The sequence below is a fragment of the Stegodyphus dumicola genome, chromosome 1 (genome assembly GCF_044657685.1).
Source record: "Stegodyphus dumicola isolate Sdum_Otavi_A_Nest chromosome 1, ASM4465768v1".
Taxonomy (NCBI): domain Eukaryota; kingdom Metazoa; phylum Arthropoda; class Arachnida; order Araneae; family Eresidae; genus Stegodyphus; species Stegodyphus dumicola.
Window position 1 is genome coordinate 35,196,633 of NC_140768.1, and position 288,358 is coordinate 35,484,990.

General features: G+C 33.0%; 1 protein-coding gene across 1 annotated transcript; it reads left to right on the forward strand.

The window, feature by feature from the left end:
• The first annotated feature begins 45,932 nt into the window (after positions 1-45,932).
• Positions 45,933-232,400, forward strand: LOC118195941 (uncharacterized). Its single transcript, XM_085813888.1, has 8 exons — positions 45,933-47,159; positions 98,204-98,516; positions 123,399-123,553; positions 125,102-125,231; positions 125,710-125,879; positions 163,942-164,107; positions 205,244-205,327; positions 226,106-232,400. Exons 1-8 carry the CDS (start codon positions 46,968-46,970, stop codon positions 226,495-226,497), a joined length of 1,602 nt encoding a protein of 533 aa, XP_085670014.1. The 5' UTR covers positions 45,933-46,967; the 3' UTR covers positions 226,498-232,400.
• Positions 232,401-288,358: the final 55,958 nt, after the last annotated feature.

The window sequence follows — 288,358 nt, forward strand, 5'->3', positions numbered from 1 at the left end:
AAAGTCTTTAACTTTCCGAAAGAAAATGGAAATCGTGCTGCAGTAAAGATGTTTTGAGGTTGGTGAAAGGTAGAACAGATGGTGATTATTTATTTATGGATCAGAGTAACAGTGATGGTGAAGATGAAACAGATATGAATGATGTGCCTGATGATACACAACGAACATTTGATATTATCCGATAATGAAAAGTTTTTAAATTCAAAAAGTTGTAAAGTCATTAGGTTATTTCGAAGCAGGAGAGATGAAAATTCAGCAATGCCCTCGCCGGGACTCGAACCATGGACCTTTCGAACACGCGTCGAGCGTGCTGACCACTACACTACGAAAGTATGCTCAGAAGTTGGAAGAAATACCTTATCTACTCCCCCTTTTAAAGGGCGACTGGTGATTAGGGGACCTATTCGCCAAATCCTAATGGTCGAGAATCATCATCCACCACCTTTTAGTTCAGGCGCCACTGTAGAGTCATTAGGTTATTTCGAAGCAGGAGAGATGAAAAATGAGCAATGCTGTCACCGGGAAACGAACCACGGACCTCTCGAATACGCGACGAGCGTGCTGACCAATACACCACGAAGGCATGCTAAGAAGGCAGGAGATATACCTTATAAGGTGTGTCATTTCTTGTAAATAAACAGCATAAGTACGCGTAAGCAACTTTTGTAAGTTGCATTTTTACGCGTACTTATGCTGTTTATTACACAGTAGTTTGATTGTTTCTTTCCTTCGCTTTAATCTAGCATTTTTATATCCCGCATATAACGCTCATCCGTTACGTTCGATCATATTATTGGTGTTAAAAGTGCGGCTTATACGCTAGAATATACGGTAGTTATCTCAGCCTATTAATTATTTCATGTTTTACCCAGTCACACATATACGCATCATTGCACTTCATCTTTATGTAAAATTAAACACGTTACATTAAACGAATGTAAGCGGTTGAAGAATCCTTAACTAAGGACTTGAGAACTTTTACACTGCAGTAAAGCACATGATCTGATCTGTGATTTACTTCGATAGGGACGCTATTTCTAGAGCAGCAAAAAATCCACTTAAATCGGCAACATACTGTATTAGTGATATATCTCAGTGATATTACAATCGAACATGCTTAATTCACACTTGTATTTGGTAAAATGAAAGGTACCTCAGTTAATTGACTTTCTTTAGTTTCTTTAACCCACCAGCAACCGAACGGTAAAGTCGCTGAACACTGGTAGCTCGGTCCGAGGTTCGAATCCCGCGAACGGGTTGGCTGCATGGGCGTTTTTGTGGTTTTCCTCATGTGTAACGTGTATGTGAGCCAGTTTCCCTTAGAAAGAACTCCAGGAAGGCATCCCTTCCCTTAGGCAGATAGCCCTCGTGTACTTTGCCATAATTAAATACACCAGCATCTTTAGTTTCTTTGAAACATGTTCTAAGATTTTTATTCTTGTCGTTGATGATAATAAATGGATATCTTTTTATTGTAGCCATTCAAGATTCATCTATTGTTGACAGCATTTTTCCATTTTTGACCGATTAATTGTTTCTCATGAAGAATGCTGCAGCGCATTCTGCTCTCGGTGATATGTCGTGGAGAAGGTTTGGTTTGGTTTGGTTTATTAGATTACGGCAAAGCACTCGAGGGCTATCTGCCTTAAAGGAGGGATGCCTTCGTGGAGGACTTTTTAAGGGAAACTGGCTCGTATACACGTTACACATGGGGAAAACCACGAAAACACCCATGCAGCCAGCCCATTCGCGGGATTCGAACCTCGGACCGAACTACCAGTGTTCAGCGACGTTACCGCTCGGCCGCTGGTGGGCCTTTGTCGTGGAGAAGGAGCATGTACATTAAGTTTTTTCCCTTTTTAAGATTCAAATCATTATTACTCACTTGTTTACAGTTGATACTGAGCATGGCGCAAGAGTCCTTTGACTTAATTTTAGAAGATCTTCTTTTATTATTAAATTTCTTACCTTCGTAACATTCGAAATATTCCGTTTTTTCCTTGGCTATGTATTTTGAACAATTTTTCTCCTTGAAGCCAAACTTTGACGTTTTCTTCTGCCTTATTGACAATATTATCAATTGCTGCTTTAGATACAGAAACGTCAGGACCTTTCACAGCATTTTTTAATAACTAAATACGAATAATTTCCTTCGGAACGGGCCCACCAGCGGCCGAGCGGTAAAGTCGCTGAACACTGGTAGTTCGGTCCGAGGTTCGAATCCCGCAAACGGGCTGGCTGCATGGGCGTTTTCATGATTTTCCCCATGTGTAACGTGTATACGAGCCCGTTTTCCTTAGAAAGTCCTCCACGGAGGCATCCCTCCCCTTAGGCAGATAGCCCTAGTGTGCTTTGCCATAATTAAATAAACCAACACCAAATCCTTCGGAACGAGCAAAAACATAGCCTTCCATCCATTGCTTCTTTAAAAGCACCATTTTGCATGAAAACAAAATTTTCAATCAGCAGGCGATAATTTACATTTTCAGAAATATAGTTGCAGTTTAAAAAAATTTCCCAAGCAGGCGATTTTTTTATAGCAAAACAAAGTCACCTAAAAATGTAGGAACAACCTCTGTATTCAGTTTGTTTATTTATTTATTTTTTAATTTTGTATTTAAGCATGACATTTAATATAACAGGGCACAATCTTTCTTCTCAGAAATTATGCCAAATTCTCTATAAGCGCACATAATAGTTTTCACAAATATAAGTTTAAATTTAGCCTAATTTTACAGTTCATATTAATTTGCTTCACTTAACCTTTCAAGTATTTCGGCTGCATTTTATTTTAAGTTACTAATATCTAATGCAGTAAAAAAATTAAGTTATTCGTATCAGTAACAGAAATAAATCTTTGCAACAATATTCTTTTGTATTTTTATCCATAAAACGCAAGAAACCACTGGAAACATTATTCCCTGAATTACTAAAACTAAGCGTTTAAAAAACGTTTTGCAATTACTTCTTCCTTAAGTAATGATCATTTTCCCCCAATAGTAGGGAAATTTTAATAACTAAAAATTCTGAGGCGTTATTTAAATTTATTTTTTGCTCGAGTATTAAAACTAATGTTCCATATCTGTTGCAATAAATAAATTCAGGAAAATAAATGTGTTATAAAGCTTAGATGTTATTCTAACAAAATCTCTAAACGTAATGTATTGAAACTAATTTGCTTGCCTTGTAAAAATTAAACTTTAAAATTTATGACCAATCCACCTCTTCCATCTGAACTCCGCTGTGTGTTTATACCTAAAACAAACGCATGAAAATAAAATTTTAAGTTTAAAACAATAACAGTTTTCATTGCACTGTTAGCAATCTTTCTTTTAAATATTCCATTCGGACACATAAATTATCTTGAAAGATACAACTGAATAGCTTACATTTTATCAGCTTAAAAACAAAAGATCTTTAAATTTATCGTTGTCTTTTATGTGAATATTTTATGTTACGTTTCTTCGCCACATTGCAACAATAAAGATTTTAAATGCGGCAGAATTAATTCATCCAGAAAAAAGTAGAATAATACTACCGAGAATAACTATAACTTCATGTAAATTCATGTAAATGCCATTTCCGTTTCGAATTAAAAGTTCCATATATGAAACGATTCGTCCAATTTATACGGTACTTGTACCAGATCTAAACGTTTAACTGTACCTTGAATTGCTGCTAGAGCCGCGTCTAGGTTCTTTTCGCCTGAGGAAAAAGAGGTAATGTGCGCCTCTTGAAATCAAATTAACTGTAGGTGTACAATTTCACATTCAACAGAGGTAACCTATTTTTATTACATTTTAATGTAACTTTATATATTTAGAAAAATGACTCATATAATAATTTACAATTTTTAAATGAAAATGCTGAAAAATAGCTCTTTTATTAAATAGGATATAATACAGACACTTTATAAATAAGAGAATTACAAATAATAGCAAAATACCGTAATCATATTCAAATCTTTTTAATCCAAACTGGATATTACTCTCGAAACAGGATTTTGCATAACTACTCTAAATGTGTTGTTTTTTTCACTTTTCATTCGAGTCTGTTGCCATTCGGGGAAACGTAAGATAATATTCTTTCACAATTAATCTGCCTGCTATTAATTAACAAACTAAAGTATTTAAAAATCTTAAAACTATTATTATTTTTTTTTTACTTTTTAATTTGATGATTTAAATAGAAATGCATTTAACTCATGATATATCTAATTAAAAACATTTACCTAATTAAAAGCATTAATTTTTTTTTAGAATTACACTACTTATTTTTTCACTTATCAAATATACAGAAGATAAGTGAAGTTCCATTTTGATCTAAATACATATTCATCTAATATACTGTAGGGTTTATATTTATTTTAACTAATATTTATTTTAAGTTTAAACTATCTTTCCTGTCAAGCCTTACTTTCCCCTGGAACTGCCAATGCCAGAATATGTAAATTTGTGTAGAACGCGCAAGGATTCAAATTATCATCGGAAGTATTATGATTTAAATAGAGAGGAAACAAGTTCGGAGTGTGATATTCTTACTTCACGAGCGCGGAGGTAGTGAGCGAGAAATTGAAGAACCCCGCGTTTCGGCCTATGTGCTTGGCGGGAAGTAGTGTTAATCGTTCAAGTGAGCTTCAAGTCTGCTGAATTAGCAGCGGTATTGTAAAACGCGGTGAGTTAGTTATTTTAGAGAGCCTCGTAGTTAGAGTCTTGTCTTTAGTTTCTTTTCAGGTTATTATTTTTATTTGACCGCCGAGTTGGCGCCGTCTGTAAGCGTCAAGAGCACGCAATTGTAATTTATTACGTTGAATAAAAAGGGACTTAAACCCTTTACAAGACTCTGTGTTTTATCCTGTTTTCACAGTCACCTCTTGGTTGCGTGCAAGTTGGAGGCACGCAACGTTACAATACTATAAAATGTTTCGGTATTCCCAATGGACCATCTCTACGGATAATCTCTTCTGTTATGTCATATTTTTATTAGTAGTACTTAGTGTTCCGCCATAAGGCACTACACGGAAGGGAGGGATGCCTTCGTGGAGGACATTCTAAGAGAAACGTGCTTGGATTAACACGTTACACATGGAGAGAACCAGGATAACGCCCATGCAGCCAGCCCGTGAGTGAGTTTCGAACCTCAAACCGAACTTCCAGTGTTCAGGGACTTTACCGCTTGGCCACTGGTGGGAGATAAGTCATGTTAAACTTTGAAAAAGCCGTTTTTAACCCGAATGTTAAAATCTGAACACTTTCATATTCGATTTTTTTCCTCGTTACTGTCACATAAAAACAAACGATTTTGTACCTAGTTAGTTATGAAATGTGTAGCTCTAAAAACATCAATCATAATTCTACGATTATTCGTAAATTTTTAATTGGGCTTGTTAGAAGTTAACTTTATTTAAATTATATAAATTAAACGCTAGAAAATGAAAAGGAATATTATTATTATTGCTGTTGTTAAAGGGTTATGAATTATTAAAAAGTACGTTTTTTGATCAGTTTTTATCGCAAGTAAATATTTGTTTTTCACTGTAGCTGATATACTGATTTAAAAAGGAATGCATCACAAACATGTCCTGAGTTTAAGTAGATCATCAGAATTAAAGTTACTCTTTACCTTTTTAAAGCATTTTCTCCCTCTTTTCTTCATGCCTTCGTGGTGTAATAGCAGCACACTCGGCGCGTATTCCCAATGGCGAGATCCAGGTTCGAGTCGCGTCGAGGGCATTGCACATTTTCCTCGTCTTCTGCTTCAAAATAATCTAGTGACTCTATAGTGGCGCCCGAACTAAAAGTTGGTATATGATGATACTTCACCACTAGTTTTTGGTGATTAGATCCTCTAATCCTCAATTGCTTTTTAAGAGGGGGGAGTATATAAAGTATTTTCCCTCTCCTTTCTGCATGCCTTGGTGGTGTAACGTAGCACACTCTGCGCGTGATCGAGAGGTCCAGGTTCCAATTCCGACGAGGGCATTGCGCATTTTTCCGGTCTCCAGCATCAAATGCCTAATGACTCTACACATTGCACAAAACAGATGCTAAATTATCTTTCCACTACTTTTCCAATCTTAACCAGTTACAATCGTAGATTTTACAATATAAACTAAGATACAAAATGAATGGTCACATAGCGGAGTATATCAATATTATTACTAATTTTCTATGAGCGAATGTCTGAATTTCGTCAGCAAGGCTTAAATTGGCAGGATTTGGTTTGGTTTTATTAGATTAAGGCAAAGCACTCGAGGGCTATATGCCTCAAGGGAGGGATGCCTTCGTGGAGGACTTTCTAAGGGAAACTGGTTCGTATACACGTAAATTGGCAGGGTGTCCTGCCACACCGTATTATTCAGCAAATAGGAAATTATGAAATAAAAGCAAATTAAATTACGTCCAAAGGGACGGCGTTTTTTCAACGTTTTGCGTGTTACCTTTATTTATTAAATATCATGTTCTTTGCACTTAAACCATAAAATCCACTTCAATAGCAATGTCGCAAAATAATTTTAAAATGAGTCTATCTTTAGAGTTTCCGATACACAGTTCCGCGGCGCTGGAGATAAAAAGGTTTCCCCCCCCCCGTAGAGTGTTGCTATTGCTCGCTTTTAAATCGTTGAGTTTGTTAATCAAAAATTCGTTATAGTTTTACAAAATATGAAATCGATCATAAAACAAATTCCAAATTTCAAATTTGGCCTTCCACATGCCCATATTCGTTGGAGGATTACGTCATTCAAAATTCGATGGCTCTAGGTACCGTTGTTTTATCACAATGCAAGAAACATACATACATTTATGCAGATTTTCATTATTTAATTTCTTCAAATTTAATGCAGGACTCTAACAGTTGGTGGCAACAGTTTGAAAAGTGAAACGGACATTTATAGTGATTCAACGTCAAATTGTAAAACGAAAACAATAGTCCTTCAGAGACAAAGCTTCTTTGGACGAAAAACCTGAAACCTTTCATATTTTACATTACGCCTAAAGGGTCTTTTTACATTTACACACACTTTTACGTTTCGAGAGTATTTGAGCTAATTTCCCTTTAGGAAAAATATTTAAAAACAGCATATCTTTAGAATTTCCGATAGACAATCTCGAGCGTTTGAGATAAAAATGTTATTTTCCGTATAATGTTGCCGTTGCTAGCTTTGAAATCGTAGAGTTTGTTAATCAAAAATTCGTTAAACGTTTTACAAAATATGATGTATACAATAAAGCAAATTCCAAATTCAGGTTTCCTAGTGTTAATATTCCGATGGAATTATTACGTCATTCAAAATCTGATGAACCGTCGTTTTTTGACATTGCGAACAACATGCTTGCAGATTTTTCATTATTTAATTACTTTAAATATAAGACAGGGCTATAATATTTGGTGCCAACAATATGAAAAGCGATACAACGCTTTTAGTGATTCAACGCAAAATGCTGTTTTGAGACTAATATCCCTTCTGGGTTAACGCCCTTTAGAGCTAAAAAGACTTGTCATTTGTTTCAATGCTTGTTATTTTGATAGTCTTATATTTCCAGGTCTAAGCATTTCAAAGTTGCAACGAAAGAGCCACTGTTTCGTATTTGTTACATGCAGATTCCCAGTTAGACATTCATGCAAAAATTGTAAATGTAATCAATTAATTTAAGCACATTTCAATACATTATTTATTTTCATTCATTCACACATTTCAATACATTATTTATTTATTTTCTATTCGTTCACAGAACTTTTTTACTAACTTAACCGCGAAAAGGTTACTACGTTTTTACCTAACGGTAACCTTGTGAGAATTACACAGCAAAAGGTGATGCGGGTGTTTACAAAAACACCCGCAGCATACAGTTCTTCAGATGTTCCGAGCGTTAACGATGAAAATAAGGCACCATAATGTTGCACTGTGATTCTGCAGGTATATGCGTCGTTAAAACAATTGACCTTTCCATTTCTAACAGGTCCGGTACCATAGTGAGTTTCCTCAAATTGTGCATATTCTGCTTATGAATGGAAATGACAATTAGGCATGTGTTTTAGTAATCAGTGACATTTTGACGTTGCAAAACAAGCAGATAATTGGGAGTTATATCTTTTAAATTTATTTGAAAAATAAAATTTAATGAATGAAAGTTCAGCGACATGATTTTCGCCTTTGTAAAGAAAATTTCCAGTTTAGTTTCAGTGTTCATATAGTTCGCAACTTTTATTTTTTATTTTAAGTCAGTATCTTATTTTATCAGTGTCAGTATCTTATTTTATCAGTGTCAGTATCTTATTTTAGGTATTTTACTTCCTCTAAATTTTCCGTTTTTAAATCAATAAGTTTCATTTTTTGCTTCTTTATAAACTGATGTACACTTTTTCAAGCAGAACTTCTCAGCCTTTATCTTGCTATCAAAAATGAAATAGCTTATTTCTTAGCTAAAAATGCTTTACATTTACCCATAAACATCACAATATTAGCATTCCAAACAATTATTGTAATTCTTACAATGAATTACAATTCCTTTCATTGTAAGAAGCTTTTAGCTAAGTGAAATGAGGCATATATTTCATTTTGTAATGCTGAGAGCACTGTTTTGAGGCCGCTGGTTAGACTGTATACTATAGACAACTTTACAACAACAATAGCAACCAATTTTATCTCGTGGACTGTAACATAAATAAAAATCTAAATTGAAAATGATAAATTCCCGACCATACGGGATCAAAACATGTATGCTACGCTAGGAGTTCGAATCTTAACTAACTGAAATTGCTTTAACACAGAAACAATGCGCTGTACATAACTTTTATTGCCGCGTAGGAGGCAACAAGCACCAAAATGTTCTTTCACCGCTGAACACTGGTAGTTCGGTCCGAGGTTCGAATCCCGTGAACGGGCTGGCTGGATGGACGTTTTCGTGGTTTTCCCCATGTGTAACGTGTATAAGAGCCAGTTTCCCTTTGAAAGTCCTCCACGAAGGCAACCCTCCCCTTAGGCAGATTGCCCTAGTGTGTTTTGCCGTAATTAAATAAACCAAACCAAACCAAACCTTCTATTTACCCTAGACTGTGTTCCGAGGGTTTCCTCTTTATTAATTTTTAAGCATACCAGTTTTATTTTGTCAGAGTAAATTTGCAAGTTGCCTGTTTCGTTTCAATCTAAAATGAAAGCATTTTAATGAGTGTTCAAAAAAAGTACCTCAATATATGAAACATTTAATTTTTTTCGTCCTACGTCAGACTTACTTTTGCAAGCACCATGTTGTACATTTGTTCACGGGAATATTGTATTAAAAGGAAGAGTATTAAAAACGTTAATTATTTCGTTGATAGTGACCATTTAAATTGTAATGAGAAACTATTAATTTTTAACCTATCATTCCTTAAAATTGGTAAGTAAAATAGCTGGGAGTTGAGGGTTTTATAATAATGAACACTGTATACATAATTAATAACGTTGTAGAGACATTAGGTATTTTTGAAGCAAAAGATATGAAAATGAGCAATGCCCTCACCGGGACTCGAACCACAGACCTGTGGAATTCGCGTCGAGCTTGCTGACCACTGCACCACGAAGGTATGCTAAGAAGGCGGAGAAATACCTTATAACGTACAAATTTCCTTGACAGATATTTGGTATCTAAATATTTCTTAACACAAGCAGCTTTATGCATTCTGAATACAGAGGGTTACATAAATTAACATTTATGATCACATAGCAAATATTTCTAATTTTTATCACATGATATCTGGCGAAAGATCATATCACATTGTTATCCGGATACCATGTTTCTGACAAGATGTCACCTACGATTCGCAGTTAGTAATAACAATTCTTTATTACAAACATCAGAGATTAAGCAATTGCAGAAGTATTTGAGACATGCTGAAGATATATTAATTTATTTTAAAAAAGTATTTTGTTTTTCCTGGGGGCTAACATGTATTATTCTAACTTCCTTTTAATTGCAGTATTTCATCTTCTGAGTATGTTTGCATTACATGTTTTCTTGTCAACTCTTTCTAATCTTGAAAAAACAAAGCCAATACAAAACAGATTTTGAGGACACTAGCTTCAGAAAATTCTAAAATATCTTGAGTATTGTTTACTTATATTTTCATAAATTATTCCATAAGACAACCATTAATAATATTTTCCTGACTTTTATTTTTATCAAGCATTTCTGTCAAAATTTTGTAAAATTTCTTCTTTCACATCTTCAATTTATTTTTCCTCCGTAGCTTTTTCGTGACTTTTCGAGAAGATTTCCATATTTAGGCTGCAAATTTTCTGACTATGCAACTGTTAAAAATTATTTATTAAAAAGATTATGCACATTATTACTATAGCTCTAAAATTCCCTAGAATCTTTCTATTGAGACGATATTATGGCACTTTCGTTTTCTTTTCTTTCAAACTTTCTTTTTCCTTCATTTCTGCATCTCATTACTTATAAAAGCGATTAAATAATTTAGTTTCGATTTGGGAAAAAAGAGAATTAAATTTCTGTAAAATATATTTCGTGTTCGTTGCATGTAATGAACAATCGAACTATAATTCGAAGAATACGATATTTTAATGATGGACTGTTTTAACACTTTAGTATTAGAAGTTGGCTGTATTCTGTTAATTTTATAATCAAAATGTTTTAAAATCAGGATAATTTATTTCGTAAACATTCGATAATTTATTTTGTAGATTCCGCTTGCATTTCTGGTGATCATTAATCCATAATAATGCAACATTTTTCTGACTTCATTGATCGTTGACCATTAGCTCAATAAAAATACAACATCGCAATTCACTGACTGTTGGTGCCTGATTCTTGGTAGTATAAATTTGCCATTTTAATGTTTTTATAAAAGCAATTAATCTGATTTCCAGAGCTATGAATGTCAATAACAAATCAATGAGGTTAAAGTTTAAATTCCAAAACATAAATCAAAACATTTGCTTCTGACTATAAAAATACCATCTTACGTTCTTAACTTTCAGTACGGGAAAGGAATTTGTTAAAAACTTTTAATTCTCTCCTCACAGACATAAGTAAAACCCCTGATTCAGAAACTAACATTGTCAGGATTAGATTAATCAGTTAACTTATTAAACAGTTAAAATTATCTCCAGCGCGCGAAACTGTATATCAGAAATGAAATTTTAAATTAAATTAATTTACTACGTTGCTGTTGGATTGAATTTTCTGGTTTAAGTGCGAAAAGTATGATATTTAATAAATAAAGGTAACACACAAAATGTTAAAAAAACGAACCATTCGGCGTAATATAAAATCTGAAAGCATTAAGATTTTTTTTTAGTTGTTTTGTTTTTGTTTCACTTCTGGTTTGTGTCCTTCCGTTTATTTTGTTAGTCACTATTTTTTATTTAATTTTTGACTCTTCATTATTTATATATGTATATATGTATACATATTCAAAATAAAGTAATTAAAAGTAAATTAAAATGCCTAGGACTTGCGCTAGAGCTGCAAAGTAAAAAACTAGTAATTCATATTAATTTATAAAAAGGAAACTTTCCATATACCATCTTCAAGAAACACAAACTTAATAATAATTTTTTAGTCATTTTTCATTTTTGTGTGTGTGTGTTCCTTGTAAGATGGTATATGGAAAGTTTTCTTATTATAAATTATGTATACAAATATATATATATACAAAACCAGAACTTATATTACCATCATTTATATTTTGGAAAATATAAAAGTATGATGTTTAGTCTGAGGATTGAAGACTGCTTAGAATCACAGTAATACAACTACAATTATTTTTTGCCATTTTGTAAACGCAACGTATGTGACTTCACTGACAAAATAAAGTCTTCTTTTTTCTGCTGATTGGTATGATCACCAAAAGATACGTAAAGAGATAAAAAAAATTAGAAGTATTGTGATAGAAATAGCATAAATGACAATTAACAATATAGTAAACATAATATCGATATTCTGTGAGTCGATTTAACACGATTTAACGCTATGCGAAACAAACAAGCATCTGATTATCGATTGTACATTATTTTTCTCAGAATTTATACTTTAACTTGAATAATATAGGGGTGCGCAGAAACCTCTACATAAAGCCACGCGCAGGTAGTCTAAATTCTACTGAAAAAGCGCTTGTGTTGAGAGAGGAAAAATTGTGCGTTTATGTTTTGATACTGGAGCAACTGCTACAGTGCGGTAAAGTAGCATGTTCAGATGTTAAGGAAGGAGAAGTTCATAACTTAAAAATGCATTGTAAATTGATTTCTTTTTGTCAACATATTTCTATTGTAGTTCAGTATGAAAGTAGTCGTCTAATTAAAATGCAATTACAACAATGAACGTTTTAATCTTCAGAAATAGTGGCTCTGTAATAACTGATATTTAAAACACCTTATTTAATAGAAATCTTTGTGAATGCGTTTTTTATTTACTTTTATACCATATGCTTAATAAGTCGTGAAAGTTAATTAAAAGAGCCAAAATATTGCATGAATTGGGCATGATTTGGTCAATGCATTTACACGAATTTATATTCATAATATATATTCCTGGATGTATGATGTATGTTCTCGTCCATTTTCTGCGAGCTTTGAATTATTCTATGTAATGTTAGTACTTATTACCTCTTGTATACAAATATATTTTTCATACTGTAGAGATGGTGATAAAAGTTAAAAATTTCTTTATGATTTTCCCTGACTGGATTGCAAAAACTGACCGAAGAAATAGGATGAAGAAACTTTTTTATTGTTTTCTATGAATCGCAGAAAACTTCTGCTTATTTTTATGGTACTCTTCTGTACAATTTACACCAGGTATAAATCGTCTCGCAATTACGATACACTGTTTGTAAATTAAACAGTACAGAAATCCATCCAATTTTGTGTGAAGTGTATAGGAATACCTCGTAATTTCAGCCCAATAAATGTAACACTGTTCTTTATAAATAACCAAGAATCTAGGTCTTACTTTTTCTTCGTCAAGTGGGTTAGCATGTTCGAGGAAATTTCTTCAAATATTTCGCTTTCTTCCACCAATCAAAATAATATAAAAAAAACATGAGAATGAAAAAAAAAAATTATTATTATTTCATTTTGATAAGAGGAATACTGTGGTTGCCGAGTTAATGTCAGTATGTCAAAAAGCAACTTCAGATACCCTCCCCCCTCCCATTTTAAGTTTCGCTATCAAGGACGGCAATGCTCACAGGAAACGAAAACAAACCTGCATTACGGGGACGAAATTACCCCGCTGTGCCTCCAAGCTTTCTTCCCAGCACATTCCGACACCTGCCACACCCCAGCTGATACATGAATACTCAACTCAACGACTAAAACAAAGAACTAGGAACAAAATAGGCTTGTCACCCTCTTGTCGGCTTGGTCGGAGATCTTTAAATGCAGGCTTATTGCCACTTCAATCAATAAAAAGCGAAAAAAAAAAAGAGAGAGAAAGCCCAGACCCTCCCCTTCTCAGAATGCATCACTCTCCCATACATATGCAACGCACCAAACGCCATACATACTTCGATCATACATTTATGCATGAAAATGCGTAGTAAGTCACCGAGTTTAATGTTTACCTAGGTTCCATAACGCGGGTCTAATTGCCATCTTCTTCTTTGCGGCAGATGGTACTTTAATGGAATCTTATGGATAAATCACAAGGTCTTCCTTTTGTTGGTTTGATTATTTTGGATGTTATACCAGCCGCTTTTATAACGTAGCCCTGAGGATATGGAACATACTGTCGCCAATGCTCTTTTTTTTAAATCTTTTGTTAGTGGTAAGATTTTGTGGTGTGTCCTCTCTGTCTTGAAGGCTGGTAATTATGGCAATACTTGCTTTCTGAGATTTTGGGGGGTTATATATTAAGAACAAACTTCGCTAACGGAGCAAAATAGAGATTCAAAGAAGTCATTTCATTAAGTGATTAAAAGTATGTTCTTGTTAAGCGAATATAACGTATTGGTTGATGGAGAAGACGCACAGTTTTCCCGAAAACTTATATCTCAAATAATCTGATGGATCTTTCCTAAAAAATTATGTCTCAAATAATCTCAAATAATCAAATAATCTGAATCACCACATGACTTCGTTGGGCGGAATATTAAATTATATACATTTTTTTTTTTCTGCATTCATTTAAGCTCATTTCCTCGAATTTCATTAAAGCTATATTTCTCATTCAGTTAATTCAATTCTCACTCCGCGACGAGGCAAAAATGCGTGAACCCACAAAATATCTTTATTAAAAATTGAAAAATGTGAAACATAAATACAGTTAAAACAATTTAAAGAACAATTTCTGCAATTAAAATTATAGTTTCTACGCAAACACAAGCAATTCGGCAAAAGGAAGATTTGTCGGTGCACGAAACTGAAAGTTTACTTTTGCTCGATCTCGGCAAAAAGACACCGAAGGTGCAGAAACTGATTTCATTTGTTGTGGTCGCTACGCTGGCCCAATATATGAGATAATTTAATAACTTAAATGATAATTATAGAATGGATAAAGTATAATTTAATTCACAATAATGAAGAAGACTGAGCTCAGTGAGCCGAGTAACAGAGAGGGTATATATGTGATAAAAACAAACCTAGAAGTAAGCAGAATTTTTCATTGTGTAGAAGTGTTGATTCATAATGAATAGGAAATTGGAGGCAAAGGCAGATAAAATCTTAATTTTTTATTTCAGCAAACATGTTGTGACCACAAACAAGTTGGCACATTAATTGTGTATATACAGAAACGTTTCACATTTTAGATAAATTTGCAATAAAAAAGAAGGAGCAGGGAGACAACAGTTCAGCTCGGCCGAAGCTTAGAAAGCATGTTCGTTACATTCAGGATGAAATCTTAATTCAGACTGAGTTAGTTTTGGTTCTCAATACATTTTGATTGCATAGTTAATGTTGATGTAAAATTACTATTCGATGCTTGAGTTTTAGTTCCATTTGCATCATCAGAATTATGTAACAGTCATATGACATAGATTAATCTAGAAATGATGCAGGATGCAGTACAGAGAGAGGTTACTTTTTTTAGAATTGAGAAGGGAAATTTACGTTGCTAATTTAATCTTCTACATATTCTTTGTTTCACTTACATACATATATAGATATAACTATGTATATTGATATATTTTTGGTGCGGCCGATTGCCTTTAAAAAGGGAGGTGCACAGCTACATGCTATAGCAGTTCTATAAACAAAAGTTCAACGTCCTAAGTTCTACTCGCTTTTGAGTTATGTGAGATACATACATATATACGTACGTACGTACGCTCAGATACGCCACGAAAAAATCTCTTCTGAATCCATTTTAAATGAGTTTTATAATTCGTTTGAGGAAAAAGAGTCCTTTATTTTGTTCTTACGTACAGATGCCACTCAAAAACATCATTAAATTAAATTGCATTCGATAGAGGTCAGAATGGATATTTTCCCTGAAATATGGTACCTAGAATTTTTCTTGATTACAATACTTCTTTAACTTCGTATAAGGAAGCAATAATATGAAGTAATTCTTCAAGTGTAGAGAGATATGCAATGTAAAATTCGGCGTTTAAAAAAGCTATTTCGAGCCATTTCTAGCTGTCATTGCTTCCTCACTTGCCTTTTGCTTTTGTAAAATTCGGCATTTACAGAACCTATCTCGAGCCATATCTAGCTGTCATTGCATCCTTTCCCTCGGGTGTTGACTCAGGAGGACTCCTGAGAAGTACTGGCTAGGATCTGTACTTAGACAGTCTCAACCACGAGGATATAAAGTCAGTCATCACAGGCTGTGCCTGAGTTTACTCGGGACGGTGTAGGCTTGGCAGCGACCGTACTGGTACTGTCTCGTCTGCCACTGGGCCGTAGGGTGGTAACATTGTAGATAAATAAGTTGGTGGGACGGCACTTAATTCCGATTGGTAAAATAACCTTAGGACGGAAGTTGTCCCGTCAAAAGAATTGTCACTGCTTCCTCAGTTGCCTTTTGCTTTTGTAAAATTCGGCGTTTACGGAAACTATTTCGAGCCATTTCTGGCTGTCCTTGCTTCGTGCAATCCTGGATGCCGGTTTTGATGACCGTATAAGAATAGAATAGCAGATTTCAGATTTATGATCCATATTTCATCTCCTGTGATAAATATTCTAATAAAGAGAATTAGTAAATATTGTCTGATTATCCTCAGTGTATATTTCAATTTTACTTTATAAAAAAATTCTCGACATTTCTTTCGGAGACTTCTGTTGACCTCGCTGAGTTTCCAAAATTGAAATTCTGCTTAAAGAAATCCTGATGTTCTTTTTCAGAAGCTTCCGGATTTCGCAAAGTTATTGAAGGACGTACAGTAAGACCCCGCTTTACGCGGGGGATACGTTCCATCGAAGTAGAGCGTAATGCGAAACAGCGCTAAGCGAGGCTATCTTAACATGTAAATAATGGGGTTAGGGGAAGACGGATAAAAAATGGTTAGGCATTAAATTTAATAATGTTCTTTTTAATAAAAATAAAATCAAACATTTATTTCTTACAAAAATAAAAACAATATAAACGCATATACTTTTAAAAACAAATAAAATTCTCAGTCAGATCATTCAGTCTATTCTGGGTTTTCAATTTTCTGCCTTTTTGTTAAGAAGGCATTATGATAGATTGGCTTAATGGCATATTGCGTTCAATTTCGTCGTCAATCCATATAGACAGTCGTTTTTCCATTTCCTCTATAATGTTATTTCTAGAACGGGTAATTCTAGTTGCAGAGCTTGACGTAGTTGCAGTTGCCGATGACAGTATTTTTTCTTTATTCTTAAGAATTGTCCTTATCGTTGAAGTTGCCAAAATCAATGCAGCACTAATTTGAGATTGACGTTCACCAGAAGCTAATCTTCTAATCACTTGCATTTGAGTTTCCAGTGAAATGCTCTTTCTGGTTGCTTTCTTTTCTTGTTTTTTATTATCACCCATGATAAAAACTAAAGATCATAATATTTGTCACTGTATTAATCGTTATAGTATCATAAAATTTAAACTTACAATAATGTCAACAAATGTTTCAAATGATAAAAATGCGTTCACCAAGCAAAAAACACAACTACACTGTTTCGGATATGTTATTTGGAAACCTAGCGCTGCGCACAATTTCGGAAAATCCCCGGGTTGAAATAAAAGAGCGCTAAACCGAAACAGCGCTAAACGAAACAGCATTAAGCGGGGTCTTACTGTATATTGAATGCTACGTGCAATCGTTATTCGCAATAACGTACAATCGAAAGTATTTTACTTTCCATTGTGTCGATTGAGTATTTTTTAAGGTTAGTATGAAGTTTTAGGATATAATCCATCATCGAAAATCTTTTAATATTTTTAAACTACACTCATATTGTGTATTACCCTAGAATTCAAGACCTCGACATCATTGCATAGAAGTCAAAATAAAACCTTTTGGAATGTTGTATTGCAGCAAAGAAAACATTTTAATTGAGTAATAAAAGTACTTACCCGATCGCAGACGAAATTTAGTTCAAAGCAACTCATGCATGTAGTAGGATCAACTTGATCATTACTATGAAACTATAGTTATATTTAACTCGATTTAATGGGCAAAACATTATTAAAAGTAGTCGATTTGATTTCAAGCAAAACACTTATTGTAATCGAAGTATTGAAAACTATAAATGTTTCTGTTAAAACTTGCTAATTGCAGTAAGATACAGTCTTTTCTTCTAAATATGTGAGTTTACCACCTAAAGGAAAAATTTCACTTTGTAAATAATTTAATTGAAACAAGTAAAAGCTTTTACAATCAAAATATTCAAGATACTTTTTATTATACAAAGAAAACGAAAACAACTACACTGATTTCGCAGTTTTTTCCGTAGAAACAATATTATTCCGAAATGCTCAAGAATTTGCATTCTGCTTTAAGCTGGAAAGACGTTTCTTCCTTAGATGGCATTTTTAATGTATTTCGTAAAGTTCAGAATTGATTTGGGAATTCAAAATATCATAAAAATATTCTTTTCTGTATTTATGCAGACCGAAAGAAAGAAGTACAGGAGGCACCAAAACATCGCTAGGGGCAAAACTGGTATCGCCCCACTGCACTGAAATATGATACTCTACCATTTTATTTCTTAATCAAAATTTCAAACAAAACTTCATATGTTAAATTTTTTAAAAGTTATGAGTGGCCGAAATTTGAATAGGAATTTATAAGGTATTTCTCCCACTTCCCTAGCGTGCCTTCGTGGTGTAACGGTAGCAAGCTGGGTCGATATTCCAGAGGACCGTGGTTCGATTCCCGGCGAAGGCGGTTGCATATTTTTCATCTTTTCTGCTTTCAATTAACCTAATGACTCTACAAGTGACGCCCTAACTAAAAGGGTTGTGGATGATGATTCTCCGCACCCAGAATTTGGCGACTAGGTCCCCTAAAACCCTAGTCGCCCTTTAAAAAGGGGAGTATGTAAGGTATTTCTCCCACTTCCCTAGCGTGCCTTCGTGGTGTAACGGTAGCACACTGGACCGGTATTTCAGAGGTCCGTGGTTCGATTTCCGGTGAAGGCGGTTGCATATTTTTCATCTTTTCTGCTTTCAATTAACTTAACGACTCTACAAATTTTATAGCGAAATACGTTTAAATATTAATATCCCTAAATATCGTGCTTCCTTAAAGTATCCGTTCGTAGCAAAACATTCTACATTACAATAATCAAATTCTCAAGCCATTTTGAAACTTTAATGTATTGAATTCCAAATGTTTAGTTTTTAAAAAAATAAGTCTTTTTTAAACGAAAACTCAATGGATTTAACGCATGCAAGCTAACTTTGAGCACTGTATATGAAAGTAACTTTTTTAAAAATGATCTATACTAGCTGATATGTTTATATTCGATGTTTCAGATAATGAAATAAAATTTTATGTAATATTTCATATCAAATATCTACTTTAAAAGCGAAAAGTATTTCCTTAAGGAAGTTCTTGGCGAAAAGTAATTATCTAATGTAAAAGGAAGATTATATCTGTTACTGTATACCGTTTTTCAGCTACACATTGTAGAAGCTATATAGATTTTTAATTCCACTCTCGAAACATATTTTCAAGAAACGGTTTGTATAGAAACCTAACTAAGAGATCAAAACATTTCGCTTCTCTCGAAGAGAATGCTATTTAACACTCTCGAAACAAGGGTGCTTATATTCAAATTACTGAAAATAAAGTATTTTAGCGTTATTTATAATATCAAAATTTACCTCAAAACATAAACCTGCACAAGTTGTATATCAAGTGCAGCTTTTACCTATCAAAATTGCTATCTATATGTCTATCTACTTTTTATCTATTTAGCTATCTTTATATATATGTGTATGTGTGTGAATATATAATAATATAATAAAAAATAAGCTTAGCAATACTGATGGCGTACCATATTGATTCCGTAATGAATAGCAAGAACTTTAAGTAGACTTGCGTAGAATAGTAGATTACGTAGATTGTGTAGAATGTTCATCCATAATGATAAGAAACCTGAAGCTGAGGTAGATTAAATCTTCACTTTTATTTCAGTAAACATGTTGCGGCTAAAAACAACTTGGCACTCTGCTTGTGCCTATTTCCAAACGTTTACATTTCGAACAGTTTCGAAGTTAGAAGAGAGCAGCAGGCAGCAGTCCATCTAGGCCGAAGTGTAGAGAGCAAGTGCATTTGTGTTCAGGATGAAATCTTATTTCGGAATGAGTTAGTTTCGGTTCTCAGTGCATTTGATTGGATAGTCAATACTGCTGCGAAGTTATTGGTTGTTTGATTTTAGTTCCAATTACATCACCAGCGTTATGTAAGAGTCATATGACATAGATTGGTCTCAAAATGGCTCTATTCTAAAAATAGTAATCGCAGAAAGCGATTACTATTTTTTATTTTTAGAATAGAGAGGCGATATACTAAATTAATATATATATATATATATATATCATTTGATTGGATAGTCAATACATAGATATATATATATATATATCAAGCAAGATAGTAATTACAATTTTGAAAAACTAATTTTGGTCTAGAAAACATCTTGCGCAATATGCTGCAAAATAAGTAAAATATAAAAAAATGTAGTAAGCTCGCCTAAAAGTTACCAAGAGCTGCTGCTCCAAAAAGTTCAACACGTTTTAAAAAATTAATACATATGAAAATCAAACCAGTAAACATGTAAAACATTAAAAAAACAGAATCAGATAAAAAGATAAGCGGAAAATGGTAAATTAGCCCAACTCGACTTCCAAACTGGCTTTTCAAGGGAAATTTAATTTATTTGAACGTCGAATCAAGTTAACCCCATTACGCGTTTCTCCGAAACAGACAATTGAAACTTTTCCGCTACAAATTTTTTTTTTTTTTTTTAATTTAGACAAAGTGTATTGGAAATTTTAATAGTCTCAATTCTCTGTTCCAATTTCCCGACGCGTCCGCACAAAATGACACATTAAGGTGTTAAAATATGTTAAACTATACCTAAACATCTTAAATCTAGACTAAAAGCAAAATTAAAATCAAAAATAAAATCAAATATATATGTGTGTGTGTGTGTGTGTGTGTGTGTGTGTCTGTACGTATATATACGCTTTGAAAATTACTAATTTGTATTGCGTGCCTATCTTTTGGAAGGCAATGTACATATGATAGTTCCTACGGGTACTTCCACGTATTTGATTCCCAATCTGAACAAAATTTATAAACGCATTGTCTTAAAAAGTATGAATCCATACTTTCAGCTTCTGACCAATACCGATTCAAGAAACAACTCTTTACTTCAAAGCTGCTGGTCAGGTTGGTTTAATTTATTGCGGCCGCTCTGCACCACAAGAAATGTGCGGTAATATATATATATATAAATAATCGTAAAATAATTATTTTGTAATTATATATATATTTATATCATTACAAAACAATTCTTTTACAACGAGCAGTTATTAGCGCTTATACTATTTTAATAGATGTGCAAATTCAGGAAAAAGAACTAACGTCACAAAGACAAGAGTTAAAGTTTTCCTCCTTAAAATTTACTGTAATTTAGACTAGCATCCTAACTACTTTTAAATGCTTTGGTTTTAACATTTTAAAATTCTTTGTTGCATTAATACGGTTATTTGAAATTTAATAATTATGAATCTCAATTTCCGGTTTTTGTGAAATATTAGTTCTAAATTTCTTACTTTATGTCTTTAATGATATTGTTACGTTATTTTTCCCTTCACGTTTTTACGTTACGGGGTTCGTGTGGATTTGGAGTGAATAACGACGGCACTTGATGAAGTATCGAAACACACGTTATTTAGCCAATATTAATCAGGACAGCTCCAAAGTCACGTTTAAAGTCGTCGAACTATTTTAACCAAGCTGAAACGTTCAGCGACACAGCTTTCAGGTTATTAAGCTATCACGGTGGAGGCAGCTTCTCTGCTCCCGACTCTGCTTGGTCGTTCTGGGAACTCCATGTACTCTCGAGACTCTCCGAGGTACAACTCGCAATACACTCGACCACACACAGAGCACACTCCTGACTCTTCGGCTCAATCGTTCCCGGAGCTTAATCCACTCTCTCGACGACGCACTAACCACGATACACTAAGAGACTCTTCGATCCTCTCGACGACCCACTTGGCACTCGCTGCCCGGCTGTCAACTCGAGCAACTCCGCACGGACTAACTCGAGACACACACAATAACTGACTGTGGACCAGCAGGGTTTATATAGCTTTCGGCTGGTGTTCGGGAACATTCTGGGCTAAACCGGTAAGAATTCGTTCCAATAGGTTCTCCATTTTTCCGTGGCGTATCGCCAATTTTGTCACCAAATGGGTGATTTCTCGCCAAATGTGGCACTCCTGCCCTTCTCAGCTATTTTATGGCAACTCTAAACCTGCTTTGCGGGAAAGCTATCTCACCGCGCCTGGACATTTCGTAAGAATATTTATATATATAGCAGCTGAACATGCTACATATATTCATAGCATGCACTAATAATTATTTTCAAAAGAAAATTAGGAGTTGAAATATTGCATCATCTTTTTCTTTTGATAGTAAAACTTGATGTTGTTTTTCATATTATGTTCAGGATGTCATATTATGATTTTTGCAGTGAAATATCTAGCTCTAATTTCCAATGATATTAGCATACCGATGATATAGGTATCTTTTACATATTTCTTCAAATGCCTTTATTGAACTGTCTTTCCATTTTCCACATCAAAATCTTCTTGAAAATAAGTTTAGTAGGGTATTTTGAAAGATTAACTTTCACATTCTCTGTGCAAGTTCAAGATTTGAAGCATATCATTATCTGCGATCATAGAATGTCAGAGTTATCGTTACCCACGTTAATAACGATTGTGGCCTAAATTTCCTTCTTGATATCATTCATGGTCTAAAATGTCATATGACATAGATTGGTCTCAAAATGGCAGATTGAACTGGTCTCAAAACAGATTGGTCTCAAAATGGCTCTATTCTAAAAATAATAATCGCAACGATTACTATTTTTAGAATAGAGAGGCGATATACTAAATTAATATATATATTTAAGTCCAAATTACTTATATAATCATAATTTTTTAAGATTTAGTTCAGTATAAATACCTTCCTTGAGCTTGTTTTTCTATTGAAGATGAAACGTAGAGGAGCTTTTAACAAGAGTATTTAAATTAATTGACCCTTTTTATTAGTGACTTCTCAAACAGGTTTATAAAACTCAGTTTTATATGGTGGAAAAGTGGTAAAGGAATATCTCCTTTCCTAAAAAGTTCTTGAATGTTTTTGGTGTTCTGTCTCTTAGTTTGATATCAATGTTTTCCTCCAGAATCCTAATGATTCTTGAACTCAAGGAACGCAATATAACCATCTTAGTGGTCGAAAAGCTTATTTTATGTTTTTAAACTGATCAGATCACTTATTTATAATCATTATATTGCTATGAAAAGTCTAGCTGCGGTAAGATAGCCTCCCCGCAAAGCGGGTTTAGGGTTTCCAGAAAATGGCAAGGGAAGGTAGGGTTGCCATGTTTAGCTAGAAATCTCCCATTTGTCGACAAAATAGGCGATATGTCATAGGCGATATGTCATAGACGAATGGAGAACCTTCTAGAACGAATTCTTGCCGGTTTGGGCCCCAATGTTCTCGAAGGCAGATTAAAAGTTTTATAAATCCTGCTCGCACGCGGAGTCAGTCAGTCAGTGACTGAGAGTCTAATGAGTTAGTCAGTGTCTCGTAGTCTAGCGAATTGATCGTCAGTCTATCGAACCGATCGCGAGTTAATGCCTCGTCGAGTATTATCTCGAGTGTGTTGAGTTCGGTGAACGACCGAACCGAGTCGAGAGCTGTGCTCTAGTGCTTATCGTCGAGTGCATCACGAGTTGTAGCGTGGAGAGTCTCGAGTGTATGTAGAGTTCTAAGAACGACTGAACCGAGTCGGGTGCTGTACTCTGGTGCTCTGTCGTATAACTGTCTCCACTATTATAGCCTGATATCCTGGAAGCTGTGCCGCTGATTGTTTCAGCGTGCTTCTCGTAATTTTCGACGACTGTAAACGTGTTTTGAGAAATGTGTACTGGCTAATAAACTGTCCTTTCATTCTTCAGCATGTTTTCGTTAATGAATCCAAAACCACGAACACGTGATAAAAGCAACAATATATGAGTGAAAGTTGATTTCAGTTCTTTATAATAATCTGATGATAGATACCTCATTAAATGTTTAGTACGTGCTTAGCGTGTTAAATGATATTATTTGATTTCATTACGCAAAAGAATTACTCGAAGACCTCTTTTAGCGTTGTCGAGCGAAATTTAAAACAACCTATTCGACATTTCGTAATAAAGTTAGTAATAAGTTCTTAATCCACCGCATATAAATTCAATTTTGTTCATCAGTATTTCATTGTAATTTATTGAAATATATATTGTGCTACTAATACGCAAGTACTAACATACCTAGTATGAATTTTAATAAATAATTTACAAAATAAATTTTGAGTAAAATCATATATCAGGGCAGAATTTTTAATGTCATTTTAGAACTCTTTATTCAGAATGATATTAAGAAGTAAGATCTTGATAAACGTATTGTCATCACAGACCTTGGCGATTAACACTTAACAGTCTATGCTAGCATATTGTTACGAACTTTGTATATAGACAGATAATCTTATTGAAATTATATGTGAAATAATTGCATTTTACTGTACAATGTAACATGAAAATCTACTGAAAGGATGCTCTGGCGTAAATATAGGAATACAGGGAAAAGTCTATTTAACACAGCAAATGACTATCTGCCTAATTTGGTAACATATCGTCAAGCTGGCAACGGGTTGGTGACTAATCTTTGTCGCCAAATTTAGGGAGAAATAGCAAACAGTTGCCAAACTTGGCGACCTTTTGGCGACATTTTGATCCGATCCTTATATCACAGTCATAAGTAGTGTAACTGAATAACTGTAATTGATTTCATGTGTAATTGTAACTGTATTTGGCCCTTATATGCCTTCCAGTAATTTTGAGAAGCAGAAAATACTAGAAATATCTCGGTGGTAGGATGAAAGCTATACAAAACCGGAAAGAATATCACGTCTGAATTGTTGTTGTGAGTTGTTAGTTCAGCGTGCGTCAGAGCATTGAGACATCTCAGAACTAGCTTCGCTCTTTAGATGAGCTTTAGATAGCGTTGTGTTTAACATTCATAGTAGTTAGTATGCAGTGTAACTACTGATTTCATTCATTCATATTATGAAGTATTGTACGATTATTTTTGTGGAAAGTTCTAGATCTCTGAAGTTTTTCTTTTGACAAAATAAATTTTACCACCTTTTGTCGGAACTGTGTGCATTCAATCACTAACGAGGCCGTACGCACGCAAGAATATGTATACTTACTTTGCCATAAACGTTATTCATATTTAAGATATTAGTGATTACTCATTCTTCTTTCATTTTTCAGGAATCATGTACAATATTCAATTTGTACATAGATTTCTAATTAGCCTTTCTTACTGAATTTCCATACAGAACCCATGCAGAATTGCAAAATAAGCATTTACTTAACTCGAAAAAAAAAATCTTCATCTTGCGCACTATTAATTAAATAACCTTCAAAATCTGAAAATTCAAGTTAATAAGAATGATATCTAATAAAAATTATGTTTTTCAGGTGTTTAGATACGTTAAGAAATGTATTCTAAGTTTAGTATTATGTTATTCCTTAGGTTTTTTTGTCAAATGAATAATTGAATAATTTGAAAAGGAAATGAGTTTTTAAAATGTGTTAGTAAGAGATAGCATCTCGTATTTATCTCCTACTTTTTTTGCAACTACTGTCTGGCTTTTGTCCAAATATTCTGTTATGATATATTAAAAAGCAAAATATGACCTAACATGATTTTTTGTTTTCTGCACTCATTCCTTGACTGTTTAATAACTGACTAGTGTTATTTTTTGTAGTTTATTCATGTCTCAGAAAATGCTAACCTAAGAGAAGCGTTGCTGTAAAAAAACGCTGCATTGCACTTTTTATCCATGATTGATTTGCATTTCTTTACCCTGTTCAGTCTTTTCAAATAGACGAAAGAAAGTGTTTTTATAAATGTATGTCAAATGCTAAATAAACCTTTAGTGACAGAATGGCAAATTTTATTTACGTTTATTATAACTTTCAATAAGCCAGTAATGCTGTATAAAATTAGCTAAACTGAGAAAACATATAATTACGAGATATATTGTAAGCATTCATTTTATTTGAAATATCTTTAACTTATCTTTTTATCTTATTTTTATCTTTTTATCTTTTTCTGACTATATTATTATAATCTTGATATTTTTATAAAAAATTTCTCAAAAAATTCTCATTATTTTATTTTAATGCTCGTACTTTTAGTTTCCTAAAACTGCTTTTGTTTTATCTCTCCAGTGATTATAAGCAGAGATATGGCCATTCTTGTTCTGCATCATGAAACGGAAGTTGCGCTTTAAAAAGACACAGACTATTCTAAATACCTTTAAACTAAGAATTTTATTATTTGAACATTTTTTCTGATACTTAAAATATGATTTCAAAACTTTCTGTTACTTTCTGTTTATTATTAAGTACTCAGAAACAAGATTAGCTTCGAAATTTCAGTTTCACATTTGGCAACATCTTCCTTTCTTTGTTTATGTTTTCAATGCATTAAACCTATTTTTTGAATTTTTTTTCATCTTTTGTATCACGAAAAACTATAATTAAAATTATTACCACATTTAATTTATGAAACTTTTCAGCAATATTCTTTACAGTATTGTGCATTAAATGGAGTAAAAGCTTAGATTTATAAAAATATTTAAAATTTTTGCAGACAATTTTGTTAATGAAAAGAGAGAAACTTCTCAAATAATTCTCATTATTTTATTTTAAAGCTCGTACTTTTAGTTTCCTAAAACTGCTTTTGTTTTATCTCTACAGTGATTATAAGCAGAGATATGGCCATTCTTGTTCTGCATCATGAAACGGAAGTTGCGCTTTAAAAAGACACAGACTATTCTAAATACCTTTAAACTAAGAATTTTATTATTTGAACATTTTTTCTGATACTTAAAATATGATTTCAAAACTTTCTGTTACTTTCTGTTTATTATTAAGTACTCAGAAACAAGATTAGCTTCGAAATTTCAGTTTCACATTTGGCAACATCTTCCTTTCTTTGTTTATGTTTTCAATGCATTAAACCTATTTTTTGAATTTTTTTTCATCTTTTGTATCACGAAAAACTATAATTAAAATTATTACCACATTTAATTTATGAAACGTTTCGACAATATTCTTTACAGTATTGTGCATTAAATGGAGTAAAAGCTTAGATTTATAAAAATATTAAAAATTTTTGCAGACAATTTTGTTAACGGAAAGAGAGAAATTTCTCAAAAAATTGCTTAAACATGTTTTGAAATATGTATATTTAATAGACATTTTATTTTTTCATTGAGATTTTAGTCGATTTAATTCCTTATATCTTAAAAGGTTTAGAGGATAAAAAAGTAAATTTTTTTAAAACACTGAAAGTTTTTAAATTTTATATTACGCCCCAAAGGGCCTTTTTTTGTGATGGTGTGTGTGTGAGTGTTATTTTTACTTTGTGCGTTACCTTTAGTTATTAAATATCATGTACCTCTCAAACCATAAAATTCAGTTCAACAGCAATATCACAAAATAACTTAAAAAGAGCATTTCTTTAGAATTTCCGATATACAGTCTAGTTCACTGGCAATTATAAATATTTTTTTCGTACAGTGTCTCGTGCGCTGGAGATAAAAATGTTTTTTCTGCACAGAGCTTTTGCTCGCTTTGAAATCCTTGAGTTTGTTAATCAAAAATTCGTTAAAGTTTTACAAAATATGAAATAGATAACAAAACAAATTCCAAATTTGGGCTTCCAGATGCCCATATTCGGGTGGAAACGTACGTTATTCAAAATTTGTTGGCTCTAGGTATCGTTCTTTTATCACAATGCGAGAAACATGCATACATTTATGAAGATTCTTCATTATTTAATTTCTTTAAATATAATGCAGGGCTGTAATATTCGGTGTCAACAGTTTGAAAAGTGAGCTGACTTTTAAAGTTTTCAAGTACCAAAACGAAATCTGAAACTTTCTGGGCTATAAATACTTAGAAACTATTTGTATACATTGAACACATTTAAGTAAACTGGCTGGATTCTATATTATGTATGTGTGCGTGTTTGTATATATATAAAACTCAAAATAAATTAAAATAAATAACGCGTTTAAAATTTAAAATTCATCCCATCTTCAAATCGAAATAAACATATGTAAAATGAATTGCATATGAGATAAAATTTAAACTTATTAAATTTGTTTAGCATTATTACAAAAATTGGTGTTGATTTTAGTTCTCATTTGGATTACATTTTGAAATTTCTCTTTCTTACCCTTTATATATATATAAAGAGTAAGAAAGAGAAAGAATATATATATATATATATATATATATATATATATAAAGAGAGAGAATAATAATTTATTTACTAAAGAAATACTAATTATATTATCTCCTGATATAAATTTAATAGAATGTATCAAAATGAAGTAACCCAGAAGTAAGAAATTTAATTCCGAAAATTTTTTTAAAGGTACTTAAATTTGAATCATGGAAAGTAATTCCGGAAAAAATTTTTAAAGGTACTTGAATTTAAATCATGAAAAATACAAATTCAAACTTTGATAACGAAAATTATAAACCAACTAATTATCTTCATTGATCGGAAATTAGTTGACTTTTCAAGGGGAATAAACCAACCTCCGTTCAATGAACAATAATTAATAAATGCGAAGGTGTTTCGTCTTTTACTCAAGTAAGACGATGATGCAAACTAGCAAATTTAATAAAGGCCAAAACTGTAGTTTGGTTAAGTTATTGTATTTTAGAAAACTCGAGATATTATAGACAAATTAAGTAGAGTAGTATAAATAATTCATTTTGAATTAAGCATTTCCGTTAAGTCAACGGATTTTTTTATAAATCTTCAGTTAATAGCCAAATTAAATAGTAAAAATCATATTAAACTTGAGTAAAGTGTCCCTCCCCCGAAGAATAAGGAGAAAGAATAAATAATAAAATAATAATAAGAATAAATAAATAAAAGGAAATGTGAAGTAAAATTTAGATAGTAATGAAAAATTTAAATTTGTAATTAATTAATTAAACTGGAATTGGTAAATTGGAATTTGTTTAATTAATAAATAGTAAATTTAAACCATTAAAACAAGAGAATCATTTTTAATTCCATATAAATATCCGACTTTTCAAGAGGAATTATGATCTTTCCATACAACCACCAACAATTGATGAGGATCACGTTTCGTTATTTCGCCTTTCTGAACTAAATTCCTAAACCGATTAAAAATTTTCTAATCAATTTTATAAAATCTGAAATTTAAATTTTAAATAAATACAGCAATTTGAAATAATTCTCCGAAGCAATGATAGATAATTAATTAGAAAATTTAATTTCAAAAATAAATAAAAATAATTACAGTATTTATACAGGAAAATACTTAAAAATAGGAATAAGTTAAAATTATACTAAAAAAGTGAAATAAAAATTAAGAAGCAAATAAAATGAAAAAATATACAAATAAAAGTCTAATAAATAGTGAGTGCCTACAAAATAACATACCAAAATTAATTGTAAATTTTACTTACATTTTACCCTAACCAAAAGTCGTTTCAAAATTGCCCTTTCACGGCAACGTGCTTGAAGCCGCTAAGAGTTGTCATGATTAGAGTTCGGGAGAGTTTGTTTCACTGTTATGTTACTAGGTTCTTCTGTATTGGTGTGACATTTTGTATTTTTCATCTATACGGTAAATCAAATTTTTAATCTTTCCAGATATATGTAATGTACATATATATATATCGTTCCAGTTCATTTCAAGAGCTTAGAACTTTAACGCTCCGGCAATAAAAGCTAGAATGAAAATCTTTAACAATGATTCAAAGAGGTTACCGCAAATTAGTCCAGATGTCGAGAACACATAAGGTAATGTACACTCATGTCCATAAATTAAGGATAATTCGGAGTCACGCGGAAATCGAACTCTAAAATAAATATATCACCTGTAAAATCACTACACACATCTTCAAGAATCATATGCAAATTTCAGGAAGTAACCAGATGACACTGGTGGTACGTCACAATGACGAGAGTGTAAGAAAGTGATATATAAGAATACAGGCAAAGAAGTAAAATTGTTCGCAGGCGCTTTATAAGCGTTTCAGTGCAATAACCGAATAGTTATGACACAAAGGACGCATTTGACGATTTTTTGGGTGGTAGAATTATCGGCTGTCTGGAATGTGGGCGTACCCAACTGGAAGTATCAGACGAACTTGGAATTGCCCACAGTGTCCTCTCCAGGCTTTCGCAACGATTCCAAGATGATGGTAATGTGAGTAGACGTTACATCACAGGTCGGCCTAGAGCTAGAATGAAAAATTGTGAACGCCGAATGAGGACCGGTATTTGGCAGTACTGCCAAAAGAAACAGGCGGAGTATAGCTTCGGACCTGTCTCGTCATCTCTCTTCAGCCACCGGTACGACAATTTCAAGGCAGATCGTGTACAGACGCTTAGGGCAGATTGGTCTATATGCTCGTAGACTTGTCCGATGCGTTCCACTTACTGCAACTCACTGTCGCCTGCGGTTAGCCTGGAGTAGAGAGGGTGCATTGTGGACACCGCAACAATGGACTTGTGTGATGTTTTCCGACGAGCCCAGGTTTAGCTTGCAGTCTGATTCTCGCCGGACTTTCATATGGAGAGCTCCAGGTACCCGTTAACACCAAGAAAACATCACTGAACGACACCGTTACGGTGGTGCAGGAGTGCTCGTTTGGGGTGGAATTATTCTGGGTTTCAGAACTGACCTGCATGTTCAAATTGGAACCATGACAAGCCAAATCTATCGAGACGTCATTCTGGAACAACATGTACGTTTGTTTCGGGGTGCCATTGGCGCACAATTTGTGTTTATGGATGACAACGCACGTCCTCACCGTGCAAACATCGTAAGGGAATGCCTTCAATCGGAGGATATCACCCATATGGACTGGCCAGCATTCTCATCGGACTTGAATCCAGTAGAGCACGTGTGGGACATGCTTGGCCGGCGAGTTTCAGTCCGTCAACCTCCTCCTACATGTCTACCGGAACTTCGGAGAGCACTGCTTTTTGAGTGGTGTAATATCCCCCAAGAACAGATCGATAATTTGATACTCAACATGCCTAGGCGTTGTACGGACTGTATTGCATCGTCTGGGAGACATACAATGTATTAACAAACATACCAACCATGTAATATTGTTTTTTTGTAAAGAGTTTTTTTTTTTTTTTTTTTTAATTTGCTCCAGGGAGAAAAAATCGCTAATTTGTTTTTTATAATATTAAACATATAGCATCTTTGTTTGCTCTTTACCTTTTGTTTAAAAAATAAGCTTTACAAATAAGTTAAATTTGTTTTGTTTCTAACTCTTCCTTTGCCTGATTTTGCATTATCCTTAATTTATGGACATGAGTGTAGAAGAACAGATCTATTTGATTCTGGAGTGGGTGCAGAATTTCGGCATATTATTTGTTTTAAATCTATGTTTACCGAATATTAAACTTCATTTTGACTCGAAAGGCTTTCATTTAAAATATTATCTACATTATCGAGAAAGAAGTGCATTTAGTGCAAAAAAACCATCAGAAAGTTGTGTGAACGGAAATTTTGGATTTGTAATTCTGCTAAGGGAAAACAAAATAAGGCAAAAACAAGTAGATGGGAAAATACAATTTAGTTGTCTGAAAATTAAAATATAATTTGAAAACATTTTGCACAGATTCTAATTTCAGATATTGGTTGAAAATACACACTTTCCTCATCTGACATTTGCGTTGAGATGCAAAAAATTATATGTACTCTTAAAAATGCAATGCTCGCCAGCGATAGAGCGGTAAAGTCGCTGAACACTGGTAGTTCGGTTCCCCGAGTTTCGAATCTGGGCGAACGGATTAGCTGCATAGTTGCTTTCGTGGTTTCTCCCTTTTGTAACATGGACATGAGCCAGTTTCTCTTAAAACGTCCGCCACGAAGGCATCCCTTCCCTTAGGTAAATCGTCCTCTTGCGCTTGGCCATAATTAAATCAAAAGATCAAATTTAAAATTACAATTAACGCTTTTATTTATACATTGATAATTTAAACTATTTCTACATTATCTTTACCTGTAAGAATAATAAGAGTTTCTAAGAAATCTTTTGGATAACGGTAAATTTACATTAGATGTCACATTACAATCACTTCTGCAAAATTAAGATACCTTTATACATAACGTATGTATATTTCTCGCATTGTGATAAAACAACGCTACATAGAGCCATCGAATTTTGCAATGACGTAATCCTCCTACGAATATGGGCATGTGGAAGACCAAATTTGAAATTTGTTTAATTATCGATTTCATATTTTGTAAAACCTTAACGAATTTTTGAGTAACTAACTCAACGATTTAAAAGCGAGCAATGGGCAATATTGTACAGAAAAAAACATTTTTATCTCTAGCGCGCGAGACTGTGTATCGGAAATTCTAAAGATACGCTCATTTTAAAATTATTTTGCGACATTGCTATTGAACTGAATTTTATGGTTTAAGGGCAAAGAATATGACATTTAATAAATAAAGGTAACACACAAAACGTTATTAAACGGTCCTTTGGACGTAATTTAAAATCTGAAACCTTTCAGATTTTTTTATTACTTCATTTAAAAAAAATTGTATTTAGATCATTTCCTTTATCTTTCTCGTAGAATACTTTGAATATGAGATACTCATATCAGCTTCTTGTATGCTATGTAACACCCTCCTTCCTAGGAAAATGTGTCCTCAAGTCGGAGGATCGCCTTTTTCCTGAAGCTATTTTACCATCGAATCATTACAATATGTTATTTTATTTGTAAATAAAATAAATATATCCTGGACATATATCCTGGACAAGTGGTCAGCTTGTCACAGTAGAATTGCTTCTACAAAATTAAGATACCTTTATACATTAACGCAATTCACAGTTCTGGTACATGGATATAAGCTAGAATAAAGTGACGTCAGTTTTCATTCTTGAGTGGTCTTTAGTTTCATTATTTCAATTCAAAAATTATATTTATGAGGAAGCGTTAATTTCAAATTAAAAAAAAATTGCTTCACTGAGTGGAAGGTCCCCCCCCCCCACATAGAGATAGCCGGCGACATTAAGCTATATTCGAAACCTGCTCATGTACCGCTGTAGGCGACGGAAGTTGCCAGATTCAGAAGATCCATTTTTTATTTTCTTTTGCTTAATCTGAACACGCAAGTCTCTCTGCTATAAAAACGATGCATTCTAAAATCCGCGTCCAACACCTCTCAAGACATCTGCTCGCATTTTATAAAGGAACCATTAGTTACGTTTTAAAACCTTCTCTTCATTTTTATTTAGCTCACTTGCTAATGTTCAGTGGTTTCGAGCCATTATTTTTAAGATCGTCTGGACGACTATGGCTGTGTATTTAACTTCTTTATTTTTTCAAATCTTTTTTTTTCCTCAACATTCGTTTTATCTGATAAACAATAAGCTATCATTGTTTTCCGGTGGCGGTATGCTATAAACAGAAGATTATAATATAACAGATAAGTTCATCGCCATTTTGCAAATATTTTTTTGCAAATATTACACACAGACGCCACGAAAAATTCTCTTTAGAATTCATTTTAAATGAGTTTTATAATTTTTTTTTTGGAGAAAAAAAGTTTTTTATCCTATCATTACGTACAGATGTCACGCAAAAACATCTTTAAATTGCATTCGATAGCGGTGAAAATGGATATTTTCTTTGAAATATGATACCTGAAATTTTTCGCAATTACAATACTTCCTTTTTACTACGTACAAAGAAGTAAAAAGCAACTGAAATTAGCATTAAGCGCAGTCCCGCAAATCACACCACAATGCTTAATAAACGCGTTATTAGACACGCTTAATAAACACAAATCATACCACAACGCTTCGTTGGAATTCTTTTTAAGATTGTATATACAAAATAAACACCCAAGCAAAAAAAAGCATTCCTAATAAAATTTAATAATTTTAACTTCCATTAATTTTTTCACAGTAGAAATTCTCTATAATTTTTTCGAATCGGTTTTCTGAATCTCTTGAAAACACTTGTATACTGCAGAGGAATTCAGACCAGTTTCTTTTTCGAAATACATCGAGGTAATTCGTGAATAATACACCACTTTTTAGAGCTGTATATACCACTTTATGGGAGAAGAAACGTATTAGAAGAAGAATAAAAGGTGGGAAATGTATATATGTATGTCTAATAGAATAAGTCAACTGTTAAAGAAGATCTGAAATTAGATCACTTAATTCCGTTTATTTTGTGTTCCTATTTGTTCTTATTTTTAATAAATAAGTTGTAATGAATAGAGCTTGGGAGTATTTTGTCCAATATCTCAAATTTGTCAACGCCTGTATGAAGTAGGCCAAACCTTTTCTTTACCTGACAAGACAAAATTATGAGATTTAGAACAAATACATATTCATACGCCCGTTATAGTAACATCATGAACAAAAAAATGCATTATCCTCGAAGTTACTAAAACTGAAATTACTTTCTATAGCAGCAAAACCCTTTTAAATGCTGCTTTTATGAAGTCGATGATTGTCTGAATAAATGCGAAATTTCCTGAAGTTTTAATTGAATACTAAACTAATCTTTGACTCAATTATCATTTCAACATAAAACTTATCGTTACATACGGAACGGTACCATTTATTTAAAACCTTGTGAACATCAGTAAAAATGTCACAGAAACAAACCCGGTTCGTTAATCTTCCGAACATATCATATAAATATCGGTCGTTTAATCTTACGAGAGTTTAACCAGATTAAGACATCTTTATACATCACCGCGATTAATGGAATGAAGTGCCATTTTACTAAATTAAAGAATTTTTAAATTTAGTCATTTAACATTTATAAACGCTACTGCTCAAAATACAGAAATGAATTCTTTGGATCAAATTTTTTTTTTTTTTTTTTTTTTTTATCGGTGATGAGTGTGTATGATTTCGGGGCTTTTCACAATATTGTTGAATGTATGAATTTAGATTGGATTTAGATTGGAGTGAAAGGGTAAAATAAGCGTAACTGAGTGACATATGGAAAGAATATTGATTACGAGATTGTATAAATTTCCGATTTGTGAAACGAATATGAAACTGGCAGAGTGAAAGAACTGTATAGATGGTTTTGGGTGGATGGGAGAGTTCTGTAGGGCGAATGTAAGTATCGAATTGCAAGGTCTGTACAAAAGGATTTGTGTTTTGCGAAGCGTAAATTGAGCATGTGATGGTGTTTTGAGAGTTACGTATATGTGGTAAGTGCGGGAATGATTTTATACGATTAGAGTTTGTTACAGTAGAATTATAATTATCCGAATCAGTTGGGACTGGACCCCATTCGGATAGTTGGATTTTTTCCCAAGAAAGTGTCTAGATACACTTTAATTAATTACTGTATGTTGAAAATGGGATAAAAAGACTATTTTTAAAGAAAAAGAGGTTTTAATTATATAAAATGAAAAAGCAATACTTTTACATACATGTTATACACTGAAGTGAAAAGTCATGGGATACCTCCTAATATTTTGTCGGTCCTCGTTTTGCCCGGCGAAGTGCAGCAACTCGACTTGGCATGGACTCAACAAGTCTCCTGCAGGATTATTGAGCCATGCTGCGTCTATAGACGTCCATAATTGTGAAAGTGTTGACGGTGCAGGGTTTTGGACACGAACTGACTTCTCGTTGATGTCCCATAAATGTTCGATGGGATTCATGTCGGGCGATCTAGGTGGCCAGATCATTCGCTGGAATTGTCCAGAATGTTCTTCTAACCAATCGCGAACAATTGTGGCCCGGTGACATGGCGCATTGTCATCCATAAAAATCCCATCTTTGTTTGAGTACGTGAAGTTCATGAATGGCTGTAAGTGATCTCCATTTCCAGTCAATGATCGGTTCAGTTGCACCAGAGGTCCGAGTCCATGTCATGTAAAAACAGCCCAGACCATTATGGAATCACCACCAGCTTGAACAGTGGTTTGTTGACAACTTGAGTCCATGCCTTCGTAGGGTTTACGCCAGACTCGAACCCTACCATCAGCTCTTACCAACTGAAATCGTGACTCATCTGACCAAGCCACGGTTTTCCATTCGTTTAGGGACCAACCGATATGCTCGCGAGCGCACGAGAGTCGATGCAGGCGTTGTCGTGCTGTCAGTAAAGGCACTCGAGTCGGTCTTCTGCTGGCATAGCCCAAGGAAGAAAAATTTCGCCGCATGACCTATCGGACACGTCCCTCGTACGTCCCACATTGATTTCTGAGGTTATTTGACGCAGTGTTGCTTGTCTGTGAACATTAACAACTCTACGCAGACGTCGCTGGTCTCGGTCGTTAAGTGCAGGTGGTCGGTCACTGCGCTGTCCATGGTGGGATGTTATGGCTGAAATTAGATACTCTCGGCACACTCTTGACACTGTGGATCTCAGTATGTTGAATTCCCTAACGATATCCGAAATGGAATGACCCATGCGTCTAGCTCCAACTACCATTCCGCGTTCAAAGTCTGTTAATTCTCGTCGTGCGGCCATAATCACGTCAAAGCCTCTTCACATGAATAACTTGAACACAAATGAAAGCCCTGCCAAAGCACTTCGCATTTATACATTTTCTACGCGATGCTACTGCCATCTGTATATTTGCATATTGCTATCCCATGACTTTTGTCACTTCAGTGTAAAGCGTACTGTACAGTACTTATAAGTGTTGAAAATCATTGCTTGCTGAATATCGCGGTCAAAGTAAGCTCTTTGACTGTATTCATCCACTTTAAGGCAGCCAAGTCGAGCGTCTGCTTGACAATGAGAAGTTGCATATCGTCACACTCGGGCTGACGCTCCATCAACTTCAGCACAATTTCAATGGCGGAAAACGCTTCACTAATGGTCTCGTGTCTGCTTCAACTTCGACATTAAGGTCATCTTTTTCCTATACACTTTCTTCTCTCAGACTTTCAATAAGTTCATCATTTAGAATTTGAAACTTGGGGTCCGACGAATCACACACTATCCAATCTGCTGTATCCTCAGCACTAAGAACATCCAGGAATTTTCAAAACAATGTTTCTTAATTCCTCAAGTGACACGTCATCCTCATCTTGTCCTGTCTCTTTCCTTTCCTTTTCTTGAGCTTCTTTTCCTTTTCTCTTCTCTACTTCAATTGATTCTGAAAAATTCTGAAAGCGATTCGGATAATTAGTCGGAGTTCGGATAATAAGAGTTGTAAATAATGTAAACTTATAATGTATCGGGCTCTATTCACTTAAGCGCAGTTTCACTAGCTGATGGTCTCGAGTCTGCTTCAACTTCGACAATAAGGTCATCATCTTCCTCGACACTTTCAATAAGCTCATCATTTAGAATTTGAAACCCAGGGCCTGATGAATCACACACCATCCATTCTGCTGTATTCTCAGCCCTAACATCTGAACATACAGTAATTTCCAAAAGAACGTTTCTTTTAACTCCTCAAGTGACACTTCATTCTCATCTTCTCCTGTCTCTTTCTTTTTCTTGAGCTTCTTTTTTCTTTTTCTCTTTTTCCTTCTCTTCTTCAATCGATTCTAAAAAATTCTGAAAGCGATTCGATAATCGGATAGTCGAAGTTCGGATAGTAATTGGAGTGTACTGTATTGCTAAAAGTGCTGTGACAGATTGAGAGATTTTTTGTAGAGAAGTGTGTATGGAGTTATGCTTGAAGAATGTTGCGTGAATAATGAATATGAATAAGAAAAGTGTGTGAATTGTGAAGAATAATGTAAAGTTGAGTGGGGAGGATGTGACTGTGGACTTTGGTGAAAGTAAATTTTAATTAAATAAATGAAGGTAATGATGAAAGCAAATTAAAATTTTAATTAAAATAATCAAAAATATCAGCAAAAGAGTTGGGAAGGAGGAGTCTAAGGGAGATGGTTGTTTAGTTTGTTTGAGAAAGGGACACATAAATGTGTGTTTAGAATAGTTGAAAGCAGAAGTGCCGAATCATTGTTAGAAATTATTAAATACAGGGTGGGACAGCGTTCGTAGTAGGATATTAAAAACACACCATAAGGCAGTAACTGTAACTTATTTATTACGTCTTATGTCAATTAATAGTTAAAGGTATGTCATTTACTAATGTGTAAGTCATTGTCCATTGCGTGGATTACTTTTTGAAAATGATGCCTGTCAAATGATGCACAACACATTCATCTAGGCGACGTTGGAAGCTTGCCATAACTCGGTGTAACGTATTCCCTGAAACATTGCAGACGGCAGTTCTGATGCGATCCTTCAACTGAGGAATGGTGGCCCAACGTGTTCGGAAAACTTCTTGCTTCAGGCGGCCCCAAAGGAAAACGTCTGCACATGAAAAATCAGGTGAGCGAGGCGGCCAGAAAATGTCACCAAAACGAGAAATTACTCTACCTGGAAATTTCTGTCTCAATGGTCCATCCATCTGGAACTTTCCCATGACGACCCAAGCTGAAATGTTGCCGAAATAGACGCTGGGTAGCAATAACAGATTAACTTAACACTCAACAACAGATTAACTTAGTTATTCTTGATAACTTTCAACAGCAAAAGCACGATGCTGTGCACTCCACCGATCCATTTCACTGTCACACTCAAAATAGCAGCTCATTAGTACACGAATGCGGCACGAGTTGGCGTGCATTCATGCAGTACGTCATTGTATTACGCAAGTCAAATTACGCTATGAACGCTGCCGCACCCTGTAGCATGTCTTACTAGGATTAATTAATGCCGTTTGCTGGAAAGTCTATAGCTGTCTCGAATCCGAACAATATGCACCAAAGGTTAGTAGTTCTGAAATGACTTGGGGGAACTATTAAAAGAAATCTCCATGATACTCGTCACGCAACAGGACACTTCGATTCGTATCTGGAATCAAATATCTGCATGTTAATGCATATATTTTTAAATGAAATGTCAGCAGTATATTTAAAAATTAGAGGACTCAAGGTAAGTTTCGTTTATCATTATTTGGCTTATTAATAAGCCGAGTTCTTTGATTTTTCAAATTCTGCTTTCTGCTTCCTTGCACAACGCACTCAACTAAATCAGCGAAATTTAACTAAAGATAAACTGAAATGCTCCATTATTGGTAGTCCACGAGACCCTAGTCTACAACTAGCGTCTCGAAGACTTTTGTTGACCAAAGCGAAATGTGTTAAAATGTTACAATTGAATTCGGCTGCAGAAAAATTAGCTTTGGACAGTCAAGGCATTATCAAAGAAGCTATGTTGACTTTTCTAAATGATGAAACTTCGTTGTATCCCAATTTATAGTGATAGGATGCGAGAGAACTACAATGAATATAAAAAATTCCGTTACCGTTTGTACCGTTTGTTTACTATAGAAAGAGTTCGAAAAGATTTTTGCAGTAGGAAATACGCCTGCTTCGTACTAATGAACTATCATTTTAGACACATATTGAATCATCTGGACGGAACGACTGGGAGTTTTCATGCATTTTACGGATCTATAGGCAAGAGCTTGGTCAAGTGTGAGCACCTCCCAGAAGTTCATTTTCAACCATTTGAGGGAAATTCGCCAGCCATCGGAAAGAATGATGTTGTAAATCTCAATGAAAATCAAAAATATCTGTAGGATGTAAGCCAGGCTGTTTCTTTAGGTAAATGCTCCACGAATCGAGTGATGCAAAATCTTGGAAAATTTTCAAATGCACGATGGCTCATGGAGAAAATAGATCTTCGAGTTAACACAAGCAACATTAATCCATCTGTAACCTTGAAGGATATAGTCTCTTTTATCATGAGAATATATGTTCCAATGTGGTTTTACATTAAATTCAATTCAACCATTAAGGATGCTTTCCATTAACCTACGGCGTACTTTTTTCCCTGTCGATATTTCTGTGATAATTTGAATGTTATCGTGGATGGTTACATTCAGTGAAACGATTACTCAGCATACCCAGCAAATCTGATCGTAAGAAATGCTTTCAGATGATAGGAATGTATTTGAGTGTTAAGTGTGTGAAGAGATTGTTCTGCAAGGTCACGGTCAAGGAAGCACATATTTCACGATAATTAGTTTATAAGGTATTTCTCCCACTTTCCTAGCGTGCCTTCGTGGTGTAGTGGTTCTGCAGCTGGACCGGTATTCCAGAGGTCCGTGGTTCGATTTCCGGCGAAAATGGTTGCTATTTTTCATCTCTCCTGCTTCCAAAATTACACTTAATGTCTCTACAAGTTAACAACAAACGCTCTGAAAAGAATTAACATTTGAAAGACATGAAAATGCCTTATTTTTAATTAATATCCAAATGTACGCGTTCTGGGTGTATGAATGTGCCATATACTAATTCAGGGAATTGATTTCTCAATATGTGTTATTTCTTATGCTCAGGATCTGGTAAGATTAGGTTGGCTGATTAAGGCAAAGCAACTCGAGGGCTATGTGGCTATGAAGAAGGAATCCTTCATGAAGGACTTTTTTAGGAAAATTGACTCATATCCATAGGGAAAATCGCGAAATTCAATGCATCCATCCTGTTACCTGGGATTCGATGCCAGTTCGAACTACCAGTCTTCAGCCAGTTTGCTGCTAGGCCATAAGAGTTGGTTCTTGTGAGATTTATTTTAAGAAACCAGTTCATTTATCTTTTGTAGTCATTATTTTCGTTTTGGGATGTGGCAACGATAATAAACCGTTACATAAGTTTTTTAAAGCTTTTGAGTTATACTAAGAGATGCTATGGACCTCAGACGTGATTTTGATGGGACAATAAGTACCAAGAAAATAGCCGATCTTCTTCCATTTTTGTGTGAAGTATATTTATATTATATATAGATACAGCCTCCTTTATACAGGAAGTTTAAATATTAAAGAACCTTCATATGTCAATGTAGTATTGTTAATTACCTACGATGAGAAGAATGAATGCACGTAATACATTATGTATAAATTGTGTATCTTCTAAGTTTTATATGAAAAAATGTTCCCCACAAAATTTTTAAACATCTTCTACTCAAAACTTATTATGGAACCATATTCATTAAAAGAGTGCATAGTATTTGTGAGATTATTTTTATCTTGTGGAATTATTGGCATCAAGAGACATCAGCCAGTATCTTCTTTCTATGAAAAGGACTTTACAACAAAATTTTACTTTTCAAGAAAAATTGAGGACTTTTATGATTGTAGTTTAATATTTAGTATTATTCTTCCATATATTATTGTCTTATAGTTCTTAATTTAGTTACAGATTATATGTTTATTTATAAATCATAGGTTCCATTGTAAAATTATATAATTAAAAAAAATTAATAATTATATGAGAAAGATCCTGACTTATGATAGGGCATAGTTAAAGCCTGTAAGCTATGTCCTTGATGTTTTTCTTCATGTCTTTCCACATACTTCTTGCTTCACTAATGTAGTAATGCTTTGCTCGCCCGGCCTCTTGTTTTTGAGGGGGGGGGAATATAAAATATAAAAAATAGGACGGCTTTGTTCTATGTGAACAAGCAACCTCTAATTAACTTTCCGCAATTTCAGGATCTTCCCATTTCCGCAATTTCAGGACCAGTACTTTCGAGAACATTCGAGCCTATTGCGTAACCGCTTCTATAAATAGAGAACTCGCGCCACTGTGTGTGCGAGACCGCTTCTGCCTCTACTGCTGTTAGGATCTATAGTGCTGCTCTCATCTCCCTCCCTTTGTTAGAATACTATGACGCAGTGAATTTAATCTTATTTAGTATAGAATGATAATATGCCTTTTGAATTGAATAAAGATATGCAGCTATAAATTTAACTTCTTCTGTGTCATCATTTCTGCCAAGCTTCATTCATGTGCGCGACTGCCAAAATATTACATATATATATATATATTATTGGACGTTATCTTCTACAGCGCATTCGAGCAGCCACAACATGCATGCAGTCTTACCTCATATTGTTAACGTTGTCTGACCCTGTGTATAGTAATTAGCTGGCGTATGCACATAAGAGGAACACAATATATATTTTTTTTAAATGTCTTCTGTGATTCTGTAAATTGGAATAGCACAATTTTGATATATGTATGGGACTGCGCAGCAGACGTCCGATCGTGTGCCTCTGTTACCTAAGTATCATTGTTAACTAAGCCTACAGTAGGCCCAGGAACACAGACTGGACCATGGATAGGTGGAAGATAGCTGCCTGATCGGATGAATCGTGGTTTCTCATTCAAGTCGATAGTCGGGTCAGGGTCATAAGGATGAATTCTATTTAATGTCCTGCCACCTAACTCACCGGATCCTAACCCGATAGAGCATATTTGGAATGTCATGGAGAAACAGCTCAGAGCTGAAACACTCGCATCCATGTCCCGATATTTCGACTTTGCGTGACCGCTGCCTGGACATTTGGTAGAATATAACTCCAGTTTTCTACCAAGAACTTGTGGTATCCATGCCAAGGCGAGTTGTAATATTTTTTCAGGCCAAAGGTCGTGCAACAAGTTACTGGGTAGGTGATCATAATGTTTTGGCTTTTTATTATAAACAAAGAATGTTTGTACAGAATCGAGAAGCTTAAAAAGAGGTTATGCGCAGAAGAAAATGTTACGAGGCCTTCAGATAAATTCGCCGAGGGAATTATTCTTGGCGCAAACTCAAAAAAAAATGCGCCAATATAAATTTTTAAATTTCTCACCAAAAATTACAAAATTTAATATCCAGGCATAATTTGTGTCGTAGAATCGAAATATGGAAAAACATTGGCATGCCATTTAAGATAAAGTTCGTTTCTGACTATATACAAACCTCTTTGTCATTAGCTAATAAGGAGAAAGAGGGGGGAAGGAAATTCTTTCTGTTATGCCTCGCGAGACGTGTGCGTCAGAATAAGAAGATTGCAATGTGCCTGTTGCGTGTATAATTAATAATATTTTATCTCATATTTTCAACAGTCAGCAGTCCAGTATACGAAGAATTGAATGAAAATCTATTGCCAAAACCACATTTCTAAAAGAAGGAAACTGTTCAAAATGATGCGATTTCGTCAAAAAAGATAAAATTAAAAAAAAATCTGATTCGAATTTTGAAAAAATCGCTTCGAGGTGCACTGGCTGTTGTCTAGATGCACCTATGCACCAAATGTCCTAGCCTTGGATCTATTAGTTTACGCGCAGCACGAACGAAAGACATACACAGACAGACAGACTCTTTCTTTCATTATATGTAGAGATTCCTGGATAGGACAAAACAGTTACGGAATTGAATTATAGTCCTTGTGACGTGAGGAGCCTGCCAGCGACGGTTTCTCTAGCCGAGATTTCAAGAGCATTCTCAGGTCTTGTTCCTGATGGAAATCTACAGACTAATTTAGCCATGCCTCCCTAATTTTTCAGTAGTAGCTTGCATCCTCTGACTCATTATTTCTGGAACGATATCAGACGAAAAACAAGCTCACTAGTTTATCAGCCCTCCTGAAATCGAGAGGCTTTGACTACAGACACACTAAAATCTCTCCAATACAATTACTATAGAACACTAAAATCTCCTGACACTGGTCGTGAAGTTATGTCTCTTGTATTATCAACTGGAACGAATTATTGCGTCTGCTATGTCAGACTGTGTCATCTGGCATTTCATGAAAGATTGGAAACAGTGACTTGCGGGGACCGCAGACACGATTTTCTCATCTCTATGTGGTCCGCTTCAATATCATTATTTTCTAAGAAAGGGTGCTAAACTGGCTATTTGATTTTTGTGTTTTACTGCTTTCATTTGTGTGAACTTACGGAACAAGTTTGTTTACTTTTGGTTCCACTCGGGAAAAAGACCCTGAAATAGGTGCATCAACTGATGGAATGCACTATTCTGCTAACAGTTCCAAATGTAAAAAAATGGCGGCCTCATTAAACTTATCTTAAACTTTTAAATTGTTGATAAATCTGCAATTATTAATTACGGATTAACTAAAGGTATACAAATTTTAACCTCAAGTTAAGAACAACGTAATCCAATCACTCTTAAAGCCAAAAATGCACAAAGTGTGGGTATAAATATATAAGTAGAGACTGATAGATAAGTAGTATAGTTATAGATATAAATATTTTTGGAGCACAAACTGCATGTTATATCACTTCCATGTACAAAATTTCAACGTTCTAAGACTGCTCGTTTTTGAGTTATGCGAGATGCATAGGTAAGTACAGACGTCACAAAAGCATCTCTTCTGAATCCGTTTTAAATCCATTTTACAATACGTTTCAGAAAAAAAGAGTCCTTTATTTTGTCCGTCTTACGAAAAAACATTTTCAGGTGGATTCGAGAGTGGTGAAATTGGACATTTTCGTTGAAAAATGATTAACCAATTTTTTTTTCGAAATTACAATATTTCCTCTACTTGGTACATGAAAGTAAAAATTTAAAAAATGGACATCAGTCAATAATGCTAGTCTCGAATGAGTTACATTTAGTCTCTTTTTCTTCATCAAAATTAGATGCAGTTATTTTCATTTATTTAAAACTCAATTCTTCTCAGTTATTCTGCTACTATGTGCACTTTCGGGAAACAATTTTTTTAATGCTGCCGCTTTATTAAACTGTTACTTAAATTAAAATAAAATGCAATAATCAATACAAATGAATGCTCTGAAAAATTAAAATTCAGGTACTTGAGGAATCTATCATATAATGATGATTTATTTCGTTTAGAAGAGTGGTTTTTTTTTTAACTTTTGTCAAGAGGCATAAAATTAATATATATATATATATATATATATATAAATCTGAAAGATTTCAGATTTTACATAACGCCGCGTTTTTTTAGCATTTTGTGTGCTACCTTTATTTATTAAACATCATATTCTTCACACTTAAACCCTAAAATTCAGTTCAACAGCAGTATCGCAAAATAATTTTAAAATGAGCATATCTTTAGAATTTCCGATACACAGTCTCGCGCGCTGGAGATATTTTTTTTCCGTGCAGTATTGCCATTCCTCGCTTTGAAATCGTCGAGTTTCTTAATCAAAAATGTTTTAATGTCTGGCAAATTATGAAATAGATAATAAAACAAATTCAAAATTCAAAATTAAGGCTTCAAGATGCACATATTCGCTGGAGGATTACGTTATTCAAAATTTGATGGCTCTAAGTACCGTTGTTTGATCACAATGCGAGAAACATATATATATTTATGTATATATTTCGTTATTTAATTTCTTTAAATATAATTCAGACCTGTAATATTTGGTGGCAACAGTTTGAAACGTGAATAATCGTAGAAAGTGAATCGACGCAAAAGGCCAATTAATAGCCCTTTTGGGCTGGATAATAGATTGCTATAAATACGAAAGTGATAAATGTATATTTACAGGTTGCAGTTTGTGTATATTTACAGGCTGCAGTTTTGAAATTTACCTTTTTCAGCTGATATTTTCTAATTTGGAAGCAATTTTTCGTTAACGAGACAATTTCCCAAACAAAATTTTCTTAGCATGTTGTAAACAACAAGAAATAAAGGAGCACTTTTAATAGCACAGAAAACATGAATTAACTGATAGTAACACTAAGTGCATAATGTAGTAATTCCTGCAATTAGTTCAGTACATTTTAAAGAAAAAGAGACTTTATAATTTTAGAGAAAATGTTTCGTGACTTTATGTTCCTTTAATTTGTACTTCGTTTTTATCTTCTAAAATTAGGTTATTTTTAAACTTTGTGTTTTAGCTTAAATCTTTTCAAGTATTTACTGTATCATATTCCTGTATTAATGAAATTTATTTCATAAAGTTCTGTGATGCAATTGATCAACCACAAGTTTTATCTGTTAGAATTTCTAAGCACATTACTTTCCTATTAAAAACCGCGAAATCACTATATTCAAAATACTTCATTCTGACTTGCATTTAAGCAGCGGTGTTTTTTTCTTTCTTGCTTTGTCTTTTTTTTTTTTGCCACCGCGACGTAACGCTTAAATCAAACCACCCTATTTTGTGGATAGAAAAAAAAACCATAATAAACAAACAAAAACAGAAAGATGAAGGGAAGAGGGAAAAAAAAAAAAAAAGACTGGCTACTGCAATCGATACACGATAGACAGAGACGGACCAACTAGATCTTCCCGCCACGCCCCTGTTAGATTCGTGGTTCGGGAGCTGGCGCCCCCTAACGGCCAGGAATCACCGGCACCTGTTGAGCAAGGTGTTGCTACAGGCTGCGTTGAGGAGATAGGCAGATAGAGAAAGAGTGTGGGGATAGAGATGCGGGGGAAAAATAGAAAGAAGGAATGAAGAGAAACAGTTCAGTTTGGGATGTGCCCCTGAGACTCACGCTCTTCAGTAAGAAGTTTAATGAAGGATTGAGAAGCACGTGTTCTGGTCCAGCTGCTGTGTTTGTTTGCGTTTTAATGATTCTCTCCGAAATACTGATGAAGTATTTTCAGTAATTTCTATGAAATTATTATCTTCATTTTTATGATGAATGAACATTTATATCTATGATTTCTGGAAACTGTTTTGTGTCCTAATATATAAGAATCTTTGCTGTTTTGAGAATTGCTATTTGCCAAAGATGTTGCAGATTTTCTGATGTCCTATAAAAGAAGTGCTGTGTTTAAAGAAAACGAAACAAAAATGGATATTTATTAGGAAAGTTATGAATATAAGGCAGCACTTTTTTCCTCTCCTTTTTCAAGAAGATAAAGCTGAGTTTTCATTTAAAAAGGAACACTATCGCATTTTAGAACATTTCAGACCCTTGTTTAAAACAAAGGGGAGAAATACTCTTATACTTAAATTACAATATTGAACACTATGGATTTTTTGTTTCTACCAGTTTTCAAAAAGGTGTCTCTTTGAATTGCAACAAACTTCTACTTAAATTTTGGGAGATGATAACCAGATTTCACTGCTGAACGTCTATGCTGAACCATAGCATATGCATTCATTAATCAGTACTTTATACAAGTGCCTCGAAATTATACAAAACTATAAATTGCTTATAAACTATATAAACTATAAACTGGTTATTTATCTTTAGAGGATGATTATACAATGAGCAAAGAGAATCAAAATATATAGGAATTTAATAAGAAATATTTTATAAAATCAAACAAAATATTACATATTTATCAACCAATCAATGAGCTTTCTTTGAGCGAAAATCAAAAGAACACAATAGTGATAAAGGGAAATTGAATTAATTACTTTGGAAAGTGTTAAAAATGTTACAATAGACTATTAGTATTAGAACTTGAGTTTACCTAGAGCTTAGTTATGGAAACTTGCGTGTTGATACCTGCAGAGTTTAGTCTTGTTTTGACAACGTCTCCAACCACAAAGAAGCCATACACTGGAGCATCAGTTTGGAGCAATCAACGTATTTCAAGAGGCTCAAGATTTTTGCCTTTCCAAGGCACTGTTAGGTTGGACAAGCTAGAGATCTATTCGAACCTCGACGACAATGATGTAAGTACGATTTTTTAAAAAAGATTTATTATTATTTCAAGACAACTTTGGATGTTCTTTAAATACCTGAGCATATTTCAAGTATCGCCATAGGAAGATATGTTTCTTACAATTTAAGATTAGCAGATCGTCGTTTAATTTTTATTTCTATCCACTGGTATATTTTGTTAAAAAGGTAGCATTGAATGTATTAATGAATTTCTTTTTTGCTTTCATTTATGTCTGTTGAGTTAATTCAGGTACAGATCGCATACACTGCGCTTTGAAAAATGAATTAACTATCATACATTAAAAATTTATCATACATTTAAATTAAACTAAATTAATTGTAAAATATTGAACTTAAATTTTAATTCTGTAACTGCGATGATCTTATGAGTCATTTGTAAGAATTATGGAAATGATTAATGTCTCCACTGTTTTTCCACCATGCTTTTTAACAAAAATGTAAATTATTATTAAAATATAGGTATATTTTTAATTTACATATTTACTGAGATCAAATTCTGCACGTCCCAATTTATCAGACGATGTTCAGTGTTACAAAGTTTGCTAAATGTTCGCATTTAAATTAGTTTGAATTTTATTTAATTATAGACTCTTAAGTAATGGAGTTTTACAAAATAATAAATTATTATTTAGGAAAAATGCATGCTAGTTTGTGCCAAGAGAACTTAATACAGAGAAAAGTTTTAATTTTTAAAGAAATTACACTTTTCTTTTTTGCTTCTGTCAGAGAAAAATTATTTTTTACATTTTATTTTTCATTATGTTTTGGACAGTCTTGTATATTATAAAATTACCACTTCTTGAAATCTGTTTCTTCACAGACTGATTGATACAAATTTTATATTTAATCATTAAATTTCAGTCTTTCCGTTCCCCAGTGGAATTTTCTTTAATTTTTCAAATTATGTTACCTATTTTGGGTTTTCTCTGTCTGAGTTACGTTCGGTTGCATTATCAAGTTTCACGCATAGTTAGCACTGATTGATGCTAATTATCAAATTAACTATTTCAAATTTGTTATGCTGATATCTATTTAAAAGGTGAAATAATGAATATCCCACTTCAATTAATTGTGAAGTGTATATCTATTTTGAGCTGTTCTTATTTATGCTAATAGCATAAAAGTGTGAACAGCATAATGTATAAATATATACATATGAATTCTTTCTATGTTTGATGTTAGTCTACATCTAAATTCGTTATACAGAAATATATATAAAAAAAACTTACGATTGATTGATTTTTAAGCTTCATTTCATTTGACAAGCCAGAATAAAATGTGACAATATAAAATAATAAACACTTATGCTGATAATTACGTAACTTCTAAGTTTAAATTTTTAAATCTGTTATAAACTTAAAAAGATTTAGTAGTCCAAGCAATAAATTTTGCTTTCTACAAATAAGGAAATGTGTTTATTTCGATTCAGAACTCAATTTAATTAATTTCAATATTATTGATTCAGCTCATTTTTATTTCATTGTAGCGTTTTCTATTGTTTTTAATGAAGGATAAGCTATTTTAGTAATTACGATTTATTTTATAATTCTGTTTATAAGTTTCTAAATGATTACCCTAAATTCCAAAACGTTTAAAACAGAATACAAATTTTAAAAATCATAACTGAACATTTGATACTTTTTTAATTTAATTTAATTTTAAGGCGTTAAAAATGTGATTTTCAGATTTGAGATATGCTCTATAAAACATAAAATATTTAGGTATTTTAACGTGGCAAGGCCACATAGTCGTGGTTTAAAAGAGATATTTTACTGATTAGAGATTCGCGATAATTTCATTCTTTCTAGAATTATTAAAACTGAAAATTAATTTAAAACTATAAAACTACAGAGAAAGTACTTCGGTATTATACTTTATAATCTATGCCTCAAATGTCCTGAAAGTAGTTGCTTGAACCTTCTCAAATGTTCTTCTTTATCAAATGTCCTGAAAGTTGTTGTCCTGAAAGTTGTTGCTTGAAATACATAGTCAAGAAAAAGAGATTCAAAACAGTTTAAGTTTCTAGCAAAATTTTATATAAAAGTTTGAAATTTGCATATTTTGGAAAATATTACCAATTTAGCACAAAATTAAAGTCAGGCTGTACCATATTTGTTTTATATTAAGCGATGTTCCTTTCTAAAACGTAATGAAATCTCTCCCTGCATTAAAATTAACGTTTTACAATCTTCAAAAATTTGTTCCTTGAAATACAAATATATAAAAATTGTTAAAACTAATGAGTTTGCGTACCTCAAATGAGAAACATTACTTACATTAATTCCTAAAGATATACTACATTAGATGTACATAAAACTGTGTATCATAGCAAAATTTTATATTCATTTGCATAAATCTCGCTAATTCTTCAGATGATACATGATTTACCATGAATAGCTTTCTGCTAAAAAAAAGTAACGGATTTATATTCTTAACAAGTATATACCACTTGTACTCTTCCCATATATCCATGTTAATTTTGTCCAAAATATATTGATAGAAACTATCTGGGAAGAACTACATGTTGATATGAACTATCAAAATAACTATACACCGATATGAACTATCGAATAGAAAACTATACTCCAATTAAACAGACAGAAAATCCAAATGAACGAAATCATTTGGTCGGCCTAAACATTACGTTGTGTACATAATTCGGTTTTAAAGAATTGAAAAGTTTCAATAATATCGATATAATCTTAACGAATCATCGTAAAATCTGCTCTTTGGAGGATTTCGAGTGATTATCGTAATTTAGTTTTTTGTAAGTGTTGAGATAAAAAAAGCGTTACATCCAATCAGTATTTCTCAAGAGAGAGTTAAACGGATTATTGGAAAAGATGGATAAATCCTTCTTTTCCAATAATTATTTGGTTTATTGAAAGGTTTAATTTTTGCATAAATATCTGAGTTTTCACTCGTAAATTCGCAAGCAGTGAAAATACAATTATATTTATTGATAAAGAAGTAAGAAATATAGATTAAAATCTTCCAAGTTAAAAGTCTTCTCTTGTTAAAAATAAATAAAATCTTCTCTTTATAAAAGTACACGCTTTTGTACTATTTCCAGTTTTTTTCATTCATTACTGTTCAACCTTTCATTTAATACTAGGATTAATACATCACGTCCAATACGGGCATCTATATTTGAAACACAGTTTATGTCTAACACCTGTTAACAGGTTACTAGACATAAACTGTGTTTCAAATATAGATACCCGTGGTGTATTGGTTGTGGTGTGGGTAACAGAGACTAATACTCTGAGTACTGTTAACAGTACTCAGAGTATTAGTCTGACTATTAGAGTAAAATCAGTGATTTTTTTAAAGAAAGTACATTTTTTTATAATCAGTATTCTCCTAAATTTTATAAATAGGAATTTTTATTTGGAAATTAATTTATGAAAATATTAAAAATTAAATTTTTTAATCATTATTTTCTGTCTGCTACTAACTCTTAAATGTATTACTAAAATAACATTAAACAGAATGTAATTTTATTCCAGAAATTAACTTCAAAGTAATTCCTGGAGCAGATTTAGACAAGTTAATTCTCAAATAACAAAATACTTCTTAGCTTTAGTATTTATAAAACATATAAGTATTTATAAAATGAATATGTACATAAGAGCGCATGCAGTTTTAGGTTTTGTTATTTCTGTTTCATTTAAACAATTTTAAATCAACTCAAACTGACAATTTAGATTTTCTATGCTTTTCCGGAAATGATCTTTCACTCCTTTCAAGGGGCCCACCAGCGGCCGAGCGGTAATGACGCTGAACACTGGTAGTTCGGTCTGAGGTTCGAATCCCGCGAACGGGCTGGCTGCATGGGCGTTTTCGTGGTTTTCCCCATGAGTAATGTGTATACGAGCTAGTTTCCCTTAGAAAGTCCTCGACGAAGGCATCCCTCCCTTTAGGCAGATAGCCCTCGTGTGCTTTGCCATAATTGAATAATCTAATCTAATCTAATCTAATCTAATCACTCCTTTCAAACTCGCCAACAGCTGAGCGAAAAAAACGCAGAACATTAAGAGTTCGACTTGTATTCAAATCTAAGCAAATGGGCTGGCTGCATGGGATTTTGCGTGGTTTTACTCATTGCTTAAAGTGAATAGAGTCAGATTTCCTTATAAAGTCTTACCACGACAGCACCCCTCCTTTTAGGGATATTTCACATGATTTACCGTAATCCAAGTAATACAATGCAGTCTTTAAAAGGACCATCTCTTCTAATTATGAAAAAAATATATTGTGTTTTTCTATTGTTTATAATATTATATAACTATATTACCCCGCTTTCCAGTATCAACGTTTTTGAGGTTTTCAAATCAGATAAACGCTTCTGATCTGAAACTATTTTCATATAACTGTAGGTCATTGCAACAAAAGTAAGAATCCAATCACAGATGATTATGAAAAATGTTCTTTTTAGGAAGTTATCCATTAAAGCATTCTTTTCTTTAAGCAAATAGCCGTTGAGTGATTTGTCATAAAAAAAAAGTAATATAACTGACTAGAAAAAATCCGGAAACATTCAGATTTTATATTACGCCCAAAGGGGTGTTTTGTTAACGTTTTGTGTGTTATCTTTATTTATTAAATGTCACGTTCTTCGCACTTAAACCATAAAAGTAAATTCAACAGCAATACCGCAAAATAATTTTAAAATGAGCATATCTTTAGAATTTCCGATACAGAGACTCAAGCGTCGGAGATAAAAATGTTTTTTCTGTACAACGTTGCCACTGCTCGCTTTGAAATCTTGGGTTTGTTAATAAAAAATTCGTTAACGTTTTGAAAAATAAGAAGTCGATAATAAAACAAATTCCAGATTTGGGCTTACAGATGCCCATATCCGTGGGGAGAACTACGTTATTCAAAATTGGGTGTCTGTAGGTACCATTGTTTTTTCACAGTGCTGGAAATATACATAAATTTATGCAGATTCTTTATTATTTAAAAATGTAATGCAGTGTTCTAATATTTGGTGGCAACAATTTGAAAAGTGAACCGACATTTATAGTGATTTGACGCAAAAGGCCAACGTTCTGGTCGACCTTCTGAAGTTGATGATAACAAAATTAATGCCAAAATTGAATCGAATCGTCGAATGATTGTGCGAGAGATTGCAAAAAGGTTAAATGTATCACACACAATAACTGAAAATCGCATAAGATGTCTTGGACTCCTTAAAGAGCTTGAATCCCGCATAAATCGAAAGAAAATCACTTAAGAATCAATATTTTCTGTACCGTTTTTTAAAACGAACTGAACCGAAACGGTTAGGAAAAAATTATCTTTTACAGCGGCATTAATCCAAAAAGATCATGATTCAAGCTTGATGAATCAGCACAAATCATATCGAAAGCTAAATTGCATCAGAAAGGATCATGCTGTCCATTTGGTGAGAGTGGTGTGTATCTGTGAGGATGCTGTGTATTTTGAGCTGTTCCCAAGCAGCCAAACGATCAGCTCAGAAGTTTGCTGCCAACAACTTTTGAAACTGGAGGGAGCATTCAAACAGAAAAGGCTAGAATTTCAAAATCGTAAAAGGAATCGAGTTCCACCACCATAACGGAGGCCTCACACACATTTAGCACCATGTACGAAATCATTAGAGCTTGGTAGAGAAGTGATGTCTCATCCTCCATATAGCCCCGACTTTGCACGATGACATTATCATTTATTTCGAAGTTCACAAAATTTCTTACATGGTAAAAAGGATGACCTCAAATCGCATTTGGTTGAGTTTTTGCTGGTAAAACCCGGAAGTTCAGCTGTGAGAGCGGAATCATGAAATTACCAGACAAATGGCAAAAGCCCGTACATTTTTTTTTTTTTTTTTTTTTTTTTACTGTAATTACTTTCTTCTTAACCCGATATGTAATCACTAATTAGAAATGCTAAAAATAGTAAATAAAATTTATTAAACTAAACTACGAATCTCTGTTAAATCCTTAACGACTAAGTATATGATTTCTGAACATATTAGACAATGAATTACAAACTCTACAAAACTGGCTGATAGATTTGTTTAAATCAGCAATTCTGAATAACCATCTAGATGAATAAATATTCTCAGAAGATGGAGTTTCTTAGAGGATGGAGCCAGAAAAAACGTCCACGAAAATGGAGGTTCTCACGTACTTTTATTCCTTTGTAAGACGTAAAGGAAATAATGCAATCGCAAAAACATTGGGGTATCATAAAACAGCAGAAATCTCTATTTCGACCTTACCGGACACCATTTGCATGATTTTTGTTTACGTTACATCTATACGACTCTTTTTTCCAAAGCGGATAATAAAATGGATTTAAAGTAGATTCGCAATGTTTTTTTTTTTTTTTCGTGATGTTTGTGCGTACGTATGTATATATTTAGCATAACTGAAAAACAATTAGCCGCAGAAACTGAGATTGTGCAAATGGGCTACCGTAACATCTAGTTGTGCACCTCCCTCTTTTATTGCAATTGGCTCAGTAGAAGTGGATTAAACCATCCTAGGCAAATTCTCAAATTGTATTACATGAAAACCATTAAACTTTTAAAAAAGGAAGCAAAATTATTCCATATTACTCTCTAAAAAGTTTTAATTTCTTTAGAGTGACATAAAAAATCTTATAGAGCTGAATGACGTTTCTTTCCGCATGTCCGGACACACCAGCAGTAAAACGGGAAAATCGCTAAACACTGGCAGTTCCGACCTTTGTTCGAATCCAGGCGAAGGGGCTGGCTGTATGGGCGTTTTCGTACTTTAACCCCATGTGTAACGTGAATACGAGCCAATTTCCTTTAGAAAGTCTTCCACGAAGTTATTCCTTCCCTTAGGCAGATAGCCCTATTGCACTTTATAATACTAAACTAAATCAAAACCTTTCCGCATGGCGTTTTGAAAAATTAAAGATTAAACAAAAATCAAATAAACCATAAAATGAAAATTGCAATTGAAAATACAAAATAGAAAAATTACATAAAATATTTACACGTGGTGTCCAAAAAATATGCGATTACCCTAAGCTTTATAGTGTCGTACAAGTAAATGAATATTTTTTAAAAATAAATTACCCTTAAAAATATAAATTACAGTGGCATGGAAAATCTAGTCAATTTACATTGAAAATACACCAATCAGTTTAATATTAGAATTTAAACTTACGAAGTATTTTTAATATTTTACATGTAATAAATCTGCTAGTTCTCATAAATATATAAAAACAATATATATTCATACCCACCCTTCATTCGATCCCCCACTTCACCTCTTACTCGCTCTTAATTTTCCCAATCTTTCGTCGAAGTCATATACTTCCACGTACAAAGAAGTGTTTTAGATGAGAAAAATATTTATATTCGGGTAGGTCAAATTTTTAAAAAATAATTTTGACTTTTAATACGAATAAATTTGACTTTTAATACGATCTCTCGGTTGTTATATTTGGGAAAGTTTTATATATGTTATGAAAAAAATAAAATTAGAAGAAGTTTGACCCCAGTAAAATGAAAATATCCCAGTCAATTTTCATTTTTGATGATTTTTGATTTTTACATATCCCAGTCAATTTTCAGTTTTTGATGTCATTTTCAACTTGCTTTGAGAGATCGGTTAATTAAGTTAGAATAAGTTTAAATGAAGTGCAACAAAAAAAAATGTATATAATTTAATAAGAAGTCATGTGGTGCAAGGAAGTCATGTGATGTCCAAATGATATTTTTTAACATGTTTTTCATTTCTTCAACTCGTCAGCAATCGTTCGTGTATTATTGAACAGCAGTGCTGTTCAACAATACACAGATTCATATTATCTGAGAAACTATGGCTGTTGATAGCCCAGAGGATTAGAATCTGCGTATTTTTGCGCAGGTTCCACTGATAGTAAACTGTCCATGGTCCAGAGAGGGTGAAAATATCTGTGATTATTTAAACAAGCTGATGAGAATGTCATTTGTGCTTCTATAGTAATAAATCCATGTTCGTTTTGTTTTTAAATAAATATTACCCGTCTTTTGAAATTTAACCGACCATTACAAACATCTGCTTTGAAAACCGTACTTTTATCGCAGAAACTCATGCTACGGTTGAAGTTATAAATGATTAGATTATAAAATATTTTCTCCCTCCTTTCTGTATGCCTTCGCGGTGTAACAGTAACACATTCGGCGCGTAATTCGAGAGGTCTAAGCTCGAGTCCCGGTGAGGGCATTGCTTATTTTTCCCGTTTCCTGCTTCCCCCCTCCCCCCAAAAGAAATCCTAATGACTCTACTCTGGCCCCCCAAACTAAAAGGTGATGGATGATGATTCTTCACCACCAGGATTTGGCGATTGCGTCCCCTAATCCCCAGTCGCCCTTTAAAGGGGGGAGTATATAAGGTATTCTCTCCCTCCTTTCTGCATTTCTTCGTGGGTGTAACAGTTAGAACACTTGGCGCATATTTGAGAGGTCCAGGTTCGAGTCCGGCTAGGGCATTGCTCATTTCGTTTCCTGCTTCCAAAAAAAAAAAAAAAAAAAAAAAAAAAAAAAAAAAAAAATCATAATGACTCTACAAGATATTTGTCATAACGTCAAGAAACATTAATATTAGACTGTATGAAAAGTACTTGTTTATCATTTGTTTACATCACATATAAATATTCCTATATTGCATTTACTAATACTACGGGATTTACTTCATCAAATTAATTAACTTTCCAACTCCCGAACCAAAAAATATTTCCTTGCCATAATTTAAATTTTTATAAATGTTAAACGATGCCATTTTTTTTACTTTCAAATGACAGCTTTAAGTTATTAATTTACTAACATGAAAAATAAAGGTTGTAAATATGTTTGCTCTGAAATAATCCCATAGTAAGCCGAGCTGCTTAGTTTAACTTAATACAAATGTACATTTGTTGATTCGAAAACCATTAAATATCGGGTTATTTAATTATTTCAGGTGACAAAAGTCGTTAAAAGTATCTATCAACTTAAACACTTCAGTTGTTGATTTATGAACTTAACCAGTTCATTATCTCGTAGAAATGCTTAAAAGCAAACAGGAAACTTCTAAACAGCATTTTACTGGGTTATTTTCAGTCGGAATTTGACCTATGATAAAATTATCATTCATTTAATACCCAATTACCCTCTTTCGTGATTTATGGTAGCAAAAACATTTAGAATGGAACAAACTAATTATAAAGAACTAGTTTTCAGACGCTTGGGAAATTCTTGATTATATTTGTAATCACTAATAGTTTGCATATTAGCAATTTGAACCCACTTCTGTTTACAATATTGGTGATTTATTTCAAAAAGAATATTCTAAGTGCATTTATTTTACAAAGGCCTTGGAAAATCAACACGTTTAACTCTTTGCAAAAATCTGACTCGTTTAACTACCCATAAGCCATTTAAATTTTACTTTTCTTAATAGTTATGTAACCTTGGCCATGCGATTGAAAATAAATCACGTTCCAATGATTGCGTAACCCTAATCGGTATTTCCATTGCACTGTTTTGAAATCAGTCTGGGAGAAAGGACAAATTCTGTTTACAAGTTTAGCTTTGCCAATAAAGTAAAAGAAGAATATATTAAATTAATGTAAATGCTTTCTTGTTGCACTAATATTTAACTGAGCAGAGTGTCTATTCATGATTGAAAATTTATCATTAGATTTATGAACAAATTTTGCTTGATCGTACTGTTAGGAATTACGTGAATTTCAATAAGTTCAAGACGTACATAAAACATTTCAAGTGTCTGAAATGATTTGAAGTTACCCAAGTCTCTTTGCTGTGAGGAAATTTTATTTCTTTTGTGATAAAACCAAATAATCATTTTTAGATGCAAAATTTTCGTCAAGTCCTGAATTTTGATTATGTCGACGTAACCCATCAAAATTTCACTGTTAGACATGTTCATGAATATTCACGAGTTGAAAGTTGTAGAGACATTAGGTATTTTTAATAGCAGGATAGATGAAAAGTGAGCAGCGTCTTCACCGGAACTCGAACCAAGGGCCTTGAGGGTGCTGACCCCCTACACTACGAAGTCATGCTAAGAAGGCGGGAGAAATACCTTATATACCCCCCTTTTAAAGGGTGACTGGAGTTTTAGGGGACTCAATTGCCAAATCCTGGTTTTGAAGCATCATTATTCACCACCTTTTAGTTCGGGCGCCACTGTAGAGACATCAGGTACTTTTAGTAGCAGGAGAGATAAAAAATGCGCAACGCCTTCGCCGGGAGTCGAACCACGGGCCTCTCGAATGCGCGTCGAGCGTGCTGAACAGTACACTAGGAAGGCATGCTAAGGAGGCGAGAGAAATACCTTATAAAGTTTTATATAAATCATCTTACAGACGATTCATTGTATCTCTGTGGCTCAAATATCGAACCGCATATTTGTCGTACTTACTTTCTTAAATTAGAAACACGGGATCTCTATAAAACTCCCTCAAAAACGGTGAATAAAAGTAAACAATAAAAGAAGAAATATTAATCTACAACTGCAAAATATGGATTAAAAGAAGAATCTGAAATTGTTGAGATTTTAACGGTTTCCTAAATGGGTTCCTTAAGGTATTTTTAGGCTCTCGTTGACCACATGTACTCACTTCTGCTAACTCATTATTTTTTGTCTTTTTAACTTTAATTATTAAGTATCATTTTATTTGCACATACGTCATATACCATTCAACAGCAAAATTATAAGAATTTTTAAAGAAGCATAGTAGCATATGTTTAGAGATCCCGATGCAATATTAAGTGTTTGCATTCATTTTTCTATTTTTTTCAGTCTTCTCTCAGTTCGTCATATCACTGTTCAATTTTCAATTTTCTTAGTAAGATGGCCTGCAAAACGCTTTTTTTTTTTTTTTTTTGTGGGTGTGTGTATGTCTTTTTATTATTACCACTATAACAAAAGAAACGTATTAACGTTAAATTTATTCATTAAATATCACTTTCTTTTCACTTATGCCATATGAAATGCAACTCACCGGCAAAGCCACAAAATATTTATAAACAGAATATGTTTAGAATTTCCGATATATAGTCCCAAGTCTTGTAATTATGAAATTCTCTTCGAAGATAGAAGCGTCAGACCACTTGCAGCTCACACCTTCATGGGAGGAGACGACAATTTTTTCACTTAAGCTCCTGAATCGGTAGCTGTTTATACTTACAATGCATCTGCTTTTGATTCAAGATCTTCTGTAGCTTGAATATTATTCTTAGTGAATTATAAAACTAATGCTGTGAGATTTTTCGCATTGTGATGATATAGTAGTGTTGTAAATCGGTTGCTTAGGTTGTTGTTGAGTCGCTGTAGAGTATTGCGTTGAACAGTTCTATTAAAATTGTCTTGTATAGTTGTATTGTATTGTGTTGTATTTAGCACTATTGATTGAGGTTGTTTAGTTGTATTTGAATTTGTCATTGGAACTATTGCTGTAGTGTATCTTCTCATATTGTTGTGAATGATTTGTCTTGGCTCCTCCTTGAAAGCTATGATCGCTCGTTTTGCAAACTTGTCCGATTGGATTGTCTTGCTCCTTTTGGTACTTCTCCTCTTCCCCTTTTCTCCGTTTTCTCATCTGAGATTTTCTCCACGTCCGGATTTCTCTATATCAAGTGCCCTTGGGCTTTAATTCTGGAACCTGCAACATTGCTCTTCGCAATAGCTCGGTCAATTATAGAGTCTAAGCCGATATATAGTTTCACGTGCTGTAAATGTCATTCCGTACATTGTTGCCACTGCTCACTTTCATATCGTACAGTTGGTTAACCAAACATCCATTAAATTTTACAAAATATTAAATATAAATTTTAAGATTCAAAATTTGGGCTTCCAGGAGCATAAGTTTTGGTGGAAGACTACGTTATTCAAAATTTGATAACTCTAAGTACCATAATTTTTTTCACAAACGGAGGAAATTACATACATACATACATGAAGATTCTTCATTATTTAATTTCTTTAAATATAATACAAGACGATAATATTTCGTGGCAACCATTTCAAAAGTGATACAAAGCTTTTAGTCATTTAACACAAAATGACATTTCGAGACATTCGAGCCCTTTTGGGCTAACGCCCCTGTGGGTTAAAAATTAAAATTAAGAAGGTGAAATCTGAGGTGAAAGCCACTTACTTCACCTGTTTCTTCACCTGTTTCACCACACACCTTTACGTTGAATTTGTAGAAGATATTTATAGGAATGTATTGGTTCCGATGGCCATAGGCCCACCAGTGGTCGAACGGTAAAGTCGCTGAACACTAGTAGTTCGAACGTAGCAACGTGTATACGAGCCAGTTTTCCTTAAAACGTCCTCTGCGAAGGCATCCCTTCCTTTACGCAGCTTCCCTCGAGGCTTTGCCGTAACCACATAAAACCAAAACCAATGGTCATATTTACTGTGATTAGAAGACAAAATAAAGCAGCGCGTAGTTGCATTAATTTCTATTGTTATGCGTAGGTATTTACATTCAAGTGTAATACAATAAAATAGGAGCGAAACAGTCAAATGCGTATAAATGGGAAGAATGCGTACTAGATATACATACAGAGATGTAGTGAAAGATATTTTATCCTTTGAAACTTTAAAGATTTCGCTAATATTTAGAAAACTCAAAAATTGCACACGTAAATGGGTCTACGATGTATTTACTCGGAATTGTACAAACCGCATTCGGGTATTTTTGCATCACCATAACCACAACTTATGTAGGAAAACAAAATTCGAAAATAGCTCTGTGGTGTTTTCTCAAACGAATCGTCTGAAACAGGTGACTAGAACTTGGACTAATTAAACGGTTTCCGTGCCCCCATATGCCTGTAATCAGATGTTATTGTCTTTCTTTATTAATTCCTCAAACTGGTTAAGTGTTTACAAACTTATGTAAATATTGTTGACAACCTGCTATCTGGTTTTGTCTTTTGAATGAATTGAGGAAAGACGGGGATAAGAATATTTCTTGCTATTTCAACGCAATCAGGTAAAAACGCTTAGTTATTTAAGAAAAAAACTACCGCTTTTGCAATGTGCTATCCTTGTGGGCTGTTGTAATTTGGGTGAAGAGCATAATGTAAATAGGTTGGTAATTTTACTTGCTCGAAGAACACATGGTTAAAATTCTGTGTATTGGATGATTGCTACAGGAATTATACAAGTTCTGTCTTATTTTGATATAATTCACCATTGTTATTATGCTAACTATTCTAAAAACAAAAAGCTTTTAGACTACTTAATCACACTGCTTTAGATTTATCAAAAATCGTTTATTTTTCTTCAAGTTCTAAACTATTTATTTTCTCTTTAGAAGTAAAGTGTTTTAAAACTCGTAAATACATTTTACGAAATAAAACGATTATTATATTTGCAAACTTTTTCCTTAATCTAAGCACAAATAAAACTATAATTAAGTTACTATAACTTAATTAATTATTAATTAATTAGTTAATTAGTTAATTACTACTTAATTAATTAGTTAATATAACTTATTATAAACGAATTATATAATAAATTATAATAGCACAAAAATTTTTAAAAAAGTCTGAAAGCTTTCACATTTTATATTACGCCCAAAGAAACGTTTATTTAACGTACCGTTTGTTACCTTTATTTAATAAATACCATGTTCTTCAGACTGTACAAAATTCAATTCAATAACAGTATCACGAAATACTTACAGCAAACCTTAAAGAATATCTGATCGACAGTCTCGCAAACAAGAAATAAAAATGTTTTTTCCGTACAGTGTTGCCACCGCTGGCTCTGAAATCGTTGAGTTTGTTACACAAAACTTCGTTAGAATTTTACAAAATATGAAATAGATAATAAACCAAATTCAAAATTCGGTCGTCCAGGTTCCCATGCTCGCGTGGAGGACTACGTTATTCAAAATTTGATGGCTCTAGGTACCATCGTTTTTTCAGAATGCGAAAAACATACATACATTCATGTTGATTCTTCATTGTTTAATTTCTTTAAATATAATACAATGCGATAATATTTGATGGAAAAAAATTAAAACGTGATTCGCTGTTTATAGTGGCACGCCACCAAATGCAGTTTTGATACTAATAGCCCTTTTGGGCTAATAAATTTCTTTAATTTAAAGAATTAAACAAATTCCTCCTCTCTTCCATAATAGTTAATTAAAAAATTCATGTACAACGAACTGAAGCAGAAAACATTTTAATTTCATAAATGGGTTTAATTTAATATTACAATGAAAATCATATCTGTACAAACTGGTGAATCTTTACATTATGGTAACTTGGCGATAATTTGGCGACAGCAACCTGCTAGTTTTGTTTTGGACGCCATTTTGTTTTCACGAAGTAAAGGCATGTTTTTTTTTTTTTTTTTTTTTTTTTTTTTTCCCACTCAAGATTTTTTGCAACAATCTGCTAGCCGAATTACTCTTATACTAGAACTTTTATGAACAAAAATGCTTTATCATGACGAAGATTAGGTGCGAAATTGGGAGAAAGTGCAGAATCGCAAACTGCTTGCTGCGTTTTTAAGAATTGCACATACACAGTATCCATGTGCACGTCGACCTATTTTCACTTAAAAATTCAAAGAAAACTGACAAAAATCCAATTTTTCTTACTCTTGTAAAAAGCGCGAAACAAATAAGTGGGCGATTCTGCACTTTAGCAGCGAAATTGTTTCTAAGTACTTATTAGCTAAAATCACAATCGGAATTTTCCGGAAAATGTCACATTACATGTCTCATGATCTCTCATTTCTCTGAGACAAAATAATCTGTGATTCGAACTGCGTACTTCTCAGATTATTGCTAAAGTCCTAGCTAGTAACCTTTATCGCCTTACCAAAATGTCGCCAAACTACCTGTTACCATATTCTAAAGCTTAGCCGACAAACTTTAAGAGGAAATATAGAAGTTAATGTAAACTTACAGCATTATGTATTTGAATAGATTAGTTAGAGCACTGAAACTATAAAAGTAAGAAAATAACTCAAAAAAATGTGCATCTGCATGACAAAATGAATGCTATAATTGCTGATCATTAAATAAAATGAAAGGGTTGTACGTTACGGGAAAAAGAATAAAACTGTTAATTGAAGAATAATCAAATGCCACTGAAAAGTCCATATTACTGCACCATTCATAAAGAATGTGAAAAACCATTTAACACTGGTAGTTCGATCAGATTCATTTTCCATCAGTCACGCTCGGGCAAGATGTGCGCATGGTCGTCTCCATGCGCAACGTAAATAGGAGTAAGCCCCTTATAGAACATCCTCCATATTCCTCTGAAATCTCTTTTTGAAATCTGTTTCTTTCGTGTTCAATTAAGCAAACCAAGCCACACCTCCATATCCCAAAAGCTTAATATGGAAAAATATTCTGCTGATTTCAGAATTAGTAAATATCAATGAAACATTCGATTTTTGGCTTTGAACTGTAGTTAAAATTTAAAAGTTAAAAACATTTTGATAAAGAAAAAATATGAGTTCCTTTTTTCAAGAGCATTTAGTATCAAAAAAATATTAAATCTTTAATATGTGCATGGCTGTTAAGTGGTTACCTAAAACGCTTCATTTTGCTTACAATATATTATAGGAATGCTTCGAAATGAAGCAAAACTTAAGATAAAATATCTTAAGATAAAACTTAAGATAAAGCCTATTATTATAAAATGAAAAATAAATCATGAGCTTCATATTGGATTAAAAACGCCCTAAGTTCATTACAAAAGAAAAAAAAGGAAGCTGGTAACTAACTAGCTTTACAAATATTATCCAAAATGTGCAGATGGTACAGAGAATATCTTAAATAATGTTTCTGAAACCAGTTGCTCACATGAGAGTCTTTGTATGTTAATAAGAAAAACTGGCGGCATAGACCACCTGCCTTCGGAGGCATTATATCTCTTTTATAAATTTATGTCCCGGACATGAAGTTTTTACACATTTACGTGTAGGGTATATGCTTCATGAAAAGATGCCTTGTTAGTGCTACCCGAAGGAAAAAACACGCAAGGGTGAAAGGTGTAATTCTTTCCTTAGAATCGTATAAGAGTCGTGATCTACAATTGCATGTTGTCCTTGTTTTACGGACAATGCAGCATGTTTCCTAACGCTTAAGTTTCGAGTCATTAGAAATTAAGAGCGAAATGCGTGAAAAGGGTTAAACATCAGAACTTAAGTTTCTCACATCTGAACACATTTCGTGATTTAAAAATAGAAGGAATAGCAAGATGTTTAATTAAACTAATTAACAGACATAACTTACAGAATATTGAATCTGTTTAGACAAGCAGATGTGTTTGTTCAAAGATAGCTTCTCCTTGTTCAAATTTGATGAAAATTTTTCAATAAAACAAGACCTTTGTACAAATCCAAATACCATTGGGATCAATATCAAAATAAATTAAATAAAAATTAAAATACTATTAAAAAATCTGAAAGCTTTTAGATTTTATATTACGCCCAAAGGGGTGTTCTTTAAAGTTCTGTGTGTCAGCTGTATTTATTAAATATCATGTTCTTCGCACTTAAACCATAAAATTAAATTCAACAGCAATAACACAAAATATTTAAAACAGCGTATCTTTAGCATTTCCGATACACAGTCTCGCGCGCTGGAGATAAAAATGATTTTTTTTTTTGGTATAGTTTTGCCATTGCTCGCTTTGAAATCGTTGAATTTCTTAATCAAAAACTCATAAATGCTTTACATATTATGAAATACATAATAAAACAAATTCTAAATTCCGAATCTGGGATTCCAGATGTTCATATTCGAGTGGAGACATACATTATTCAGAATTTGATGGCGCTAGGTACCGTTGTTTTATCACAAAGCGAGAAAAGTGCATACATGTATGCAGATTCTTCATTATTTAATTTCTTTAAATATAATACAAGGCGATAAAATTTGGTGGCAACAATTTAAAAAGAGATTCGCTGTTTATAGTGAACCAACGCAAAATGGCAAAACGAAATTTATAGCCCTTCTGGGCTAACGCCCTTTCGGGCTGACAATGGATTTAAGGTTAAAACTAGCGAAATTAATTTGAGTGATTATGAAACGGATATCCTGTCTTGTTGCACTTTACAACAACAGCATAGTAATGATTTTATTGAGAACACTTTATTTAATTTCACTTTACAACATTTATTACTTTTAACAGGTAGAAAATTATCAGATAAATATTGAAATTTCTTTTTCTGTGTAACAGTTTGGATTTACGAGCGTTACTTGGTCTTTATCAGTAGCCTGAGACTTAAGTCATTAGGTTTTTTTTTAAAGCAGGATACATGAAAAATGAGCAACGCCTTCGCCGGGACTTGAAACTCTCACATACGCGCCGAGTGTGCTGACCATTACACCACAAAGGTATGCTATGAAGACGGAGAAATATCTTATAAAGTGTATTCAGATTTTATTGAAAGGGAATATAAATTCTATAGATATCAGTGTGTCTTGGGAATTTTTCAGTGTTTCCTATTAGTTTAGGAATCATGAGACTATCAACTTGTCTGATGTCTCAAACCGATGTCAGATGTTTAGGATCAAAGTGAGATCACCGTAAGGGTGCTACCAATATTTGATTGTAGCAGAATCATGCCAACATCGACTTTCTTTGTATTACAAGCCAATATCAGCTTGCCTAGAGATCATTTCTAGAATCCGCTTGTTTCGGGGCAAAAGACGATCACTTGCCTATGGGTGATGCTCCAAATTCTATGAAATACACAATAATCAATCAATCGACAGTAATCCTCAACGATGTTTACTCTTAAATGAAGCCATCAATGGCTATTCATAAATGATTTGATTTTACTTTCTTTTCACATTAATTCGAGAATCAGCAATCCTGAATGCTGCCGGTAAAATGTTCCTGCCTGCTTTCGATGCATTAAATAAACTTAATTAATTTACTTTATTTATGAATTAAGCAATTCTGTAGACACAAAACCTCACTATTAATCAAAACTTACTTTCAGATTTCCAGTAATGCATGTTAATACAAGAAAATTATAATGTGAATTTCCTAAAGGAAACATGAAAGGAATTATAAGCACGTGTTTATCTTCGCATCCAGTTCAACAATCGCCAAAGGCTTCAAATGTTAAGGATTTACCTTAAATTCATCACCGCTCTTTAAGCAACCATCATTAAAATATGCTGCTATCGTATTTCTTATTTATCTATGGCATCTCTTCGTCACCAAGAGAAAGTCATACGTAGCAATTAGAACTAATGAGCGTTAGGAAGCAAGATTCCCCAAAGGAGAAGTCGTGTGATTTATAAGTAATAAAGCTGCTGGACTAATATTTCACAGTTAACCTTATTCTACGTTGAATTTTATCCCGCCTTGTTAAGAGTCCGGTTCGAGTGCAAAATGAAAACATCAAAAAATAGACCTTACGCTTGACAGTGGCACGGTTGAGAAAATCAATTCTATAACGCAGCTGACCTTAGGTGCGAAATAGGTTTGTTAGTGATAAATGGCAAAGCCATTTCCAAATCATGTGAGATAAATATTAATGAGTGCCTGACTTATAAAAGAATGGGACAGTTGTTAATCATGAGTAAGTAACATGCTTCACCATCAACGTGTAATTAATATTAGGAACTATATGATTCTAAGCAAATGCAAAGACGTTTTCATGACGAAATTCAAAACAGTTTACAGAACCCCACAATCATCGTGTAACGCTTAACTTTTGCAATGAGTATTAATCAACATGGAACAAAAATGCGAAGAAAACTAAAAATATTTTGCATTTTACTTTCTGTCATACTTTCGTCTAGTGTTTTACTATAACATTGGATCTCTCATATTCACATTCACTTTCTTTGTAATAATATACAAATAGATATACAGGGTGTTTTTAAAGTCCCGGACCCATTTTGATGTTTAATAACTCATAAAATAATGAAGATATAAACAAACTTATGGCATTTATTGATGGAATAACTTATACTATATTTTCCTCTTCAGGTTTGAATATCTTTACTTTTGTAAATATCGTCTGCGCGTGTGGTTAATTTCAGATAACTTCATTTTCTAGTCTAAATATCTTTACTTTTCTAAATATCGTCTGCTTATTAATTGCATTTTTCTCTCTTTTGTCTTTGGCATCTTTCTGGCACTGTTAATCGCCATAATGTGCGCATGTGGGTATCTGAAAACCCCCATGAATACCGTGAGGCATAAAGGGTTTCCCCAAAGGTTAATGTAAGGTGTTGCACGACCGAGTCATTGGGCCTTTCTTTTTTACAGAAAAGACGGTCTCATCAGTCGTATACTGAGAAATGTTAAAAAACTTCGTATTTCCACAACTAGAAGAGCTTCAGCCACATGTCTTTTTGCAACAAGATGGTGCACCACCTCATTGGGGTACCATCGTTCGTAGTTCTTTGAATGCCCGTTTTACAGGAAGATGGATTGGGCGAGGAGGTCCAATTCCTTGGCCATCCAGATCACCTAATATAACGTCGCTGGACTTTTTCCTTTGGGGATTTGTAAAGGACAACTTTTACAGGAGGAGAGTATCGAACATTGATGACCTAAAAGCCAGAATTACAACAGCAATAGCCTCTGTGGATGCCGACGTGCTTACCGGTACCTGGCGTGAAATTGAATATCTACTTGATATTTTCCGTGCGACGAAAGGGGCACACGTGGAAGTTCATTGACAAGAGTCATGAAACTTTTTGAGTCTATCTAACCATTTATGTTATTAATTTTAATCTATCTTTATAATTTTATGAGTTATTAAACATCAAAATGGGTCCGGGACTTTATAAACACCCTGTATTTTAAATAAAATTGTATTTATAGAACATATTCTAGCTAAGGAAAATTAAATAAGTTCACATTAAATATTCACTGTGTTCATATGAAACGAAAGACATTACTTATCTGTTGTGACAAAAATTACTTTTACTAACTGTAAAAATAATAAAATGTGTAGAGATATAAAAAATAAAAATATTTCTCAGATAAGAGAGTCCTAGTCAACGAATTTTAATTAGCTGGATAATGAAAAAAAAATATTCAACTAAAAGTCAAAAAAAGAAATTTTTATGATTCAACGGATAGTCATTCTGATTCCATCTAAAAACATTTAATTAATTGTCAATTAATTAAATGGTACATTGGTCACTTATGACAGTTTTGTTATTATTGATATTATAATTTCGTTTCTCTTTTTCGTTTTTATGCGAAAACGTTCTCGAAATACAAGCTATGCTGTTGCTTATGAATACCAATTAATTCGTCCATAGAAACCATTGCTTAAGTATTAAATATCTCATGAATAATGTTGATTCCATTGAAAATAATAAAACTGTTATCATGAAGCATTCTGTATCTTGGAATGATGACCCACATACTGTTACAGCCTGAGAGGTATATTAAAAATGGACATGCCTGTCAATCATTTCATCGATTTCCAATGCCATTTATTTATTTATTTATTTACGTTTTTAAACATTTGTTTGAAATATCTACGATATTTAGATACGGAATATGGAAGTTAAGAGTCTCATGGATAAACGTCTCGGAAAAAGTCAAATAAGGAAGTTTTTCTTGTTGGCCTTTTCTTGTTTGTACCTCTTTTCCAACAGAAATTTTTTCACATTACAGTGACGTGTATATGCCTTATCTTATCTATATTTCTGTTTCGTACTGAACCCATATGAATATGACTGTATAACAGAGCATCACATTTAAATAAAATTGAGAGTTTTAAAGCGTGCTCCTTTGTATAATCTTCACATTTATTTACAAACCACGTTAACAGGAAACGCTCATATGATGTTACGAATTTTGTACATATGTAAATAGTTTTAATGAAATTAGATGTTGAATTATAGTATTTATTAGTATAATTTAACACGCAATTAATGCTTGAAAGAGACGATGCTTTGCCGGAAAAATAAATTACAGGGGTAAGTCTATTTCACATTGAGTCAATGCCTATCTCGCTGAATTGGCGAGATATTACTAAACTGGCGACGGTTTAACGATTAATTTTCGTCGCTAAATTTGGCGAGAAATCACCCAAAGCCTTCAAACGTCGGAAAGTGCATCAGTTTCCCACTTGTTTAGTTCAGCGTGAGTTCGGAGCACTGAGATATCTCCGGGCGAGCTTTGCGCTTTAGATGCACTCTGCATTCACTGCATTGTGTTTAACGTTCTTAGTAGTGTAAAGTGCAGTTACTAGTTGTACTCTATGATACTGACAAAAGCTGTGCGAGTATTTTTGTGAAACATTACAGAACTGTAAAGTGTTTCTTTTGGTAAAATAAATTTTAACAAGCTATCGTTGGTTCTTGTGCATTCAATCTAATCCAAACCCCTACACACGCAACAACATATACCAATCGTTGAGAAATATACCAAACTGGCATGTGTTAATCATAAAAGCACAACGTGAATCCGAGATAAACATTTCCTAAAAATTACTAATAATAGTTTTAGCAAAGAATATGTTGAAATATTTTATTAATTTATCTTCCATCGTTAGTTATGAGCTTTTTAAAAATGCATTCTTGAAATTTGAGCTTAACTTTAGTGTATTCTGAAGCTCATGGACGGTATAAAAATCATAATATTTTTAATTTCCTACATTTCCTTTCTTTTTTGGCATGAATAACAAAAAAAAAAAAAAAAACTATTTTTTGAGCTTAAAAAAAGTTATGCATGTTTTTATCTCACAAGCGAGTTGCCGCACCTTATATGAACTCAGGTATTTCGTAACTTTCCTAAGCAAAAACTTTTATTTTTTCTCTGTGCTTAAAGCAACAAATTCTTGCTCCTAAACTGGGACAATAACTTTCCTTTTCTTTTGTTGTTTTAAAGAAAAGTCTCCTTATTCAACTTTTTTTTTTCTTTAAGAGGTATGAGTGAAAAAGCTGGTCTGGAAGAATTTTCTAATATTTAGTATTTCATTTTAATATTTATTTATGGCTGAAAATTAATTAAAACGTTTGAAAGCGTTACCAATGTTAAATAATTTTATATTATGTATATATATATTTATATATATATGTGTGTATGTATATTTTTATGTGGCATCCGTTTGGGCGTAATATAAAATCTGAAAACTTTCAGATTTCCTTTACTACCCTGTATTATATTTAAAGAAATTAAATGATGAAAAATCTGCATAAATGTATGCATGTATGTTTCTTGCACTGTAATAAGACAACTATAGCTATAGAGTCATCAAATTTTGAATAACATAATCCTCCACCGAATATAGGCATCTGGAAGCCCTAATTATGAATTTGGAATTTATTTTATTATCTATTTCATATTTTGCGATATTGCTGTTGAATTGAATTTTGTGGTTTAAGTGCGAAGAACATGATATTTAATAAATAAAGGTAACAACACGCAAAACGTTAAAAAAAAACCGCTTCTTTGGACTTAATGTAAAAATCTGAAAGCTTTCAGACATTTTTTGGGGAAAGATCCTCCAAATAACAATTATTTGAATTAATATAATATTCATTATGCTTCTATAAGTTAAATCGAAAATATTTTACAACATACAAAATCCACTGTGAATATTTGGCTTAGATCCCTTTTCAGTTTTATTTACTCAGCAAATCTTGAGATTTCTTGACTAATTAAACAAAAACTACAAACAAAATTAGACAAAAAAGCAAACTTATTTTGGAGTAAATTTTGAACAAAACTCTATGGGTTTCCAGGCAGATAAGAGACAGGTTCATCTTCTTCAGAAGTAAAAAATTAGCTACTGATCATCTTGGAAATGGTACAGTTTTTTATAAAATTTAGGCATAAATAAGTCTTTTTGCTTAATTTTGAGATTTACCTTGGCGTTTTCTTTTCAAATTTAAACTATAAAAAAGTTTTCTGTATATTAGTTTCTTTTTTTCGATGATTAATGTTTTTAACATTGAATAAGACATAACTTTATTAACGTTTAACGCATTCCGTAATTATTACTTGCTTGTATCGGTGCAAATTTGTAAATGTGCGGAAAGTTTTTATTTAAATTATAAAACCATGATGAAAATTTTGCAAATTTGATTTAATACTCTACATAAAACGTTAGATTTTACATCTACAGAATCTTTCCACCTATAGTATTAAAATGTTTCTTCATAATATTTTACATTATTTTTTCATAAATTTTATTACTAGAAGTACATGATTAGGATTAATATTTGTAGAAATAAAAACATTAACTATCTTTTCAAATACCGTGTATGCGCAAGTTATATACCTGAGTGATGTAAGCTATTATACAACTATTAGCTTAGAAATAATGCATTTGTGTCATATTATAAAAGCCATAAATAACTCAAATTGCATACTTGTTTTAATATGGTTTTCATGTGATCTAAAAGTAAGACATTCTTAAGGCATTAAACAAATAACGTGCCAGTGCCAATAATAATAATCTGTGCCAATAAATAATAATTATAATGGGTGTAACTCCAAATATCAACACAGCCATCTAAGTCAAGAAGGAACAAAAAATACTCTTTTAAAAACAAGTTAACTATCACATTGACCTACCTTGGAAGTTTATCGAAAACTCCGCACGAGTATTGTTTACCTGGAAAACGGTAATTCATCATGTCTTTGGCTCGAAGGTTATTAATTAGTAATAACCAGACACCTGGTAGTTTAATTGGACCAAGTCATTAACATGGCACATATTATCGTGCAAATCGTGAGCATTACTAATACACTAAAGAGAGTTTTCGGGACGAAAAAACATGAAAGTTTGTATTTAAATTAATGGTACATGAAAAAAGGTATATTTACTTACGGTAAAGAATCCTAACAAGAAAATAAAAAATGCACTTGGGAGTTTTAATGATTAATTTATTTTACATAAGTTCAAGAATTTTTTGTATTTATTTTATAAGTCATGCTTTTAAAAAATAACACGCATCATTAAAATCTGAATAATATTGTTTCTTTATTCTATATAATTTCAAGAATGTTTTTACGTTTTATTGTGCTTTTAAAAAGTAACATAAATCAATAAAATTTAAGCAACATGTTTTCTATAGTCTACAAATACGGACACACATATATTCTATACATAATTATGTAAGAGACAAACACAATATAATTGTTGAATATTTAGTTATAGATCTGTTTTGCTCATTGTTGATTTAAAATAATAATATTTGCGTATATTTTGCATGATTTTTCATTCTATAATTTGATTTTTGGATGAGGTTTTTATTTGATAGCTTAAAATGCTCATAACGATACGCAAAAACATACACACATATGTATATAAAATCAGTTATAGACAAAATCTAGAAATTTAGAAGAATCTAGAACTAAATCCACAAAGGCATGAAATCCAAAACCAGTAAAAACCCAAAACCTCCCAATAAAAAGGGAAAAAAATCAATTAAGTGTTTCCAAACCTGGAAAATTCCCCAAATAACAGAAATCTATAAAATCCATCAAATGGAAAGATGAATACATTCAAAACTTGATTCAACGTTATCAAGAGGAGATAGATCGGATTCAATTGAATCTCTGTTCCCATGAAAACCACTGCGTTTCTGTTCATCCAAAATTAGCTGATGAACCACCTTAAATTATTTAATTATAATAGTTCATCCGAAAATTCTGAACGCCTCCTCGACGCAGTAGCCCTTCTTTCAGATAAAACAGAAATATACAAAAACCGATTTAAATGAAACAAATTCAATTCTTAATAAAGTAAAAGTAAAATATACACTAAATTTTGTAATGCTGTGATATATATATAGAGAGAGAGATAAACTTCTCTAAAGCATCTAAAGTTAAAAGTAAATTGGAGTCAAACCATCCTTATAGAATCAAAAAGTCGTTTAAAAATATTTTAAAATGATCACGTGAATAATCTACGAGATATATACAATGATTATGCTTGAATAATGTGTAGAGTTATGAGAATGTTTCGAATCAGGAAGCTTCAGAAATCTTTAATGCCCTCGCTCGGATTCGAACTCTAGACCTTACAAATACGCACCAAGCGTACTTTTAATTACACCACAAAGGCTTGCAAAAAGGAGGTTGAAAATACCTCATAAATTATGAGAATTTTTACATCATTTTTGCGTAATTTTACACGTGATTTGACTCTCACATTTAAAAGATTTTTGCATTAAGGTTTGATATTTAACATCTGTGTAATTTATACGTGATGGTTTAAATTTTATTGCTGTGTGAATTTTACGTGATGTCACAGGAAAGCATTGGGAAACAACAAAAGCGTTTTATATTTTAGCGTAAACTGTTAAAGAGGAAAATTATTTTGGGCAAATTTACATTTACCTTTCAAAAATCCAAAATTTCATCAGCAGATTCTGGTGAAATTTCAAAATTCTGATGTAATTTCAAAAATCAAAAATTACATCAGAATTGTAAATCCTTATGGGAAAATGTTTTTTTTTCACTTTCATTACAAACCGTTCTTAGTTACAGTTATTTTTTCCTAGTAGAATTAATTGATGTAGTCATGTAACTAAAAATGGTGCAGTTATTTGCAATACATCATCTGTACCGTAAGACCTGAATAGAATAAAAATATGTGGCTTGAAATTTTATTCATTGCTGAAACAGATATGTCAATGTTCTCAGCTAATTATATATATATATATGTGTGATGTACCAGCTTTTGTCAGGAATAAATAGATTGTTGAAGAATCATCAATGTAGTCGTAGCTTAAATTATCAGACGATAGTTTTAAAAAACAAGGATCCATTTATTATATTTCAGGAGAAAATAGCAATTACAAAAATCTGATCTCCGAAGTAAATAAAAAAGAACTACTAATAATATTTTGTATGAAGGTTTACTCCATCATGACATTTAAGAAAAAGCCCCGATATTCTTTTACGAGTCCTTTTATAGCCTCTGGAAAGGCGGAGCTTCCAAGAAATGACGTCAGCCTCATCAGCCAATCCAGTTCGCTTGAAATATTTCCAGAACATTCTAAAACTGTACGCGTAGAAAAGGCGGGAAAAACAACTTGACTACGGGGCTGTGGATTTAATTCCACGTACTTTCAAATAAGAGAACGTCGCCATTAAAAATGAAAAGAACATGCAGTTAGAAATTTAAGTGTATTCTTGACTATTTTATTATTACATTATATATATTATACATTATATATATATTTATTATTACATTATATATATATATATATATTCTGTCTTCTTTTAATTATCGCTATGGCTGGCTTATCAGAAATAAAATTTTATAAATTTTATGAATTTGCTGTTCGCAATTTTATATCAGCCACATATTAAAATAGTATAACTTTGCTTCACAAATAAACTACGGAAACTTAAGTATTGATGGCATTAACATATTAGAAAGTCAAGCGCATTTTCTCTGTTAACCGAAACATCAATGCATTCAGATTACTTCTCTCTTTCTAAGTGTATTTCATTTATTTTTACTTTCTTTTCTCTTATTTATGTCTTAGCACATGGAAGAAATGCTTTCCTTTTCTCAAAAACGTCCACTGTGAAAGAACTGGAAGCTGTTACCAGATCATGTATCTTTAACATTTCATTTTTCTTCGAAAACACAATAATGTATTACTAGCGGATAGAATTGAGTAACTTAAAAAGCAATACTGACGTCTTAACTCGCTTTTAAGGAACCTGAAAGGACCGTGATATTTGCTCTTTATAACCGAATGTTCGTAAAAAGCGAGTTCATGAAAAAAATTATAAAAAAATCACACATAATTGCTATATTATGTATACTTTATTTATTTTTTATTTCTGTACAGTACAAAAGAAGTTAATTAATTTATTTTGAGCTGCATCAATGCCTCTTTCTTGCGCTATTGTTCATCGGAAAAGACTCATGACGGAAAACATCGTCATTTGCACCCCTGGCTTCGAAAAACGTTTTCTGCGCACTCAAAAACCATTGAGTAGGTTGAGGAGGTTCACATCGAACTTCTTCACATTCGTCGTCACCATCGTTGTTTTCTTTATTTTTTTCATCTGCTTGAGCTTAACTACGATGTCCTCAGAAGTAGGTATTTTGGAAATGATAGCATTGGCGTCAACAGATACTTCTTCTTCCTCAGTGATTTGTCCCTCTTGTGAAATGTCCTATCCAGCCCTACGGAAGCTATTGGTCATGCACAATGACGTAAAATTTTCTCGTGCATCGTTCATTAAACGTATCGCTTCGAGTACGTTTACATTAGCATTTGAGGTTGTTTCTATTTTTACTCTTCTATGGAGAAGCATCAAAATCAACTGCTTACGAAAGTTTGATTTAAAACGTCTGATGTTCCCTTGGTCCATAGACTGGCATAACACTTGTAGAATTCAGTGGTAAAAATTCAATCCTTATCACTCCTCAAGACGAAAACGCCGCCATCACGAGTTCGCAGGATTTTTGACTCTACACCAACTTTCGGTTGACTTTAGAATGTTAAAGAATTTTTTCCAAGAAAGGATTAGCTGAGCTAGAGAGATGGAAATCAATAGAAATCTTATGAATTACAAAAATATTGCTCGCTATAACCGAGATTTGCTCGTTAAAAGCGCGAGTTATGCTTTCATAGACGTAACTTTGTACCAACAAAATATTTTCGATTTCCTTGATAAATCTGAGTTCTCATTAAATCAGGACACGTTATAAGCGAATTGTATTGTGCTTAAAGAAGTTATAAAGACAAAAATGTTAGTATTACGATATTTACTTTTCGTGTGCTCTCTTTCAGCTGATTCATTATTAAAGGGAAACATAATATTCTTCTTTTTTTTCTTTTATATCATAATCGATCGACAAAAATCATCAGTCTATTGACAGTTCTTTAATCTGAAAAATTTTTTAATTTAATTATTCTTTCACAGTTATAAAATTTAACTCTAACTGGAAGTCAACTTCGCGTTATATTTTCATCGGCTATAAAATAAGTAAATATTGGTAGTTTCGGTGTTATATTTGATTCTATTTAACGGAGCTGGCTGCATGGAATGTTTCGAAATCAGCCGTTACCATTGCAAGCATAAGTATTATTGCTACCCTATATTAATATTATCTTCATATTCTTCTTTGTATAACATTGCTATACATATTTATGCGCTCTAATTGCTTTTAAGAATTTCTTTATAATTGCTCTGCAGAGAAATTTGAAAATCATTGCTTTGAAGGCATTTCCTTTCCAGACGGACTCTAATGAATTATTCAAAGTTAATTCTTTTAAATTAGCGTTCTAATTACTCAAGTAGTTATTATTCAGATATTATGTTTCCAGTCTTTTACTCTAAATTCTTCATAATAAGGAGCAAGTTTCCTAACACAGAGCATTTTAAATTTGTCTGTTCGACAGCGTTTTTGCTTGTTAGTATAACCTTTGATCAAGGCGATCTGATACTAAGAAAGATAATTCATTTGTGTATCCAGTTTATTTTAATACAAATTTGCAAATTATACTTGAAGTTTAATATTAAAGCTCAAAATACTTGGGCCTATTATTGCACTACCTCATTTTTCTTCATAATCATAATTAGGAATATAAACTTATAATGTTAAGGTTTTCGTATTTTAACATGAATACAAAAATGCATTAACACGAAAACATTTGACGTTACTAGCACGAATGAGGCGCAGTAACGAGAATTATAAGTCTTAAAAATAAAATGAAATGTTTCATTTTCAAAACGTTGCGGATCAAATATGCTTTTTGGAAGTATATTTAATCACAGAAAAAACAAGTAAGGTCAGTGCGACCATCTGCCGCCACATTAAAAAACATCTTCCGCCCTATTCAATCTTCTATAAGTTCCATATCCCAAATGACCCTCACACACACAAAACTTCTTTGTCACCCTTAGGGCAGAAATGTGGATTAAACAAAAGAGAAACTTACATCACATGTCCGTGAAAGGACTTAAAAGTAGCAGTGATACCATGTCAGAGTTGTTCCGCAGCCGGCGGGGCATCATTCATTAGAGATGGTGTCCTCTGTTCTCCAAAGCAGGTGTGAGATTTTTATACACCAAACCTTATTTCATCTGGGAAGGGAGGGAGTTCCACAATGGAAACACAAACTGCAGAGAATTTGTCTTATTCGCAAGATGGGCTGGGCCTGTGCAAGTGGGAAAATCATTTTTCTTCAAGTGTTGTTGGAGCTCTTCAGCTGCTCTTTTAGAACGCTAAAAAATGTTTTATTTAAAAGTAATAAATTGACCTGAATCCTGTAGTTATCTCTCTTCCTATTTGCTTATAATCATTTTATTAGAGAGTATTGCTATTCTAAAATTCGTTTAAGAACTTTCCTGCACGACGCTGTATCATTCAACGTAGGCGTTCCTTAGTTTCCGATGAATTGTGATGTCATTTTTCCCTTTTATTTTTTGTTCAAAGGATTTAGGGATTATGAATAATTGCAGTATTGTTAATTATAAGCAGTAGTGGTGCTGGTGCAGTGAACAATTATTTTAAGCAGAAAGTATTCAGCTGTGAATCTTTTTGTCAACGAGAAATATCAAAATATTACTAACAAGCATGCTGGTTCATTCTGTTATACGATCTATATTATTAAAAATCTGTGTGAGTCTTTCCGTTTGTTTGTGTGTATGTTTGTGACAGCATCTCCTTCGGAACTGCGGGAATCTGAGTTTCCAGAAAGGTACCCTTGGATTCCAAAAATTCGTGGGAGTTTGCGAGTTATGTGAGATACATACCTGTCATATTTCTGGGAAGCGTAGAAGAAGAATCAGCTTGCAGTCGTCGTAGCTGAGAGTGACGGGTTATATATGAAGATAACAAAACGTGAACTTGAAGAATTTCCAGTCTTTATTTCCCCGCATATAAAAATCATCTCCATAGATGTTTATCCTATCATAATTGAAATGCGAGACATCTATATCGTATTTCATCGATAATGAAATACGATGAATTTCTGTGTACATTGATTCTTAAAAATAAGACTCAGGCAGTTTATAAGAGAAAGTGAAGCGAGGAGATACAAGTAGGAAAAGAGCGGTATTTATACAAATTACATGCAGAAAGTACTCTAAGCTATGATTGGTTAATTTGAAGTTGTTATATAATCATCGAAGATTCTCGGATTTGGAAGAACAGATGAATTTAGGGGGAGAGCACCAAATTTAGAATGTTAATTTTGAGGTCTCCAATTGTTTTTAGTCCAAAGGGATTTGAGTCCCGACGGACTATTACTTTCGTTTTGGCATTTTGCGTCGGACTCCTATAAATGTCGGTTCACTTTTCAAACTGTTGCCACAAAATGTTAGAGTCTTGCATTATATTTGAAAAAATTAAATAAGGAAAAATCTGCATAAATGTATGTATATTTCTCGTATTGTGATATAACAACGGTACATAGAGTCATCGAATTTTGAATAACGTAATCCTCCAACGAATATGAGCATGTGGAAGACCCAATTTGAAATTTGAAATTTGTTTTATGATCGATTTCCTATTTTTTAAAACTTTGACGAATTTTTGATTAACAAACTCAAGGATTTCAAAGCGAGCAATGGCAACGTTGTGCAGAAAAAACATTTTTATCTCCAGCGCGTGAGTCTCTGTATCGGAAATTCTAAAGATATGCTCGTTTTAAAACTATTTTGCGATATTGCTGTTGCACTGGATCTTATGGTTTAAGTGCGAGGAACATGATATTTAATAAAGAAAGGTAACACACAAAATGTTAAAAAACGCCCCTTTGGACGTGATTTAAAATCTGAAACATTTCAGTTTTTTTTTTTTTTTTTTTTTTTTAAAGCAGCCGTCGTATTTTGTTATATATTACATATCATACATTATGTAAAACTTAAATAATTAATTTACATACATACATATATGTACAGTCATTGGCCATACCATGTTGAAAGTACCGGTTCTCGTCCGGTCGTCGAAGTCATGCAGCATCGGGCGGGGTCAGTCCTTGGGAGGGTGGCTGGCTACATGTGCGTACATCCGTACAAAGACGTCACGAAAAACTCCTTTCTGAATTTCTTTTAAATTGATTTTAACATCCGTTTGGGAAAAAAAGAGTCTTTTTATTTTGACCGCACGTACAGATGCGACGCGAAAAAAAGAAAGAAAAAAAAAAAAAAAGGTCCAAATGGATTTCGCTGAAATATGATATCGGAAATTTTTCGATATTACAATACTCCATGTACGAAGCAAAACCAACTTTAAAAAATAAAACTTCAAAAATTATCATCCTTTAGTAAAGTGGTACATTATATGCATACAGTTTAACTTATTGTATAAATATTCTCTTTTTAATATTTCTAAATTCAGGTTTTATGATAAATTTTTATTTATATTTCATTTTATTTATTTTATCATTATTACTCATTTTTTAATACTTTAGCAGAATTTTTATACATTCTATGAAATTTTGGACTTCCCCTCCCCCGTAAGAAAATTCATCTAATAATTCACTACAGGCTGAAACACCCCTTTCTTTAATTTTAATTTAAATTTTTTCTACTACTAAATGATTTTTATAAGCACATAAATATTGCGCAATTATTTCTCCATATTTTTTTTTATTTAAAATTAATTTAACATTAAGATCGAAGTCATTTCGACATCAATTTCTGTACAACTTCGACTTTCTCCTTTTATTCAGTCAAGTTTGACGAATTTTCTCTTTCTTCTATCACGTTCTTATATCATTACTTAATTGCAAAACTAAACGCTTTACATCCTCGGCAGTTTCTGATTTCTTTATCAATTTAGAGAATAGCAACACGCGCTCGTTCGCCAAAACGGAACACAATCATCCTTTTATCGCGATGTAATATGCGATATATGAAGCCATTTAGCAGATCACAAAGGATTCGCTACAATGGTATGCACGCTCTACCGACTATGAAATAGGGCTTTTTGTCCGTCGTCCAAGCATGTCCGTGACAAGGATCGCTGGTTCAAGGGCCACACAATGTCTGACACGCGACTAGCCATAGCCGGATGACCGTCGCTCAAGCGCCCGTGACGGTCGTTTCTGCCACTGAAATATCATTACTCGAAAATGAGATTAATATCTAAAGAAATGAACTGCTTAAGGTGAGAAGTTACACACGGGGGGGGGGGCAAAAACAAGAGAGATTATACCTTAGCTATTGTGTGCTGTTCGGAAATTATATGCAAACTGAGATAATGTGGCTTGGAATGATTATATGAAGCCAATTAAAATTTGGCAGCTATATCCTTGGAAAAAAAAAATGTATAAAATTTGTGTTCGAATGTGCTGTTAATTGGAAAAACATAAGCTGTTAATTATAAATGTATTAAATTGTTGTCCAATTATGCTTATTATAACTATAAGATTTCCATTCAATATTGTTCAAAAATGTATCACTAAAATTGATAATTGTTCCGTAATAACAGAAAAATGACTGGGAATTTTAAACAGATATTTTTTTCAAAGTGTCTCTAAAATATATACAATAAACTCAAACTCGACAAATTTGTGTAGTTTTGCAAAGAAAAAAATTACACAGTTTAAATACTGAACCACATAGTTATAGTTATAACATCTGGAAAGACCAATGGGCGCTATGAATAAAAATCGCTATACCTATTTCTTGCATTGTGTTGTTATTCAATTATTACGTACTTAGGAAGTGATAATAAATGAATGATTTTCAGGCACACCATAAGGTAATGTAAAGGCTAACTAGTACTGAAATCTTGCAAACAGGTAACGGTTAATTTCTGCGCGAATTTAAGACCGCAGACGTTACCCGTAGAAAATTTAGATCTTAAATTTAGATTTTATGTCCATCAACGGTTAACGTTTAAGAGATAGATTATCTATAAATTCAGAGACCGAAATAAGATTGTGAGGAATGTTTCTCCCTCTTTACAGCGTGCATGTATGGTGTAACTGGAAGTACATCCGGGTAGCAAACGACAGTCCCAGAGCGAGAAGGCGCTGATGATTTTTCATGGTTCCTGCTCCGATAAACTCCTAAGCGATTCTGTAAGATTACGGCTCTTTTAGTGTAATCTTTCCACTTTTTCCTTTCACAATTACAAGGTTTTGCGCTTATTGCCACCACCTTAACTGTCTGTTGTGATGCCAGCAAAAGAACATCCTAAACGTCGAAGAATTGCATTTCTGGTGTTAAATGCTTTCTTTCCTCAATGTTTCTTTTTTGTTTTGTGAAAACATAAGAACTGTGATAGTCGTGAGAACTGTAACAGCTCATGCTTCTGTTCTCTATGAACTAGAACCGAAAAAGGAATTCATTCTATGGCAACGTTCGCCATCTTATTGCAGGAGAAAAGGAATGTTGCACCAAAACACCAAGAATGCAGTATCTTAAAGTAATGCAAAAATGATGTTTGATGCCCAAAGTGAAATATTTCAATAAGTGATTCCTCATCATCACACTGCTAGCGGAAATGCATCCTGTGTTTTTTGAAATGCTGTCAATATCTGCTTAGAAAGCAGCGGAATTTCTGAACAAGCGAAGAATTAAAAAAAAAAAAAAAAAAAAAAAAAAACTCTCAGAGACCACTCAACAGATTAGAAAGTCTTTGAACTTCTCAGCGCTGATTGAAAAACGTTTTGCTGGTAGTATCAAGGATCTTCTGTATTTTACGATAGGAGATTAAATAAACATGGAAAAATTATCTAGAAAGAGGCTAAACTTGTACATTCCTTTAATGTTTTGTCACAAGTAAAACATATTGCTCATTGTTTCAGATCTAACAGTCGTATATTTTAAAATGAGAACGTTCAAGTAAGATACATCAAGTAATGCTCCTTAAAAATCACTAAACGGATTTCTTTGAATATATTCAAAGAATATTTCCATTTTGAATTATTATTATATAATTTATCCTAAATCTTATTAAAATTCATTCTACAGTTTTATAATAATGATTAAATAAATATTATACATATAATTAAAATTTTACTAAGATTATCAGAAGTCATTCTACAGTTTCATAATAAAGATTAAAGAAATTTTATACATATAATTAAAATTTTTAAAATTTTGTTAAGATTATCATTAAATAAGTACTAGATATAACCACATTTCAGCTTGTGAAAGTAAGAAATTCTTTAATGCACTTTTAGTAGTCATTAAACCTATAAGTTTAGATAGATTGTATCGAAAAAGTAAACGTTGTTGAATCAAATTTTTACAGTTGTAAATGCCGTTATAGTATGTAATTGTATCTGAATATACTTTTGATATTATTGTATTTAAATCAAAAAAAAAAAAAAGAAAATCCCTTTATATACGTTATGTACTTTACATACTTTATGTACTTTACACGTAAGCTTACTAAAAAAAATTCATAAATTTCGTTATGTTAGTCCTTTCGGTTATGAGTGTGGTCGTTACGTTAGAACTGAATTTGCCGTGCGATTGACAGAAATGTCTAAGACATTTTCTCTTGGCTTCAAACAAGTTGCAGTAGCCTGAAAATCTCACTGCTGCTTTCTGTAATTGACAGCAATAGTCTCAAAAGATCTTTTCCTCACAATTTAAATTTGCTGACCACTACATAAATGGCTAACATGCCAAACTAAAATCAAGGAATTTTCAGAAAACTTTATTCCGACTCTCAGCTTAATTTTCTTCTATACGTAATTTTTTGCAACTTTATGTTCTTTTGGTTTTTCTCCATTGTACGCGCAAATACATTTTATGAAGACTATCATAGTGGAAAACAAAGAATCAGTTAAATTTTAGAATCATACGGTAGGTTGTGAAATAAATAAAAGAAATTAAAAGAAGATATTAAAGATTTACAAATTGAAATCATTAACATCTTCTTTCTTAACGCTTTCTGTTAAAGACAGGAGATGGCAAAGATTAAGAAGTACCTCATTTTTCTTCTGTTAAAATTCCATGCTAGAAAAATAAAGATTCATTCTTTCACGCTTACAAGCAATAAGCTTAAGTATTTTTAACTTCTAAGCAAAGTGTGACTAGTTCAGAGCGCTTCTTATCTTTTAAATGCTGAAATATAAATATGAGTAATATATTTATTTGAAGACAATTCAGCTTTTTTCATAGTAGTGGAATATATGCATTTAAAAAGAAACAACATCTTCAGTTTGGTGGCGTCCTTTATTTCAGTGTTCCGGCTTTCCATCACATTTGTATTCGTATGCGCCACATTTTTTGAAAATATACCTCTCACTCGCCAATCAATGAAAGCAGCGGAAAAAGTACTCTTACGCAAAACATACGTGCTGGGAACAGAATAAAGAATCTTCAATCACTTTTCCCACCTTATAAAAACTAAATACCTGAAATTTGTAACTAATTACCTTTGTTGTAAACCGTTAAACCGCAGTCACAGCGATGATGATCCCAAATGATCCGTTATAAAGAATGTAAACGGTTACTATTGAATACATTTTATGTCCAGTCAGCCATCCATGGCAAATCTAAGAGAAGTAACGTGTTACCACGCCGTTTACCTTCAAATAACTTAACGCCATGATAACCGTGAGAACAAACTGTTGCACCGTGGGATGCTGTCCCACTTTTGGGTTATTATTTAAAGGGCTACGTTTACATGACTCTTATAGTAACGGCATTGGTTAAACGGTTTGTATATGTGAGTTAAAGAGTATGATGAAAATATTAATTAGTTTCCCAGAGTATTTACCCAAATGAAGATGTTCGTTGGAAAAATTCCTATCAACGAGATTCTTATTAACGGTTGAATAGATTTCATTTGGATGATTTCGTGTGAAGTCAAACTGACGTTTATTTCCTGTTATAAAAATGCTTTAAAACCTAAGCGGATATTAGCACGTGTTGATGCGTAGATTTCAGAAGAGGATGTTAAAAAAAACGGTTATAAATTCCATTTCGTATAACGGACTACAATCAAAATTTAGCTTCACTAATTCTATAAGGACTTAAGCGGAAGTTAACATGTTTGATGAGAAGATCTCACAAACGGAAGTTAAAAAAAGTTTGTAAATTCTTTGCGTTTAACGGTCAAATTTAGTTTGGCTGATGTGATGAAATTTTGAAATCCTCCAATAGCGAAGATTAATAGAAACTCACTCTGAATCAAAAAACCAATAACAAATTTCTTATTCTTCTTATTATTGAAAAGTTCTTTTTTGAAAGAATAAACATAAAAGGTGGCTTTTGATTAAAAGAGTAACATTATTAAGTGTTCTTTAGGCTACATTAAATGAACTATTGCATGTAATTAGCACTATTACATTGCATGTAATTAACCTTATCACATATATTTTTACATTATTGCATTGCATGTAATTAAGATTATTACATAAAATATTTCATTGTATGTAAGTAACATTATTATAGATATTGATTATTATTTATTGCATAAGAAAAACTTGCATAATAGTTCGTTAGCTTAAAATTTAATTAACTTTGCTGAGGAACTTCCATAAGAGTTCTTTAGCTTAAAATTCAACTAACTATACTGATGATGTTCTCCAAGTATTCTGAAGAACAAGAAGACTTAGGAGTGGAAAATTAAGGACTTACATTTACTCATAAGTCTTTTAAAAGGACTTACATTTCAAATGTAAAACACCATGAACATTGCAAAAACTGATAATGGGTAATAGAAGTCGACATTTTTAGATTATCTGATCACTGCAGATGAGTCATTAGATTTTTTGAAGCAGGAGACGGGAAAAGTGTGCAGTCCCCTCGCCGGGACTCGAACTCTGGACCCCTCGAATACGCGTTGAGTGTACTTCCAATTACACCACGAAGGTATGCGGAAAAGAAGGAGAAAATACCTCATAAACCCGGCTTTCAAAGGGTGACTGGGGATTAAGGGAACCAGTTGCCAAATTCTGGTGGTAACGAATTATCATCCACCACCTTTTAATTCGGGCGCCACTCGTTTTTTTTTTTTTTTTTTCCTGGGGGGGGGGGCAGGTGACTTGAAAAATGTGCAGTGCTCTCACCGGGACTTGCCCCCTGGACCTCTCGAATACGCGTTGAGTATGCTTCCACCTACACGATGAAGGCATGCAGAAACGTATACTTCTATGCAGCCCGTACATCGAAAATGTAAGCCGCTCTGTCTTATACTTGAGTTGGACAATTTAAGTAATAGATTTGAGATAAAACAATTTAGCATCCTTGCCTTTAGAAATTTCTCTATAGAAGAATGAATGAATATTCATTTGTCTTCACCCTCTCCCCCGCGTTTAATATAATTATTAATATTACTTTTTAAAAATTCTACTAAAAAAGAACTAAGACGTTCATTTAACACTTTTTATGGATCTCAAGATCTTGCATTAAATATCACCTGTGTAAAAATAACTTTTCCCTCTGTAATTACATAAGAGGCATTCATATACTATATAACCCAAAGATACAAGATTTCAGATATATCATTTTTTGTCACTGTACTACAAGAATAGTATTTTCTAGATTATTCTTCCAGTGATGATCATTTGCTTTCTTCGCTATTATTTTAACAGCTTAGTCCATCTATCAATAAACACATAACTTCAAGATTTCATATGATTCCATTAAATGCTTGCATATATACGTAGTTACAAAATCCCGATTAAAAGTTTTACAAAACTCGTTATTCAGTAGTTTCATAGCGCATGTGAATTTTTCAGTAAATATGAAATGTATAATATACTAAATCGTAATATTTTAAATTCGTATATAAAACAGAAGTTAGTACCAAGTGTAAACTTAGGCATGAAAAAAAAAATGGAGTTCAGTTCAGGAGAGATTTTACCTATTTTATATACTTGAATTATAAATTTTAAAAAAATGTACGCCTAAGGCTAAAAGTCAGAGATTTCCCGATCTGAATTTTTGCAGTCATGAAATTACTTTTAATCTTTGGAAGATTTCAAGTATTAGTTTTAAGAATTAATCCATTGTCTCTCAGTCATCCATGGTTTTGATTATTAAATTTTACTAGACATTTCTGAATTTCAGATCTATAGACATTGCGTTGTTCATAAAATGTTGTACACTAGCTGCCACTTTTGAGAATTGCATACTTCGACTCCTTGATAGATTTTTGATCTGCAAGTGCAAGAAAAGCGTTCAATTTCAGGCGCAGAAACGCAGATGCAAATTATTGCATTTAGAAACGTTAAATCATAAATGTATAACAACTGTATAGAAATCTTTGTACTTACATCCTCTGTCTTCAATCTGGAAACATTCTTTTAACTGAAGCATTATAATAACCAATGTCATGTATGCATGTATAAACCGTATTTTCCCAGCAAGAATACATAGCATAACTAACGCCCTTGGAATCCGTATCTTTAGTATAACATACATCTTCAGTATTTGTTATATACCCACAGTATGTCACATGCATGTAGTTATTTATATAATTGGCGCTTGCCCCACTCGTAACGGTGTTTATTTGTATTAGTGTTTAGTATTTATCTCTAGAGTTATATTATGTGATGCCTAGTGACGTACTACCTGTTAATATAAGTGCCTACCCTGCAATATCCATGCCTCAAATGTGTCATGTTTAGATACCATCTGTCTACATTCAGCAAATACTATTCCTTTGTATTTCTTAGCATTTAGCCCTTGTTTGGCATTATAAGCTTTTAAACATTTCTAAAAGAATTCCCGATGCGGTGCTTTTGGAGAATCAGGAATTGCTTGTCCTAGACAAGTGAAGGCTCCAGACAATACCCGAATAGTCTACGCAAACTGCCCGGATGTCTGAACCGCTTTCACCTGCCACCTGTAGTTTTATGTGGATTAACGTTTCGCCAGACTAGTAGGCCAATCCAATTCTAGAACCAGGTCCATTGGTTCAACCCCTGTCCTAGCACCTTGGAGTGGATTGACACCTGCCGCCATAAGGTGACGCTGGTCGTCAATTTGCTATGGGTCAGTCGCTCGGGCTGCCCGTCGCTCAAGAACATTACCCAGCGTATCCAGGAACTATAACTACAAGAGCTATAAGTTCTAGAACATGCCAAACCCACGGGCCGACCAATAAGTTATCTTAACCAACAAGTGAAGGCTCCAGACAATACCCGAATAGTCTACGCAAACTGCCCGGATGTCTGAACCGCTTTCACCTGCCACCTGTAGTTTTATGTGGATTAACGTTTCGCCAGACTAGTAGGCCAATCTAATTCTAGAACCAGGTCCATTGGTTCAACCCCTGTCCTAGCACCTTGGAGTGGATTGACACCTGCCGCCATAAGGTGACGCTGGTCGTCAATTTGCTATGGGTCAGTCGCTCGGGCTGCCCGTCGCTCAAGAACATTACCCAGCGTATCCAGGAACTATAACTACAAGAGCTATAAGTTCTAGAACATGCCAAACCCACGGGCCGACCAATAAGTTATCTTAACCAACAAGTGAAGGCTCCAGACAATACCCGAATAGTCTACGCAAACTGCCCGGATGTCTGAACCGCTTTCACCTGCCACCTGTAGTTTTATGTGGATTAACGTTTCGCCAGACTAGTAGGCCAATCCAATTCTAGAACCAGGCCCATTGGTTCAACCCCTGTCCTAGCACCTTGGAGTGGATTGACACCTGCCGCCATAAGGTGACGCTGGTCGTCGATTTGCTATGGGTCAGTCGCTCGGGCTGCCCGTCGCTCAAGAACATTACCCAGCGTATCCAGGAACTATAACTACAAGAGCTATAAGTTCTAGAACATGCCAAACCCACGGGCCGACCAATAAGTTATCTTCCCTGGGCATCCAGAACCACTAGGCTCATAATTGTATATCCCCGTGGCCGAGGCTCTGTAGGTACAGATCCTAACCAGTAGCTTCGCAGAGCTCTCTACGTCGACGCCACAAAGAAACCTGTAGAAAAAAACTATAGTAAAATGCATAAACTTATAAAAAGCTGCATAAGCACAATCGATAATGCTTGCATTTGAAATTATAACACGCAGTGGAATTTTTGGAATAAAATCATGTCATTTTTATCCAATTCACATCAGTTTAAGGAAGCAAAACAGTTCAGGATAAAGTTTGGTTAGGTTTGTATTATCATAAAACGTTCTCTGAGTGTTCCTCGTAAATATATTGACTACACAAACTTCAAACTAATAAGGCAACTTTTGCAACTATTCAGCGTTATTTCTCTTTATAATTTAGTTTGCATAAAAGCTGAATTTTTGTCGTACAAATTTTATTGTGCGTGAATTTCCGAAACTGTGTTATTCCTTGACACTGGCATGCTTTAAGCAGTTGTTTATCTTTTGATGAATACCAATTTTTTTTATGCTTTTACTTGTCAAACTTCACCGAGGTTAACTTTGTAGCTGTTCTTTCAACATCACTCCGATCTGCACCGCATCAATGATTGTCAGGACGTTTACATATTTCACCCAGAGTGCTGAGCGTTTTTGCATATTGCAATTTCTTTTCGCAGGACGACTTCAAGGAATACAATTGACTTTTTTGTTTGCAAGAGTTATGGATAGTTCCGGTCTGTCAGGCACCAACAAATTTATCAGGAATGTAAAACACAGTTGTCTTCTTTATTCTATTAAAAAATGAAGTCCGTCACGTTATCACTCCATAAAATGTTTCTGGTCTTCTTCCTCTGGAGATGACCTCGACTACAACGGATGTGAATACCACGTGACATAACTTACCACTAGGTCTCTGCCCAATTAAATTCACCCCAAAATCTCGGATCAGTTTGTGAGATAACATTACCTGTAAGCCAAGCCTAATCAGAGTTTCTGGAAAGACGATGAATCTCAATTTTGGTAATTTATGTCACGCTGAAGTGAACACGCGGACGGTGGGCAACAAAAGATCTAAACACTTAATGCGTTAATGGTGATCATCCTAACTCTATCCTTACTATCGCACTAACCCTTGTTATTCTTTAACCTCTGGTCAATCATGCGGTAAGGAGGGGGACAAAGAGGAAATGGAATGGGGGATGTAATGTCGTGTGCGTGTCGAACGCCCGATCTGACATTTACCATGCTTTTTGCTTAGTATGTATCGTTTGTTTTGTTATGTTTTGTGTTGTCTACCTTCAATTAGTACCCCATGGCAATGTTGACTGTGTGCCTATTGCATTTAAAATGATTATATCTGGAGTATATAGATGAAGTTCCCAGATAATTTTATCTTCCTTTTTAATAATTTTATGAGAGGGCATTGATTTGAACTTTCGATCATAGGGAGCAAATAATAAATGTTTAAGGTACATATCAGTTGCAAAGACATGTCGCAGCGACATGTAGGCTTAAATATTTACTTCGAAAATTATTAAAAAGTACGTAAAATACTAAAAATTAAGAGAAAGATAAGCCGCCGTGTCTGTATTGTGATTAGGTAAGCCGACTGTGATGCCAAAGGGCCCGAGTAGAGATACATTCTAATCCCGGAGGTTCTAATCCCGGAGAAGGCATGGTTGTAACTGTGAGTTCCTTCATAGCAAGCAAAGGTGGCCAAACTACTATTAGGTGCCTCCATAATAAAGTGATCACCACTTCTTGCCTTAGTTGTGGCCAAGCCGAAATCGGCTTAGGACCCGCCATTGGGGAGGGGCCAGATAATTTACGCAACTTAAATAAGAGTTAAGCTGATGCACGTGATCTGAATTAATCTCCTAGCTCAAAATAAGAAAACGTCACTTGAAATAATATTTAAAGTGAATTTGCTTTTTAGCTAATCCTGTAGAGACATTAGGTTATTTTGAAGCAAGAGAGATGAAAAATGAGCAATGCCCTCGCCGAGACTCGACCCAAGGACCTCTCGAATATGCGTCGAGCATGCTGACCACTGCACCAGGAAGAAATGCTAAGAAGGCGGGAGCAATACCTTATAATCCCAAATGCCTTTAATAAATTGACTTAGATTCATTATTATAAGACATGCAAAGCAGGTAAGTTGTAGGTTAAAGTGTTTGGTTGCAAGTTATAACGCTCACTATCCACCAGAAAATATCTACGTCCTTTCTTCAGCTATTTCGGTAGAGATACATTTCAATATAAAGACTTTTCAGACATCCTGCAAGCCTTATTTAAATTCCTTAATTAAAATACCACTCATGAACTATATCAAAATTTCAGTTTCAACTTATTCCACAGGAATTTTTTATAACTGCGTGCTCCGTACCAAGCATTCCTTCTCATCTGCAAACATGGATGAGCAGGAATGTTTGGTGCATCGCACTTACTTCTTTGAAGTGACTTGCACTTCCTTAGCCTACAGCTAACGCACATTTACGTAAGAAAGCATTGTTCGCCTATTTATAGTTTGCCAATATTTAATTTTATCTGAAAATATTTCACTGACACAAATTTCTGCATCATGTAAAAATAAACATAGGAGGCAATGTTGCTGGTAATTCGTATCTTTGTCTAAAAAAGTTAAAATGGTACTAATAATTCAAATTTAAAAAAAAAAATTAACTGCTACAATCGGTTGTTGAACGATCTTGTAAATCGATCACGTACGAATAACTGAAAATTCAAACTGAAATATAATTTCTGTGATTGTCTTTTATTTACTTCATATGTGCTTCAATCGTTTCTTTTAAATGAAGATAATGTTTTCAAAAGCATTCTTCAAATGAAGATAATGTTTTCAAAAACATTCTTTAAATGAATATAATATTTTCAAAAGCATTCTTTAAATGAAGATATTTTAAAAAGCATTCCCATTGCTCTTAAGCGTTGAAACAGCTTAAAGTTGTCAGATATTGTTCAAATAACTCATGATTTCTGTAACAATAAAGTTCCTGGATTCTGATATCAAATAAACATTATGCACAACACGCTTTTCTTGCAAATACACCTCACTTCAATTGGGCATCTGCGACGATACCACTGCGTTCTCCCAACACGTAAAAAGATGTAGATGACAGTACAACCCCTGTCTTCGCCTAAGCCAACTACACACGCGACGGTCATCAGTGTGGAACCATTTTTCCGGTTCAGATGGCGCAAGAGACCCCAAGAGTCAATCTCCCATCTTATCTTTACCACCTTATTTCAGATACTGATCGCTCTTAACTATACCAGATTTGAACAAAGGGGAGCCCCAGCCCTAATGACTGGCATTAAACTCTCCATCCATCCTCTCCCTTATTTTACATTTTCTTTTTCCACGTGATTTCGTCTTTTGTTTCTTTGAAGAAACACCTCTGTTAAAAAGAATATGTTTCTTTGGACGCGGTTGACAGCGTCTTTGTTATTTCTAGCTTATCGGAAGTGATCTGAGGCTAGCGTAATGAAGAGTAAGTTTTTGTGGAAGAAGAATTAAGAATGTAATTATCCTTGCAGGTCGACCCGCAGATCCTTTGTTTGAGAATTATTACTGTTATGAGAGGCATAAGTATGTTTAATGTGTAATTGCGGATAATTTCGGCTAGACTTTATGTTTTATGGTTATTGACGAGGAGTGTGGAAGAAAGAAAAGTAAAATGAGTGTTAAGTAGGGGAATGTCTACCATTTTAATGAATTTCAGGATTCACTTTAAGTTTCTGATTTCAAATTTATGTAGCACAATACGCTTTTGTGCACACATTCCCTTTAAAGACATTTTCAGATATGGCGTGATATATTTAAACTGTTATTAATGCATTTGTTCATAATGATATTTTAAAACGAAAGAAATCAGGAAATGTTTTTCCATTAATTAAAACTAAAGGTGGGACGAATGCTAAATTTTTCGAATCCGAATCCAACTTGAAATCCTAAGCGATTCTCGAATCTTTCGGATCCATGCTATTAGAGTAACGAGAAGAAGAGGATAAAAAATTAATAATAATACAAATTCCTAACTAAGGCAAAATTTGAAAGCGATTTTCAAATGAAAATTGCGTTTAAAGAAACATTAATTCATTTCAGAAATGAAAAAACGTTTACGTGATTTTTAAAAATACTTCTACATTTAAGAATGCGAAAGGTTATAAGTTCTTATAATTTTTGACTTTTACATTGCCAGTGCAAATGCATATTCTTTAAATCTGTGTTCTTTTACGGTAGCTTTGAAATAAATACTGTTTTATTTTTAGTCCAAATCGACTTAGAAAGGCTATTACTCTCGAAACGGCATTTGCGTCGAATCACTTTAAATGTCCGAATTACTTTTCAAATTGTTGCCGCCAAATATTATCGCACTGTATTATATTTATACAAACTAAATAATAAAGAATCTACATGAATGTTCTATGTTTCGCGCATTGTGAAAAAGCAGTGCTACTTAGTGTAATCAAATTTTGAATAACGTAGTCCTCCACCCGAACGTGAGGCACATGGAAGCCCGAATTTAGAATTTTGAGTTTGGTTCATTGTCTGTTCCATATTTTGTAAACTTTTAACCAATTTTTGGTTTAAAAACTTAACAATTTCAAAGCGAGTAGTGGCAACATTGTGGGGAATAAAACATTTTTATCTTCAGCGCGCGAGACTGTCTATCGGAAATTCTAAAATTAAGCTTGTTTTAAATATATTTAGCATAATGTGGCGTTAGCCCAAACGCTCTAAAAACGCGTATGTCTCTTTAAATGAAAAAAACGCCCGTTTGGACGTAATCAGAAAGCTTTCAGATTTTTTATTTATTTATTCGTTTCAGCTTTTTATCTGATTATTCTCTACAGAATTTAACTTTTTATTATTTTTGGAGAAATATTAATTTGAGAATTTAGTTTTTGCAAATTTACTTTTATATTAAAGAAGATTTGAAAGATATATAGTAAAATACGCATTTAGTTCAAACTCTTGAATTTTATGTTTCAGCTTCTCAGTATGATTTTAAAAATATAAATGAATAACAGTTCTAATTTACCAAGTATCTAAGGAGAGAGGATGTGCATTTTAAGAGTTAACACACATAAAGGCTAGAATTCTCTCCAGAAAAGTAAGTTCTCCAGGCCTTCACTATACAGTATTAATGATCAAGATCATCTGATTTTGCAACAATCGCGGTCTCTTTTTACTTCCTTGTACGAAGTAAAAAGGGAGTATTGTAATCGCGAAGTTTCAGGCAGCATATTTCAACGAAAATATCCATTTTGACCGCTATCGAATGCAATTTAACGATGGTTTTGTGTGATATCTGTACGTAAGGACAGAATAAAAGACTCGTTTCCTCAAAAAAAAAAAAAAAAAAAAAAAAAAAAAAAAAAAATTTATAAAACTGCTTTAAAATTAATTCTGAAGTGAATTTTTCGTGGCGTCTGTACGAACGTATGTACGTACGTATCTCGCATAACTCAAAAACGAGTAGCCTCAGAACGTTGAAATTTTGTATATAGGACTGCTATAACATGTAGATGTGCATCTCGTATTTTGGTTGCAATCGGCCGCACCAAACGTATATAAATACTATACTATATTTATATATATATATAGTCCCTCTGTTACTCGGCATAGTGATCTCAGTTTCTTTACTCTTATACGCTTGTAAATTGTACATTTTTTGCTTTAAAAATTATTGAATTATGTTGTTCTTATCTTCCGGTTAAGGTTTTTATGCCTTTTATAATTCTGGAAGCAATATTTGTACAATTATCAACAAATTAAAAGCTGTTTAAGTGCGGTTAAGTTTTAAATAACATGGCGGACATATTTGTTTACATTTGAAACAGCAGAATTGTAGATTTGTTGCCAATCTAGAGAGACTAAGCTTCGCAACAACAAAAAGAACGCCTTCATTTATTATTGCGAATTAAATCATGCTTAATCTTTTCTGGAATTTTTTCGAGGAAATAAGAGTTTAAGATTTACTTCATAATTTTTAATACAGATATTTTGAGTTTTTATGTATTTTTGCCTTGTCGCGAAGTGATAACTGAATTAATTGAATGAGAAATACTAAATCGTCTGTGAAAAACTGTTTCTTTTCTGTTTTGTTTGCTTAATTTCTTTCATACATCGTTCTAGCTTTATTATAGTATTTGAATAGAACATGTGGCAACGATAAGATAATTCTTCAAATGATATAAATTTTGTGCATTCAGAGTGTCGTTATAGTAAACAAATATAGTGAATTTTAAAGAGTGCATTTGTGGTTTATGCGCTGTCGGCGAAGTAGATTTAATTCAATCCAATCAATTTAAACGAAATTCAAGAAAAAAATGCGTATAATTTAATATTCCGTACAAGGAAGTCATGTGCTGTACATATCAGACTTTTTTTTCTTGTTTCTTCTTGGACGTTAGTAAAACTAATCTTTCCAAAATTTTGAGTTAATCGTTAGACGATATGAGAAGTAGAATTCGAAATACTCGACTGAAGAAAAAAAATCGAAGTTCCAAATTGTCGAATCACAAATCTTTTTAAAGATTCGGAGAATTTCGAGGTTTCGAATGTCCGAGGTTCTATCGTGTTGAAAACCGCTAAATGTTTTAAAGTTCAAAAACTAGAAAATATCTGCTCTATCTTAGATGCCTGGAGAACACCAGGATCCACCCTGGGCTGTACAGCCAATGAAGAAGAAAAAAGGTACATCCGAATTTATGTAAATAATGTAATCAACAAGAATAATAATTGGTTAACCTAAATGCCATATCTTGAGATAAAAGTAAATAAGTGTACATCATTTAATGTAAGCTAGAGAGGGTTAAGTAAGCTAGATTTTATAAATGATTTTTTATGTATTAGGCATCAATGTAAGGCAAATATCATTTTCATGTGAGCATTTTGAAGAAAAATAAATGTTTCTTCCATCGGGAACAACAACATATTAAGCAAGCAAGTGTTTATTTTCCAGACCTTTATAAAAGAACATGCTTCCTTTATAAAATAGGCATTGTAGTCTTATTTACTTTAAACACTCGATCATCGTGACAGCATTCAAGATCTTTTCATCGGTAAATAGAATCCAAGCCTCGGGAAATGTAATTGCATTATTAAGAAAAAATACGACTTCAAATAAAAAGCAAATAAGAAAAGGTGATATTGAACAGCAACCTCAAAAGAAAACTAGCGGGCCAGTGTCTAGGTCGTGAGTTCTGAAATGCCACAAAAGTAGCTCAGGCTGTTCTCAACCACCTTGTTTCCCCCTTTCTTTTCAGGAGATTTGAAATGTTATTTCCTACAAAGCCATAAAGTGGAATTCTTGTTTCATGAAAGAGGATATTTAGAGATACATATGAAAACTATGTACAGGTTACTATCCCTTTGCTTTTGATAAAGAGCGAATAATGTACGTAAACGATGCTTAAAGGTTTTAAATTATTTTCCATCTTAATCCGTCACATTAACTGAATAACATTTTTGTAGGTAACCAAACACTTTAGAATTGCATTAATTAATCCAAGGTTTCTTAAACTTTTTTCAGTCGCGACCCCTTTTTATCACTGAAATTTTTTTGCGAACGCCAGGACCCCATAAAATTTACAAACAGTTTGTGGGACTCCATAAGTTGTGCGCAAATCCGAGACGCGCGTGAGCGAAACTGTCCATTTTTACTTCCTTGTACGAAGTAAAAAGAGAGTATTTTAATCGCGAAAAGTTTCAGGCAGCATATTTCAACGAAAATATCCATTTTGACCGCTATCGAAAGCAATTTAACGATGTTTTTGCGTGATATCTGTACGTAAGAACAGAATAAAAGACTCTTATCCTCCAAAAAAAATTATAAAACTGCTTTAAAATGAATTCTGAAGAGAATTTTTCCTGGCGTCTGTACGAACGTATGTACGTACGTACGTATCTCGCTTAACTCAAAAACGAGTAGCCTCAGAACGTTGAAATTTTGTATATAGGACTATTATAACATGTAGATGTGCACCTCGTATTTTGGTTGCAATGGGTTGCGCCAAACGTATATAAATATATTTATATATATATCCACTCTGTTACCCGGCTCAGTGATCTCAGTTTCTTCACTCTGATATGTTTGTAAATTGTACATTTTTTGCTTTAAAAATGATTGAATTATGTTGTTTTTATCTTCCGATTAAGGTTCTTATGCCTTTAGTAAATCATGCAATATTTTTAGAATTATCAACAATTTTAAAGTTGTTTAATTCCCGCTAAGCCTTTTTAATGGCGGCCATTGATTGTTTACATTTGAAACAGCAGACTAGTGGATTTGTTGCCAATCTAGAGAAACTTAGCTTTGCAACAATAAAGATAACGCCTTCATTTATTATTGCCAATAAATCATGCTTAATCCTTTCTGGAATTTTTTCGAGGAAATAAGTGTTTCAGATTTACTTCGTAATTTTTAATATAGATATTTTGAGTTTTATGTATTTTTGCCTTCTCGCGAAGTGAGAACTGAATTAATTAAATGAGAAATACTCAATCGTCTGTGAAAACTGTTTCTTTTTTGTTTTGTTTGCTTAATTTCTTTTATACATCGTAGCTTTATTATAGTATTTGAATAGAACATGTGGCAACGATTAGATAATTCTATTCTTTAAATGGTGTACATTTTGTGCATTCTGAGTTATAATATGAACGAAATATAATACTGTTAAGTGAACCTAGCGTCAGAGTGTCGCTGTGGTAAGCAGATAGAGTGAATTTTTAAGAATGCATTTATTCTATTGTGGTTTATGCACTGTCGGCGAAATAGATTTAATTCATTCCAATAAGTTTAAATGAAAATCAAGAAAAAATGAGTATAATTTAATATTTCGTACAAGGAAATCATGTGGTGTACACATCAGATTTTTTTACTTGTACTGTAATATACTATTACAGTTTTAGGTCATTAACATTATTTTCTAATTTTAAGACATAGTACAATGTGAAAATTTTAAATAAGTAACACACGAAGTGACAGCATCACGTGCAAAGCAAGTAAAATGAACGTTTATATCATAAAAAGAATGCGTCAAAACGTTTTCGTTTCTTTCTTTGTTTGCATTGTCTTGTCGTTATCTATTTTCAGATAAATTATGTAAAAATATTCGTTAATTCTAAAATTATTATAATAAGTTAAAGAAATATTAAAACTGCTAAACTTTTTGCCACCCCCTGTTGCAGGTCACACGACCCCCTTGAGGGTCGCAACCCACAGTTTAAGAAACCCTGAATTAATCCATGAATTCGGAATTTTCTTTCCAGTCATTTCTTTGATAATATAAGGAAGGATAGATCATTTAAGGCTGCGTTAAAACTTGCCCAAAATCTCTTTAAGGAGGTCTTATTATTTCTATAAAATATTCTAAAGACACTTTTATATTCTTGTACAAGGCCTTCCATGCTTCTTGAGTTGTGGATATTGCTTTAATTCTTGACTTTACTGATCAACCTTTTCAACCAACTTCTCTGATAATCGTCTGTTATTTAATCAAACTGATTACAGTCGATTAGATATACGATTTTTAGTTAAGACTTCTATGTATGCCTAAATACCAGTAAAAATCATCGATTACAGTATCATTGCTACTTCTTTATCAAAGACTGTGCAAAAATGATCCATCAGCTAGAAATTTTGCTAATTTCTCTCAAGTCGCGTAATCCTATCAAACACAAACTTGAATTTTGCTGACTGGCTGCAAATAACAATTAATAATTGGCAACTGAAAGCAAAATTCGCTTTCTCCTTTGTGATAAAAAGTATTTTCTCCCTCCTTTCTGTATGCCTTCGTGGTGTAACGGTAGCACACTCGGCGCGTATTTGAGAAGTTCCGGGTTCGAGTCCCGGTGAGGGCACTGCTCATTTTTCATGTACTCCTGCTTCAAAATAGTTTACAATGGCGCCCGAAATAAAAGGTGGTGGATAATGATTCTTCACCACCAGGATTTGGCCACTGGGGCCCCTAATCTCAAATCGCCCTTTAAAAGGAGGCGTATATAAGGTATTTTCTCGCTTCTTTCTGCATGCCTTCGTGATGTAGTGGTAGCACACTTGGCGTGTATTAGGGAAGACCGTGTTCGAGTCCCCGCGAGGCATTGCTCATTTTTCATGTACTCTTGCTTCAAAATAACCTAATGATTCTACAGTGTGTAACGAGAATATAAGCCTGTTTTCCTTAGAGAGTCTTCCATGAAGCTATTACATTTAAACAGACAGTAAGTGGCGAGCTTTATCATTACAAAAAACATATTTAACATACAATAATTATAAATAACATATTTTACTTAATTCTTCAAATATATATACTCAGACAAAGTTAGAACTATAATTAACGACTATTACGATGGATTTCTGTTACGTATATTCGTACAGTATTTAACCGATGTATTACTACTGATAGAGAAAGAAGTCACGTTTTCGACGATTTAAAATACGGGCGTTAAATTTGAGGGAAATAAGTCTTTCCGAAATATCAGAAAGAATCGAGAAAAATACATTGAATGTTTTATTTTTTTTAGCTGCACACATGCATTAGCATTTTTAAGAACTCGTGAATGCCATATTGAAAAACATTCATATTTCATATATTAAGTTCCGTTGCGAGACGTATGAATCATCTTGCTAAAATCAATTAACGGTTGTATAGATGTTGCTAAATATAAGAAAAATGAAAAAAAAAAAAAAAAAAACTTTTACTTTTATTAACAGAGTGCCACAGATAACAGAATTAAAATGCAATTGTAAACAGAACTTTTTGTTACAATTATTATGGATAAGAGGATTTGTTTTCAAAAATATGTACAAATTTATTAATCGAAAAGTATCATAACAACATCTATTGCACATATACAACAGATTTCTTTATGAGCAAAAAAGGAAAACAAACACGAACTTGGCATTAGTAGGAAAGATACTTATAACAAAAGAAACAAAAAGTGTGCATGGGAAGTTACGTAATCGTTGCTGCTAAATAAAACCTAGCTTCAAATTTAATAAAAAAGATAAATAAATAGTTTATTAGATTAGGTTTAATGGTTTTTGTACTCGAGCTATCTCACTTTCTCTAAACTGATAAGGAATGCCTGAAGCATGCTTGTTTCTTTTTTTTGGCTTGATGATATTTCTTTCCCAAGTGAAGTCTTGACCTGCTGCCCATTATGATTGATAGCATGGACATTTACCACGAAAGAAAAATAACTCTTCAAATAGATAACTAGTGGATGGAATATTTTGCGATGGTTGTTTTAGTTTGTCTTATCTTTGCAAAAGACACTTTTTATATATAAAAATTCGTTTTTTTTTTAGGTGAGACACCGGTTTGGCTGCTACGATGAAATCCAAGAAGTAGATTGCCGAAGAATTCGACACTGTAACTGGATTCGCTTCCTAAGATGCTCATCAACCCTCAGCAATGATGTCAATCTGTTAGGTACCCTAGTCAAAGGGGAACCCGTTTTTGAAACCATAAGAACCGTTCCGTCGAACACAGAACTTGTCGTTTATCTGGAACTTGGGGATGACCCAGACGATTCATCTCTAAGGTCACAAGTAACGTTGATGGCTTGTCGAAGTCTCACAGCCGCGCATTATAGGCATGCAATGGGTCTCATCTTGGAAGGTAAGTTGATAAAACTGCAATATGCAAAGTTTTTACAACTATATCTACAAGAAACAAGATTTCACTTCTAATCTTCACATTTTAATTATCATCTTATTGGACTATTTTAACTGAAAATGTCAGTTTTGTACTTCATATACTTTCTTGATTTTTCTTGTATAATAATAGCAGAATAGAATACCATTATTCAAAACAAATATATGGTCAAAAATACCTTAATGATACTTGCATGTCAACAACACTGCAGTCATGTTTTAACATTTTAAATATGCAAATTTTATCTATAAGCTATACTGTGTTAAAATTTGTAGTCGTATTGCCTTTAATTTACCGAATAACAATTATTAAGTTATTCTATTTGAATAGAACTAGTGTTTTATTTATTTTTTTGTTTTCATGTTAAGAGTGTTATAAAGAAGTTTATCAATTTAAGCAAGGCATGATGCATATTTATGAATGTCGTGTATGTAAATGACAGAAAACAATTTCTTTCCATTCTTTCCACCCCAATTATTAATGTTTTCCTAATATTGGATGCAAAAATATAAATCTACATTCTTTGAATTATTGATCTTTATCGTATTTTGATGCTCTTTTGATAGCCTTCTCCCCTTCTTCATCTTGCATTGCAATTGCATGATTGCATGCATGTACGTTGAATTTCTTTCTGGACCCAAAAGAGCCATTTAGTATAAGATACTCCGTAAAGTGTGTTCTTAAATTTGAATCTAATAGTCTCCCAAATCTCTCATGGGACCTCTTTCTCTGTACCACTGAAAAGGTATTACGGCTCCTAAGGATTTTATTTTCGTATTCTTGCTTGATTAAGCTCTGGCAGCAGAGGGACCTTTGCAACTGATTAGTGTAAGAATATTGAGCCCTTTATTATCCCTTTCGCATCTTTGACAAGATGTGTCCAAGACATGGGGAACATCTGGAGGATATTCCGAAGGATTCTACTTTCAATCAGATTTAACGTTAAATCTGAGCTTTGACCGACACTGGAATGCAGAATACTCTAGTGCCCCCTCGGTGCATCTCCCAAATGGAAAACAAGGCTTTTTTTAAAAATGGAAGGTTTTAGACTGTAGATACAGAGTACATTCCGCCTGCTGAAGGCCACGTTGCTTTTTTATTTTCTTGAGAGCACTTTATCTGCGGCGTTGTGTTGTTTACAACATCAGGATTTTCAGGCCGACAGTAGGTTTTTGAGCCAATGTGCACCCTTGTACCCTGTGTAGCCTTTTCGGCTAACTTAGTTAATTTTAGTTAATCCATAAATGATGGCTGGTTCTGTAAGCACAAGACTTGCCTTATGTTAAACGTTATCTGAGTCAAATAAAAACGTCCTTCACGCCCTTCCCATGTCTCTTTGGTAGTTTCCGAGAGATGAATCTCTTATGTCTTAGTAGAGTTCTCATAGTGTATGTTACCAAAGAGCTTGGGACTCTATTGGGTAATCCAAAAAGTAAACATAGAAAATTCATATGTTAGTGAATTAGCAATAGCAGACGAGTTAGCTAGGAAATGAATAAAATAGCATTTTCAAAGGAAGTATATTACGCAGTTATGCCCGTCAGATGTTACATCATTTATCAAAACACAGAAGTTCTAATTAATTGCAGATTAGGGTAACCACTGTTCCTTAGTATTGCCAGCTAAGACATATGAACAATAAAATCAAAATTTATACAAATAATTTATACAATTTATAAAAAAATACTGTTTGATTATTTCTGTAGAGAAGTCTGATGCTGTGTAGAAATGACTGCCAGTACATGACTTCACAAAGCTCTATAATCAAAATTGCTGGTTTCTAAGTCGAGTTATACAATTATCATTCATGTTGGAAAGGTTGACTTCTCGCTATATGTTTCTCCTGTAAGCAACTCTTCCTGAGTTCAACAATCCTGTTCATCATAAACAAAGCAAATTATAGTACTTGCCATTTTCCAGGTTAGCATTTTGCAACACGTTAGCAAAACGTTATTCTCAGAAAATGTATGGAAAAGCAGAGTTTATCGGTAAGGTTAGGTAAGTCGTACCCCCTAAGAAAAATAGGTATAAATCGTATGATCTATGAAACTATACAAAATTTTGTGTGGTAATAATGTCCTGTGTTATCGTTGCTGATATTTACAACAATTAAATTCTATACAGTCTACACTCTTGGTAAAAATTGATAAAATTTTAATCACGAATGTAATACGATATAGACAACCAGTATTCTAAATCCTACTACCTATAGCTTACGTCGTACTGCGTTCAAAATTAGAGAATTTTAATAAAACTTTCTTTCAATTAATTTATTTATGCAATTACTTACAACAATGATCACAAAGGTTTTTTTTTTTTTTTTTTTTCTTTTTCTTGTCAATTCCCAGTGCATAAGTTGTATGCCCATTCATTTCATATTAGGCATTGAATCATATTCTCTTAGCAATGTTCCTCACAAATATTACAGGGACCCGAATACGATGTAAAACAATATGGTTGACTAAGGTTAAATTCGTTAGGATTAAGATGCAAATTTGGCGTGATATCACGCCTAATATTTAACAGTACGACTTAAACGATGGTACGACTCGTGCAACTTTAGCCTATATTCAGGATTATGTGCTGTAGGATCAGCAATGTCTAGTGGATGTAAGTGTAATTCAAAATATTTCTGGAGTAAAATTGTTAAGAAGAAAGAAACACGCCTCCGCAATTTTATGCCTTTTTATGTTGGTTGCATTACTGCAAGCTGAAATGCACTTTTTAAAGCATTTAGTCACTTTGGGTTGTTGTTATTGTCGTGCCCATATTATATGAAAGAATGGTTGCCCAGGCCTACTCCAAAGAGAGGTTGCACTTCTACTTTCTATCCCCAATTTTGAGGGAAAGCACCTCGGGGAAAGATCGAGGATCTCCCACCCCTCTCCCCTTCCACCAAACTACACGAGAGGACTTTGGAGGTCACCGCATATTTAGAGGGCTCCCATACCGCACAGACACTATACATTTACAAACAGCTATCTCTTCTCCGGGATTCGCCCACCAGCGGCCGAGCGTTAAAGTCGCTGAACAGTGGTAGTTCGGTCCGAGGTTCGAATCCTGCGAACGGGCTGGCTGCATGGACGTTTTCGTGGTTTTCACCATGTGTAACGTGTATACGAGCCAGTTTCCCTTAGAAAGTCCTCCACGAAGGCTTCCCTTCCCTTAGGCAGATAGCCCTCGTGTGCTTTGCCATAATTAAATACACCTACACATACACCTTCTCCGGGATTCGAATCCGGGCCCTTCAATACCGCAGCACGCTACCCTTACTACTGGGTAATCAGTCATTTTCGGTCACTATATTTTATCAAAAGAGCTTGCGCCTTCTGATACAGTTTATTCCCATTGCTAAAATCATAGTGACTTTTGTCATTGTGACCGATTACATTATTTTTTTTTACCTGAATACGCTTTCGAATTCTTTTTTTTTCGCTTAATTTGATTAAGATATTTGATTTTCGTATTTATATTATTTGTTATTTTGATGAACATTATTTAGGTAGATTAAAAATCAGAAGTTTTAAATTTCAAACCCTTGAGGTAAAGCGTCTTGAATTAAGCATTGTGGCTAACTTTCCAGCATCGTTGCTTCTCTTGCGACACTTAAAGTGGCACCTCTAAGATGCTTCCCCTTGCAAAAATGTCAAATAGGATTTCATTTTGTGCCATTCATTCATACAGGTTCTTTGATTAAAGCGTTCGATTTCCATGCAAATCGAACAAGAAGGATCCCGCGGTGTTGGGATTAACATACAGGAAGAAGCATTATCTTACGTAATTATGCAGTCTATTACGTGACCCTCCTGAGAACATACCGCAATCAAAAATTGCAGTACTTTGGTAACAACAACCATATACGGAGTTTTTAGATCTTCGTCAGTAGCAAAACGTCAGGTGTCATTTACAAATAGTCCGGGAAAGCCGGACTCGTCTCAATTTTCGCATCATCTCGCTTGGCTTGTTATTTTACTCTATCATTACTGTGCTGCCCATCTCTGAGGTTTCTGAAGGGAATATTATATGTGTATGAACATATGATATTTAAAAGTAAAAAACAAGGAAAAGGTTTCTGAAAGGAAGACATTCTTGATTATGCGTCCAATGTCTTCAGGTCACTCAACTGCTGAGTTCCTAAGACCCACCTTAGCCTGAGGCTGAAGCTCTTTGGAAAGAACTTTTTATAGCAACCGCTTCTTTTACCAAGCAGAGAATACAGTGTTTCATAAAACCCACCTAGGTTGGCCTTTCCATATTGGGGTTGCTTCTTAAAAAAGATACCTGTCGCCATGGAAGATCTTGTCGCCAACTAAATTAGTGTGCGTGACTAACTGAAAAACTAAATAACTGAAAGCTGCACAGTAAAATATATTAGAATAAATGATTGCAACAAATGTTTCTCTCTAAAACTATGAGCACATAGATTATTAAAATGAGCATTATGATATTGTTTTCCACTTAAAACATTGGTTATGAACTTATATTATGATAAACTGGTTGTTCCGTAAACTGTAAATGAAACTAGGTACTATGAAAGAAACTTACAGTAGGAGTAATAGGATGGCTTGGTTTATTAAAATGCTATTTGCAATCTTCTTGTCATTCCTTAAATTAAAAATACCATTTAATAAAATTTCATGTATTGTATATTTATAGTTATATCATGTCACTCAGAACATTTTGCTGAATAAACAGTTATCGCTATACTTAAATTGCTTACTAAGAAGACGTGAGAAACGAAGCTAGTTAATATTTAATATTAAGAACGCCGAATGCAAGAAGCTTGCTTCTTTTGAGTTACACATGTCAACTTAGAAATTCCGGGCAAAAAATAAATATATTTATAAGGAATTAATGACAGAAAGAAACGTGAAGGAATAATGTTAATGGCAGGAAGAAGTGACTGGATGAACACGTGCCATGTATTTACAGTAAAAATACATAAAAAATCGAAGTTTCGATCAGTTGGTTTAGTTTTATGTAATAACGGCAAAGCACTCGAGGGCTATCTGCCTATGAGTAGGGATGCTTTCGTGGAGGAAAGGAGAAAGAGGAACTGGCTCGTATACACATTACACATGTGGCAAACCACGAAAAGGCTCATGCAGCCAACCCGGCATTCGAGCTCCAGACCGAATTACCAGTATTCAGCGGCTTTACCGCTTGCCCGTTGGTGAGCCCTTTAGATTAGTTGGTTTAAAAAATATCTATAGAAGGTTCCTAATTTGAAAAGTCCATCAAAGCCCGCAGTGAACTGTGTAAAACTGTGCAACAGATATGAATTGCATTATGATGAATATTGCATTATAATAATTATTACAATCGCATTATGATGATGTATATTCTGTACAGTTAGTGCAAAAACTAATGCGTATCATGGTCAGGGTATTTAGATTTTTATTCTAAGCTTCGATACAGATGATTACATCTCGTTCGAAGTAAATCGAATTTCGTTCGATTTACTTCGATACAGATGATATACCTCGAATGAAACACACAGTACCACAGAAACAACAATGACGACAATGATTAATTGTTAGAATGAATGAAATTTTCATGATCGTATAACTCAAGAATCGGGTAATCTGTACTATGTTCTCCTTTTAAAGTTTATCTGGAAAACACAAGAAAAAAATAACTGAATTTTCTGGTACATTGTACGAGAAGAATACACAAACCCAGTAAGAATTTTGCGAACTTAAACCTTTTAATATTAAATAAAAGAAGCATTTAAAAAAAAAAAATCAATGAAAGAAATTAACAACAAAGCGCCCAAAAGGCGATAAGCGACTTCAGCTAGCAAGCCCAACATCCGAAATGTCGATCTCGTCCTTTTCATGAATCTTGCAAGTCAAGAATAAAAATGCAACCTTTCTGTCAAAGCGGCAACTTGGTGCTGCCAAACCATGATGAAAAGCGGTCTTTACCGTGCTGTGGCTATGGCACAAGGGGGCTAATTATGAAATCCTCAAACCGTAAGAACGCGTTCGACATATTCCAAACTGTATGGGAGTGCAAAGAATCAAACGTTTTATTTTTTATGGTTTTCTTCTTCGAGCTTTCGGTGTTTGATGTGTACGTTCTTTCATAATGGTACCTCCCATCAAGAAAGCATTTTCAATGTCAATTTTTTTTTTTTTTTCCTTTTGTTTTGTGTTTTCAATCAGGGATTAGCTAGTTATCAATGTTTTCGTGCTTTAGGTCTCTCATTCTTAACAAGCATGTTACAGCCTTATTTAGCAAATTTATTTTCATAAATATTTTGCGTTTTTTTTTTTTTTATTTTTATTTTTAAAAATTATTGTTTATTTAATAACACCGCGTTGAAATATAGCAAAATAATTTTGTTATTATATATACATTTTCTGTATCTTTTAAAAAGTAAAATAAGTAAAAAAAACATGTAAATAATTTTCCTTTATATTGCGCTAGCATTTTAAACATTAGTAATAGAAGTAAAATAATTTTGAACTAGAAATTAGGCAAAATTATCATTCTTCACCCGGAAGATTATTCTGGCTTGCTTTTGTAAATGTCCATAGCAAATTGATGTCCGGTATACTTAAAAAGAAATTCAGAATTTTAAAAGATCCTGAAGAGCTTAATTTATTTTTTCTTGTGATTTAGAAAAACTGACTAGCTGATCAATAAATTTAAAAACTGGTCGAAGTATTTGTATTTTTTCGTGGTTTTTATTGGAATAGATCTTTTTATATTTTTCATATTAAGTGGGTAAATTTAATTTGTATTTACTGATATAGCCTTGCAATATACCGATATTTTTATTATCACACATTAAGCACAGTCTTGAGCTCATTAGATCTCCACGAAACCACTCTTCTCGTAGGAGGCCCACCAGCGGCCGAGCGGTAAAATCGTTAAACACTGGTAATCCTGCCCTGGGTTTGAGTCCAGGCCAGCGAGCTGGCTGCATGGGCATTTTCGTGGTCTTCCCTATGTGTAACGTATATACAAGCCAGTTTACCTTAGAAAGCCCTCCACGAAGGCACACCTGTCCTTAGTCAAATAGCGCTAGTGTTTTTGCCATAATACACTGAATTAAACCAAATTCTTCTCCTAGGCAAGTAGTTCTTTGACATAACGAACTCATCAACTTGCTTCTATCACCCTGATAATCTCTCAAAATTTTTCCTTTATTTGATTAAATAGATAAATGATAATTCTTAAAGTATTTTATATCAGTAAATAATTATTTTTCGCAACATTATAAAGAGTATCTCAGACACACACAACAGAATATGTATATATCGTAGCATACCAGTATTTATTTCAAATATTCACACCACTATTCATACACAAAAAACGAAAAATTCATTTTATTTAGATGAGCATAATTTTAAGTCTTAATTGCTATTAAATCAACTTTATCAATATGATTATTAAAACCTGAGATTTGTCTTACTGGTTTCTACCTTTAAAAGTTTACTTTGAATTAAAAAATGTAAAAATCTAGAGCTGAATTTAAAATTATTACATGCAACTGGTTTTTTATCCAATTATTCAAACATTTAAGTTGCCAGCAATAGCAACCAATTACCATTCGTCAAAAGCTTAATGCAACCTTTTCAGAATTTAGAGAATGCCAAAGTAACTATCATCTATTTTTATCTATCTGTATTCTAATAGAGGCATGCATTTTACTATAAAAATTAAAAAAATATTTAAAATATAAAAATAATTTTAATATAATAAAAATATTTAAAATATAAAAATAATTTTTTTAATCTAAAAGTTTTAATATTTAGAGAGTATATTATTTATTTAATTTAAGTTGAGAAATTATAAAAGTACCTCATATTGTAAAAGTTGCACATTACAAGTGGAACTTTCATTAAGAAATGAAAATATAGATCTTTTTTACATATAGTTTGAAACATTTGTATCGCAAAAATTATTTATTTTGTTTAAAACCATCAATTTTATTTAAATAATTTTCAAAAATTTATTTTATTAGATTTCTAATTCCAAATCAAAAGCTCAAATAGTTATAAGAATCGCGCCCTTTATTTCTTGAACTTCGCTGAGTTTATAATTTTCTCGACTCTAAACAAAGATAGAATTTTGTTTATTATTAAAATGTGTGTTAAAGTGTTCATGTTTTCTATATCTTAATAACATTGCTATTTCTGCTAAAAGCATAAATTAGAACTATATTTACTCTCGGGGCAAATTTCTTACCTGTTGCAATTCACTGATTATTGTCCTTCTGGGCACAATAGCCCTTCTGGGCAAACTGCCCCTTTGGGCTAGTAACCGTACAAAGTCCTCTAAGAAGGCATCCCTCTTAGACAGATAGCCTCAGTACACTTTTCTGCATACAAATAAACTAACCATGTTCTGACTGCTATATGTTGCCAGATTTATTTCAAAGCTTAAAATACAAAATACTTTGCAATATATTATTTTTATTTTATTTTATTACTTAAACTATTTTAATTAAGAACTATTTTAATTGTGCTTGTATCACACTGGAAGTATGCCGCTATAAATATGAAGAAAATTCGGCATTCTTAGCCATTGTTAAAATCCATGATCCTTTCTAGAAATATTATTATAATTATTTTATTTATATAGGTTTTTATATTCATTTCCATGTTTAATTTTTTTTACTTCCTTGTACGAAGTAAAAAGGAAGTATTGTAATCGCGAAACGTTTCACGCAGCATATTTGAACGAAAATATCCATTTTGACCGCTTTCGAATGCAATTTAACGATGAATTTGCGTGATATCTGTACGTAAGAACAGAATAAAAGACTCTTTTCCTCCAAAAAAATTGTAAAACTGCTTTAGAATGAATTCTGAAGAGAATTTTTTTGTGGCGTCTGTACGAGCGTGTGTACGTACGTACGAACGTACGTATCTCGCATAACTCAAAAACGGGTAGCCTCAGAACTTTGATATTTTGTATATAGGACTGCTATAAGATGTAAATGGTATCGTATTTTGGTTGCAATCGGCTGCACCAAAAGCATATATATATATATATATATATATATATATCCACTCTGTTACTCGGCTCAGTGATCTCAGTTTCTTTACTCTTATACGTTTGTAAATTGTACATTTTTTGCTTTAAAAATGATTGAATTATGTTGTTCTTATCTTCCGGTTGAGGTTTTTATGCATTTCCTAAATCTGAATGCAGTAGTTTTAGAATTATCAACAATTTTTAAGCTGTTTAAGTGTGCGAAGCCTAATATTTTTTTTGATGACGGCCATTGCTTGTTTACATTTGAAACAGCAGTGTAGTGGATTTGTTGCCAATCTAGAGAAACTTAGCTTCGCAACAACAAAGATAACGCCTTCATTTATTATTGCGAATTAAATCATGCTTAATCCTTTCTGGAATTTTTTCGAGGAAATAAGTGTTTAAGATTTACTTCGTCATTTTTAATATAGATATTTTGAGTTTTTATGTATTTTTGCCTTGTCGCGAAGTGAGAACTGAATTAATTGAATGAGAAATACTAAATCGTCTGTGAGAAACTGTGTCTTTTTTGTTCTGTTTGCTTAATTTCTTTTATACATCGTTCTAGCTTTATTTATAGTATTTGAATAGAACATGTGGTAACGATTAGATAATTCTTTAAATGATATAAATTGTGTGCATTCTGAGTTATAATATGAACGAAATATAATACTGTTAAGTGAACCTAGCGCCAGAATGTCGCTATGGTAAAGAAATAAAGTGAATTTTAAGAAATACATTTATTCTATTGTGGTTTATGCGTTGTCGGCGAAGTAAGTTTAATTCAATCCAATAAGTTTAAACGAAATGCAAGAAAAAATGCGTATCATTTAATATTCCGTAGAAAGAAGTCATGTGGTGTACACATCAGATTTTTTTAACTTTGTTGAAAAAGAACTCAAATTCGTAATAATGATTATTGTATTTATGCATATGCTACCTTTAAAACTATTATCTATAAAATAAGCGAGCCATTTACATATCTAAAATTTCTAATTGGTTGGACTGTTGGTATTTATTTGCTTGAATATATCTAGACAATGATTAATACTGACACATTGTTACAAATTAGTGGTGTTTAGAGCAAGACTTTAAACTACTCTGCATTATTTTTCTATGGTTTAATCAATTAATTAAAGCCTAGTTATCGTAAAAAACCATCAACTTGTAATTAATACTGTAGTAGAATGTTGATACATAATAGCATTTTTCTCTTTCTTGTTTCTGAAAAGCTTGTGAATAGTATTAAAAGGGCTGAGGGAGAAAAATGAAATAAAGTATATAATTTATCTTTGATTAAAATAGTTCTTTTTTATATTTGTAAAAGAACTTGAAAGCTCGTTAGACTCTTGCATGTCACGAAAGATATTCTTTATAAAATACTAAGCTAACCGAATTAAAATAAATTCAAATTATCTACAGGTCTGCAAAGCTTAATTACCATAAATTCATTTCCTTCTGACAAATAAAAAGAAAACGCGCAATCAAACTGTGAATGACGCTGAGTTTCAACGTGATTCGTATGTATTCTACTGCAGACAGCTATAGCCTGTAAATAATACAGCGATCTACTACACCATGTCTTCCAGTTTGTAATTTGGGAAACAGGTTGGCGAATTTAATAAGCTACCACACCTTTCTGCATTTCGATCACCTCAATAATGTTGCCACGAAAAAGAAAAGAAATTCTTCTGTGATATATTATGAAGGCTGATTATCATATCTGAAGTTCGCATAAGTTTCATTCCTATAATTTGACAATGACTGATTTCATAAGTTCATGGTCTTCAAAATTGTTAGAGGTATACATACTATGTCTATAAACTTCTAAGTTTGGTTTCTTTTTATTTATCCCAGCGAGCCAAAAGTTAACTGGTGACAATGGTTACAACAGCATTTCAAGTTATTTTCGTTAACACTGTTAAAAGAAGTTTAAATGGAATTTTTGTTTGACTCTTCTCAGCTTGCTAAAATGGATTCAGAGACTTAACGGGAAGCAATAAAGCTTTCTTTGCACAATGCAACTATTGTCAAACAGTTTATTGCAACGATACGTGTAACTGTTTTTAACGTCCTCGTTACAGGCAAGATTTGTCGCCTACCTATTATTTTTAGTCATCCTGTCCAAAAACTCAATTTAAAGAGCACATTTTGAAAGCATTCTAGGAATTCAGAAAAACATAATGAGGACTAAAATAGCATTTCTTGGGACTTCCGTAAACAAGAAGCCCGTATGTGGCAGAATGTGTGATGGACTTTTGTTTCCTTCAAATCTTGATATTTTAGGAATTAATTATTAACGTAAATGTTGCAGATATATTGCATAATATGTGAAGGACTGACATCTTTGTTTCCTTCAAATCTTGATCTTTTAGGAATTAATTATTCTTAACTTAAATTTTGTAGATATGTTGTTAAATGCTTATTTACTCACCCAGAATACTGCATTTTTCTACAAGAAAATTTCATAGTATTTGCATTAGATGAATCTTATTATTTGTTATCATTTAAGTAAAGTATCTCCTTAATATAACTTTTCACAACTATTCTTCAGAGCATATTTTTGTTGTTATGGAAAAATATTATGCTGTGTTTTTTATTTCCAGGAACGATCATTACAAAACATATTTAATAATTGAATGAATTGCTATTTTTATGAAATTAAATTTTCAATTATATTTGGTATTTTATCTCCTTATCCTTTTAAGTTGTAGCACCTCCCTCTACGCATAATATTATCTTTGCTGCTGAGAAGTTTAGTTTCTGTAGATTGGCAACAATAAAAACGTAAAAAAAAAAAAAGAAGTTCGCTTTGATATTGTAACCCTAACGCCTTCTTTTATTATTCGGAATTAAGTATTATCATTAAGTATTATCCATTTTGGAATTATCATTAAGTTATTAAATTATCCCATGTATTGACAGAGCATAATGTCCACAACAAAGCAAAGCCTTTAAAGTCCCTGAATGAATTCTGTTTCAAAATTTTGCTACATATGCTGAGTCAGCTGCAGGATGGTTGACGAGCCTAAGAACTGTGTAGGAATTTAAGTTAGGTAAAAAAAAAAAAAAAAAAAAAAAAAAAATATTTGCTTAGCGTAGATTTTGACTAAAACTTTGTTAATTTCGAGGGAGATCAGAAACACAAGCAAAAGTAAATCCAGATCGAATTTCAATAGAACCTTTCATTTGTGCGCATGTAACATGGATGGACGTACGGGTAATGTGCTGCATTGTGGCTTGTGTTATAAATAATACAAGAAGTACAGAGTGTCCCTGTATCAACCCAAATTAGCTAGTCTTTTTGTTCAATTTGAACATACTTTTATTTGGAATACTCAGAGATTCAGCGTAACTCTGTAGTATACACAGAGGATAGGAAAAGATAGTTTGGTTTTGTTTGTGTAATTACTACAAAGCCTCGAGGGCTATCTGCGTAACTAAGGGAGGGGTGCCTTCATGGAGTACTTTCTACGGGAACTGTCTGTCTACAAGAAGAACAGCTTCCGCCACACTGTCTGGCGGGGGCGGTCGCTATAGTAACAGGGCTAGTATATTTCAAATAGGGGCAAACCAAAAGTTGCTTTATTTATTTATTTTTTTCGACTGTTGGCTGAGTGGAAAAGAAGTTATCTTTCCTCTTCAAGACATCCCTACGGAAAATGGGCCAAGGCTCGTTTCTATGGCAACAGACAACTGCAAACTAACTGGGGAGAGCTTTTCTTACGATAAACAGACTGTACACGTTACACATGGGGAAAACCACGAAAACACCCATGAAGCCAGACCATTCCGCGGGATTCGAACCTCGGACCTTAACCACGATTAAAACAGTGTTCAGCGACTTTACCGCTTGGCCTCTGGTGGGCCTAGAAAAATATGACAGCTTGCGAAGATATTTCAATAGAAGCAAGGTTTAGTGTCGATATACTATGTATTTACAGATATGGCAACGTGGAAATGATCACACTTCGAGAAGAGTCATTGGGTGGATGTTAGTATCAGATAACTATGATTTCTATTAGTTTCACGTTGTGCTTTCTCTTAACTATTTTTACGTATACTAACTAGTCACCGTCACCATTAAGTAAGCTTTTACACGTTCTTAATTAATTGCATCGAAAACTTTTTAGCTCAACCTGCATAAGTTTCAAACATATTTACGTTAATGATAATAATATGTACTCGCATTAGAGTACATGGTGCATGATCGCTTAGGAAATATGAAGAATTCAAAACTAAGCGTTCTTTGCCTAGCATTTTATAAGATAAGGTGAGTAACTCTAAACATTAACGGGAAAAAAAATTTCTGCAAATGTAGCATCTGCTTTTTTCAGCTTCTAAAGCTGGATTCTCAACCCAGGGAGAAATTCTTCCCTCCAGTTTCACTGGGGGAAAGCGGTTAGCATTTTATTTACCTATTAAAGATTTAGTTTTATTTTATAGATATAAAAAAATACTACTTTTATTCAAGTTTTTTTATTTATTAGCATTTCCTGTACTTTCCTTGTTTAATTATAAAGCACAATAAAATATTATGTAAATTTAGATAAATTTATATTTAATGTATTAGATAAATTTGTATTTATTTATCACTATTTAATATTTTATTTATTTATTTATTTTTGAATTTTGATAAGGAGGGGATAATCATCCAGCAATGGTGAAAGCGTGAATCAAAAAAGGACGAAAACCACTGTTCTAGAGTATTCTGTAACTGTTGAGGGTTTTTCTAATCAAAGAAAATTTACTTTACTTTAGTTTATTTGTCGGTCTCTTTTTTTAAATTTAGTCATGAGTTTTTACAGCAACGAAAAGTCACAACAGAAAGGTCTGTCAACAGAAAGTCAATAGGCAAGAGTGGACAGTCGCAAGCTTTTTCATTTGTGCTTCGTGCAAAAAAAAAAAAAAAAAAAAAAAAAAAAAGATATTAAAGGGGGAGTGGTATATCAAACAAATATTAAAGCGATCCATTCCATTAGCTGTCAAGTAAATCTCGAAGAGTTATACGCTTCTTCGCAGTGTAGTAGTTTCGATAAATTCTAGATGTTAATTCTAGATGAACATAGATTCTAGATGTTAATTGTAGATTCTATTTAGATGTAATTATGTTACGAATTTTGTAAATACATAAATTTTATCAACCTATCATCGGAGCTGTTTGCATTCAATTGATTACGAACCCGTACGAAAGCTACGATTTCTATATTAAAGCAACTCAAATCATCTGCTTAATGTTTACAAGAGTTTGCAGAGATATTAGGTTATTTGGAAGCAGGAAAGATGAAAAATAAGCAACGCCTTCGCCGGGAATCGAACCACGGACCTCTGGAATGCGCGCCCAGCGTGCTGATCGCTACACTACGAAGGCAAGCTAAGAAGGCAGGAGAAATACCTTATCGCTTTAAATTTTGATTCACGTGCTTAATAAAAGAGGGAGGAAAAAAGCGAATGTGTTCTACAAGATTATTGTATTTCGCACAGTACAGCATTTTGATCAAATCCAAATCTATTTGGTCAAAACATGCGTATAAATACTCATAAAGGTCTAATGAATACATCACACTTATCATCACATAAAACATTCTTCTGTGTTAAAAAGTTTCGCTAATTATTAGGCTACCTTTTAACCTTAAATCTAGTAATTAAAGAAAGAGGAAGTAAATTACGTGGCAGTCTTTTCCTTTGGAAAGATCGATTGCTGTCCACAGGTGCACGCTAAGACGTCATAAACACCACCTCAAACCCCTTTGTCGGTGACGTAAAATGTTTGTGACATCATAACTGCGCGTTACAACGCAGTTAATTATGCTTCATTTATCTTTCTAATAATCACGTGGGTAAGGGTACAAATAAACAGGTTTCTGTGATCATGAATTTTGATCTCTCTCTGTCTTGCAGTAAAACAATTGCATCAGACGAGGAAATATTTCTTAGATTATATACCAATTATAAAATGCACAGATTCATATGCTTTATGCATATATGGTTTAAGACTACGGTCCTTGCTCGGCTATCCTGCATTTCGTTTACTTGTTCAAGAAATAAAGTGTTTTCTACCGGTGTCTAACCGGTTGGTTGCGTGACTTACGCTTTTAGTTAGCAGTTTTCGGATCTTCATCTAAAGCGAACTGTGATGAATTTGCTGTTGCCAAAAAAAAAAAAAAAAAAAAAAAGAAAAACTGCAGTTTCACGCTCATTACTTTTTTTCTGGTCAGTATTTTTTTCACATTACATTTTGGCTGGCGCCACCGGAGTTGACATACCAGAAGATTGTCTTAGAGATTGCAGGTTTCTGTGATCATGAATTTTGATCTCTCTCTGTCTTGCAGTAAAACAATTGCATCAGACGAGGAAATATTTCTTAGATTATATACCAATTATAAAATGCACAGATTCATATGCTTTATGCATATATGGTTTAAGACTACGGTCCTTGCTCGGCTATCCTGCATTTCGTTTACTTGTTCAAGAAATAAAGTGTTTTCTACCGGTGTCTAACCGGTTGGTTGCGTGACTTACGCTTTTAGTTAGCAGTTTTCGGATCTTCATCTAAAGCGAACTGTGATGAATTTGCTGTTGCCAAAAAAAAAAAAAAAAGAAAAACTGCAGTTTCACGCTCATTACTTTTTTTCTGGTCAGTATTTTTTTCACATTACATTTTGGCTGGCGCCACCGGAGTTGACATACCAGAAGAGTGTCTTAGAGATTGCTTTTCGTTGGTCATCAGTTATTGATGGCGAGATTTCTCTAATTCGGATTGGCAATGTGATTCTTTAAACTACAGGTTTTCAGATATGTTTTTACCATTTCTCCGTTGACTTCTACCCCTCCCCAAAGAGAAAAGGGGAAAATAATATTGTGAAAGGTTCCCGGAAGATTTCAGAAATCTATTCCTTTTCCAAAATAGCCTGGGGTTATAATTCGCAGCACGGACTTTGGCAGTAACTTATCATCGACTCACAATGCCAAATCTAAAAAAGATATTTAGAGGAAAGAGCAAACAGATATTTAATACATTAATCTTCTTAAGCGGTTACATCAAGACTTTTCCTACTTAAGGTTCGAGCTGTTATTGTTTTTGAGCGTACTTGGCAGCTATCGCCACTTCATCTCAAAGAGGACAGCCTCATTTTTAATATCTTCCTCCTGTAAAATTTGTGCAACTGAAAAATACTCGCTAAAAGAGGTGATCGTAACATTACAACCTAATAATTATATATTTTTATAGATGTATCAGTTTCATCATTTAATTATTACGTACTGTTCCAGTGCTAGTACTGTGCTAATCTACTTTGTTTTCTTTTCTGAACCTGCTTGAGATAACGTATATAATATAAATATACGCTTGCATTGTATGTGCATTAATGAGTATTTATAAACTGCTAAATATACTCAATAATAAAAGAAATTCATTTCTGAATTATTTTGAAACCATTTCATTTTATTATAAACACATATTTTTCGAAATTAAAACAAATAATAACTAATAATAAAATATCTAGTTTTTTACTTTTTTGTACGAAGGTGGTGTTGGTGTATTTAATTATGGCAAAGCACACGAGGGCTATCTGCCTAAGGGGAGGGATGCCTTTCGTGGAGGACTTTCTAAGGGAAACTGGCTCGTATACACGTTACACATGGGGAAAACCACGAAAACGCCCATGCAGCCAGCCCGTTCGCGGGATTCGAACCTCGGACCGAACTACCAGTGTTCAGCGACTTTACCGCTCGGCCGGCTTTTTGTACGAAGGAAAGGAAGTGTTGTATTCGCAAAAAATTTTGGGTATTATATTTCAACAGAAAAATTCATTTTGACTGTTCCCGAATCTATTCGGATTATATTTTTTGTGTGACCTCTGTATGTAGGACGGATTAAAGGACTGCTTTTACCAAAACAGGTTGTAAATGGATTTAAAGTGGATTCAAAAGGGAATTTTTTCGTGACGTCTGTACATACGTCTGTATATATCTCGCCTAACTCAAAAACGATTAGCCGTAGAACGTTGAAACTTTGTCTATGGGACAGCTATAACGTCTTGCTGTGCACTTCCCTTTTTCATTGCAATAAGCAGAACCAAACGTGTATATACAGGATGTCCAGAAATAAATAACCCTAGTTCAAAGCTGCCTACAGGCGAAACCAGCGAAAACAAATTAGTTAAAATATCGCAACCACGGGCATTGTATAATAAATTACGCACTTAGCCATACCTTTAAAATAATTTTAAAATTTTACAAATTTTATTGCAGAAAAACATGATGGCCATCATGTGCCATCATCTGAAATTGCAAGATGGCGTATTTCACAGTTTACTGAAGTGTGTGCTGGGAAATGTTGAGAACGAGGCGTGAAATGATGGCTTTGAGATAACGTAAATTTCTTGGACTGTCACGATTGTTTAAATGTTTCAAATGCCCCAAAAGCCGAAAACGAAATGAACTGAAGTCTGGAGATCGGAAAGCCATACTTACGAAAGTGTCGGCTGATGATGCGTTCTCCTTTAAAATAACATTTATGAACATTCATACCACATCTTGCAGTGCGGGAAAGTGCTCCGTATGTCATAACGATTGTGCGTACAAGGCACTGACATGCTTGCAGAGCCGGAAACATTTCGTTATCTAACAATACAATGGATCTTTCGTTAAATAACAGCGATGGATCTGGCAGGTCCTACGTCTTAGGGCTCTTGAAGCTGGCGGTAGCGTCCTGGGTTTGCTGGGCAGCCCGAGCAACTGGTAGGTACCAAATAGACGACTAGCGTCCCAGTATGGCGGCTGATGTCAGTCTTCTCCAAGGTGCGGGGACAGGGGTTGAATCCTTGAGCCTTGTTCTTTGAGGGTGGATTGACCGCGTAGTGCCGGCACCTAGCTGATGAAACTTCAAATCCACATGAAACAGCAATGGATATCTCTTCCCCGTGATCGAAAACGTCATTGGCCCTCTAGAACTTTACTTACGTAAGGTAGATAGTATCTGTATTCTGCCTTTCCTTGCTTTATTGTCTAATAATATGCTTATGATGGCCCAGTTAAAACATGAATTAGCCATACCTTCTGCTGTTCGTAACCTATTCATTACTCAAGACGAATAAAAAGTGTCATTTGAATCGATATGTCGCTCAAACCATGTCTAGTAACGATCTCAAGGACTGTATTCAATTCGAAAATTACTATTTAAAGCAGTGATAGCATACTAACATTGATTAGAGGCCGAAGAATTTTATAGTTTGCTACCAGAGACTGTATTTAGTTTTATATAGCTGTTTCCTGCAATATGATATTAAAATTATGTGCTGTATATGCAAATATGATACTCACATTCTAGCGTAGCTCCTTAGAAGACGACACCACGTCGTCTGACTCTGACAACCATGCGTATAACAGTTCTCCAATTTGACAAGCAACGACGTTTTCCCGTTTACGTTCTTTTATTGTATTCAATGTTCCAGCAGATTTTATAGACAAATCGTAATATAATTTACAATAAATTCATTTTAAAAATATAGACTTAAGGGATTTGCCTGCAGTGGAGAAAACTGAAACGAATTGCTGAAGGAGTACCGTAACTGCCCTTGAAATCTCTTGTTTTGAATCTATTCTGAAAGAATTCGCCTCGAAATTTCCACCATTTGGTGTCCACATGAGACTGGAAAGCTATGGAAAGCTGCCTGCTTGAATTATACACAGACAAAACTGCAAAGATTTGCGCTTTATATGATCTAAGAAGATCCAGTACAGATAGCCTGTTTTACAGATAGCCAGGCAGTTCTATCGCTTAGCTACAATTACGAGTTAAGCCCTAAACCAGAGGCCAGGTGGGTACAGAGATTCCCGTTCTGAAGTTGCAGATGAACAGAGTACATTTTCTTTGAAATACAAAGAAGAATGAGTCAGATATGAATACCTAAATCACATTCGCTTACCAATACTTTTAGTACAATAAAATAATCGGATGCACTCATAGAAAATATCCGAATCAGCTGCTGTGTTCCACGACTCAGCTTCAGCGTTCCTTCTTTAGTTCCTGTTGGAGAGAAGGTTTTCCGTTCAAACTCTTAATCTGAGATCAGGTCTTTAACACTGTGCTAGATTAAAATGGCATTCTGATGTTGGAGAGAGCTCCTGTTTGTTGCTACGTTTGCCCAGAATGCTTTCCATAAGACACAGCTTTCGTCTGGATTTTATACGAAATCGCAACATTTTACGTTACGCATAAAGAAACTACTAAAAAACTCTGTAATCAACCTGCTCAAACTCCCGAAACCATGCAGTGGGCAATCTACCAGCTTACAGTAGCTTCAAAATAAGAGACATACTTTGTCGAGTATCTCTCATATACAGCTTTCATTTCAGCTGCAAAATCAACTAAACATCGGTACTTAATTAGCTTCGGTGTTATGATTATTAGCATATTTCAGTACGAACTGGATAGTGTGAGTCAAGTCTCAGCCAAAGTTGACGCTTTTACAAACATCCAGAAATCTATGGAGTTTGGAATTTTAAAAAAATTACGTTACCAATTACAGTTCATCTTACAAATTATATGTCGATATAATTTTAATATTGATACGTATACAATTATTTTACTCAACTTGAAAGCGAAGAAATCTTTTATTAATTTATAAATATTTCTGAAACGTCTTATACTTTTGCAAACATAAAATAATTTAACTTGGAGTTTAAGAAAACTGAAATCAAATTATTCAAATAGTTCTTTTAGTTTATCTAGTTTCATTGTTCTTTTACTAAGTTTCTTTCAAATGAGCCTGCGTTTTACTTACTCTCTATATGTCTGAGCTTTCATGTATTCAGATTTTTTAATTCCTGTCTTCAAGAAGTGAAAAGAACAATGTGTATTATAACATTAGTTTTTGTAAGCTGCACACTGTAATCCTCTTATTGAGGTTTGTCTTATTTAATGCGCATCTTATAAGTCTTTAATAAAATGAAATAATCTCTAGTTAAAGTACTCTGCTTAATTCAAAGCATCATATTTCCAAAGGTTCTAAGTTAAGATTTCAATACTTTAACGAGCTTAAGTAACGACAGGAACACACCCACTTAACTAGTTAATCCATCAAAATATCTCCACACTAATCGCTACACATCTCTGATGAGCAAACAACAATATAAGCAAAAATTTCAGTACTTTCATGCACTTGTATTCATTCAGCATTTGCTGAAAGCCGCCCCCACTTGCTTACCCATTCATTATGCAAATCAATATCAATTAGAGACCTGCTGTTATTTAAGAACCCACTTGTATGTGGGTCTCGAACACCTCCCAAGAAAAGTGTTGCATTTTATCTCAATTAGTTAAAAATTATTAGTGAGTAGCTCTATCGTTTACTTTTGTCATTCAAATGAAATTATTTCATTTTTAGTAAGGAGATTTTCCTCTTCCGAGAATCAGTAGAACAAAGGAATATATTCGGTAAGATATTCTGTCTAGACACCAATATTTGTCTAGACACATTTCGGTTATTTAAGGTCAAGGGAGTAGGCCTTTTTTAATCTTCTTAAGCGATGTCATAATCGCTTTTGTGCAGGGTGTTTCGTCTGATATACCCAGTATCCGATTCTTCAATTTCTGTAGCAGATGCCCGAGAGATTGTAATTGTTGTCTGATGGTAACAAAAGTCGAGGGAATTTTCACCTAATTTTATAATTGTACCTCTTTTCCTCAACCTACTAATTAGCCTAATTCTAGGAGAGAGATCTCGCCCATCTGTGGGACATGCAGGTCGTCTTGAGTAAACTTCATAATAATGGTGTGAGTCAGCAGCAATTCTACATATTACATTTTGAAACATCTTTAGTATGAATTAATATACCGCCTAAGCATCTACACTAAAATCACATTTATGAAAGGCAATAATTAATTTACTGGCTCACGTGCAAGAAATTTTGAAACTAACTTTCAGCATTTTGATACTAAATTAAATCAAATTTCATTAATAGCACATATCTACAAAGAAAGGCACATTAGCATTCGTTAAAATTTAAAATTAATGAAGATATTGTCTCCCTCTCGTGTATAATTCCTTAATTCCTCTCGTTTCCTTTTCTATAAATATATCTCATTTAAATTTATATCAAAGTTTCTCATATATCTGCTTTCCTATTAATATCCTCAGCCTGCATTCGTTTTACCAAAAAATAATGCCCTTCTGAGGAAGTTAAATAAAGAAGATTTATTCATTGGACATTAAGGCCTTGAACTTAAGCTTCATGTTACGTAGTTAATTCCACTATATCTGTATCCCTATAATGCTTTCAGTTTTAATATGATTATACAAATAATCAGACTGCAGTCATCTGAAACTTCTAGCTTGTGCGTTTCCCTGAGATTCAGTATATAGAAAGTAACTATATCCGTTAATACGTTTTCATCAAACCTTCCAATCTGCAGTCATCGTTTGGTTTCTGAAATCCTGCGAATATATATTTAAAGAAACTACCTCAGCAAAGTCTGGTAGTAGATTTATTGAATCATACAAGCTGTAAGCCCTTCAGCCTTTTAAGCTGTAAGGGCCACAAGCTATAAGGGCATACAGGCTGTAAGGGCATACAAGCTGTAAGGGCCACAAGCTGTAAGGACATACAGGCTGTAAGGGCCACAAGCTGTAAGGACATACAGGCTGTAAGGGCTAATCTGGACATCAATATATGTCTGGGGGGAGGGATACTATCGTTAAGTTCTTAAATAATTTCTTCAAACAGATCACCTTAATCCAAAAAAGAGTTTTCAAAGTAAGCTATTAGTTATTAAGACATTTTATCCACGTGCTGTTATAGTGCACCACGTAGCGCATTCTGAAGACAAAAGGAAGATCCTGAGTTGAATCAACAGTTAATTTTTCAATTTTCTCGATTCAGAACATTCTGAAAGTCTCCATAATGGAGCTGAAATAAGTGTCGTAGGCGACAAATTGTTACCACATGGATTTAGTTGGTTGGATCATTGTTTATGTTAGATGGTAGGAATGTGAAACAGTGAAGGCATGCTTTTAATGTGCTTTTGTGGTTTAGTAGTAAGTAAATCCATTTAACAGCTAACAGTTCCGTGATTCAATTACGGACTAGGCAACTTTGATTTTTCATGCTTCCTGCACTAGGAGAAAAACGCATTACTCTCTACAACAAATGCCAGAAATCTTCAGAGAAATTGCCCACTAACTTTTATAGTAATACTTAAACAACTAATTAAGTATTTTTCTACCCTTAATATAAAGCCTAAGCAATATAAAGAAAACGAAATGAGGCAATAGATTTGATTTTGCGTGCTTTACAACTACCATCGTGGAAAATATTTTTGATATTTTCATAATGTTGTGTGTTATTTAAATTAGCTTCACTAAATATGTTTTTGAAAAATATCCCGATTAAGGTGATACAGGAGTAAAATATGCAAAACAGGGTATGCGTAAAGGGAAAGATACAAGATAGTAAAACTAAATTCCTGGAAACGCATATTCAAGGCAGTTAAAACTTAGAAAAGGAGCTATTTTAATCCCAAGTAGTTTATATCATATTTTCAGCAGTTAATAAAGGAAGCATAGAAACATATTTACTGACTTCCTTTATCAAATGCTTGAACTGATACATTGAATATTTCTCTAAAGACCTTAAAATTGAAAAATTTAGATTTTAAAATGTTACCGTCTTAATTAAAATTCACGAACTAAGATAAAGCTAAGGTTAAAAAAAAATACTTGTGTAACTTTAATCACCAAAAATACGTTTTATACCGTCGTTTACATCATTTAAAAATATGTCATCATTTTGAAGAAATTAGGAAATCTTGTATTTTTTAGAAAAGAGAACAGAGTTTCATCCGTAAGATGTTAATGTGCATGATAAACTCTCTTCGCAGGATTATAGTTATAAACAAATTTGACATCATAATTTCCTGCGACGACGCGTTAATGAGAGCTAGTCGGAAATTATCTTATTTATCCTCGTAGCTATTACGCAGTTTTGTTTGTTAGAACACCTCGAGAGACTTTGATAACAGATGACCTTGCTAAGTTCTCCCAGCAATTAATTTCCAAGCCAAATGCATCAATATAATTGCCTCTATTGATCTCGATTTGGATATCCGAGACAACAAATATCGTGTCTTCCCCCTTTCTTGCGTATACTATTAACTCTCCATTGGCTCTTGGTGTACATCCAGCTTATTATCAAGCCGAAATCATTTCCGCCGGGCAATATTTTGCCTCAGAGCACGACATCCAGACATAACTAAATTAATATCAAAGAACGCTTGGAAGTAATAGCAACAGCCTTCGGCAAGCACTGAAGAAACAAGATTTGTTTTTGCTTTCTAAATTAAAAAAAAAAATAAAAACAAGGTCGTTTGTGTCCATTAGTGTTGTTATTGGAAATAAGAGATGCGTTTATGCAAATATGTTGATGAGCGCTTGACTTGGAACGGTTGTTATTACTAGGAAGTGACAAAGATTTTTTAAGTTTCATCGCACTATTTTCAGAAAAAGATGCGGTAAATAAAAACATGCAAGACAAGTATTAAAATAATTTTTAAACTTAAGTTATTATGTTTTGTATACTAACAATAAACCATTTTTTTTAATCAGAAGACATGCACAACGTGCAAAAAAGGCAAGATTTTACTTCCTGGGCACTGTTGCTTCACCTTAAAATTTTATTTAACTAGGAAGATTTTAAAACTCAAACTAAATATTATATAATTTTAACTGTAAAATATTTATATTGAATACTTCTGCTGAATCTCATGAAATAATTATATTTTTAGCTCATCTATAAAGTTCTTTACAGCCTTATCCATGTATAATGTTCTATTGACGTCCTGTTGAAGTCTCATTGATGTCCTACTGATGATAATTCTTCTATCTCATTCTTAGTTAATTTTAATTATCACACACGTTATATTTGACATTTTTTGTACGGTTTCGTTCTGAATCGTTTAAGATGTATTTTCCCCTTTCTATTAAATGTCTTTGAGTCAAAATAACATTTCATGTTTTTATTTTTGGAAATCGATAAAGAGGAGAAGAAATGAAATTGATATATAACACAAAATATTTGCGTATTTAATTTCAATTATTATTTAGAAAAACTTTTTGCAAGAGAAATTGCTTAGTTATTTTCCTTACAATTTTTGTAGTATTTAAACCGCTACAATAGTTTCATTAGCTCTTAATTATAATAATTTATTACACTTATGTTCTTTCTTCTGATTTCATCGCATTTTTCAGAACACGGATTTTATTTTTAAACTGACCTTTCATTTTGAAAGACGTTTTTCCTGTAAAACAGGGCGTTTATATTAGATGCCTTCGATATATTTGCTTGATGTCTTAAAGGTGCTCCACAAAAACAGTAATTAAATTGTTTAATTACTATACCTTAAGGTAAAATGAAATAATACATTACTTTTGAGCCTAAAATTAAAATATCTGTGGCGAATTACATTTACATGCAAGTTATATTATATATGCCTATATATATATTTAATTTTAGAATGTGAATATGATATGAAACTCATTTCCAGAAGGCATTGTAAGGTTAAAAAAACATCATCCTATTTATAATAACATTTTTAATATCGTAAGTATCCTCTTTAGTGAAAAAATAGTAACTCCCTTGAATATTAAGGCAAATTACATTTCTTAAATAAATCATAACATAAATTAGTTACAAATACTTTGTTTCACTCGTTATTTCTAAACTAAGCTATCCAAATCAGGCTGATCGTTCAACATTTTTTTTGTGTTATAGTTGATAATTATAAAACCTTGTTTTGGGAAATAATTACGAAGATTGGAAAGTAAGTAAAATATATTTTACGTATTAATTATTTAGATACTCCTCTGGATTTATCCCGGTCTCTTTTGACGTCACGAGTTCCAGTAATGACTCTAGATGTACCACAACCAACAAGGACGTTGATGACGCCACCTTCTGAACCTGAAGAAAGGAGATCTGTTTCCAGCGATGGCTTGTCTCCCAGTGATGAAGTAAGTAGTCTATTACTAATCTTTGATTATTTAACAGAATTCATTATAAAGAATGAAATTCTGTGGCATTTTACAGCTCGACGTGTTGTAAAATACCCTTCTGTGTGAGCTCACTTCTTAAGGTATTGTTGCGTTTTTTTCTTCAGTTGTTACGTTATTTTCTTCGTTCACGATCGTACGGATTTCGTATGGATTTTAAATGAATAACGACGACAGCACTTGATGGAGTATCGAAACACACAATATTAATCAGGACAGCTCCAAAGTCACTTTTGACAGTCGTCGAAGATTTACTTTACACTCGCTGGGACTATCAGCGGCACAGCCTTCAGGTTATCAGGCTATTACGGTGGAGACAGCTTCGCTGCAAAGCACCCGAGTACAGCTCCCGTCTCTGCTTGGTCATTCTCAGAGCTCCACGTACTCTCGAGACTCCCCACGCTACAACTCGTGATGCACTCGACGACACACAGAGCACAGCTCCCGACTCTTCGGTTCAGTCGTTCCCGGAGCTTAACACACTCTCCCGACGATGCACTAACCGCGAAACTCTAAGCGACTCTTCGATGCACTCGACGACCCACTCGGCACTCGCTGGCCGGCTGTCAACTCGATCATCTCCGCACGGAGTAACTAGATGAGAAACACTATCTCGCACTCTAGACGAGGCACACACTGACTGCGGACCAGCAGGGTTTATATAGATAGCTTTTGGCTTGTGTTCGAGAACATTCTGGGATAAACCGGTAAGAATTCGTTCTAGAAGGTTCTCCATCCGTCCATGGTATGTCGCCAAGTGGGCGATTTCTCGCCAAATGTGGCAACCCTGCCTTCGCTTGCCATTTGATGGCAACCCTAAAACTGCTTTGCGGGGAAGCTACCTTCTCGCGCCTGAACATTTTGTAACAGCATAAAATTTCGATTTGCTTCTTTAAAGACACTTTTACAACTGATTCGATTTTTAAGAATTCTGTTTTTATTTTAAATGCTACATTGAGATGTTTTTAACAACTTAATTTCAAAAGTGTAATTAAAATTAAAATTATGTTTTGATTGATAAAATCATCAAATTGTAATTCAGCGGCTTATCATTAAAAGTCCTAATCAAATACTCAAACCAGTACTTTTTTTTTAACAAAACAATTTTACAGAATTGTTTGGAATATTTCAATACATGTTATTTCAGATGCAGTATGACAGCTCAAAATATCATAACAATTTACAAAGTTTATTACACATAGATGTTCTTAAAGATTTTAAAAATCATAAACCTCTATTTTACTTTAGGCGTGGGTATACTATTTTCCTTTTAGTTAACATCTTCTTTATTTTATACACCTATCCTTTCATCTCTAATGATAGAGCTGTTTAATTAACGGTACGTCATATGCGTCATAAATGATTCCTTTTGCCTCCCATAATTCATTTCTCTTGATGATTAATGTGTCATTAAGAGTTAGTAATAAATGTTTTGTTTATAAGCGTTTATTCATTTTATTTAAAGCTACTATTATTTATTTATTTTAAAATACTGTTTTTTCCCTTTAGTCATTAAACTGTGAAATCCGTCCAACTATTGTAAAGAAAGGTCGAGAAAGGACATTACTACCTTGTGAAGTTTGTGGCAAAGCTTTCGACAGACCATCACTTTTGAGAAGGCATATGAGAACACACACAGGTAATTACAAAAATGTACATCTAATTTATTAATGATTCAATACATCATTTTTTGATTACAACAAAAAATTCCACCGAAGGGTTAAAAGAGAATGCAGAAAGAAATTACTGTAAAGCAGGTGTCATTCTTACCACTGGTAATCAATGTAAAATACCTACCTGAAGGAGAACATTTTAATCCTTTAAGAGAAAAATAAATAAATACATATTGTTCTGAAAAAGTATTAAATGATTATGTAATCTTCCAATTACTGCTATACAGGTACAAAAATGTTTCGATGATTTAGAATTTATATAAAATACGAGTACTATTTCAATTGGAATGTTAGTTATTTAGATAGAAGCCAAAGAATAATGCATTGATGAATAATTATTATTACTTTAGATTGCCAGTGTTGATAAGACAAACTGTTGATTACTATTTTAATTGTTGGCAATAAAATTGTTATTGATACTTAAAAGGGTTGTTTCCATTTAAGGTGAGAAACCTCACGTTTGTGATGTTTGTGGTAAAGGTTTTAGTACATCTAGTTCTCTAAATACTCACAGAAGGATACATTCCGGCGAAAAACCACATCAGTGCCATGTTTGTGGTAAAAGATTCACGGCCAGCTCAAACCTCTACTACCACAGAATGACGCACAGCAAGGTAGGTCCATTTTTATTCACGCTTGCTTTTTAAATACTTTTCTTTAAAAGTTGATCAAATCTTATTTATGTGATATTTAAAAAATTAGCATGGTTATCTTCCCACAAATATCTAGAACTTGCATTTCAAATTTTCAGTTGTTACAGCTAAGTAGAACTATCAACAATGAAATTTTCGTCAATCGTTGAATATTCAAGAACATTTTAACCAGTTGAAGGTACGGAACATCATTTAGGCAGAGATAAAGATCTCACAAAATGAATAATTGAAATGTCATTAAAATTTTCTAACACAAACTTGAACTACTGGGAAGAAAGAAATAATTTTTAACCTGGAAAAGCATACATTCCTTATTCAAGAACATGGTTAAATAGAAACTGCTATGATCGAAATAAGCTAAAATATTTTTACAAAGATAATTGACTTGTTGATTTGCTATGTTGAAACGAATTCTGGAATTTTTTAGCGTATATCAAAGTAATTTTAATTGTTTGACTTTGTAACAGTTAAAAATAGTTAGCGTCTTAAAAGCGGTTGTTTATTCATAATATTGTTGCGAAATGCCCAGTTGCGGTAAGATAGCTTCCCCGCAAAGCGGCGTTAAGGTTGCAAGATTTGGCACGAAATAGCCCATTTGGCGACAAGCCATAGACGGAGTAAGAACATTTCAGAACGCATTCTTAGCGGTTTTCCTCTCGAATGTTCTCGGAAGTACGATAAAGCTATTTAAATCCTGCCTGCGGAGAAAGCAGTGTCTTGAATCCAGTAATATGAGTGACTTGAGTTCAGAGATTAGCTTGAGAGCGATCGACCCAGTCGGCAGCTGTACTTTAGTACTTTGCCGTCAAGCTGTCTTTACCGTTATAGCCTGAAGGCTGTGTTGCAGATTTATTTAGCGTGTTTATCGTAGTCTTTCGACGACTGTAAAAGTGTCTTTGGAACTGCCCTTTACACTGGCGAATAAATTGCGTTTTAAGTCTTCATCAAGTGACTCCATCGATTTAAGTCTTCGTCGATAGCGTTTTAAGTCTTCATCGATTACTCCAAACCCACGAACCAGCAGAATGCAACAATGAAAAAGTATTCTGAACACTGCGTATCATAAATTCTTATTTTCGTCCATTCCTATCATTATATATTTATACAACAAAAACATCAGTGTCTTCAGAAAAGAACTTACAGTCTTCAAATGTTTTCTTTAAATTACTCAAAACAGCTCAAATTTTCTACTTATTACTTCCCAATTATAATACTTTAATTGTGTCTATTGCTTAGAATCATATTTTATTACAATATCTATCCCTAACGTAAAGCATTCTGATTGTTAACTCTAAATAATGACGTACTGAGTAGTGAATAAAATAGTGAGTAAACCAAGAACGGAGTAAAATGCGTACTGAGTAAAATAAAAAATGATGTTTTCTCATCACAAATGATGATTAAATTCAGCAATCATTATAAATACTATTCGTAATTACACGAAATCTTTTTATAAAAATTATTCGTCCTCTTAGAAACTTTGTTATAGTTATCAAAATTTAAATAAAAAAGTACCCTTTCTTGATAAATCAACATGTTATTTGATTATCTATCAAATAACATGTTATTAAATAACGTTATGTTATTTGACAATATCTATCCCTAAAAAAGGCATTCTGATTTTTTACTCTAAATAATGATGATGTATTGAGTTGAGTAGTGAATAAAATGGTGAGTAAAACAAGAAGTTAGTAAAATAAAAACTGATGTTTTTTCATCACAAATGATGATTAAATTAAATAGTCATTATAAATACTATTCGTAATTACAAGAAATCTTTTTGTAAAAATTATTCGTCTTCTTAGAAACTTTATTATAGTTATCAAAATTTAAAAAAAAAAATACCCGTTCTTGATAAATCAACATGTTATTTGATTCTTGAAAATGGCTATTTAACATACATTTTAATGTAAGCTGGGTTGTCTAATAAGGTGTTTATTCTGACCTGAAATGAAGATAAAGAATTGAAAAACAATAACAAAACAATGCAGTTTTCGCCAGATCATTTCTGAGAACCAATCCACCTTTAGGTAATTGCTTTAAATAAACTGGAGCTCACTTTTTTTTTCCCTACGCTCATACTTGCAAAACACAAATGAAAAAGTGATCTATTGATAAATACGTCCTCTGCAGCCCTTCTGCTGGCAGAATAGCTTGCGGTTATAAGTTGACCTAACCAGTTTCAAAAGCTCATATGCTAATTAGTTCAGCAGATGCAGCTTAGATATTAAGTTTATCATAAGTCACTTTAGCTGTTTCCCGCTAGGTTATTAATCAGGGATTTCTTTTGTATTAAACAAGATGTTCTTTCTTTTCTTTTGTTTACTTGAATATCAATGCGATCGGTTATGTAATTAACATAAAAGTGATATTTATCCTTTAAACGTAGCAAAATAAGTGTTATGAACTTTCATAAACTGTTTCATAACTTAAAAATTTTTCGTAATAAGGTTTCATATTAACACCTTCGCTACTGAGCGATATTTTCAAAAACGGTTCCACCACGCCAATAAATTTTGAATAATTAATTAAAAAATACAAATACAGCACATGTACTTATGGGAAAGATATTGAATTCAGGTAATTTTTAATTGCTTTATTAATTACTAGCGGAATTACCCAATGTCGGTCAAGTTAGCTTGAGAGTAATGCAGCTAATAACAGAGGGAACGATACCGCTGTAATCGATGATACGATGCAAAACATACGATTCATAGTCATACATTTTTTACCCTGATGCGATATGGAACTCTCATAAAAAATTTCAATAGCAAAATAAACTAATTCTCTCTCATTATATCAGCAACAATGGCAATGGCATGCAGTTTTTAATGGTTTTCGTCTTTCGAATCAAATGGTCGTAAAAGCTCAAGTTCCATCCAATATTTTACCTATATTCAATTTTAGTCCATTAAATGTAGACTAAAAATTGATCATTATTCATCAGATATCAATAATACGAACAAACAATTACACAAACACAATATATATATATATATATATGTAAAGTAGAATCTTTACATATATATATTATAAAACGTACAAATTTTTGATTAACAAACTCTGCGATTTGAAAGCGAGCAGTGGTAACAATTTTCTAAATGAAGCATTTTTATCTGCAACGCGCTAGACTGTTGCCATTTGGAAAAATAAGCGCGAAATCAGAGATTTTAATTAATATCTTGGCTGATTAAAGTCGTGCGAAGATGAGAACAATCAAAATAACTTCTCAAGAATTTTTATAATGGGGAATAATGTATTTAATGTTTGACTATTTTTATTCCATTATAAAACTTAGAAATTTTTTATTAACAAATTCTACAATTTGAAAGCGAGTAACGGCAACACTTCTCGAAATAAAGCAGATTTTTATCTCCAGCGTGCGAGACTGTTGCCACTCAAGAAAAGGATGTCGAAAATTAGCGTTTTCAAAGTTTTTAATTAATATCTCTGATTTTAATGCTTTTTTGTGGGGGGGAAGTGGACGTCGATCTTTAGCAGGACCCAGAAAATAATTGTAGAAAGTTTGGTGACGATAGCTATAGTAGTGACTGAATTAATCGCAAACAAAGCAGATATTCCTTATATATACAAATACGAGTTACATCACAGACGATTTCTGCGATAAAATATTTTATTACAGTGGCAACTACGAGTATACTCGTCACGAGTATATTCGTAGTTGGCGGTTGCTTGTAACAAAAATTGGTTATTTTTACAACAATTATTATAAGAAAGATTATTATAAATTGCTTGATTATTTTCACAGTTATTTACTTTATAATCACTTATATTACGTTTATATTAATTGCAACAAATTTCTTGAATTGCACCATTTTTTCCCCTAATCCTCAAAAGCAGATATCATCAAGAACTTGGAAATACTACGAGTTTCAGCGTATAAGGCGTAGGCAAAACAAAAACGTTCTACGAATTAACTCGTAGCAGCTGCCCTAAACATAAACTTCGATCTACAAGATAACCCGTGGTGTGCAACGAACGTGTTAATTCCATGTGAATTACAGTGTGTGAATTATCATTACAGTGTGTGAATTTTGAATTACAGTTTGTGAATTATGATTACTATGTGAATTATGATTTTCGCCTTCTGTTAGAGAAATACAGTGAATATTGCATTATCCGTCAGTCTAGAGACAGTTGTTGTGAAGGATAATACAAATTTTTTCTACCAAATGGGTAGTCGAAAGAAAATTTCTATTTTTAGTAAGTGCATTCTATAGAACAAAAATAAGATTATAATTGGAAACTGATTTTTCACACTTCTTTTGGTGAATTCATCCTTTTCATCAAACTATCTCAGTAGCAAACATATAATAAAAATACTATCTAAAAATAATAGATAATTGATTTTTCACTGAAATGTACATTTTTAACATAGTCTGAAATGAAATTTTGTAAGTTTTATAGCGTCTTTTAAATATGTACGGCAATTAAAAGGTGTTATTTTTCTACTTTCGATCGCGAATAACCTGCATAAATGCAGTACTTTAACCCATTACTCCAAATATTCTTGCATCTAATGAATAATTCCTAGGCTTTTCTGTTGCAATATAACAGAGTATTAAAGTCTTAGCATTAATCATGCAATCCAATTCAAGGCTATTGCAAAATGTTGTGATATTGTTAACACAGCAGGTTGTTACGGGAAAGTAAGCATACAAAAAAATTATGACTTCAAATTTGAAGCTGTAACACATAACTAAATTTTAAATTATCATATTTTTTAAGTTAATCTTAAATCAGATTAAGTTAATCTTAATAAGATTAAGGTAATCTTAGGTCGGCTCGCACATTCCAATAAAATGATATTATAAGGTTTTTTTCTCCCTCCATCCAGCATGCCTTCGTGGTGTAACTATAGCACACGCGGCGCGTATTCGAGAGGACCAGGTTCGAATCCCAGCGAAGACATCACTTATTTTTCATATTTCCTGCTTCAAAATAACCTAATGCCTCTACAGTGGCCCCCGAACTAAAGTGTAGAACAAAAATGGCCTCCAGGATTTGCCGATTGGGTCCTGCTGTCAGATAATTCAGGCTAAAGCTATACGAGTTATTCAATGCGAGTTATTAAATCAAAAATATTTCAAAAAATATAATAGGTAATAACTAAATTTTTATTTTGACCACAGCTCACAATTAAAATTTAGTTACAGTATAAACTGAAAAGCGGTTAACTAGTATACAGTTAAAATAGATGGTCTGAAATTGCTAACAATTTCATTGAAATTGCCCAATCTAATTGACTTCAGAAATTCAATCGCAACGTTCATTTGCCAAACGGCTAAGAGCTCACGATGAGAAATAGTGCATGGACATAACTGCTTGGTTGTTTCATTAAGGTAAGTCTCACGAAGGCTATCATCCTAAGGCATCCATGAATTTCGTGGAAGAATGGTCTCACGAAGGCTATCATCATAAGTAAAGGGTTGCTTTCGTGGAGGGATTTCTAATGGAAATCATCTCGCCATTTAGAATGACGAACACATCAAGAAATCCACGAAAAGTCCAATGCAGCCAGCCTGCTTGTCGAGCTTTCAACGCACGTTAGTGTTCAGATTTTTTATCCATTCGAACGCTGTTCACAAGAGAAGCATCAAAGCAAACAGTATTCCACTAAAGAAGGAACTAATTTTAATTATGATAAAACTCGGTGCTATGTGATATATATACGCAAGTAAATGCAATTTGCATAAAACGTTTTGGGATGCACGAACTTAATAGGACTGGAAACAAAATGAATAACAGGAAAGTGGAAGCACTAAAAAAGTTACGTTATTATTATAAATTAACATTATTATGCCAAATGCACTGCTAACGGACGGACAAAGGTTAAGCGTAAGCAACGAAATATTAAAGTTAGAAGTTTTCTAAGCATTATAAATTAAAAAAGCAGTTAAATGTTCTCTGTGTTACCATTGCAATTAGATGAAAAAGGCTTCCTTTTCTTCTCCTAAATTGTTTTAACTCTAGAATTACTCACTACCGGTACATTACCTTGAATGTTTATAATTTATTACTTCATTTTAATTCCTTCAGATTTATTTCTAATTCTCTTATCAGCATACTATCAATAGCATTGCACATGCTGCAATATTTCGTTCTTCTTAAAAACACCACATTCTGCAGAAGTAGGCAAAGGTTAGTGCAGCTGTTATCTTGTCCATGAATATCCTGAAAGTATGGTTACCAGAGTCCTAAGGAGGTTGGACTTTTACTTTCACCCCAGTTTTGAGGGACAGCACCTCGGGGGGTGTCCGAGGGTCTCCCATCCCTCTCCTCTACCACGAACCTACACGAGAGGGCTTTCGGCTCGCCATATACAGGGTGGGGTAGCGTTCATAGCGTAATTTGACTTGCGTAGTACAATGACGTACTGCATGAATGCGCGCCAGCTCATGCCGCATTCGTGTACTAATGAGTTGCCATTTCGAGTACGACAGTGCTATGGATCGGTAGAGTGCACAGCATCGTGCTTTTGCTGTTGAAAGTTACTTCAATAATAACCACTCTGTTATTGCTACCCACCGTCTATTTCGGCAACATTTCAACTTGGGACGTCATGGGAATGTTCCAGATGGTCGGACCATTGCGCCAGACATTTTTAGGTAGAGTAATTTCCCGTTTTGGTGACATTTCTTGGCCGCCTCGCTCACCTGATCTTTCATGTGCAGACTTTTTCCTTTGGGGCTACCTGAAGCAAGAAGTTTTCCGAACATGTTGTGCCAACCACTCCTGAACTGAAGGATCACATCAGAACTGCCGTCGGCAATGTCCCAGGGAGTACGTTACGCCGAGTTATGGCAAGCATCCAATGCCGCCTAGATGAATGTGTTGTGCAGAAGGGGCATCATATTCAAAAAGCAATCCATGCAATGACAATGACTTACACATTAGTAAATGGCACACCTTTAACTATTAATTGACATAATAAATAAATTACAGTTACTGCCTTATGGTGTGTTTTTAATATCCTACTATGAACGCTGCCGCACCCTTTATTTAAGAGTGCCTCCATGTAGCAAAGACACGATGCATTGATAGGGTGATCAGTGAATAAGGCCTGATTTCAAAATTAAATATCTCTACAACAAAGATCGATAGAATAAATGCACCTTGTTCATCTGCCCATCAGTTTTATTAAGCTTATGAAAAGCTATCTTAAAAACAGGACTTTTCAGGTAAAAATTAATGACTCCTTCTCCTCAAGAAAAAGAATTAAATCAGGGCTTATTCGCTGATCACCCTGTACAAACATACAAGCCTTCTCCGGGATTCGAACCGGGGCCCTTCGATACCGCAATAAGCTCCCCTAACCGCTAGACCGTCTGGGCAGCGGCGGAGGTTATTGTTAGCATGGATTACATAGGCCTTGCTGGCAATAACATCTACCCACAGGATTTCTTGTTTTCTACAATTAATGCGCTCCTAGAAAGCGACAAAGTAAAGAAATGGATAAAACAAAATATAATCTCGCAAATTAAAAAAAAAAAAAAAGAAACATTGCTCTAAAAGATGTGAGCTTTGGTTGAAAAACTACAGTTTTGATATTAGAGCAACCAATAGCTATCAGAAAATGAAGGTCGGTCTAAACTGTTGTCTTGCATTAATAACCTATTTTATGTTTCTTCAAATATTTTATCCGAAAGACTTCAGAAACTTTAAAACTTTTTTTACCACTTAAAGTATCTGCGATATAGATATCAGAGCACATCGATCATTATCCGTCTGGCAAAACATTCGACTTAATATCATACTTTCAGTGCATTGACTTCATCCAAAGACGAGGACATCTTTAATTGTAAACATCTACAGAAAAACTGCAAGAACCAGTTTCGAAGATACAATGTTACTAGTTTTTTAGCTGCTAGTTATTCTCTAACTCATGTGTGATATTCCACGAGCACGACTTAATCATGCATCACCGCGATTGACATGATTTTTTGTCGTGTTCTGACCACATCTCTGTTTGAACCTTTGAGTCAACTCCTCCATGAATAACCGGAATATTAATGAGACATAATTTACGATGATCCCGAGAGAAGGATTAAAAGGAGATCCTGATATATTGTCAATTTCAATCCTGAAACTATAGAATATGGTTGGGTTTTAAATGAATGGGGTTTTCTGCACCAGGAAATAGATTTAAGTTTTCTTAATAATTAATGAGTGTTTCATTGAATTATCGCTGAATTTTCGAAAGATTTATTGAAGCGGTTCAGAGTATTAGAAACATATCATCGTCAATAACACGGAATAAGGTTACGGCGTGTATTGGATGTTGCAGTTTCATTGCGTGCTTTAGCCATATCAGTGATAATGAATTCGATATTTCAGTGCTATTTTTCCCCGCTTTTGAACTCATATCATGATGATCTATCTTGAAATCTAGTTTATTTATCTTCGCTTGAAGTAATACTTGTACTTCCCCAATTAAGGAAACCAGCTGTTTAAGAATGTATATATTCTCTTTTACTGTTATTACTTTTCTTTAGTTTAAATTGATTTTCAACTCATGTTAGGCTGTCTGATATTATTTTTTTAGACGAAAATGTAATAGAATCCCGTTTATCGAAATGAAATAAATCTAGGTTATTTCTCATAACATGTCTTTTATGCTAACCGTTATGAACTAATTTTGGAGCCTAAAAAAAGGATATTTCCAATCTGAAAGTTTCAGATTAGGGTTTAACATCACACACACGCCTTAAAATTTAAAAAAAAAAATGCTATTAATTTTTAATTAAAAATACGAAATGTAAAGTGTGTAAAAGATCATGCAAATATTTCGTTTCTATTCTTAATTGAAAAATATATATCGCAAAATTTTAGAACTTAATCTTTACTTTCGATTAAAATTAAAAATCAGTTTAAAAATTTTCAACTTCAAAAGCTCCAGAATTTTTTCCTTTGTATTTCTTTTTATAATTTAAAATGATAAACAAAACCAAATATCGGAATATTAAAGGAATATGAAAAAACTATATTTATATAATTTTTTTCAACAAAATTTGAAATATTTATACAGCAAAATTAGCATTAAATATATTACAATAAAATTTCAATTTGGAGAAATGTATTCGACACAATCGGATATCTTGATGAATGTTTTAAAAATTTCGTTAATTTCTCTTTTCTAATTTTAAATATTTTAGAAAAATTAGTTCTCAGTTAAAATTACTAAAAATTTTAAAATTACTAAAAATTTAATCAAGTAATTTTAAAATCAAATAATTTAAAAATTACTAAAAAATTTCATCCTCAGTTGATTTTTTGTTTGAAATTAAATAATGAAGAATCTGCTTAAATGTATGTCTGTTCCTGGTTCTGTGAAAAAACAACGGTACCTAGAGCCATCAAATTTTGAATAATGTAGCCCTCTATCCTAATATGGGCATCTGGAAGCTCAAACTTGGAAATTAGAATTTGTTTTATTACCTATTTCATATTTCGTAAAACTTTAGCGAATTTTTGATTGAAAATCTCAACGATTTCAAAGCGAGCAATGGCAACTCCGTGTGGAATAAAACATTTTTGTCTCCAGCGCGCCAGACTAAACATATGCTCTTTTTAGATATTTTTAGTTCAAAGGCGCGGTATCCCCAATTCTTTCGAAACGTGTATGTATGTGTAAATGAAAAAAATGTCCCTTTGGGCTTAATGTAAAATTTGAAAGCTTTTCGGATTCTTTTTTTATTATTATTCTGGCTCTGGAAAAGATTTAAAAGATTTTTCTAATTGAGAAGTTCTCCCAATAATTGAATTTATATATATATATTATCATATTCCAATTCAATTCCTTACTTTCTGATCCATCACCTAAACTGCTACCATGGGTGTAGGTATAACCTATCAAGAAATATTTAACCATACAATCGTTTTGAATGTACTCTATGTACCACAGCAGTAAATATAAATAATGTAATTAAAAAAAGAAAATTTGAATGTTTTCAGATTTTAAATTACGTCCAAAGAGGCGTTTTTTAACATTTTGTGCGTTACCTTTATTTATTAAATATCATGTTCTTCGGTCTTTAACCACAAAATTCAGTTCGAGAGCAATATCGCAAAATTATTTTAAACTGAGCATATCTTTAGAATTTCCGATACAAAGTCTCACGCGCTGGAGATCGTTGTTTTATCACAATGCGAGAAACATGCATACATTTGTACTGATTCTTCATTACTTAATTTCTTCAAATATAATACAGGGCGATAATATTTGGTGGGAATAGTTTGAAAAGTGAAACTGACATTCAGAATGATTCGACGCAAAATCTCAAAACGAAAACAATAGTCCCTTTGGACTATTAATAGCATTATTAATGCGAACAATGTCATTATAAATACATATAATGCAATTAATTGTTACAAAAAATTATACACAAAAAGGACTTTCTTTGGAAACCTGGAATATTGCACAACCTTTTCAACATCCTGCAGAGAAACCAAAAGGCCATTGAAAGTCATTAGAATAAAATCATGAATAAATAAACTATTATATATGTCAATCTGTATTAGCTGAAGCACTAAAGAACTAACAATTGAGGACTTTATATCAAGAAAATGAAGATCATGAATATCAGGCAAATAATAGATGTCCATCAGTTAATTTTTGACATCATTTAACAAACTGGCAGATAGATTAAAACCTGGCTGACATATACAGCCATTGTGAATAATTATTTAGCAGTTAATGCATTCTTATCACGTGGGACACCAGTCTTATGCTGCTGCACTGGAACGAATGAGTTATATCTAACAGACATGCGCCATTTCCCTAACGAAATCGACACGCAGGAATAATTATTCTGTTCCATCATTTCTTCGATGCATCTTTTTCCTCATCACCCAACCTTTCAAACGTGAGTTCTGTGTCGAAACCGCCGACTTTTCGTACCTCATGACCCACCGTGTGACCTCATTATGTTGCAATTAGTGCCTGATTTTGATTCCGTCGCTTCTTATTATTGTTTTATTTACTTTTTGATCTTTCCTCTCGCGCGCAACCACCTCCTATTTCCGGTATTTAATGACTCGGAAGAGTGTCTTTTTGGTAGCAGCAGATGCTGCTTCTTCAATGAAAGGGTTCTAGGTAGCTAGCTACACCCTATGCAGAACTCCCCTTGGAGCTTTACGAATTAGCATTTGTAGATCTCGCAAATAGATTTGGTGGCGTTTGTATGAGAGGAAGTGTAGGATATGAAAGTGAAATTCTTGGTAATTTTTCAAAATTTGCGACTAGTTTTTAACGGAATGTTAGCAGGGCTTTTACATTTTTTCTTAAGTAATAAGTGTAACCCATATACAAAACGCAATTATTCCCTTTTTCGATGGTTAATTATCTTTTCTTTCGATGGCTTTCCTTCTATAAACAGAATGCACAAATTCTAATGCCTAATCGGTTCTTTTATTCTTCTGTAGGCGCTTAAACATTCTTTACTTTACAGTATTATTTGTTAAACAATTAGGTATTTTAATTTTCACAAACATTCGATATTGGTAATTTTTTTTAACCCAAAGGGGCGTTAACCCAGAAAGACTATTAATTTCGTTTAGGCATTTTGCGTCGATTCACTATAAACTGAGAATCACTTTTGAAATTGTCGCCACCAAATATTAGAGCCCTGTATTATATTTAAAGAAATTCAATAACTAAGAATCTACATAAATGTTTGTATATGTTCTCGCATCGTGATAAAACAACGGTACCATGGGCCATTCAGTTTTGAATACCGTACGTCTCCTCCCGAATATGGAATCTGGACGTTCAAACTTTGAATTTGTTTTATTATCTATTTCATATCTTGTAAAGCATCTGTGAGTTTTTGATTACGAAACTCAACGATTTTAGAGCGAACAATGGCAACACTGTACGAGGGAGAAAATTATCTCCAGCGCGCGAAACTGTGTATCGGGAATTCTAAAAATATGCTGTTTTAAATATTTTGCGATATTGCTGTTGGATTCAATTGAATTGATTTTTTTTATTATTATTTTCAGATTTTATATTACTGAAATAGAGTATATTACTAAAATATATATATTTTATCACTGAATTATATAGACACTGAAAACTTTCACATTTTATATTACGTTCAAAGAGGCTTTTATTTAATGTTTTGAATGTTACCTTTATTTATTAAAAATCATGTTCTTGGAACAAACCATAAAATTAAGTTCAACAACAACATTATTTAAAAGATTTAAAGTATTTAAAAGAGGTTATCTTTAGAATTACCGATGCACAGTCTCACGCCCTGGAGATAAAAATGTTTTTATCTTCGTACAGTGTTGCCATTGCTCGCTTTGAAATCGTGGAGTTTCTCAATCAAAAACACATAAATGTTTTAGAAAATATGGATTAGGTAATAAAACAAATTCCAAATCTGGGCTTCCAGATGAGCATATGCGGGTGGAGACGTACGCTATTCAAAATTCGATGGCTCTAGGTACCGTTGTTTTATAACAATGCGAGAAACACACATATATTTACGCAGTTTCTTCATTGTACAGGGCGATAATATTTGGTGGCAACAATTTGAAAAGTGAACCGACATTTAAAGTTTTCAACGCAAAATGCCAAAAGGAAATTAATAGTTCTTCTGGCTAACGCCTTGGGGCTAAAAAAATTCCAATTTTATTTATGATATAAGATACTGCTTTTCAAAACATAAGCTTAAAATATAAATCATCTTTTTCAAAGAGTTAGCTATAGTTTTTGATTAGATGGTACTCTAATAATAAGAGCCAAATATAACACAGACCATGAAAATATGCACTCGCATCAGCATCTCTTAAACACCAATTTAAATTTTACGAGCCCTTAACTTTGCGCAGGCCTCTCTTATCAATAAAATCTCGAACTTTATGGCATAGGCTCACTTATTTATGCTTTTTTAGGGGACCTCATTAACAATCAGGAATTCGCTTTTCCCCTCAGAGTACCTCATTGCTGAAGATACCGTCCATGCAGGTGTAGCACTTTCATTTGGTTACATTGTAATTCTAACTGCTCGACCCGCACCAATTTGCGAAAGAGGTTGGGCACGACTGGGATCACTGATGTTAAAATACTACCAATCCCAGGCCGTAATGCTCCAGCGCGTATCAAATAAATTATCTGCAAAACCAACATTAACGTCGATTTGAAGCGGCGCCTCTGTTAAAGCCAGATTGCCTCTTAAGTGTGGGCGTCGACTGCAGTTCCCGTAAGTAAATAGGTGAAAGCGAGATTGTGACAATTATTATTTTATTCTTCCAGTCTGCTATGGGGAATGGGTCCCTTTTCAACGATTCAAATGGCGTAACTGGGTATTGGGTTGGTAGTTTGTAATCGCAAATGATGTTTTGTAAGTTCATGAGATCATGTTTGCCTGTAAGAGGAATCATTAAGAACTTGTCTTACCTTATAGCAAAGCGATTATTCGGTATAATGGTAAGATGATAATAATTTGAAATGAGACTTCTTCATAATCTTATTTTCATTTATTTATGTAATCGTATAATTTAGTTGGAAATCTAAGGAAACTGCTTCCGTAGACTGATATCATAGACTCAAAATAGTTTTCCTATTAAAATTCGCTGCTGAAAGCAATCATTCGATTCCGCGATAAGTAATATTAGTAAATTTCTGTCTAAGTGTATCATATAAGCCATATAGATGAATATTTGTAAATTAATGTTTCAGCTGAAACAATTTAAAAATTTGACTTTACATCGATGAGGTTTAAATTTTATATTTCACTCTCAGAATAATATAGAGATGAAAGATTAACTCCATTTATTCTTAAAATATAATTTTTTTACTTAAGAAAATGTATTAACTATTGTAAAAAACGACAGTAATTATTGGGCGATATCTGAACATTCATCCAGAATGCCTGGACGAGGAAAAGAGTTGGATTTAGTGATTTAATTAGCTAGCTAAATTGCCAAGTTAATAAATACTGCATTAAATAAGTATTTTATGAAGACTTTTGTTAAAAATAATAATTTTTATTGAGCATTCCTCTAAATCATCTTATCAGTAGCCTATTTACATTGGATTTTAAAATAAATAAAAATAATAATTTTTATTGAGCATTAAATTGAGTATTTATTGAGCATAAATTGAGTACTTTTATTGAGCAATAAAAATAATAATTTTTATTGAGCATTCCTCTAAATCATCTTATCAGTAGCCTATTTACATTGGATTTTCAGTTCCTTGAAAATCAAATAATTTCATTTCGTTGCTTCAGGACCCATTAATGGTGGAGTTGTTAAAATTGAGAGGTAGTGGTAGTTCATTTTATTTGAGGTGATTTTACAGGTTGACTACATGGAAGTTTCACAAATTTTTAATGTGTAACGTAAATAAGGTCAGTTCCCTTATAAGGTCTTCCATGAAAGTATTCCTCCTTTAAGGCAAATAATCCAGTGAGCTTTGCTCTAATTTTAACGTTGTTTCAGGAGATCCAAATTGAAAAATGCAATGTGTTCGAAGATGGGCTTCCAAGTAATAAGTTTTTATATAGTATAACGTAGACTCCTATTAGAACTGAAGAAATAAGGCAACAAAAATTTTGGCATCATCTGAAAGAAGTAAAGGAAGTTAAAGTTACCAAAGCAGTTTCGTTTTCATTCTTTGTGCATTTCTTTAAATCTACTGATTTTATTTGCTGTGCCATTTACCCGTTTTTCAAATTATGTTATTCCCTTACAGTCCCTTTTTTGGAAGGGGTGCCGTTTTTGGTGTTTATGCTATGACACAATAGTGTAGACGACTGTGTCACCTAATGGGTATTTTTCTCTGCAAATGTTTCCTTCTCTGAAAGATGGGGAATCGGCAGGTGCACCATACTTGTTGAGTGTTGTCCATTAATCAGCAAACTGATGCAGCAATCCTTCAAAGTCTAAAAACCAAGTTGATAAGAATGTGTCCCAAAGTGGTATGTTTCTCCAAATATTCTTGTGATTATGCTTTCTTCCAGTGTGGAAAACATCTGCTATACCTCCGAAATTACTTTTCATTCCTCTTCCAAGCGAAAAGCTGAAGAGATCTTTGAATTCGGTCGTTGGTTAGGGAGATTTTTATTATTATCTGTTTCCTGGACTAAAATTTTGTGTGTGGATTGAAGCGGTAGACCCATATTTCGTCTTCAGTCAGTAACTGTGGCACAACTCTGGATGACCTGTATCACTTGGATGTTTGATATTGTTTCATTGATTCTAGCCGGAAGTAAGATTCCTGAGAATCCAATTAGATCCATAAATATATTTATTGCGGCCTGAATATATGGTGCTGAAGGCTCTCGCCAAAGACAAACGCAATCTTGCACTCCTTCCCACGATGAATTTCGTGGGCTTGTGCTGATATTACTGTGTTGCCAACTGTGTGTCTGTGGCCAATGTTACTATGGTGTCAAATGAGATAAATCACAACAACACAACACATTTATTGCGGCCATAAGATGATCTCCAAGACTAATTTATATACCATCCAACTATGTTTGTCTATATATCCATACACTAGCAATCCTAGCCCTCTGCGATAAATATATTTAAACCTGTTAGCAGCTGTTTGATTAACCAAGATGATAAGAAGGAAGACAGATAACCTGCACTGGGTTGTCTGTATGTAAAAAACCTGGTTATGGATTTATGGAATTTTGTGGGATTGTGCAAGTTGCTATCGGAAGGATCCCGAGTTCCAAGCGGCTCCAGATCACTTTCAAGATTTCAAGCTGAGTAAAAAGATAAAAATATTCTAAAAATGTTTTGGTTCTGGTGAGGAAGTGGTCAAAATTCCAGGTGAAGTGTCCCAAATCGTAATTTAACCAATAATTACCAATAAATTTTAGGAACGGGTAACAAATGGCAGAAAATTGTTCTAGTTATATATCTCATGCAGTCATATTAATTCGTTGATATTTAAAAATAGAAGCAAACTGTAATAAAATGGCAGAAAATTGTTCTAGTTGTATATCTCATGCAGTCATATTAATTCCTTGCTGTTTACAAAAAGAGAAGCAAAGTATAATATCCTGTTGTGTGTTAATTACAATAAAGATAAAAGAACTGTTATATATTAATTAGTAATAAAAGTCAACCACCTGATCACATGTAATTCCATCATAACTACACAGATAAGGCCCACTGCACGAAAAACCGCCTTCCTGTTGCGTAGATATGAGATGAAGATGGTACTTCTTAAATATTACAATACTATTATTACAGTCTAATGCGTATAGAAATTCTTTTCTGAAAATCTAATTAAAAAAATTATAAACTTTGTTAATATGCAGGCCTGCAGGCCGAGCTGCAAATGGAGTAAAATGATAAAACGTTTTTACTTATTGTTCTTATCGTGTAATATCTTACTCATTTTATATGTAACGTGTATGGAATAAATTATATTCTGAACTATTCGGACAGCTAAATAACCAAATTTAAAAAAATAATATTTAATTTGACTCTCTTACTTTAAGTATTACAAATAATTGTATTGTTTCTGTTGGGAAATACATTAATATAATGATATGTAAAAAGTATACAGCATATTTTATCGTTCGAATGATTCCATCTTGAAAATAAATAGGTTTCAGCCACTGATACTTCATTTGCATTTTCCTTCTGTGTGTTTGTTATCTTTTCCTCAGCTGGGAACAAAAAAATAATAATAATAATAATAATTTGAACTGTTTATTTACAGCAGCGCAAATTTTTAAAGAAAATTTCACGTTCATAATAATAGAGCATTTTCAATAAGAGTAGTTGTTGATATCTGTAGGAGGAAACCAGAAGTAAAAAAATTCCACCATCTGCCTAGCAGCCAATTTACCGATTGTTTTGCCTCCGGGTTCCATCCTAGATCAATGAAGCGCGGGAAAGCTGGAAAACTCCAAATGACCAGCAAGCGGCAGGTGGATATGTCCACCGACTGACTACCGGTGTTGCAGACCTTCCTTCCTACCTACCATGAAACCAGGCCCAATTTTTTTTTTTTTTTTTTTTTTTTTTTGGTAGCATTACATGCATCTTCCCTTCCAGAAACTGGTAGTTAAAATGTTGAAAAGCACCTTCATACTGTAATTTCCGCTGGGGGAATACGAAAAAAAGAAATTCAGCTGCCCTCTTGCCACAGTCTTTCTTGCCTCAGGGATGGATATGCAGGTGGTTCTGTGACGAGAACACTTCAGAAGATAGGTTTGTCCAAAAAATCCGTTGATGCTTTCATATTTTGCAAAACGCAGGCACGCGCACTTTTTCCACTAAAAAGGTTTAACGACCTGCTGATAAGGATTAGTATAGGTATGCTTAAGCAGCTTTGCAACCATCTGCGTGGTTCTCTCTACTGCACCTTTGCAGTTACCCGGCCAATTACGAGCAGAACATGCGTCATGTGATTTGTTTTGTTAATTAGGGAATGCATTTTCAAAACATTTACATGATTTAGGAATTATAATAATGAAATTCAAACTTTTAGACACTTTTTCTCTCGGTTTAGACTGTTTGAATCTAGAATTTGTAAAACTGAATTCTTTGGCTTTGGTTCCAATTGATAAAGAAATAAAATAGAAGCACCTTCTCTTCAGGAATGAGTTATTCTGCGAAATAAATTTCAAAATTTTTCTCATTGTTAAAAATTCATTCCTTATTTTTTATTTATATAAACACCAAATAAAAGCTGAATTTTCTTGCTAAATAAATTTATGACTGATTTATTATTAGAACGTAATATTCAAATTTAATAGGCTAGGAAGGTATTAAAATTACCTAAGCTACTGCGATCGTCAAATGACTTATGTTACCTTTGGGTTTGAATTACTAAAAATAACTTTAATTTAGCATTTTTTAGCACTCTGATTTAGCACTTTGATTTTGATCTCGGTGGCAGAATTTGTTTATGTAGATATTCTATGGTTGTTATTTTGATCAAAGTTAGTACTAGTCGATTTATTTCAAAATGCTTCTCACTCCTGCCATGTAATTTTGTCTGGGAAGCAGCATTTAGATAATTAATTATCTTGAGTAATTATTGTCTAATCAAAATTTTATGATTAAATTCATTAAGTATATAAGTCATATTGATTTATTCCAGTTGCAAAACATATTAACAATTCATTCATTATCGGTCTCTAAAATGCATTCCTTGGCTATTGCATTCGCAAAGCTAGGTTAGGTTTTGCCATGCTAAAGCACTCATAAGAAATCTGTCTTATCTTGAAGAGTTCTGTGCAGATATATTTAAAGGAAACTGTTTTATATATTCAGATTAAATACGAATGAAATATCAAACTTTAAGCCGGCAGTTCGTTTAAAAGTACAGAATTAGTTTTAGAGGAAGGTAAGCTGAATCAATGACGTTATCCATTTTGCCAGCAGTTTCCTTGGTTTCTTTTAAGTTTTTAAGATTGCAAACGCTTCCTTATTGGCAATCTAGGAAATGAAAGGGCTGATTGGTTGGCAAAACAAGCTACACATCTTCAAGTTATTACTCCAATGATACTTCCCAAGTCATTTTACAAGAACAAAAGTAGGGATGATACAATACTCGAACTATACAGGAATTCTACTACTGCTTCTTTGACTAAACTATATTTTCCTTCCATTCTTCATAGACTGAATAATAAACACTTTTTTTGCAATTTTGAAGTTACTCAATTTCTAACTGGACATGGTAAATTCAATTCATATCTGAAGAGATTTAGATTATCTAGTACAAACTTGTGTTCATGCAGTTTCGGGGGAGGGCAAAATGTCGAACATTTGTTGTTCTATTGTTCAAAGCTCAAATAAGGACAAAAGGAACTCATTTCTATGTTAAACTCTGTGAATATTACATTTCCTCCCCCTCTTCACGTATTTGTCCAACATAAAATGGCTTTCTCTTTCTTCTGTAAATTTATCTCTTACGTGTCATCTGTGAGTTTGTAAGTTTATTTTATTTTATGTTGTGTTGTGATATTTGTTGTTTTTTTTACTTACCTATGTAAGCCTTGTGTAATATTATGTGGTGCACAAGGATTTAAAATTTTCAATTAAAAAAAAAATCTGATCCGGTCAATGAACATTAATTCTTAAACTACTGAAATATGTTAATTTTTTTTAATTTAAAATTAAAAAAATACTATTAGAAAGTATTTAAATTAAAAAAAAAGTTCATTGTAACGAAAACTATTTCTTTCGCGTTTCACCGAGTAGCAGCTTTCCAAAAACAAAAATACCTGACATCGCAACGGTTGATAAGTATTACAGAAGGCAAAACGCCTTCCTAATGAGGCTGTACAGGGTTTTACCACCAACACAAAATCATCTACAGCAGCTATGTGAGTTTTGCACCTGCATCAACAGAAGCCATTGAAACAAAACACGCTGAAACTTGGTAAGCACACCCAAAAGCGAACAGACAAGCACAATTCTTGTTCGTCCACCGCCCGTGGTAGACAATTGTTTCTTCTTGAAATAAATCAAGAGGAAAAAGAAACTGGCGGAATTCCTTAGAATCACTACGCACGTAATAATATTTTGATAAAGGGAAGGAGGACATCCCAATAACATTATATATATATCTTATATCTTCTTTGGACACTTCGTTATTTTTGGGTAGATTCATAGGTCAAGTACTTTTGGCAGTAAGTCTAAGCAGAAGTTTTCAACAAGTAGCTAAGTCTCCAATGGAATAACAGATATTATAGTTATTTATAGAAAACTTTCTTATTAAAATATTTCTTGAATGTTTCAACGCACCTGCATTTGTTAAGTGAGGATGTCTCTTCTAGCACTGCTACGTCAAATATCCAGGTCTCTTAAGAATTATAAACGCACATAAATAACGCATGGATGCTATCAGCTCATTTTGTTTAAACTATTTACATTAATACATAATTGTGAAATGACAGTGTCTTACAGAAAGCAGGTCCGTCAATATACTATATATATATATATGCGTATATAGTAATAAATATTATCACAAATACCTGGATATACCAGCTTTAACACTGTATTTTCTTAACATAATTTATGAGCATTTATCATTAACTGTTATTTAATTTATATTTTTGCTACCATGTTTATTTAATTGTATTTCTGTTACCATGAGATGAAAAGACCGGTTTCCGCGAAGCTGAGATTCCTATGTTACATAAGGTATTAGCTGCGTTACCGAAAATTAACAAAATTTAACATATTCAAGGTTTGAGAGTTAATTGATAATAAAGGTCAAGATACTTGTAAAGTATAGAACAACTTTATTTATAGTAAAATTTAGTATATCCGGCTGTGCTGTGATACGTGTTTTGGGCTGTAAAAAATATGGTAATCTCAATCGATAACAAATGGCAGTCAATTAATTACTTCGAAATTAATCGTATCGAAATCGATTACTTTCCAATTCAATTGGTTGATTCGATGATCTGCTGGCGCTATATTTACTATAAATCATCTTTTCGATTTCTTACAATAAGTCACTCTGGGCCTATTTTATGCATGTATTATTTATTTTTTGTATTTTTAATGCTCCAGTACCAAATAAACTTCTTTCTTTAGGAGCATAAATTGTAATTATTTTAATTCGAATACAAGACTTAAGAAAAATAATTCTACCTTCGGCTAAAAAAGTGCAATTTTTTTATAACTTAGGTCAATATGGAAATAATGCATTTAATTAAGTCGTATATTAATTTACTTATTTTTAAATTGATTGCTTAAAATCTTAATTTTACTGTGCTCTGCCAGTTCCCAAATAGTTAAGACCACGGAATCCTGGTAGTTCTATCCAAGTTCAAGTCCAGGCTAACGGGCACCCTGGGTTTTTTTCGTGGCTTTCCTTATGTGTAACGTGAATACAAGCCAGTTTCCCAAAATAATGTGAGCCTACCAATGGCCAAGTGGTGAAACCAATGAATGCTGGTACTTCCGACCGTACGACTGTATATGATACATCTTTCTGTTCGAAAATTCTCCATGAAGGCATTTTTACCGTGGCCTAAGGGTAGGAATGCCTTCATGGAGGATTTTCTTACGTAAACTAAGCCAAAACCAACCCAAGAATAAAATCCTACACGAAATCATCGATTTCCTTAGATCGGTATCTGTCGTGGTACAAATAACCTAACTCAATTTAATTATACGCACATTTTTAATTTCAAAATGGCCTAGTTGTAGAAAAATGGAAAGTCATATTCTAATAAAATATGCATAAATTAAGTCGTAAACTTCAAATGTATGTATATTAACGAAAAGATTTGATTTTTTGGTTTATAAGTCAATCTAATAATAAAAAGAAGACATAAATATAAAAAACAAATCACTGAAAACGCTAAAACTTTACTAAAATTTCTTTTAATTTCGGTTTAAATAAATTTTTTGTGAGCTGAATTATTAATAAATTTATTTGTATTTTAGTATGAAATTTACTATTTTAATCTGACGTAAACAATTTATTTCGTGTAAGTAATCAATGAAACCGCTATAAATTTACGAAAATTAATTTTAATTTAGTTTTAAATTAATGTTCTTGTTTGCTAAATTATTAATAAATTTATTTACATTGCATTTTATTATAATTTTAAAGGATTTTTTTTAATTTACTCTCTTTTAAACTGGCGTGAACAATTCATTTCCTTTTCAATTCATTCAATTTTAAATAAATTCAAATACACAGAATATAGAATTCAAAATGAGACATCCGATTATACAGATTACTATGCTAATGGAAAATAAAACTTTCCTCACAATAAGAAATAAACTACACTACATTTAGATGAAGTAAAAAAAAAAATAGTTTGAACTTTCCAGTGTCCCAGAAAAGCATATGATCTGATTCCACTTCAAAGTATTTCGACGTAATTTCTTTTATTTCACATGTCAAAATATGTTTTTTACTATCAAAGCGTAAATTATCGTAAGAATGCTAAAATTCTAGTTAATGAATTTTGAATAAAATGCCATTTTAGACTCTATACAAAACTGTGATGCATAAAGCAGTTTAATTTATGTGACTATTTTTACTTCCTTGTACGAAGTAAAAAGGAAGTATTGTGATTGCGAAAAGTTTCAGGCAGCATATTTCAACGAAAATATCCATTTTGACCGCTATCGAATGCAATTTAACGATGTTTTTGCGAGATATCTGTACGTAAGGACAGAATAAAAGACTCTTTTCTTACAAAAAAATTATAAAACTGCTTTAAAATTAATTCCGAAGAGAAATTTTCGTGGCGTCTGTACAAACGTACGTACGTACGTACGTATCTCGCATAACTCAAAAACGAGTAGCCTCAGAACATTGAAATTTTGGATATAGGACTGCTATAACATGTAGATGTGCACCTCGTATTTTGGTTGCAATCGGCCGCACCAAACGTATACAAATATATTTATATATATATATCCACTCTATTACCCGACTCAGTGATCTCAGTTTCTTTACTCTTATATGTTTGTAAATTGTACATTTTTTTCTTTAAAAATGATTGAATTATATTGTTTTTATCTTCCGATTAAGGATTTTATGCCGTTAGTAAATCTGTGTGCAATATATTTAGAATTATAAGCAATTTTAAAGTTGTTTAATTGCCGCTAAGCCTGTATTTAATGGCGGCCATTGATGTTTACATTTGAAACAGGAGACTAGTGGATTTGTTGCCAATCTAGAAAAATTTAGCTTCGCAACAACAAAGATAACGCATTCATTTATTATTGCCAATTAAATCATGCTTAATTCTTTCTGGAATTTTTTCGAGGAAATAAGTGTTTGAGATTTACTTCGTAATTTTTAATATAGATATTTTGAGTTTTTATGTATTCTGCCTTCTCGCGAAGTAAGAACTGAATTAATTAAATGAGAAATACTCAATCGTCTGTGAAAAACTGTTTTTTTTTTTTTTTTTTGTTTTGTTTTAGTTGCTTAATTTCTTTTAGACATAGTAATAGCTTTATTATAGTATTTGAATAGAACATGTGGCAACGATTAGATAATTCTATTCTTTAAATAGTATAAATTTTGTGCATTCTGAGTTATAATATGAACGAAATATAATACTGTTAAGTGAACCTAGCGTCACAGTGTCGCTGTGGTAAACAAAGTGAATTTTAAAGAATGCATTTATTCTATTGTGGTTTATGCACTGTCGGCGAAATAGATTTAATTCAATCCAATAAGTTTAAATGAAAATCAAGAAAAAATGCGTATAATTTAATATTTCGTACAAGGAAATCACGTGGTGTACACATCAGATTTTTTATACAGAATTTCAAATGAAGTAACATATTAACGTAAGTTTCGAAGAATTTCAATTCGAAAGCGTAGCAATTTAAACAAAATATTTTACCGTTAAAAATGGAGTTACCGTAACATAATCTCCTTTACAAATTTTAAATAATTTATCATGAGCAGGCATATGAAGTGGAAAAAGAGAGATAAATTATCAGATTTGCATCGTATTTCTTACATTTAGTAATGTATGTGAATTAGAAAAGGCATTAACGTCAAAAATTCATCTTTAGAACTTCCTGGTGTCTGCGAAAAAAGAGGAAACACCTACAGCAGCTCTTAAGCCTCCACCCCTACCATTTCCGCTAAGCGTTGAAAAATTTCAAGGGCGTTCCTCTATTATTTGGCTACGATCTAGTTAGCGGCATACAAGCATCGTTCTTCAAATTATTATATTTATGAGAAAAGTGCTCCGGAGCAATTTAGCCTCTGGAAAAGGAAAGGTTAACGATAAAAATAAGAACTACTTCGTGGTGGAAATTCGGTAGCCTTTTGCGATTTCACACAGTGATTCTGTTCCTTTCTGTCACGATTTGTCAATTTCGTTGCCAACTAGAGAAAACAAATGTCATCATTGCTTCGGATTAATCGGTATACATCGCTCCCTGTTCCTTTCATGTATTCTTATTAGAATTCGGAACGAATGAACTGCTAGAAGAATAGAAAAGAAAAGGAGTAGTAATAATAATTAGTGTGTCAAAAACTACAAAGTAGTCCTTCACGATTCTTCCAATCAATGGCCGCCAACACCGTGATCTACCTTTAAAGAACGTGTATTACAGATATCGCATTTAATGATGGTGGCTGTGTCCCCCGCTTCCCCCAGCTGCAGGTGCCATATCACGAAGTTTCTTAAGGCTAAGAGATTCCGCCGCTTGCTTGAGTCATTAATTCGTACGCCCTGCCATACTGTTTTCCAACTCGCTTTAATGAGCCTTTGAAGTGTTGGAGTAATCTTCCATATGATGCTTGAGTAATACTGGATACAGAAATCTTTTATGAGTTTCTGCATTTGATTTATACCGCAGCAGATTTCTTCTTCTTCATTTATCTCGTAACGCGAAATATTGCTGTTTAATTCACCAACTTACTATCGTCTAAAACTCGAAGTAATCATTCGAAGCAAGACACACAGATAAAAGTTGCTTTTGCTTCTACATTGATTCACTGCGTTTGCGCGGTAAGACAACTACGCAGAAAAGCTACCAAAATAGCTATCAAGACTATATACAACTGCTTCTTTATATACGTAGGATTTCCTGGACCGTCAAATATGTTTCTAGGACAATTGAAATTTCAATTTTTTTTGCATTTATTAGTCCAAAGGAGCTTTGTACCTGAAGGACTATTGTTTTCGTTTTGCGATTTTGAGTTGAAAACTTTAAAAGGCTGTATCACTTTTCAAATCGTTGCTACCGAATACTATCGCCCTGTATTATATTTGAAGAAATTAAATAATGAAGATTCTGCATAAATGTATGTATGTTTCTCGCATTATGATAAAACAACGGTACCTAGAGCCATCGAATTTCGAATGACGTAATCCTACAGTGAATGTGGGCATCTGAAAGCCCAAATTTGAAATTTGGAATTTGTTTTACTATCGATTTCATATTTTGAAAAATTTCGTTAACGAATCAAAACGAACTTTTGATTAACAAACGCAAGGATTTTAAAGCAAACGATGGCAACGTTGTTCAGAAAAAAAAAACATTTTTATCTCCAGCGCGTGAGGCTGCGTATCGTAAATTCTAAAGATATGCTCAATTTAAAATTATTTTGCCACATTGCTGTTGAACTGAATTTTATGGTTTAAGTGCGAAGAACATGATATTTAATAAGTAAAGGTAACAGACAAAATGTTTGGACGTAATTTAAAAATCTGAAAGCTTTTTTTTTTTTTTTTTTTTTCCTGCCTTTGTATTTGTTTCCTTTGATTTCAAGACAGTAAAAACGTACGGAGCATGATGTTTTTAAGGACTATGAAATTAATTTAAATGCATATTTAAGACATGAAGCTACATATACTTAGCATATAACTATTATTGCAAGAAGAATTACTAATTATATACGACTTACTGTTTTCTGTTATTCCATGCATCAGTCACATTAGCTGTCTTTTTAAATAAAATTAGACAAAAATAGACCTTAAATTCCCATAGATTTTATATAAAATTCTGTCGGTTTCGACGGCATCTAACATAGCTTCTAGTTCTTTAATAATACTTGCAATTAATTGCACTAATTAGTGCAATAATTAGAGCAATAACTGCAATAGTTAATTAAAGAATGGTCGAATCGACCGCTCATTAGCAAAAGCTTTTGCTCTTTGAAGGAGAGGACCGTATCCAATCGCTCTCGAAATCCGTACAGTTTTTATATAAAATTAAAGCTCATTTAATGCTTTTGGGAATAGCTACGTTACGCATTGATACGCTTATCTTCTATATAAAAAAAGTATATGATCTGATTCACTTTCAAAATACTTCGAAGTATTTTTTTTAATTTTATTTTACATGTCTTTTGCTATCAAAGCTTAAATTACTGTACGAATTTTGAATAAAATGCAATTTTGGGCTCTGTAAAAACTATGGCACCAAAAGCAATTTATTTAGATTGATTAACTATTCCGTTATTTTGTTTTCGTTGGAAAAAAATTTGATTGCGTGTATAAGCAAATAAATTAATGTTATTGTTTGGAATTGCGAAAAACAATTGTGTTTTGTGTTATGTTTGTTCTTGTTTACCTGGAAGTATTTCATTTCTTAAAAGTATAATATTTATCGGAATAAAACATGATAAACTAAAAAAATTTTTCCACAAATGCATCACATTTTAAGCATGTATTTGCCACACACACACACGCAAAATAAAAAAATAATAAAAAATATTTAAAAAAAAAAAAAAAACAGAAACACAATTAGCTACATTTTTTAAGTATTTTATTCGTCTGAGACCCCGTTCAGTTTAGAAACTCGGAGCTCTACCAATTTCATGTGCGAAAAACAAATTCACAAACCTTTTATTTCATTCTTATTTCATTATTCCAATTTTATTCCTAAATTAACATTACCAATAAATTACAGTAAGTGTATATAGGCACTTATTCCGTTATTCCCCACCCCTTTTCGTATCTTTGATGAAGAATGAATGGGCTTTTTTATGAATGGGCTTTTCCCCAGCTTGCCAAAAATGCAAATAAAGAAAACTAATCACCTATACATCAATCATTTTTACAAGTTTCTTAACTCACCTAAAGAGACGTTTAATGTTTCTTAGTATTCAGTATAGTAAAATAAATATATTTAAATTTAAGTTAATTAGGGCTATTACTAGCTAATGAAATATAAACTGGAATTAAATCGTATATCCTTAAGTGAGTGATATCAATATGTCAAAAATTCTACCTGAATTCTGTAAGTTATCAATTAAATCCGTAGTGTAACTTCATTTGCTAACTTTCCATTGGTACTTTAATTTTCTTTGCGAAATTGGAAATGAATAGGCACACCTATTGACTGAAAAGTGATACAAGTTAATTAATCATTCTTTAATAACTGAACAGTCAATAAATACAATAGGTATTTTATCTAAACGCACTGTAAAATTTTAATGATATGATCATTAATGACTGTCAAGAATTAACTAAACCATGTACTATATCATATGGTTAATACGAAAAATGTTGTGTTATATTGTTCAAGAAAACCTAATTATTCTAACAACTGTGTTAAGATAACTTTCTAGCATTGAAATTGTACATTACAATATTAAAATATATTAAAGCTTTGTAATATGCCTATTTATACATATGCACCTAAATAAGCGCGCTTGTAAAGATTTAAAAAAAGAAAGAGAAGAAGAATATTTTAAAATTTCTAATTTGTAAGCAGGAGTAAAACATCTAAGACGTTAAATTAAATATAATTGAAAATTTACAAAAATTTAAATTACGTTTAAAAGCAATGAAATTTAAAAGATAAACGATAATTTCTTTCTAGAAAAAGAATAATCTGATTTCAGATTTAGAACAACGATGTTTATATCACTTCTAATGAAATACCTTATCATTTTCGTATGCTGAATGTAGAATTCTTTTTTTATAATAACTCACCATAGATATTAAATTGTTATAGATATCGATATGAAGACTGATACCTAAATGTTTTAACATGAAAAATAATACATTAATAATTTATTGTTCTGGCGATATTGCAAAGGTAAAAAAAAATACGTAATATTTGATAGCAACAAATTTCAAAGTAATTCGCCGTTTATAATGAAACGCCTCAAAATCCCGTTGTGAGACAAACAGCCCCTCTGGGCTTAAAAAAAAGAAAAGAAATAGCTTTTAAAAATAAATTTCATACATCTATATAAAAACTAATTTTTGAAACACATTGAAAATCTTGATATAGGCAATAAACAGAATACATGGCAGCTTTTATACTTATATATATGAAAACTCTGATCACATAATTATTCTCATTGTGGTATAATTTTGATTTTTTTCCTGTGACTTTTACTAATTTGTCATGATCTACTAGACGCCGCGAGTCCCATTTTGTATATGATATAAATCCTTACGGAAACTCTACTAAAAAAAACTAAATTACTTTTAATTTGTTCAAAGGAAAATTTTTACCAGAGAAAAAACGTTATACTTGTTTGCGTGGTTTCAGAAATTTTCCTTTCCCTTGTGAACGTATTTTAATACAGCACTGAAAAGTCAAGCAATAATATTTGTGTCAATCGAATAGGACTGTTCTGCAGAATTCTTCTTTAAATATATGAATTTCGTATCAAAGACAATTAAAAATGCACATAAGTGATTCTCTAAATCAAAAATGTAAGAAAATGAAGTAGATATTATCCATCGGAAAGTTTCTATCTTTGAACTCTTATATAAATAAGGAAATAATCTTACAAATGAAAGTTGGTCTGTAATAGCCATCTTTGTTTATCTCGTTTTTGCCTTTTAAAACTTTTAAACAATTTTAACAGTTTTGCATAATTTTTATTTAGATTACTGTCTCGGTTTGTATGGGTCAAGCATTGAAATAAATTTTTGACCCATTTCTAACTAGCAGATTTTTTGACCTATCGCAAACAGGCATATTTCGATGAAATCAGAACATTTCATGGTAATTTTTGTTTTCTAAAATTCAATATAGATTTGTATTTAATATTGAAATAATTTCTTACCGACATTTTGTTCACATCCTTACGTAACCGTTTTTCTAAAATCCTGTTAACCTACTACTTCCTATAAAATCTGTTATTTCGTTGCTGTTTATAATTATTGAATGAGTGTTGAACGGTAAATTCAAATAGATCAAACATAATTGACACTTGATCTCAGAGATCGGAAGTTGTTCTGAGTTGAGGCAACGATTATCATTATTTATTATGTCTCTTTTTATATGAAACACAAAGTATAAAATAAAATATGTTATGTAAAGAAACTATGTCATGTTAAAAAAAAAAAAAAAAAAAAAACTTTTAAGTTTGATTCAGGTTTCTATTCAGTACATAAATTGTAAACAAGTATATATTTTTCAGCTAACAAGGCATTTTTGTCTATATGCATGTGATGACTTCGTGGTTTAATAAGGCACCATTTAGCAAAAGGAAACGAACATTTATTAGGAAAATATGGTTCAAAGTATAATAGTAACTCAGAGCAGTACGTCGCTCCAACAGCATAGTACAATCTACAACCTTCCTCTTCCGAGGCTAACATGCAACTCTCAATAAATACATTAACCCTTCTTGGCGAAGAGCTAAATGCGCCAAGCACGCTCTGTTGATCGCCAAACAGTCGCCAGATATCACAATGCAATAAAACATAAGAGACAGGGGCATCAACGAAATAATTGTACTGAAGCTATTAACGTTTCACAAATAATACACGTTTCGTCCTATAAATGATACATGAGAAATGATTACATTCAACTGGTTTAAATTTCTCTTTGACAATTTCGATTTGAAATCTATCATTGTTAGTAATGGTAATGATTTAGTCACATATGGCAAGGAATGTTGGAATAGCTATTTTTTTCTAAACCTTTCAGTGTACTGTTACGGATTCTGTAGATAGATGATTTAAGTGCAGTTATGTGAAATTGTTGCATATTCTGTGTAATTTAAGGCGAAAAATCCCAAGAGAAAGCCATACCGGAAAAGTAATAATACAGGGGCAAGTCCAGTTAACATTGAGTAAATGAGCATCTCGGTAAGTTGTCGAGATATCGCCAAGCTAATAACGGTTTCGGCGCCTTATTTCGTCGCCAAATTTGGCGAGAAATTGCAAAAAGCCGTCAAACTTGGCGACCATCTGGCAGTATTTTGGTTCGGTCCTTGTATCACCATAATATGTATTGAAATTGAACAAATGTAACTGACCACTGTTTTAACTGTAACCATAATTCCACCCTCGTACTGCTTTCCAGCATTTTCGAGAAGCAGAAAGTACTAGAAATATCTCAGTGGCCGGTTGGAGACTATGTAAGGCCGGACAGAGAGCATCTGCTCTTAGTTAGTTGCTTAATTATTATTGTTGAAAGTTGTTAGTTGAACATGAACTGAGATATAACCGAGTTAGCTTCTTTCTTTAGATAGGCTTTGCATTACGTTGTGTTTAACGTTCTTAGTAGTCTGAAGTGTAACTACTGATTGTACTGTGTGATACACTGAACACGTGTATTTCTGTGGAAATTTCCATAACTTTGAAGTGTTTCTTTCGATAAAATTAAATTTTATTAATCCTGTGCGCATTCAGTCTATCACTAACTCGTACGCTCGCAACAATATTAACTAAAATCGTGTACCTAAAATTTTTTTGACCTTTCTTTTTGTTGTTTTCTGGTTGGATTTGTCTATTGTTATTTATCTGAATAACTTATTATTTGCCCATATTGCTCTCTAACTGCAAATGTGTGACATGTAAAGTAATTCCCATTGCAATTCTTCCAAAATATCTCTTGGAGACATTAATTATAACTAACATCACGATAAAATCTTGCCACATTATGTGGTTTCTTACTTCCCGTTCCGATTTGGACTGGATGACTGGTTATTTATAGAGATCACATTAACATTTTTTCCTTTTACTAAACTGCGACGATCCACTCTTTCTGAATAGTTAGCTACAATACTAGTTACTAAAGATAAAATAACATTTACAAAGTACATGTAATGAATATTTATCATGTCTTGTTTTATAATCATGTGCAAAATAGATACAGCAACCTAATACCAATCAATGATATAGGTATGGAAAATACCCAGAAACATATCAGTAACAGAAAAACATATTGAGGACGAAAGCGCAGTGTTTGTCTTAATGTTTAAAAATTACATTCTTCGTTAATTGCGCAATGATTTTAATAGTATAACGTAGACAGGAATTTATTCTACCTGATAATGTAATCGTAAATTATTACTGTGCTATATGAAATGAAATATTAAATAGCCTAGATAATGTGTTAGCCCAAATGGGCTATTAATCTCGAAACGGGATTTTCCGTTAAATCACTATAAACGGTGCAATATTTTTCAAATTGTTGTACCCAAATATGATCGCCCTCTATTATCTTTAAAGAAATTAAGTAATTAAGAATCTGCATGAAAGTATGAATGTTTTTCGCAATGTGAAAAAATGACGGTACCTACAGCAATAAATGTTTGAATAACGTAGTCCTTTACCCGAATAGACAGGAGACCACTGGATGAGCAGCTGTGCCCCCATGAAGACTTTCAGCTTGATTGCTCACTCAGTGGGACTACGTTTATTTAAAATTTTATTACAATAATATTACAATAATATATTTTACATTACAATAATTCATAAATAGTTCACTGTTCATAGAATAGTGAATAGTTCACCCGAATAGACATCTGGAAGCCCGAATTTTGAATTTTGAATTTGCTTTATTATTAATTTCATATTTTGTAAAATTTTACTGAATTTTTGATTAACAGCCTCAAAGATTTGAAAGCGAGCAGTGGCAACACTGTACGGAATAAAATATTTTCATCTCCAGCGTCTGAGACTGTCTATTAGAAATTCTAAAGATGCGCTGTTTTTAAATATCTGGTGATTCAGCGGTTCTGAATTTTACGTGACATGATTTTACGAAGAATTTTACGAATATCGTGATATTTAATAAATAAAGTTAACACACAATTTTCTATTAAAAGGCAAAACAAAAATGTTTTTCCTAACCTCTTACTGAGAAAAATGAGCACTGATTTGACGAACTGAGAAAAGCGTGAAAAAAATTGTATAAAAATTTATACGAACACTTAACACTGCATCGAAAATTCTAAATTTTGTTAAATTAAATAAAACTTTTGTGATTTTTGTTATCGAATTGTGTATGGCGAATTGTGAAGAAAATGATGCTTAATAATGAAGCTAAAAAGGCGAAACAAATGGATTAGCAGGAATGAGTGCAACAGAAGGTTTAATAGACCGCAAGCTAAGCGAGAGCATAAAAAATCTTAAACAAATCCTTTTGGACCACCGCTAAAATCTGAAAGCTTTCATATTTCTTATATATGTGTATTCTAGATGTGCACTGCACATATTTTTTAAATTTTCAACATCGATACTACGAAATGACTCTACAAATGGTTTCAAAAAGTGCTCATGGATATTTATGAGAGGTTTCTCGTGAAGTTTTTAATGATCGTATTAGGTATTGTTACGAAATGTACAGGCGTGGTAAGATAGCTTCCCTGCAAAGCAGTTTTAGGGTTGCCATAAAATGGCAAAGAAGGCAGGGTTGCCATATTTGACGAGAAATCTCCCGTTTGGCGACATTTGGGGACGAAATTGGCGATATACCATGGACGGATGGAGAACCTTCTGAAACGAATTCTTACCAATTTAGCCCAGAATGTTCTCGATTACAAGCCGAAAGCTATATAAACCCTGCTGGACCGCAGTCAGTTAGTGTATGCCTTGTCTAGCAAGCCGATAGTCAGTCATTGTCTGGAAGTCTAGCGCCGAGTTGGTCGTCGAGTGCATCGAGAGAGTCTTTTAGTGCATCGCGAATTAGTGCATCGTCGAGTTTTGTCTTAGACTGTGCTGCGTCGAGATCTATACTCTTGTGTATCGTCGAGTGCATCGCGTGGAGAGTCTCGAGAGTACGTGGAGTTCCGAGAACGACCAAGCAGATTTGGGAGCTGTACTCGGGTGCTTTGCGGTGAAGCTATGTCCACCGTTATTGCCTGATAGTGTGAAGGACGTGTCAGCGTGTTTATAACAGTTCGACAACTGTAAAAGTGATTTTGAAATTATCTGATTAATATTGGTAAATAAGTGTGTTTCGATACTTCATCAAGTGTCGTCGTTATTCACTCCAAATCTACAAACTCCGTACGAGCGTGAAAGAAGAAAATAGCGTAACAACTGGTGTCCGAAAAGAAAAACGCAACAGTATGAAGTAAAAATCAATGGAATGTTGAATATATGAAGTAAATATATTCAACAGAGTTCCCTCGCCTGTAAGAAAAACTGCTTACCATGTTTTAAGAGACCACCGGAGAAATTTCTGTGAAATCCGTGACAAGACTTCTGATGGATCCAAAATACAATTTAATTTACTTTATTGCTCGAAAAGATACGCGTGAAACTGAATTCCTTTTTATAAAGATTACCTAAAACAATTAGTTTAATGAATTACTAACAGTCAAAGCTGAAATATAGTTTTCATCATCCTAGAAACATAGTTTTAATCAAGAATTTCTAAATAAAATAAAGAAATTGTAACACACTGTAGGTGTAAAAGGCTATGAAAAAAAGTAATATGAGTATCATATGTTAGGATGTGTGATATTTATATATGTGCGTGTGTTTGTGTCGAAGTACGTGGCAATTATTTATAAAAATTACTTCCTAAGTATAATATGGCAATGATGGTGATGGCTCCTGGTATAAAGAAAATTAAAGACATTGAAGCAAATTATAATCCTGAATATTCAAACATTCCCTCTTCTTATAGATGAATAAATGTCACCACTTAGACAAACATTCAAAACTGATTTGACCATAATAGACTAATATTAATTTTAACAAATGTTGTGTTGTTGTGACTTATCTCACTTGCCTGACAGTAACATCAGATCAAGCCCACAAAATTCATCGGGGTAAGGAGAACAAGATTGTGCTTGCGTTGGCAAAAGCCTTGAGCAGCATTCAGCTGACAGTACGACTTGGCTCAGCTCCACCCCCAGATTGATGGAGAACACCCTGGAGGGACGGGTCCGAGGGTCTCCCACCCCTCTTCCAATACCAGCAACCTCTCGAGAGGACTTTTAGCTCGCCATATATTTAAAGTGCCTCATGCCGCAAAGACACTATACATTTGTAAACATCTGTGCCTTCTCCGGGATCCGAACCCGGGCACTTCTGTACCGCATCTGCTAACCACTGTACCGTCTGTTCGGCAGTTTAACAAATTAAGACTAATGTTAAGTTGACAAATAATCGATTGATATTAAATTTAACAGTAACAGTTTTCACGATGTCCTGAAAATTTATGAAATAATGTCCATCAATACTGATTATCGTTTTAAAAACAGAAACACATCCAGGTCTGAGTCTATTTGACTCTGGAGACCCAGCGCTTGCCTAAGAACTGTGTAACAGGGAGTGCTGAGAGTACCTATGTGATGCCATTCAGGAGCAACTAAATGTCACATTGTCACAGACTTGATTTCATACGATGAATCAGAAGATCGAGATACGTTATCAGAAGATCGAGATACGTTATCAGAAGATCGAGAACTTTCTGACTGAAGGCACAGTTGAATTTCTCCACGAGTTCTTTATGATGATTTAGATAGCGATCAGACATAATGTTTTCCTTTGCGTCTCGAAATCGAGTAATTTTTCAAACACATGTTCACGAGATAGAACCATAGTAAACAGCTTTGACTGTGTTGTAGATCTCTATGGTAATAGGTTTCGATATTCATTCTCTTGTTCCATGACACTGGGAAGAAAGATTCGCTTGGTGATAAGGTATTTCTTCCGTCTTCTTAGCATGCCTTCGTAGTGTAGTTGTCAGCAGGCTTGGCGCGTATTCGAGAGGTGCGAGGTTCGAGTCCCGGCGAAGGGGTTTCCCATTTTTCATCTCTCCTGTCTTGAAGTAACCTAATATCTCCACAGTGGCTCCCGAACTAAAAGGTGGTGAATGATGATTCTTCAGCACCAGGATTTGGCGATTGGGTACCCTAAAACCCCAGTCGCCCTTTAAAAGGGGGAGTATATAAGGTACTTCTCTCGATTTCTTACCTTCGTGGTGTAGTGGTCAGCACGCTCAACGCGTATTCGAGAGGTCAGTTGTTCGAGTCCCGGCGGGGGCGTTGCTCATTTCTCATGTCTCCCGCTCCAAAATACCTAATGTCTCTACATGGTTACCAGCCTCCCAAACTGGATAGATATCCAGTTTTCTGAGTTTTTTTACGTCCTAAAAGGAGAAAGATCACCATTACATTCTGAGGCTTTTAAAATAGTTTTCTTCATAAATATCAAAAGAATAGGAGCTAAAACTTCATAGTGAAACCTTGCAAATCATATAAATTAGATGTGCAATAAATTGCGTAAATTAGAGCTATTATTAAAGAAGCGAAACGTGTAAAAATCAACACGAGGGCTGCTTTTACAAAAATAAAAAGCCATTCATAACAAAACATTCAGTTACGTGAAATAGCTTTCCTTGAAAATTACGAAAAGTAAGCTTTTTTAACATTAATAATTAAATTAGAAAGTATTTTGTTCAAAATAAACAAACAAAATCTAAAATGTTAAATCCTACTCTGACTTTGTTTTATATGCCAGTCTATATGAATTTCCTGGTTGTGAAAGAGTGAGATTTTAAAAAGGCTTTTGTGGATAGCATAATATCCAGACAAAGCGTTGTCTCTAAGTAAATGTTAATAATGTAGTGTGAAGGAGAAAGAAAAAAGGAGAAATATCTGGGTGTGTAGTTCAACAACCCCAGAAATGAACATTACCGAGATGGCACAAGCAATAGAGGTAGAGAGGATGGGGCATAATCCAAATACGAGGGTATTATAGCCTCTTAATTTGAGGTGTGGTGTCTGAGAAGAGAAGTACAAAACACGTGAGTGTTTTGTACAATATTATGGAAGTTATGCCTGAAGCCATGGGTGCGGAGAAAGGAGTTGACGAAGCTAAGAGTAAAAAGTGCACCGAGTTTCATCAAGATCATACCGGAAGATTGAAAATTCATGTTGAGAGACGGGGCACTTGATTAGGATCCTTAAGGGCGAGATTAGCAGTCAGGAAGAGAAGCAATTAGCTGAGATACGCTGCAGCTGTAATCTTACCTTGATTGAAGAGGATTGCTAAAGATTGGTGCTTTGGTTTCGGCGCACGTATTATGCGGCATTCATAGTGTTTAGTACAGTTAATATGCGCAATTTATATAGTTTAGTATTGTTAATATACGGGATTCAAATATTTAGTATGGTTCAGCATACTGAATGCAAATCGCTTATAAAAGTTGAACATTTTTTTTTAAAATTTTTAGTGTGTGGCGGAAACTTCTAAAAGCTAGAGGAAAGGCATAAATATTGAATGCATTATTTTGTTCCTGGATGCTTTTAATTGCGTTTTAATAACGGAAACCATCATTTTTTTTATACCGATGCAAAGGATATAGGCAACATTCAGCGTTCATTTTATGTACTTTCAGTTAATACTAAATAATTATTGAATCAAATAGCTTTATTTATTAGACAGAAAATACAAGGAAATTATCGTTTATTTGAATCCAGCTGTTTGTTCTTAGAGTTTAGTTTTTCATCATCTTGTAAGTCCAGTTTGACTGAAAGTTTTGACCACTTCAAAAATCTGCGATTTGCCTGATATTTCCATCTGCAATTGAACATTACCTTAGTTTGCTAATGATAATGGTATTATTGATACAAAAACTGGATCTGCATTGTTTCAAGACTTGAAATTAAAACTTAGAATTTTTAGATACATCAAAATATTAAAAGCTATGAGTTGGTACATTCAGATAGACGGACGTTAAAAAGAGCACATTTTATATATGTTACGGTGAAACACCGAAATCTGGAGAATGTCGACTTTCACCGGTGAATGTCAACATTCACATAGTCGCTTGGTGTATGTCCGAAATATTTTCCAAATACTCTTATTTCTGAATTACACCGGTGAATGTCGACATTCACCATGTACTAATGGTGAATGTTGAACATATAAGAATATTATATTTCCTTCTCCGTAATTTATTTCCCGAAAAAACGCACTTGAGACTCAGAATAAGAACTTAAAACACACAGTACATTCAAAATAAGAAAGAAAAATAATAGAAGTTATAAACTTACCAAATTATGTGATTCTTATTTATTGCAACAACTTAAACTATTATGACACTCTGAATTGCACAAGAGGCCCTTGATTTTACAACTGCATTTATTTGTGGAACACTTCCTTTTGGAATGACAGCGTGTACATATACTCCTCTCTTTTCGACCTACACCATAGTATATTATGTTTGTCGACATACACCGGTAAGGGTCCGAATGTACAAGAATGTAAAGAAATATTCGATCTTTCACCGACGTATTTGGTGAATGTTGACATTCTCCGGTGAAAGTCGACATTCTCCAATTTCGGTCTTTCACTGTAACATATACATGGCTTTATCAAAGATAATTTGCAATTTGGTCAAAATGCTGTAAAATTATCAGCGAGAACTAAAAGCTAATAATATCAAAATTGAATATTAGAAAATGAAAATAAAAAATATATTTTTAAAGTTGGTAATTGAGTACATAACAGAAGCATGAAACAATATTTAAGCTCAAACACCGTAATAAAATAAAACTATTCTTTTTTAAATAATGAAGAATCTGTGTGTATATTCATTCATATATGCAATGGGAAACTGAAAGAAACGAAGGGAAATAGTAGATGTATAAAAATGATGAGAAAAGGAAGTAAGAGTAACGTAGATTCGAAATTCTGTTCACTTAAATGATAAAGTAATATGTTGTAATTGTAATATGTTCTTAACTCATAAGAGCATAAAATACGGGAATTCCGTTCACACTTGCGAGAACGGGTGGTAAGCCGTGGCCAATGGAGAAGCTAAATTTGCGCATGCGTGGATGTGTCTACAACTTTCCCTCGCTGTTCTCCTGTTCGATTGATTTTCCACGTTCACTCTGCTTGTTTTGTAACAGCGAAATCTTCTGTAGAACGTTCTTGTTGTTGTAATTGTAATATGTTCTTAAAATAATTTTTGGTTGTATTATGATAAGCAGAAAAAAAATTCGATATAGTTAATGAGCCATGTTGAAGTGAACTTAACCAATTTATTTATTAGTGAACTTAACCAATTCAATGAAAGCTGAGGATATTATTACAGAACCTTGAATTGCACAGACTAATTATTTTAAAATAAAACGGAAAAATTTTATTTGTTTCGGATATAATTATAAATTTTTTCGGAACATTATTTATTAATTTTTGTAAGTAATTCGCAATAAATATGGAAAACTCGAGCATTGATTTGCTATATTTTCCAGATTTTTCAAATTACGTAGTTTTATTTTTACAATGAAGCTTAAAAATTTAAAATAATGATTATTATACTGTAAAATATGGACAAAGAAATCATGTTTTATTTCTTAATAATTAAAAGATTCGCTAATGAATTTGATTTTATTTTGTAGGAAAAGCCTCACAAATGCAATTTATGTTCTAAATCGTTTCCTACTCCTGGTGATCTAAAGAGCCACATGTATGTCCATAACGGTTCTTGGCCTTACAAGTGTCATATATGCAACAGAGGGTTCAGCAAACAAACAAATTTGAGGAACCACCTCTTCCTGCACACAGGTAAAATGTCAAATTTTTTTATTATGTTTCATAATATTTCCTTGAAATCCTGACGTAATTTCAAAAGATTGGCAATTATCTCTTGGAAATATGTGGGATAATGTATGTCTGTATTTAACTCCGTAACGATCACAAAACTATCGTGAATAACTATTACGTATAGACGACTGTAGTGATCTTGGAGTACATAAATAGCTATTCTTATGATTGTGACTAACTTTCATTGTAATATGGACAATAAATCGTATACGAAACACACTGTATAGTAATAGTAGTAGTGGTGATAATTTTTAGTATGAAATTACAGGTTTTCGTGGAGATAAAAAGAAATGTTGTATTGTAAAATCCTAGCTAAACTAGAGTTCGTTGAAAGCTAGAATACTAAAGAACTGTGTCGCGACTATTCGATGAGTTCTTGTAGGTCCAAAGAAGTGTTAAATTACCCATAATAATGAACAGATGGCCCCTTTTCGGGCGTACAACAACCCTCCACTTGGGTTTAAGATAGAAAATAAAAAACTAATTTAATGCTAAATAAAATTAACCAGCCGAAGCTGCACAGAATCAACTTACGGAGATGTTTTTTATTTGTTGATCACCGGCGTATACTAGCAGGCTCATAGAAGTACGGCCGTAGCTTAGACTAGCAGCAACAACGTGGCCGAAAGGTAGACGACGCTCTTCTACTAAAATGACCCAGACCTTCAGCTTAAATACTCTTTTCTACCTCTTTTGGAAAAGAATAACTTGCTCTGTCTTAAAGGGCTTGGGAAAATAACGCAGTTGAAGCAATTTATTGTAACAATTTTTAAGAAACGTTGGTTTTGCCTGATGCATCGCCTTGACAATGTTGTAGTTTAACGAATCGGGCCCTGGGGCTTCGTTTCTCGGTAGATTTCGCAAAACAGCGCAGACTTCAGGCTGCGTGAATGACACGTCATCTTAGAACCAATGTATGCCCTTATAGGCCCCATGAGGTGTTGCCCCGGATAGTTGTGGAACCTGGACTAGACCCGAATAGTCTTAGTAAGCCGCACGGGTGTCCAGATTCTGCTCTCAACTCAACTCAACTCTTTTCTACCTCATTTGCATAAATCGTAATCCTGAAAGCTCATTTTGCTAGGGAAATGTAGGTGGGAATTCATAATTTATAAGAAAGGCTTGTTCCAATATAAGAATAAATATTAGAAAATTAAAGTAAATCCTACAGCAGAGGTCCTAAACCTTTTTGTTCCTAAAGCTTCGTTCAGACGAGGGCGTAAAGGGCATAAGTGGTTAAAGTCAAGCTCCGTTGCCAAGGCAACCAATCTGTGCTACGTCACAAAATCTCGTTTAGGGCTCGTGGCATAGGGTTAAAAGTTTTGAACTTTACGCCGAGTTTGGGATAATCGTCGACCAATCAGAGCGAAGCTAAAACGAAGCGGCGTTCTACTGAAGATTTCGCTGTTACAAAACAAGCAGAGCGAACGTGGAAAATCAATCGAGCAGGAGAAAGTTGTAGACACATCCACGCATGCGCAAATTTAGCTTCTCCCATTGGCCACGGCTTACACTCCGTTCTTGCAAGTGTGAACGGAATTCCCGTATTTTATGCCCTTATGACTACTCCTCAATGCCCCTTACGCCGCCGTCTGAACGCAGTCTAAGAGCACATTCTAGAACATCTGCTAGACGGTGAGCACCGTTTGCTTTTTCAAGGCTAGTTTATAATTTAATACAGTTACTAGAGAATAGAACATGCACATAAAAAAAAAAAGAGATCGGTCGCATTTTGCTTTGTGCTGGTATCTGTGTTAAACGCAATTTCTACTTCATTAAAAATGAGAAAACTTTCACATAGAAAACTATAACATTTTTATTGTAATCGTACAGAGGCGAGCAGACGTTAAATGATCAGCGAGCGCCACAGTGCTTGCGGGCATAGGGTTGGGAACCCCTGCCCTACAGTATAACAAACGGTCATATAATAGGGATTTTACTACTATTCTCTTGAAGAGAAAGATTTATTTATCATTTCCTTGTTATATTTCAGCAATTTAAGTTACGAAACCTGTATTGCAAATTTCTCTCATATTTGCTATTATTTAGATGCGGTGGACATGCTTTAAGACGATGCAATCGCAATTTTCCGCTACGCACGGTAAATCCTGATATAATTACTTTCTCGCATATGGTCATTGACAAGCACGTGACCTATTGTACACATCTATTCTTTCAAGGCAGACACCGAAGAACTTCATTTTTGCCTTGATTCATCATACAAACCGCAAAGCAGATGGTGTCCTTTAGCACAAGCTGCATAAAAAAAAGAAAAGAAATAGTGATAAAATCGGTTATTATATTTTATCCTTGTTGCCGCTAGCAATCCGAGAAAAACTTTTTTGACGGAAAAGAAAGGAAGAGTGAATAAAAATATTAAAAAAAGACAACTTCCGTTTGTGACCAGGTGACAATCGTCCAGAATCGAGAAGAGAGGACAAAGAATTGCGCTTTGCGTGATGAATCTTGCATATTAGCCTGTGATAATTTCAAGGGTTTGTTATTAATTGCGCGTCTGAAATCAATGTCTGGATTATATAAAAGAAAAGAAACACTTAAATTTAAGCAACGTGATATATGTATTTAGAAATCTTAAATCATTATCTTTTCTTCTTTACTTTTTCTTCGCTTAAGAAATATAACGAGGCTTCATTATTGACTTTACTATGAATTATGTTTGTTATCTATACAATGAGCCGGAAAGGTATTTTATTTTAAGTTAATTAATAGTTTTAAAAAAATTCGAAACTATTTTAGCTTGAACACAAACTGAACGCCTATAATCTCGCAACACACTGGTCTAGATTTTGAATTACTGCTATTATAATTATGATTATGAATACTATACCAACATTTGCCTAATTAATGTGAAACATGAGGCAATGTCCATGTGTTTTCCAAAACGTGATTTTAGGATTGTCAGATTCCCATGCATATCAAGTTCAAAAATTATCACTCACTTTCTCTGTTTAGATTTGGTATGGTGTATTTAATTTATCTTCCTAATTATTTATTATCTGCCTAAGGAAAAGGCTGCCTTCATAGAGGACTTTCTAACTGAAACTGTCTCGTATTCATGTTACACATGGGAAAACCACGAAAACGTCCATTTGCCCGGGATTCGAACCTCGGGCCGAACTGCCAGTATTCAGTATGCACTTTACCGCTCGGTCTGTGATGGACCTGCTTAGATTTCATTGTAAACATTAATTTGCAATGCTCTGAGACAGACCGTTTGCCAGGTCGCAAGTGGAATATAGAGTTCTTATGATTTGCGCAACTGTAACACTTGCCAAGCCGCGTGGGTAATAAATGCAAGGAAGGTGAAGTGTGATATAACACAGCAATTCAAAATGTTTTGAGAGACGCCATTAAAGATGGTTTAATGTCAAAAGAAAAAAAGTGAAATTATGTTGTTCAATGTTATTAAAAATCTACAATGGGTTATTAAAATATTTCCATTCGGAATTATATGATACTTTAATTTATAAGCTTTAATTCATTTAGAAAAATCTGCCGTCGGGATTAATGAGGCCCACCAGTGGCCAAACTGGTAAGACTCTGAACACTGGTAGTGGGACCGGGACTAAAATCTCATCGAAGAGGCTCGTTGTATGGAAGTTTTCGTTGTTTTTCCTCTATGTAGGACGAATACGAGCCACTGTTTCTAAAAACTCTTCCCCCAAGACGCTCTTCTCTTGAGACAGGTAGTTTTTTGACTAGTGTGTTTTGTCACAATGAAGTAATTCAAATTCAAAAAATCATTTTTGAAGCAATTGCCTGTTGGTGAACTATGTTAAAGGTGTCCTGATAAAAATGTGTTGTTCACAGCATAAAATTCCTGGTACGGCACTTTCCTTTTTCAAAGGACCGAAGAAGATCTTTTCTAGTTACAAATTGCATAACAGGACTTCTTTTCCAAAATGTTCAACTCTTGCTTCTCGACTTATATATAAAGACTGAAATCATTGAGCAATAACAGGAGGTAAATGCTGTTGAAACACCAAAACTGGAATCAGTCACCGGTTAACTCTGGACCTTCCGATTGCTGGCTGGACGTGATATCCATTTACACCAGGAAGGCATGAGTAAAGGAGGGAAATAAAACTTTACATTCTTTCACTACTTGGAACTTGGAAGGGTGACTCGGCAGGCTTGAACCCAATCGCCAACCCTGGTGGTGACGAATTATCATCCACCACTTTTTAATTCGAGCACCACTTATAGAGAACTTTCGAACACAGTAAATGGCAAAATCCGCAGTTCCCATACCAGGACTTCGGACTTTCCAATTGTCAGCCGCACTTTCTTTTAATTACACCAAGAAGGGACCCGATAAGGAGGGAGAAAAACTTTGCAGTTACACGATAATTACTTCTTTTTTAATTGATTGATAAAAATTTTCATGCTTAATATGACTGCAAATTACCTACGTATATATTTCCAACCGCACTTTTAAATACAATAAAATGTTACTTATGTGCGGCTTCAAAAAATTAGTTAATATTTAATAACTAACTTAAGATTCATTGTAATTTTGGAATTTTTCATAGTGGTAAAATAACAGTAAAATTTACGTTACATTATACTGCATTATAAGGTATATTGTTATGAGGTTATGAGGATTATGAGGTTATTCTCAAGGTATATTATTATTATTATTATTCATAACATTATAAAATGTATGTTAGTTCAGTACACTAAAATTTATAGATGTTAATTATGTCTCTTTTACATTTTCGGTGTTAGTAAGAAACTAAAATTCAGAAATATATGTTTTTAAGATCTATAAATACTGATAAAAATGTAATAAGGTTATTGATCTACTGTAAGTTAGAAATCAACAACAGACAAAAGGTTACCAGCAATCGTATTTCGTAGGCTGAACTGGTATGCCTGCTTTTCAGAAGGTCAGGACTGAACGCATTTCGAATGGGAGTCGCCATCTTTCCGTAACAATTTAAAAAGGTCTTGATTGATTGATCGACTTACTGAAAGTGAAACTACGATACTTTGCTGTAATCTAAAGCTAACATTTCGACTTTCTTGATTTAATTAAGTACAGCTTATATATCTAACATGATACTAAAAGCCAAACGCTGTTATTACTTCATTCCCTCAAGAACTAATTCCAGAACTGATATGCCAGACGTTGTTTATCACACACACATATATAGATAACTGAGAGCATTTTAAAGATGCGTTACTAAGAATAAAATCTTGGTAAAAATGAAGTATTTTGAGAGTGGCATTAGCCTTACCATTTAATCGCCCCGAAAATTTCAGAATCTTGCATTTACTGTGTAAAGAAAATGTTACGCACAATGCATCAAGAAAGTCCATACAATACTTTTATGGAATTGTATGTTTTAATTTACTGAACTCACTTGACTATTTGCCCATGGATCCATATGAACTGGTTGCCCAAAATGCCCGTGTGCCCCGTTTGTGTTAAACAGACAAGTGCCCAAAGGTTCTTTGTGACAATATTTTAAAGACTCTAACTTGCTCAGAACGCATATACTGTCAGCAGCTCAAGAAGACCATGGGTTCATCATTATATTATAAAGTAATTTTCTCGCCTTCTTAGTATGCCTTTGTGGTGTAATGTTCAGCACGCTCGGCGCGTATTCGAGAGGTCCGAAGTTCGAGTCCCAGCGAGAAAATTGCACATTTTTCATGTCTCCTGCTTCGAAATATCCTACTGTTTCTACAATCTTAGCTATACAAATATGCCTTCAAATATTTTGTGCACAAGTTAAGATGCTCGAAAGGGGATGCCATAACATTTTCTTTCGAACCTTTAAAACATCTTAAATTGTTTGTTTAGAATGTCTCAACTCTAAGGAAGAGAAATCAGTTACCCCTCCAGGATTATTTAAGAAACTGTACTTGTACAGTGGTATGAGCATTCAAAGTATGATGCATGAAACATATACTTTAAAAGTAATATGGCAGAAGGGAGGCTTTTAAAGTGCAGTGTGCTTGATGGAAACACACTGGTGCACTTTGGCACGAATGTGGACTGTGCACCAATTGGCAATTTTATACAAAATATTATGGAGAAAAATATAGTGGCTTCAAATATTCTTAATATGTCTAGACAAAATTAAAGTACATTATAAGTATTAGTAGTTAACTGTACACGCTAGTAGTAAGTAGTACCACATAAGCTTTAATAGTTAACTGTACGTTAACTACTAATGCTTAAGTTCACTTAAAATGTTAGTTAACCTAAAGGCGATGTCTGTAGCTGCATCAAAATATATAAAGAGAGCAAATTACTGCAGTACTTGAAATAATGAAGACTGATACAGGCATTGCCTATATACCTTTCTAAGCGCAAACCTACCACAATTGAACTCTGAAAAGTAGTGGAAGAATAATGGAAATCAGTGAATTTTATGAAGAATCCTTTTGTAATCACAATACAAAATTCTAGTCCCCTCCCCCCGAAAAAAAAAAGTCTATCAGATCGAACATTTCAAAAAATACACTTTACATTTTAAACATTAAGGGGACTCGTACACCTTAAAACCCCATAAGATTTCCGAATATGCGACTGTTGCAAGAATTGGGATAACTTATTTATTTTAAAAGCAATTACTTCCAACTTTTTACAGATGACTACATAATATTGCTGCTTTCTGAAAAAGTGATCAGAAAGTTTGTGTTGCCACAAATATTTTTATAATTTAATCCGCTTTGTGAGAAAAGTTTTCGTCATGTTTCCACCACAGTTTAAAACATTCTGTTGCATAATTTAATTCCATATTTAATATATAGCTTTTATAACATTTGGAAACGACTGTGAACCAAAAAATTCTAAGAATTTCATGTTAAATTTTTATTTTGTTTGGAGTCGAGTTTACAAAATGCATTTTATTAAAAAAATCTGTAATGTTTTCGTCCACAAAATTTTTTAATATTAAAATATTCATAAGATTTTAGGTTCCGTTAAAACATAGGGCTCATATAAAGAATTCCATCAAATTTCAAGTATGTACCATTAGCCATTTTTAAAATATCGTGCGCGCAAGGTGGAAACGTGACGAAACATTTTGTCACAAAGCGGATTCAATTACAAAAATATTTATGGCAACACAAACTTTCTGATGACTATTTCAGAAAGCAGCTATATTATGTAGTCAGTTGTAAAAAGTTGAAAGTTGATTTTAAAATAAATAAAATATTCTAATTCTTGCAACAGTCACATATTCGAAGGGTGTTAAGGGGTCTAAGGTGTATGAGCCCCCTTAATTAAACAAACCCGAAATTGTTCTACAAAGGTGTAAGTACCTCTATATAATCCTTCTCTCGGTCATTAGATACCTATAAAAAACTTATTATCATAGATAATAGAAATAAAGCGAAAAAAATTTAAAATTGTCGATAAATCTGCATAAAGATGCATACCACACTTTAGTACACTTTTGTTTGCTATACTTTTATAGTATTTTGCGCATGTATGCATAAAATATTATATTTGCTATCAAGAACTACAGATACCCAGTATACGCAGGAAAATTAGTAAAAAAATTAGAGTAATTAATAAAGAAACTATTCTATGTGCTGTAATAATTTTTATTGGCATTACTTATGTAACTTCTTTCTAACTTAAATATATTTATTTACATTCCTTTCTCTTCCTTTCTTATTTTATTCTTCAGTGATTAGATTTCATTCGCTTTACTTGTTTATATTTTCTTTTATTAATTTTTTTTTATTATTTGTTTATTCATATTTCAGTCGCTTATTTGCTGTTGAAAAGTCGGTTAAAGACGTTAAAAACGTTTTCTAATGGAATCTTTAAAAATATTTAAAAGGTGTTGAAGTGCTGCTAAGCCTAATCTTTTTTTTTTTTTTTTTTTTTTTTTTAAATCATAGCAGCAATATTTGTTTGTATTTCAAACTTAGCAGAATAGTGAATTAAGGCTTTCTGCACCTTCAGTGTCTTTTTGCCGAGTGGAACCAAAAGGAGACTTTTATTTTTGTGTACCAAAAAGTATGCTTTCATGCCTGCTGGCCGAATTGCTGGTTTTTGCGTAGAAACTAATTTTAATTGTAAAAATTGTTTTTCTTAATCGTTTTAATTGTATTTGGTGTTTTATGTTTTTCTATATCTTTCAATTTTTAAGGAAGGTATTTTGAGCTTTTATGTATTTCTTCCTTACTGCGAAGGGAGCTCTAAATTAATTGAATGAGTAATACATTTGTAATGAAATTTGCGGAAATAAATTTATATGAAACTCAGGAAAAAGTGCGTATAATTTAATATTCCGTACAAGGAAGTCATGTGGTGTACACATCAAATATTTTATATTTATTTTATGCGTTCACTGATATTTTCAATAGCTATTTTGCATATTTTTATTGCTTTATCCCTGCACACTTTTCTCATTTTAAAAATAAAGCTTTGTTTAAGTCTGCACCCCTCCCCCTCTTGATTCCGTTCACGACTTTTAAGATAAATGCATATGCTATGCATTTATATCCTTACAGCCCTGTTTTAAGCTTGGTAACACTTTTTTGGGGTAAACAACTTCGTATGTGTATATGGATATGGCCCCTCTTCCGCGATCTGCCCTTTTTTTCACGGCGTAATGCACGTTCATTCAACAGGTGTCAGGTAATAGTTGTAGGCGGATTCCGTTGACCATATGTCAGGAGGGAACGCGGAACAAGGTCGAAACAACCTCCCCCGTACAACCATCCACGTCGGATAATTAATTCCGCATTATAAGCCCTGCGATTCTGCATATCCGCGGGATGGTCAACTACGTAATTGGACCCCATTTCTCTTTTTTGTTTTACTTGAGATCTCTGCACATGGTTTAATGTTTCTTCAATAGCGGGCGCCCATTTTTATCCTCGAGGGCGTTCAATCTAAAGTAATTTTTTAGTTTGTTTACATCGGAAGTTATTTTCAAGGTGGGGTTTTTCCTTTAATTTGTGTGGTATCAAATATTAAGTGGAGTATGTTTTCTACGAAAAACATTACGGAAGAAGCCTCAGGCAACATCCTTAAAAAAGCATTTTTAGATGGAATATGATCGTTTACAAAGCTTTCTGAGAAGTAACACTAAGATTAATTTTAAAATGAGCTTCTTCTGCTATGAAGGAAGATACCTATTTTTAGATATACTTAAAAAAATTAATTGAAGAAAGGAAACAGACTATACTGGCTTTCCATGTAAGATTTAGTAAATATTTATAAAAAAAAAAAAAAAAAAACTAAGAAAGAGAAAGGAAAAAAAAAATCCCCACTAGAGGCTGAGGTGTTAAAATTTCCGACTATTGAGAATTCTACATGTGTGTGTGTGGGGGGGGGGGGTTCAATCTCAGTGGTACGCGCTGACTGCATGATTTGCGTTCGTAGTTTTCCACATGTCTAACATGAATACGAGCTAGTTTCCCTTAAGAATTCCTCCACAATGTCATCCTTCCTCTTAGGCAGGCAGCCCTTGCATGCTTTCCCATTTTCAAACAACTGCCTTGAAATTTTGTTTAATACCGTCATGAATTTAAAATCATGCCTCCCTACCGGTATAGTGGTTAGCGTCGCTGACTGTCGTGCCAAAAGGCCCAGGTTCGAATCCCGGAGAAGGCATGGATGTTTGTAAATGTATTGTGTCTGTGTGGCATAGGGGCACTCTAAATATGCGAGGCAAAAGTCCACTGGAAAGGTCGGTGGTAATGAAAGAGGAATGGGAGACGCTCGGACCCGTCCTCCAGGATGCTCTCCATGAAAATTGGGGGGGGGGGGCGAAGCTGAGCTAAATCGCACTGTCACTTGAATGGTGCTCAAGGCTGATGCCAACGGCTGGTGTAATCTATCGTTCCTCCCACGAAGAATTTCGTCGGCTTGGGCTGACTACGTCAGACAAGTGAGTATAAACAACAACAGCATTTAAAATCATAAACTAATCAAATATTTCTATAAAATATGTGCTTAGTTTAAAAGTTTTTGAGGCAATAACTTTTAGAAATAATATTTTAGCTGGAAAATGGTAATTTTGAATATCATTCTAAGAGAAATATAATTTGAAAATTTGAAAAAATGCAATGGGATTGCGGAAAGTCTAATTTTATTTCATTTATGCAATGGGTGTTTCCTTGTTATTGTTAAGAAATTACTCTGTGTATTAAAATTACATGAAATTGATGAGAATACTTGTTACTATATTGAGACTTTATAAAAAATTATAGGCCCTCTAGCGGCCGAGCGGTAAAGTCGCTGAACATTGGTAGTTCGGTCCAAGGTTCAAATCCCGCGAACGGGCTGGCTGCATGAAGGTTTTCGTGGTTTTCCCCATGTGTAACGTGTATACGAGCCGGTTTCCTTTAAAAGGTCTTCCACGAAGGCATCCCTCCCTTTAGGCAGATAACCCTAGTGTGCTTTGCCGTAATTAAATAAACCAAACCATAAGAAAATTATATGTATTAATTCATTGAGATTTTCTAATGCAATTAACAAGTATCCTGTAAACTACAAATCTAAGCATGTGTTCTAAACTCGAAGTCGTATTTTTAAAAATCAGGCTTTATTAAATCAATCACGGTTTACTAATCATGCAAAGACTTATGAAAGGTATTATTTTGTATTTTATTATTGCATTTATCTTTTATGTTACGTATGTAGCATTTTTAATGCGTTTACGGGGAAATCCAAAACGAATGAAGATGATAAATGCAAAATACATAATTTTCGTTTAACTAGGCAAAATGATGTGTCTAGTTAAAAGGCAAAGTGATGTTTAACTAGGCATAATACAAAATCTCCCGGCTACAAACCAAGGATGACCTTGACAAGGCGACGTATCTTTCCACTTACATGCAGAACAAAAGACGCATTTTCCCTGATATGCGCCACCAACTGAGAGAAAAACATTCTTTCTAGCTTATGCAAATATGCTTAAAATAACAGCAAAACAGTGACTCAGTTAATAACATGGAAAAATTCTTTCCGTTTTATGTGAACCCATTTCTTTAAAAATTTCACGTTCGATAAAATATTAATGTTCCTATACCCAAAATTTAATTTTTCATGCTTTTGATGTATATATAAATTGAATAATAATGCATTTGATTGGTGATATAACAATGCACCTGAAGTCAGGAAATTTTGATTTAAATTAAAAGTTAAAACTTCACTTTTGTCAAAAAAGGAAATTATTTCCATTTCACATGCGTAAGATCTTTTATTTATCTAAATAAATTATTGCTAGTCTACGAAATATAAGATTCTTACGAAAATGAGAATTTTCATTTTAAAAATATCAAAATTCTTACGAAAATGTACGAAATGTGAGCGATAATATTTGGTGGCAACAATTTGAAAAGAGAAACGCCACAAAATGCCAAAAGGAAAATAATAGCCCTTCTGCGCTAACGTCCTTTGGGCTAAAAGTTATATTAATTTAAATTGCAAGGAAATGTAATAATTAACATCTGAGTGAGATTATATAACAATTAATAACTAACACTTTTAGACTTAACATTGAGATCAAAAAAAAAAAAAAAAAACAATTATGAAATAATTTATATCTCCATGCCCGGGATGGAAACCTTTGTGTTCTAACGACTGGTTTATTTTTAACCGGACATCATTCCTATAAGTAATTAGAAGTTTATTAATAAAAGATGTAAGAAATTTAAGAAGAATGACTGATTGCCTAACTAATTCAAATGAATTTAGTGCATATAATTATAGACAAAATGGGATATGAGAATCTTGGTTTCTCAAATAGCATGACTTCCTAACCAAAACTGAAACAGAACTTGTGAAAAATCATGTTGTCAGTTCTATGTGCAAAAGGTCTCTGACCAACGGCTGTGGTGGTGGTGTATTGAGAATACGGCAAAGCACAGAGCTATCTGCCTAAGGTGAGGAATGACTTCGTGGAGGTCTTTCTAAGGGAAGCTGGCTCGTATACACGTTTCACATGGGGCCAGCCCGTTTGCGGGATTCGAACCTCGGACCGAACTACCAGTGTTCAGCGATTTTACCGCTCAGCCGTTGGTAGGCCCCTCTGACCAACGACAAGTGAACCCTTAGATGTAGTGATAGTTATTAAACGACTCCAGATTCCGTCCAAGAGATTCTTGATCAAAGAGAAACAAAAGTGGGAAATTTACGACTGTCATCCAAAGTTCGATTACCATCAAAAACTGCAAGATATAAGGTTTGACCTAGAGGACTCCAAAAATCGTCCTATGTTTTCTCATAATCATAGTTATTCTTAGATGAAAGGAAAATTGGTTTTGGTGGCTTTTGCAATAATGTTGTGCCTGAAAGTTTCACATTAGCGTAGGCTCACGAGTGGCGAAGTGGTAAAGTTAGTTCAGTCCAGGATGCGAATCCCGGCGAACGGGATGGCTGCATGGGCAGTTTCGTGGTTTTTCGTAGTAACGTGTGTATGAACCAGTTTAGCCCAGAAAATCCACCACGAAGGTCTCCCTCCTCCAGGCGAGATAGCTCTCGTGTGCTTTTCCGCAATCAAATAAACCAAACCAAACATCACTTAATTGTATTCGAGTCTTGCTACAGCCTGAGGTTGCCAATATCTATGAAGAACGATAAAAGTCTTGATTTCATTTATGATTAGTCACAGGCTTATCTGCTGAAAACGTCAAGATAAACAGCAGCAACAAGCATTTTCTGTTTATGTGTTTATTTACATATTTTAAGTTTTTAATTCAGATTCTCGAACATGTAAACTTTAAGTACAGTCTTGTATTCCTGATTTCATTTTTGATTCCTGATTTTATTTTGAATCATTTCATTCATTTTGATTCCTGATTCCTGATTTGAAGTCCTGATTTCATTTTTGATTAGGCATAAGCTTAATCAGCTAAAAACTTCAAGATAAACAGCATCAGCAAGCATCTCTTTTTGATTTTATCTTTGTGTGTTTATTTAATTTTTTTTCAATTTTTAATTCAGATTCTAGAGCATTTAAACTTTAATTAACTTAACTTAAACTTTAATTAACTTAAACTTTAATTACAGCCTTATATGTATTATAAATCCTGGTTTTATTTTTGATAAGTCACAAGCTTGATCTACTGGAAACGTCAAAATAAACAGCAGGAACCATCATCTCAGCTTTTAATTTTCTGCTTGTGTGTGTATTTATTTTTTTTTAAACTTTTAATTCAGATTCTCGAGCATTTCAACTTTAAATACAGTCTTACATTAAGTCTTGATTTCATTTTTGATTAGGCTTAATCAGCTAAAAACGTCAAGATAAACAGTATCAACAACCATCTCTTTTTGATTTTATGTTTGTGTGTTTATTTAATTATTTTTAAATTTTTAATTCAGATTCTAGAATATTTAAACTTTAATTATAGCCTTATATAAAGTCCTGGTTTCATTTTTGATAAGTCACAATCTTGATCTACTTAAAACGTCAAAATAAGCAGCAGCAACCATCATCTCAGCTTTTGATTCTCTGCTTGTGTGTGTATTTATTTTTTGTTTCTTAACTTTTAATTCAGATTCTCGAGCATTTCAACTTAAAATACAGTCTTACATTAAGTTTTGATTTCATTTTTGACTAATCACAGGCTTAATATGATAAAAACGTCAAGATAAACAGCAGCAACAAGCATCTCCTTTAGATTTTCTGTTTGTGTGTTTATCTAAATGCTTTTAATTTTTAATTCAGATTCTAGAACATTTAAATTTTAATTACAGCCTTATATAAAATCCTGGTTTCATTTTTGATAAGTCACAGGCTTGATCTACTGTAAACATCAAGATAAACAGCAGCAACCATCATCTCAGCTTTTCATTCTCTGCTTGTGTGTGTATTTATTATTATTATTATTATTTTAACTTTTAATTCAGATTCTCGAGCATTTAAATTTTAAGTAAAGTCTTAGGTTAATTAATCAAATAAACCAGTTCCTTATCATAAATTTCTGTTGCAAAAAATTAAAATTACGTATGTTTATTGAACGAGCAAGCTTACTTTCAGAATATTATCTGTTACGTTCATTTTTCTGTAAGGAACGTTTTAAATATTTAAAATAATTCATGTAACGTAGGGATAATTTGCAGCATTTCATTGTTCCATAAACACACGAGCAAATGAAAGCTTTCTTCTTTGAGTTTCCCGATTATTTATCTCCCTTTAAAACCAGTCTTGCACCTGATAAGATCTGCCTATTGATATTCTTTCAACCGAATTTCATTACCAAGTATATTACGTTCCGAAACTGTCAAGATGAAAAAATGGCACATTATCTCCAAAGTTTTTAAGAGTCATAACAAACTAAGTCAATCGTGAAAGAAAGCTATGTTTTCAGCCATTTATCATTCATGTGTTAAAAGTTTAATATCAGTCATCATAGATTAATACAAACCTTGTTTCATTTTTCAGCATTTAAAAAACCGTGATTTGATTTACATTTTCTTTAGGCTAATGGTAAAGTAATTATACATCTAATTATTGTTTTGGTAATTACTTATTTTCAAATCCTAAAATCAAAATCTTTTAATGTCCTATTTTGCTTAAGTTGAAATGCTAGCTCCGGATTCTAGTCCTATTTTAGTTTAATAAACATGTCTGATTGATTTTATTTTCCATTATAAATTATTGAATTAGTTAAAATATGATTACTCAGTTTTATTCTTAGAAATGCGAGCAAATCTCAGATTATAAATGTTATCTGTATTTAACAAATTATTTATTTATACACGTAGAATTCTTTGCTCAATATTAAAAATAAATTTAAATTAAAATTGTACATTTATACCCTCAGGTAATGTCTTCAGGTTTAATTTAAAAATTTCCACGTAAATTTCTCAGGGGCGGATATACGAGCCCTTATGTTTTTACGTTCGATAAATTGTGGTTACTCTATCAAAAAAGCTCGTGACAACTCTTGAAGTACTAAATATGTGTACAAATAAGATTAAAAAACACCATAATAATAAATAATTAAAAAAATCTGAAAGCCTTCAGATTGTACATTAAGCCCAAAGGGACGTTTTTCCAACGTTTTTGTATGTTACCTTGATTTATTAAATATCACGTTCTTCACACTTAAGGAGTAAAATTCAATTCAACATCAATATCACAAAATATTTAAAAAGAGCATATCTTTAGAATTTCCGATGCGCAGTCTCGCGCGCTGGAGATCATTTTTTTTTCGTACAATGTTGCCATTGCTTGCTTCGAAATCTCTGAGCTTGTTAATCAAGTATTCGTTGAATAAAATATGAAATAGATAATATGAAATAAATTATAGTTTTACAAAATATGAAACAGTTAATAAAAAAATTCCAGATTCCAAATTTGGGCTTCCAGATGCCCATATTCGAGTGGAGGACAACGTTATTCAAAATTTGATGTCACTAGGTCTCACATTGCTTTTTCACAGGGCGAGAAACTTGCATACATTCCTGCAGATCCTTCATTATTTAATTTCTTTAAATATAATGCAGGGCTGTAATATTTGGTGGCAACAATCTGAAAAGTGATTCAGACGTTTGAGGTGAACCAACGCAAAATATCAAAAGAAAATTAATAGCCCATCTGGGAAATTGCCCCTTTGGGCTAAAAACCTAGAAAGTTTTGGCAGTTTCCTACTCGTACAATAGTTTTCTTCTCATTTTTTCGAATGGCAACAGTCTCATGCGCTGGAGATAAAAATCTGCTTTATTTCGAATACTATTGCCACCGCTCGCTTTCAAATCGTAGTGTTTGTTAATCAAAAATTACGCTTTACATAATATGAAATAAAAATAGCATTGCCACAGATTAAATATATTATAATAAAAGGTCATATTCTTGAGTTGAAGAAAGCATGCGATTGCATGTGGCGACATTGCATTTCGAAAATTTTTCGTTAATGCCATGTTGGCAATTTTTTATTTTAGGTTGACACGGTGTGTTATTGCCATTATAATTCTTTTATTGACATTGAGAAAAAGTTGTTATATTACATTAAATTTAAATCATGACGTCATACATATACGTATTAATCTGAAGTGTCAAATGTTTTTGTTTCCTGGTTTGGCAACAAAAAATCATGTTGTTGCTTGGAAAGAATGAGCTGATTTCGTTTATGATGAAATGTTTTTATGCATTTCCTTTTCAGGTGTAAATAGAACTTATAAATTTTGCTTTGGCCGCAGCCCGCTAGTAGTATATAAAATGTTATTCATATATTAGTTTGCTAAATCATTAATATATTTATAAAGAAATTTTTGTATAGTTAACTAATTGTCTGCTTGCCTTTAGAAGTAATTACCCTCATCATTATTTTCATTGCATCTCTGCTTTGCGATGGGCTTCTATAAATTCAAATAAGATCTTTTTTGTTACTCTGGTTAACTAGACTTAGTTACTTTTCTTTGATACATCTAAACACTTGCATAAGCTTTTCTTTCTTTTTGTTTTAAACTTTACAATACAGGTTGTCAAAGCATGTGCTAAATCTGTCTAAACTTCACGCGTATGCTGTCAAAACATATCAGCTGTCTACAATGTTGCATTCTTTATTCATTTTCTTCAACATACTTTATTTACTGCTTGGCTTGTGTTACAGTGATTTCCATATCGACTTGGGGATGTAAAGATTTATAATCTATGCATTTCATTTTGATCCGAGTATAATAGCAAACCTGAAAATAGTATCTATACCGTGACTTATATTATTACTACTCCATCTAAATAATAAGGCTCGGAACAACATGCGTAAAAATATTTCATCGTGAAATACGTGTATCAAACACTAACCACACCCTTAACATCCCTCTTTTAATTTACATTTCTGTACTTTCATTCTCTTTCTCTTTTTTTAAACTTTCTTGTACTGTGAGGAGAGTTAGTTTCAAACACGTTTCAGCTGAAACTATGTGATAAAAAGCATTTACGATATTTTTTTTCCCGCCCTAACATTGGTTCTTGGCCTATATTCGAAATTTCTTTCATCTTATTAGCAATTGACACTTCCTGCAATAAATCATAGTAATAGAATATTTATGAAATGAAACATGTGATGCCACGCATGTTAAATAAGCTTGGTCCTCATTCGACTCTTAGTTGTTTATATTAATCCTCTCGTTAATTTCTTACACTAATCTTGCGAGTCCATGTGGAATTCATACTAATCTTATTGCTGTTTCTGTGTGATGATTTATGCAAAATTTGGCTACAGCATTGAAAGGAATAATCGACTTCTAAATCTGTAGATGTGGACTGTAATTACCAAGCCAACTTTATTGTTATTTTGTTTCACTTATGCTGGCATTTGTACTGCGCAGGTTTCTTGAATATATCTTCTTCATTTTAACATTTTGAAAGTTATACAACACATAACAATGCACATGATAATACTTCATACTTCCCCTAATTCCCAGTCTCCCTTTAAAAGGAGAAATATATAAGGTATTTTCTCGTTCCTTCCAGCATGCCTTTGTGGTGTAACGATATCACACTCGGCGCCTATTCGAGGGATCCAGGTTCGAGTCCTGACGACGGTATAGCACATTTTTCATCTCTCCCTCTTAAAAAAATTACCTAATAACTCTACAATACTACTGGAAAATCTTCCATGAAATATAAACAATTTCTGTATGGTGTAATTTCCTACACTGTATTTCCTACTTTTTGAAACTCTCTAAATGAACAATTGTAATGGAAATATTAGGGATTTTCGTATAAATTGTAGTAACAACTTGTAATGAATTTTTATCTTGAAGTGCTATATGCATGTGGTGAAATGAAGTAATTACTCTTGACCCTGTCTGTGATAATTACTTACGGTTCAGAATGATTTGTCTCTTCTGAGGAGGTGGTCGTCTTACAGAAGGGAAATTCAACCTCAATGTTTATTTATGTTGTCAAAAAAGCCACTTTTATATATACGTTTTTTAAGGAAGTGGTTGCCATGTTTGGCATGACTGACAACATTTCGTCATCGCCTGCCGTAATCTGAGGGTTCAAGTTTGCTGGACTTTTCTTTCTTACTCCCTCAGGACTCTTTTCCTTTTTACCCTCCCAGGGCTGTTTGACTCATAACGTTTATTTTTTCATATCTTGCAATATTGTTCAGAAATTTATGTTTTTCCCTGTATAACAGTGCATTTTAATAGATGTTTTTAGCTAAATGGTCGTTAAGAAATCACCCAGAATAATAGCCAAATGATATACGAAATACAAATAACCAAATTTATTAATTTTATTTTAGTGATTACGAAATAAGGACGTTTCGAACTGTATTGTAGCGTCGTTGTTATGACATATCTCACTTGCCTGACAGTTATATCAGAACCAGTGGACGAAATGCATCGTAGCAGAGAAAGCAGGGCTTCCAAATGCAGATATTCGCAGTAGGATTACGTCATTCGAAATTTGATGGCTCTAGGTACCATTGTTTTATCACAATTCGAGAAACATGCGTACATTGATGCAGATTTTTCATTATTTAATTTATTCAAATATAATACAGGGCGATAACATTTGGTGGCAACAGTTTGAAAACTGAAACGGACATTCAGAGTGATTCGACGCAAAATCGCAAAACGAAAACAATACTCCCTCATGGACAAAGTCCCTTTGGACTAATAAAAATGCACAAAGCCGTAAAACTGATTGCGTGGAAGTAGTTAAATTATGCAGCTAAACGGTTCATAAATTATTTTTCGACCTAATAATATTTCTTATTTTTGTAGCAAATCCAAGCAAAATAGTTATGGTTACTTTAAAACTTCCAGGTAAGGATCGGACCAAGGCGATGACTTCCGAAGTACCTTTGCTGAAAACAGCAATAACCTCCACAACTTCGGTTAAGAAATAATGAAGGAAACTGGCCCTATGTTGTAGATGGTCAGATTGTTCAGTCACAAATTTTCTATTGTTGGGGAAGATAAGGTCATGGTTCATACCATTGTGACCTCCATATAACAGATGGGCCGCACCGGTACGGCCCTAAATGCGGGGGCATCCTCACTCAAACGCCCTGGTTGCATTCCTTAGGGCGGAGGGGAAAATCCCCCGTCAGTGCTATGGGTGCATTTTTGGGCGGTTTGGGAGAACGCCCAGAGGCATTAGGTAATATTCTTTGCTTGTATTTTTTGTTTGTTTCGTCAAAATCTTTTTGTTTCGAGGAGTGTTTTTGTGTCTAGCACCTGTGTGTGTCGATTTGTATGACTGTCGCACTACTCCCTTGTATTTGGTGACAATTTTCTTTCTGTATCTGCTTTTAGTTATCTAGTTTTTTAATTTAAATATTTTCAGTTAAAAAAAATACGCATTTCAATAAAATCCGCATTTTCTTTTTTATTTCAAAAACGATTAGATGATAGTATACACGTATAATTGCTATTCGTTTTTCTTTAATGGTAATTTGTTTACTTTTAACGTAAAGGACCTCGAAATTTAAACTATGATATTTTCAGAAGGAATTAACTATTCTTAAGTTTTCATAAATTTCTGAAGAAGAATTCATACCTAATTAAGAAATATTAAAATCATTTTATAACTATTTTTGAAATTCAGAATTGTTTTTGAAACTCTTTAAATGAATAATTGCAGTAGAAATATTAGGGATTTTAGAAACAACTTGTGTTGAATTTTTAGCTTGGGATGTTATATGTATGCGGTGAAATGAAATAATTGCTGTTGGCCCTGTATGTGACGATCACTTACGGTTCTGAATGATTTCGGTCTTCTGAGGAGGTGGTCGTCTTAGAGAAGGGAAATTCAACGTCAATGTTTATTTATGTTGTCAAAAAAGCCACTTTTATCTATATATTTTGTGAGGGTTCAAGTTTGCTGGACTTTTCTCTCTTACCCCCTCAGAGCTCTTTTCTTTTTTATTTCCTCAGGGCTGCTTTACTCATAGCGTTTATTTTTTCATATGTTGCAATATAGTTCAGAAATTTATGTTTTTCCTTGTATAACAGTGCATTTTAATAGATATTTTTAACTAAACGGTCGTTCAGAAATCATCCCGAATAATAGCCAAATAATATACGAAATACAAACAACCAAATTTATTAATTTTATTCTAGTGATTACGAAATAATGATGTTTCGAACTGTGTTGTAGTGGTATTGTTATGACATATATCACTTGCCTAACAGTTATATCAGAACCAGGAAATGCATCGTAGCAGGGAGAGCAAGATTGCGCATGTCGTTGGGAAGAGGCTTGAGCACCGTACGACTTCGTTCAGTTCTGTCCCAGTTTTGATGGAGAGCATCCCAGGGAAATCGATTCGAGGGTCTTCCATCCCTCTTCTCCTACCATCAACCTCTCCAGAAGATTTTCGGTTCGCCACATATTTAGAGTGCCCTCATGCATTATGCATTTACAAGCAACCATGCCTTATCCGAGATCCGAACCCGGGTCCTTCGGCACCGCGAATAAATATTTTGAAACGGTAAAGGCTCCAAAAAGAGTCTATTAAAAAATTATTTGTATATTTGAAATACGCTAAGAGCAAAAATTAGATCTAGAGCTTGATTCTTAGCTCGAAAGATATTTAAGATGCTCTCCTTGTTAGATTCACAGCAATTATATGCCGGATTAATGAACGAAGCACAATGTATAAAATAATCATCTACTATTTAAGCATTTTGATTTAAGAAAATGATAGAATGTAACTGTTCATTTTATTAACAATTTAACTTTGTTACTGATAATTACTTATTATTGTATAATTGACTTCTGCTTATATACATATAAAATCTTACATAAGAATTGCAACTGCAAAATTATTAGTTAATTATGGTGTGTTTGTAAATATTATCCTTCAAATCATTCTCACTAAATACGAGGAATTCATAATAGACGAATTATTAAGTTCTGTTTATCGCCTATGAATTTATTTTATTACTTCCTTTTCGTATAATAATTGCATATTTGTGGTTATTAGAATTTTATATCAATTATGAAATGTTTATGTAAAAAATTCTTGCCAGCTGTAACTGTTTGAAAGCTTTTTACAGCAGGTAATTTAAACTAAATCTGGAAAAAAAAAAAAAAAAAAAAAAAAACTGCTGAAATTCAAGTGGAAAATAAAGGGAGAGAGGTGTAGTAATCAGATTACATCGATGCAGAAACCTGAAAAAAAGTACAATGCCTTCTCCAGGATTCGAACCTCGGACCTCCCGGATACATGTCGAGCGTGTTTCCAGTTACACCACGAAAGCTTGCGGGGAAAAAATAACTTATATCCTCCCCTTTTTAAAGGACGACTGTGGATTACGGGATCCAATCGTCAAATCCTGGTGGTAAGGAATTATCATCCACCACCTTTACACCACTTAGAACTAATTTATACAAATGCAATTACAAATAATACACATTGATACAGAAGTGCTAAATTAATGTTTGGGTTATATTCTTCTTGACGTAAACTTTTTAAATAAAGTAAATATTCCAAATCTTCGTAACAATTCTGTGAACGTAAGTCTGATGATCATCCTATCGGAAATTACTCAAGAATGTGGTTTCTGCAGGTCAATTAGGAATTAGAATGAGACATTCAAATGCAAATTCGGAGCTTAAGATTTTTTTTTAGATGAACTAACATCAAATGAACACCAGATCTGTTACTACTCGACACAAAACTATCTGTATATTCAGCTCAAGTCAATGATTACCTAGCCTCAACTCTTCTTGGAATGAAGGTTTGGGAAGGTCATTGAATCCAACTCATCTTCCACAGCAGATAAAAGACCAACTTGTCATTTTAACCGAAAGAACTTAACTTAGGTCATTACCATGTTATAACAAGTCTCCTATTCAATGTCTTTAACCGTCTTATGAATATGATAAAAAAAGGGTTAAAATACTGGAGGATTAAAGGTATAAGTGTATTCATTTCATATTTCTTTTGTCCAGCTTTCTTGAAATTGACGTCTGTAACAGCTGCATACGAGGTAGCAGCGAAGAAGCCAAAAGGATTACTTATTTTTTGAAATACACTTATCATTTGCTTTATGGATGAATCCCCATATGAATAAAGGCATTTTTCTTATTTTTTGCCAAGCCTACTGAGAAAATGAAATTAACATTGCCGGAAAGTACAAAAAACTAAACTTATTATCACCATTCTGCGTTGCCTCTGTCCTTTGTTTTCTTTGATTAATGATAACTGAAAGGCAAGACTGTACAATGTTATACATCCTAGAAAGCAAGGCTATGAACTCCCCACTTGGTGCATCATTATTCAAAGCGCGTGGTCAACTATACTACCGTTTAAGAGGGGTGGGGTCGGTCAACCTTCACTAAAAAAGCTCATTATTATGAGCATGTAAGACAAAGTTTTTCCTTGCTGTTCCTCTATTTTGTTTTTCGGCTGCAAGAAAAGGCGCCAGAAAACGTAAAAAATATAAAAAAAAGTACGAAAAAGTTCTAGGTTGAAAGTCGGACTTATTGAAATTTAAAAGTCGTTTCAAATAACAAGGATATCTAGATTTAACCTAAGCGATGTTATTCAGAAGGTCTTCGGATTTTCTGAGCGGTTTAAAAAAAAATAAATATCTTTTGCAGTAAATAATGATAATTTGTTTCTAAATAATTCAGAAAAAAAAAAAATGCGTTTCATTGGAAATTGCATTTACTTCTTCTACTGCTACAAAGTGTAATTGAAGTTAATTTCTTCGCTTGTGCAATCTTTAATAGGATTTTGCATGCATACGTACTCGTATGTCATAGGAAGGTTCATTTTAGTTTTTTTATTCTCAGGTTCAAATCTGTAAGCACGTTTTTAAAAATAAATGAGTTTAAACTTAACGAGATTAACAGTTTTTTATATAATGAGTCCCAGTAGGTGTACACTTTCATTAAAAAATTTGATGTGTACAAAACAAGACTTCCTTGTATTGGAATATTAAATTGGAACATTAAATTATACGCATTTTTCCTTGCATTTCATTTAAACTTATTGGATTGAATTAAATCTACTTCGCCGACAGCGCATAAACCACAATAGAATAAATGCATTCTTTAAAATTCACTCTAGTATTTGTTTACCATAGCGACACTCCGGCGCTAGATTCACTTAACAGTATTAATAATTATATAACAGTTAACTTATATAATAAATATATAACGGAAACTAAGTTAACTGTTATATAATCCAATAATTATATAACAGGTAACGTATATATTTCGTTCATATTATAACTCATAATGCCCAAAATTTATATCATTTAAAGAATAGAATTATCTAATCGTTGCCACATGTTCTATTCAAATACTATAATAAAGCTAGAACGATGTATAAAAGAAATTAAGAAAACAAAACAAAAAAGAAACAGTTTTCACAGACGATTGAGTATTTCTCATTTAATTAATTCAGTTCTCACTTCGCGAGAAGGCAAAAATACATAAAAACTCAAAATATCTATATTAAAAATTACGAAGTAAATCTCAAACACTTATTTCCTCGAAAAAATTCCAGAAAGAATTAAGCATGATTTAATTGGCAATAATAAATGAATGCGTTATCTTTGTTGTTGCGAAGCTAAATTTTTCTAGATTGGCAACAAATCCACTAGTCTCCTGTTTCAAATGTAAACATCAATGTCCGCCATTAAAAACAGGCTTAGCGGCAATTAAACAACTTTAAAATTGCTGATAATGCTAAAAATATTGCACACAGATTTACTAAAGGCATAAAAACCTTAACCGAAAGATAAAAGCAACATAATTCAACCATTTTTTAAAGCAAAAAATGTACAATTTACAAACATATAAGAGTAAAGAAAGTGAGATCACTGAGCCGGGTAACAGAGTGGATATGTATATAAATATATTTATATACGTTTGGTGCGGCCGATTGCAACCAAAATACGAGGTGCGCATCTACATGTTATGGCAGTCCTATATACAAAATATCAACGTTCTGAGGCTACTGGTTTTTGAGTTATGCGAGATACGTACGTACGTACGTACATACGTTCGTACAGACGCCACAAAAAATTCTCTTCAGAATTAATTTTAAAGCAGTTTTATAATTTTTTTGAAGGAAAAGAGTCTTTTATTCTGTTCTTAAGTACAGATATCACGCAAAAACATCGTTAACGGTCGATAACGGTCAAAATGGATATTTTAGTTGAAATATGCTGCCTGAAACTTTTCGCGATTACAATACTTCCATTTTACTTCGTACAAGGAAGTAAAAACATCAGACATCATTATTTACGAATATGTTAAATTAAACCTCTAAGAAGAATAGAATTTAAAAACTGGATATGTTATTTTAACGATACGTATCATCATACTGTGTAATGTAAAAATACCAACCACACGAGAGAACTTTCGGCTCGCCATGTATTTAGAGTGTCCCCCCATGCCGCAAAGACACTATACATTTACAAACATCCATGCTTCTCCGGGATTCGAACCCGGACACTTCGGTACCGCAGTAGGCTCTCCTAACTACTTCAAGACAACAATCCAAACTAATAGCAATTACTGGTCAATTTTCTCACTAGTCATGGGCCCTTTCCTTCATACCTCTGCTGCTTTGACTTGAGAGAGAATGGTAACTGTGAATGTGGGGAGGAGGGTCATCGAGATCATTTTGTGTTCTCCTGCCCACACACAGCACTTAACAGCCTCAACCAACAAGGATCCAGATTCTGGCCAAATTGGTTTCAGAATCTACAAAGTAACAGAGTTTCCCAGCGGAAACTGAAAACAATAATTGACTACTGTACTAGCAATTACTCTTCTGACACTGAAAGATAGTAGTCATAAAAGTCTATATAAGTTAGTACAATAGGTCAGCAACAGAGTATGTGATATGTATGTACAATATGTAATTTTGCATTTATGCTGTGCCAGGTTTTCATACATAAAGTTCGTACTGTATCTGAATGCTGTAATGTATCTGTACATGTTTATATCTTTTATTGATGGTACCTAATTCATACTAAGGATCACGCGTACCTCAATGGCATGCCTCTTGTAAACTTTAACTATCATGATAACGTATATGTATGGGTGTATATATCAATATGAGTGAGAGTATGTATACTTTTATTTGTTTCGGAATATCTATGTATGTAAGTGTGTACTATATATCTGTATATGAGTTCGTATTTATATGTATACACATATATTTTGACTGTACTCTTCTTCAAGTGCCTTGTATGCACATGCATATATTTCTTTGTACATTGTTGTACTCTTCTTCAAGTGCCTTGTATGCACATGTATATATTTCTTTGTACATTGTTGCACTCTTCTTCAAGTGCCTTGTATGCATATATATATCTCTTTTTTGCATTTTATAAATGTCGTCTGCTCAGCCGAGGCTGCCCAGGGCTGCGGCCTGGTAGCTAGTTGTTGACTCCCGCCGAGTTGGTAACCAATTCTGCATGGATATATCTATACCTGGGTCGGAAGCCAACTCAGCGGTTTATCTCCTAACTACTATACCGTCTAGGCGGCATGTGTTATATATATATATATATATTTTCCCCTAAGGAAACGGCTGTGGGCAAGTATTGACTATTTCCATTTACTGAACACCCCCTCATTCACGAAACGCGCTTATTTCTCCCCAAAATATTGGAAACTGAGTCACTTACTCTTTAATTCATGTTAGCTTCACATGCATCAGATTTTCAGAGGTTACTGGTTAAATAATTGATCATGACGAAGGATGTCTGCCTGAGTTAAGACATGCCTTCATGTACGACTTCAGAGATACTGCTTCATACTTATATCACGCTTGGGAAAACTCAAAAACATCTAATTATTGCTAATTACGCTACAGAGTTGAACAATTTCATCCATACTGATCACTCATGGGTGTTTGAGAATTTTAAGCCCTTCACATGTATTATTTTCATTTTTTGACTCATAAGTAATTACTGTTACCATCCGCAGGTGGGCAGTAATCTATCTTGTATAGGATTGTCTTGGTAGGGAACTTCCTGTCGAAAACTGTCCACCAGCGGCCGAGCGGTAAAATCGCTGAACACTGATAGTTCCAACCTGCACTTGAATCCAGACGAACGGGTTGGCTGCATGGACATTTTCGCTTGGAAATGCCCATGCAGCATGTACGGATGTATGTACGGATCACTCATGGGTGTTTGAGAATTTTAAGCCCTTCACATGTATTATTTTCATTTTTTGACTCATAAGTAATTACTGTTACCATCCGGCAGGTGGGCAGTAATCTACCTTGTATAGGATTGTCTTGGTAGGGAACTTCCTGTAGAAAACTGTCCACCAGCGGCCGAGCGGTAAAATCACTGAACACTGGTAGTTCCACCCTGCATTTGAATCCAGACGAAGGGGTTGGCTGCATGGGCATTTTCGTAATTTCCGCCATGTGTAACGTGTATCCGATCCAGTTTCCCTTAGAAAATCTTCCACAAAGGCATCCTTCGCCTTTTGCAGACAGGTTTTTCTCTTGAATTTTCCTTTGAGTTGACGTTACTTCGCTTAGTTTGTTCTTAGAGGACGGAGACCTTCTCAGATAGTTTACCCTTAGGCAGATAGCCCTAATGTGCTTTTCCAGTAAACTAAACCAAACCGAATGTGTAGAAAACTGGTTCATAAACACGATGCATACTAGAGGTGAGTCACTGTATGTGCATATATTTCACATTATATTAAGTGTGTAAGTACAAAAACCTGGGCGTATGTTAAAACATATGGAGAAAAAAACAGGATAAATGTAAAGTGCCTAAAAATATTTAGTAAGAATTCCGGAGACTTAAGCGGTTTTTGGATACCTCTGAGTCTCAGGGAATCAACTGCTCATCAAAATGGAGGATTACTATACACACACACACACACACACGAAGTTTCTCTACATACGTACTCGTCAAGCTTATGTGAAGTAATAACCAGTAGAATATACTATGTTATAAATATGGCAGTTATTTCATTACAGCCAGAATGACGATTTACAAAGCAATAAATAGTGCTTTTTAACGCAGAATTAAAACCAGCCCGACAGCGTACATATGATAAAATTGTATGTCTAATCCAACCTAACATGTCAAAAGTCATACTATACGGAATTTACTGTACGTTACAGATTAGTTTATTCTTTCAGGTCACCTGAATTTTTGCATAACTGTGAATTATTGTTACTCTTTGGATTGGTTTCGCAATGAAAGCCATTTAACACGAAATTATGAAACTTTCCAGTAAACCGTCTCCACATTCCACAGTAACAGCACCAAAGAATGACAATAATAATATTTTTGACGTAATTCTTAGGCGACTTTCATTTCTCATCTGTCACACAGAAGACAGTGTCAGGTAGAATGACACCCATAATGGGTGTTATTTCCATTATATCTCATGAATGAGCAACGTGAACAATGCCGAGGGTGGAAAAATTTTCTCTTTTTTTCAAGGTGACAATTTTTTTTTCCTGCCTTATTTTTACTTATGAATGGAGTTTTGCAACCGTCAGGGAAAGCTTCATAAGCATAATTTCTGTTCTTTATTTTATTTGGGTTATGCAGTGCATGCTAAGATGACGAAAGACTGAATGAGTACTTGAAACATCTGCATAAAAGAAAAAGGGAGAAAAAACATTTTTTTTTTTTTTTTTAAACACGCAGCTGAATTCAGTACTTCTAACCTGTTTCTACTCTATTCCTGCTACCTTTGACTGCCTTCATTGCGAAGACATTATTTTATTTATTATATAATATATGTATATTTTATTAATTATTGTAATACGCTCATTTGGTATGATGGTTAGTAAAGTCATTAGGTTTTTTTGGAACAGGAGACCTGAAAAATGTGCAGTGCCTTCGCCGGAACTCGAACCCTGGGCTTCTCGAATACGCGTCGAGTATGCATCCAATTATACTACTGTTGGTTTTGGTTTCGTAAAACATGACAACGCATTTTAGGGATATCTGCCTTACGGAAGGGATGCCTTCGTGGGGAGCTTTCTAATGGAAACTGACTTGTATACTCGTTACACATGGGTAAAATCACGAAAACGCCCATGCAGCGAGCCCGTTCGCCTGGAATCGAACCCAGGTCGGAACTACCACTGTTCAGCGATTTTACCGCTTGGCCCCTGGTTGACTCCCAATTACACTACGAAGGCATGCAGAAAGGAGGGAGAAAGTACCATATGTACTCCCCCTTTTAAAGGGCAACTGGAGATTAGCGGACCCATTTGCCAAATCCTGGTGGTGACGAATTATCATCCAACAGTTTTGGATCGTTTCGTTTCGTGTTCGTTTCAGCGCCACCTATAGTGTCACTAAATGTTTTTGAAACGGACACGGGAAAATTGTGCAGTGCCTCTCCAGGACTCGAACCTTGGACCTCTCGAATACGCGTCGGATATGCTTCCAATTAGACTACGAAGGTATGGGGAAAAGAGGGTGAAAATACCTTGCAGGTTAATTTGAGGTAGCTGGCATGCGACTTGTCCTGTATGGATCCCATTGGAAAACAAGGGAAATTGGAGCTGAAGAGACATGCTACAGTCTGTTAAATAATCTTTCACAGAAGTTCCTATAACAGTTTCTTTGAAATAACAAACACATTATTCAATTTTAAGCAAGTTTTCATTCAATTATTTGAAGTTCCTTACAAAATTATATGTCCTACTTTCTGAAATAAAATTTCGGAAATGTTTCAAGTTGGGAAAATGAGAACTCGAATTGGTAATCAATGTTCTGCTTCATGAAGAAGAGAGACCGCGTATTTTCCCCACCGACATGAATAGAATTTTCTTTTAAAACCACTATCGTTTTAAAGTTGAATTGTACATGAATTTAAAACGCTTTAGGAATAAAGTCTCAGTCACAAATGTTTCCACTACGAGGGACTGGAAGTCGAAAGAGACAATTTTCAGAACCCGCACATTTCCACGAAACCCACGTAACTAGATTACCATTCCCACTTACTACAAAGACTTGAACGCCAAACTGTAATCGATTATCGCTCAGACTGGGATCACGTGATCCTTCATAAGTAGAACTTTCGTCTGACTAGTTGATCTCTGCTCGGGACAGAGCTGAAGCCGAAACATTTTAGGCGAGGTTTCGAACGTAACCGCTTTATGTTCTCCAACTCAAGGAGATGAGCGTTTGATTCTAAACGCACTTTGCTTAAAATTATATATCGAAAAGCATTTTTTTTTTTTTTTTTTTTTTTTTTTTTTCATTACAAAAAAAGGTTTTGTGTTGCTTTAATTTTTCTTAGTATGGCATTGCTATTTTAAAATATTTCCCATTTTTCTTAGTACAGCTAGAGTTCTGCTTAGTGTAGATAGAGTGCAACTATTATTTGTATGATTTACACATCATTTCGTTAACTATAAAAAAATTAACGGGAAATCTCGTTACCATTAACCATTCTGCTAAATGAAAATCAGCTTTTGAACTCCCGAGGCGCAATTAACACTTTTTAATTAAAAACTAATTTGGGGTGGGGTAATAGAAAAGAATAGCAAACCACCTAATAAAGTGACGGCATTCGATTGATCTAGAAATGAGCAAGTGTTCTCTCTAAATTTCGAATTTGAGCGGAAGGTAGCGGGTAGAACGAGGCGAAAGGGATAGATCGGTTTTAAAAACAAAAAATAATGAAAACATTTCTGAAACTCATACAGTTCCCAGCACGATCCTCCGTGCGTAATGAGAAGTTAGTAGCCCAGTGAGAAGAAGGGGGATGGGAATTGTGGGGGGGCGCTTCCAATTCACTCTGCGTGATGCGTGATTTATCACGATTCTTCGTGACAGCTGCTGCCGCTCCCGGTTGATTAAGAATGGACTTACCGCCCCGGTTAATGAAGGCTGCCCCCAGCGGAGATTCTTAAAAAGTGTTTTTTCTTCTCAACTCTATTTTTGGTTTTGTTATTATTTGCTGCTGATTATTTCGCGTAGTTTGTTGTTAGAAAAACTCACTTCGGTTCCTCTGTTTGAAATGTTGAAAAGAAGATTATGATAAAAGCACTGTAGGCATAGATGTGTGAGTTGGTTATAGAAACTCTTTTTATTACATATATTATTTTTTTCGGGGGGGAGGAGGTATTAAGTAAGTTTTTGGGTAAGTAAAATTATAAAAAATATGTTACGAACTACTTTGATACTTTGATATCATTTTTTTTTTTTTTTTTTTTTTGTGCCGTTATGTGATAATACGTCGTTTTGTGTTCCATGCGTTTAACATGTTCACAGAGCTCTTACTCGATATTTTTTAATTTATTTTTCAAATTTGTTGTTATTATTGTAGTTGTGGCTAATCTCGCTTGTCTAGTATCAGGCGAAATTCATTGTGGCAAGGAGGCAAGTTTGCGCCTACCGTTGGCAACAGCTTTGGGCACCAACAGGCGACAGTACGACTTTGCTCAATTCCTCCCACAATTTTGCAGACGAACACCCTCGGAGCCGAGTCCGTTGGTCTCCCACCAGTCTCACCTTAACTTCAAAATACGATCCTGGAACTATATAATTAACCATCAAATAAAATGAACTAGAACTCAGATAAAACTAGCTAAATAATAGACTTCCTACTTCGTAAAAGCCAAAAGATATGTGATAACTTACATTTATATATTTCTTAAATGTGCGTTTAAGATTTTCATAGATTTCAGAAATGCTTTTAAGTAAAATTTTTGGTCTTATGTATCATCTAATTTGTCTATATAATTTCTTAAACTTTCAGCTCTTTTCCAACAGTCACTAATTCTGCGATTCACTAATTCCGACTTCCGTTGGTCTCCCACGCGTCTTTTCCCTAACTTGAAAATACGATCCTGGAACTATATAATTAACCATCAAATAAAATAAACTCAAACTCAGATAAAACTAGCTAAATAATAGGCTTCCTACTTCGTAAAAGCCGACAGATATGTGATAACTTACATTTATATGTTTCTTTAAATGTACGTTTAAGATTATCATAGATTTTAGAAATGCTTTTAAGTAAAATTTCTGGTCTTATGTATCATCTAATTTGATATATGTCTATATAATTTCTTAAACTTTCAGCTCTTTTCCAACAATCACTAATTCTGCGATTCACTAATTCCAACTTTTCGCTAATAATTAATATTTCAACAGTCACTTCAGTGTTTGTAATCATTGCGAATTCTAAGATACTTCTTAACATGAACATTTTTAGCTTTTTACGAAACGTATTCACGAAGTCGTAACCAACGTAAGTATCAGCATGACCATTAACCTGTAAGTAAATCAACATATCCTGAAATAAGTGACAAGTACTATAAACGCAGTTGTTCTTTTACTGGACTTAAAATGACTGACTGTAGTTCCCTTTTAAGAAACCTTTAGAGTACTTTTACATGCATTTCACTTGTAAAATCCGTTTTATGTAAAGATAAATTAGAAGTTACGATCATCCGTAACTCGTCTCGTGTTCTAAAGCCTGCCATAGATCTCAATCACGGAAAACACCTTTTTTTTAACGTATTTCTTTTCACATACTCTCAAACGTTATCTATAATCATCAAAATACCACTTTGCACAAATCCCTTTTGGAATTTCCTTTCCCGCATAAAAGTTCCAAATACCCCCAACGAACATAGATTACCAGTTTATCACCAGTACCTTTTATTGTTGTTCGAGAATGTCCCTGCCCCAGCACGTTCCCCCAAGTAAAACGCCCTGGATTTGATCACAAAAGATTCGAAATGACCTTTATTGGAAATAGTATTACTCGTTACAACTTGTAACTTGTACTTCAGGGTAAATCACGAGTGATGCAGACAGCGCATACATCTTGCACGAAGAAAGAACATTCCCAAAAGCAGACACCATTTTACGGGTCTTTTGCGGCATGTACAGTTCTTGACCTTTTTGTAAGCTATTCTTTTGCGGTGTAACTTACGGTAACACCCCTCGAAACGTAAATATAGAGATGACATGTTTTTTAGCTGACGCACGGAAAAAATGTTAGGCATTCCGATATCTATCTATAGAAAATATGTTTTCAAATAATACTAGTAATATTTTCGAACTTTAATGTAATAATTATTGGTTTTTGCCTTATAACATTTTAATTAACTCATTAAAACTAATTTTGATATATCTTAATCAATATATCTTTATTTGTATTTCTTTTATAATATTTTGTTAGACTAATTAAAACTGACTTTAATATATCTTAATTAATATATTTTTATTTGTATTTTTTCATATTATTTTAATCGACTCAATTAATTTTAATATATCATAACTTATCATTTTGATTTTGTTATTTCTCCTTCATGTCCTAAAAATAATAAGTAGTATTTATGATAAATCTCTATAGACTGCGTCATTTCAAAATTAATGTTCCTAACTTAATTATGGAATTATGTAGGAAAGGAACAGTTGGGATCGAGAACAGGCGCGTAGATTGTGTCCATTAAGCTGAGAATAAATAATTTTAGAGTGTTAATCACTTTTATGCACCAAATTCCGTCATTCCATACATCACGTTTTGTGCTCCATCAATAGCTTCAAAATTATCATATCAAAAGATAAAAAGATAAAAAAATTCATCAAAAGATAAAAACATAAGATTAAAAAGTATAAAAATAGTTAAAGAATTAAGTTATTTCTGCGCTTTTGCTGCATGTGATTGAATTGCAAAGAAATTATTATAATAAGAATTACTTTTATTAAAAAAAATATCCTATCCTAGGTAAATATTGCTAAAAGGTATTAGTTTAGACTATTGTAAATTGCTTTCGAAATGTAAAATAGAAAAATTTTTAAAAGGGGAATTAAAATTAGAAAAATTAGATATCATAATGGCAGGAAGGACGAAATACATGTTCAGTTTTCATTCACTACCGATGTTTAATGTTTTAAACACTAACCTCTTGAAAGGTTCTATTTGAAACACTAAACTGAAGGTGATTAATAATTTTTCATTTGTTTCTCCCATAAATGTAATTTTTCTAACTCTAATTTCCGTTTAAAAATTTTTCTCCAGTTTTTTAATTTCAATACTAATACAACAGTCTAAATTAATACCCTAAATAATTTTTTCCTAAGACAGGAAAATCTTTGTAATAAAAAAATTTCTTATTATTATAATTTCTTTATATGTATATATTACATTATACATATTATATTACATTATGTATTATGTATATATTACATTATATGTATATACATGTATACATATAAACTGAGGTAGATTAAATATTCATTTTTATTTTTGACATCTGCGGCCACAATTCACTTGGAACTCTAATCGTACCTAATTCAGGACAATTGATTTTTGATAACTATGCGGTAAAAAGAGAAGCAGCAATATGTCGAAGTGGCAGAAAGCAAGTGCGTGGTTATCCAGTATGGCAGCTTAATCCAGAGAAAGGTTTCGGTTCTCGAAATTTTGAATTCCGAATTAACTACGTCATCATCGTTGTGATCGATTAATCTAGAAATGACGCAATGCAGAATAAGTTATTATTTTTAGAGTAGAAAGGGGAAATACTCAAATTAAAAGGAAGAATTAAAAGGGTATTCCTAATTTAAATTAAAATTTGATTTATATATTTTAATCGTACATATAATCAAAAATATCATCATATAGTCAAAATTATGTAATCAAGACATAATAATTCAATCAAAAAAAAGGAAGTAACACCCTAACAGGAAGTACATACATCAAAACTAAAACAGAAACGAAACAATTTAGTAAAATAAGATAATAAATGTATTATAAAAATTGTTGAAAATTCCTTGGTATTTTTCAAGGAGCAGCCGAAGGATTTTGGAGAGCCACGTTTCTAGCCTATAACAGAATGATTATAAATTCTTGAAATAATTCAAAAGTACCAAACTAAAATAAATTTAATTAAGATTATCTACCAGAAAAGAGGGTGATAAAATAATTATAATAGTTAGGAAAGTGCAATAAAGTAAAAATTATTATTTTTTTAATTTTAATTAATCAACATACAGTCTGCTCCTTTGTAACCCTACAGCAAAATATGGGGTAAAAAAATGAAAAGTATAAAAAAGAATATATGAAGTAAGCAATCAGAAAAACCATTGAATAAATTAAAGACAATGTGTTAAACAATTATTTAAATGAACGAAAGACAATACAAAACTGCTAAAAAGTTTGTAAATGGAAAGCAACTACTGCAAATCAAAGTTAGACTTCTTTCAAGTCAAAATTTATAACGAAACAAATTTATTTAAAAAGAAATTTACTAAAAGGAAAATAAATACGAAGTTTTAATAATAATTTACGCAGAAAAAATTTTTCAAATTTGAGGAAAAAAAATGTACCAAAAAATGGAAGGAACGTAAAAAGGAACGGTTTTCCGTTTCTTTTTACGAAAAAGAAAAAAAAAAAAAAAAAAAAAAAAAAAAATAGAAAACTTAAGGGTACTATGCCTAAAATTGGAAAAAACTAAAAATTAAGCTCAATCAATTAATTCAATTACATCAATTTGAATGGAATAGGAAAAATAAAGTTAAAAAAAAACTTGAATGAAGAAATTCAGCCAAATGGTGATTCTCCGTGAGACTTTCAAATATGCTGTTTAGAAGTGGGGAGTAGTAGGAGAGAAGTTTGATAAAATGGAAATACTAAAAGGCAAGAAATGGATAGTGGAATAATGGAAACGAAAAAAACTGGGGAGCATTTACTTTTTCTTATACGTATAATATGCATATGTGTTATGTATACGTATAATGTGCGTGACTATTTCGTTTTTAATGAAAAACTTTTAAAAAACATTGCAAGATTTTATTATTCTGAAATATTAATTTAACATCACAGGACATTAACAGGTTTAAAATATACATTGCTCTACCTGTAATTTCTTACGTAGAATATCTGAAGAGTCTTTTGAAAGAATCATATTCTGGCATGTTTTCTCACTCTCCTGCTTTTGCGACATTTAGCTAGAGTGAAAATAAGATCAAGAATTCACTTTACAATGCTTGGAAAATAGTCTTCAAGGCAGAATAGTCCAAAAGATTTCACTTGTTATTCTGATGTATTCTAAGGAATTCTGAGAGTTACCACAAACATGTGGAGCTCTTGACTTATATGGTTTACTTCAAAATTTTTTTTATCTTGTATGGAATTCCAGCTAAACAGAAACATTTGTAACCAGCATGCAAAAATTCCAAACTCTTGAAAAGAAAAATGAAAGCAGTTCGGCTGCAAACCATGAACTTCTCTGTCAAAGGCGATAAAAACGACAGAAAACGACACAAAAGTCGCCAAGCCAGATCACTAATCGGATGATTGATTGAAATGTCAAGGAGTTCCAAACAGGCACAATTCGTCGTCAGGTCAAGCAACTTGTCTGTGCAGACGATGATAGCTGGATTGAAAGGTGATGGTATAACTGTAGGATGAGACTTTGATGGCCATGAATTGTTGTACAAAAACAGATAAGAAATTAACAAAAGAAAAAAAAAAAGCTCCCATCCACCGTTTATACTCGTTATGTAGATTTCATTTTTAGATTCTTTCAGGATCCGGTGCTTTATGTAGTTTAAGTAGAAGTAGAAGTTAATTACAGAAAAGAAGAAAGATACTAGTTCTACCCATACTTTAGAGAGCTTTAATTTGTAACCTTTTTTTTTTTTTTTTTTTTTTGCGTTTGTAACGGAAGACATGTGTACCTTCAGGAAATCAAAAACTGGATGTCCTCTGACGTCTGTTACCCATACTTTAGAGAGCTTTAATTTGTAACGTATTTTTTTGCGTTTGTAACGGAAGACATGGGTACTTTCAGAAAATCAAAAGTTGGATGCGCTCTGACATCTGTTTGCGATTACTGTACAATCTTAAGCCTCTTAAACCCGCAAATAGTATTCATTAACTATAAAATAATTAGTTCTTGTTCATACCTCCTGTTTTAAAACTGAATGGAAACAATTTTATGCTTGAAATATTTGGATGTTTAGTGAAGAAACTTGTATAAATATAACATAGTGTATAAATACAACATCATTAACGCCCTTTTCTTGGCAGTTATAATAGCAACGACTTTTTCTTTTTCTTGCGGTTTTAGGATAAACTTAATTTAACCAGGGAGTTTAGTTATCATCCTTTAATTCGATTTAAACCACCTAATGGCGTTATATGCTGAGTTCGTTTCCTTCCAGAATTAAACTAAAATCGTTCTTTTTAAAAGTTTGATTGCAGAAAACACGTCTAACAGTCTTCTTTAAGAAAAATAGCTTATTTTAGTATAAAATATACCTAAAATGTCTCTCTTCTATGAAATAGCATTTCTTTTCTGACCAAATTGAAAAATTTATAGTTTGTATTTAATAGTTTTATGTACATATACTGACAAGAAAGCAGTGTAATAAATATAAAAGCTTTTTGATGATTTTACTGCAAATTATTTTCATTACTTTACTAAAGAATTCTATATGAAAGGTAATATATATATGTACCTTTCATATAGAATAGGTTTTATAGGTGATTTTTGTAATATATACATGTTTACAAGCATATGAAAGTTGTAGTTTCTGATGAAAGGTACACATTCATATGAGAGATTTAAGCTTCAAATTTTTAAATAAATGCAGATTTTATTAATTTATTTATTTGAATTTCAGTTGTATTGCAGTTGATATTTGAATTTATAGTGCCGAAGGGTAGGAAAAGCACGGATTTTCGTGCATCAAACTAGTAACGAAATTGAAGTGGTACATCTGAAGCGTTACGTCACTGGATCGAGCTAATAGGTAGCAAGACTTATTCCAAAATCAATTAAAAGTCTAAACTGAGACATAATATCAAATGTCCCGAAAATGGTTTCCAGCAAGTGTAGGTAGATATCACTTGTTTGACTCTCAGAAACAAAATTTCACTTTTAAGTTTGAAGTATCATTAGGCTTTTTGATGCTAGAGTCGTGAAAAGTGTGCAGTGCATGCCTTGTCGGGATTCGAACTCTGTACCTCCCGAACGAAAGTCGAGTTTGTTGCCAGTTACACCACGAAAGTATTCGGAAATGATGGAGAAAATACCTTATATACTCCCCTTTTTAAAGGCGACTGGGAATGAGGGGACCCAATCGCCATATGTGGTGGCGAGTTATCCTACACCACCTTTTAATTCGGCGCCACTGTGGAGTCATTAGATATTTTTTGGAATCGGAGACAGAAAAATGGGGAGCGCCCTCGTCGAGATTCGAACCCCGGACCTCTCTCGAATACGAGTAGAGTTTGCTTCCAGTTACACCATGAAGGCATGCGGGAGGACAAATTATATTCTCTTTAAATTATTTTTTTATTCAGGAAATTAATTACATTCGAACTAGAATCATTTTTCATTTTATACAGGCCCACTAATATCTGAGTGATTAAGACAGCCGAACGTTGATACTTTAACCAGGATTTGAATCTCGGAAGACGAGCTGGCTGCATGGATGTTTTCATGGTTAAGCGCACGTGCAACGTGGCAAATTACTTGCCACGTTGCACGTGTTTTGCCCTAAATAAATAAGCTAGACAACCACTATTTTATATGTAAATATTTTAACTATAATTTCGGATCTCCTACAGTCGAGCACAATTCTGTAGTCTGGTTTATCGAATCAAAAATAAATAAATAAAATAAACAATTTTTTAAAAATCTGAAATTATTCGAGATTTACAGTCGCCTAAAAGGAATCTTTTAAAGTTTAATATGCTTTATTAGTAGTAATTAATTAGTGCTTTATTAGTAGTAATTATCAATAAAGTCGAAATAGCTATAAGTGAAGAAAGTATATAACGCCATTCTGTAAATATATCTAATGTTTTTAGTCAGATATATCATGATTTAAATGCATTTTAAATCAATCAGACTGAAAAAGGTAAAAAGTAATGTTCTTAAGAACTGCATCTACTGCTTTTAAATACTCGTAGTTTAGTTTATTAATTAAGGAAAGACAGATTAAATGGGAAAGATTATATCTTACATATTGTCCAATGGTAGAAACTCGAATGAGGCCTCCCAGACAGTATAATGGTTAGGGGAGCCTGACTGCGATACCAAAGAGCCCGGGTTCGAATCCCGGAAAAGGCAAGGATGTAAAGTTCTCTGTATCTTCATAGGAGGTAACGGTGGCTGCCTATTAGGCGTCTTCACAATAAAATGGTCACCGATTCTGGCCTTAGTAGTAGCCAATGCCGTTATAGGAAAGTGTCCGCCATTTGTAAAAAAGAAACGAATGAAAAGCGAAATAAAGCGTTTCAGTGGAAAATCATGCTCAGAGACCATTAACCTTCTGGGTTAAAAATAAATATAAATAAATAATAAATTAAAAAAAATCTTAAAGCTTTATTTACAATAAATAATTTTAATATGCGCATATCTTTAGAATTTTCGGATATACAGTCTCGCACGCTGGAGACAAAAGTGTTTTTGTTTTCGCACAGTGTTGCCATTGCTCGCTTTAAAATCCTTGAGTTTGTTAATCAAAAATTCGCTTAAGTTTTACAAAATATAAAATCGGTAACTAAACAAATTCCAAATGTGGGTTTTGAGGTGCCTATATTCGGGTGGAAACGTACATTATTCAAAATTTGATGGCTATAGGCACCGTCGTTTTATCAGAATACGAGAAATATACATACATTTATGTAGATTCTTCATTATTTGATTTATTTAAATATAATACAGCGCTATAATATTTGGTGGCAACAGTTTGAAAAGTGAACCGACATTTAAAGTTCTCAATGCAAAATGCCGAAACGAAAATAGCTTTTCTGGGCTAACGACCTTTGGGCTAAAAAGATCGCATTTATTGAAACATTATAGATTGAAATATGGAAAAGTTTACAATTCTATGGCTTAGAAGTTTTTTCAACATATTTCTTTTTTAAGCGCCGCTTGGGGCCAAATTCGACTTTTCTTGTTTTGTATTCAGTGCCGCTTCCTTGTGTAAGCAATTAGAAAGTCGCGGTAGTGGGGCGGGAATCCATATTTCACGTTTTTTTCCCCCAATTTATCTGTTATTTTCGCACATGAAAGGCGTCAGATTCAGACCATGATATAAAATAACATGTTCTTATGAGTGGAAGATAAATGTTCAAGTAACGCCTCTAGATTTTTTCTTTTTTTTCGCCTTTGTCATGTTATGAAACATAACGAAAGGGGGAAGCTAGTAATCATAAAAATTTTTTTAATTACTTCATGTAGTATTTTCCTGAAGTAAACTCTTAACAGTAAATAGACATCGTCTTGCTCTTCAATCCAAATCTTGCCAAAAGCATTATTACCAGTTCGTCATAAAAGAATTTCCAGAGGGGATAGCTTATTTCATTTTAAGATTTCCTTGTCCTCCTTAAACGGGTTTGTCACACAATTTCATTCGGGATCACTAGAAGTTTAGCTTTCTCAAGCCGTAATTATGAGGTTAACATCTTTCGTAACGAACGGAAAACGAAGTAGACCACACAAATCTTTCACACGTGCGAATGCGGCGGATTGTGTTTCTTAACAATGAGGTGGTTCTGCACAATGCAGTTATCAATTATTTATGCATAAACAATGCAAAATTGCTTTTCTTAAACGTGCATACTGGTATACCTATTCCGTTTTTCTTGAATTCTTGGTGTTTCACTGAAGGTCTTAGCAAGATTTATGCTATTTAGAAACGTGTAGTAATTTATTTTATTAATACGTTCGCACGTTATTTAGGTGTTTAACTACCTGTAAGGCATTTGAAGTGTGTACATAAGCCACTGTTTTAAATATCCTTAAAGCAATTTGAGGTAAATTAAACTGGCATTGTTAACTTTAAATTAATTATAAATGCTCTAATTTATAAATAAATAACGATAACATTACATTTCTTTTTGCGCTAGTTCATCAAAGTGTATATGATAAACGTCTCAGTACTTCGTACATTTTGAGCAATGCTTTCGTTTAGCGCAACTCCTTCAAGTGATCATGAAAGTTTTATATATTTATATATTTGTAATTGAAATAACATGTACGATACTTAGCTCATAAATCACTTAGAGCTTTCTATATAAATACACCATATGAGTTTCAAATCATGTCCGGGACCGCTTCAATATCATCTTAGGCTAATGAGCTTTTGCAGCGCTCTGAATACCTTACATTTACCAGCTCTCACAAGAATAACAATAAATTTTGCAAAATATTCTTTTTCTTCCGCAAGCCAGAGCGAAAGATACAGCTGTAATCGTTCTCTAATAACGATGCAAAAAATATGATTCATTTTCATATATTTTCCAGTGTGATGCGATACGGAATCCACTTTAAAAATTTCGATAGAAAAATAAGCTAATTCTCTCTCATTATATCAGCAACAATGGCAAGCAGTTTTTAATGACTTTCGTCTTTCTAATCAAATGGGCGTAAAAGCTCAAGTTCCATCCAATATTTCACCTATATTCAATTTTAGTCCACTAAATGTGGCAAAAAAATTGATCATAATTCATCAGAAATCAATAACGCGAACAAACAGATGAACACACAAACAGGTATTCTTCTTTATACATACAGATTTTATAAAACTTACAAATTTTTGATTAACAAACTCTATGATTTGAAAGCGAGCGGCAATACTTTTCGAAATAAAGCATCTTTATCTCCAACGCTCGAGACTGTTGCCAATAGAAAAAATGAAAGAGAAAATTAGTGTTTTCAGAGATTTTTAATTAATATCTCGTCTGATTAAAGTTGTACGAAGATGGGAATAGTCGAAATGGCTTCCCACGAATTTTTGGAATCGGGAATAATGTATTTAATGTTTGGTAATGCTATTTTTATTTATTTGTAAAATTTAGGAATTTTTTATTAACACTCTCCGATTTCAAAACGAGCAGTGGCAACACTTCAAAGCAGATTTTTATCTCCAGCGTTCGAGACTTTTGCCTCGGAAAAATGAGGACTAAAATTAGCGTTTCCAGAATTTTTAATTAATATCTCTGCATTTTTTTCCATTGGAAAAAAAGTGGACGCCAACCTTTTTCAAAACCCAAAAACGAACTGTAGAAAACTTGGTGATGATAGGCTATAGTAATGACTGAATTAATCGCGAACAAACACTGTCATTCTTTTTTATATATACAGATGACATGCATAGACAGCTGTTAATTTCACAGGCGAAGCTTCATTTTTATATTTATTTTGCATAATATTAAAGTATACTTTTTTTTTCAGGTGATAAACCCCATTCATGCAAACATTGTCATAAACGCTTTGCATTAGCGTGCAATCTGAGAGCTCATTTAAAAACTCATGAAGGTGAGTATTTTAAAATTACGTAAAATTTAAAATTATACTAAATTTAATGCTTTGCTGACAGTTGACGTGCACTTATATTCCCTGTAAATACAGATACATGTCATTTGTCCACGATACGGTCAAGTACACTAAGTTGCAATAATCTTAAAGTCAATTAAAGTTTACTTGAATGAAAAAATGAAACATAATTTTCTGCTGCTTTTCATCACGTTCAAAGTATTGAGGAAAACAGTTTAACGATCTATAAATACATGAACAATTTCATAACGAGTAGTTATAAGATCACATAAGACAACTTAATTCTGAGCTATATCACATGGTTCTGTGTTATGTGATATGTAATTAAAATGTTAAATGCTATTAGATCATTTCCTTTGCTTACATACCCATTCAACAGTTCGAAATTTAATAAACTATAATTCGATCATATAAATGAAAATAAAAATTGCTATCGAATAATGATTTCAGTCGAAGTGAATGCGTATTTTATTTGCACTTAAAATAAAAATTCCTTTTCTACTAAATGCAATAGTTTTCGATGAAGAATAGTTCAATTTTTGTATTACTCTATAACGAGATTTTTCAGCTTTCTGTGTTCTAGTGTCATAAATTGTCAGTTAATAAATTAAACTGAAAGAAAAAAAATTAATTTGCTAATTTGTTAGCTTAGTTGTATTGTAATTAAATGAAGTCAAGAATATCAAAATATTGTTGCTGAATTTAACATATTGTTATGACTTTTCTTAGAAGAGCTACTGAATTTGTTTAGAAATTTTAACACACTATCCTAAATTAATCACCATGGAAACTATATACAACATCCTAAAGGAACCATATGTTTTTCAGGATAGACCCTCTATCCTAACGGACCATATGTTTTCTACTATTACCTCCAGTATTAGTTGAAAGCATATATAATGTAAACATTGTTACCGTACCTTATTACTGAACCTAAACTATTTATTTAACTTTATTTTATTTTATTAGACCAAAGGAACTGTAGACACCTAAAGGGCTATTAGTATCAAAACTGCATTTTGCTTCGCTCAGTTTTCTGCGTTGATTCACTTTTCAAACTGTTGCCACCAAATATTATCACCATGTATTATATTTAAAAAAACTAAATAGTGAAGAATCTGCATGAATACATGATTTTTTCTCGCACTGTGAAGAAACAACGGAAATTTAGAGCCGTCGAATTTTGTATAAAGTAGTCCTCTAACCAAAAATGGGCACTTAAAAGCCCGAATTTTCAATTTCGTATTTTTTTTTTTTTTTATTTATTTATTTATTATTTTTTTTTTTTATTGTACATTTGAAATTTTGTAAAACATTAACGAATTTTTGATTAACAAACTCAATGGCAACCCTGCACGGGGGAAAAAAATAAATAAAAAAAATTTTATCTCCAGTGCGAGACTACGTATCGGAAATTCTAAAGATACGCTGTTTTTAAATATTTTGTGATATTATATTTAATAAATATAGGTAACTCACAAAACGTTGAAAAAATGCGCCCTTTTAAGCGTAGTATAAAATACGATTGTTTTTTTTTATTTTTTTAATTTTACAAGTTTCTGCAAGAACTGTTGAAAGAAACATTGGTATAACTCTGGGATAGAGAAGGAGGGGAAGGAAATGCTTAAAACATCCATTTCTGTGTTTCACCTTTTACAAATTTCAGTCAGAAGACCAAAATATAATTGTAATTCTAAAAGTAACCACTTTGCAGATACGAATTTTGTGGATCCCTGTGCAGACACTAGTCATCAGTGTATTCCAGTTATGTTTAACCAAACAGATCCAAACGAGTAACCTTGTAAACTTGTCCTTAATACGTCTGTTCGTTAACTGGCTAGCTACCATGATAAATATGATAAGCGTAGAACGTCATAATTGCGATTCATAATTAAGTGACCAGTTCCGACCATACCAGGATCAAATCTGAATTAAACACTCCGCCTTCCTGCCATGTTATTTTAAATTCTTTCATGAGGTAAATTTAAATATTGCATTATGGCTTCCTGGTGAGATGTAATTCAATAGGACTACCGGCTGATGTTTGATTTCGCGTGCTTCAGTCAAGGCAGTTTCACGCCCTCAGACCTCATTCATTGCTGATGAAAAAGTTCAAGTGCCTAGCTTCTAAAAAAGGAGTAAATAAATCCAGAACTCATGAATGCGTTGAGATTTATTATCGGCATGACCCGGAATTCCACATGACACGAGGAATGGAACAAGAACTTAATGAAAATTTCCAGTGCCAAACTGCCATTGGTTTAATTCATGATCATTTAACTGTAGCATAACAAGCTTTTTCATATATCTTTTCATCACTTTTAAATCAATCACTTATCTTCTTCATGATACATACTTTTGTTGGTCGCTCAAGGTCTAATCTGCGGCAAATATCTGCTTTTAGAAAGGATTAACAGTCTCTTGCAATGCCCAGAGTTTCAGTTATTTAGATATTTGTCGAATATGTAAAAAGATAAAATTGTTGAAAAAAGTTAACTCCAATTAAATTATATTCTCAATTAAAAAAAACTGAAATCTTTCAGATATTAAATAACGCCTGTAAGGATCCTAAGTTTTACTAACGTTTATTTTATTTTAAAACTGTACTATCACTTCTTATTTTCAACTTCCGGCCAGAATTAAATGCTTTAACTTGTTTATGCAAATTGTTTTGCTAATGCCCAAGTACTTAAGTTGTGGCTTTTTGCCAAGAGAAAGAGAGAAGGAGTTTTAGGAAGCAAGCCACTTGCCACTGCAGTTTTACGAGTTTTCACTCGATTGCTGGTTGCCTTTAAGGCCTAAGGTTTAGCGCTCTTGATATTTGCAAACGTATTGTAGTTTCAGCAGCTCGGCGTACTATAGACATACCCCTTTTTAAATAAAGGCTAGTCTTAGTGCTAGGCATTTGTATACTAATTCAAAGTTAGCTTTTAGTTACACTTTTAGTTAGTAGTTTTATATTCTTACGTTCAGACCACAAGTGGTTCGTCTCTGTATTCCGAAGTTCAAAAGTGCCTGTAAAGTATTAAAAATAAAGGGTTTCGTATACCCTTCCTGCTTGTGTCGTCTGTTATACACAAATCTCGAACATAACTTGAGTAAGCTCCCTGTTCTTATTCAGGTTATACCATATTTCCAAAGCAAATCAAAAGAAACACAAGTCCTGACACGCCTAAAGTGGAGCTCTTTTAACGTATTGTGTGTTACTTTTATTTATTAAATATCATGTTCTTCGCACTTAAACCATAAAATTCGGTTCAACAGCAATATCAGAAAATATTTAAAAAGAGCATATCTTTAGAATTTCCGACACATATTCTCGCGCGCTGCTGATAATCCCTTTCCCCCTCGTACAGTGTTGCCATTGCTCGCTTTGAAATCGTGGAATTTGTTATTAAAAAATTCGTTACAGTTTTACAAAATATGAAACCGATAATAAAACATATTCCAAATTCGAAATTTGAGCTTTTAGATACCCATATTCGAATGAAGGACCACATTATTCGAAATTTGATGTCTCTAGGTACCGCTGTTTTTTCGCAGTGCGAGAAACATACATACATTCATCCAGATTCTTCATTATTTTTCTTTAGATACAATGCAGGGCTGTAATATTTGGTGGCAACAATTTGAAAAGTGATTCAGACTCTTAAAGTGAACCAACGCAAGATGCCAAAAAGAAATCAATAGCCCATTTGCGCTAATTGCCACGTTTGGGCTAAAAACCCAGAAAATTTTGGCAGTTTCCTTCTCGGACAACAGTTTCCTTCTTCTTTTACTATCATTTGTTGTTTAAATAAGCATATGCTGATATAAATATTTAAAAAACTTTTTAGTTATGTAACTGTCACATCGTTTCTTTAATTATTCAAAGTACGGATTTTTTTCAGCTAATTTCTTAATTAGATATTAAAAAGCTTGCACATTGACAGAATAGATTTTAATAAAATTAATTTGCATTGCTTAATATAATGGGACCCCTTTATATCACGCTTGTTTTTTTTTTTAAATTATTCCAGAAATTTGCACTTGCGTAGTCGTCAACAAAGGATTTGCGTGAATTTCATTTTCCCGTCTAGAGTTATTTAGGCAAAAATGACATGTGTATGCAGTATTTTTATAATGTTCCCTCATATTTTCTACTCCAAATGAAGACCTTATTTTTTTTTTCAAACATTTTAACCTCCAGATTTTACATTAATAAGGGTACAATTGACAGGATTTAGATTTAGGTTGTTCCTAACCTTTTAAGTTTTTAAATACGATCTATTACCACACAGTTTCAGTGCTGAAATATACTCTTCGCCATGTATGCCATGTTCGAGAGGCTATTTTTTTCTTGCATTTCTGGTTACAATGAATTCAAGAAATAGAATCATCCGAATCTCTTCGATGCTGCCGTCAGAAACTCGGCGGAAGAACAACTCTCAAACAAATATTATAAAGACTTCCTTATTATATCTTCAGAAATAATAAAAATATTTGTATCAGATAAGACTGCCTCAGATTGGGTTCTTTTCAGATAGAATGCCGGTGATTATCAAGATTTGGAACTTTTAATGACATTCTGATAACGAGAATATCTGTTTCAGTTTGTTTGATTTCTTCCTTGCTTTTATCTTACATTAGTTTCGACCGAAAATTTATCAGTATTCTTTTTCATCTGATAACAATAATATCTGTTTTAGTTGGTTTGATTTTTTTCCTGTGTTTTATCTTCCATTATTTCCCATCGAAAATTTATCAGCATTCTTTGTCATCTGATAACAATAATATCAGTTTTACTTGATTTCTTCCCTGTGTTTTATCTTCTATTATTTTCCATCGAAAATTTATCAACATTCCTTGCCATCTGATAACAAGAATATCTGTTTTAGTTTGTTTGATTTCTTTCCTGTAACCATTATTCCCCATTATCTTCCATTATTTTCCATCGAAACTTTATCAGCATCCCTTGTTATCTGATAACAAGAACATCTGTTTTAGTTTGTTTGATTTCTTCCCTGTGTTTTATCTTCCATTAGTTTCCATCGAAAATTTATCAGCATTCTTTTTCACCTAATAACAATAATATCTGTTTTAGTTTGTTTGATTTTTTTCCTATGTTTTATCTTCCCTTATTTCCCATCGAAAATTTATCAGCGTTCCTTTTCATCTGATAACAGGAATATCTGTTTTACTTTGTTTGATTTCTTCCCTGTAACCATTATTCCTCATTATCTTCCATTATTTTCCAACGGAAATTTATCAGCATTTCTTGTTATCAGCATTCATCGAAAAACATCGACATTTCTTGTCGAGATTTCGTTATGTAAAAATTTCTGATTTGAAAGATCGTATATTATGCATAGTCTGACCATCTCCTATGCTGAAAAATAACCGATATTTAGTTAACTTTTCCTCATAAAACAAAAACGCCTAGCAGCAGAGATACATTAAACATTCTAACAATCAAAACATATCTATCAGTTCGGAGATTAATGTATGCGTGATATTGAGAGCTATTAAATAGAGCTAGAAAACCACAATATGTTTTGTTCTAACCCTCTAAACCCGTAACTGATGATATGGAATGAAATTGGGCGTACCGCATCTTCCCTGAAAGGAAGCTGGGAAGATATGAAATCCGAATACAGTGGACAGAGTAATGAATTAAAGCACAGAACAGCCTCGGGGGGATAGGAAAAGGTTCGATTGGTCTCTTGACAGGAGTTGTAAATTTATTCTCGAACAACGGCATTGGAAATGGAATTGAAATGAACTACCCCACCACGTTCTATCAATCGTCAGCCGTGATAGATGCTCAACCCTCATCCTTATACTTCAGTCTTATCAACCAACACCTTTAATTTTTCTTTTGTTTGCTTTTATTTTATAACATCAGTGCATCCTGATTTAAATCGCTTTAAAGGAATTAATTACAAGAAGAGTTGAGTTAGGTCGTGGTGGGTTATATGTGGAATATCTTTCCATCGACGGCTACTGACGATCGGCGAACTGAAGTGATGGCGTACGTACAAGTTGTGGGTGTGGCCTATCCTGTTTGTTGAATATTTTGTTTTCTGAACAAGAGTTATTTTTTTCTTTTAAAATGTCATTGAGATTTATCGTTGTAATGCTTACCAATAACAATACATAATTAAAATTAATATATTAATAGCTCATTGATTAGCATCATAAATAATATCAGGAAAATAATGGACGTATTTAAATAGATTACTAGGATCATTTACACCGAGAAGATATTTTAAGTTTTTTTTTTTTTTTTTTGAAAGAATTCCTTATAAAGAACATTTTCTACCATTTTACCGTAACAGAAATTAGTTATTCAGTTGGCAGAAAAAAGGTGAAATTAAAGCAAATTTTCAAGTTTGTGTAATATCTGGTTTATATAGGCAATGAATTAAATAGTAAAATAATAAAGTAACTTAAAATTGTATTCGTGAGTGATTAATAATTACATAGGTGTTTGATAAATGTAAAAGTGATTAAAACAAGTCAAATACAATTATATGATTCGTTATCTTCAGAAATATTTTCTTGCACTGATGTGTCCGTAGTATATTAGTATCTAAGCAAAAAAAATATTAGATATTATACTAATTTGCTTTTACGTTAATTTTGCATGCTTAATATTAGCAAAGCAAGTTCCTGAAACTTCCCTTTATAAACTGTTTAAAAAAAAAATATCTATATGAATGTATATTCCAGTAGTCTTGCAACATATATGTGCCTTGGGTAACAAAAGGTGTGCACTGCACATATGCCTCTCTTTCTACAGTACTGGAAGATACTGTTTTGGAGCTATACTGTCTGAATAGCGGTTATGGGAGCCTACTGCGATACCGAAGGTCCTGGCTTTTGAATCCCGGAGAAGACATGGATGTTTCTAAATGTATACTGTCTTTGTGGCATGGAGGCACTGTAATATGCATGGCCAGCCGATCTTCCGATCCGTTCCTCCGGGGCGCTTTGCATCAAATTTAGGGCAGAACTGAGCGAAGTCGTACGGTCACCTGTATGATGCTCAAGCCAATGACAGGTGCGGTCTTGCTCTCCTCGCCACGATGAATTTCGTGGAATTGTTCTGAGAAGTGAGATTGAGGGAGACAAGGAACAACACAATAACAGCACATACTGTTTTTCATGCAGTAAAATCTAAATTAGACATTTTATATTCCAGTCAATTCAAATCAGCAACTAAATGTGTTACTCTTAAAGCTTTCTAGTTCCATCCCTTCACACGCTTCCTCCCCCTCCCCCCCAAAAGAAAAGAAAAAGGAAGAGCTACTTGTCACTTTATGGACTTGCCCACAATAATATTTTAAAGGCAAGGTTAATGTATTTGGTAGCTCACTCTGCATTATTAAAGGTATTTCCCCCCCGTCTTCGTGGTGGTAACACATTAGGCGCGTATTCGACAGGTCGAGGGCTCGAGTCCTGGCGAGGGCATTGCACATTCTTTACATCTCCGAATTAAAAAGGCCCCCGAACTAAGAAGGTGGTAGACGATAATTCGTCATCACAAGGATTTGGCGATTGAGTTCTGTGATTCCCAGTCGGCATTTAAAAGGGAATATAATATAAATTTTATATAAAATATAAATTTTATATTTAAAAGGGAATATAATGAATATAATTCAAGAAATGTTTCCATAATATTTTGCACTCTCTTCCAAGCTGCATTCTGATTTAAAACTTATTCCAATGGTAATAATTTCCTCACCACTTCTTGTTTTCAATATTTTATCAAGGCTGGACTTAAAGAAAAAAGGCTTAAAATTTCCATTAGAAAATAAAGCTTGAAAATTTCTATTTCTTGGTATAACAGATAATAAGGAGGTGCTTCAAAGCATATTGTAAGCAGATATTACATGAAATCTTATGATGTTTCTGACGATTTCAGAAGTGTCGGTTTACATACGAGATACATCTGTTTACAAATTTCGCAATGATTGAGGTTTATTTAAATGTTTTTTCCTTTCTTCTCTCATTCTGCTTTCTATTTTTAAAAATTATTATTCCTTATATTGAACACCGATTTATACAAAATAAGAGTCGTTTAGGCAAAAGAAATTTAACTGAAGATCTTAACAATGTTCTCTCTCTCTCTCGTTTATTTATTTATTTATTATTATTATTATTTTGTTTCCGAAGTCATTTTCACATTAGAATATATTCTAACAAAGAAGAGTTTTTTCTTTTTTTTTTTTTTTTTTTCTCTTCCCTGAAATTGCTTCACTGAAACAAACAACCAAAAAAAAAAAAAAAAAAAAAAAAAAAAAAAAAAAAAAAAAAATGTGTTTTAATACACAGTGTAAAGCTTACTGATATACATTTAACATAAAAATTAAAGAAAGCTGTTCAGTTTAACTTAAATCTGATTTTGAGTCAGAATCTGAAAAATCTCATTTTAAAAATAATATTTTTTAACATAATTTGCATCACAAAACTATGAAAACTTAACTATTTTATCTGGAAAATGCTGAATGATAACATAAAATATTTATTTTTGTACAACATAAAGGAAAATATCTAAGGAAAGTTTAAAAAACAAAATTAAAAATGTGAAAGGTTTCAGAATTTAATGCTCGCCCAAGAGGGTTTGTTAAGGTATTTTCCGCTCTCGCTGAGCTCCCAGTCCACAAGTTAGCTGTTATACTCACTTCTACTAACCCTTTTTTTTTGGAGGGGGCGGGTTAGCTTTAATATTAAGCATAATTTTCTTTTCATTTATGCCACATACAATTATTGTATGTAAGATATTTTCTCCCTCCTCTCCGCATACCTTCTTGGTGTAACGCTAGTAGACCCGGCGCTTATTCGAGATGTCCAGGTTCAAGTCCCGGCAAGGGCATTGCATATTCTACAGTTTCCTTGCAAATGTGGTGGACGATAATTCGATTACGAATGTGCTGGAAGATAACTAGGATTTGACGATCCGGTCCTCTAATCCCCAGCCGCCCTTTAAAAGGGGGAGTACGTAAGGCATTTTCTCCCTCCTTTCCGCATGCTTTCGTTCAGTAATTGGAAGCATACTCGACGCGAATGCGAAAGGTCCCAGGCTTCGAATCACAGAGAAAGCAGGGTACATTTTTCAAGCCTCCTGCTTTAGAAAAGCTATTGACTATACAAGTTTAAATAGCGGAAATGAGTTTTATGCTACGCAAATAAACTAATTTATACTTTAGTTTAAAACTGCTTGTATGTTTAATCTTGGCCAAAATACAGGAAAGTCACATTTTAGTTATAATCAGATGATAATATGGTAGATACTATACTATATGAAATTACAAAAATTATATTTGTCACAATACAGAAAATGCGCATGGACCACCGAAACTCGGATTTATATTTATGGCATCTATTCTTAACCAGAGTAATGAAATGTTTTAATGATATCATTAGCTGGCTTGTAACTAAAACTGTTCTGTTATTATAATTATATGCACAAACATTTCACCTTGTAGAAGAGAAAAGTGATTTATTGTCTTATTCTTTTTCATCATAATCACAGCTTCTTATTCAATAGAATTCGGAATCAGAAACATATCCATCGATGAGATAATGGGTTTAACAGGTGCACATTAATATCACCTCATTCAATGTTTTTCGCTTATGACTTTCCCCACCATTAAGGTACCAGCTGTTACCAGGCTCCGTTCTTTTCATTACCAGCGCACGAAGTGCAAGAAAAATCCATATAACACCTCGACCTTTAGCTGTATTTACATAATAACCGGTTTCCTTAAGCTGTTAGTAGACATGCTGCTTTCGTTGTCGAAATAATGGGATGTTTGCTCTACCTGCTGGGGGAAGCATTCTTTCTTCTTCTTCTGACAGGGTTTGAGAATTTTTTTTTTTTTTCTGTTTCTTGCCTTCTGTCACTCTATTGTTTGACTCTTTACCGCCCTCCCAATTTCGTTTTAACGTCACATTCAACTGTTTTAGATACTTTCTAAAAGGAATTATCTTTTCACATCCTTCTTCTTCCGCAGTTTTACTTACCTTATCACAGACAGTTTGAAAATGACTGGACAAGAAGTTTCCGAACAAAACATAGAAGCCGGTGACTTTTCTTATTCTTTACATAGTTTTGTCTGTAGTTCTTTCTTTTCGGTTAAATAAATATTACAATATTTATTTCTATGATCTTAATTATGTTTCTTTATTCATATGTTGAACCAGACAAGCATTGTTGTCAGCATATAAATTTAAGACGCACAATTTACCGGTGTATAAGAAAACTCAGATTTTCATCCCAAACTAAGAGCACATTAATATTACTTTTTGTTTAATATTACTCACTCAGGCATCTGCATGTGCAGTTTATCTGAAATGCTTTCTGTTACCTTACTATTGAAAAATGTTTAAATACGATAGGAATATAATTCAAGAAATGTTTCCATAATATTTTGCACTCTCTTCCAAGCTGCATTCTGATTTAAAACTTATTCCAATGGTAATAATTTCCTCACCACTTCTTGTTTTCAATATTTTTTCAGATAAACATAGCAGTTTATCTGAAATGCTTTCTGTTACCTTACTATTGAAAAATGTTTAAATACGATAGGAATATAATTCAAGAAATGTTTCCATAATATTTTGCACTCTCTTCCAAGCTGCATTCTGATTTAAAACTTATTCCAATGGTAATAATTTCCTCACCACTTCTTGTTTTCAATATTTTATCAAGGCTGGACTTAAAGAAAAAAGGCTTAAAATTTCCATTAGAAAAAAAAGCTTGAAAATTTCTATTTCTTGGTATAACAGATAATAAGGAGGTGCTTCAAAGCATATTGTAAGCAGATATTACATGAAATCTTATGATGTTTCTGACGATTTCAGAAGTGTCGGTTTACATACGAGATACATCTGTTTACAAATTTCGCAATGATTGAGGTTTATTTAAATGTTTTTTCCTTTCTTCTCTCATTCTGCTTTCTATTTTTAAAAATTATTATTCCTTATATTGAACACCGATTTATACAAAATAAGAGTCGTTTAGGCAAAAGAAATTTAACTGAAGATCTTAACAATGTTGTTCTCTCTCTCTCTCGTTTATTTATTTATTTATTATTATTATTATTTTGTTTCCGAAGTCATTTTCACATTAGAATATGTTCTAACAAAGAAGAGTTTTTTCTTTTTTTTTTTCTTTTTTTTTTTTTTTTTCTCTTCCCTGAAATTGCTTCACTGAAACAAACAACAAAAAAAAAAAAAAAAAAAAAAAAAAAAAAATGTGTTTTAATACACAGTGTAAAGCTTACTGATATACATTTAACATAAAAATTAAAGAAAGCTGTTCAGTTTAACTTAAATCTGATTTTGAGTCAGAATCTGAAAAATCTCATTTTAAAAATAATATTTTTTAACATAATTTGCATCACAAAACTATGAAAACTTAACTATTTTATCTGGAAAATGCTGAATGATAACATAAAATATTTATTTTTGTACAACATAAAGGAAAATATCTAAGGAAAGTTTAAAAAACAAAATTAAAAATGTGAAAGGTTTCAGAATTTAATGCTCGCCCAAGAGGGTTTGTTAAGGTATTTTCCGCTCTCGCTGAGCTCCCAGTCCACAAGTTAGCTGTTATACTCACTTCTACTAACCCTTTTTTTTTTGGAGGGGGCGGGTTAGCTTTAATATTAAGCATAATTTTCTTTTCATTTATGCCACATACAATTCAACAGCAAAATTACAAACATTTTAAAAGCAACATAGCAGCATACGTTTAGAATTTCCGATACAGCGGTAAAATGTTGGCATATATTTTTCTGTTGTTTTCACTCTTTTCTCAGTTCACTATGTCAATGTTCAGTTTTTTTACTAAGATGCCCTTACAAAACTTTTTTTTTTTTTTTTTTTTTTTTTGTCTTTTTATTATTAACGTTTTGAGTGCTTACTTTATTTATTAATTCTCACGTTCTTGTCTCTTACGTCACATAAAATTCTATTCAATAGCAAAATCATAAGCTATTTAAAAAGAGCATACCTTGAGAAAATTTCTGATAAACAGTCTCGTTCGCTGGAGAAAAAAATGATTTTTACCGAACAGTGTTGCCACTGCTGGCTTTGAAATCGCTGAGTTTGTTAGGCAAAAATTTCGTTAAAGTTTTATAAAATATAAAATAGATAATAAAACAAACTTTAAATTCAAAATTCAAGCTTCTGGGTGCTCATGTTCGGATGGAGGACTACCTTATTCAAAATTTGATGTCTTTAGGTATCGTCGCTTTTTCACAATGCGAGGAACATACATACATTTATGCAGATTCTTCATTATTTAATTTTTTTAATGTAATATATGGAAATAAGGTGGCAACAATTTGAAAAGTGATACGCCATTTACAGTGATTCAACGCAAAATGCCGTTTCGAAACTAATATCCCATTCGGAACTAAAGTCCCTTTTGGGCTAATAAAGAAATGAAAAAAGGAAATCAGATTTGTTATCTGTTTAGATTTCTGATGCATTTAAAAGGAAGGAAATTTTTTACACAATTTTTTGAAGGCTGATTGGGTGGTTCAAGCCTAAACATCCCGAGACGTATTTTTTTAATTTGCAATTCTAATGAATCAAAACGCGTTTATATCTTTTCTAGATTAAATTCCCGTGTTCTCCCTAAGTGGAGAAAGAAATGCCAACAAAAATCAAGCTTCCGCCGAATTTACTTCTTGAATTTTACAAACACTGACCCACATTTTGTGCGATCATGGATAGCTAAGTGCTCTACTTTCTTATTTTCAAAAGCTTCTTTTGATTCTTTGTTTCATTGCCATCTTGTTTTACTTCAAGTTATTTCTTTCCTTGGGCCACCCTTGTTTTTTATTTCCTATTTTTTAATCTCTCCCAGATGCGATTCACGTACTTTTCGGATCTGTATACAATGTTGTAATTCTTCGGGATAGCTATGAGAAAGGTTTGCAATTGAAAAAAATAGCCGCCCGGTGGTAATTAAAGGTAATTGCGCTTCATGTTGGACAGACGTCCCGCGCGTCTTGATGTGATTCGGTATGTGCATTTGAAATCAGGGGGACAACTAGGGAAGAGGAATTGATTGCTGTTGTCATGAAAGCTGATGGAAGTTTAATAGCTCCAGCTTCCCACTGAAGGAATAAACCCCGGGAATAAAAACATCAGTTTTGCTTTCCGCGTTTCCTGCTTTTTCATTAAGAGGATACCTGTCTTACAATAGCTTTTACCATTTATCTTCCAACATCTGTAATATTTATTAATTCAATTGACAAAAAAAGAAAAGTCGGAAAGCTTACAGATTTTATATTACGCCCAAAGGAGCGTTTTTTTCAACGTTTTGTGTGTTACCTTTATTTATTAAATATCACGTTCTTCGTTTTTAAACTATAAAATTCAATTTAATAGCAATATCACAAAATATTTAAAAAGAGCATAACTTTCGAATTTCCGATACACAGTTTCGAGCGCTGGAGAAAAGTGCTTTTTTTTTTTCCCCGTGCAGTGTTGCCATTGCTCGCTTTGAAATCATTGAGTTTGTTAATCAAAAATTCATTAAAGTTTTACAAAATATAAAATAGCTGATAAAACAAATTCCAAATGCCCATATTCGAGTGGAGGATTACGTTCTTCAAAATTTGATGTCTAGGTACCGCAGGTTTTTCGGAATGTGAAAAACATGCATACATTCATGCAGATTTTTCATTATTCAATTAATTCATTATTCAGTACATTAATTTAAATAGTTAAAATCAATTAATTAAGTTCATAAACAATTGTTAATTTAATTATTGAATTAATTAACTAATTGTTAATTAACTAATTGTTAATTACATTTGGTTTTCTTCATATCTAAATACATTAATTAGTATTACGGATCTTTTTCTTTTTTGGGGCTATGTCTAAAAATTCTACTATTCGTTTTATTATTAGAATTAATTCAATTAAAGTGATCGATATTTCATTGATGCAAATAGATTTACTTTAATCAAATGTAGTTTTAGCATTAAATTTCACAGAGGATATTTCATTTTATTTAAAATAAGTTCTGAAAATTTACAGATATATAAAACTAAAAAATGTCCTGCTGAACTACTAAAGTGAAAATAGCCTTAACTTTAAATTACATAATTCTAAGCTTATCTATCTATCTAACTTATAATATTATAATGCGGCTTTCAAAGGATAACTGAAAAGCAAAACTTTTGTTAATTCCATTATATAAATAACTAGAAACAGTTCATTAAGCCTCAGGTTTTATACAACTCTTTAAAACTCGATAATAATTTTATTATAGATATTGGAAAACAAAGTGATGTTTTAAAAAACAGTTAACTCTTTTTTTCCATGTTTCCCCTACCATGCACTATATAATTATATATTTATAGCCTTTTTTTGCCGAGAATAGCATTTAGATTGTCATTTAGATTTCAGAAATGAATCCTTATATGTTTTAAAGATGCATTTAACGATGCCTAAAAAAAAATAATTTATTCTTAGGGAAATAAAAAACGTATTTAGAAGAATATACGTGTTAAAGTTAGATTTAAATAATTAAGGATGTTTTATTTATTCCTTTAACGTTGAAAATGACTTAGAAAACTATGTGATTAAAGTATCGCTTTTGCCGATTCATTCATTATACACCATTTTATTTCTATGTTGTGATAGAAAATCTTGTAATTATCTGTTGTACCTTCTCGTGCTTCCAAGAGCAAAACTAGTGCAAATTTGCATCAATTTTAATATGTTTATTAGGATGCTTACGTAAGTTATGTACTTTCTTTACCGGGATATTTTCCAAGAGAGAATGATTAAAGGAAGTTACTTATTTTTGACAATTACAAGGGCTATTAATTTTAACTGTTATTGTAAAAGGCAGGTAAAATATATGCATGTAAGTATGAATCAAAAAATGGGAAAATAAAAAATTAGCAAAATGAAATTCTGCCAAATTATGAAAAGGGTATACAAAAAGATAAAAATAATTAACTGTATATAAATTATGATCAATGATATAAATAATAATTCATAAAATATAACTCCATAATTCGCAAGTTTGTAGTAAAGTAACTTTATTTTTAACTAGCTGCTACGCGGCCAGCCTTCGTCCGGCTTTTAAATATACCGGAAAAATGCCTGAAGGGAACACCAAACTTAAATTTAAAAACTTCACAAAATATTACTCAGCAGAACAACTTTATCCAAAAAAAAAAAAAAAAAAAAAATCAATAAAAATGTATTATATGTATAAAAAAATGACAATGAAATAGACCAATATCTTAAAAACAGTGACAAGAATATATTCAAATAAGAAATACGATGAAAAATTGTTGCCAAACCCATATCTCTAAAAGAATGAAACTATTCAAAATGGTGCGATTTCATCAAAAATCTATCGACAACAATAAGACAGGAAAATTGTTGCCAAAATCACATTTTTAAAGATGTGAAATGTGAGAAAGTGTACTAGGAAGCTTCATTTAACCTTTTTTAAATTATTCATTTAATTTTAGTTATTTAATTACAAAATATTATAATTTTTCCAAAATTCTTATTGTAAAAATAGTCACAAGGATGAAAGTTTAACGTGTCCAAAAATCAAAGAAAAATAAACTGTACATTTTTAAAAATAAACTTTTTTAGAAAGAATCCCGTTGAAAAGGTGTTAAGCTCCATTTGTTAAATAAATTCATATTTAATCGCTTTATTGAAACACGGAATTTATTTTAAGTTCGTAAAATATCTAAGTGCGTACGTTTCATGACAATGTGAAAATGGAGTGTGTAGAGTAAAATCTCGCTTTCCTATAGCCCATTATGTCTCAAAAAACGCAATTTCGTCACAGAACATAAAATTAAAAAAAAAAAAATGCTAATTCGAATTTCGGAAACATCGCTTCGAAGTGCACTGGCTCTTGTCTACATGCACCTATGTACCAAATTTCTTAGCCGTGGGTCTATTAGCTTACACGCAGCGCGAACGAAAGTCACACACACCATCAGACTCTTTTATTATATGTATAGATTCCTCCTCTCTCAAATAATTGCAAATACAGGAAAAAACATAAAACCCTGTTTCAGGTACTTCCAGCGATTTTCAAATTGCACAAAAGTGTTGCTATGTTAATACACAAATTTCAATATCATGATAATGAAAACACAATCAATTAAAGCAATTTCATGTACCTGTTCCGTTCGTGCCTTCAAGATAAGAATGGCCACGAAACAACAGTAATTGGAACAGGCGCGTGTTTGGTCTTGCAGTATTTTATTTAGGAACATCTCATCGTAATTTTAACAAACATACATCAAGCTTCGATAATATGCATCACAAAGTAATGTACCTAATGTATTCATAGTCGAAGATCTAATTATATAATTATGTTTTTATTTTTGCCGGCATGTATCCTTTTTGGGTCATGCAAAGATTTGTATTTACGACAGCAGACTTAATAACATATCTGTTAATGTGATATAATATGATTTCGTCACGTTTCTAGTTATACAAACAGATGTCGTTTACAGTTCTAAATGGCATAGTATTCAGATGTAAGGTAAAGCATCCGGGATATCTAACGTTAACTATCCCCTAGACTTAACATCTGAGAGCAAAAATAATTTATTAGCAGTTAGTGTCAATGGCTATTTAACGAAATAGCATTCTGCTCTGTAACGGATATTTGCTCTTTGTGCAAACTAAATGCGATTGCATATTTTATTTTATTTACAGATAAAAACACAGCAATTATCCACCACTATTTGTTTATAAATAACACATAATTAAGAAGAAGACCGTTTGTTTATCTGTGTTTTGTTATTTGATTTATTGATTAAATGCAAATAAGTGAAGAGTTCAGAATGAATTAAATTGCAATAATTATTCCATAGTACAAAACTAAAGGCTTTTAAAAAGTTTAAAACATGAAAAAAAAAAAATCTGAAATGTTTCAGATTTTAAATTACGTTCAAAGGGGCGTTTTTTAACATTTTGTGTGTTACCTTTCTTTATTAAATATCATGTTCCTCGCACTTAAACCATAAGATCCAGTGCAACAGCAATATCGCAAAATAGTTTTAAAACGAGCATATCTTTAGAATTTCCGATACAGAGACTCACGCGCTGGAGATAAAAATGTTTTTTCTGCACAATGTTGCCATTGCTCGCTTTGAAATCCTTGAGTTCGTTAATCAAAAATTCGTCAAAGTTTTAAAAAATAGGAAATCGATCATAAAACAAATTTCAAATTTCAAATTTGGTCTTCCACATGCTCATATTCGTTGGAGGATTACGTTATTCAAAATTCGATGACTCTATGTACCGTTGTTTTATCACAATACGAGAAATATACATACATTTATGCAGATTTTTCCTTATTTAATTTCTTCAAATATAATGCAGGACTCTAACATTTTGTGGTAACAGTTTGAAAAGTGAACCGACATTTATGAGTCTGACGCAAAATGCCAAAACGAAACTAATAGTCCTTCGGGATTCAAATCCCTTTGGACTAATTATTACCAAACTGCTATACCTTAATGGATACAAACATTTAAATAAAAATCCATTACATTCCATGTTTTGAAAGTTTAGCATTAGCTTGAAGACTTTTGCCGAAGATTTTTGAAACTTCACTAAATTACAAGCATGTAAGATCTGTTTTAAAATAAAATGAACTAAAATGAAAATACAAAATAAATTGTTTCTCTAAATGTTTCCAACGAACGATATTGAAATTTGGAACTTAGTAGAGTTAATTGTATTTGAATAAAAAATAATTTAATATGTACTTATTTAGAATTGCAGTTTCAATCACTACATGAGTATTTGATGTTATGCTTGAATATATGTGCTACATATATAGTGAGAGGGGGAAAATGAGTATTTGATGTTATGCTTGAATATATGTGCTATATATATAGTTAGAGGGGGGAAATGTATTTTCAAATTCCCTTAACGTTTCGTTATGTTAAAAAGTTTCATGATAAATTCTTTTCTGATGCACAATTTACTTTCTCATCTTCCCGATATGCATTCACAAGAATTATAACTGCTATTTGGCAGATAATAACCTAAATTAAAATTTAACTTTTGTACCGCTCTTTTACCTCATATATATATATATATATATATATATATATATATATATATATATATATATATAAATTTATTATAGTTTCTTGAATTAATTATCTGTTGTTGTACATAAAATAAGCAGATAATAGAAGCATTATTTACTTCACTAACAAAATTGTCGCAATGCTGTGAATCTTAGTGTATATTTTGCTTTTCTTACTGTTCAACCAACTTATGCTACCTGATTATAAACTTTTTTTTAGTGTAGTAGGGTTCAAAAATTTTTTAAATTAAAATCGCTTGTTATTTCTTTCAGCTAACTATCGGCAGGATATTATGTTATTATTGCTAAAATAACTGTTTCTTTTTATAAAAAAAATAGTAATAACCATTCTGTAAATTGAAATATTTATATACAGTACTTTATGACACTTTGATACCAATTAATTCGCAGTTTTTTCTTATAAGTAATTAAGAGTTTTTCTGAATTTAAATGCTAACTCTTGGTAATATTTGTAAATTCGTATAGTATGGACGGAATTTAAAACAGGAATATAAAGCAATAAAGATATTCCGGTAATAAAGGAAAAAACAGTGTATTGAATTTCTTAATTTTTTAATTTGTCTATATTCTTGAAAAGACAGGAGTAATAAATATTTATGAATCTTAAAAATTATTATTCAGAAAAGTATGACTTATGTGAAATTTTGGTAAATGCTTCCTCTGCCTTTTCTTTATTGGCAGTTTTAAGATACATAACGACTCTTAAATAGCTAATGTGTAATTAAAAGGTAGAAAAATGGTATTTTTCTTTTGAGATAATTATCTTTGCATTAAAATCTGAATAAAATTTTGTAGAGATCACGCTATTTTTTTAATATTTTTTCTCATTATATATTCTTATCGCATTTTTTCCTGTTTGGAAAAGGCGTGTACAGTGACGAGTCAATGTCAAATCATCAAACAGGCATCTTGTAGGCGCTCCTTAAACTACATAGAAGAAAAAAAAAAAAAACAATTACATTGATACAAGCTGGCACAGATAGCCATAACCAACCTTGATCCACATTCTGAAAAACTCGCCCGGGACATTGGTCCAATTTTTTCTCACTTTTTCTACGCTACACGTGTATACGATGCTATCGCTTTAGTGTATCTTGATATATATTTTTCATATTAAAAATTTTACTTCGTATAAAACACGAAATCAGTATCCCTAACGCTACAACTATCTATAAATTTGAGATGCAAAAATCATTCATAAATTCGATATTTTTTACTAATTATTTTTTAATCATGTCTCATTTGTCTGGCATGTTTACTTTTTGTTCCATTAAAATTATAAAACACTTGAAGAGAAGCTCGTCTGAATAAAGCGGAGTCAAGTGGTAATTTAAAAGTAAATGAGCAGTAAAATGGCAATAGTTTCTTAGAATACTTATTATTACTGAAGTCTTTAATGTTTTCTGTCACGAAGTTTGAAAACTGTGCCCAGTAATGACTTTTTGTCACGAAACTTTGAAGATTATGACTATCAGATGGAAACTAGCTATTTCAAAATATATTAACAAACCCATTGTAAGCAATAAGTAAGTTGGAATTGATGCTCATTCTGCCTTCTTTTTCTTGCATTTGCTTGTATCAGTATCACCTTCAGATTGCCATGGTTTCGTTAAAAGCTAACTCAGCAAATATGTGCCAGATTTTATTTAAAATTTATCTTGACTAAGTTAAGACTTTATAATTAAGAATCTAGTTGAGAATAGTTAAGAATCATAGTTATCTCTGGACACAGTTGTCTGTGTTAAGTAACCGTGCTATTTTTGTTCAACATGCTTTGTTACAAGCTTTGTATCTAATATTAATCACACGTTTAACTCTCTTAACATTTTGGCATGTTAAAGATGGAGACATTAAAAAGTTTACCGAAATGCCACTTGAGTTTTCGGCTCTTATGTAGATTAGCTGTTATGTGGTTAGTAAGACAGTTTTAAAATCATCAAATATGATACTAAATCATCAATATTTACAAACATTTAATGAAATTTAAATTAGACATGTATTGGCTTTTAAAAAAATCATTCTTACTTTATCTGAAAACAAAATTATTACTCATGGTATGGAAATTGTTCTAAAGGAATAATTGTTCTGAAGGTAGTAAGACCGTTCTAAAGGTAGTTCTAAAGGTCTATTAAAGTAACAGTAAAAAAAACAGTAAAAAAAATTATCATCCCCCTCAGAAAGGGAAAGGCCATTTAATTAAATTTCTGTCCAAATAATAAAAGGAGCCATTTTATTTCTAGGGTTAAAATTGCTAATTTCATATGGTAGGTAAAAACATAAAATATTAGGAACATTCTTATTTTGATAATTATTTTCTTCGAGTGTTTAGGATCTTAGTGATTTTATATCATGTTTCATTTCTAAATTTGCTTAATAAAGCAATTGAAATTAACTTTCAGTTTGGTATATAACCAACAACTAATTTGGACAATAATAAGAAAAGAGAGGGGGGGGGGAAATCCCAACTAATAATGTCTGCACTTAACATACCTGTTTAGACTGTAAAACCTTCATTTTAAATCACTGAAATGACATTTTAATTTAATGCATATAGTTTTAATTAATCAGTTTCAATGTTTTTCAAGTAAATTTATAAAAATACATTTAGAATATGCTTTTTTTTTTCTCTTTTGTCATAGGTGAACATCATGAAAAATGTACTCAGTGTGGTAAGGTCTTCCCAGCTGCTGCTAAAAAATTGACTCATGGTTATTGTCAGCCTTGTTACCAGAACAGCAATGGAATAGCTTTGACTAAGAAATTTGCTAGTCCAAGTGATGAAAATGAGCGCGATGTGGCAAAATCACCAGTCACCGAATCATCAAGTGAACACCATGGTTCCATCAAAAGAGAAGTTAACTCTTCAACAGAACTACCTTCCACGACATCTCCACCACCACCTCCTCCTATGTTGTTAGGGATGTTAGATCAGGTGATGATGAGATACAGAGAAGCGGGAGGTCTTCTGCCACCATCATTGTCAGCTCTGAGGTTCTTGGAAGGCATGCCAGTTCTCTCTCAGAGAAATTAACTACTGTCCTCATAGAAATAAAAGAACATTCATGGTATATCTTGTTGTCACATTTGCCTAGAACAATGTGCCTAAAAGTGCCTTACATGACCGAGATTGCATTCTCTGCACATGACAACTTACAGAGGCAAATACAGCAATTCTTCTGCATAAGACACTGCCTTGAAAAGCTCAAGATAAACAGTTTATTATTCTGTTGCGCAAGGTTTCTTTTCCGGAAATTTTATAATAAAAAGTACAACGAGAGACTATTCGGCAGACTGATAAATTATGTTGAAAAGCTTTTGAAATTGCACTTATTATAGTTATTAATGCAGACATTTCAGACTGTATTATGGAGCTTACTGTATTTGAATTAGTTACTACTGAAGCCTTATTCTCCTATGTAGTTTTTGAAGAATTGTTTAAATTTGAAGTTTTGAGCTGTTTTGATTCTGTTTAAAACTGTAATATTTAAGAATTAGGATTATATCTTAAATAATTCAAATTTAAGTAAGCTGTTTAAATTTGAGCTTCTGACATTAAAATGAACAACAGAAGAAATTTTTAAGCCATTGAAGTAATCGTTGTAATAAGTGAAATGCAAAGCTTATTTTTTTCTCTTTCTGCTGTCGATATATCATTCATTTCGAAGTTAATTAAAAACGGATCAAAAATATGAAATGAAATGGATTAAAATCATTAAGCAGGACTGTAATTAAACTACTTATAAATAGTTAAATTACAGTCCTGCTCAAAATATATACAACTAGGCAAGTAAATTATGTATATACATACTAAAATGTTTATGTACCACTTTTATAATTATTTTTATTTTAATTTTGTATTGAAAATATACACTTACAATAAGTGTTACTGTAATTAATTAACTCGCTTAAATTACAATAACGAATCATAATATTAAAAAGAGGCTTTTATATTTATTAAATATTGCTGCAAAATAGGCACTGCATGCGCGAAGTTATTTTATTGCACCTTACCTGTACGAAAAGTATTTAGTTTTATCTTGTTTTGTACACGACACAAAGTAATTAATTTTTAATTCAAAAATATGTTTCAATTTTTGCGCACTTTTCAACATTGTGCTATTTTATAAGTAAATTGTCATGTAAGTTATGTAAAAAATCCGAAAATCAAATACTAAATCAATTAGTTTTTTTTTCACTGTTATATGATAAATATTTTTTTTCAGTTTTATGATATGTTGCTAGTTAAACGCGTAAATGAAGTACAGTATACACTGTAATTTCATTTATGTTGAATATATATAGTCAAATTTATTTCTGAACTTATAGTACGTATGTTATAAATAAAAGTGAAAGATAGGGTGTTAATAAAAATGCATCATTTTTGGAACAAATCTATTAAAAATATGTTTTATTTCACTAGTTTGAAAAACTAAGTTAAATTACCTGATTTAAATATTTATCTTACTAAGTCATATTTTTTTTTTTTTTTTTTTTTTTTTGTTCTTAACTAATATGTAGCTTATAAAAATATCCGAAACTTTGAAGTTCAAATTAATAATGTGTCACAAAATTCTTATTTATTTACTTGATATCCCATCTATTGTACAACAAAACTGATCCATAGTACAATAAATTTATGCTTGCTTTTAAAAAAATTTTAATTAATTTAATAAAAATTGGATTTTAATGACTTTTAATTAATATGAAATTGAATTTTAAAATTTCATTTAATTAATTAAATTTTATTTTATGTAAACGACACGCGAAATGTGATATAGTTTTTTACGTCTGTGATCTTTTGTTTTGAGTAAACGTTTGTCACTGAAATAATGAATTAAGTTATTTTTCATTAAATAAGAATTTAATTTTAACATCGTGTCTTAGACTTGTGTAGATAGTTCAAGTAAATAGGGACAAAAGCGAAAGCTCACTTGCTAAGCATTTAAACGTCTACTTAGTCAAGTTTACGAAGCATTAAAACGTCCACACTATGCAGTCATTATTATAACGTCACAGGAAAGAAATCTGAAAGAAAATTATAATGAATTTATTCTATAAATATTCTACCTCTAATTTATCTCCAATGATAAATGTAGTATTTTAAAAATTTCTATGATAATTCAGTCAGTTAAAGAATGAAAATAAAAATGGTTATATACATAAGTAGTCATATTATTTAAGAAGTAGGCTTAAGAGTGTTCTCGAAGTCTTGAACTGACATATTTGAGTTCCAGAATTGACAAACTCAACTATAAGCATCTTCATCATCGTTGACAGGGGGGGGGGATTAAAATTATATTTTCTGCTGTACTAAAAATTAACGATACTTAAACATCTGTTAAAATGAAATTCACAGTTATTTATTTATTATTACCGAAAATTAATCAATGCGATTGTCATAATAAGTATAGCTACTGGTATGTAATAATACCATGCATACTATTACGAGAAGTGTGCGTTCTGTAAGATTACATATTATTGTTATATAAGTCATTTTCAAAGAGTATTGTTGGTTCTTTCTGATATATCAATTAAAAATTATTCTTGATTATTGCAGATAGATGACTTTAAAAAGCATTCCCTGCTTCTACAGGTCCATCGATTTCAGCTTTTTATATAATCATTAAATACTGTATAACTTTACATTTACCTTTATGAATAAGCTTCATTAAAACTCAAGGCTGTCGATCGCTTGACTCGTGCTTCGATACACATTTTCCAATATTATAATTACTGACTGACAGAAACCTGTCATGAAAGATTATTCAGCAACATTTAAAGACATTTCTTCAATCTAAGGTTGTAATTATAGACATTTATTTGAACGTTCATTGTCATTCGTCTGTCGTTCTGTATAAAAACGTGCATGGTTTTTCTGGTCTTTGAGGTTAAATCTGCAGCACTGGCAGACTCCGGTCTACAATGACGACATAAATTTAATTTCAAATTTGCAAAAAATATGATAGTGTCATTTAGATAGTCATTAACCAAGGCATAGTTGTATAACTTTCATTTTACCCATGTTACATACGGGGACACATTCTGGAAGACGGGCTTATGGACTATTGAGCTAGAGGAGATTAAGAGTTTACTCGTGATATGTAGCAAATTAGTATTAAAAGTATACTTGTTATAGTAAAAAGGTAATAAAACCTTTTTATCTTTTAATGAAATCATCAAGTGCTCAATTTAATTTTATGTTGATTTTAACATGTCATGAAAATTAATTGTTACAATTGGTATGTCTCGGACTTATGAGACACGATTTCATTGAAATGAATTAATTTCAATAAGAGTGCTTCAAAGTTCAAGTCTCAAAGAAGATCGTCATCAGCAGCTAATAAAATATAAATTTGTGGGAATTAAAAATTAATTCCGGAGACTGTAAACAAATGGTGATAATATTTTGTCATAATATTAATATTAATTATGGGTAAAATGTAACAGTAAGATGCTAGTGACAGTGACGTTTTCGAAATTGATGAAATATTTCGGTATGTGCTGCAAATATAAGCTTTTGTTATTGAACATAATTTTACACCATCAAAAAATCAAAAAATAGCAATTTTTTGCTACCTTAAACGCAATTATTATGTATTTAAAAATATTTTGTGTCTGTAATATGTTTAAATGATGATTACTGTATAGATTTCTGTAAAGTAAAATTCGCATTACAGGATGTAAAATGACTTTTATTATTGATTAAGTTTTTAAATTTTGCTTTACGAAAATGTAAAGCACAATAATGCAAGAAAATAACATAGAAAGATAAACCATCTAACTGTTATTCACTGTAAAGACTTTAACAATTACTTCTTTCTGAAGAGTTCGAAAACTTTTAATTAACATTCCATCTCTCTTTTCATATTTATCAATGAATTTTAGTTTAAATTTCTTCGCTTTCTTACTTAAACGTATTTAAAAAATTAAAAGAGAAAAGCTAAAATTTATTTATTTTTCTTCTCTTTAACATGTAGGCAAAATGGTAATAAACGCATATACATGTATTTTAGACTGAATTCTTAAAACTAATACGTGAAGCACATAATTATGCAAATTTTGCTTTGAGTTCTTTTTTAAAGAATTGCATGCTAAATAAATAATACGTGGCACCTTTGGCGAATATTGATGATAACATTTCAGAGTATATTAATACTGACAGTGCTACTGCATGTATGTCCCTAAAAGCAGTAAAAGAAATGGCGTATAGTTACATTCTTCCTTAAAGATTTTCACAGATTTATCAGAGAAAACATTCTCATCCTTTACATGGAAAATTTTTATGCATAAAGGGTATATAAATTAAAAAAAATATTATTTAATATTATGAAAGATTATCCTAAAATTTTTACATGATAATTTAATTCACAGAATGTTTTTCCAAGGCAAAAATCTTTCATAGTTTTAATCTATTTTATTATAAATTTTAATATTTTATTTCTCCTGTGGAACAAACAAATATACAAATGAACAAATCGTTAATAATTGTAAATGTAAGCTCAATAAAAAGGATTATTAAGAATAATGTGTTTACGCAAATTAACTAAACTGTATATATTTACCTGTGTGTATTATATTTTCTAAATACTATATTTTGATATTATATTTTCCAAATACTGCGCAATAAAACAGTACTTATGATTAAGTTATGTAGAAAGCTCGTATGGAATGTTTAAAAAATGAAACAATGCAGTTATGTAGAAGTAATATATTCGAAATCGTATACTTTAATTAAATATTTCATATTCTCAGTTCATAAAATCATTGCTAATTTTGATTTATAATTCACTAATGCTACATTATTAATGGGAAAGATGTCTATTATTTTGCGCACATGATACATTAAAAGACTCATATAACCATTATTTATATCTAGTAATACTGGCCTCAAATTTGTACGAATGTATTTTTGCTACTATAGAACTCAGTTTTGTTGATTATTTTATGGTTCTTCAGAACCGAAAGCAATTTATGTAAAGCATCAGTATTAGAAAGTTTACTGTAAGTATGGATTTCTGAAGCGTGCCTAAAATCCTGATTCCTTTGTACATAAAACCATGCAGATTTATGTAACTCTTGTAGATTTTTTTTTCAATGTCTTCTTAACATACATTTATATGAAGATTGTTTGCATTTATGCACAATATTTGTAAAAACATGTGTTTTTTTATTCATGGTAAATAATAATCTTTAAAATGGTTCTTCACCAAACTCATTAACTTTTCATCAATTTCATCACATTTCGGCATATTTAATGCCACTTTTAAGAAATTAACTGACGTAGAAACTCTTAAATTCTACGACGATTGGTTTCTAAAAGCAATTTTGTAAAGCAATATTGCTAAATCAAAATGAGAGGTGTACAAATGTATGTGCCATCTATTTTTATACATTACTTTTATACTTTTACTACTACTATCTTCTTTATAGATAATAATCAAAATATAGTAGTGCAGTTTTATTGACTGTTGAAATAATTTATGACCATTTATATGAACTGGCATTTTGACACTAGTTTTGAATTAGTAATATATAGAGAAAATGCAGCAACCTGGTGCATAAACTAAATACATATTTTGTTAAGTATATGAAATCTATGTTAAATAAGTTTGTTGAAAAATGCAAAATATGAAATTAAAAATACGATGAGCAAACTGTTCTGAAAAAAGAAGAATGCAATTATGTATATGTATACTTTTACAAATTGTAAATATTGTAATATTCGGGTTTCGTCGGTGATACTCAACTAAGGCAGGGTTTTGTAAAATCAAAATGATAAATATCTATTCTTATATTTTTTCTGGTATTTTCTGATTTAATAGTAATATATCCTTCGTGTCTAGTCAACACCATATTGTTCCAAATGTAGCGTATTTCTTTTGCTTTGAAATATTGTATTCAAATGAAAATAAAACTGCTGCTATTTTTATGTAATATTTATTCTTTTTTAATCAGCTACATCTCATCATATGAATATTATAATTTTACAAGCCATGACATAATAAATGCATGTTCATTCATTCTAGAAAATGAATAGAAGAAAATATTTGGACTAATTACCAGACAGTGCTTAAGAAATAATGTCATCTCTTTTTGTATCAACGAACTAGATAATAGATTAAAATTCAATTCATATTTATTTGCAAAACTTCAACCTCACTGTTATACATTTCAACAATATCGTTCAACTTTTTCTTTATTTTGTACAATGCATTTTATTAATAACCATGTATTACACGACCATGAACATAGTTGCACTTTTCAGAATATAGTTGGAAACTGATTTTTTACACGGTGTGTTCTGAGAATGATTGCAATTTTTCATTCTGCTTGTTTTAATATTAATTAATTATAAGCAGAAATAACTTTTAATGAAATATAATGTGAATATGTTAAAACCATTAACAGTTAAGAATATCACATATTATCATAAATGAAGTTTAAAAATGTTTTTTATTCATATTTATTAGCTTTATTCCATTTTTTTTCATATTTTTCTTTGGAATAACATGCTTTGTCTGTAACATAATTTAGACTTTTCAATAGAGTGCAAAACAAATAATATATAAAAACACTTCAGATTCTAGAAAATTATAAGTACTAATAGGTCTTGAGATCTTTGCGGGATAACTAAATTTTATTTAGAGACTATTTAAAATTAAATTGTTAATTACCTATTAAACAAGTAAAATAAAAATTACATGTCATAGCTGCATAATTGAGAGGTTGCTCTAACCTATTTATTCTCAAAGAATAATTCAATCTCAAAGAATTAAAAAGAATCTTAAAGAAATTTAATCTCAAAGAATAATATTTTCATAGAATGGAGGAATTACATGATAATAAGTTAAATAATAATATTTTTGTTGAATTACATAATGATAATTTAATTTACTAAATGAATTTACAATTTATGAATTACAAGGAATTACATAGTAATAAATTAATTTACTAAAATAAAACCTGAAAAATAAGAGATTTATAAATCCAGCTTTTAAAAAGTTGTAATATATAATATTTAAGCGAGGCGGATGTATATTAAAACTTAACTTTCTTCATATGCAATAATGACCGTTTTGTTCTTTACTAGCAGCTACGTTGCCAGCCTTCGTCTGGCTTTTAATGTAACGGAAAAATGCCTGAAGGAAACACCAAATGTTAAATTTAAAAGCTGCTTAGAATTTTACTCTGCATAACTACTTCATCAAAAAAAAAGGGGGGGGGGGAAACACACACACACCACAAATTTAAAAAAAACTGAAAGGTTTCAGATTTTAAATTACGTTCAAAGGGGCGTTCTTTTAACGTTTTGTGTGTTACCTTTATTTATTAAATATCATGTTCTTTGCACTTAAACCATAAAACTCAGTTCAGTAGCAATGTCGCAAAATAATTTTAAAATGAGCATATCTTTAAAATTTCCGATACACAGTTCCGCGCCCCCTGGAGATAAAAAGGTTTACCCCCCTCCCGTAGAGTGTTGCCATTGCTCGCTTTGAAATCCATAAGTTTGTTGATCAAAAATTCGTTAAGGTTTTGCAAAATATGAAATCGCAAATAAAATAAATTCCAAATTTCAAATTTGGTCTTCCACATGCCCAATTCTTCAAAATTCGATGGCTCTATGTACCGTTTTTTATCACAATGCGAGAAATATACATACATTTATGAAGATTTTTTCATTCTTTATATTCTTCAAATATAATGCAGGAATCTAACATCTGGTGGCAACAGTTTGAAAAGTGAAACGGACATTTATAGTGATTCAACGCAAAAACGCGAAACGAAAACACTAGTCCTTCAGAGACAAAGCCCCTTTGGACTAAAAATTATTACTTATAAGAATATTACAATGAAATAAGCAATATCCCTTAATACAAATATTAATTATCCTAATAAATTAATTAATCAATTTCCCATTGCCTTCTCTCAATGAACGTCCAATAGCCAAGAGAAACATTAAATTTAAAAACTGCACAGAATTATAGCCCTCATTTTTCCAAGTAGCAACAAAGCTGATTTTCAACAGTCAGCAGTCCAGTATACAATTGAATAAAAACTTTTGCCAAAACTATATTTCTAAAAATATGAAACTATTCAAAATGATGTGATAAAATCGAAAAGATAAAATAAAAAAAAAAAAAAATCTGATTCGAATTCTGAAAAATTCGCTTCGAGGTGCACTGGCTCTTGTCTAGATGCACCTATATACCAAATTTCGTAGCCCTGGGTTTATTGGCTTACCCGCAGCACGAGCGAAAGACACACAGACTCTTTTATTGTATGTAAAGATATACGCAACTGGTTTAACTATCAATTGAAGAAATGAGTTACTCAGATCATGAAATATTTTACTTTCAAGAGACTTGCTGCTTATTGATAAACTCAACGAATAACAGATAATAAGTAATTTTGAAGTAAAATATATACTCTTGCTTTAATTACACTCCTCGAGAAATAGGCTCTGTTCTATTGAGCAAGCAGAAATGTCTTCTTCATTATAATTTGTTTGACTCAGGGCATGAGGATAGAAGAAGCTCTATAAGATACTCCTAATAAAGAAGTGAGTTCAAAGAAATTAAGACTCACATTAGGATGGCTTTGTTCTCCGTATCATTCCCCACTCTTTTGTTCTGGTAGTTCAAACAGAAACAGAATATAGGGATTCTACAGTGTAGAGTAACTGGAACAGAAACTGTGCATTAAGAAACCAGCTCTGGTCAATAAATATTGCCCCTTGTCATTAGAAGAGGATGTTAAACTCCATATAGCACAGAGAACAGTGCAAAAATAGCACCATCAGGAGTACGAAATATGATTGATCTATCTTGTTTTCCAGAACAGTTATCAATTTTCTCCATTCTTGCGTCATTTTATGATAGATAAATATTTTAGTCGTCTCTTTACCAGAACATCGATCATATCCAGAAATACTAAAGTTTTCAGATTTAGCACTACCCATCAATCCATTCAACAGAAATCCATACCATCCACGTGTCTGTCCACTCGTTGACAGCAATGTTCAGATTCTTTGATGATTATTTCAGATTCTGTTGTTTCATGTTCAGATTCTTTAAATGATTATTTTAATTAATTAGGTTTATGCTTTTCATTTTCTTTTCGAATATCCATGAATTCCATCATTTTGTTTGCAATAAAAGAACAAATTTGAAATTTTCTAGCAATTTAAGAGCAAATCAAGCTTCAATTTAATAGCATTACCTTACAAAAGCATTGAGACTTTTTAATATGGTTACGAACAAAGTGCATATGCATGCCTGGAAAATTATTTAAAATATTTTATTCCTTTGTAAGCATTTTTTTTAATTACTGGACGAATCTGTGTTTTGATGCATTGGCAAATGAGCAGAAATTTTAATGTTGTAGTGATCTACTTAGCATTAATGTTACGAAAGTAGTCGGGAAGCTTTCAAGATCCCGACTACTTTCGCAACTACTACTTCACTTCCAACTAATTCCCTTATATAGTATATAACTATTACTATCCGACTACTTCACTTATATATATTACTGAGTCTACCTTCGAGGGGCTGACTGTATGAGGATATGTAAAAAAATGAAACTGGCTTCTGCTTGTGATGCAGTTAGAAGTCATTAAAAACCACCCGTAGTTAATCCAGTTTCTCGGAACTTATGCTTTTCGAGTCACTGAGTTTATTGAAGATCTGAACTCACTTTTAACAAGGATTCAGTACACTTTAACTCTACAAAGAAAAAAAAAAAAAAAAAAAAGGAACAAAGAGGAAAAGGATATGCTAAAACCGCTCTAAAAGATGTCGTTAAAGGACGACATCTTTGTCGTCGTTTCAGGTGTCGTTAGGCAACGTTATATCATTAAAGGACATGCTAAAACTGCTCTTAAAGATGTATAATATCTAGCGATTTCTCTCTACACGTGGCAGTGAAAAAAACAAATAAAAATTTTAAAATGAAAAAAAATCTGAAAGTTTTCCGATTTTACATTACTCCTCAAAAGGATATTTTTTAACGTTTCGTGTGTTACCTTAATTTATTAAATATAATGCTCTTTTCACTTAAACCATAAAAATTAATTCAACAGCAATATCGCAAAATGATTTTAAAATTTAGCATATCTTTAGAATTCCAATACACAGTCTCGCGCCCTGGAGACAATATTTTCCCCGTACAGTGTTGCCATTCTTCGCTTTGAAATCGTTGAGTTTGTTAATCAAAAAAATTTTAATGTCTGACAAAATATGAAAGAGATAATAAAACAAATTCCGAATTAGGGCTTTGAGATGCCCATATTCGGTGGAGGGTTACGTTATTCAAAATTGGATGGCTCTAGGTGCCGTTGTTTTATCACTATGCGAGAAACATACATACATTTATGCAGATTTTTCATTATTTAATTTCTTCAAATATAATGCAGGACTTTGTGGCAACAGTTTGAAAAGTGAACAGATATTTATAGGAGTCCGACGCAAAATGCCAAAACGAAAGTAATAGTCCTTCGGGACTCAAATCCCTTTGGACTAATAAATCTTAAATTTCGCTTACTAACTATTTATCAAAACATACACAAAAGCCTAGTAATAATAATATTGCCAAGAGAAGAAAATTCGGATACGTATTAATTTTTATCTGAAAGTTAAATTTATCACCCATAAGACGTTTTTGTTCGTTAGGGCAAAGTTGCGTAAGTCGTACCACGTAAGATAAAAACAGGTATAAATCGCAGGAGCTACGAATACAGTAAAAAATATTTATGGTTATAATATCTCGTGTTGTCTTTGCTGATATTTATTAGCATTTATTACAATAAAATTCCATACAATGTACTCCCTTCGATAAAATCAATAAAATTCATGAAAAACGATTTGGACATTCAGTATTCTAAGTCGCACTTATACCTTAATTCGTGCTACGTTTTAAACTGAAGAATTATAATAAAGTTTTCTTTTTATCAATTCATTTAGTTTAGAATTAATTACAACAATGATCACAAAGATATTTTTGCTTTTTCTTGTCAACTCCAGCACATAAGTCTTATAAACTTTCTTTGCATTTTAGACACTGAATTATAGTCTCTTCGCGGTCTTCCTCGCACATATTATTGGAAGATGAACATTGTGTGAAAAAATATGGTTGACTAGGGGTAACTCATTTTCTTGAAAAAATGCAGTTGGCGTAATATTACGCCCAATATTTAAAAGATACGACTTAAGCAGTGGCACGACTTGTGCAGCGTTACCCTACACTATATTGATAGCTAAATTAAATTCTTAGAGTTAGATTCCTTTCAAATAATTCTAAAATGTTTAATTAATCGTTACATCACTTATTTTTTTTAAACTGAAAATAAAGAAATTTCCAAAATTTTCTGAAAATTTTACGAACTAGTATGAAACTTCGGAATAAATAATAAAAGTCTAGTCTCTTTCTCTTATTTATTAAATTTTCCTCCGACCCATAAATAATAGTACATATGTTTGTATGTAAATATTTATTATTATTAATTTTCAACAGCCAAAAACTGTTGCTCCCTTATAAACGTATTCCTATACAAAGCAATTAGTCTTAATCCAAAAATTCATAAATGAGCTTACAATGTCTTTTCTCCCTGTTTCCATCAGCATGCCTTTGTGGTGTAACGGCAGGCACACTCGGCGCGTATTCGGGAGGTGCAGGCTCGAGTCCCGGCGAGAACACTTCACATTTTTCCTGTCTCCTGCTTCAAAATAATCTAATAACTCTACAGTGGCGTCCGAAATAGAAGGAGGTGGACGATAATTCGTCACCACCAGAATTTGGAGATTGGGACCGCTAATCCCCTGTCGCCATTTAAAAGGGGGAGTATATAAGGTATTTCTCCCTCTTTCCAGCACGCTTTCAAGGTGTAATGGTAGCGCATTGTGGGAGTATTCGAAGATCCAGTTTCGAGTTTCAGCGAAGGCATTGCTCAGTCTCTTGCATCAAAATAACCTAATCACTCTACAAGCTTATTTAGTTTTTGATATATACGAATAAAAGTCAATAGCGTCTGTATCAAATCTTTAACTAAGGTGTATATAACATTATTAATTAATTAGCTCTATTTTCAGGTTTTCTCATGTGTTATTCACGTTCGTTTTTTATGGAAATGAAAATAATACAAATTAGGGCATCAAATAACTCAAATCTTGAAATAATTACAACACCATGTTTTTAACAGTTACGTAATTGAAATGTTTTCGCGGCCACCAGTTTGAAAACTACGATCTTATATAGTATATTATAATAGCAAAATGTCTAGAGCATGTACTTCGTTATGCAGGTTTCCATGTCTCTTCTTTATTTTAGCTGTTTATTTCATATATAAGAGCTTTGAGATAATGCAGGTGTTGACGTGTTGCCATTTCAAAGCGATTGTCATTGAAATGTAATTGAGTTGAATGTATTTTACACTGAAAATGTAAGTAATACACACTAAAGCAAATGACATAGTTAAGCTTATCTTAAATATTTTTAGTTGATTTGCATCAGCTTACAGTTGGGCAAAATCATTTAAAGTGAAGTCTGTTTTGTAATAAAGGTTTGATTATTTCCTATTATTTATTGATTTTCAAAACAATTTAACTATTGGGGTACGTATCATTAATGTCATCAGATGAAAAGTAATTGGGTCTAAAACATGTTTGAAGCACTGAATGTACAATAATATTTTGAAGCATTGAATTTACAATAATATTTTAAAGCAAGTATGCTATATGATTTCCCTATAACGAGGCTCAAAGTAACTGATAGAAAACACTGATATACAAACTGCAACTGCAATTAGTTTCTTTCTTTCATTCTTTTTTTCATTTTCTTCCACCCTTTCTTTTTTTTTTTTTTTTTTTTTTTTTTTTCACTAGGTATGATTCTCTTCAGAAATATATCAGGTTTTTACTATACAATGTTATTGCTGATTATATAGTAAATTTTTGCTAACAATGAACAAGAGTTAAGAAAGAACGAGTGAATTTATAAGATATTTTTTCCCTCCTCTCAGCATGCCTTCGCCTAGCACACTCGGCACGTATTCAAAGATCCAGGTTTGAGTTCCGTCGAGGGCATTGCTCATTTCTAGCTTCTCCATCATCAAAAAACCCTAATGACTCTACAGTGGCACCCTACAGTAATATAGTATAGTAGACTCTACAGTAATACATGTAAAATGGAGGAAAGAAATTAAGATAGAACAAAGGAAGATTTAACGAAGATTAAAGGAAAGAGAAGAACGAAAGAGAACTTCTTGAAGAAAAACGAGGGAATAAGTTTCAAACGTTTTTTACTAAGACAAATTTCGACATTTTATAAAGAATTACTTACAAAGATACACTTCATGTAGGACTATAAAATACTACTTTAAGATTTTTATTTTTATTTAATTTTTATATGGCACTATATGGCACACTATATGGCAATATAAAAACCTTTGATTTATTAATAAATACTAGATAGGGAGGACGTGGGCAGAACCGATTAACCGTATTGGTAGAGGGATGGTGCCCACGTCCTCCGTTACTACTGCAGTGGCACCCGAACTAAAAAAAAGGTGGTGGATAATGATTCTTCACTACAAGAATTTGGCGATTGAGTCCTCTAATTCCCAGTCGCCCTTTAAAAGGGGGGAACATATAAGGTCTTTTCTCCCTCCCTTCAGCATGCCTTCGTGGTGTAACGGTTAGCACACTCGGCAAGTATTCGAGAGATTTGAGTCCCGGTGAGGGTACTGCTTATTTTTCATGTCTCCAGCATCAAAATAACCTAACGACTCTGCAAAGTAATTTTTGAAATCATAGAAGAAGAAACTAAATATGCAAATTGTGGAATAAACCGTATTTAATGTAAATTAAATTAATTTAAGCATTTAATGCTCTGATATTTTAATGAATTGGCAAATGCACATAATTTTTCTTTATTTGCAGAAGTCCTCTTTAGGTATTTTAACCTGAATAAAGACTGCTATTTTGGAGTCACATTTTGTCCCGCAGACGCACGTCTATTGCGCTGCTGGACATTGCTCTGCTTCATTCGCAAATGCATTTATAGAAATGATAGCGATGATGGTTTAGATTTTCGTCAATGCGAATACGTTCGCACTTGATAAGAAAATAAATTACTTTACATTTTTGTTTCAGCACTTGATATCCTTACCTCTCCTATCTACACCCTTGCATGGAAGAGTCACAAAAAAAATACTGTGAAAGGAAACTGCATTTCGACCTTACACTTCCCTGTGCATCTGTTCCAAGGTTTCCCTAGTGACCACTCCCAAGCAGAATTCGAAGACAGCATCAAGAATAGCTCAAGAAGCGTACTGGCTTCAAGGCCGGAAGACCTGTTTATAAGTGTCCAGTTGGGGACAAGGCCAAAAAAAATTATTTTCTTCTCATATTAAACACTTCCATCGATCTTTGGGAAAGCTTTATGCTGGAGAGGCGTGTCCCTTGTGTGAATATGCATTAAGCAAAAGCTAATATCACAGTGCCGATACATTATCCTCGGGACCAGATAGAGTAACGCAATATTCCAAGTTGCTTGCCTCGCGCTTGGCGTTATCTTGTACGACCGTTCTCATGTTCTGCTGAGGAGTTCATTGTTTTTTAAGATATCGCATCATCAATTAAAGGTTAATAATATGCAGCAGAATATTGCTAATAATTCATTTTAGAAAGCTTACTTCCGTTTAATGAGTTTATAAATTAAGCGATAAAGCCTATTTAAGTAGTTCTTTGGAAAGGTGGTGTGGTGGTGTATTTAATTATGGCAAAGCACACTAGGGCCATCTGCCTAAGAGGAGGGATGCCTTCGTGGAGGACTTTCTAAGGGAAACTGACTCAGTTCTTTGGAAAGAGCTACTTTTTCTACTTAACATCATCCGACCCACAGGTAGACTCACGATATAGATATATTTAAAGTATATATATATATATATATATATATATATATATATATGCCAATGCAAATGTAATGAATTTAAAAATAATATAATTCGTTATTTTGAATATGACCCGAACTTCGGGCAGCACAAATAAGTATTCAAAAAGCTGAAAGACACAGATTTAGTAGCAAATAAAATACAAATTAATAAAATACAAATAAAATACAGATATAGAGGTAATTAATTTCGTTATTTTCGAGCATAAGAATCCAACGTTATGAGAAAAAGCACATTAGGCTCATGTGAGAGAAGATCGTGTAAGAAAGGATAAGGCATCTTCATGAAATGCGGAAAAGAATTGTGAGTTATAAATGCCAAAAGATTCATTATTAATGGATTCGTTAATGATAAATTAATCAAATTGTAAAATTAAGAAACTTAGTTTACAATTTCATGAAGGGAATTCAATTGGAATATCTTACTTGCAGGTGATACATGATAACAAGGTCCGGACACTCGGGCGGCTTTCACCGACTATTCGGGTACTGTCTGGATCCTGCAAGCGTCCAGAACAACATTGGTGAACAGGGGCTGGTGGTGAAGGCAGACGTATTGCGGATTCTTACAATACCAATGCTAATTATACAATATATAACAATATAGAGATAGACAAGAAAGTTTTAGTAAGTTTTTTTTTTCAGCTAGTAAGTAAGTAAGTTTTAGTAAGTAAGTTTTTCTTACGCTAAATACAAAGTGGTTTGTACGATTTTGAATATAGAGATACTTTACATCAAGAAGTGGTGTTAAAAGTTCCTAAACCTTACAGACATATTGAGAAAATGGAGAGGATTTAATATCTAATATCACGATCAAGAAGGAACATTCAATGGGAAGCATGTACAAAAGTGAATTTCAAGTATAAATGGCTTAATATATAAAGAATTTATTATTTGGTTTCTTGTTCTGTAATCTTATCATTGACTATTTCGAAGCATAAGGAATACATTTATGGAACTGAAAAGAAGTTGCGTTTGAAAGTTGTAACTAAGAGAAATGACGTTGTGAAATTGACATTTTCATAAGATAGTTATATGACTGCTAATATACTATTGCAAAGGATATGTACATAATGATATTTTGTTGCAAAATAGATAAAAGAGCACATTTTCTCCAAGAAAAGAAAATGAGAAATGAGGTCTTAGCGCAGATTATTTTTTATTCGTAAAAATTAATTCATTCCAATATAAAATTTGGCTTCATTCAAAGTTAAAATGATTCCTTTTTATTTTAGGTTTTAGTTCTGATTTTATTTCACTGTGGAACTTTTACATTACCGCTAAATTCATAGAACTTGCAAATGTTTTCATGGATTGTAAATGAAGAGATATAACAAAAGACTTGTGCCTGAGCTAAATTGTGATAAAGTTAGACCTAAATACTAGAAACAACTACTAAAATAACATTAATTGCTAGACGTTTCACAGATCTCAGTACACAAAATTATGAATTTAAAATTATGTTAAATCAAAAAGAAAGATGGAAACCTAAGCACACTATCTAAAGATCAACTAATAATTCTTATCATCAAGAAAAATTTCAAAGCAATGACTTTGATTCTGTTTAGCAGGAGGATAACAAAAGGCTCTAAGATTTTGGCAATTAATATTTTAATGAATATTTTAAGATCCCTAAGAAATAAATACAAAGTTCCTCCCATAATGTTTCCTTATTTTAGTTAACTGGATCCAGTTAGTCTTAAATTTGGCAGGAAATCTTAAAGATTCTGTTTAAAGTTAGAAAATAGAGAAATATCAGAGAAAGTAATAATTCGTCCTTCTACCTTTATTTTATTGTCTAAAAAAGAATTTGAAGTTTCCATTGACGAAGCAGAGATGGAAGTGGAAAAAGAATTTATTAGTTAATAGATCTTCTTTATCTTAAAGTGCTTGAGAAACCTTAGAAGCTAAGACACAAGTTAGTATAGAAACATTATTGCACGAGATATAACCGCAATCCAAGTATTAAATTTTAACCTTACGAAATAATTATGAAATGAAGGTGCGCAAGAAATCTTTAAACCAGTCTTTATAAATCTAAGAAAGATGCTTTATTTGAAGGAAAGCCTGTAGCCAATTACAAAATTGCCTGTAGAGTATTTTGGAAAATAGAAAAATCCTTAAAGAAGGTAAAATAAATAGTTTGAATCCCAAGCAAAATAATAATAATAATAATAATAATAACATAACTCTAACATTATCTGACAAGAAGTGGTCAAAATTAACCTACAATGACGTTGACTAAAATGGCATCAAACGCGCTAATAAGAAATATACTACTAAAGAACAGTTTTCATAAAATGGTGAAGAACCATAAGTTTATCTTTTGCTGAATTATAGATTAGTACTTAAACAAATGCGGATATTATGTAAGTGATTCAAAATTCGTAAGACAGTTCCTAACTCAGATAAGACTACTTTTAAAGTTTTCGAGCAATTTTCTTTTAAAATTCTCAGAAATTGATGTACGGCATTTTACCAAAATTACACTAAATAAAGTAGCTGGTACTCGAAGCTTGCTGTTTTCAGCACAAATAGTGTTTGAAGGTAAAGCGAAAACATTGAGTCATATCTTAGTTATACAGTGCTAATAAGTGAGATGCACTTAGGCCTAAATAATAAATATTTAAATCACGGTATTAACGATATTAGGGAAGATCGTCCGCACATGTATCAGACATTGCAATTGCAATTAAAAATTATACTTAGAGCACACAGTAACGACCTCAGCAGGTGTAGTATTCAAACTACTGCCTTTTTCAAATGTTGCAACATGAAGGAGCTAGTTTTATTAAATTGTGGGTACAGTTCAAGTAACTTATGATCCTAATGATTTAAATCATAATGATCTAAAACATTTTACAAGTCCTGGTTTTCGTGAAAAATTTCGCGGTTTATTATAATGAATGCCAATTACTGAATAGTGTTCTATTTCAAGCGAGTTAAAATTGAAGAACATCAAACAAAAATGGAAGCATTCATTTTTCTTTCTGATACTTAAAAAAAGATTTTGAATTTTCGGCGTTGAAATTCGGACTCATTTTGGAATTTTAAAACTCGAAACCTCACTATTGCATTGTAGAGATGCAGAGGTGAAAGCTCCATTCTATAAAATTATCATATCGTCTAATAAAAAAAATAAAAAAATAAATTTATAAAGTCATATCGTCTAATACGAAACATATCGGTAAGATAATATTAGAACAAATTATTTGCTCGAATAACAGCGTTCTTAACCACTACCTTCCATTTTAAATTTTACTTCTCCTTAAAGAATAAAAGTTTATGACTCTCTTTCACGGAAGATAAAGTTTTCCGAATCTTTTATAAATAACTATTAAATTATTAGGATCTAATAATTTAACTACTAAATATTATTTCTGCTAAAATGCATATTTATAGTAAAGTATATCAAATGGCATAATGCAATTTAAAGAAACCTGTTTTTTTTTTGTATTATTTGATGTAGGGAATCTTTATGATTAGTTAAAAAAGATGCTTTCTAAGGTACCCGAAATATTTTTTTAAAAACTTTCTTCAGAAATGTATATTTAGAAATTGAAAAGTGTTCATAAAAATATATTTAAACAATAATTTTTTCTATTATAAATCTCACATGGATTCGCATGAAAATGCCTGTGTAGAAAGAGCGACTTCCCTGAGTTATTAGAAAGGATCTCATGAGAAATAACCCATTGAAATGTTGATTCTACTTTTCTCTTATTTTTTAAAAGTTAAAATTAAAGATAATTAGATTATCTTAGTCGTTTCACAATTTCATGATTATGATCTTTATCTTAAATTGTACTTCTCTCTCTTTTTAACAATCTCCTTTGGAAAGTTATAAATCACCCATTTTAACTAATATGCAAAATAAAGTTAAAAAGTTCTTAATAAATTCTTTGCAAACTTATTACACTATTTTCATTATTGTAACTGACAAAAATGATGTAATTCCCATGTCAAAAATATAATACTAAGAGAAATGTTACTGAATGTGAATTTAAACTCTTACCATACTTCCGTTTTAGTTCATAAATGAATGAAGCATGTCCTAGTTTGTGAGTGAATTGTTCTTAACAGTTGAAAGCAGTTATAAAATATAAAAGTTCACTATTAAGCGCATCTGTATTCAAGAAAGTTAATGTAACTTAAATACGAATCAAATTGTAATAGAATATACAATTGTAATAGAATTTAATTGTAATAGAATTACTAAAGGAAGTACAGATATAGGGCTAGTCAGAAAGACTTCCATTACTATAGGCAAGACTTCATGCAAAAGAATCAGCTTTTGCACCCGTATCATACTATACGATCAAATTATCATCGACTATTTGATAGCTGTCTTAGAAATTTTAAGTCACAGACTTTCACTGGGATCCTGCATATCATTTGCTTCCTGAATAGAAGTATCTTTTGCCGTCAAATTATCCAACAGGAAAAAGCTCAAAAAAGGAATTCATACTTCACCAATTCAAACTGGCCTTTTATTTGCAATAAAAACTTCTTGAGAACATGCTAATTGGATCTTCTATATGTTCGGAAATTCAAAACATTGTAAGGTATTGTTTGTTTTATCTGAAAAATGCCTTCCCTAAACATTTGAGGGATGATCTGAGCCAACACCCAACACTTTCTATACTAGTACATGTCCCTTTAATAGCTATCAAACAGCATCTCATCTTGATAATCATCATTTTAGTTTAGTTCTGGAGCTTTCAGATGTTCACTGAAAGATCTGAATATGATTTGATCTGCGAAAGTGGATTTCAAAGTAGCGTGTTCCGATATTATGAATCTTCTTTGTCATTTACATGACAGGAGAAAACGTACTATATATGTGAACTTGTAGGGTTTTAAATTTTCCAACTCATTAGCTTATTATTTTTAACTTTACCATCATTTCTACTTTCGTCAGCTCCCACCAGGATGTAAATTACTTAAACCATATAAAAGTAGAGTTCTTGAAGTTAAGTTACCGCAGGGACCACTGACCTTTTCCGAATTATGTTTGCTCAGCTCTTAACAAAATCGACTTCAGCCTTTGTCTAGCCGTGCTTCTTATGTAATGAGAGAACCAAAGCATATAGTCGATGCTACAGTGAGAATAGTCTTTGAGACAGCCAAAGCATATAGTGGATTCTACAGTGAGAATAGTCTTTGAGAGAACCAAAGCATTTAGTGAATTCTACAGTGAGAATAGTCTACTTTAGTTTCTTAATTCTGACATTAACATCTATGCTCTGGACAAATCCCAAACGAAGCTGAGACTTAATTCTGTTAATTATGCGAACTGAAATTCTAATAATAATAACAAGAATTACAAAGATAACGCTCATGTGTATTACGCCCAAACGGACGTTCTTTTCATTTAGACACATACACGTTTCGAGAGCATTTGGACTAAAAATATTTAAAAACTGCATATTTTTAGAATCTGCACTAAATAGTCTCGCGCGCTAGACATAAAAAGGTTTAATTCTCTATAGTGTAGCCACTGCTCGCTTTGGAATTGTTGAGTTTTTTAATCAAAAATTCGAAGGTTTAAAAATACGTAGGTTGGGGTAAAAGTCATGGCAACTATTTTTTTTCTTGATACCAGTCCTGTTGGAAAATGTGACATATACAGAAGAAAGGACAAGGTCTTAACTGCATGTGTGGAAAATGAATAGCACTGAAATATCGTAACACATGAATTTATTATAGTATACAGGGCAATATGGCCTTCACCGTGCAAAAGAATGATAACACAATACACATAAAGTTGACATGACAAACCTGTACCTAAAGACCCTCAATGTAGTCCCCTGCTATTGTCACCACCCTCTGCCAACGATGTGGGAGGTGCTAAATACCATCAGCCTCAGCACATACCGCACCACGTGTGAATCGAGTTATCTGTTGGCGCACAGCATTAGCAATGTCCTCTCGTGTTGCAAACCGCCTACCTCGTATTGGTTCCTTAATCTTGGGAATGAGATCAAAATACAGGGCGAAAGGTCAGGAGAGTACCGGTTTTTAGGTGCTCCAATTCTTCCCATCCCCAACGTCGGAGTAGCTGCCATACACACTCTGCTTTATGTGATCTAGCATTGTGGTGCAGAATTATTGCACTGTCCACAAGATCCGGACTTTTATCCCGAACGCCATGTCGTACCTGTCGCACCAGGAAGTCCCTGTAGTACTGTGCAGTCACTGTTCTGCCATGAGGAGCAAAGTGGCAAACAATGACACCCCTGACGTCTTACGCGACGATCACCATCAATTTGACTGGGGGAAGGATTCTGACGCTAGCTCATTAAGCAATATCCTGTGGACGGTGCATTTTTCGATGCCACTTGCCCTCTCTAACTCCAGTAACGTCCATCGTCTGTCTTCATCCATGAGGTGCTCGATGACGGCAGGTGCTAAGTCGGTCTACACACTAACCGGTCGTCTCGAACATTGCTCATGACTGGTTGACTTACGTCCTTGCTGAAACTTTCCTACTCACCGTGCTACTGTAATATGGTAGGGCATTATTCCCAAGGGCTTCTGCTAATTCACTGTGACATTCCACCGCATTTCTCCCTCGGAGAACGGCTATTTTGCTGTAAGTGCGCTGCTCAACACAGGTTACTTCCATTTCGCACGGCACTCACCAACTGAACTGATTTCAGAGCTCTCGCTACCATAGAGCCAGCTATCACAGAGACATCTGTTGCTCTTCACACACACTATGCCTGCAGAACTTCCACACGACACATATACGTTTTGTGATCCGTTCACATATCTACAAGAAAAAAACAGTTGCCATGACATTTGCCCCAACCCTCGTATGAAATAGATAATAAACCAACTTTCTCAACTTTCGGGCTTCCAAGTGCCCATATTCGAGTGGTTATTCAAACGTTGATGGTGCTAGGTACTGTTGATTTTTCACAAAGCAAGAAACATGCATACTTTCATGTAGATTCTTAATTATTTAATTTTTTAATATATAATACAGGACGATAATATTTGATGCCAACAAGCTAAAAAGTGATATGTCATTTATAGTGACTCAACGCAAAATGCCGTTTCGAGATTTTCGGGCAAACATTTTTCTCGGGTAAATAAAACATAAAAGTAAAATTAAATTAAAAATAAATGTAACTTCTTAAAATCCGTACAACAAGAGCAACCAAATTTTTATAATTAGAAATACATTCGCCTGTATAGTAGCCAAAACAAAATATGTTAAGTAATGAATTTAGATAAAGAACGAATTTTAAACCGATTAAATTGAAAAAGACTGATAAGAAAAGTTTCTTAATGTAACATAAAATATGTAGTAGTACGAATGAAAAAGGAAAAAACATTGAACCATAGATACGTATGCATTTTAATGACTGTTTAAATAATTCCATAGTGTAATGTACTAAAATATAGCAACGTATTTTTCTCCTTATTTATATGATTTTTAAATATCTATAGGTTATCAAACAGACGGGAATTTTAAATGATTTTTTTAAAAGGCTCGATAATACTTCATTATATTCATGCAAACCCAAGTTAAACTCATCTTTTCGTATAATTTCAATATCTTCAGTTATATACACTGCTCTAAGCCATGAGTGAATTACATGCGTACATATTTAATACCTATTTCATCACATGTGTAAATGTTTCCCAACTTAATCGTACCTAACTGGCATAATAGGATTACTATCTTACTTAAAGATTCTTACATCATATTAAAGACATTTCTTCTTGCCTGCAAACTGTTAAGTCCGAAGGTTGCCACAGCTGAAAGCGCTACACAAACACTATACTTAGAGCTGTATCAGGCATCCATAATAAATTTACTTATCAAAACGTGAGCTAGAAATTAAGACCTTTGGCTATACTTAAATAAAATGGCTATACTTTGGCTATACTAAAATAAAATCAAAAAATTTAGTTATGTCTTTCAACTGCTGCATTAATTTTTACGAAGTGCAAGAAAATGTAATGAATGGAATGAAATTAAGGTAGATTAGTATTAAAATGCCGTTATTGATCAATGAATAATAGTAATTCTCAAACGCTTTAGCATTCCCAACTGCAAAACCACTTCTATTTATTTATTTTCATTAAACTATTTATGCCTTTATTATTAAGAAATTTGTCCTAATTGCATTAATTTAGTATATACAGTGGATGGACAAAAATATGGAAACACCTTGTGAAATGCATGTTTGAAAAGAAAGATTGATTTTAATGAAATATGTAGGTGACGCTGGCGTTTTTGACTACTGACGTCACCTATACAACTTCGTAAATGTGCTAAACAGTTCAGTTGTTGTCGGAGTACTGTTATGTGAGCTTGTCATTGCATTATGTCAGAGTTAACAGACTTCGAACGTGGGCAAATTGTTGGAGCACGTATGGTAGGTCCTTCCGTAAGCAAGGTAGCCGAGGTGTTTAGTGTTTCAGAGGTACTGTATCGAAGATTTATTCCGCATATTTGAAAAGCGGAAAAACATCATCTGCTAAATCACAGCGCGGACGAAAGTGTGTCCTGAGTGATCGTGACAGACGATCATTAAGGGCAATTGTGACGAAAAATAAGAAGACCACAGCTGCAAAAGTTACTGCTGAAATGAATGTTGTGTTACCGAACCCTGTGAGTACCAAAACAAATAAAAGGGAGCTTCATAAACAGGGAATTGCTGGCCGTGCTGCAATTGAGAAGCCACTCATCAGTGATGCTAATGCCCGTAACAGGAAAAGGTGGTGTTTAAGTCATAAAGGCCTGAACTATAGAGCAGTGGAAGCGAGTAATATGGTCTGACGAGTCTTCTTTCACATTGTTCCCCACTTCTGGCCGAGTTTACGTCTGGAGAACGCCATCTCAAGCCTATAATACAGCCTGCTTGTAGCCAACAGTGAAACATGGCGGGGGTTCTGTTATGGTTTGGGCAGCCATATCGTGGTTCTCTGCTAGCCCCATGATAACTGTGTCAGGGCACATGACTGCCAAGACTTATGTGAACATTTTCGCCGATCAAGTTCCTCCCATGGTACAAACTTTGTTCCCCGATGGTGATGGTGTCTTCCAAGACGATAAAGCCCCTGTTCACACAGCTCACATTGTCCAGGACTGGTTTTCTGAGCACGAGGATGAGTTGTCCCATCTCCCCTGGCCACCACAGTCACCAGACCTGAATATTATCGAACCTTTGTGGTCTACATTGGAACGGAAAGTGCGTTCTCGTTATCCACCGCCAACATCGTTATCTGAACTTGCCACCGTTTTGCAGGAAGAATGGTATAATATTCCCTTGGCAAACATACAGGAACTGTATTTATCCATTCCGAGAAAACTGCAAGCTATTTTGGAGGCCAACGGGTTTCCTACACCATATTAAGCAAAGAAACATGTTTTTTTAAAGGTGTTTCCATATTTTTTTCCAACCCCTGTATCTTATATAAGACGTTTACATTACGTGTTATTCATTGCTGTTATTCGAAATTTGTTATTCATTCCTCATTTTGAAATTCTGATACCGAGTTTTCTTAAATCTTTTACAGCGAAGTCACCTGAGACGCCCGTACATTCAGACATCTGCAGATCGCCCGAATGCCTGCGTAAATTTTCTACTTGGCGCTTTTCCCCATTAGTTTAGTGCATATCTCATTGGTTTCGGGAGTTGTTAAATGACATGCCAGTCATTCTTTTGAAGTGACTAAAATAACTCTAATTATGCATCGTTGCTTCCCTTTGTTCAACGTTAACGTTTAACTATTGATGCAAGCAGTTGCAATTCTCCCCAAAAGGGAAATCGCACACAGTGGGTGAAACTGCATAAACATCATCAAAAGAGAAGTAAGCGCTTCATTTAAGTAGGTTATTATTAATGCTGTAGCGTTTTACTTAGCATGGGGAAAGGAAATCCATACCAGCAAAAATTCGTATATGCGGGCGTTTCAGATATATGAAAAGAACAGATTTTAGCCTCTACTGTGCGGAAGAGTGAATAGTTATTGCAAATGAACGATAAGTGATCGTTAGAAAATTATAAGAACTAGAATTTTTCATTCAGTTTCTGATCATAAAAGACGAGATTTATTTCATACATTGCATTAACAAAGTTCAAAAAATACTTTTACATCTTTTCAGGCAAAATGTTCTAGATTTGAGCACCATATTTTAAATTCGGAATTTGAGATAATTTTGCACATGAATTCTTGGCCATAGTTTTAATGAGCTTTTAGCAATCAACTTATCTATAATAATATTTATCTACATTACACGCAACCTGCAGATGACTTAATTTTATCGCCAAGAGTAAATTTATAACGCTTTCACAATTCATCGAAAGTAATGTTTAATCTCTTACATTTCGGCTTAATTTACAAATTTTAAAATGCTTCACAAGGAATGGATTTCACTCTTAATAATCTTTAATTACAAAGTTACGAAAAATTTTTCAAATGAGCATATTTACTGCCACAAACTGTATTCGGTATTCTCGGTTCTAAGGTCACGGCATTTAACGCATTCTTCAATAATGAATACTATGAGATTTCTATTGATATTATGATGTATGTATCGAGAATCGTTTCTCAAAGCATCTCTGTCTACAGAGACTGTTTCATCACTTTAAAAATTCCACGCATTTTTTATAGCTAGAGAACTTTTTGTTAAATATAAGAACATATACTAATATTAGAAAAAGAATGAAGAAAAGAAATAGAACAAAGAATGTAGGATAAAAATATGGAACAGAGGAGTAAAGAAAGAGTGGTTATATTATATTAGGGAGAATTTCAGCAAAATAAATTATCATTTAAAGCAGCATCTATGCAAATTTTTATTCTTTTCGTTTTTAAATGTATATAATCCATACTTTTCCAACAGGAAGTAACGAAATGGCAATACTAACATATATTTTGCAATATTTCCTCGTAACAATTATCAAACGCGTGACATAAAATACAACTATTTTGCTTTCAGTGCTACGATTTGCATATTTAACACAACGACTTTTTCGTGACCAATCCCTCCTAAAATTTCAGACTTGCGTTTTAAAACCTCTTCCATCACTCAGACAAAAATTCTTTAAATCCTTACAATCCCTTCATAGTGAGCTAAGCCGCTTCACGACCGTTAATCACGATAAAACCGTGACCTCAATCATGGAAGTGATGAAATGATGATTGTGCAGGGATAGCGACTTTTGAAAACATACTTATCGCTTGACCTTTTGATCTTGAACTTCACTATAAACGCTATTACAACCATTTTCAACAAGCTTCTGGATATGAATTTGCTGTACTAACACTGGAATCGGGGGGCGTTTTTGAAACGTGATCATATACATGCAACCCTTTACTGTGATTGCTGGCATGCTGTACTTGACAAGATAGTGCAGATCAAGAGCATTATTTACATGCTCAGTTTCTTCCAAGGTATTTTTATTACGAATAAATTTTTTCTTTAATAGTCTGCATCAAGGTTCCACGCCATAAGGTTTTTTTATTATTCATATAGGATTTAGACTGAATGAAATTTTCGTCCTGATATTATTATTTTGTATTTTAGGGAATTCAATTTAATCACTTCACAGTTTTTCTTCACGACCCTCTCTGCGAACCATGTGATAAAACGTATTCAACTACAAAAATTGTAAGAACTTTGATCTCCTGATTCAGGTTCTGAAAATATTGCTAATTGTCCACACGGATAGGAAAAGAAACTTGGGGATTTATGTATGTAAAAAAGTTAATACTTAGGGATCGTGGCAAGATCTTAACCAACTATCTTTTTTCATTAACCTAGGATAGGCTACTCTCATCATCTGATCTGCCTAGAAGCCACCCCTAGACAAATTTTACTTAAAAATGGAATACATGGGATACTGAGCTATTTGATCATGATCTGACCAGGTATACTATCAATTCGTTGGCACGTTTGACAAATGAAACATAAACACGAAGCACGAAAAAGAATGGAACATGAAGCAAGCTTTTTAGTTCGAAGACAATCTCTTGCCAGATTAACTCTCAAAAACAACAGTTGGCTCTTGATACTACTTCCTGTTCAACAACAGGAGCCTGAAATAAAAAGCTGTTATCTGTGCAATTATGAATCAATAGCGAATTTGATTCTGTGAATGATTGCTCTCTTGTACTAAGTACTCTTATGTACTAATATGTTACATGATTCGCTAAGTACTCTTATGACTTTAATAGTCCGTATTCGGGTTCCAGGCCATGCGTTTTTTATTACTCATTTAAAATTTACGTCTGAAAGAAATCTGCGCTTAAAATACTATTATACTATATTTCGGAAATTCAATTTAACCACTTGACAGTTTCTCTTAACTACCATCTCTGTGAACGATATGATAAAATACACTCGACTTCAAAAATTGTAAGAACAACTTATACTTTGACCATCTGATTCAGGTTTTAAAATATTGTTAATTGTCCACACAGATTCAGGTTTGCAAATATTGTTAATTGTCCCCACGGATTCAGATTTGCAAATATTTTTAATTGTTCACACGGATTCAGGTTTGAAAATATTGTTAATAGTCCACACGGATTCGGGTTTGAAAATATTGTTAATTGTCCACACGGATTCAGGTTTGAAAATATTGTTAATTGTCCACACGGATTCATATTTGCAAATATTTTTAATTGTCCACACGGATTCAGGTTTGAAAATATTGTTTATAGTCCACACGGATTCGGGTTTGAAAATATTGTTAATTGTCCACACGGATTCAGGTTTGAAAATATTGTTGATGGTCCACACGGATTCAGGTTTGAAAATATTGTTAATTGTCCACACGGATTCAGGTTTGAAAATATTGTTATTTGTCCACAAGGATAGGGAAAGAAATTTGTGAATTTATGTATATTAAAAACGTTAACACTTAGGATCTTTGTACGATTTTAACAAAGTATCTCATTTCCTTGGATAAGTTCCACCCATAATCTAGGATAGGCTGCTCTCGTTATCTGATCTGTTATTTAATCATAATCTAACCAATTTATGTATATTATGTGAATTTATGTATATTAAAAACGTTAACACTTAGGATCGTGGTACGATTTTAACAAAGTATCTCATTTCCTTGGATAAGTTCCACCCATAATCTAGGATAGGCTGCTCTCGTTATTTGATCTGTTATTTAATCATGATCTAACCAGGCATATTTTCCAATCTTTTCTGTCTGAGAAGAGATGTATCCCGTTAAAGCGCAATTTCAAAAAAATTTCGTTGGTACTAGTGAAAACTGGAACATGAAAAAGAACATGAATGGAACACTATTAAAAATGGAACATGAAAAAGAAGGAAAAGGAAACTAGCTTCTTGGTTCGAAGACAATCTCTTGCCAGATTAACTAAGAGAAAACAGAAATTGGGTCTTTATACTACTTCTTGTTTAACAAGAGGAGCCTGAATTAAAAAGCGGTTATTTGTGCCATTATGAGTCAAATAACGAAATTTGATTCTGTGATTGATTGCTCTCTCTCGACCAATTGGTACACTTTAGTAGTCTACATCAGAGTTTCACGCCATGTGGTATTTTATTATTCATTTAGGATTTAGGTTTGAATGAAAATAGCGTTCAACGTACAATTATACTAGACCAGCGGACAAGGTCGTCAGATGAGAAGGCTGCAGCCAAAACAAAATTTCGAAGTTCTATGAAACCCTGTAAAGCAAATATATAAAAACATTTCAGTATGAATGAAATGAATTCATTCTTTCCAAGCAAAAACCAATTCGTAAATAATTTTTTGTTGCCAAACCAGAAAACAAAATCTTTTGACACTTCAGGTTAATGCGTATGATGTCATGATTTAAATTTAATGCAATATAACAACTTTTTCTCAATATAAATAAAAGAATTAACGTTTCAATAACGTATCCTGTCAAGTATATTTACCGGAAGCAAAAAAGCTGTCAACAGCAGCTATTTATTTAAAATGCTGCCATTGACCAAAACTTTTCGACATACAATGACGTCACATGAAAAGCAATTCTCCTTATATTTCAGATTTTGTAAAACTTTCACATTTTTTATTAACAACCTCTACGATTTGAAAGCGAGCAGTGGCAACACTTATTAGCGTTTTCAGAGATTTTAATCAATATGTCGGATGATTAAAGTCGTACGAAGATGAGAATGTTCGAAATGGATTCCCACGAATGTTTAGAATCCGAGGGTACTTCTCTGGAAAGTGAACTACATATCGTTCCGGAGGAGATAATGCCACAAACAAACTGAAGAGACGCTAGGTATTTTTTGAAGCAAGCTTCACGAAAAATGAGCAATGCCCGGGACTCGACTCGAACCACGGAACTCTCAATACGCGCCAAGCGTGCTGACCACTACACTACGAAGTCATGCTAAGAAGGCGAGAGAAATACTTTATAAAACAAACAGCAGACGCGCACAGATTTTAATAGTACAGATTTCAGGAAATTTAATTTAACCATTTGACAGTTTTCTTAACGAGAATTTCTATGAACGATATGATAAAATGTATTCGACTACAAAAATTTTAAGAACTTATACTTTGACCACATGATTCAGGCTTGAAAATATTATTAATTGTCCACACGTTTAGAGAAAGAGTTTAGAGAAAGAGTTTAGAGAAAGAGTTTAGAGAGTTTAGAGAAAGTTGTGAATTTAAGTACATGAAAACCTTAACACTTAGGATCGTGGTAAGATATTAACTAATTATCTAGTTTTGTTAACCTAAGATAGGCTACTCTCATCATCTGATCTGTTATTTGATCATGATCTGACCAGGTATACTTTCCATTCTTTTTTATTTGGGAAGAGATGCGTCTTGCAATTTCAAAAGTTTTCCGTTGGCAGTATTAAACGAATGGAACATGAAAAAGAACATGGATGGAACACTATTAAAAAATAGAACACGAAAAAGAATGGAACATGAACCAAGCTTTTTGGTTCGAGGACAATTTCTTGCAGATTAACTATCGCATCTCTCGGGTTTTTACACTACTTCCTGTTTAACAACTGGATCCTGAATTAAAAAGCTGTTACTTATGCCATTAGGAATTAAATAGCGAATTTGCTTCTGTGATTCATTGCTCTCTAGGCTACTGAGCACACTTACGACATCCACCACTGAGTATACTTATGTTCAGAATCAGTGTTCCAAGCCATGCGGTTTTTTATTATTCCTTTGAGTTTTATATCTGAACAAAATTTATGTTTAAAGTCATTTTATACTCTATTTCAGAAGATTTTAATAAATCTATTTTCGTATATATTTTCTTTATACTTAACAAATCCTGAAACTATTTCTTTTCATATGCATATTATTTTCAAAAAGTAAATTAATCATAGGAAAATATCTATTTTAACATCTCTGTTTAATTTCAATATCTGGGATAGCGTAACAGTCTCGTTAATAAAAAGAGCTCATTATAGAAAATTTTAGGAAGCGCTGTAATATTATAAATTACAAAACCGCAATGCTTACAAAGTATTCTTACACCATAATTTAGTTCTACAAATGTGTACAAAGTTTGTGCCTGTGGGTCAATCGATAGATTACCTTCATAAATTAAATATCATACCCAATAATTATTAAATTTAAAGGGAAATGTATAATGCATTTTTAGTCAAAAAGTTATTTGGAGCTTATTTTGCATCACCAAAGCATAACCATAAACATATTTTTTTTTTAGAAAAGCAATTTAATTTAAGATCTCATTTGCTTGGGTAGCATGAGCTCACGAGCTGTAGAAAGACTGTAGAGGAATTTTTCTCGAGTCTTTAAAGGTAGGTAGAGAAAAATCAATCAGAAGAAGGGTGTAAATAGCCCTTTTATTCGATAACAAAGACTTAACAGCTGACCCCACTTGAGTTTGCATAAGCCAACACTCCTAGATTAATTTAAACGAGTAATGCGAACTTAAAATGAAATGCAATTTAGACTGGCTTAACAGCTTAAATGCGCAGGAAGGCTCTGGCTCGCAGAAGCTGGCGAGACAAGCCCAATGGCTAGAAGCACGCAACGACACAGAATCAAATCGCTATTTAGTTACGATAACAACGTGGCCTCAAGTAGGTAAAACGCGCCTTGAAATCAACTTGCAAAATCCTCGCTTAAATAAATAGTACTTCTTTCTCTTTTAATTTGAATAAACGCGCTCTATCTAATTTGTCATTTTGTCACGAAACTCATGCTTTAAATCAAAATTAATTATTAGTCAAAATAAATAAATAAATAAATCCTCTCAAGACTATGAGAAAATAGCTTGAAACTGTAAATCTTTGTTCAGTTAAAGCTTTTCGTTATGATAGCATCCAAAAAATTCAAGTCACTAATTTCGCTGATTGAAGAAACAGTTTTTCTGGTAAACCTCATCAAAGTTAGGAAGAAATAAATAAAAACCGGTATACTTATTTTTAGACTGTAGCAAAGTCCATCATTAGAAAAGGAATAAAACACATGAAAACTACTCTATTTTTCCCAAGGTTGTTCCTCATACTTTCTGACAAAGTGTAATATTTTCGCCTAAGAGCAAGTTCAATGTCTTAAATCAGATATCAAGTAATTTTGACGAAGTTCCACATTCCTCTTTCTGAGAATGCGGAGACTACCATTTACACTCGGAGAAGGTCATCTAGCTTTGGGGCTGCATGGCCTATAAGCAGCAGATAATTTGTCATTTATTGAAGGGAACATGACAGTTCACACCTAAAGAGTTGTGAGTTATAATTGGACATAAGGTGCCTCAAATTTAAGTCTCATCTATCCGTATTATTTCCTGCAGACGATAGTTCAAAGAGCATTGGCATCATTACATCATTGTGTTCTGTTGTACATCAAGTGGAAAACGTTTTTCACCCTCCACAACTTCCATATCACAGCCCTCAGGAAAATTCATATTAACTGGACATTTAAAACAGAAAAAGAGAATTTCTGAAAAATACTACTTTGGAAGTACATTTGCTCGAGGTAAGATTGAAAATTTCTCCTGCCATTATTGAAATTTAATGAATTCAAAAACGTCTAGGAAGTCGTAAGCTGTAACGATAGGAACAATTATAAATTATTAAATCTTTTTTCTATACACGGCAGAGTGCAAATAAATGTTTAGTTTTCCGTTTCTTAATTTTATGCAAAGAAGCTTTTTTATTTGTTCATTAATTAATTTAATAGATATTTTATTTTGGAAGGTAAAGGTACTTAATATTCATTCTTTCCTATATTTTCTGTATTTAAAATAAAACGCTATAGAGAAAAAATTATGATGTGCAGGTACTTTTGTAAGTACTGTATAATTATATGATTAATCTGAAGAAGCAGCTACTTATGTTTCAACTCCAAAAGCTAAAATCTAGGTGATTATAAATACAAAACCCTTCAGTTAACTCTAGCCTCTAAAATGATCACTCCAAACTTTTAATCTTCTGTATTTTTAGACTATGATTCACTTTAACTTTTAGTGATTCATATTTCATTTACAGAGACATATTTTGCTTCATATTTGTATCACTCAGAGAAATAAAAATGATTTTTCCTAAATTTGTCTGGCAGAGAAACATAAAACGGTTTTAAAAGAATAAATTTTTGGATTAACCTGAATATACCCTTATCTAAAAACATCACATTTAATACGTTTAATACTATTGATATTTATATCATGTTGAGATTTATGCTTTGTTAAATATAACTAAATAGGCTTGTTGAAGAAATTTTCTATACTAAAAAGTTTTGGTGCTAAATAACTGTTTTCGTTAAAATAACATTAACGAATTGCTTACTGCAGTGTATACTGGTATGAAATAATCAAAGGAATTTGCTGAAATTATTCTAATTATTTTCACATACATTTTAGTGTTCGGCATGTAATCTAGGAAATATTTCGATTTAAAAACCTTTCCCATGAAACAGAAAGAGCTGCAGATGAAGCGATTGAGACTACCCGTGTTGACCAAAATTATGGCATTTTTATAGTGAACGCCTAGCAGATCAAAACTAAAGTAATAGTATCACGACATTTTTACTTCCTTGTACGAAGTAAAAAGGAAGTATTGTAATAGCGAAAAGTTTCAGGCAGCATATTTCAACGAAAATATCCATTTTCACCGCTATCGAATGCAATTTAAATATGCTTTTGCGTGACATCTGTATGTAAGGACAGAATAAAAGACTCTTTTCTCCAAAAAAAAAATTATAAAACTGATTTAAAATGAATTCTAAAGAGAATTTTTCGTGGCGTCTGTGTGTACCTACGTGCGTATGTATCTCGCATAACTCAAAAACGAGTAGCCTCAGAAATTTGCAATTTTGAATATAGGACTGCTATAAGATGTAGATGTGCATCTCGTATTTGGTTGCAATCGGCCGCACCAAACGTATATAAATATATTTATATATATATTCACTCTGTTACCCGGCTCAGAGATCTCATTTTCTTTACTCTTATATGTTGGTAAATTGTACATTTTTTGCTTTAAAAATGATTGAATTATGTTGTTTTTATCTTCCTGTTAAGGAGTAATCTGTGTGCCTTTAGTAAATCTGTGTGCAATATTTTTAGAATTATCAGCATTTTAAAGTTGTTTAATTGCCGCTAAGCCTGTTTTTAATGGCGGCCATTGATGTTTACATTTGAAACAGGAGACTAGTGGATTTGTTGCCAATCTAGAGAAGCTTAGCTTCGCAACAACAAAGATAATGCATTCATTTATTATTGCCAATTAAATCATGCTTAATTCTCTCTGGAATTTTTCGAGGAAATAAGCGTTTGAGATTTATTTCGTAATTTTTAATATAGATATTTTGAGTTTTTATGTATTTTTGCCTTCTCGCGAAGTGAAAACTGAATTAATTAAATGAGAAATACTCAATCGTCTGTGAAAAACTGTTTCTTTTTTGTTTTGTTTTCTTAATTTCTTTTACACACCATTCTAGCTTTATTATAGTATTTGAATAGAACATGTGGCAACGATTAGATAATTCTATTCTTTAAATGATATAAATTTTGTGCATTCTGTGTTATATTATGAACGAAACATAATACTGTTAAGTAAACCTAGCGCCAGAGTGTCGCTATGGTAAACGCTATGATAGCGTAACAGTCTCGTTAATAAAAAGAGCTCATTATAGAAAATTTTAGGAAGCGCTGTAGGGATTTTAAAGAATGCATTTATTCTAGTGTTTATGCGTGGCCGGCGAAGTAAGTTTAATTTAATCTAATAAGTTTAAATGAAATGCAAGAAAAAATGCGTATAATTTTGTATTCCGTACAAGGAAGTCATGTGGTGTACACATCAGATTTTTTTATCTGAAGTGTTACAGAAACTTTTTTTCTGTGTTTGAATGACACCAAAATGCTTACTCGAAAAATTTCAGGAATATTAAATAACTTTTCAAACGAGAAAACATGAAGTGTAAAATTAACCAAAACTAGGATTCAGATCTGGCTTTCATTTAAAGAAATGACTTGTACATTTTAATAATACGCTGTTCTATGTTTTGTGTCCAGATTTTTCCGCAGTCTTTTATCGAAAATTTCTTTGTGCATTTTCAAAGTGTATCTAAATTTAATATTGCTTTTAAAACTCAATAGTTCGAATTTGAATGAGTTTTTTGCAATTTTATTAAAAGGATGCTAATTGGGAATCTAATTTTACAATAGTCCAATCTAGTTTTAATTTAGAACTCAAGTTTCTTGCATTTAAAAAATATGTGATTCTTTTGAATTTTCAACAGCGTTCGAAGCACCACTATTGAACACAGACATTTTTTATTGTCTAAAAACGTGTGTGTTTCCCATAGTGGGAGGATTTATGCTAATGTTCGAATTATTATCTGCTACTAAAAAATAATCTTTTGAAAAATAGTGGGCCATTTATTTAAAAACCATTCCAAATTGAAAATTGATAGTAATAATTGATTTTGAAGTATAGATGCTTCTTTTATGTTCAAGCAGTTTTATATCGTGAAATTATTTCACTTAAATTACACTCATTCAAATTATAGTAATTGAACTATGCATTGTTTTAATGCCTGCATTTGGAATCATGATTGATGTCCTACAATGCATATAAAATCTTCGGTACGTTAACTGTACGCTAATTTTTATACTTATGCTACTGCATGCTAATTATTTTTATACAAAATGTTTGCAATAATGGCAATAAATATTAGTTCATTAAATAAAAATATTTAATAAACATCTGAAAGGTTTCAGATAGGGGCGTTTTTTAAACATTTTGTGTGTTATTTATTAAAGATCACGTTATTCTTACTTAAACCATAAAATTCAGTTCAAGAGCAATATCGCAAATTAATTTTACAAGGAGCATATCTTTAGAATTTCCGATACAGAGTCTCGCGCGCTGGAAATAAAAATGTTTTTCCCGTACAACGTTGCCATTGCTCGCTTTGAAATCCTTGTAATTGTTAATCAAAAATTCGTTAAAGTGTTACAAAATATGAAACAGATAATAAAACAAATTCCAAATTTCAAATTTGGGCTTCCAGATGCCCATATTCTCAGGAGGATCCCATTATTCAAAATTTTATGGCTCTAAGTACCTTTTTTTTGTCAAAGTGCGAGAAACATACATACATTTATGGAGATTCTTCATTATTTAATTTCTTTAAATATAATACAGAGCGATAATATTTGATTGCAACAATTTGAAAAATGAAGCAATGCTTGTAGTGAATCAACGCAAAATGCCAATACGAAATTAATAGTCTTTCTGGGCAAACTGCCCGTTTTTACTAAAAATGCCATATTTAATTTATAAAGAACTCAGGTTTCCCTTCTCTACGTTTTTCAGCCATATTTCAGTTCTGTTACAACTTCTGAAGCAGAAGTGCATTACAAACTTAAATCAAAACGTCAGTCAATTACGCCATTTTATGTTTCTGGATAGAATAATTACTAAATTACTATATGTAAGAGTAATAATATTACACAAAGTATTACTTTTATAGAGCTATTGAAATTCCCCTTAGAATTACAGAAATAATATCAAAATCATCAGTAAAATAATTTTAAATTATCTTCTTTAAAAAGCAGGTTTAAAGTGAGATAAATTCCCACTACCATGGAGAATAATTCACAAGAATTATTTAATAGAATCCATAAAATTTTGTTGAGTTTGGTTTGGTTTATTTGATTACGAAAAAGCACACGAGGGCTACCTGCCTAAGGAAAGGAATGCTTTCATGGAGGACATTTTAAGGGAACTGGATCATATAGACGTTGCACATGAAAAATTATATTGACACCCATTAATACCAGATTTAAGCGACTAATTATTTAAACGTTATCATTTCACCATATTACCAAGGAATTAATACATTTCCATTTTGTGTTCTTGTAATGTAACGCTAAGAACGTCAATCGGATTTTCAAAGGTCTCGTTTACTGCTCCAGACAAGAGACCTATTTGTTTTCAACTCTTCTTTTTCCCCTCAACCTATCAATAATATCAACTTGAAATTCTTTGCAATTCTTCGATAAAGCAAATTTTATAATGAGTCAAAAGTTGCTTTTAAAATTCTCGAAATATTTTGCTGTGTATGAAAAATTTTAGTTAACATATCTTTAAATTATGTGCAAACTACAAAAAAAAAAAAAAAAAAAAAAAAAAAAAAATAAGAATTCTTTTTACGTTTATTTTACCTTATTTGTTCAATTATTTAGTGCATATCGCACATTTTATTAGTGTACATGTGGTACAACGTTTTTGCGTTGCTACACTATAATCTTAAGATAATGCTTATCAACATAATACTCAGTTAGAAATGTACAGAAACCTCGCGCGTAAAATATCCGTGCTTGAAGATGCACGCGCTTAAAATGTTTTTCAGGTATTCTGCAAGTTGGTCTAATAAAGTTGGTTGTTCGATCCAAAATGGCGAAATTACTTTAAAACTTCTTTACAATGGGCACAGTGGTTGTGATAAAGCTGTTTTTCTGGTATTGGATTTCATAATAAATGTCAGTACATTTGAAAAAAGAAAAATCTGATAAGTTTTTAATTACAAAAGTCTAGATTCTTTGCCGAATTTCAAAATTATGGATTTTGCTTACACTTGCTTGAAACGAATTTCACAGTATCTGACTGCGTTACATTAATTAAACTTCATAGGTTTCTCATGTGCAGGGAACAGTTAATAGCGATTAAATATCCATTAAATACACAAAATTTGTCTGATTTTATGTAGAGGATCATTAATTCTAAGAGTCTTATCCAGCTTTATAATTAACGTGTCATTAATCATCTTTTTAATTAATAACTCTTATCTAAGAGTATCATACACGCTGAGAATAGGATTTTGATTACCGATCAGAAGTTTTTACTTTAAGATCTAATCTTAAGATAATCCTTATTCAATATTTTTATTAAAGCAAAAATGAATCTACATCATTTGACATCAATTAATGCAAATATCGAAATGAATTATCTTTCTAAACTTTTTAGAACTTTAGAGAAATATTAGTAAAGTTAAAAAAAGTCAATAAAAAATTAGCGTTTAATGTAAAAAGACTTCTCTGTAATCCATATAGTTGATCATTTCGTTAGCTTCTTTACTTATTTAGTTAAATTATGTAAGTTATTAATTTTTTTTATGTAAAGCCATTCACAAAAAGAGGTAATAGAATTTATAATTCGATTTGTTCGTATAAAAGTATTTTGATACTTCTTGCAGATCACTCAGGAAATAACATGAATTATTTAAGCTCCTAATTTCACATAAAAAGTAACGTTTTTTATATAAAGACTTAAAATATAATTTTATTTTTTTTATATATTTTGGAAGATTAGTTAATTGAAGTTATTTAATACTGTCTGAACAATTTAATATCTTCCAATTCAATAGCTTGAAGAACAGATAGTCTGCATTCCTAGCTCTTCTCAAAAATTACCAAAAACTTAATTTATGACATATAATTACTTATTCGGCTACAAAATTGAGAAAACAATTCGATCCCTTTAATACACTAAAAATATTTACAATATCGTTAATAAATGGCGTTTATATTGTAAAGATATTAGGTTATTTCTAAGCAGGAAAGATGAAAAATGAGCAATGCCATCGCCGGAACTCGAACCACGGACCTCTCGAATACGCGCCGAGTGTGCTGACCACTACACCATGAAGGCATGCTAAGAAGTTGGGAGCAATATCTTATATACTCCGCTTTTTTAAAGGGCGACTGGGGTTTAGGGGACCCAGTCGCCAAACCTTGGTAGTGGAGAAACATCATTTACCACTTTCTTTAGTTCAGGCGCCACTGTAAAGACATTAAGTTATTTGGAAGAAGGATATATGAAAAATGAGCAATTCCCTCACCGGGGCTCGAACCACGTACCTCTCGAATACGCGCCGAGTGGGCTGACCGCTAAACCACGAAGGCATGCTAAGATGGCAGGAGAAATACCTTATAATAGACATTAGGCAAAATGAACATTAAGCAAACATAAGTTAACATCAGACAAAATGAAATTTAGGTTAATGCTGAATTATATAAAATTCTATCGATTTCGAAAGTGATCAAACGTAAGTCCGTCTTCTTCAGAAGCTTGCTCTCGAAATTGATATACTTTTATTCAAAATCTAGGTTAACCTAAGTCAGATAATTTGCCCAATTTTAAATTTTAACACTGAGATGTTCTTCCTCCACTTTGACTTCTGTGTATATCTTTTGTATTTCAGAAAAATTAAATACTCGTAAGGATAAACTTTGGGTTCATTGGCCCTACTTCAATGCAGCCAATCATGCGAGTTCTTGAATACTTTTGTTTTCGGTGCATTCATAAACTATATTTGATAAGGCTTATAGTTGCGCTTCTAGCTCTATTTTTGATTATTATTTAAAAATTAGGAGAAATGGACTCAATCTATTGTAGTTATGAAGATGAAGCATGAGTAGTATGAGTCGCATGAAGTACAAGGAATGATATAATATGAAGTTACAAGGATGTCCAAAATGGAGTTTATACGGTTAAAGTATTTCTCTCGTCGGCTAATCTTTGGAATATGGTAACAGGTAGTTTGGCGACATTTTGGTAAGGCGATAAAGGTTACTAGGTAGGACTTTAGCAATAATCTGAGAAGTGCACAGTTCGAATCACAGATTATTTTGTCTCAGAGAAATGAGAGATCATGATGTGACATTTTTCGGAAAATTCCGATCGTGATTTTAGCTAATAAGGACTTAGAAACAATTTCGCTGCTAAAGTGCAGAATCGCCCACTTATTTGTTTGGTGTTTTTTACAAAAGTAAGAAGAATTGGATTTTTGTCAATTTTCTTTGACTTTTTAAGTGAAAATAGGTCGATGTGTACATGGATAAAGTCAAGCGTGTGTGCAATGCCATTTTTGTGCAATTCTGTTATGTTTTTTTAAGTGAAAATAGGTCGACGTGTACATGGATACCGCGTATGTGCAATTATTAGAAACGCGCGAAGCAGTGGGCGAGTCTCCCAATTTCGCACCTAATCTCCGTCATGATTAAGCATTTTTGTTCCATAAAAGTTCTAGCATAAGCGTAATTCGGCTAGCAGATTGTTGGAAAAAATGTTGAGCACCCCCCCCCCCAAAAAAAAAAAAAAAAAACCTTTACTTCGTGAAAACAAAATGGCGTCAAAAAAAAAATAAAAAATTAGCAGGTTGCTGTAGCAGCGTTGGTCGCCAAATTTTCGCCAAAAATTCGCCAAGTTACCATAATTTGAAGATTCACCCCTCCCACCTTCTTAGTATGCCTTCGTGGTGTAGTGGTCAGCACGCTCGGCACGTATTCGAAGGTCCGTAGTTCGACTCCAGGCGAGGGATTTGCTATTTTCTATTTGCTATTCGTCATCCACCTCTAAACGATGGTAGATGACGATTCTCTACTACCACTGGGTCTCCTAATCCCCAGTTGCTCTTTAAAAGGGAGAGTATATAAGGTTTTTCATCTCTCCTGCCTCGAAATAACCTAAACACTGGGGTCCTGCGACAAGCTGACCACTTGTTTAGGGCATATGCTTACGCAAGCCGAGGCTCACGGTCAAGAAAGCAGATTTCGGGCACTGCAGGCCTTGACCCATTAGGGCTGTTACGCCACTGAGTTTAGTTTTGTTATTTGCAGACATTACCCATCCAGAGTTTGAAACTTTTGTTTAAAATTTTCGACTTATTTTAAAGAACTGGGTAATCGAAAGTATACATCGTAGGTGGCCTTAATGCAGCTCGGGAGCCGCTCGTAAGCGAGTGATGCGGTTTTGATGCAAATAAAATAAAATGCTCTAAATTAAAACTGCTCAAAGTCAAAATATATATATATATATATATATATATATATATATATTCAACTTCTTTTTACGTTTAGTTAAGATGCGTTTCTTTTAATTTGAAAACTTTTTCGTTATTTGAAACCCTTTCATTATTAAAGTGATATAAATATGAATTTGTGGCTTTTGGAAAATCTAATTATGGCTCCCGAACTTTCCTGAATTCCAAAATGGGCCACTTACTGACATGAAATTTGGTCATCCCTGGTGATTTATAATTATTATCTAGAAAAATAAAACCTTTTAATATTTTTTAACATTAAGCTCATGATTCAAGCTTGGTGCAGAACATGACATTCATATTTTCCCACCATTCTTACGAATTGAGAGTTTCAATAGCGACTAGATTGGTAACTATAATTTGTATTAAGACAGGATCTGCCCTAGAATGATAGGAACAGATCTGTTATAGAACAATCTTTTTTAGAATTCACTATAGTAATACAGACACACAAAATGTATATATTGTGTAAGATACAATAAAATACGATGGCTAAGTTAAGAAATAATTGGCAACCTCAAAATTGACTATTCTAAATTTGATGTTCTCTCCGCAAGTTCATCCTTTCTCCCAAATTCGAGATCTTTCCAAATTACATAACACTGCTTGAAAAAGGTATCTAAAACTAAAATTAACCAATCACGGCTTAGCTTCACATATGCACCTAACGTAGTATAAATATTGCGTAACGAGCAATTACACCTTCCTTTTTTTCCCTGACTTCTGCCATGCAAACAACTCCGTGCCGCTATGCTTTGCTGTCTAAAATGCTTACGTCGTACTTTTAAAACCAGTATACATAAAAATTTATTTTAGCCAACGATGATTGAAAAGTAATTTGTGTGCCCAAGAGATGATCTGAAATGTGTAAAACAAAAGATGGTGATTTACCGAAATTAGTTTTGTCACTGTCTTCTTCCTGCATTTCCCACTCAGCCATGACGACTGCACACTTAAAATATTACATATATATGTATAATATTATAAATAAACATAGTAAAACATATATATAAAGCCTGAAAAAAAACTTTAAGGCCAGTAAAAATTTTTGAGAAAATGGAAACATTTAAACTGAGGAATTCAAATACCATTTGATTGATAATTATTGAGCTTAAATAAAAGTAAAAAAAGTAGAAAAATAAATTTGCAAATATTTTATTATTAGAAAATATTACAGAACACACAGATGAATATTTGAGCCTGAGTAAAAACTTTAAGGCCAACATAGAAAGTAACACATAAGGAAAAAATTACAAATTCTTAGAAGGTTGTGTAAGAGCCATTTCTTCGAATTACTTCAAATATTCTTGTTTTCATGGATGAAACGAGTTTTTGACAAAGGGTGGGGTCGGTTTTATACCATTTATCTTCGACAGTAGATTTCAGCTCTGTTGTTGATGTAAAATGTATCCCATTTGCATAAACTCTTCTTGCTAAGTCACCCCAAAGGTTCTCGATTGGGTTGAGGTCAGGTGATCTAGCTGGCCATTTCACAGTTTCAACGTTGTTGACTTAGAACCAATTTTTTGTGCTGTTACTCAAATGGATCGATGCATTGTCTTGCTGATATTTCGAATTTTCTCCAGCAAGACATTCAGCATTTAGCAAAAGATGATTTGTTAGGACATTTTGGTATCCTTGTGAATTCATTCTACCTGAAATGAATGCAGTTGAGCCCACACCATTGTAAGCAAAACATCCCCAAGTCATGACAGACCCTCCACCTAATTGGCGCTTGGAGAATATTTCTTTTTCATTTCTTATATCATGTCAGTAGCCAGCCATCTGGTCCATCCAAATTCCATTTTGTTTCGTCAGAAAAAATAATTTCTATCCATTGGTTGTCCCAGGTCATGACTTTCTGGCCAAAGTTCAAACGCTCTATTTTGTATCTCTGCAATAACTGAATCTTAGTCAATTTTGCTGTATAAGTGAACCTTCCAGACCTTCAATTTGTGTTACAAATCGTTTTTTTGACAAATTTTTAAACCTGTCGTCGGAATCAGTTTCCTGTTTGAATACTTTCCAGTAGCTACAAGTTGGCAAACTCTTCTTTCTTCACGCGAGTACAAAGCTTTAGGTCTTCCCTCAATATTCTTTTTACCATAATTGTCTTTCAATTAAAAAAAATGTTGACTGCAGTCTTTGATCGTCCTATCTTTATCGCAATAGCACGACTACTCATTCCTGTTGAAGACAAAGCTTCGATCTCTCCTCTTTCACGATCACTTAACTTCTTACCCTTTGCCATCTTCACAAAGATCACCAATACTTCGAAGAAAAGTATGACAAATATGAAAATTGCAGCGTTGTCACAAGCTAGTAGTTGCAATGGTAATTACACAATTATATTATATTTATTTTTAAAAAATGATTGGTGGCCTTAAAGTTTTTACTCAGGCAGAAATACTAACTTTGTAAATAACCACGTTTCTCATAATTATGTATTTACAAATTATGTTTATAGCATTTATTTCTTATCAATGAACTTTAATAATTAATATTATTTGAATCCCTTTTATTTCATTTTACATTTTCTCAACCTTAAAGTTTTTGCTCAGGCTGTATAACCTGGTTGAAAAGCATTTGTCTGTGCACTTTGTAGAAACATTAGGTATTTCTTTTTTTTTTGAAGTAGACAAGATGAAACATTAGCAACGCCTTCGCCGGGAATCGAGCCGCGGACTTCTGGAATACTCTCCCAGCGTGCAGACCACCATACCACGATGGCATGCCAAGAAGGGGGCAGAAATGCCTTAAATACTCCCCCTTTTAAAGGACGACTGGGGTTTTTAGGGGACCCAATCGCCAAATCCTGGGTGTGGTGAACCATCATCCAACACCCTTTTAGTTCGGGCGCCACTGTAGAAACTTTAGGCATTTTTTGGAAGAAGACAAGATGAAAAATTAGCAACGCCTTCGCCGGGAATCAAACCGCGGACATCTGGAATACGCGCCCAGAATGCAGACCACCACACCACGAGGGAATGCCAAGAAGGTGGGAGAAATACCTTACAACTTTATATAATAAACGAATAATACAAACCCTCTAAACAGAGAAAACATTCATGTTGAAATCAAAGCCAACCTTGGTAGCAACGAGATAATAACTATGCCCCACTAAACGCTTAAAATACGAGAGGAAAATAATTGTTTTATTTGTGCATGGCAGATTGCAGAAACAAGTGGTAAATCGTTTACTAAATTTTTCCAATATATCTCGTTTCATAAAATTATTATACACTCACAGGAACCTTTTCAGTTCGTAGGCTTAATGTATTAATAATGTTTAAATTTAATAAAGATCTATTTAATAACTAATGGACGTTTCCAATCATCTTTAATGTCGTTTTAGGAAGTCGGCACTTCTTCTCGAGTTTCTCCTCCTTTCTTAGGGCAGAACAAACCAAAGATACTTTCACTATTAATCATATTCAACAGTGAACTCTAATTACTCACAATCAACTTGTCGCTTTCATGCTCTGGATGATGTTTTCCTTTTAGCACTTAGTATCAAAAAGTGAAAAATTCTTTTTATTTTTACCGATATCTAAAATGATTTATGATAAAATACGACAGTAGAAGTGATTTACTAAAATTAAGAGAGGTTAGGATGAGTTTCAGTAACCAGTTTGCTAGAATAACGGATTTTTCTCATTAAAATTCTACACTTAATATTAGTGGGATGTTTCATACATTGGTCAAAATAAAGCCTGGATATTTTTAAAGCAAAGATCATGAAACATCATAGGAAACTACACTTGTAGAGTCATTAGGTATTTTGAAGAAGGAGCATGAAAAATTAGTAGTGCCCTTGCCGGTACTCGAACCTGGACCTCTTGAATGCGCGTTGAGTGTGCTAATCGTTACACTACGAAGGCGTGCTGGAAAGGAGGGAGAAAATACCTTATATATTCCGTCAACCGCCATTACCATGCTGAAAGTACCTGATATACTCCCCCTTTAAAGGGCGACTAGGGGTAAGGGGACTCAATCGCCAAATACTGGTGGTGAAGGATCATCATCTACCACCTTTTAGTTCGAGCGCCACTGTAGAGTCATTAGGCATTTTGAAGCAGGAAACATGAAAAGGGACCAATGCCTTCGCCAGGACGCAAATCTGGACCTCTCGAATACGCGTCGAGTATGCTAATCGATACATCACGAAGGCATTGTGGAAGGAGGGAGTAAATATCTTATACAATAGCCATGATTTATTACAACATTCGACAATTATACAGACTTCTTTTATTTTTCGCAATAGAAAAGAATAATAATTCCACAGGTTTTTTTGCTATCTTTGAATTAAATATACTGAAATTTTTCCTTATTCTTATAAATCAGGGAAGACGTTATTTTTCGTATATATTTTCCATTTATTCGCAAGAATATTCATAAATTTCTCTATCTTTCTTATTATTTCTTAGCTTTCCTTGGAAATCCTTTGCGATTGTCCAATCCTGGTGTGCTTACATTTCTTTGCATGTTGGTGTTGCTACGCTTGTGTACCAGAAGACAAGAGTTGTATACCACTCCATGTGTCACTTCGTTACCAATTTGATGATTCGTAATTTTGTGCTTTTATTTGCTTCTTGTGTTTAAGAAAGCAATGACACAATGAACAGCTTTTCTCCACTTTTAGTTTCTTTCAATTTACAGCGGGTTTAATTTTGTTTCTTTTGATATTTATCTTTAAACTTTTTATTTATTTATTGTTATTTTTGTCTAAAATTTGATCGAAAGTGCTTTGCAGATTCCTGGTGCAGTAAATCTTTATAAATATTTTGCAGGTTATTCTATAACTATTCTATAATTGGAATACAGAAATATAACTAGCTATGAATGCATAGCAAGAATATGTGTGAAAGAAATATATGATTAATTCTAAGAGAGTTCAACTGCCTGTCCCATTCTACCTGCAATAAAATAGAACACTGTAGGAATTGAAAGATTCACATGTATAGAACGTCTACCGAAGTTTCGAACTAAATATTTATATTAGTCCATCAAATTTCTTACTTAAATTTTAAATTAATAATTGATATTGTTATAATTTTTGTATGTATGTAATTCCCAACGGCGGGCAGTTGCCTATAACGGCTTTGGACGCTACTAAGGCCAGAAGTGATGGCCATTTTATTGTGGAGGCACCTAATAGGCGACCACAGCTAAATATTTTCCAGGTTAATCCGCTAAATATTTTCAAGGTTTCCAGGTTCTATGAAAGAACAGACAATTTTACAAACATGCCTTCTCCGGGATTCGAACCCAGGTCCTTCGGTATCACTGTCAGGCTTCCCTAAACACTATACCGTCTGGGCAGTTTATATGCAAGATTATACCACATTTTATATTATGCAACATGAACGGCCTCAAAAAGGAAAAGCTTTGTTGGAAAAATAAGATTACAGGAGCAAGTCTATTTAACACTGAGATAAATGGCTATCTCGTTAAACTCGCCAGAAATTTCCAAAAGTCGCCAAATTTAGCGACCATTTGATGATATTTTGGTTTGATCCCTATATAGCTAACTGCAAATGGTCCTGTAATTATATAACTATTAATTCCTATATCTAACAATAACCGTATCTGGCTCTTACATGTAACTTTAACCGTATATATCTTCCAGTAATTTCGAGAAAGGAGAAAACTATATAAGATCGAAGATAACATCAGTTTCTCAGTTTTTAGTTTATAGTGGATTTCGTAGTACTGATAGATCTCCGGGTGAGCTTCGCTCTTTGCAGTGCGTTTTGTTTAACGTTCTTAGTGGTTTAAAGTGAACTACTGATCGAGCTCTGTCATACTGAGGAGAACTGTAATAGTACTTCTGTAAAAAGTTCCAGAGCTGTAAAGTGTTTCTTTTGTTAAAAAAAATATATGAAGCTATGATCGATTCTATGTACATTCAATCTCTTAAGGGCCGTTCCCGCTGGGGTTTACCTGAGCTAACAGACACAGCTGACGTAGCAGACCCATCTCCAAAACAAGTTTCTCCCTACAGGGCAGCAAGTTAAAAAATCTGAATTGCAGGCATAGCGGAGCTAGTTGACACATGGAACTGACTCCCTTAGCTCAGATAAACCCCAGTGGGAATGGCTCTTTAAGGGCCGTTCCCACTGGGGTTTATCTGAGCTGAACACTGACGTAGCCGACCCATCTCCAAAACCAGTTTTTTTCTCATAGGGCAGCAAGTTGAAATAGCTGAACTGCACGCATAATGAAGCTAGTCGACACATGGAACTGACTCCGTTAGCTCAGATAAACACCAATTGAAACGGCCCTTTACGAACCCGTACGAGCTAAACAATATGAATAATTATCATACTCAAGCAGTTTTCTTTAACATATTCTTTTTTAACGGAGTTTAAATAGAATATTTTGTTTGAATTTGTGCGGTTGAAGTTTCAGAGGCTAAAATACAAAAGAGTGCAAGGGCTCAATTAAAATGCTCAATCAGTTTTATTAAGAAACAATAGCCCCCCCCCACCTGTGTTAAGAGACGTTATCGCGTTAGGTCTGATAAACCATGCGAAGTTTCGTGGCTAAAAGAACGTTTGACCTGAATCTCCTCAGATGGTGCTTCGAAATTAGTATTTGTCAGCTTTAGAAAGAAAGTTGGAAGCTGAGAATTCATTTAGGAGACAGAGTGTCTCCTAAATGTTTCAACAAACTTCTGAGGAAGGTAGACAACATCATAAGGATTAAAATTACATAGGAATCCATGCCACAAAACGTCATTGTACGCCGCCAGGGGGTGCTCTACAGGAGAGTGCTTGTAGAAAGTGAGGATTGCCGAGCGGTAGGAACCATACGAAGAGCATGGAACGCTATACTAACGGAAAGCTTGCAGACATGCACTTAGTGAATGGAATGGTCATGGACGAGCCGCTGTACGCATTTATCGAGAACGCTTTCCCCAACGGACATCAACCACACCGCAGTTTGTTTGCACGTCTGCATGAAAATTTGTGCGACTACGGGACTATTTGTGCTGGGAGGCCATTAAAAGTGTCTCGTATCACGATCCTGTTCGGTCTGAAATGATTCCCGTGGCAAGTCTCGCCTGCGCAGCTGCTGCAATCAAAGAAACTCTCGGTGTGTTTGAACATGTTCGACAATCAATGGTCCTTCGGTGTCAGACATCTTTGGGTCTGATGGTGCAAACTTGGATCATCTGTTATAACACTCAAGCTGCCGTACACCATTTGTCTTCATGTCCAATAAGTGTTTCAAATTAATCACTCTCTTATTTCCTTTCCTATCTTTTACCTCTGCTACCACTTACCTCTGATATTTCCGTGCATGGGTTCCTATGCAATTCTTAATCCTTATGATGTGTCCTTCCATCCCCAGAAGTTTGTCGCAACATTTACGAGACACCCTGTATATATACATATGGTGGTATACGTCCCATAAATTAGCTGACTTGACCTAGCTTCGAATCATTAAGCAAAATAGGAAGCCAAAGTAGTTGAAAGAGCACAATAAATGTTTTGTTGCCAAGCAAAATAATCCACAGAATCTCCTGACTGAATCATTTTTCGCTTTGTTAAACTGCTTCGGAGGCAGGGTGGCACAGTTCCTAGGGCATCGAGCAGTAGCACCACAAGTCCGGGGTTCGATCCCGGGCTGGACAAGGTCGACTCATCCTTTTATCCCTTGGATTTTCATCTCTTGGGTCGATCAAATGCGTACCAAGTTCGCTTGGAGACTAAACACTGGGGGGCCTGCGACAAGCTGACCACTTGTTCAGGGCATATCCTTACGCATACCTTGGCACACGGTCAAGAAAGCAGATTTAGGAGCACTGTAGGCCTTGGCCCACTAAGGATGTTGCGCCACTGAGTTTAGTTTTAAACTGCTTCGAATTCGAAAATTACTCAAACACGAAAACAAAGAAACCTTTGATACAGAGCCATTAGATAAAGAAAACGGATTTGAACTTTGTGTAGTCGGTGATGGGTGCTCTTATAACAAATCTGCAAAAGATATGAGATAATAGTCTGGTATGTTACATTTAATCAAGTAACAATAGTCTCAATGTATAGAAATTAGTACATGAGCAAATGCAAATATAAATCTATTTTTAGCAAGGGGCGCCTGTCAAAAGTTTTATTACCTTATATATTTCATTATAAACATTAAATATTACTGAAGATAAATAAATCTAGATGGAAACCTTATTAACTAAACCATTATAATAGTTAAATACCTTTTTTAATATTAGTTTTTCTGCACGCAGGATTACTTTTATAATGTTGTGGTTTATCGTCAAACCTTTACTAAAGGAGACTTAGTAGGCACTAATAAGAATAATTAACTTCAGCTTGAAAGGGCAATAAAGTTTCTAAGTTGCTCACTTAAAAGACATTATCTTTTCTCTCTCAATATTACACATAACAAGGTATTTAAAAGGTGCATTTAACCAACACACACCTTTCGAAGCAAGAGAAAAAAAAGGCAATTTTCACTGTTTAAGACATCATAATCACCATTAAGCGGGAAGAATGAAGACAGATTAATATCTTCTTACCGAGCAGACCGTAAGAACAATGGACACAGAATGTCGTAACTGCCCGACTATTATAAATCAATATTTTGCTATGGTCTTAACGTTAAAATGTATGCTTACCACCACGAAACTGCTCTTAATACCTCACGAAATCTAGGATTTTTTGTTAGAGTTGATATTAAAGACCAGATGTTGGGGATTCATTTTGGTCATTACTTATGAAAAGCATTAGATGAGCGTTGGCAGAAGAGGTGAGAATAATGAAATGCTTCGTAAAGATTAATAAGCACGGGATCTTCTTTTTATTAGGGGATGCTGCAAACAAGAGGTCACTGATCACCATCAAGGTTCAGAAGATAATTGGTAGCGTTTATGGGCAAGGTCAGAAGACAACACCAATTCTTTAATTAACGCTCAAACCTAAAAGTAAAGTAGAATTCCAATTATCCCGACTTCAATAATTCTTAACTTTAATTTATACAACTTGCTTCGTATTCATTCTAGCCAAATAAAATTCAGACTGTCAATATAGTTATGAGTTTTAATTTGTTCTTTGAATTAAATACAGAACGAAAGGATGTTTTATTACTATTTTCCGTAAGTTCGCTTTATTTACCTTTGTTTATCATGCCAATATAGAAATAATGGCTTACTTTAATTTTAGTTAAACTGAAGTATGTTATATATTTTTGTTTCACTCGAAAATAATAACTTATACTTTTGCTTCGGTACAGAACATATAAAGAAAAATCTTTGTGATTAGTTTTAGGGCTTATACAAACCAAATATATATATATATATATATATATATATATATATACATATTTTTTTTTACTTTAGTTGAAGAAGAATTTGGGTATATACTTAAGTATCTAAAATTAAGCAACAAAAGTAACTTTCTTTGTTCAAATTTGTATCCAAAATGATATGTTTTGTTTTTACGAAAGTAAACAAAGCTTTATTTTTTTAATTCTAAAATCGACGCTGAAATTAAATATGATATTACTATGCTCTAAAAACTTACTATATAACTTTATTGCCTAGTTAATTTGAAATATCAATTAGGAAACTTTTACTATTTGATTAGGTGTAGGGCCTTGTTGCCCAGGTACCCAGAGTACCATCGTTCTACAGGGTGGAAATGAAAAAGCAAATTTCCTTACATCAATCATATTAAATGCTGAGATTCTAGCTAACAAAAAAAAAAATATCAAGAACAGAATACACTGAAATTTCGTTTTTCTAGATGCTTATTATCTCAGAGAGAAGAATTTTTAAAAATATTTTGCGAATGAGATCTTAAGTGAAATTCACAATGGCTGAAAGAAGAGACAAATTTATGATTTTAATATTACAAATGTTGAACACCCATTAACACTTAACACCTGAAATTTTGCGATATTAAGAATAGCAGAGAACTCACACTTTAAAGGGAAAACAAATCGCTCTCCAGTGGGTGCCTGGCCATTGTGGCCTTTGGAACAATGAACAACGGACTTCCTTGCAAAAAGAGGTGCCAGTTTAACTACAGCATACTAATACAGCTATTTCTTATTGGAGGATTAAACAGTTTTTAAATAGTTTATTTACATCTAATATCTTACGAAATCTTCAGACTCGTACAGGCTTAAAATGTCGGAGAATGATAAGTTCTTCTTTTATTTCCTATATCCCAAGACAGTTGCGGCTTTCCGTCTGTTTACAGGACATGGTGGCCTTGTTTTCCTCTTGCACCGCATGGGCATTTCAAGCGATCCTATTAGCCGATTTCGTGATTCTGCAGAAGAGATGGACAGGCAACACCTGCTTCAATGTGGGGCTTCGAGGTCTTGCAAAAGAGTCGAAATGCTGGGAGGCAAGAATGCTCCTTAGGCAATGACTTCGGTCTTTTTGTTCTTAGTTCTATAGCTTGTAACCTCTGTTTATGAGATTTTCGTTCTTTCTATTGGAAAACAAATTCTATTGGAAATAAAAATATATTACAAATGCTTATTCAGGACATATATAGCTCAAATGAATTTATGAAGGGAAGTATTGTCTTAATGTTCAGGTGAATGTTTGGTAAATTAATAGCTGATATGAATGAAAGCTTTAACTCACCGGATTACATCTTCGTTCGCCAAAAATAGCCCTTAGAGGCCTGCAATCCAAGGACTTTTAAAGCAAAGATAGTTCCATCACAGGCGACCTGGCCGATATGTTAACTGCCCTAAGGGATCGAGTATTTCACTGTCGGTAAGAAAAGAGAGAGAGAAGAAAGTCAGCGATGTCATCTACGCGCTCAATACTGTCTTCAAATATAATAGCAGCTTTAGCTCATTATTTGTTTGAAAGTAGTATAATACGGTAAAATTTCACTCTATTGTTAAACTTCACTAAACTGTACACATTTTACTTAACATATTGGGTCTATCACTTACCCCAATTTCTGCCATCATTAGAAGTTACATTTTTAGCTGCCCGCAGTAAAACCCTCCTGGCCTGATAAGAACATGCTTAATAAAAGATAAATTTCAATGTTCTTGAGCCGTAGGTGGAATGAAAAATCTTTATGACGATATCTTAGCTGATGTACCAGGAACTCCACATAAGCAGGAACACAAAGACACAGGTAAATGTTAAAATATTTCTACAATGGCGGCGTCGAACACGTGCGTGATCTCAGTAAATTTTGGTGGGTAATATTTAAGTACAGTAAGAGCACTTAGGAAAGAGCAGTAAGTCACAACTGATCAAGGATATGTTCATACAATTAACTTTTGTCAGTTAATATTATGGGCAAAATTTGGACTTTTATTTTATAAGGTATTTTCTCTCTCCTTTCAGCATGTCTTTGTGGTTTAACGATAGCACACTTGGTGCGTATTCGAAAGGTTCAGGTTCGAGTCCCGGTGAAGGCATTTTCATGTTTCTTGTTCAAAATAACCTAATGATTAAAAATAACCTAATGAATGAATTTTTCATGTCTCTTGTTCAAAATAACCTAATGATTCTAAGCAGCGCCCGACCTAAAAAAAGGTAGTGGACAATAATTCGTCACCACCAGGATTTGGCGATTGGATCCCCTAAAATACTTTATACACTGCCCCTCTAAAGGGGCAGTGTATAATGTATTTTCTTGCTCCTTCCGGGATGCCTTTTTGGTGTAACGGTAACACATTCGGTGCATATTCGAGAGGTCCAGGTGACTCGTAGCTCAACCTTCATGTCTCCAGCATCAAAAAGCCTAATAACTGTACAATTCTAGATGGAATTTTTAAGACACTACTTTGTTGACACTAGGTAAACAAAGACATAACTCATTTAATGCAGTTATGTCAAAAGGGTAATTACTTTCAAGGATAAAATGAATAAATTTAAAATGCTGCTCTGTCAATGAGCAAAGGAATTCCCAAAATCAGAATACCTAATTTTTATCGTTATCACATTAAAAACTAAATGCGTTAATAACTGTTGTAATCTGAAAACTGTTATTATGAGGATTTAACATATTTGCTGTCAAGTCATTGTATGTAAATAAATTCCAATGTGCTATAAAATACATACTTTGTTGCAGGAAACACCCATTTTTTTAACCGACACATTTCTTTGCCTTAATGCGATAATAATTCGGCTTTCGATAAAAGTTTACTGTCAAGGAATGAAAGCCACAGTACCTAATTTTGATGTAAGACATACATTGTTGAAAATATATCAGACTCCTTGAACCATATCCCATTATTGCAAAGCATAGAATATTTCGTTATTTTTCAATTACATTTTTTTCGCATGAGAACCCACCCTTTTTTATTGAAAAATAACCTTCAGTGTGATGTTTAATCCTCAGAAATAATCTTAAACTGTTCCAGTGAAAGTAATTTAACCCCAATGGCAGAAAAAATGAGGCCATAAACTTTTGGTTACTTCTTATAAAACATGAAGATGTGGGCGGAAGAGATAAATTCAGATCTTTAACAATGGGATTTTTAACTAAATGAAAAAAAGCGAATTTTGGAATACTCAAAGTAACATAAATCTAAAAACGAAATTTCACTAAACAATTCAAAATTAAACATAATTTTTAAAAAAGTGCTTCCTTCTGAACTCAAAAGTACTACACATTTTCTTTGTGAATACAGATTTAATAATGCAAGTGATATTAAGTGCATAGCGTAATCACTCCCTATTTCAACTGCAAAGCAAGATAAGGAGAATTTGCGCTTATAGTTTTCATATCATAAGTTTGTCACATGCTTGAACAAAGGATCTGGGTTCTTAACTTGCTAATAATATGCAATTCAATCAGAAGAAGAAATGATATGTGCTTTATCGTCTGAATGAGAATTTTTTTTTCTTTGTTTTGTTTTGCTGTGTTTTTTTTTTTTTACCTAAGACATCTGAGAAGTATTCGTAACTAAAGTACTTATACATAAGAAAGTCGTAAAAATTTATTTTAGCTAACACATTATTTTTATATTAATTCTTTTTCGCAATTTTTATCTCTCCTGTCAGCCTTCCCCAGAATGTAAATTTGTTTGAGTTTAAATAGTAAGCAAAGTTGTAATTAGAGGGTAGCACTATGGATATCATCTCAATACCTGTTAGCATGAGAAGAAAATCCTCCCTAATAGCCGACTATAGATTGTACCCTTTTGTAATTTTTATACCGTTATAGCCTTGTCAGACCAATGAACGCGAAATGCAATAATATATTTTTCCACGAAGAAAGAGCTTGAATGGTTTTCCAAGAAGAAATAGCTTGAATGGCAGGATTTTATCCTCATATTTGATGAAAATATTGCATTCAGCAATCTGTTTTAGGTAAGTATCCTAAATATTTACAGAATAAAAGGAAAAAATTGAGCAGGATTTTCTTTCTCGCAAGTATCAGCCGATTCAGGGAAAAGTTCTGTTTCTGTCTTCCTGCGAATTCTTCCTTTGAACCCCTGGGAAGTAAGCGTTCCTTGAAAAAACATTCCTTAAGAAGTTTTGCGTTCGCAGGTTGTAGAGACATTACATTATTTCGAAGCAGGAGTGATGAAAAATGAGCAATGCCCTCACCGGGAATCGAACCACGGACCTCTGGAATAGGCGCCGAGCGTCCTGACTACTACTCTACGAAAACATGCTAAAAAGGCGTAAGAAATACCTTATATACTCCCCTTTTGAAGGCCCGACTGGGGATTAGGAGACCCAATCGCCAAATCATGGTGGTGGAAAATCGTCATCTATCACCTTTTTTTTTTAGTTCGGGCGCCATTGTAGAGATATTAGGTTATTTCGAAGCAGGAGTGGTGAAAAATGAGCAACGCCCTCGCCGGGAATCGAACCACGGACCTCTGGAATACGCGCCCAGTGTGCTGACCACTACTCTACGAAAGCATGCTAAGAAGGCGGGAGAAATACCTTATAAGGTCAGCTAAGAGATTTGGCATTAAATTATATCACGAGGTTCACAGAAGTAAGTTACAATAGTTTAATTAGTTTAATTTAAAATTCATTTCCCTCTAAATATTGTAGATCTTTATTTTGACATTTTTTTTTTCTTTATAGATAGAACACATCCACTGAATATATCTTTATAAAAATTTTCATTTATAAGCTTATAATATTAAATATGATAACTGTGTATGTTAAGCTTTTATTAACGGAGCAACCTAATTTTATAGCTGCCCAGACGGTATAGTGGTTAGGGAAGCCTACTGCAATACCGAAAGGCCAGGATTTGAATCCCAGAGAAGGTATGGATGTTTCTAAATGTGGAGTGCATTTGCGGCATGGGGGCGTTCTAAATATATGTCGAGCCGAATGTCCTCTGATGTGGTTTGGTGGCAGGGGAGAAGAGTGGGAGACCCACAGTCCAACCCCTGGGGACTCTTCCTGAAAATTAGGGTGGAAGTAGAAGTACCAACCTCAACATCTTTGAGTCTCTGGCAATCATTCGTCCGTGGAATAGTTGGACAAGAAGACAACAACAACTTAATTTCTCAATTAATTAAGATGCTCAAACTCAGCTGCCCAAATGGTATAGTGGCTAAGATAGCCGACTGCGATACCGAAGGGCCTGGGCTCGAATCCCGGAAAAGGCATGCCTGTAACTGTTCGTCCCTTCATTGAAGGTTACAGCGGCCGCTTATTAGATGTCTCGGAGATAAACTGTGACCCCCACTTCCGGCCTTAAGAGAGGCCAATGTAAAAAAAAAAAAAAAAAAAAAAAAAAAAAAGACAAAAGTCGGCCGTTCGATAAAAAAAAATAAATAAATAAAAATAAAAAATTCAAACGCAACGTCGAAGCTTAGACAGGAACAAATAATATCAAAGCCCATTGGACAGATTATTATTAATCCCTTGCTAGCATGAACATTATTGTAATATGATATAAGCAGGCGCATTTTCTGGATGCTCTTTTAAAGTTCGGCCCACAGAAATTTCGAGTACATGAAATGAACTTCTTTCTAGCATAGTATTATGTAAATAAACATGAAGAAAAAATTAAAATTATAAGCAGTAAAAGTGACTCCTTTTAACATCCATATCTGAAGTACGAAATTGAAAGTATCAAAACAAAGCTAATCCTATCTTCAAGGTCCTAGTTTTAAGAAGGTCAGCTTAGCATTGTCTCTCAACCGAGACTGCTTATCTTATCTTTAATCTTTGCTTTACTTATTTAAACTAACAATAGGGTACGTATGCTGGAGCTTAATATCAATACAAGTTGCATATGATTCACGTGTTGTATATAGTCTGGATAGCAGATGGTCAGATCTCATCTCAGAGTATGTCTCCACCCATAGACATTGCACAAGATATTCTTATACGGACGCAAAAATGTTAAGTATTACTAAGGAACTTTTTTCGGGGTAAGGAAAATGCTTTCCGTGGTGAACTTTTAAATTCAAGGACAAGATTTATTCTATTATATATTAAAAAAAAAAAAGGAAAAATCTGCAAATACATTACTATCAATTATTGTTTTTATCTCAAGATTAAACAAGGCTTTAATCAAAAATGCATAAATAATGCAAAATAATGAAACACTATCTGGTCACTATTGTTTGCGATCAGTATGATCCGAAAAACTTTTAAGAAAATGTTTGAAAGTAATATGGAAGTTTCCCATTAATCAAAATTCTTGTTGCCTTCAAAAATGAAGGAAACTAAGTACGCAATGCTTTTCTTATTCTTTTTCTTTAATTCTGTCTTATATATCTGATATTTAAAATGTAACTTTGTGAGGTTAAAAAAAAGGCTTAATTCAACAGAAACAGATTAGGCATTAGATTATTTTTTTCTCTTTGATCCCTTATTGAACTCTTTTCGACAAAATCCCCACCATTCAAAATGTAGTTTTTCAGATGATAAATCCAGTGCTCATAAACTTGCTGAACTTGATTTTCCACATCTGTTCAATAGCTCATCATCATTGTCAGATCATGGGTCATGGTCATACTTATGCTCATGTAGAAATGCTAATTAACGACTCTTATAGGAATACTAGATCGAGGGGAAAAGGAAGACAAAAATCTATTTGCAAAGTTTTATTTTAATTAAATGAGTTGCAAAGTTTTCTTGTAATTTGTAATGTTTCAAACTATTTGTGCTTAACTTAGCAGAAATTTTGCTGAACTATGTCGCGACTGAATTCAAGTGTGTAACTGAAAAGTCAAGAGAAAGATTAAACTCACCCTTTATTGTCTCAACGTAAGGACTCAGATGGCCTCTGTATTCGGCTTAGAAAAAAGATTCCACTTGGTCTTTAAATCAAGATAGGACAATAAGAAATTAATCTAATTCTAAACACTGCTGTTGACTACATCTAATGCTGCTGTTGATTACAACTAATGCAGCTGTTGACTACATCTAATGCTGCTGTTGACTACATCTAATGCTGCTGTTGACTACATCTAATGCTGCTGTTGACTGCATCATTAAAGTTCGGTGGAAAGCCAACCAAAGTAAGCGTTATTCTTCAAAAACGTCACATTTTCAATGATTCAGATTACTGCCATGATAATATCATCCAAAGCTGTTGACTACATCTAATGCTGCTGTTGACTGCATCATTAAAGTTCGGTGGAAAGCCAACCAAAGCAAGCGTTATTCTTCAAAAACGTCATATTTTCAATGATTCAGATTACTGCCATGATAATATCGTTCAAAAACACTTCATGAAAGCCAAGGTGGATTACACATAAAAGACACTGGCCCATAATTTTCTTGTCTCTCAGTTCTAAAAGTTTAACTTGGACATATAACTTTTAAAATACTTTTGTTTATAAAAATACCACATCTCTTTCAAACATTTTCAGCGAAGTATGTATTTCTTCAGACGATTGTTGTCTATTTTAAAGGATGGAGTTTCATTTAGATTTTCAGTGAAGTTTTTCGTCAGGTGAATTTCATAGAAAATCATTTTCAGTGAAGTATTTCTTCAGATGATTGTTGTTTATTTTAAGGAATGTAGCTTTATTTACATTTTTCTTTTCTAACAATCTGAGAGGAATGCTGTCTTAGATCCAATTCTAAATATTGTTACCCTCATAGGTATTAACACCCGACTTATTTTGCTGAAATAGCTTAGCATAATCTTGGGTTGTGGCATAATCTTGACCCGCTTGGCATTATGAAATAGCATAACATTTATATTTTTTGCATTAGTCAAAATTTATAATGAAATTTTTTTTGTTCAGAGTCTCTTTAACAACGATCACTGTCTGTTATTCGACATTTAGGGTTATCCGACTCGGCCGTGGTAAAGATGCATTGAATTTTATTTACCTCAGAAAATACGGGCTCTATTAGGACATCTGCGCTTTCACATTGTATCGTACGCTGTATGTTGTGAATATTTATCTGATTACATACAGTGAAGGATTAAATTGTATTCATCTAAAATTTGTTAGCATATATTTTGATAGCAATAAAGGCAGGAGGACTATAATAAAGGACATTTAGTTAATCTCTCATTTTAAATTAATAGGAAGCTATGCCTGATTTTTAAATATTACTCGATTTCGAGGATTTTGAATATTGAAATGCTTTAATAAATACATGCACATAATAAATTGGATTAAAATGCTGAATATTAAATAATATTATTCCATAATATTTCGTAAACTGCAATAACCTATCTTACGAACTCTACAGTGAAATAAACTATTTTATGAAGTTCTTATTAAAACTGTTTTGTGCTCCTATGCTACTCTGTATGAATTCTGAGAAATGTTACATATATTTCATAATATTTCTGTTTCATATTTCTTTCAAACCTTTTCAGCGAAGTATTTCTTCAGACAATTGTTGTCTATTTTAAAGAACGAATTTTCATTTAAATTTTCAGTGAAGTATTTCTTCATATGAATATCATAGTAAATCATTTTCAATGAAGTATTTTTTCAGTTGATTGTTGTTTATTTTAAGGAATAGAGTTATAAATATTAAATTTCAAGGAATAAGTAATTAAGATATTCAAATATGACGCACAGATTCGCTTTAAATTCATATATTCTTTATATAATTAATTCTGAGTTTCTCCTGCCGAGTTTACTATGTTAGGCACAAATCAAGTATTCAAAGAAAAATATCTTGTAAGACCAAAATGCAATAATATAATACAGTATATTCTGATTAAAGACTCATAAATTTGGGACTCTAATTAATTTAATTTTCTTTACTTAAAAATTAATACATGGAATCGGATGAAGATTTAAAGAATCCGTAAAAATACGCAATCGAAACGAACTGCTCTAAAACTGCCAATCGCGCTTAAGAATCCTTCTCAGCAACTGTAACTATTTCATGTGTGTCCTGCTAAAAGACATGGCATTTTGACAAGTGATTTTTCAAACTCGATAATTAGAAACAGAGCATCATCTACCAGCCTCAAGCTATGAATTGAATCTGACATTAGAACAGAAAAATCGTATCAGTTACTGAGAATTTTTCTTATTGGCGGCCTCTTCAAAACATTAGGCCTACCACAAATCAGGCCACATTCAACCATTTTCCACAAAAAATATGCTACTTATGTAAAAGAATTTCATAACTGATGAATTAGGTAAGGTTATGCTCTCAATTATGCATCATTTGACCTACTGAAGTTTTTATATCGAATAATTATTGCTTAATTCATTGATTATAACATATAGTGCACCACATTTATGAAGTGTAATACTTCTTTGACGAAATGAAGCAACTCTAATGATGGAACACAGCAATAACTTTTATTTAACATTCAAAAAAAAAAAAAAAAAAAGGCGACATACAAACAAGAAGAGAAAACATATTCTATAAACTTATTTAAAAAAAATGATTACATGCTTCGTGCGAGAAAATACATGCAGCTCTCGAGCCTGCATTTCAATATTGCCAGTAAACTGTACATTATTTATTATTCATTTATTTCAAATGCACGAGAGATTAATAACGATATTAAAGCTGTTACAGAAGGAAGTATCTTACAAAGAAATATGACTTTTGGAACAGCAAACAATGACACTTTCCAGTTCTCTATGAATAAGGTGGACAATAATTTGGGATTCAAATTATGTTTGCTGAAGCTGTTTCAAAACTGTACATTTCATACATCTTTTTAATTCAATATATCGTTTCCCACTTGTAGCGGTTATGGTAATAGAATATTTTAACCCAAAATCGTTCAAGAATAGGGACAAGACTATTACATACTACCCTAAGCTAGTGTATATTATAATTTGGTAAAAAAGATATTATAAAATAATTTATACGCTAGGAAATATTATGCATGAAAAATTGTTGGACGGAAATATCTTTGAACATATTCCATTCAGTTTGAAACACGTCAATAAATTAGTATATTACATATGCTTCCAGAGAAACATTATAAACATGCTTGTTGGCCGTTCCAATATTACTGTTACTACACTGTTATAAAATTTCCCGAGAAGGCTCTGATGAGAACATCATATTTCGCATTACTCTGTAGTGGCATTAGGTTATTTAGAAGAAGGTGACATGAAAAATGAACAATGCCTTCGCCGTGGCTCGAACCTGGACCTCTCGAATAAGCTCCGACTATGCTACCATTACACCACAAAGGCATACAGAAAGGAGGGAGAAAATACCTTATAACTTTATATCATTTAGTTACTTTTTTAGCTTTTATCCAATGTTTCATGGAGACAGACAACTTTATGGAAAGGATGCTAGGGCAGTAAGCAGATTTCTATGGCTATTTACATTCAGTCACCAACCAATTATCTACTGTCCAGACAATCGGCGCCTTTGGTTGGACAGATTATTTTTAATCTCATATTCCTATTTCTGTATTCCTGATTACGTGCTGATTTTATGATGCCCTAAGCGATGAATTAAAATACTAATTCTTCACTTAATTATGGAAAAATTATGTTAATTCATGGCGTAGTCTTAAGAATCCTGTAATGAAGAAATTTTTTCCTGGTAGGGTACCTTAAATGAGCTATCAAGAAATAAATTCTTGTTTTTTTATTTTAAAACGAAACAGATTGGCTAAATATTAAAAAAGACATTTTTAATCTACCAGAAGTACCAGACTTTTTGAAAAATCTCTACGCGCAAGAAATAAATTTAAGTCAAATATGTAAATCTAGTAAATGTTAATATTTCCAACTAAGAATAGGAATAGATGTTGAGTTCTCTACGTTGCCATTTTTGTAGTCTGTTTTTAATTTCGTTTAGTATCTTGGCTCTGATAAGGGATGTATCATAACCCACAGTTCTTGAAAGCCTCTTTTCCTGTCTGGTCCATTACCGAAATCCAAATCAGAAAATAATTATAAATACTTAGTTATTTAAAATCATTTAGCATTTAAGCGATATGATAAATGATTTAAATTTAGGAAAAAAAATATAGCTGTTTCGGAAAAGCGTATGTTTCATATTACAGGGGCTGTTCGCACACATTTTAGACGATTTGGCTTTGAATTAAAAAATTGCTCAGAATTTTTTTTTTTACCTGCAACTATATTTTTCAAAGTATAAATTATCATCTGCTACTTGAAAGTTTTCTTTCTTAGGCAAAATGCCACTTTTAAAGAAGCTATGGCTGGAAGTCTATGTTTGTATTATTTCCGAAGAAAATTATTCTTATCTAGTTATTAAAAAACACTGTGAAAGACATGGTGTTTCGATATCTAAAGCTATGATAGGTAATGTTGCCAACAACAAAGTGGAGGAAGTCAAAATTTAGCTTCAAGTTTAAAAATTGTTCCAAATACATATCCAAGGAAAAAACGGAATGTTTCGAATTCTATCTTAAAAAGGTGAAAAGACATAATGTGCATCTTCTTTCTCCACGATATCACCGAACGCAGAACGCGCTGCAGATTTTTTTATGAGAAACGTTTATCCGGACAATAATGGAAAAATGTTGTCATAATTGACGAATATTGTATGTTTTTAAATGACTGCAATACAAAAAGATCCATTTATTATCATCAAAGTGGAGGAACAAAATCTTAAAACATGGTTCAAAGAATATAAAAAAAATTTAAAGGGATTTATGGTTGTTGCTGGTTTTTCATGTAACAGCAAATTAAAAATAAAGAGATTGGAGAAAAATCTAAAGATCAACTCCACATATTATCAAAAACATATTTATAGTCAGTTTTCCAAATATGAAATACCTTCTCTTCACACACAGTGTGATCTTGATCACAAAATCTCCTTCTTGTCACACACAGTGTGATCAATCAGTAGAACTGAATCCAAAGCAAGCAACGACACGTTAAAATCTACTGTTAATTTCCTGTTAAAAAAATGGAACAAGAAAACGAGTATCAAGGCCATACACTTCTCCATGTCTCTACTAAATCTCCTGATCTATCCCCATATTTTTACTTTTTTTTTTTTTTTTTTTTTTTTTTTTGGCGCTTTTGGATTTTTAAAATGCGAGTTATCCAAAAGTCGACTTAAACCTCAGACTTTGGAATGCTACTCGAGAGCAATGGGATAAAATATGTCTTCCGATACTACAGAAAGGCTTTATTGTCTTAGAAATTACGATGTATAAAGATAATGAAGAATCAGGATTATCAAATAGAACCTTTTAAACATAAGAAGTTTAGTTAAAATACTTAAAGTGAAAATTATAATTATAATTACAAAGAAAATCGTCT

Bases quoted from the DNA above. Each gene is read 5' to 3' on its own strand.
- LOC118195941 (XM_085813888.1), top strand. From the start codon at position 46,968: ATGGAAACTTGCGTGTTGATACCTGCAGAGTTTAGTCTTGTTTTGACA. The intron at 125,232-125,709 runs GTAATTACAAAA...TTTCCATTTAAG, and splicing joins GCATATGAGAACACACACAG to GTGAGAAACCTCACGTTTGT. The intron at 205,328-226,105 runs GTGAGTATTTTA...CTTTTGTCATAG, and splicing joins TCATTTAAAAACTCATGAAG to GTGAACATCATGAAAAATGT.